This window comes from Melanaphis sacchari, unplaced genomic scaffold (genome assembly GCF_002803265.2).
Source record: "Melanaphis sacchari strain LSU unplaced genomic scaffold, SCAv2.0 Contig4_pilon_pilon, whole genome shotgun sequence".
Classification (NCBI taxonomy): domain Eukaryota; kingdom Metazoa; phylum Arthropoda; class Insecta; order Hemiptera; family Aphididae; genus Melanaphis; species Melanaphis sacchari.
The window spans coordinates 8,606,417-8,894,774 of record NW_020271335.1 but is presented as its reverse complement, the minus strand read 5'-3'; the positions used below and the strand labels follow the sequence as shown (position 1 = coordinate 8,894,774).

Here is a 288,358-nt window from a genome sequence, read left to right as displayed (position 1 = left end):
TGGATAACAATCCAGTTCAAAAACTTTCACGCAAATCTGAATTCATCCGATGGCGCACGATTCTACAAACTGGGAAACAAAACAAAAAATTGACAACTAAAACCACGTGTATCCCCCAAGATTTCCTTCTTTCTGATTCAAGCGAAAACGAAGATCAATAACTAACTAAACAATAATTTTTATGTGATTTGTATGTAAACAAACTTGTAATAGAATATAATTATGCTGGAACATTTTAATTATAATAATTAAAAAAAAAAAAAAATTAAATGCAATAATGCATACGCTAGTTTTATCGCTGTATAATCGATTATTATTAAAATAATAATACCTACTACTCGAAGTGAACAATACTGCGTAAGACTGTCGAAATCATGCATTAAAACTGTATTTTGTATAAAGGTTGTTGTAAAAGTCTAAAATGTTATATACCAACAAAATTAACATATTGCATATCAAACTCACGAGAAACTTTATTAAAGCCTTTCTTAAATATAATAAATTATTATCAGCCTCTCCTCAAATAAAATCTTGCCGCTATACACAGCACGCACACGTCTATATTATACTATTCATAGTATAGAAATAAAATAATAGTATAATATATTAGGTAATTTATTATATATAATAATACAATTTTAAGAAACATACGAATCTGTTTAATAATAAACAACAATAATTTTATTTTATAAAGAGTAAAACGCATGTATTTTTATTAATTCGTTTTGTAAGGTTCTATAGAGTAAAAAACAAATGTTTTCATTCTCTAAATTTGTGTATCAAATAAATAATTTATAAATATGCTTCTTTTCATGTTATTTTTGAGACTTGATAGCTTTTACCAATAATAAAATTAAGTTAAATTTAATTAATAAATATTTCAATAACTGTGCTTTGTTTAAAATGTCTTAAGGTTCTATACTTCAAATGTTATTTTCAATTAATATATTATCGTGTATAACAGGGATGGGCAACTGGCGGCCCGCGTACCATTTTCAAATTACTTCATATAATTTTAATAATTTTAGCGCTTATCTGTATTTTATTTTATTTTATTACATTTTTCGATAAAATGTGGATATAAATTCTTATCTAGTTTTAAACCGAAACTAAATTATTAAACCGTTTAACAGATGAAACCTTGGGACATTTGCTAAGAGTTTCAACTACAGAAATAGAAGTGGATTTTACTAAATTGTCTATTGAAAAACCTCATCCTCAAGTATCACATTAAATAATAATTGTAAATATAAATAAATAAAGATAAAAAAATAAATGTTAGTATATTTGAAGGACCTTTTTTTTTTTTTTTACTTTCTTCTATACACTGCGGCCCGTTAGATTTTAAAGTACTTAAAAATGGCCCGCTAGTTACTTTGAGTTGCCCATCTCTGGTGTATAGTGTCAACAGTTGTAAGTATGGATAAATAAGTTCAACAGTAAATATTGGTGTAAAATATAAGTATATTTTTTGTATAATGCATTTAAATATATTATATTAATTAAGAATATTATTAATATACAAAAATATTGAATAAATTACGCGAAATAAATTAGTTAGGTATCGAAAAAAAATATTTTGACCTCAATGTTTAAACATCATCTTTAAAGTGGTTACTTCAAGATTCGAATCAATGCACTCGAAGGTTATTTAAATCTTAAAATACCCATCATCATAGCATAAAAAGTATTAAGTACCTACTCTATATATTTTACACTAATTGTTTTGCATAGCTGATTGGCAATAAGCAATTAGTACTCATATTGTGGCATGTTTTCATAAGGATAACTGTAGCTAGGTTTGAATGGTCTCCACCCGTAATGATCAGATAGCGGATCATATACGACGTCTTGATTGTTTACCGCAGTCTTTGGTAACGCATTGTTGTTTGACTCGAAAGATTCTCGTGACTGAGACCCCAATAATTTCTTGTTCAATATCAAGCACTGCACCAAACTCAACGGACAACACCACAAATAAATCAATATTTCTAAAATACAAATTTTTAAAATACTTTACTCGTCAAAACTCAAAAAATTACTATTAGTAATATATGGCAGCTGTTTATATAAATTTAATTTAAATTCTGACATAAATATTTTACTATTAATTTTTTAGCATAAAAATATTTAAATTTTTTTTTAGAAGTAAATTACTAATAAAACTAAATGTTTATAATTCTTTTTACTTTTTATTAAAAAATTATAAATATAAATATTATAGTATTATAATACTTACATTTACTATTTTAATTTATACTTATATTATTATTATTGAATATACATAAACAAATCTTTTTATAAAATATCATAGGTACATATATAAATTATATGAAATATTTAAAACCATTGTTTAATTTTTTTATAATACATATTATTAATAATGAAAATAATGTTTCAATACTTACGTAAAAGGATTATCCCAATTACAGAAATAAAAATTAGGAATAAGAAATCCAACACATTTATTTTTATTAGAACCATAGATGTAATCACCAAGTAAAATATAATAAATAGTCTTATGAATTCCAGAATAATATATGGTAGTATTAACTTAATAGAACTCTAAAAATAATGAATAATTAATATTAAAACACAATTATTTTTAATAAAATAATTATAATAAACAACGGTCTGGTTAAAAAGATACCTTAAAAGCACCGTATATTAACGCAACACAACTTATAGTATGTAAAATAAAGTAAATCATAATGTTTGTAATATAATTCCGTGGATCTATAAAAATTATAAAAAAAAAAATATTAATAATACACATAGGATAATTGTTTTTAATGTTAAACACGGTCATTAATTAGTTGTTATTTATCATATAATTTTATAATTAATTTTAATAATATTGTATCTAACCTATCCGTTGACTATTTTCACGCAATTGTTCAATTTCATTATTATATTTATAATGTTTCCATAAAGTTGAATAATCATTAATAATATTATATATTATTTAACAGGCCTGGGAAATGAGCTATTTTTTTTTTAACCAAGACTGAAATTTTCTTCCTTTCACATGAGCCACTTGTAGGTAATATAGGTTTATTATTTTTAATTATTCATTATTTGCCTCCGAAACCTCCTCAATCGATATTACGTTAATCTATAATCATTATCTTACTGTTCTCTTCAAACTGTTTCTTAGGACACTATAACAACCCACCTACCAACTGACACTTAGTACTTGTTGCATAAATATAATTAACAAAACGTATCGATACGTTCATATACATTAATTCTGATTTGAATAATAACATTTCCGATTTAAGTAGATTGAAAAAGTCATTTTCCAACGCTTCAACCGGCATCAAAAATTAAACATTCGGCGATAAGCGTGACAAAAAGTATACTTAACTAAGTAGACATTTTAAAATGTTCAATTGTAACCTTTTTCAACTGCTTTTAAAATCTCAGTCGTATAAATCATGTTATTTGAATGAAGCATTTTATTGATTTCACGAGAAATGGTATCTGTCATACTTAAACTAAGAATGCAAACCATTTCGATTATAGTTGACTGTATCTAAAAAAATAAAACAACTTAAATCATTAAGTTAATTTTTTGTTAAGTTCTACATTACGTTCATAATTTTTATAAGTTATCTATATAAATATATATAGTAAAAATCTGTAGCATAGTGCAAAAAAAGTCAGTATCAAAAAGGATATTTTTTATTTATACATATATATATTTAAAAATAACAACAATAGTTATTTATTCATATAAAAATTTGATTATTTTATATTTTAGGTTTACAACAATGCTAATCACCTAGGAATTAAAATTTTTGATTTAAATATATCAAACTTTTTACAAAAATCATCTGATTATCAATTTATAGGGGAAAAGGAAGATTCTCATATGAAAATATGAATAAAAGTCTACATAACAAACCTCTCCGAAATCATACAAAAATTTAAGTATTGAAAAATAGAATATTTAAAATATTTATAAATCAGAATTTAAATAAATTTATTATAAAATAAAATAAAAGAGGGGTAAGCATGCACGGCGAATCACTTTGTAATTGAACAATGTTTAGCCGTAAGATGTCTTTATGTATTACACTTATTATTATTATAGTAGGTAGGTAAATAATTATGTCGAAGACTTGGATACTTACTCGCTACAATAGACGCGCCAATTATTGGTTTAATTTAATAGATAATTAGGTTACTCGATAATGTAAATCTAGTGACCTCGTATAAATTCATAGAAAATATAAACAGTTATAGATTCCAAAGTTTTTTGTGGTGGTGGGTGGATATATTATGTATAGTACCAACTCTGTGTTTAAGATTACTATTACACCTATATTCACCAATTTATAGCTCTATAAGCATAATATTCACTACCCATAATATACGTATATATATTTATACGTAAATAGATGGAACTAAGAAGAATATTTTTACTATCGGTCTATAAGTAATGTAATAATAGGTACACTTACTATAGATATTAATCCGACGATGATAGTTCCGAGGCGTAAGGGCAGCCATGTACAAAATGTATACATCAACGGCATTTTACATTAATTGAAAATTAAGCATAACCATTGAACTGAAATCATTAGCCCGAAGTGTACTGCTTAATAATACGCATGTATGAGTTAGAAATACGCATGTATAGAAGTATGGAAATAGTAGATAGCTAACGTCGCGTTACACCTAAAGGTACCTATATTTAAATATTTTATACATTTGAATATATTGATTTCTTAATTGTACATACATTACATATATACGAGAATGACATGTTTCAATAATTGAATAATGACCGATCTCAACCAAGATAATGAACGAAACTCGTGACCTGCGATACCTGTTACGACTATACAGTTCGGTTTTAGTCACTAACTCATAAATCGGAATTCAATTTGTGTAAAATGTTTATAGTATATCATAAAATTATAGGGGAATTGGACAATATATAGACCGACAACTATTCGGTCAACAGGAGAATCAACTGACAGGGTCAATCGACCAACAATCAAAATATCAACAACAATAATATACACAAAAATTTAATTTTACGTTTAATTTATACTTTTATTTTAAAAATTTGCCCATAATTAATATTAAAAATGAATCTTTAAATATGATTTAGAACACCTAACTATTATAATAGTAAATATTGCTGAAAGTTTTAAAAATTGACACTTGTTTCTAGTAAAGACTAAAAATAATGTGGTTTACACCGAAATTATGGGAGACTATAACGTTACAGAAATAAATTGGTCATGAAATGAATAAGCCATTATACATATTGTATTATAATGTTTTTATCTAATCGAAACATTTTATCGTGTGACAACGGGCGTAGGACGTTTGCGCATCGCTATTGTTACCAATTACCTTTTTTGTAGGCCATTTGCGCATCGCTATTGTTAAAAAAAGGCATAGATTGTTTTCCTATAACTATTGTTACGAATTACATTTTTTGTAGGCCGTTTGAGCATCGCTATTGTTAAAAAAAGGCTTAGATTGTTTTCCTATATAACATAACAATTTTTATTAATTATTATTACGTAAATTATGATTTCAATAATTACAAAACTATAAATATATACAAAAAATAATCGTCAATATTAAAAAGCAAAAAAAAAAAATTAATACTTTTGAACGTATACTACCATATTATTTAATCATCTTATGAGATTAGATTCGTTATAAATTGCTAATAAATTACTCATTATTTACATTTATAAAAAAAATACAAAATTATTAAAATATAAATATAATCTAAATATGGTTAAACCCGTGTTCCATTATACTTAAAAATTGTTGTCGATTTATTTCCCCACTCGTATACTTAAAATAATGTTCGTTTACGAATTGTATATTTTTTATTTCTTTGTTTCTTAAACAGGTTAACTCTTTATTCATTTTAATATTTGTTTCCACTTGAAACTACAACTGGGGTTCCTAAACTTATAAGTTATAACTCATAAGTCATCAGTTATTAATATTATCGTAACCTATATGTTATCGGTGTATCATCCGGTCATGTCATGTCACTATAGTAGGTAGGATACCTTTTTATTTTTAATTTTCGCGATGCGCAAACGACCAATCAAATTTCTTACCTGAAGTACTAATGATGCGCAAACGACAAACACCGGTGACAACCAGCACTCAATTGATACGCGGTACCTTTTTCAGGCTGTGTAAATTCCATTAGTCTGTGAAGATACTCGCAACCTCTATGTGTATTTTATGTAATATAGATAAAATTAAAGAATATTATGATATTGTCCTGCCACAACAAGACCGAGAAAAATATTAGTAGTGAACAGTATTTAATAGTAAGAGAGAAAATATAGAGATGATTTCTTTTACTGGAATTGTGAAAAAATGTTTTATTTAAATTTAAAGGGCGTGCGTGTGCGTCCATAATCTTAATTTATGGGAGACATAAATTGAGATCCGAAAATATTAAATGACATATATATTATTGTCCATAATTTGATTGTCGGTCGATTGACTCTGTTGGTTGATTGTCTTGTCGGTATTTTGGTTGTCGGCTGATTGTCCTGTCAGTCGATTGACCCAGAACCGGATAATAGGAACCTATATAATGAATACCTATATGTCACGCCAAATGTCTAAGACCTAAGTTGTAAAATTATAGCAATCGATGACCATAAATATACCGGTTGGTGATTACCAGTGTACACACTACACAAGTACCTACGTCAAGAGTTCTTGTAATAGAAAAAATTGTAAATTGCTGTGAACGTACGTTCAAAAAATGTTAAAATGTTAATTTTTCAAAAATAAATGTTATTTTAATTAATATTAATGTTTATGCATAGTAAAAATACTTAAATCAAATTTAAGGTAATGTGTTTGAAATATTTCGCATTACCTTTGACTTTGAACATGTTTAATAATAATAAATAATAAATACATACCTACTAATATAAGTAATATACCATTATACCCGTACCTATTATATAAATTTCTAAGCTAATATTGAAAAATGTATAATTAAACTATAGTAGCATTGGTTTTATAATGTATTATGAAATCAATGGCATAGTAGGTATCTATTTATTTTTATTATTTTTTTTTGTGTGAACACTTTTTGAAGTATTTAAACAATTATAAAAATTGTATATTACCTACACCAGCTAAATATGCTTATTGAGGTTGAAATATTATTTTTAAAGATAATTGGGCATAATAATAAAATTAGCTTGAACAGATTTTTTTTAATTTTTTCAAATATTTTAAGACGTTATTTATTTGTAAAAATGTAAATATTAATATAAAATTTTAATGTGATTTTAAACAAACACTGCTCAAAATTATTATCTAAATGATTTGATGATTGATCATTAGTTTTAAATGTATAATTCCGAGCAAAACACTATCGTTTAGTGTTATAGTATCCTAATGTTGAAATTTTCAATATAACATTTTAACTATTGTTAATTAATTAATCATAATTATGTATATAATAGATTGAAAACAGTCCTAATTATTGTTTAATATTAAGGATCACCAAATGCAGTGGCGTACTTACAGGGGAGGGGATCATGGGGTTTAAATCTTCCCATTAGCCGTAATTTTTTTTTCTATTTCATATGAGTATCACAATATAATATTTATAAATTAATTTAATAATTGATTTTATTGTGAATTGTGATAATGTGATGATTTTGTATATTCATTAGAATTAATATTAATTTATGGACAATTATATTGAGATATTGGGCACTTTGGCCCATTAAATTCGCAGAATGTCCCTTGGAACACCCTGCACGCCTATGCCACGAACAAATTTTATTCGGCCCACAGACAATATATTACGACAAAATTAGACGTGTTATTGTTGTGAATTATTAATTTTTATTTTAAATTTTTTCAAATATTTTTAGTATTAATTATATTCTTAACGTTTATAAACAATAACAGATAATAAATAAAAAAAATTATATTTTCATTACTTCCAATTTTAAAATAATACCTATTGTATATTAAAAACATATACATTGTACCTAATATTAATTAGTGACTCCTGAATCATTGCCATACAAAGAATGACAAACATTTTTATAATTCAAAATTTAATAATAAAATTATTACTTAGTTACTTTTTGCAAATGATAATGTATGTATAATTAATGTTAAAAAAAAAAACTAATAAATAATAGAAATATATTTTTAAAAAAATAATCAATTTATAAGATATATATGTTTTAACTTTTAACTTTAATTTAAAATTCATTAAAAGTTTTTAATCATTCTATGATTAATTTAACCGTAACTCAAAATATACAAACGTACAAAATTCAAATTATTTCTAATATGAGAATTATTTCATTCTGAATTTTAATAGTTGAATTGTCTATATTTGAGCTTTAGTTTTAGTTTTTTAATGCTATTAAGCAAAGCTCTACTATGTACTGCCAGAAGCACAATATTTCCTAACCTAATATGTTAGAATAGTTTTAAGTAGTTAAAGATTTTAAAAATTATCTATGATAATAAAAACAAAAGTAGTATATTATTTAGAGACCTAAAAATTTTGACAATACTAATAACCACAGATTAAAGTAAAAGCTTTAGTTGGCTGATAAAAATATATAAAATAATATAAGGTGGTGTAAACTTAATTTATATTCTGGTTAGTATAATGGTTCTCGCTATGGATCTGCCACTAAGAAAAGTATTCATAAATAAATTATTCTATCAACAAAAAAAAATGAATCAACTCAAAATAGGTTGAAAAGGTGGTGGTGACCTATTAGTCTAGACCAATCTAATATCTTTTGTTCTTCTTTCTATACTACCTTTATTATTCCTACTTATCTTTCCACATATTATATCTCCTAAGTTTGCTAAATAAAAATTTTTTTTTTTTGTTTTCTTACATCTTTAACTGTAAAAGTGCTTTCACTGAAAAGTATCTTTAATCTGTCCTTCACGCCATAATTATCAAATTTATCAATTTCACTTATTGTTCAAAATGTATGAAATAGATCATGGAAATAAAAATTAAGTAAAAAAAAAAAAGTCAATTCAAAATGACACAACCAGTATCTTCTTGAAGATTAAATAAAATAATAAATGATGCAACCATATATATTTTTGTATAAAAAAAAAAAAAAAACATAAAATTCAACAAATTTCTGTTTATTTAACATCAAATTGAAATGAAATTAGTAACAATGAAGAAACTATAGAACCTTTAACAATATAAAAATTATAATGGTTCAGCTTTTTTAAAAATTGAACTAATGGTTTTTTCATCCTTGTTAACTGTGATTACTTCACTATTTTCTTTGGGTTTGCTGTAAAATTTAAAATTATATTTTAAACTAATTTACTATACTATTTTTTTTTTTTTTGTTTTAGTTATTATGTACCTGTTTCCTGACCACAAACCATGTTTATTGACAAATAATAATATCATCAATGCTGGTAAATGTATGAGAGAAAATCTAAATAGATTACGCGAAGTCTTACTATCAGACTTTTGATGAAATTTCCATGCTGCCAAAAAAATATTTTACATATTATTATGCATAAATATACACATAAAAATAAAATATCTTTAATATAAACTTCAAATACACATACCTAAGTACACAAAATAAGTATTTAATGGGGCAACAGCAATTGAAAAATAAATGTTAGTTAATTCACATAATGGTGCTGCACAACACAAACCAAATATTCCAATAGTGTAGCGTAATGCTGTTCTTCTACATAAACCTGTATTATAAAAAACAAAACACATAAATATTAAACACATTTATATTTTAAACTTTTCTTTTTGGATAAATGGAAAATATATTAATTAATTTAAACCTGGATTAGTAACAGACATCATTCTATAACCAGCTCTTGAGTAATCTGGTCTAAGATTCCAAGAAAGTGCATTGAAATGTGGAAATTGCCATGCATAAAGTAGACCAGCAAGTAATAAACCACCAGAGTCTATAACACCACCTGTACAACCTGCCCATCCCATTAATGGTGGAATCGCACCAACTAGAAATATAACAATTAATTATAAATAATAATTAATAAACAACATTTAAAAAAATAAAAAACCAACACTACCAAAGTATAAAATAATATTTAGCATTTAATTACCTACTGAACCAATCCAGGTATTTAAAATACTTAAACGTTTCATTGGTGTATAAATGGATGTGTATAAAAACAGATTTGTAGCACCCAAAGCAGCAGTTACAGGATTTACGCCATAATATAAAGTTACTAATCCCAATGATCCACTAACTGCCGCAAATGTAAGAGCATGTATTGGTCTACAAAATTAATATTAAATTACAATCTAACAATTCTAGTAATATACTAATATCACTTTTTTTTTATAATTTAAGTATAAAATAAACTATCATCAGTAAGTAAGTTAAAATAATCTTAACAATAATACTTAATTTAACTTTTTTAATGAGATTTAACAACTATGATAATTATATAGTCTAATTTAATATTCTTATATAAGAATCATTAAATATCACCACTGTTGAATATTTTATGATAAACATTTTTTAATTAATATACAATTAAATTCCATTGATTAAAACGCCTAGTTCAATTTTTCACTATCACAATGAAAATCTTTGTAACAGGTGTGAAAATACACGCCAAATATTGTCAAGGTTCTTGAATAAGCGAATCAATGACCATAGTAACAAATATTAATTGACATTTGTCATACTTGAATTTTAAAATTTAGAGTAACTATATTATTTAATATAATCTTAATGGTTTCCCTAATTGATTTAAGTTAATCTAGATGCTGATTAACATAGGCAAATGACATTGATTATAGAATAGTTTATTCTATAATCAATGATATTAGTAAAAAAATGAGTCAATAATTTTAGACATTTTATACAACTCAGATGATATTTTTTATATGAACTAAAATAAAATTTTTATATTTTTATTAATATTATTACGTACGTTAATATGCCTCGGACAAGTAACCTATTCTTAGTTCTAGACATTTGGGCATCAAATGGGACTTCATGATATTGGTTAATAGAATTTGCTGCTCCTGATACCATACCAGTACCAGCACTGCAAAGTATAAATGTTGTTAAGTCAAATGGAGCAGGTGCCATGGCATAACCAGCCATTGTCGTTATAACCACCAAACCTAATAAAATGAAACAAAATTTAATTTATGTCATAATATTATGCAATAAATATTTTTACTTGTCAGTCGACTTTTTGAAAGTTTTAAATAATGTTTGTGTAAATCTTTCAAATATATTCTTGATTCTGTCCATTCTTGGTCACTACATCTTTTTTCAACAGGTTCTGGTACTGCAGGTGGTCTGATGTCTGGCAATATTGGTAATTGCTTATCGACTGTTACATTACTAGCAATAAGCGGCTTTGGTTTCGATACGGATTGTGAAATCTAATTTAAGTTAAAATAATGAATACCTTTTAGTCGATTAAGGGGAAACATGCAAATTACTTACCTGTCTTCGAATATAAGAACATGTCAAACAAGTATAGATATTCTTGTTGATCTGAAAACCATCGCGTTGAAAGGTTCTTACAAGATAATTCATGGTGTATTTTATACTTCTGTAATGGACTAAAAAGCTCAATCATTTTTACACAATAAGCCTGTAAAAAAAAATTTACATTGTGACCTCCAAAACAATAAACAAGGATTAAAATAAAAGTCAAACATTAAAACGCCAGTTATAACCGTCGAACACATAGATATTAAAGTGCAATCCAACGTACCTGAATAAACTAAACCCATTGAACGTATGAAAATTGTAGTATTCAGACTTCAGACGTTCAAAACCTATTCGAAGTTTGCGTTGAACGTTCAGTCTAACACGAAATATTCCAAAAGAAAAACCTTATCACCGATCTCACAAGAATTGTGTTGTTGATATCAATTCGTATCGATAATCAGCTAAGGCCGTGGTTTTGAGCTACTTCGCAGTATATACATATATTAAATATATTCTGCCATCCACCGCAGAACGCAAAGTACCTACTATATTAATTATAGCATTCAATAACACGTTCCCAACTTCATAATATCATTATTCATATCAATTTTTGTAAACTTTTTTAATAATATAATAGTAATAGATAGTGTTGTTATTATTATTCTGTGATCTTTATGCCAAGACCGTGAACTATAATGCGTGATAAGTTCATGTAAAACACCAGACAAGTGATAATGTCTATCAATATTTAATAATATGCGAATTTGCGATTGTATAATTCTACTATTGCTGTGACTATAGTTCCGTAATTATTATTTAAAGCATTGTCTGATTGTCATAACCATTAAGATATGGTTCTTAATACTGTGTTCGAGATTTAAAAATACGAAATGTTTAATATTCTTTAATTTGCTTAAAAAACATTTAAATATTTTATATTATTATCATGTAATGAATCAACAATCGCAGTATTTTTCTGTACTCTTTTAGAATAACTTTCCGAAATCTAATAACTCATAGGTACATACAATCGTGGTGAGTTTTTATCCACGATAATTTGTTTTATGTTAATCATAAATAAATAACAAAAGGACTGAAAACTTTATTTAGAGCCTATTGTATAACGCCCCACTTTACATGGTTTTTGAGCGGTTAATCTGACTGTAATTAATTTATTTATTAAAATGTCCAATTATTAATTGTTTTTAGAATCCACTCTAAATAAATAAAATGGAAATTATCGGTGATTATGAATATAACAGTGCCAATCGCTTGGGACTTGGAGCTTTTGCTATTGTCTTCAAGGGACGTTCTAGAAAAGTAAGTTATTATATTATAATAAAAATAGTATTATCATCAAGTGTAATCATTTAACATTTATTATTTGAACTTAAAAATAATTATTATGATTTTCTTTTTTTATTGTTATTATTAAACACTTTGTCTTAAACAGAAACCAGATATGGATGTAGCTGTTAAAACAATAATGAAGAAGAATATACCAAAAACTCAAAGTCTACTGAAAAAAGAAATAGATATTCTAAGAGTAAGTATTTAAGTTAACATTTATATTTGTAATAAAATTTAAGTATTCTTAAAAATAATAATTTGTTTTCTACATTTTGAACGTGTAATTGTAACAAATGTATTACATATACAGCTTACTTTTTATTAACTTTATTTTGTTTTAATTGTACTGTTAGTTCTAGCAGTGAAGCTTCATAAAAAAAATGAGACAGTGAATATCCTCATTTCATTTAAATTTAATAAATAGTAATTAATTTTAAAATTACATTTTTTAAGTTTCAATAAGAAATCACAGTTTTATTTTAAATGAGTTTTGTTCTATCTAACTTAAAGAATATCTGCTACATTATTTGTTTCTAATTATTAAATAATTATATACAAATATAATATGTTGAGACACTGGACCATCTATATTATTCTTATATATGGTCTTATGAGTATCCTGGGTTTGATAATAAGTGACATAACATTTTTTGTAATACAAGTTCTCTAAATTTATCACAATTCTTAGTATATAACCATTTGTCATCTATTAAATTTCAACTGTTGTCTGTATTATCACAATACACCTCTTCATATTTTATAACCTGCCCATAAATTGTATTTTTATTTGATAATTGTAAACTTAATCAGTATTTAAGACAATGCCTTATTTCAATCTTATACCAATGATTCAATAATATATTATATTTACTAATAATAACAAATATTTTTATTTTAGAAACTAACAGTTCTTCAACACGATAATGTTGTACATCTTTTAGAATGTCTGGTAAGTTCTGTGTTAATTTAATTAAATTAAAATAATTTAACTAAAAATATTATGTAAACATGTTTAGGATACTGATGATGCGTTTCATTTGGTTATGGAGGTATGGATTCACTTTAATTTAAAACTATTATATTAAGTCATTAAATTAATATTTTGTAATTTTTTTTAGTATTGCAATGGTGGTGATTTACAAGATTATTTAAATGGTATTTTTATAAATTTATTAATATTTTACTAAAAACCTAATTTGTATTAGAATAGTTTTATTTAAAAAAATTACATTTATTTTAAATAGCAATTAAATTACCACGACTTTTACAAAAAAAAATTTCTATTTGTATACTTTTTATTTTTACAATTCCATTACAGATTGATAAAAAATATTTTAGAACACTAATTTTTTTATCAAAATGATATAATGTGTGAATGTTTAGATAATAGTTTACACTTGTATTCAATTTTTTTTTATACTTGTGCAGTTAAAGGATGTTTAAGTGAAGACACTATACAAATATTTCTAAGGCAACTTGGTAAGTTATTATTATATAACTTTGATTTTTCAAATTAAATATTGCAATTGTTTTTTATTTCAGCTGGAGCAATGTATGAATTTAATAAACAGGGAATACTTCATAGAGACTTAAAGCCTCAAAATATCTTATTGAAGTTTTCAGGAGAAACTCGTTATCCAGAACCTAATCAAATTACTTTAAAAATTGGTAATTAGTAATTTTACTTATTATTTATTTATTTTTTTTTTTTTCAGAAATAATTTAAAGTTAATTTTAAAAACTTATGTATACTGTATACTGTATACTGTTATTAATCTATAAGTACTTTCCTTAGCTGATTTTGGATTTGCTCGATGCTTGGATGAAGGAGTAATGGCAGCTACTATGTGTGGTTCTCCAATGTACATGGTAAATTAATATTATTAGATTAATTGTTTCAAAACTATTTCAACCTGCTTATTCTAAGATAAATAATTTAAAATACATGTTTAAATTTGTATTTAATTGTATATACAATTTAGGCACCAGAAGTAATTATGTCACTACAATATGATGCTAAAGCAGATTTATGGAGTTTAGGTACAATTATATTTCAATGTTTAGCCGGTAAAGCTCCATTCTTTGCCAATTCACCAGCAGGATTAAAACAAATTTATGAAAAAACTAGCAATTTAATGCCAAAGTATATTTGATTAGTAAAATATCGAAATTGAGTTAAGTAAAAATCATTATTATTGTTTTTATTTTTAAATTTTAGGATACCTCCTGGCACATCATCTGATTTATCAAACTTATTGTTTGGTCTTTTAAAGAGAAATCCAAAAGATAGAATATCATTCGAAACCTTTTTTGATCATCCCTTTTTAAAAATGAAACCTCCTCCAGTTACAATGCCATCTCCACTTGCTAACAGTCCAAAAACCCCATCAGTTTTTGATCAAGGTTAGTTTAATAGTTAATGCTTATATATATTTTTAAATATTTTATAGTGAATATAAATTAATTAGTTAACCAACATGTTAGGTTATCAATACTCTGTTAGTCCTGATCTTTCGGATGAATATGTAATCGTGCCTTCAAACATACCTACATATCAGTAAGTAATTTATTTTAATTGTGTTAAAATTAAAAAAGAAATTACAAAAAACAAAACTAATTCATGAATAAAATATTAATGTCTACCTATTTTTATTTTTGTTATCATAGTATAATACAAACAAATTTAAAACAATATATTTTAATTTTTTAAAAAATATAAATTTGTATGTATTGATTTATTTTTCTCTTTGTTAAAAATTAGTTGCTATTTAAGTTGTTTTTTTATATTATTATTTCATTTCTTTTTGTAGTGAGAAAGAAATTAGTGCTAGCCCTCCAAGACCAAGTACACTTTCTATACAAACTCAACAAGATTACAATAATCCACGATCTCCATTGAAAGTAAGTTTTTAGACTAAATAACTTTAAATTAAAAAAAAATAATAATAATACTAATTTTTATTTAACTTTAAACTGTAGCATAATTAATAAAGGAGAGCTATTTTTTTAAAAAAAAACATTACATAATTTATATACTATTTATTTATGAATATTAATAAATTTCTTGACTTTCACTTACAGGGGTTATACTATTCTTATAAAAATATCAAGACACTGTTTATGCCACTGACTTCATAGTACATGTAACCATAACTAACTTAATTAATTGCTTAACTATTAAGTTGACTACTAAATATATTGGTATGATAAATTAAACACAACTTCTAAAGCTTTAATAATGAAATATTAATGATTTTATTACCTTTTCCTTTATTGAAAATTATACTGATAAGACTAAAAACTATATTTATCATAAATAATATATACATATCTTTGTTATTCGCTCTAAAATAAAGTTATAAATACATAAACAAATCACGTGTTAGGCAAGTTAATAATAACTGATAAATTATAATACTACCATCTATTCAAGGTATTTCTATAAATATAGTTTACATTTACAATTATTAATTCCAACAATATTCAACTAAATTGATATAATTTAATTTTTAATAACTTTCATGAATATTTTTATGTAATGTTTGCAGTTTAATATTTTCAATCTAATATTAAAATTAAAATATTTTAGTCTGTTCCTAGATCTCAGCCAATTACAATGAATCCAAGAACTTCAAAGAATATAAGTGGACCTGATTTCTGTTCAATATCTCCACCATCAGTAAATATAGTTTTATAATGTTTATTATTATTTTTAATCTATATAAGATTAAATTAATCCTATTATAATAATTTGTTAATATGGTAATATAGTATATGTACAAAATTTGAAAGTCAAAAAATATACTTATTATATTTGTTAACTGTCTTAACAAAAAAATTAAATTTATTTTTCTTTGTTTAAAAAAATATTAAGGTTCAGTTTATGCTCGGAACTCCTCCATCAGGAAGAAGAATTTCAGAAACACCACCATATAATACATGGAATTTTACACCAACAAGTTCTCCATTAAAGAAATCAGGTAAATAATGTTTTAACTTTATGGTATTTAAAATATTATTAATTTTATCTTTATACTCTGTTGTTGTTTTTTAGTTCTAAGTTCACCAATTTTGAACACACAACAGTTCACATTTAACACAAATCAAAAAGTAGGAACAGTTGGCTTGCCTTTCAGTAATAATAACCGCGCTATGACTTTACCTGGTACTTATAAATATTATTTATCTTCCAAACTAAAAACTAAGTACAAATCTGTGAAAAAGAACAAATTAATTAGTATTGGAAAAGTGAACGTAAAGATTATTGATGTGCTGATATCATTTGTTTTTAATGATTAATCGATTAATGTATTTTACAAAAAGTATAATTAGTAAAATCTTTATAAGCTAACAAACAAAAACCAATAACTTCTATAAATAAAAAAAAAGAATTTTTCCATATTAACCATGTACATAATATGCCCATAAATAATTTTATAGTTTTCAAATCAGCTAATACTTTAGATTTTGAGTAGAATGATCGTATTCCTGGCAATTGAATAAATACTAGATTTAAAAAAAATATTAGTATAATATTAAATTTTATTTACATTTTATTAATTGTTTACGGTTAATTTTGATCTTTTTTTTTTGTATGTACTTATTTATGTTAAGAATAATGAAAAACATAATCATTATTTTTAAATATTTGTTTTTATAGAACTTGGAAACATAACTTTTCCAGAACTTCCACAAGAAACAATATTAGAAGTAATTTTGAATTACTCGTTTTATAAATTATTTTTGATATACTTTAATTATATGATTGTTTTACATTTTAGAAAGAACATATAGAAACATTAGCCAAACTTAATTTTGTATTAGCATTGGTCGAATGTATTGTTGAATGTGCTTCTCCTAAAAGACCACGTTATGAACGATTAGTACTTTTAATTAGAGCATTACAATTACTTAGCTCTAGTTTAAGTATTGCTACGTCTGAACTTAAAGCTGGCCGTTTACAACCTTCAACGAATGTTAAAAATGGTAAGAATGAATCTTTCCAAATATTTCCTATTTTGAATTAATATTTTTAAATCTAATATACATACATTTTAAATAAAATTTCATTATTTGCATGTTTTAAACCTACAAATTAATTATTTTTATTAATCAGCAATTAAGAAGAGGAAAGGAATATTATAATGCTATTTATTTTTGTATATTTTAAAACATTTTTTGAATTAAAAAAATTATCATTTATCAATGTTTAAAATTAAAATTCAATTAAATTGTATGAATTTTTTTAAAATTTAATTTATAGTGGTACAACAGCTTAATGAAACTTTTCATAAAGTTTTGAATGACTGTAAACAAATTAATGTGCCAAATATGTTACATAATACATCGTCATCTACTACTACTGCTGAAAAGTTATTATATGATTATGCTGTAGAAATCGTAAGTAATTCTTAAACTCATATTTACTGTATTTGATATTTATTTTTTTTTCACAATAAATGTATTTTAGTGTGCTAAAGCAGCATTAAAAGAACTGGGGAATACACCACATGATTATTTTAAATCTTATCAGACAGCACAAATCCTTTTACATAGTTTATCTCAACAAGTAAATTCTCCAAGTGACAAAGAAATATTAATAAGATGTAATAAATACATAATTATTTATGTGAAATTCATATAAATTAATTCAAATATTTTTATTTTACACAGATCGAGATGCAGTAGAAAAAAGATTGTCTATATTACAAGACCAAGGTTATGTTTATTCAAACACAGTTAATGGCAACAATTCCACTTAATACTGATAATATTAATTATGATGTGCTTACTAATTCTTTAAAATATTCTAGTCTCTTATTATTTTATATTTATATGTAAAAATGTGTTATTTTACATGGTCTTTATTAATTTTTCTACTCAACTAAATCATAGAAACTTAATAATATTTAAACTAACCTCCCCATATCTGTGTAATAATTATTATTTATTATGCGAAATGCTTTTATTTTTTATTATTATTTGTGAATAAATTATGATCACAATTTAGATAAATAATCCTTAAATTAAATACCAATTTAAAATAATAGTTTTATATTTGGTAAACAGTGGTTTATACATAATTCACTAATATTAGTTTACTGTCTTTAAAAAATTATGTTTTTTATTACTGTATGAGAAACTTTGTAAATACATTTTTATTGTAATATTTTACAATTTTATCATATTTATGAAATTTTACTAAATCATTGTATAGACTATCTATGTGTTATATTTATTAATATTTAAAAACTATAAACAAATTTTGCAGTAGATAATACTTATACTTATAAACAAGTAATTTATAAAATTATTAAAATTAAAAAATTTAATCTGAACAAGACAAATTAACTAAATGCCCATTCCTAATAATTTTCATTCACTTATCTATGAACTAAATTGCTCACATCATATTATTAGAATGTAAATTATAACTTACATCTAATTAAATTCCTTAGATTGCTAAATAAGTGATTAGAATTAATAAAATATTATCAAAAGCCAAACACGACTTTTTCTGTTATCACTGATACCACAGAATATAAAAATACAGTGGATCATCATTGATGTATAAATTATAAACCATGGTTAAACAACCATTATTATTACCGTGTTATTTATCCTTGTCCCTTGATTATAAGTACAATAACAAAAATTAATAAATCGTTAAGGAATGAAAGGTGATAGTAATATTATTTATAATAATATTATAATTAAAATATTGAAATTAAGTCTTCAGAAGCTACCTATGGCTTTTGAAGGAGACAATAATTTGTATTTTAAATGTTAAGTTTACATAATGTAATTTAAATATATAACTATAAATTTAAAATTATAAAAAAAAATATTTTATATTAATGATAGTCTTAAAATAAGCAAAATTAATGAAACAAATTAAAAAAAAAGAATAAAATTGACTCTAAATATTAATTAATTCATAACATCAATAGATTTATAAAAAACACAAATTAATATATTGGTTATAGATAATAAATTAATAAAATTCAAATAAGATAGAAGGACTATTATAATTTATAAAAAATAAGATAGTTATAAATTATAGTTTTAGAAAATATTTTAATTGATTCTTAGTACCTATATTACATGGATTATAAGCAATATTATATAAGTCCCTTTTACAAAATTTGCTATTATATTAATAGAATCTAAAAACATTGTTTCCCTTAAGTATGTAGTATAATTGTGCTTAAACTACTATCTTTATGATTGCAATTATATAAATTACAAAAAAAATGTTTGTTACGGAGTTGTTTTAAATTTAGTAAATACTAAATTATAAGTATCAGAAATAATATTGATTTTTATACGAAACAGTTTATTAATAGCAATTCTGAAGAATGTATTTACTGTAGTTCTAAACATAAATGTTATATTTGTATGATGAGCTCCACCCCAAGCAGAGTAAGCAGACATGGGTACAAAATGAAAATCTCAAAATACTGATTGTTAAAGCCAATATATGGGTCATTATAAGAATTTCCTCGTTGATAGGCAAGTCAATAAAATTGCTAACCTCACAAACATTCTGGCGACACTGGACCATAGCCTAGGCCTCCCTCCATTTTTTATTATCTATAGAAAATTAGAATACATTGATAAAATGATAAATGATAATATTAAAGTTATTGATGTGTGCATTTCGCATGTGCGTTTGAGATTCATGCATTGAAAAAAATTTGATTTAAAATCTGTAACTGTATACTGTCCAATTCTGTATAGTGTGTAGTTCACGAATTCACGTCGGATGTGTTTATAGCCTCTTCCTTTAATAATTTTTTAAGAATGAAACCTGAAAACCAAAATCAAGCGGTCCACAGACCTGGGCCAGCTAAACAAGACAATAAAAAACATAAAACTGGTCGACACAGAAGTAAAGGAACTCTAGAAATCTTGAAAAAAGGTATTTAAAAATACTATTGAAAATTAAAATTTTAAATGTAAATAAAAATAAAATATTGTACTTTAGGACGTACTGCACAGAATTCAGCCAAATCTAAAGCTAATCACCAGTTAAGTCGTATGGAACGTAGGAATCAAGCTAAGATTTTACGTAAAACAAAAACAGAAAATGTTTTGAATGAAAAACGGAGGTCTTTAAATGTACCTCACTTAGTTGCTGTTATACCTTTAAGTAATAATGTATTTGTCAATGAAAAACTGATGGAGATGGTTAATGTATTACAAAAAGCAGATGTAAAATTAACAACATCTGTTGCACCTGAAGGATACTCTCATTTATGGTTATTATAATTATTATTTTTACTGTTTATAAAATATAACAATAATATTAATTATGTGGCCCTCATTTTTTGTAATTTTACCAATTGAAATTGACTAAAAAGAACTTATGACCATACCAAATAATATTTATTTTATAGCTTATGCACTTTAAGTACTTGAATTTTATTGATAAATCGTCAACTTCAGAATATTTTAAAAATGACGAAATACTTGCTTCATTTGTTAGTTGTGAAGATTATACATTTTTTGACATTAATTTTGGCAAATTCTGAAGTTAAAAACTAATTTATTAAATTTGAATGTTTCTTTTTTTTTTAAATAGGGTTGAACAATTCAAACAAGCATTTACTTTCATTAGACCTGACTGTAGTAGTGTTTTTGGACTTTTAGATACACTTAAAGTAGTAGACACTATTTTGTTTATAGTTTCGGCTGAGAGTGGCTTTGATCAAGATGTTGATTTACTAATGACTTGTATATTAGCTCAAGGACTTCCTTCAACTGTTGTAGCTATTACAGATCTTGAAAAAATACCTATTAAAGTTAGTAACTACTGATATTTTACTTAATCTATACTATTTATATTAATCCATAGTTATTTAATAGAAACAAAATGAAACAAAACAGAACATCCAAAAAGATATAGAAAATTGGCTACCCGATGAAAAAGTCAGTAAAATCGATACTTCTACAGATATTTTGAATGTTCTTAGACGCATAAGTTCACAAAAAAAAAGATCAATTACATTTCGTGATAAACGGCCACATTTATTAGCTGAAGAAATAGCTTTTATCCCTAGCTCTGATGTTTGTATACTTAAAATATTTTATTCTAATCTAAATATTATTAAATAAATATATTATTCACAATTTAATTTTAGGAAAATGTAGGTACTATGAAAGTTACCGGTTTTTTGAGAGGACAAACCCTTTCTGTTAATTCTCTAGTACATATTCCTGGGTGGGGTGACTTTCAAATGGAACAAATAGATTTGACTTCTAACGAGTTTATTAAAAGTTTTACTGGGAAAGATGTGCAAACTACAATCTTGGAAACTGCTAATCCTAAACTTCAAGTATGTAGTATTTTTTTTCAAAAATATTTTTATTTTAAAAATATGTTATAAAATGAGATGATTTAAAGGAAAATTTAATTTGTGAAAATGTACCTGATCCAATGGATGCTGAACAAACTTGGCCTACTGATGAAGAAATGAAAGAAGTGGCATCTAAAAATAAACGCATGATTAAACGTGTACCTCAGGGTATGTCTGTATATCAATCAGCTTGGATTCCTGATGAAGAATCTGACCACGGTATGTATAATGTATTTATAATGACATGCATAAATATTGATTTAAATTTATAAATTTCAATTATAACAAATATACGTTTTTTAATTTTATTTTAATTGAACAGATGACGAAAGTGCAGAATCTAATGAAGATTCTGATGATTTTTATTCAATTGAAGATGAAACTTCTGATAATGAAATGAAGAGTATGATAGATGATCACATGGAAACTATGTCTATGACTTCTGTTGCTTCTGAAGCACCAATTGAAGCTGATAAATATGATTTGCAGTTTGATTTAGATGAAGAAGATAAAATACTAAAAAAAATAAAAGGTTTGAGTTTCTATTTTAAAGTAAAAATAATTTGATAAAATATTATAGTACTATAATATCTATAACTATTATTCAATAATTTAATTATGGTTTCTCCAAATAACATAATGTAAAACTATATTCAAGTTAAGAAGTTAATTCAAGAGCCAACTTGTACACAGGGTTGTAGCTTAACTACAAAGCAGATATACAGATAGTTAACTTGATGGGTATAACAAATAGGTGTTATCTGTTCATTAACTAATAATGATTGGTTACCACAGGGTTGTTCTTTTAATTTGAATAGAGCAGCATTGCTTAAACTTTGTTCCATAGAGATTACTTCAGAATTTCGCAAAACTTGTCATTTTTTTCAAAGTTTTCAAGAAAATTACTTAAAAAATTCTAACTCAAGATTAGTAGTGGTTAGTAGGGGGAAAATGTTTGTATATTAAATAATAATAGTGGTATAATTTAGTTATTATTTGAAATAATTAAAATTTTAATCACAAATAATTCTAAAAAAAAAAAAGTGGACATCAAAAAGGGTTCCACAGATAAATAGGTTTAAGAAACGCTGTAATAGAGTATAAATTATTAATAAATGTTAAATTAAATTATTTGAATCACTATTTGACTTGTTTAAATATATTCTGTTAAATAATGGGTTTTTATAACTTTATATCATAAACTTATAATATATACAATTCATATTAATGAGTATATTTTCTTTTAGAAGCAAAAGCTGATCAAATGTTTCCCGATGAAATAGATACACCTTATGATATGCCAGCAAGAATTCGTTTTCAGAAATATAGAGGTTTACAATCATTTCGCACATCACCATGGGATGTTAAAGAAAATTTACCCCTTGAATATGCTAGAATATTTCAGTTTGAAAATTTTGATAGAACAAGGAAAAGGATGTTTAAAAATTTGGAAAACATAACTGGTGCCATTGTAATTATTTTAAAATGGGTTCCTCTTTTTTTTTTAACTAGAATAATTTATTTTAAAACCATTTTTAGCCTGATTGGTACATTACAGTTCATGTGAAAAATATACCGTCAAAAATGTTTCATTCAAGAGATGCTCGTAATCCTGTTGTACTATTTGGTCTTATGCCTCATGAGCAAAAAATGTCTGTGCTAAATGTAGTTTTAAAACGACCATCTACTATACAATTTGATGAACCAATTAAATCCAAATCAGAGCTTATATTCCAATGTGGTTTTCGTAGATTTACTGCAGAACCTATATTTAGTCAGCACACAAATGGAAATAAATTTAAAGTAAATAAGATTGAAAATTATATTGAATTATTTTTATTATTTTATTTTATTCATTTAGTATGAAAGATTTTTTCATCAAGATTCAATAGTCGTTGCTACAATGTTTGCACCTATTATCTATCCTCCTTGCTCAGTTATAGCTATGAAGCATTGTAAAGATGGTTCATTTGTAAGTATTTAATAATAATTTTTTTGTTTGATTTACTTATTTTTTTTTTTTTTTTTTTAGCAAATAATTGGAAATGGAAATGTCTTATCAATAAACCCAGATCGTGTAATTGTAAAAAGAACAGTTCTGAGTGGTCATCCATTTAAAGTACACAAACATTCAGCTGTAGTTAGATTTATGTTTTTCAATCGAGAAGATATTGATTGGTTCAAACCAGTTGAGCTACGCACAAAATATGGAAGGAGAGGACACATTAAAGAACCTTTAGGTATGTTTTACAACTTATAACTTATTTTATTTAAATTTAAAATAACAATTTGATACAAATGTTTAAAAATGTCTTCTATTTATATTAAATATAATTATTTATAATTTTAGGTACTCATGGACACATGAAATGTGGATTTGATGGTCAGGTAAAATCTCAAGACACTGTATGTTTAAATTTATATAAACGCGTTTTCCCAAAATGGACGTATAATCAATTTTATAATGTAACAAAATAAAAATATATCAAGTCTGATATCTGCTAGTCATTTCATTTGTTGTTTTCCAATAGTCTGTAAACATCCTTGTATATTATTTCTAAAAAATGTATCCTTGGTGCACTTTTCTGAAATAATGTTACTATCCCATTTTGGGGTGTTTTAATTGCCAAGAAGTATAATACTTTTTGAGTATGAATAATGTCAACAATAAGTACATCAATAATACTTTCCCAAGGTAATGAAAATACCCTTTGATGTCCAGTTATATAAGTTGTGGTTAATTGTAATCCAATGGGAGCTGTTATCAGCAATGATTCATTTGAAACTTTAAAACTAAACCATAATGCAAATATAATCAAGAAAATTGCAATAATAAAAATATTTTTTGGACATATAACTATAGAATTGCTTAAATATGAATATATTGCTATTAGTATTGACATGACGATGATAAAGTATTCCGTGTTGGAACATTTTTTGCGTTTTTCCACACAATATTCTATGCATGAATGCTTCAATGGATCTTGTATAGAAGATTTCAACACAAGTTTATCATCTGACTTTATAACGTTCATAATTGTTTCACAGTCGTAAAAATTTTTAATTCAAATTACCGTAAACTTCCCAAGTGTACATAATCATCCAACTATTCATCACTTTTGTTTAACGCCGTCCAATCTATTTGTATTGTGCATAGTAAACTAAGCTCTGTAGCCTATGATCAAGCAAATTAATTTTGCAATACTTTAAACCTAATATGGTCTAAGCTGTACATCACGTTTAAAGATAATATGACGAATAATTGACTATTGAGATGTAAGGTCAAATTCAAATTTAAGAATTTTGAAAACAAAATAAAAATTGTTCATAATAATTTATTTGATAGCGATTAACAAATAAACCTCTTGTCAACAATTTATGTGGATAGATTTAATCTCCTGGAAGAAACGATAGCTTACCATATTTAGTTGAATACATTGGCGACACTGTATAACGTGACAATCGTCCGGTTTACAACAACTGCTTAGCATCGTATCTCCCTTCCAACTCCCAAGTTTTTGCTCTCTCTCTGTCATTTCGGTCTTCTACATTTTGTGTACGTTTTCGTGGTTTTCACGTTTCGTGTGCGATCGAACCTTATTTATCGACCAAAACCATTTTTTAGTTCATCGCAAATTTAGGAATCGTAATACATTATGGGTAAGCAATATAACTTTTGTAAATATTTCGAAAATTAAAAAAAAAAAATTTTGACCATGTGGTTGTTACAATCAATAACTTGTCTTACGTAAATTGCTGTTAGTCTAATAATTGATAGATTATTTTTTATTAAACAATATCTAGATTGTATTGCCTAAATGACGCGATACATTTAAACAATTGATTTAAGAGATAAATTACGTTTGATTGTCTAAAAGTATTCAAATTCATTTATTCATAATGTAAATGTTTATTAAACTTGTAATTATATCAATATCATAGGTAAACCTCGTGGTATTCGTACGGCACGTAAACATGTGAATCATCGTCGTGTTCAAAAGTGGGCCGACAAAGACTACAAAAAAGCACATTTGGGAACAAGATGGAAGGCCAATCCTTTCGGAGGAGCTTCTCACGCTAAAGGAATTGTTTTAGAAAAAGTGTAAGTAATTTTCTGTGAGATTAATAAATTTATAATAAAACAGTGTATTAAAACAATTTTTTAAATTACAGTGGAGTTGAAGCTAAGCAGCCTAACTCTGCTATTCGTAAGTGTGTCCGAGTACAACTTATCAAGAATGGTAAGAAAATCACAGCTTTCGTACCCAGAGATGGTTGTTTAAATTATATTGAAGAAAATGACGAAGTATTGGTAGCTGGATTCGGTAGGAAAGGTCATGCTGTAGGAGATATTCCCGGTAATTTATATTAAATTCCTATTATTTTATGAATTACATAATTAAACTTTTTACTTTAATATATTATTTGGTTTACAGGGGTTCGTTTCAAGGTAGTCAAAGTAGCAAATGTTTCATTACTTGCTTTATACAAAGAAAAGAAGGAGAGACCAAGGTCTTAAAAACTTAATTTTGTGGATTTTTATTATTATGAATAAATAAAAACAATTTCTAAAAGTGATATTTTGTTTTACTGTAATATTTCATTTAAAGAATAACAATGGTTATTAATATCCTGTGACTATTCATTTAATTTATTGAATTATAATTTTCATAGTTACACATTTTTAAGTGATAGATTAAAATATTCTAATATAGTAGATTTCTGGTGTGGCTCGAGTTTTTACTTTTGACGGACTGTTGAATTTGAATCCAATAATACATCAATTCTGTGCTTAAATGGCGATAGCTTATTTTTTAATATTTATATTTTTAAAAATTTGAATTTCAAATCCTTAAAATAAATAATTATTGGTATTTTATTTACAAAAAAAAATGCAGTGATCAAATTTTGAATTATATTGTCAACATTATCACTTCATCTGCTAATTGAAAAGAAAATCTATATTTGATCAAGTTTTACTGAAATGTATTTCCCTTTTAAATTCTATTCCTTTACACTTTTTATTTTTCAAACTTGATAATCTGGTATTTACCAAAAGAATTGAATTAATCATGATTGATCTACACTAATTATTAAATGTGAAGCGAATTTTTTTATTATAGATTAAGTAGTACTCAAAAGTTACACTTGAAACTTCTGTAATATGCTATTTAAACTTTTAATAATTATCAAACTTAAACTTATAGTTCATAAAAAATTTTCAATTAACTTAGTTATTAAAAATGTATTCTTATTAATTTGTCATGTATTATTTTGATGTTATAACTTTGGGTAGGAATGTTTTATACTTTATAAAGAAGTAACACCTGTGTTACATTTGTCCTCATTCGTCTTCTTTTTTTATTTTTTACCATGATGGATAATAGAAATGGTTGATTGAACATTCACTGTATGTGCTGAATATGTCCTTAGTTTATTGTTTTTTAATTTGTGATTGTAAGTAAAAAAAAAAACTAGGTATTACTAAAAAAAGTTTTCACTTTTGTTAATTGGTAATTGAAAATATTATTTTAAAATACATTTAAAAATAAAATAATTTAGATTATTAAATGAATGTATTTTTTTTTAATATTACAATTCATAATACTAATTAGTGCCATGCCATTAAATAAATTTAAAATTTTATTAATAGGCTGTTTAGGTCTAATTTATTTTGACAATAATAATCGAATCTTAATTTGCTGTCAACAACAAATTTTTTTTTAACAATAAATGAATGAATATAAAAACCACTAAATATGCAATTATGTACTATTAAATTTTGTAGTAGGATTAGTAATAATATAATTAAAATTCGTAAATGATTTATAATTTATTTTTGTTTATTCAGTAAAAACTTTCAAATGTATGAACATTTTACTCAAGTAATAAACATTCAATGCTGTTATATGTCTAATGTTTGCATCATGCCATTTATATAGATATATTTTTGTTAAATATGTGTAATATTTGAATTATGAACTATTATAAGTTACATAACCAAAAATAAAAATATGAAATATTATTTTTATAAATTGTCTAAATTTTAGTGAGTACCTATTATTTATAACTTAATGAACTAAATATTAACCCCTTAAATGCACGACTTTTTTTATAACCAAATTCTTTTATCTAATTTTTAAGCGTAGAATCTTAAAATGATATTTAAAAAATTGTACAAGCCATATTTACTATGAAAAACAGATTTTAAACATGTTGCAAAATTACTATAGTGTGCAAATGACTTGAAAATATAAAATTTCATCAAACTTTATTTACCAAGATGAAATATAGAAAACAAATCAAAATTAACATAATAATTATCTAAATATAACTTTAACTTTACTAAACTTTATAAAATGTTAAAATAAAGAAATGGAATTTTATTTTTTAAATTTATTTGTTATGATATGATTGAAAACATGTATGTGATTTGTTATTGCACATTTTAAGCATTGGTTGTTTATAAAACCTTTGCAATTTGGATATTTACATCGCCCTCTCTTATTCATTCGAATTGGCCAATGATTTGTTTGATCTATTCTCACATCATCACATCCATTGAAGGTCTAAACGATTGATGCCTAGTGCTAGTTATTTTATTTTGCAGAGGTGTAGAGGGTCTTCCTTTTTACGGTCTTACTTCACTAATTTTACATAATGTGTAGTAAGCTCTTTTCTCCAACCAGCTAAAGTAAACTTGGGAGCAATATCTTAAGACTAGCTTTACAAATTCTTTTATATAGGATCCATGAATTCACCACTATCATTGTTTACAAATTGTAAAATATTCTCATATACCATTTTCGAGACTTAATTTTAATTTTGTACCTGCCTATGTGACTATCAAGTAAATCCACGCCACCCATATGATGGTTATACTCTTAAATTAAAAATGGGCAATGTACTCCTATTTGAGTTTTCATCTTTTTATCATAACGTTTTACAATAGAAATTGGATCTTTTCCACAATATGTGGATAAAAATGTGACCACTTTATTGTCGTTCCGTAAAACTATTGTTCTGTGGTAAAACTAAAGACAACGGTGCTGTTCCAAAGATGATACTTTATCAACTGATGTTCTTTTTAGGTACCTATTTTGCATATTTGTCATTTGGAAGTTAACAATTCTATTACACCGTACAGTTCCTAAAGCTTGATAATGTACCTTTTTGATACAAAAACTCAAACAAAAGTATACTAGTGTAATAATTATCACAATAAAGTTTATGGTTTTTATTTTGTGGTACATTTCTGGTAAGTCTGACTACCTATTACATTTGAACTTGCCTCCAAGTCTGGTTCATTTGGCAACCGAAATTGTTCCTAAATTTCTTGACCAATAAATACCTTAATTTATAAGAAAAACCATCATCATCTCTCAATACAAATAATTTATAGCCACACTTGTGTGGTTTGTCAGGAATATATTGTTTTAAATAACTTCTAGCTTTTGTTGCACAAAGCTGTTCGTCTACAGATAAATATTGATTACATTGAACACTTGAATATTTTGTATTTAAATGGTCTATAAGAGTTCTTACTTTATGTAATCTATCAAAATTAGGATTGTCTTTAGAGAGCATAGTGTCATTATTATTAAAATGTAGAAGCCGACGAGGCGACGAATAGTTTCATAGCGCCTTAGAGACATAACATCAACAATCTGAGAAAAATGAAGTTCAACACTTCAGTAGTCTCACACATTAGGTACACGGAAAACAGAAGCATATATAAAAATTCCAAGGTACTTTCTGAACTCAATCATTGATAAATTTATAGGTTTACTAACATTTTTTGAATGGAATATAACTCAGTTTACAATATTTTGCATAAGTTCTTCATTGAAAAAATAAGTGAAAAATTGTAAAGGTGTATCTAATTCTAATATATTGTCAGATAAAGGCATTTCTTTGAAAACTAAATTTTGATCAGATGTTATAAAACTACCATCTTTCCATTTTCAAATGCAAAAATTCTGAAGATTTTTTTGGAGGTTTATATGTCTATTTGGTAACATTTTGAGGCAATGTGTTATTTTTATTTCTCACTGATGATCTTTTTGAAATATTGGGGATATTTACATCTACATTGCAATTTGCAATCTAGGATGAATATATTAGTATTATCTTCTTTTACTATTTCTATAGGTAACTGTTCAATATCTAAATCTGGTATAATATTTTTAACTGGTAACTGTTCATTATTCGTGACTAACATAAAATGTTAATGAGTATGCAAAATAATACATTAATAATAAATTAGTAAATATATTAGTACCTTCTAAGTGTTCATCAAAATTTTTATCATAATATACAATTTTATCATATATAACTTTCTAAACCATTTTCCAAATCACTATTATCTAATTCATCTTCACTTAGATCATAGTTAACAGATAAAAGTTGTTCAATAGCATAATCATTCAAATCCATATTAACTGAATACATTAGAAAATAAACTATAAAATATAAATTGAAGCTTAATGAAAGTGGAAACCACAAATTACGAAATAAAATTGAAATCAAACGTTTCATTAAAAAAAATGAAAATTGAAATTTGGAAATATTGATAAAAGACTGCTAAGTGCCAAGTTCGATCGTTTTCATGATTACATGAAATTATTATTTTGTACTAAACTTTTTAAGTTTAATATTATAAAGATGATGTTTTTAATTTTATCAAGATCAACTGATAACATATCATATTTGTAAAGCGCTGAACCTGCCATAGATAAAATATTAAATTTATCTCAGAGATAAATAGTTATATCAAAAATGAAATAACAAATAAATATTATAGTTCATAATGTTTATATCTTAGAACATAAATGTCTCGAATTATTCATATTTAAATAAAAACCAAACATTAACATTTCATTGAATAAATTTTGTATTGAATATTTAGTTAAATAATTTTATTTAAAATTTTAACAAATTAATCCTTAAATAGTTAAAATATTATTTTTGAATGTGTTTCATATAATATAATGCCAAGCAGCGTGAATTCTTTCCGATCGACATCATCTTTAACATATTTGCCTTCACCAGTAACACAGCGGTTTGTAATCGTTCAATTGTTGCCTAACTAGCATAGATTAAATATTTATATTTAAAAATATTACAGAACATGTATGTCTGCTGCTGTAAAACGCTACCGCTACTTGCGGAAGTTAACAAATTTTAAGCAAATGGATTTTGAGTTTGCATTGTGGCAAATGACGTTTTTATTTATCAATCCACAGAAAGTGTATCGAAACTTTCAACACAGAAAAGGTAAGAATTCTATGTTCTGTTAATATTGTATCATTTAATTTTAACTTTTTTTTAGAAACTAAACTGCAATTTGCTCGTGATGACCCTGCATTCTTGGTGCTTTTAAGTGGATTACTATGTGGTAAACATTTTAATGTAACCTTTCTATGTATGTGTTTAATTTAACTTAATTTATTTCAGTTTCGTCAATAGCATTTACTTACGTTTTAAGACTTGGTTTCATTGAATTTTTAAAATTTCTATTGTATATTGTAACAGTTGACTGTTTGTTATCCGGTGTCATAATAAGTACAGTGTTATGGTATGTATTTTTAATAAATTCTATAATATGCAGAATAAATGCTATCCATTTAGAAATCAGAAATTAAATCAGTTACTTTTCTGTGTTTATACAAATCAACTAATATTAAAGTTATACTTAAATAAAATTTCTTTTTTAATTTTCTCCATATTTTAAAACTTTTCATTAATTGGTTTCCAATGTCTGGTTTACTTATCAAGTCTACTAATAATTAAATGGCCAAATAATTTGTGTATAGTGTTTTAATCACTATATAGTATATTTATTAAATATAATAATTTTTATTGGTCATTCTTTTGATTTGTGTTACACTTAACTTAAATTATTGAAAAGGGATACCAATAATCAAATATTAACCAAGTATACAAATTCATAGAAGTACAGCTTTAGATTCTTTAATACTTTTTCTTTATTGACAGCATATTGCATACAGATTAATAGTGTATAGTATACTTTTTATTATAATTTATAGGTTAGTAGCCAACAAATATTTAATTAAGTCCAACTACAAAGGGCAAGATGTTGAATGGGCTTATGCATTTGATATACATTTGAATGCTTTTGTACCAACATTAGTGATATCTCATATATTTCAATTGTTTTTTTATCACAGTATGTATAATTTTTTTTTAAATTAAATTTATATTTATGATGGGAAATTGTAAAAATAAGGTTGAAATCCACTAGTCTAATAAATTGTATTTAATCATCCTATACATAAGTATTTTCATATAAATATATATAATAACACAACAATAATATTATTATTACTCAACAGTAAATTATACCGTTTTATGTCTTAAACTCTTGATAAGGGACACTAAAGTTTAATTTATATATTTTTATTTTTATTGGTCAAATAGTATCTATTATCATTACATTAGGGTTCTTACTTGTTATAAGTTTAAAATGGGAAATTTTACAAACTGGAAGTATACCTATACAATGGTAAAATTTTTTTTTATATTGTCAGTTTTTAATATCATAATTATTAAATATATACAAATACAAATAGTTGATAGACAAAATTCTCAGAATACATTATTGATAGTGACTGTGATCACAGGTTTAATTATTGTGTTGGAAATTTTATTTTCTATAAAAATAATTAATTTTTATTTCCTTGATTGTAATATTGTTAGAAACTTCAAGTTAAAATTTTCTATATTATTTTTTAATGTTGACTTAATATTTTTCCAATCTTAACTTGAATTGATATAAAAGTTAATATTTCAAATCAGTGTATTTCAGTCCATTTCTAGCAACGAGTTATAACAAACATTTGCCATTATGTTCTATTAAATAATATTTAAAATTGTTCTATGAAAATATTAATTAATAACTTTTTTTTTTTCTTTAGTATTTCTCAGACACGATTGGTTTTTACCTTTATTTATTGGCAACACACTATGGCTTATAGCTATTGGTTATTATCTGTACATAACATTTTTAGGATACAGCTGTAAGTATTAAATATTTAGTAGGTATCTTTTAAGTTAAAAATGTACTTATGTAATATTTATAGAATATAGTACACTAATTTTTTATCTTTTCATCTTATTAATCCTCAAAATATATTTACTTTTAAAATATTTTATCATCTAATATTTATAACTAGTATATTCTTGTGCCATAAAATTATAGATAATAAAAAAAAAGTTATTGAAAAGTAAAAATTAAAATATTTATCACAAGTATAATTTGTATTATTTTAGAACATCTTTTAACACAAACTAGATATTATATTTTAACAGTTATTGTAGTGTTAGACATACCCTTAATATACATAAATAATTATGTTTGATTTATGTAAAAACAATTTTTTTTTCAGGTTTACCCATTTTACATAAAACAGAAGTATTATTAACTCCGTTTATTTTACTGTTTTTTTTATATATTTTATCTTTTGCAATAAATTGGAATATAAGCGACAATGTCATGTCCATATATAAATATAGAATTCTATAACACTCAAATATAATAATATGTATTATTTTTAATTCTATAAAAAAATGTATTTTTCCCAATTATATGTTTATAGAATATTTTATGTGTATATAATATATAATACATATTATGTCAACCTACTTATATAACATTTTTGTATAAATACATACTATTATTAATGTTTTATGATTTTATATATATGTACAAAATACCTAACCTTAACATTATTTTGGTAAATTTACAATTGTTACATTAATTATTCTTGTTGGATTTTTTTGAACTTTTTATAGCCTTAGCTTTTTCTTTTTGTTTCTCAGCAGTTGGTGAATTTCCAGTGAAAAATGAGGTTATCATTTCAGACATTTCAGGCATATCATGTTTTAAGTTGGTTAATTGTTCCATTTCCTATAAAATATTTTAACATAAAAATTAATATGTTTATCAACTGATGTAAGTTAACAAAAATTAAACCTTTTTAGTTTCTGGATCATTCATTAATTTTGGCAAAACTAATATTGCAAGAAGAGGCAACACCATTGTTAACACCTAAACATTACAAAGAGTATTTATTTAAATTAACTCAATATAGGTAACTGACGTCTGCTAAAATAGAAACGCTAAGATTTACCATTGAATTGAAAAGAAAATCTGTGACTTTCCATTGTTCTCTAGTATAAAAGTATTTGGCAGGCATATAGTTAACAAACTCCAATGGATAGGGCATCTGATGTACATGAGATGATTGAATGTAATTTACTTTTCGGGCGCGGTATTTGCCCTTCGAATTAATTTCCACTCTGATTGGTTCATAGACATAATTTGGATTGACTACTTCAACAATGTATGATCCTGATGGTACTTTAGAAATTAGAAAAGAACCATTTTTCCTGCAAAATGTACATATTATTTAATTTTATGCAATATTTTTTTTTGAATGAAATTAAAAAAATCACTAATTATGTAACTAATGGTTAGTATAATATATTTAAAATTGGCAGTGTATAAATTATAATATACTCGAGACATTTAAAATACAGTTCAAAATAAAATACGAGTATAGGTATAAAAAGGTAATAAATGATAAATTTGAACAAATTGAAAACATTTTAATGAAAGATAACAAATTTATTTCAAAAATAAACTTTATTACTGTGTTAAGTTTTTTACCTAAGAAAACCAATTGCTTCACCTCCTTTAAGTTGTATAACAGTTTCGGCCAACCAGGAAGTTGTTAAATTAGGCAGCATAACTGTACCTTCGATGTCATAAAGTTCTCGGTTCGATTCTGATTGTCCATTGATATTAGGCAAACTTACCAATATGATGGATAGCAAAACAATACAAATTCTCAATGAATTAAAAATCATATTTATTGAAGACTAGGTAAGTAAGGAACCAGAATTTTAATATTATTTATTGATTTAAATATAATATATATAGGTAAGCACTAAGAAGTACATTTATAAATTATAACATGTTAAAACATACAATTCATGTTATCTATCTGAGATAGTGAGATAAATAAGATATGCTGAATGTTATCACTTACAAAAGCGTTCAAAATTCAAAATAAGGAATGTCTTTGACTTTATTTCAAATATTTTCTTAACAATTCATGCCGGCAATGGAAATTAAAAATTAATATCACAAATGACACAAATGTATACGAAATTTTATGTTTAAAAAATGAAATATCAATTATTAATTATAAATTTTACTTTCAATATTTTTATTATTAAATATAATATTTAATTTAAAGTATATTGGATATTTTTATAGGTAGTGTTATAAAAGTATAAATTATTTTTATGTTTATTGTTCTTTGCTTAATATATACGTAGATTGATTACTTCAATTGTAGATATGAATGATGAAAATACAGATGCAAAATCCAAAGATTTGGATTTATGGATGGTAACTATAAAATTTTTTTATAGAAAATAAGAATTTAAATAAGTAAATATTATGTATTATTTGTATCTATAAAATGTGATTAATAATATTTGTAATTTGACCTTAATACTTAAGTCTATCTAAAACAAACTTAATTTTAAATAACTAAATACTACTTTAAAATAAAAATATAAATAATATTAGAAGTAATAAAAGTATTATACTCCCATTGTTATATTTCAAGTAGTAGTATATTTTAATATTATGCTAGATTATATATTAACGTTAAATTACTAATAAATATATTTTGATAACATAACATTTTAACAAGAATATTTATTCCAGATACGTCCATGTGAAATATATAATAATGAGTATAGTGAGTGTACTTCAATATCATCAAGATTACATCAGATGTTTGTTCATGGAAGTACAATAGATTGCAATTATTGGCACGAAGACTATACTAATTGTTTAAAATGGAAAAATTACAAAAATATTCAAGCAGCTGTAACTAGCTTTAAGGATATTATCCTTTACAAATTAGCATTTATAATAGTACTAACAATTTGTTACTTTTTAAGGAAACCTTGGTTAATAGTGAAAAGATGAGAAGAAGAAATCGATGGAAAACATTTTATGCTAATGATGTATGGAAAAATAGAACTAGTCCACCAGAAAATTGGAATGATCCATTACCAGATTACATAACCCAACGACAACAAAATTCAACATTAAAGGATTCATTTGATGAAACAAATAATAAATCATTTTGTTCAATAATGTAAAATTTGTATACAAATATTTTATTGTTATCTTATAATTTAGTAGTCATGAGGTTTTTATTTAGAAACCAATTTTGTTGGAAATAAAATAGTATTCTATTAATTATGTCATTTAAGGCACTTGAATATAGAATATAATTGTCTTTGTGAAATGTTTTTATGTAATTGTAATATTTTTTACATTATTTTGCTGTAAAAATTGTAGGTATTCTTACTATGACCATTCTGGTTTAAGAATGATATGAAATTGGTGTGTTTTATAGTCATGTTTATGAGTGTTGCTGGGTAAACTATAATATGTCAATACCTGGCAATTATTGTTCAAGTATAGATTGTTGCTTTTTTTTCGATTTACTGATCATAGAGGGAATTTGTATGGATATTGCTAACTTACTATTGCTTTGTTTATAAACACAAAATTCAAAATACAAAACCGGCATAGGGATGTACAAGTAGATTTCCCACTTAAATACCTTACAAAAATGTAATATTAATAATATAAAATAAATGCTTAAATGTTATTTGAATCAATAAAACTTTCCAGCTTTGTTTGAGTAACGAGCAATAATTATAGTCCCAGCAGAATATAATTTAAACATGAAAAAGTTAAGCTTTATCATAGACTTTAACAGTTGAACCTTAAAAGTTATATTTAAGTATCAAGTATATTTTTTATCAACTGCTTAAGAATAATTTAAGGATGTTTCAGTGGTATTTTATTATAGGGTGAGTAGTAAACACTTGTTTCCAAGCTTCAATTAAATATTTAATTTCACCAACATTTGGGGCTTATAGAATCTATACAAACATTAAGTTAGTGTGTATTTTTATTTTTTAAGGTTTTAAAAAAAACTACTTATGAGAAATCTGTTATTACATTTACAAACTTTGGGTTTAAAAATTAAATACTGTATATTTTTTTATATGAATAATTCGTAAATTTAATAGTTAGAAATGAAAATGAAAATGTAAAGAAATTTATATAAATAATATAAAATTAGAAAAAATTGATGTTATCGTTGTGGTGATAAACTACTATGCTGTAAATAAATAATGTTTATTATCAGGTTGGCTGTTATCAAACTGTTTTGTTTGAACATTTTAGTTAATAACCTAATACCTATTACTTATACTCTATAGTCTATAGCCGTGTTTCAAATTTATAAGTAAAAAAATAAAAGTATTTATTCAATTTTTGAAACAGTAATATTTAAATGTTGAAATACTTATCTGACACATACTATTGTCTACTATATTAAATGATATCTTAGTATTCTATTTTAATATTTATTTCCTAACATTAAATAGAAAGCAAATTTAAATGTTTGGATAACTTTACAAAATGGATACAAACACTACTAAATCGTACTGGAATGAAATTGTCTTAGCTTTTCCGATATTATCAGAAAATGATGAGGAGGTTAGTGTGAATGTAATGAAATGCAATTATTACAATTTAAAGTTTTGTTTGATTTAAATTGAGAAGTTCAACTACATTTTATTATGCTTACCTATTTAGTTAATGTCTAGAATCTTTTAATAGTATTAATGTACTATGATAAATCTTAATAAACAATTATGAACTTTATGTTATAATACTGGGCTTATTTATTTTACAGTGTACTGAACAATGCGATGATGAACAATTTCTTGAGATAAAAAAAATTATTGTAGAAAATAAACTCATAAGTTTTGTTCATGGAATGGTAATGCATGCAATCAAACAAGATTTGATGTCCAAAATTAATGATTTTTGGCTTTATTTTATTCCTAATGATGTTATCGAATTATGTAATCATTCACCACATGATGATGTATCTGAAGAATATATTGGTTTTGTAAAATTTAAATATGCAATCGATGAATTATTTAATTTAGCCCAATCATATATTGAAACAATAAATCGTCTACAGATGTTATTTGAAAGTAATAGAATAAATTTGTTAAAAAATTTGAATGCTCAAATTTGTGCTCTATTACATTCTCAACTCCCTAGCGATTATAATACAATAATTTATCAATTTTATACAGTTGCACTAAAAGTTTTTACCAAAGATGATATTATTGGAGGTATGTTACTCTTAATATGTGTTCTAAAATATTTTAAGATATTAAATCTATTATTTTATAGTTTTGTGTATAAATTACTATAAATTGATTTAATTATTTAAATGGATATATTTTTAATTTATTATTTGGAGTTATGAAATATTTACTATTTTTTGAAATATTTTTAGATAAAAAAAATACATCTAAAGAAGGTGCATTTCATTGTAATGGTTGCGGTCATGATTTAACTGCTTGTAGATGTGATGATATACTGGAATCATTCCATTTAACTAACTGGTAAATATGGTATTACATACAATATGTTCATGCTAAGAGTTACCAATAATCATTTTAGTTAAATGACCTTATATTGAAATAAGGTTTGCAGGGAGTGCCAAAATATATGTTTTCAAACTAATTTCAAATGTATGACCCTTTCAGTATGTGTGTGCACATACTGCTTACTTTTTTTATTGGAATCACTATTATTTTTTTACAAATTCAAAAAGAGTATTTTTTTTTTAAACAATTTACTAAAAACAAGTATATAACAAATATTATGATACGTAACATATTTAATTACAAACTTAACCGTTTATTAAATTATAATAATTTTTTTCTTAAAATTAAATAAATGTTAATTGTTATCATATTAAATTATGTTATAGACTTTAAACTTCATTATTATGACATGTGTTTATTGTAGAAATTTGTATGCGGTATGAAACTATAGTATAATTTTGTACCATTAAATAGCTTATATAGTAGTATATTTATACAGATTAATAAATACTACTAAATGTGTGTATCGTTTTAATATAAGTATAATAAATTATGATATTATCAGTTATGATTTTGTAAGTTAAACATTTAAAATATATATTAAAAAATCTAATAAATTTCTTAAAACTTTAAATTACTATTAATTTTTAATAATTGGTGTATGTAGAAAAAATTAATCATGTTTAAATAAATATTTTTGTATTGTTTATTTATTATGTTAAAAAAAAAAGATGGGTATAAATAAAGTAACATGTTATATATTACTAATAATGTAATTATGGATATTTCATTTGAATGTTTTTCGAGATTAATTATTTTATAATGAATTTCATTTTTTGACAGGCAATTAATCACAATTGGTATTTTAGAACCATTAGCTGGTGATGTGATAATGGATTTAATACATCAAAAAATTGAAACAGAAGTTCAAGAAATAACTAAAGAAAATTTTGGAGAACACCACATATCAGCTTTAGAAACAGTAATGATTATTTTTATATATTGTATTGTGTTATCTGAATGTGCTTATTTATTTTAGTGGATAGATACAAATGTTTATAACTGGATGAAATATATATACAAACCAAAATGTAGCATGGCTACAATTATAGAAGATACTAATTTAGCAGTATTTATGAGGAAACTTAAACACTTACTTTATGAATCATATACTAGAACAAGGATTGATCAATTATTTAATATCATAATTGGTAAACTACTTTATATTTAATATTAAAATGAATAATTTCAAACATATTTTAATATTTGTAGAGTACCCAGATTCCGAACCAGCCGTAATTGACTTATCATCGACATTACAAAAGACTGATTTTAAAGCTGAACTGTGTAAAAAATTACAAAATGCTTTACATAATAGATTGTTACATCCAGCTGTGAATACCATTGATATTATAACTGCTTATACTGCTGCAATTAAAGTACTAAGAAAAATTGATCCTTGTGGAGCACTTTTACAAGAAGTTACTCAGCCGATACGGTAAAAAAAACTAATCATTATTTTTCTAGTGAGTGCACTATTAACTAAAAAAAGAGTAGCGTTAATTTTACAACAATCCTAACATGTTTTGATAATCATATACTTGTCAAATATTAATACATTAATTATTGTTTCATTAATCTGAATTTATTAATACATATTAATACTGGCAGTAATAAAATAAACAATATGTTGTACCTAACATACAAACCTTAAACACTTGGAGTACCTCATGGACGTATCCATATTTTTTTTCTCTCTTGCATAAAAAAAAATAAACTTCAAAAACAGTCTAAAATATAGGTAATAACATTTTTGATGAACACCCATAAGCACCAATAAGATAGAAATTAAATATAAGAAAAAATGAAAGTACAAAAATGGTGTATTGTTTACAACAGCATGTTGCTAGCTGAAAGGTTAATTTTATATTTTTATTCATTATAATTTTTACACAAATTATATTATAGAGCTTATTTACGAAGTCGAAAGGATACAGTTCGATGTGTAATGACTACTCTTACAGAAGAAGGTCACTATCTCACTGATGAACTAGTGAGAAATGAAAATGTTTTAGATGAAGATGATGTTTGTGAAGAAGAAAGTATGGCAGAATGGGCTAAATGGATGCCAGATCCGGTAGACGCTAATCCATGTAAGTTTTTTATTTGTTTTAATAAATACACTTTATTAATTCATTATTTTTAGCTAAATCATCTAAACGTTTTCGCAATTCGGATACTGTATCGATGCTTGTCGATATTTATGGTACAAGAGAATTATTTGTTAATGAATACAGAGCTTTATTGGCTGATCGCCTACTTACACAGTTTATGGACAATATAGGCGATGAGATAAGATATTTAGAGTTATTAAAATTGAGGCAAGTTTTAATTATATTTAAAAATATAAATCTTATAAAAATTAATAAATGTATATATTTATACTTTATAGATTTGGAGATTCATTGTTGCATTCATGTTCTGTAATGTTAAAAGATGTATATGACTCAAAACGTATTAATCACCATTTATATTCTGATCCAACTTCAAATTTATCATCTAATAATTTAAATAATAAACTTGAATTTCCAGTTAGAGCTATTATTGTATCTAATCAATTTTGGCCTAATTTCAAAGATAATTTTAATGTAGAGTTACCTTCAGTTATTCAAGAACACTTGGATAACTATACAAAAGCATTTGAATCATTTAAGGTTAGTACAATTGATAACGTTTCACATGATTAGCTATACTAGTCAGGAGATAATCATGATATATTATTACAAAAATCTAAAACTAATCAAAGTAAATTTAAAATATTTTTCATAGGGTAATAGAACTTTAAATTGGAAACCCAATCTTGGAATTATTAATATAGATTTAGAGTTAAAAGATAAAACATTAAATTTTACTGTTTCGCCAATTCATGCTACAATTATATGGCATTTTCAAGAGCAAGGTATGTTAAGTAACATTTATTTAAATTAATTTAATAATAAATAGATTGATCATCCATTAACAAAAATAATATAGAGTAATTTATTTGTTTTTCAAGTGGTGAGATGAACCCTATTATAATAAATAATAATAATATGGGTAGAGATTTAGCAACTCTACGTCTTGTAGTATCACACTAGTGGTATAATTGTTCATCAATAGATATTTTAACCGACTATATTGCCAATATTCATTTGACATGAATACATGATCTATACTTTTATAATGACAACAATTCTCTATATTTTAAAAATAATAATATTACTGCTCAATAATTAAATTTTAATATATATATATATACAACATAAGGAATATTCAAGTACTTGAATTTTAAACATGATTATAACCAACTAAAATTTATAATGAATATGTATTGATAATAAAAAACATATAAATAATCAAGATAAATTCTCACTACACAAACAATAAAGTATACATTTAAAACTATCAATGGGTTACCTACTTTTTTTTTAAAATTAATATAATAATAAGATAATTAAAACAAAAATTAACCTAAATAATTTTTTTTAGAGGAATGGACCATTAATGACTTAAGTATAAAAATGCGTGTACCAGCAACGACCTTAAGACGTCGGATAGGATTCTGGCAAAACCAAGTAATATTTTCACCATAATAATCATTAATGAGTTTTTAATTTAAATAATTTGTGTAGGGTTTGTTAAGAGAGAAATCTTTTGACACCTTTACTTTCGTAGAAGATGGTATTCCAACTACAAGCATATCAGGAAAAGGTAATCGCACTAGTTTTGTTGGTCGTAATTCTGAATTTGTTTATGGTGATGATGATGATGAAATGGAAAGTGCTGTGGCATCTGCTCAAGATCAAAGAGAAGAAGAATTACAGGTACTTTTATTTAAAAACATAAATATATTGGTTAATGTTAAATGTATAGAGATTTTTGTAGTTGGATTAATAAAAATTATTATATTTTTTCTATATAATATATATTGATTATTTTATGAATATAGGTGTTTTGGTCATATATTGTGGGTATGTTGACAAATCTGGATTCTTTGCCATTAGATAGAATTCATCAAATGTTGAAAATGTTTGCTACTCAAGGAACTGGTGTAGATTGTAGCCTTACACAACTTCGTCTTTTCCTCGATGAAAAAGTTAAACAACATCTTTTGATTTTTACAGGAGGTCGATATAAACTATCTAAATAATATAATTTTTGTGTTAAGTCTATTTATCATTAATAAAATTAAAACCTTCTTATTTTAAAAAAGTTGTTTTATTTTTTGAATAAGGTTTTCAATTATTGATATATGATATATACTATAAATATTAACTACTCATTAACATGATTGAATTAACTGGAGGAAATATAATTATTGTGAAACTGATGATTGTGATGATCCATTGATATATTAGTGTCAGAGATGGTAATTTATATTATAGTAATTTTAGTTATACAAATTCATTAATCAGGTTTTACATATGCCATGTGTAAATGATTATACATTTTATCAATTAAATTATTATGATCTATTTTGATACAGGTACATAAAATGTACACAGTAAATTTGTCTCTGGTAGTAAAATCTACCAGAGTTGTTTACTTGTGTTAGTCTATAACTGTTGGTATTTTCTCATTAATTAGATTTTAAAAATGTAATCATTATAAATTTAAATGCATAATCTATAGACATATACTATGTAAATATAGCTTTGTATAATTGTATTATGTCCATCATGGCTATAATAGCTATTATTCAAATAATGATCCTAGTTATATTCTGTCATCTTTACTAATGTGTGTGACAAATTATTGTCAAGAGTGAATCTGGCGTGTGTTTTAAGGGTAAAATTTAAATTTTAAATAATAAGTTTATGTAAAATATAAGTTATAAAACACGGACTTGGGACTATGGTAAGTACATCAATATCATAGACAACTACAATAATTCTTTAATCGAATATTCGTTTTTTCAAAATGTATTAATGTTTTTGTAAATACTTTACATAATTTTCAGTCAGTCGAAATAAAACATTTTTATCGTTATAATTTTTTTTACATGATTACATACTGGCGCATATATTTTTCATTTTACGTTTTTAAATAGAATTTTTTCAGAAATTTAAATATACAAAAACCGAAATAGTAAAGGAAACATCATCTATAAGACTGTGAGTGGACAATCGCCAATAGACATAGGAGACAGGAGTGTCCGAGTGTATAGTGTATACATCATCCATAGATAATATATTATCTATGACATCTCTTGTCTTCCTGTCTCCTGATAAATACACCTTGAAAATGTGTTTTTAACTGATAAATTCTATAGTGATATTGTGATAACAACATTGATCCTATTTAGAATTTTTGATTTAGTACTGATACTGCGCGAGCGCGGATTTAAAAATTAAATTTATATTCTGGTTTCTTGAATACTGCAGTACCTTCTTACATATTATATTAATAGCTGTTTTAATAATTTTTGAAATTTTTATTTTACAAATGCACTATTAACTTTTAAATGTTATTTTGTCTACAAATTTAAAATGAATAAAATTAATTTGACCAACATTACAAATAATGAAATATTTACTTATTCAACTATTTTGATTAAAGGATCTGTCAACATACACAACGAATCAAGTATAATACTTAAACATTACTCAAACAATGGTAAACAACTGGCAGAATCTCACTGGGCGGTTATTAAAAATAAATTTAAAATAATAATAGAATTAAAAATTGGCGATAATATGTTGGTTTTTAAAATCGGCAATGAAGTCTTAAACACAAAATTAGTATACAAACAAAGAGTTACTAACTATACTGTGTGTCCAGTTTATATAATTTGTGCTGATCATGATGGTAGATTTCAGGTAAATTCCTGGCTTTAATGAATACGATCCAAATTAATAATTTAACTAAATACCTATTTATCTAAAATTACTCATATATATTTAAAATTAATTATAAATGTCTTAGTTATCTATAGAAGTATTTATTTTTTTTTTTAATTTTAGGCCCCTGTAAATCATGATAATTCTGTTCAAAACGCTTGCAATAAAATAACATTATGCTCCAAATTAATTCAAATGTTGACAGCTGAAAAAATGTATGAAAAAGGTTTTGGAAAGAAAACATTTCAAGTTGAAAAAGAATGTCGAATAATTAAAAGCTCCTTGACAAGACGTACAGTATTTAACATGCATCCTGAAAAATTATGGGAGTATATAGCTAGAGAGTTGACTAATGGCCAAAATTCTAAAACTAGAAAATATTTAGCCTTCCTATCATGTACCTATTGGGATGGACAGAATTTACATGGGCATGTTGCTCTGGGTGGTGGTGGACTGGCATTATTTGGAACAGGTTGTCTCTACACTTGGCCTAGTAAGTTAGAGGAAGTTTTACCATGTTTCATGAACATGGCAAAAGTCGATACTGGCACATTATTGGATGACAGCTGCTTCAGGTAGTTTGAATTGTAGTGTTTATGTTATTTATTTTTTTTATTGTAAAGGAAAATTTAAATTAATTATTTTATAGAGGAAATTTTGGTGGATGCTTTAGCACAACCTTAGGTTCTGTATGGCATGAATTGGGACATACATTTGATTTAGGCCATTCAAAATATGGCATAATGGGAAGAGGATTTGATAATGTTCATTTGATTTTTACACTGGACAATAAAAATATTGCTCAAGAAATAAAGCCAGCTAATAAAGGATATATAATATGTATTGAAAATTACTCAAACACTATTAATATGAAGGATGATATGTCTAATAATAACAATACAAATGGAAATGAAGCAATAGATGAGTATGATTCAAAACACATAATTTGTTGGTCTATGGGATGTGCATCAATACTTTCCTTTCATAAGTATATTTTTTTGCTATAAACCCAGGTACTATTATAATTTTAATTGGGTCTTAATTACTATTTTAGATGGTTTAATGATTTTAAAGAAGAAAATAACAATGAAAACACTATTGATTATGTAACTAAAAGGTTATTTAATTTAATTTTACAGATATTTAAAAATAAAATAAATTATACTAATACGTTATATTTATAGAAATTTATTGACTTCAAGAAATGGCTTAAGAGTGGTTCAATTAAGAAGAGAGGATGGGCTTGTCATGCATTCGTGGGAATTTGTTAAAAATAATAACAAACGTACATTTATTCTTCCAGTACAGTTAGCAAATAAAGGTATAACTATTGTTGCTGAAGATTCTAATGGAAATATCTTAAAACATTTACTTTAATTTACATTACATTTTGAGAATAAGTATTTATTAATACCTTAAAAACATTGTTTTAAATTTAGTAGTATAAATTACTTTTTGATTGATTTTTAAAATTTAAATTCCTGTCTGAAAATTATTTTTAAACTATTTTATCATACTAATATTTTATAATTATAGTAATTAATTTACTTTAGGCTATATATTTTGTGCCATTATACAACTTTATATTTATTTGTGTCATAAATTAAACAATTTAAAATAACTTCCTATGAACAAATGTTAAACACAATTAAATTTTATAAATTATATTTTTATGATTAAGTTAGATTAGAAGTTTAAAAATTAGTTTACCAAGATCTCAGTAATTTAGATTGCTTGTATAAATAAAAAAAATAATGTATTTATGTATGTTTATAATATAAATGTTCAGGGCTTGAAACTGTGTATGCGATTAAAATTAAGTTTGCTCTAAAAAAAAAAACCTAAATAATTAGTGAATAAGCATTTATGAGTAAAAAATTTTCAATATGTGTAATTATTTGAAGCTTCTTTAAGATATGTAAAATAATACATTTTTCTTATATAGATATTTTTTAAATATTTTTGGACCTTAACTAATATATCATTATCTGTAAAAAGTAGATACAGATATACAATTATATCAAAATAATTATTATAAAACAATAAAGTGGTTATAATGTAGAAATTAGATTATTAAATTTTCATTTGAAAACTTTCAATAATTGTAAATTAATACTTTTTTAGTTTTTTATTAGATTTTTCATTACTATATAAAAAAAAAAAACAAAAAAAAAAAAAACAGCTCAACAATTATACATACAACATAACTAATTTAACTAGAAAATATTAAACTAGAAAAATTCAAAAAGTTTTAAAAACAGCTGTTATCTTCAAATTATTTAATATAACCAGCCACCAGAATAAAATAGTAAATTAATTATATAAGTAGGATTTGAGACGGACATACCCATTTTGAATTTCTTTAGTGGATTTATGTTAAACCAGATTTTTTGAATATACCGCTTATCAAATAATATAACATGGAGTTTCAATTCCTGTACATAACTTTAAATTAGTTCCTATTTTTTATTTGAAAAATAAATTACTTAAGTTGGTATTAGTCATTTGTAAAATTTAAAATGTATTCATAACTTATGAATGTTATTTAGGAAATAAAAATATTTTTTAGAATATTTTAATGAATTATTTTCATAATAAGATAGTAATATTATCTTAATAGTAATTATTATATTAATATAATTGATCTATTATATAAGTATTTTAGATTGTTAATGAATTTTAAAATGATACTCAATAATTTATTTATAAACAAGCTTGTAAAACAATATTAATCATAAAATTAAAATTAATAAATTTAGGAGTTACTTGTTTAGTTGTAATGAACTATTTTCATTAAAAACTTAGGTACTCATAATTATAATTGTTAGGTAGTTAGTTTAATTTTTAATCTGTATAAATTGATATCTTTTTTTTTTTAATTTAAAACCACACCATGTTTTTATATAATATTTTAATATTATTATTTTTTTAAAAAAAATTATAATAAATCCTTTATAATTTTGTTTATTATTTATATTAATTATATTGTTAAAACTTATTATTTTATAATAAAATAGTTAACAATTTAAAACTGTACTATTTACTGTAAAAATAATTGTTTGCACATTAGTACAGTCATTGCATTAATATATGATATTATTTTATACATATATTAATAATTTATGTATAACAGCAGTCTTCTACATGGCCAGTAAAATTATTTAAAAATATATATTTTTTAAAGCATTTATTTTACCTTTATATTGTTAGATATGATATTTATTAGATGAACTTAGTTTCAAATATGACACATACTACAATCTATTAACATATTATTCATATACCCAGATTTGTAAATATACCCATTACAAAAAAAAAAAAAAACTAAAATAGTTTTTTAATCCATTAGTAGAAAGAGCAGTATTATAACTTAAAAGTTTTTAAGTTTTTTTTTTTTTTTTTAATCAAAATTATTTTACAACTACCTAATATAATATAATTATTAAGGTAAAATAAAGAATAAAATAGCATAAATACCTAATAATATTATTTATACATTATGATGAGTTTAAATACAAAATTTGATATTCAAAACATGGAATCATCAAAATTGCCTAATCATTGCGCCGGCTCAAATTAATTATTATGGAATATAGACTAAATAGAATTAATTGCATTTGTTATATTTATATTGTATAATAATATTTACATTTTAAATTAATATTTATTATAATACTTTGTAAAGTTTACGATTGTAACAAATTTTGTTAACATTTTAACTTCAAATGCATTTAAACATTGATCATATATATTTTAATATTTTTTTTACAGATATATAAACAACTTATGTGGGATCTTGTATTAAATTTTCAAGAATTTCGTTTCAGTGAATACCTTTTAATTTATATTTATAGAGAAAAATAAAAAAATAATAATTTCAAATTTAAATGGATAAAATGTCTGTGTATACTAAATACTAACATAAATATTTAGGTAGTGAAAATTTCAAGTAACTGCTAATATTCATTTTTCAATTAGAAATTAAAACACAATATCAAAAATCGTTTGAAGAGAAAATGAAAATGATTACCTATTACAGTATTATACAGATGCATAAACAATGTTGTTAAAATACAATCACTCGTATTAAATTAATTTTTCGGAAGATTTAATACATATTGCAAAACTTATGAGTAACCTTGTATTTAATATTTAATTCTTTTTCTAAAGTAAACATTTTTTATTGACATAAAAAAAATAGAAAATTTTAATTATTTATAAATAGCTTAAAAAGAGCTAAAATATTTGACAATTATACCGTTTGTAGATAATAATTAAGTATTTATTTTAACACTTCGTTAATACTTCAAGATTCTACGATTATTCTTTTTTGAGTTGAAATAAAATATAAATATCAATTTTTGTCGAAAACTAAAATACAGTACCTATTTGTATGTATTAAAATGTCTTCTGAAGTTGTTTTTGAGAAAAATTTAAAAATATTGTAGACATGCGACAATTTTATTTAATACCCTATTATTACATTATTAGTTCAAATAGCTCGTCTTTTTTGTTTAAAATCTATTTTTTTCGTAAACCTAAAATGATTTATTTAATTTATTAAATTTCAATCAACTATGCATCGGAAGTAAAGTTTTTTAGATTATTTTTAATACAAAGATAGTTAATTACCGTTTGGCGTTTACGAAGTGCCTATACTTCAAGAAAAGTAATTAGTTATTTTTAGTTAAAATTTATTATATTTTTGTGGAAAATATTTTATATATTTTGTACTTTTCTTATTATTATTTCTAAAAGAATAATAATATTGTAATTTTATTTTTATTTTCAGACATTTGGAGAGGTTAGGCATCTCCCATCCACTTTCCACCAATGGAAATGACTCGTATGAGTGTATATGTGGTTATTTTAATATTGTAGAGTTGTTATTATTATGGCATTTTTTTTTATTCAATACAATGATTAATGACTAAAATAAAAACACAATCAGGACATCATATTGAATAACCCATTTTTTTTTTTTTTTAGTTTCAAGTTTAAAATTTCTGAAGCGTTTTTTTTTTTTAAAAAAAGACAAATAAACCTGAAAAAATGTTGATAAAATTTAGATAGCATAATACGATAATGATATAATGATTCTATATGTACAATATTATTCAATATTTTATTATCAAATATTAAATAATACAATATTAAAGTTATTTTCTCTCGGCTCCCATAATTGGAATATGCTGTTAAAACCGAAATGAATGGCAAGCTTACTTATTGGAGTCTATTAATCATAACCATTGAGCATAGACATAATAAATTAATTAAACATTAAACATCAAAACAATATTTAACAATATGTGTAAGACTGTTAGACATCTGTATGTCTATGATTATGACGTAACTACGATATGTATAACCATAGAAAATTAAAATATGCTATAACCGTGGACGTAAATAAATTATTGTTAATTTTTTTTTATTATTAAAGTATTACAACGTTGTCATTTCATGGAACAATATACGCAATCAATTATTGTATTGTTGTTCTCTACATTATCATTTATCAGTCGGACAACGTCGAAGGACGGAGATAGCAGCAATACGAAAACTACTTAATAAAGCAAACTGAACTACTGAACTGATGTAGCAAATGTTCGTTTTCAAAAAACATCTGTGTCTGTGTTCGATTTAATATTTAATAGAATTATTATTATTACTAGTTATTTTTACTACGAATTACGATTATTTAAGTATTACATTTTGATTTCAAATCGTGAATAATTATTTTAATCAGTTTATTCTTGCATTTCTATTTTCTATGCTGTCCATTGATTTCACATGGCTGTCTAGTTTATCATATAATTATCGAATTTATGACTAACCTTGTTCGTTGTGGGCCTAGTACCAGTTTCTCAGGTGTCCTTGTTTTGGCAAATCTTTGTTTTCGACTGTCTAAATGAGCGAAGATAGTTTGCAACCCAACTGTATTCTACAGCAACCGTCACCTACTACATCTATTTACCAGCCAATCGTACCTGACATTGAATTCGAACAGCCTTTAAGCGACAATCTGGACCCCAAAGATAGAGAGAATCAACCTCTACTGGGACGCATGGATCATACTCCGGGTTATAATCATTTTCCAGGTAACTAAATTAATTCATTTTCATATACATATAATCATCTGTTAATAGTAAAATACTTCTAAGTAGGTATTTACTATTTAGTTGTATAACTTATTGTTTATCAGTATTTATTATACTATTATTAATTATTATAATATTATTTATTATGTACCTATACATTATAAGATATAAGTAATAACTAATAAGACTAATTTAACTAATATAAAGAATATTAAATAACCTCTAATAGTTTGTGTATTGATTAATAACTCAATACATCAAGAGATTATCAATAATTAACAATTACCATTAATCTGCTAAAGTATATTTATTTATACATAATTAAACTAAGTAATTATTATCATTTAATTTATTTTAATTATGAGTAATTATTAAAATAAGATATAATGTTAAACATCCATTTGGTTTATGTTTTACCATAGATCTCATTATATTCTATGGCTTTACTAAACTTGTAATATTTGTTTAATCATTCTTAAGACTATTATTTAATAATATCAATATTTGCATTGCATAATTTTTCAAATCATAATATTGAGCTTAATACATAATCAAATAATCAATAAACTTAAATGTATTATATCATCTTTAGCTTAAATTGTAATTTAACTTTCTTTTTGTTTTGAGCTCACTTGTGATAGGTGAGTTATGTTGAGTACCTATTATGTTTACTCATTAAAAATACATAATTTAAGAAATTTAATATAGGATGAATATAATTAAAATATTAATTAATCTAAATAATTCAATTAAATGGCATGTTAGATATTAGTTGAAGTACCTATATCTATATAATAAAATAAAAACAAAAAATATATTTTATGGGTATATTATTCTACAATGAGTCACCACAATACCTATGAATGAGGATAATTATCATATGGCAAGTAAATTATAATATTGCATATCACATTTATGATGATATACATTTTTCATGAATGTAATATATCTATAAGTTTTTTTTCCTTCATGGTTGTTGTAAAAAATGCACTTACAATTTGAATATAGTAATAATAATAATAAATAACTATTTTTAAGTACAATAGATTCAATGATATAATTTTATCTGAATTGGTATTGATAGGTATGTCAACTAAGAACTATAATATTTTTTAAATCAAAATAATTACTGGGAATTTTTAATTTTATCAATTTAGCATAAATAGTTTGATAATTTTTTTTATTTTTAATAGATATTAAATAATTAATTTAAATGGTTTATCCTTGGGGCCTATGCTATGCTATATAATTAAAAAAAAAGAAAAGAAATATAATTTAGAGTGGATGAAAAAGTAATGTCACTAATAACTTTATTCTGTCTATATAAAAATATTTCAAGTATCGGTTTTTCTTAAAAATAGTATTTTATTTCATGAACCATGAACTGTTTTATTTAATTTTAAAATTATTTTACTGATCTAAAAAAAAATATGCATGTATATCTTACAATGTTCTATAATATATCTTATTAGATATGATAAAATATTTAGCAAAGTACTTATTATATTATAGTATTATGTATGTATTAATATATTTAATATAATATTATGCTGTGTAATCGGTTATTGATTACTGAAAGTTAATAACTAAAGGTCAATTGTTATTTTTGTGTTATCTGTTTACCACTAGAGTTTGATTGAAGCTGTATAATGTTTATGTGTTATATCAATTCTAAGTAATAGGTTATATTGTTATGAGAAATTCATCTAATTATATACCACACCTTTTTAAGTACTTGACTAAATGTGTTATGTAGAAAGAATGGATAATACTGTAAACTACATAATATTATTATCTTAAATACTGATAATGTTTAAATCATTATTTACATTATTATATGTATTTGAATAAAAAGTTATTTTATTATCTTTAAATTTAGTAAGGCACATGATTAATTTAGGAAATTCAATATTGTTTTATAATTTATAGTATTTTAAACTCATAATGTTTGAAGATATAATTAAAGTTGATTATGATTGTTTTGAAAACTATAGTAAATTATATATCTATTTGTTGTATGTATAAAAAATAACATAAAATATAATTTGTTATTTTATTTTTTTTGTAGATGATCCAGCATTCAGTTATGTTATTAAACAATCAGAGTTAGCTATAGATAATAGTGTCTTTCCTGAGCGCATTTATCAAGGGTCCAGTGGCAGCTATTTTGTCAAAGATACAAATAGTGTAAGTTTTGTTTGCAAATATATATATTTTAAAGTAAATAGCTCTAATTCTAACCGTTCTAAATTTAAAATGCATGACTAAATAGAATCTATTTATTGTGATTTTTATTGTTGTCATTTGCTAATAAAATTATTAAAACAAATTATTTTATATTTTAGAAAATTATTGGTGTTTTCAAACCAAAAGATGAAGAACCTTATGGTTTGTTGAATCCAAAATGGATTAAATGGTTACATAAAAACTGTTGTCCTTGTTGCTTTGGTCGTTCTTGTTTAATACCTAATCAAGGATACCTATCAGAAGCTGGTGCAAGTCTTGTATCGACAAAACTTGGATTAAATATTGTACCTAAAACTAAGGTTGCAAAATTGGTTAGTGAGACATTCAACTATGGACGTATAGACAGAGAGAAGACTAGAATGAAACATGCTATCAACGATCATTTTCCTAAATTGGGACGGCGATTTAACAGACTTGGTCTTAGGCCCAAAGTATTTAAAGTAAATTAAATTTTTTTGACTAATTTGATAATATGTATATTTTTGCTTTCAGATAGGATCCTTCCAATTATTCATGGAAGGTTATAAAGATGCTGAATATTGGCTTAGACGACTTGAATTAGCTCCATTACCATTAAATCTTCAATCCCGTTTTCAAATTCAATTTGAAAGGCTAGTTGTGTTAGATTACATTATTCGAAATACTGATCGAGGTAATGATAATTGGTTGATTAGGTATGATCAACCGAGCTTAAGCTCAAGCCCAAATGCTAGTCTTACAAATTCTACTGTTAGTGAAAGCTCAAATGTAAGTCAAATTATCATTTATGTTTATGTTTATTTTAAAATATTTAAATAAATAATTATTGGTGTTTATATTTCTATAGGAATGGAATAGTGTTCAAGAACCAGACATAAAGATAGCAGCTATTGATAATGGTTTAGCATTTCCATTTAAACATCCTGACTCATGGCGTGCATATCCCTATCATTGGGCATGGCTTCCACAAGCAAAAATTCCATTCAGTAAGGATACGAGAGAACTAGTATTACCTTATCTATCAGATATGAATTTTGTTCAAGATTTGTGTGATGATCTTTACAATTTGTTTAAGGTAATAGTACTTACAAATAGTATATCCCAAAAACTAGTTGAGGTTTTTTTAAATTATATCATATTTAAACTTCTTAAAAAAAAAAAAAAATACAATTAAAATAAAATTGAATTGATATTATCACTTTGTTAAATCATTGATATATCATATCCTTATAGAAGGTTTTTTATATGAGTATATGTATTATATTTGTATGTGTAATAATTTAAGTTAGTGATTCAATTTGTAATTTTAGCTTAAGACTCTTAAAGATTTTGGTAATTTCTTTAAATATTTCATAGTTACTTATTCAATTTAATTAATAATGAGATAGTTAATGTCAATTCAGTATTTACTGTAATACTTAATTGTGTATAAATATATACATTTTGTTAAATCAAAGTTGTGTCTCATAAATGTTGATGCTGTTAATTTATAATTTTTGTCTTATTATAATGTTTTTTTTTTTAGTAAAAATGATTGAATTATCAATGCTTAAGATTAAATTTTAAATATATTTTATTTAAAAATGTATTTTAGTGACTAACTAATTCATTGTATTGCACAAAGGCTGAATTATAAAAAATTATCTGTGAACTAGCCATAATTGTTGGTGCTTATAAAAAATAGCTAAGTTAATCATTGTTAATATATTTCAACTTGCAGATGGACAAAGGATTTGATAGACATATGTTTGAAAAGCAAATGAGTGTTATGCGTGGACAGATATTAAATTTAACTCAAGCTCTAAAAGATGGCAAAAGTCCTGTACAACTTGTTCAAATGCCAGCTGTCATTGTTGAAAGGTAATGACAAAAAATATTAATTAATTATCTATAGTTTGGTGTTTGCAATTAATAATTATTTTTATATATAGTATCCATATTAAAATTTAAAAAATATACAGTATTAAAAATGACATGTTAATTTTAATATCATATTGTTAAAAGTATTTATCTAAGTAATTAATTAAGTATTTTTTTTTAAAGATATTTATAAATCTTATTATTAAGAGAGTTAAGAGGACATTATTGTTGTTTGTTTTGTCTCCATTTTACTACGAATACCAAGCATTGTAAATTATGTTCAGAATAATTTATTTTACTTTGTTATTTTTAGTACTAGAGTAAAATGTCCTATATTTAAATTCAAAAGTAAGAATATTATCTAGAGCCTTATGGGGTTTTTTACTATATTTTGATTTTGAAGCCAGTTATGAGTGTTTTGAACTTAATAAACACTTAATTTTTAAATGTTCACAACTTGCTTTAAAATTAAAATATAAAAAAAATCAACCCATTTTGGTGCTTAATATCATAATATTTTATATTAAATTTGATGTTCTTGTCTATTGGTATATTTTTATTTTAAATAGAGTTTAAAGTTATATGCTTGACTATTTATATCAAAATTATGGTGCTCAGGTATACCTTAATGATAAACTGCTTTAATATCTCTCAAAAATGCAACAAACAAGTTAGGTTAAGCAAGTTTCATAATCTTGCTGAATAAATAATAGTAATGTACTTTTATCTCTTCAAAGAATATAAAATTATTGGTAGTCAAAACCATTTTTAAGCCTAAAAACCCAAGGTCCATCCATTTTTTTCCATGGTTTCTATTGTTAAGCAGTTCAGCATCACACTGTTTTGTTGAAGTAACCTTCCACGGTTATATTTCCTTTTTCCAGTGAATCTAGCCTTGTCAATCTGTATTGAATTTATGACAATGTTTATCTTTGGTCATTTTTGAAAAATATTTGATCATACTTCATGATGCATATCAAATCAGTCTGTAACCGTCTCCTGGTATCTATCTGTTAAGGTAACTATTGTCTTCAAAGGTATGTCCGATAAAAAAATATTATCAATTCTAAAATTTCCATCAGTTTTAGTTTACTATCAGACTTGTTCAAGTCCTCATAGTAAAAAAAGTTATTCCTCTGTCATATACTACTCAAAGTGTTGGATACTCTTTTTTTTACTTTAGAGAACAAATAAAAATCACTCGCAATTAAGTTTTCTAGCATCTATCATTTCACTATCATATATTTTATGGCATAATAATATTTCTTCAACAGTGTCCAATAAACCATGTTCTCTTAAAAACAGTGGTATTTTCTTCACTATTGACGATAAAAAATAAAAATCTTTAATTATATGTCAAACTAATAACTATACAAAAATAATAAGAACATGATGAATGATTGACAACCATTAGATTACTTACAAACTTATTTAATGAACTATATTACACTGTCGTACATCAATAATTTTATTTTTTAGTACCCAACGATAAATATGGGCAAAAAATTCAAAACTTGTATACTCCAAATTTTATTTTTATTTTATTTTAATTGCTGCTTGGATATGTGGTCTGCACATATGATTATAGACCATATGCATTTGTAGACCCCATATCCAGGAGCACCTACATTATTTTGATTAATACCAATTGAACCCAATATAATATTATGATGTAGTTATTTATTGTAGTAAATATTTAGTAAAAGGGTGTTCTGTATTTTTTCCTTTTCCTTTTTACTAATCTAGATTGACTATAGGCATAATAATTTTGGAGTTGTCCAAATGTTATATCCTTACCTATACTCTATCTTGTGCAAGAGTAACCTCAGACACAGTGATCAATTTTTGTTCGTTTGAGTCAGACCTAAATACTACAATCATCAGTTAAATTGGTTTTTATCTACAGCCTTCATTTCTAACAATTGGTCACAACTAAAAATTGCCTAACCGTATTAATTTTAGAAAAATGTAAGCTAAGCGGTATTAGTATAATTAAGTGACTCGAGACCATATCATATGATGTATGTTAGTTATACCCATAATGCAGAAGATTGCAGACTAGAGTTACTCTTATTTAAGACAATATTTACAATCAATAGCAAATTAATTTTTTTTTTTCTGTAAAATAAGTCTTGTCAAGCTTTATATAATATTATTTTTATTTTTCAGGTCTAAAGGTCATGTGGGAACTACTTCCAAGTTTCGTTCATTCAGCGATACATTTACTCAAAGATTTCAAAACAAAAGTCCTTTCTTTTCATGGTGTTAAATGCTCTTTATTTAGAATACATAAATGTTAATACTGGTCAGTGTTTTTTTTTTAAATGTTTATTTTAATTGCAACATTACAGATAATAGATTTTTTACAAAATTGTCTTTATTTTTGTTGCTTAAGTTTTTTGATCAGTTATTGTTAGTTTTAAATTATTTAATACATACATTGTCTGATTATCACAATTAGTTATTAAGAAAATAATATATAATCCTTGAGATTTAAAACGAAAAATCTATTATTTAATTTATACGTTTTATTGTATGTTTTACTTCTGTTAATAATGAAGTAAATCACTTAATTTTGCATCTAGTTCTAGTCTCAAATTAATAAACTAATTGATAAATTAATTTTTTTTCAGTTTTAAACATTGAAAATAATGTCAACATTGTGTGTAATAAATAATTATAGAAGGCTGTGGATGTATTTAAAATAATACTTGATATTTTTTCGGCAAACAGGGATAAACAGCCTATAGTTATTTTAATTGTAATTTTTTTTTAATAAATTAAAAGTCAAGGTTGCATTTGGAACTGAGATAATGTTTATTAACGTCAGTTATATATAATTCTGTAAGTCTTTGAGACAAAAATTGCAATCATTTTGCAATTGATAACTGATATTTTTCATTTAATTCAGTTCCTAATTCAATCGTAATATATTATTTAAATTTATTATATAAGTTATTTTTCTGCATTGTAGTTTAATAATAATTATTTTTCCATTCCACTATTATTTATAAACATTTTATTGTTATTTATACTCAAACATTAAATGAAATATGAAATAAAAATAAAAATGTTTTATTTAATTTTTGATATAGTTAATACTGAACTTAATTAAATACAAAAAATAGAAAGTTTCATCATTAGAATTGTATTTTATCTGTTAATTTTATAAAACAATATTAAATTCTGGAATTAAATTTTTCTTTTGTAAATTAATGTCTAAGGGACATTTTCTGTGATCAGTTTATTTCTTTTATTCTATTTGGGATTTTGACATTGTGTCATATACTTTATAATTCATTATATAATTTAACTAAATAATTTATCAGCTTAATTAGCTCACGTATCATAATGTTACACATTTATATATATTATTGGTTTAGTTTATTCTAATTGTTAAAATTATAGTGTGCATTTGTTGTTGTATAGTGAATAATTTTATAAGGAATAAACAAATACATTTTCAGCATTAGTTTGATAATTATTTATATAAATCATATTTTCTAATACAACCGATATAATGCAAACAAACTAAATTATACAATACTTATGACTAGCTAGAAGGTTAATTCAATTCTACCTTGTATGAATAATTATTAGCTAGTTATGTTTTAACATATTTTGTACTCTAGTTGTTTCAAAGTGAGGCTCTAAATATTGCTTTCCTCAAAAAAGTCCTGGTAGATATTCAATATTATTCTAAAAATTTAATTTATACCTATTTTCATGAATTGAGTTATAATAAATTATTATTATTATTATTTTATAAATATAATTTAGCATTTAACACATAGAGATAATCCATTTCTTTGAATAGAAGCAAAAAAATTGAACTTGGTTATCATATTATTATCAAGTTAATTTATTATTATTTTTTTTTTACATTTGTAATTTAGTTTAATAATATTTGTGTTTGTAATTTTGTTTACTTAATATTTAAAATTTATTTATATTAAGCCATTTTTGGGATCCCAAAGTGAAAAAAAATGTGTAAAACATAATAGTCTTGTAAATAATGAGTACATATCTAGTAATTTACAGTTGCGTTATTATTCGATATAATATCCAAGGTGGCGTGGAAATTCACTCAGTTTCACTATAATAAAATAAACAATAACTGTTTTTTTATCGTGTATATTGTAGCAATTTATGTAATTTAACCATACATATAGCCATTTATTATAGCCTATAGATTGGTTTTACTTTGAGTATTTTTTCAGAATAATAGACATTATTAAACAGTTAAACATATTGTTTTGTCATCATGCATTTGCGTACCTAACAAATTTTAAAATAATAGCAAAAAACTATTGAAACAACATATTAATAGAAGTTATACACTTACATTAGTACAACAGGTTTCTATCAAATAAGTATTATATGAAATCAAGTATATTATATTTAAATACACTATACACATAATACATTTTTAAATATTTTTGTTCTTGACTTCTATTGCAAATTGTTTAGCATTTTTCTAAATATAAAACAAAAACTTTTAGTATTAAAATAATTAAAATAATCTAAACCTATAACCTGTATGGTTATATTGACCAATGATACAGTGGAAGACAAACCATTTCATGATCCGCTTTGTATGTCTCTTTTCGTTTGGTTCGTATACTCGTTCTTCTTTTTATTTATTCTACTTTTTTCAAGTAGCTTCACTTTGGTTTCTAAAGGTGAGTATGAAATATTTTTATCATTTAACCAGTCTTGAACAATTTATTATTTTGAATTGATTGTTGGTGCTTTATTTAATTCCATTTAATAGTTATTTGCGTAATTAACAAATTTTAAATTTTAAAAACCACTTTAATTTCACTATTAATTTTTGAATGATAATCAGAAGAAGTTCTTTTAGTATTTTATATAAGAGCTTACATTAAGGTATAAAACCGATTTTAGCTGAACCAGAAGCGTATTTACGATTTTGACGCCCTAGGTGTAAAAATATATTGGTGCCCTTTTATCCCCTAAAAAAAAAAAAATTGTCGAGAGGGGGGACCTGATCAATTTTTATACATCGGTGGTTTACTTAAAAAGATCATCAGATAAAAAAACCTTAGCCCAATAATATCTTATTTTTATTAATAATACTTTTCTAGCGCAGCGCTTCCTTTAAGAAACTTGCAATTTGCCCCCTTTCCCCTTTTCAACCCTCTAAATACGCCTCTGAGCCGAGCCCACGTGAAGTTGAATCAATTTAGAGCCTTTCCTTGTAGTTACTTTTAAATCTTTATCACTATTACTGTTATGCTATATAATATGTGACCACGTGTCCGTATATGCTTTTGATTTATCTAAGTTTCATCAAAAAAAAAAAAAAATTGATTTATCAGAAGTTTTATTTTTTATATCATTAATTTTTTAAAGAAACTGTTATCTTATCACGACCAAATCGCTTCTTTCCATTGAAAACTTCCGACTATAATTGCATTTCCGTAATCGAGAGTTTAAATTATGAAAAAGACGTCTCGCTGACCTCGCCGAACCTTCATAATTAATTTTTTCAATACGCGTGTATTATGTTAAAAGATCCTACTCGATTATGTAATCGGTTTCACTCATGCGTAAACAAGAATAATTGTTTAATTCAATAGTACACACATTTGAATTTCGCGCGTATTTTGTGTGTGAACGTTACCTAAAATATCAGATTTTAATTAGGCGGCCGTCACCAACCGCACATTCGTTTGGTCTTTGGTCGTTTCACGTTTGGTGCCTACTCCAGTCTTTATGCATATTCGTAAATGCTAAATTGTAGGACTTCTTACTTTTTTGTCATAACTATGATATTTGTTAGTCGTTTCACTGTTTCGGGATGTCAGTATAACACTACGTAAAGCATCGCTTTAATCAGTTTAATCCAATTTCACCTATATTTAATAATAATATAATACACAAGAATCATTTATTATTTATTATATTTTAACTTGGTATACAAAATAGTTTATCACTTATTGTTATTATTAATAACATTAATGCGACGTATCATATGATTATGGGTCGATGTTCCGATAAAGCGATAACATTTTTCATTATCAGTATACACGGTTACATTATTATGGATCTATATAATATAGTAGTATTTAATATCTATAAAAGCCTATAACCGTATTAATTTTATTATTATTTATTATATTATTATATTACATAATACCGCACTCATCCGGATTCCGCGATTGAACGACTGAATTTTATAACGCGACTCGTTATTCGTCGACCCTCTTCGGTTACGGACGGCCATCATAAACCGTTACGTTTCAAAATTCAGAAATCCAAAATCCCATTGGCTCGACATACGATGGTGGGGGTGTGAAGAGAATGAAACGTTAAAATGGCTACCTTTGTCCGTGTCGACCGTCTTACAATTATTATTGTACGCCACGGCCCACGACAGAAACTGAATTATACCGAGTGCTGATATCGTTTTTATTGTTGTGAGAATTTTATTTTGAATTCTCTCCTATCGCGGAATAACGGAGGCAATCTTTAGTGATTCGATATAGGCGGTCGGCATCCAAAATAATATTATAAAATATTCATAAATACTAATTGTGTAGAGTGTACCATTGGATTTCATTAGTTCGCTGACGAATATGAGTTCCGTAAGTAATTGACATCTTGTGTTAATCGTTTTCCTAGTTTTATTATTTGTTTCACGTTCTTTTCTGTTAATTCAAGATTTCCAACGTCGAAAACCTATCACCACAAACCATCCGCAGACTTGTCCGGGAACAAGAAGAACTGATAAAAGACCCTCCGGAAGGTATACGGATTGTCGTCAACGATTCTGATGTTACCGATATCCAAGCATTCATTGATGGTCCTGGTATGTTAAAAACTACATATGTAGAAACTAACAGTTCTGAGTAAATATGTTTTGTTTTGACTACACAGCTGGTACACCATATGCAGGCGGTCGGTTCAATGTGAAATTGGTGTTGGGCAAAGATTTTCCTCACACACCACCAAAAGCTTATTTTCTTACCAAAATTTTTCATCCAAATGTTGCAAGCAGTGGTGAAATATGTGTCAACACTTTGAAAAGGGATTGGAAACAAGATTTAGGAATAAAACATATTCTTCTTGTAAGTAATTTAATGTACTTCATTAATAATGTTGTTTAATCAATATATATTATTTTATTTGTAGACGATTAAGTGTTTATTAATAGTACCAAATGCAGAATCCGCTTTAAATGAAGAAGCTGGCAAACTTCTATTAGAAGAATATGATCATTATTTCCAAAGAGCACAAATGATAACAGAAATTCATGCACCGGTATACATTTCAGTTTTAAATTTAGAGTTTTAAGATATATTGTTTTTATTTTATTAATCATTAATACTGTAGTGGTATAGTTGTTTAATTCAAATAATTATCTACCATAGTATGGTCTTGATTAATGAAATAGAAATGGTACTTACCTATACTATGTTCCAAAAATAATAATACCTTAACTTCTAACCGGTTTGACCCTGGGTGACTTCCACCAATAACTTACTCCACAATAACACTATCCTGTTATTTTCACAAAACATTGTCACTAGTTTTAGAAAGGTAAAAGGAACATAAGATCTCATTTATCAGTTACGTGTTTAAATATGGATATTATCTTTTGGAACAAAGTATATGTTTTATATTTTTTTGTTTAATATAGATGTAATAATTTTTATGGATTTAAAAATTTACAAAATTAGGTTAAGGGTAATATCAATTTATAGTCTTCATTATTTTGTTATAACATCAATTATTACAGATACCTAAAAGTATGAAGATAGGACGAGAAGATGATTCAAGCGATGGTCCATTAGCAAAAAAACATGCCGGTAGTAAAACAGTAGAAAAGAAAAAAATTACTAAAGATAAAAGGAAAACATTAAAAAGACTTTAGATTATAAATATTTAACTTGTATTATATATTGGGTGAAACTTCATCAAATGTCGTCACTGTATTTTATATTTATTTTATAGCTCCTTGATTGAATACCTACTAAACGACTAGATTTTCCAATTAAATTTTGTGTGTCTTTTGTTCGGTTGCTGTGTATTAAAATTAAGATTCTATTATGTGAATTCAAACAAGTGTTACGCTATTTCAAAAATTGGTAACCTGTATGTATATAAAATATTTAATAGATAATTTATTATGATATAAAATGTTCTGAAAATTTATATATTTTGTTCCTTACCTACAAGAATGTTACAATAAATAAATAAATTTATATAAGTACATGTTGAAATTTATTACTAAGATTAGATTGAACCTTTGTCATTACAGGTAAGTGATAACTATTAATAAATTCAAACTTAAAGAAATTTTTTACTTGGTCTCAATATGTAGTTAATAAAGAAATATACTAAATGAATATGTTCTTTTTTTTAATAACATTTAATGAGTTATCTCCCTAGTAAAAGGCCCAAATTGATCTAGTTGTCATTATATTTTCATTGGGTTATAGAAAAAATTATTTGCATCTAAGTATATTAATGACGAGACAGTGGCATACTGAAATAAATGCCCTCAAATTTGAGAGATCACAGCAAAAACTTTCTTATAAATTAAATTATAATTCATTGACAATTATTTGATTTTAAATACTAAAAGGTCTATAGCATTGAACTTTCTAATATTACTATATAATTTAACAACTGTTAAATGGGACTATGATAGGATCATCAAGTTTACTTCTTAAAACTTAAAAGAATTGGCAGTGCACTCTCCAACACTTGTATCCATTGTTCTTGTTCAGTATCGGTATTCTACACAAAAGTATTTCAGATAATGGAAAAATACAAGACCTTAATATATCGCATCTTTTGCAATACAGTAAATACATTTTTTTATAAATAGAATGTAATCAGGATAGTGACCTTTTGATAAGCTTTTTATAAACAAAAATACCCCAATTGTAATATTATTAAATAATTTACATGGAACATATTTAATGAGGAATTCAAATCATTTTAATGATTGTATGCAATAGCATAAAAAATAAATTACAATAAAAAAATTTATATTTTGCATGAAAACTTGAGGGGAATAATGTACAAATAATTGGAAAGTAGTTAAATTATAAAAGTGTATAATTGTAGGTTCAATTTACTTTAACCTAATAGAAATTATTATGAGTTATTTAAGTTAATAACTAATAACACTGTTTTAATTGTCAAACACTATTTTATACTTAAAAATAGATATTAGAAAATAAAGAAATAAGTACAATATAAATCATTTAATTATTCTTGCTCTTGATAAAATTATCGAGTTGTGCATCTAGTTCATCTTTATTTGGCATCTTTTTTTCATTATTTCGACCACCTCTGCCACTACCTCCACCTCGTCCTCTGGTGTTGCCACGACTATTACCACGACCACCTCTGGAGTTACCTCGGTTACCTCTAACTCCTTTAAAAAATAAACATTTTTAGGTTAAAATTGATATTATTTCAAAATGAAACATCGTAAAATTAATCCTTACCACCACGAGTACCTCGGACTGGCAATTGGGCGGGTCTACTCAGACGTGTAGCAAGATTGGCAACTGTAGATAAGTCAGTGGCGAGTTCGATCTTCATAGGACGTCCTTAAATGAGAAATTAATAATTAAGTACCACAAAAAACAAATAAATAATTAAAATAAATACCATCCAAAGGAACATTGTTATATTGACGAACTGCTTTTAATGCAGCATTCTTACTATCAAAAACAACATCTGCTGTTCCTAATGATCTACCCGATCTATCATAGTGAACTGTAGCAGTTTTTAAAGGCCCAAATTCATCAAAAAGTTCCTGTAAAAAATACCATTAAAATAGATATTTTTAATTCATTTCACTTAATATATGCCATCCATGCCAAAACAAAACAATCATACATAAGACAAGTTATGATATTTATAAGTCCAGAAAATCATAAAATTATCAAGGAATATACTAAAGTTAAGATTACTTTTTAAAAAGTCTTTAGTTACTGAGAGAAAATGATAGCAGCAAATTGTTTTAAACCATCAAGTAATATCATTACTTTATTATAATCAATCAGTTGTGTATCTTCAGAAGACTGATGTTGTTTATAAGACGATGATGAAGATGATGTAAGTGAAGGTGAGGTTGTAATTCAAGCTTCCTTGCATATTAGGTTTTCTCTTAATTTATATATACTTTTCTTATATCTGGCTAGAAAAGTTGATAACTTCTCAAATTATTTAATAATTATTGCAATGTTTTTTCAATAGTTTTTCAGTATATTAATCTTGACACGAATCATTTTGTCTTCTAATTTTTCAGTAAATTTTTTCTAGAAAATGTATTTTTTCTTGAAACACACAATATCAATTACTTTGGTTTTGTCAGTTGATTATTATTAATTTCATTCTACTGAACTCTTGAAAATGTAATGGTTGCTTTATACTACTTTTTAATTATGATTCATTAAAAATTAAAAATTCTTATTTTTTGTTTTATTTACTGAACAATACATTTTTTCTTTCGATTTTAAATTGTTTCCAACTCTTCAATACTCCAATGTATCAGCAGCATTATTGAAGACAACATATTAAATTGAATAATCAATTTAAGATGTATCACAGAAGATCAATTGAATCCAACAACAAAACAACAAAAACCAAAAACTCATCAAGATATTTTTATCCAAGAAAAATCACCAAAATTAGTTATAATTTCAATAACTATAGTTCCCAACTATTTTATTTCCAAATCAGTACCTCATAAATATGTTATTTATTGTAGAACAATACTATACAAAAACTCAGAAATTTGTATTCTATTCATAAACATGTCATTCAACACAGTAACTTTGTTATTGAATGGTAGTCCAATAAAAAGGAAGATTTTAATTTTTTTTAAATAGCCTAATATAATTTTTTAATTTTTATACTGTATATAGTAATAGCACAATAAAATTGCAATTTTAACAAGTATACCAAATGTGTAATTTTGAATAAATCGTCATTGACTTCTGTTTAAAGATGTAGATGTTGTTATGTTTTCTTATACTATGGCATAGGTTTAACGTACTTGATGATGTAGATAGCGTGAAGATAAATTTCAAATATTATAAATGTAATGTTTTTAAAACAAAAATTGTTACAATTGGTGTACCTGTGAAAAATACTTTTCAAATTGCCATGTGCATTACTTAAATTAAAATTGTCACTGTTCATACTTGTTAATAAATCAGTGAAGCACTCACGACTTCCATAATATCTTAAGGTACTATGATAAATATAGCAATTTTTAAAAATATCGATTCGGTAAACTCAGAAATGAGTTACAAAATAGCAGGTTTAGTAGTCAGTGGCTTAGTTATATTGGGTCATTTTCCCACAATTAAATTTAGGCAAAAAAAATTTTTTTCATTAGATGTTGTGAAAACCGAATTGTTTTGTAATAATTTTATCTTGAGTAGCCAGGTATAGAAATTATAAAGAGAAAACACTGTCCATGGGTCGTTCTCGGAAGGCTGTTTACAACACAAATGAAACCCCAGCTTTGAACCAATAGTGGATCTAACATGTGGTGAACATTCTATCTAGGTATCTTCAAGCTGCAATCGGCTGAAGATGCCTGGAAAAATAATGTTTTCCAATTTATTCACATTAAATAATAAAATGAAGCCTAAAATGGTAAGTATAATTAAAAATTTTTGCAGATAACTATTGTTTTATATTCCCAGGTCATGAAAACTTTATCCACATTTCAATCAATAAGAAATTTATAAAAATCAATAAATTTACACACTCATCTTCATTTACTTAAGGCTAGTTGTTTATATGTAAATCAAATTACAGTTTATATTAAGTTTAAAACTTAATATTTTTCGATTAATAGTAAGTGTTTAAAAAACTAAAATTAACATTATATTTCTTCTAAAATGTTTATGATAATAGTTATACCATTCAAAGTGGTTTATATATATTTGTGAAACAAATATAAAAATTTAATTAACTGTGCCAAAACATTAATATTGAAATAGGTAAAACAAAATAAATATTTGAAAGATAGTTAAATTGACAATTTAAAATAGGAACAATAATAAAACAGGCATTTATAAGTGTTATTAATAAAAAAACATTGACAAATTAATTTAGAATATAATCTTAATCAAACCTGTATATCTGTTGATGTGACTCCAAAATCCAAATTTGATATGACTATCTTATGAATATTGGTAGTAGATAAACCACCCCTCATTTGTTGTCTTTTAGGTCCTTCATACATATCGTGAGTCCAAGAACCATTAACATCACCCTGAAAAAATTGTTTTAAATATATAAACATTGAAAGAATATAAATTGTATAAATAATAAAATTTTAAATTACGGAACTCTGTTATAATACCTCTATTAATTATGCTTTTATTTTAATTTTAATAAACCATTACTTTTAAGGCCCTTAGACACTAAACGAATAGTTTGCGCGCGAACACGATTTTAAATCGCTTTGTATTAAAGTAAACCATACACACTATGTAAAGGAAGCAAATAAACTCTTCTATTATCTGTGATCAATCATACATACTTAATTTTTGGCGAACATTTGCGGCTATTTAAAATTGTGTCTGCGAGTAATTTATTCACATAGTGACTAAGGGCATTTAAAATTCATAGACATTTTTAGGGGAAAATGTATTAATATAGTATAACCTAAGATGCACCAACACAAATTTTAGCACTCAACAACAATCCCCCTCTTTCACAAGGATATCACTCTTGATATTTTTTTTACAAAAATGCAAGATAAAGATAACTACAAACTGATTATTGATAATTACTAAATTATTTCTTACATTCATTTACCCACCAACCCTCCCTAACCCAAAAAAATAAATCATTACAAGAGATTAAAAAATCCTTCACCACACTAATCTGAATAATATATATTGTAGATAAAAAACATAGTAATGTTTTTGGCATATATCTAGTTTAGCGTCTACACGAACTTTTCAATTTTTTTTTTAAAACCTATGTATATCAAAGAGTTTAGAACAATGCTACAAATCTTTAATTTTTGAGTTAAAGCCTAGCGAAAAATCAAGATTTTTTAATCATTTTTTTATTTGAAACTTAGGTAAATCAATGTTAATTACTTATAAATTTGCACTGTTTCATAATGCAATACCTTTAACTTAAAGTAGTTTAACATAACAAATCAAGAAATGGTTTCAATTTTAATTGTTTGAGTGAGCGAATAATCAAGCCAGGTATATATGAAAATAATTAATTTCAATTAACTAATGGTTTAGCCAAATTCTGACTTCCTGGTTGTTTCAGCACTTAAAATAGGTATGTTACAAATAAATATTTAAAAAAAAAAAAGGGGGGGGTTTTTTAAGTAAAACAGGAAAGTTTCAATAGCATGATGAAATAGAGTATTGTGCATATACACAAAACACCAAAAAATCGCGATGTTCACAAAGCTTTAACCCAAAGTTAATGATTTGCATCATAGTTCTAAACAAGTTGAAGTACATAGCTTTAGAAAAAAAAATTCATGTGGGCGCTAACTAGATTTGTTCCATATTTTTAAATGTGTCCGATTGAACTGGAAAAAGATTTAGAATGTGAATACTAAGTATTAAGTATTAATTATTTACTATTTAGATATCAATTTAATTTGCTTCAAAATATTTAAACAGCAGTTGCAAAATGATAAATGGTAATCGTTTTTTTTTTTAGCAAATATAGTCATCATTCAATCAAAATTTGTAACTACAAAAAAACACGACATATATGGCTGTAATAATGTTATAGTTACAGCGTACAATTCATGACTTAGGTATAACTAAGGACGATGTTAAATGCTCGTTATACAGGAAAAACGTAGTAACTGTTACTCTCCCTTATCAACATCCAACGAGATTGGTTACATTATGGTGACTCTCATAGCTTTAATTGACCTGAGGTAGCTAAAAAAAGAATAGCTGTCGTTCTAAAGCTCGCTAATTTTCACGTGTTTTCACCTTAGAATAAGGACTGAATCCATTTGAACGCCTGGCCATTGGTCTGCCTCTACGCATTGGGCCTCCGCCACCGCCGGTAGCACCATTTGATCGGAAATTCGATCCTCCACCACCGCGTCTGATACCACCACCTCTAGAGCCGCCTTGTCTTCCGCCGCCACGACGTCCACCGCGAGACGTTGACCGTTTGCTTTTGATTAGTTCGTCCAAGCTTAAATCCATCTTGAGTAGATGTCGGTGTATTATTGATTCACAAACAAAATGCAGGAAGTTTAGATTTGTGTGAAGAAAACTTAGTAAACGGGAACCACGCTATAAACAACAAAAACTTTAACAAAAATGGCCGCAACGCAAACAACCGCTGATCACACGAAATATCACAATGTTTAATGTTACGTTGTTAGTCGGACAGTTCCATGGTTGCCAATACTCACTATGGCGACTAGCTTGTGTACTATCTTGTTTATTTAGTGTTTACACTGTGGTTGAATACTTATGTAGGTTTATTTGGTGAGACTGGTGGGAGAGCCAACTATGGTGCACAAAACGAATCCAAAGCAATTACATTGGGCACACTGATATATAATGGCGCCAATAATTTTAATTCAAAAGAATAATTAAATGAAAATAAGTATACCTATAATAATTAATATACTTTTCATTATATTGTTCCCACGACCTAGGTAAAAACCATTTTTTTTTTTATTCCGAAATATATTTATTTCAATGACAATTTATTTCTAATTACATGTGTGCCAATTGATTTTTATTGGACACGTATATTTTCCAAGTTTGGAACAAATGTTTATTGGAACACTGAAGCACTGAACAACTATTATTTGGATTAATAGTATAAAAATTAAAAACATAAAAAATATAGGCTACAAAAATTAATTTAAAAAAATATAAATTTAACAAAATCGTTCAAAACCCGGGATTATGGATTTACAATCAAGACAAAATTGTTTCAGTTTGGTTTACAAAGTAAGAAAAAAATCAAATTCGTCTGTTTTTTTATTATGTCAGATATTATTATTTTTAATTCTAATTTTTAATTACAAATGTATTTTTACATTCCAACTCACCAGTTGTTCTGGTATATTATTCGTACTTATGTTTCATAAAATAAATAAATACCTAATAAGAATATAATACAAATCAAAGCAATGATAAATTGTATAAAATTCAATTTTATTAAATAGATTTTTTCTGAATTTTACATTTTTCATAAAAAAGGTTAATCATTTATAAGTATAATTAGTCAAATTAAATAAAGCAATCTTCATATTGTGTTCGGCACTGAACTTAATAATAAATATTAATTAAATTAAAAAGAAAAGGACAAAAAGACATGCCTCCTAACTAAAAAAAGATTATGCGTTCTAGCCACCTCTGTTAATTATGAGAGGTTCTCCAACAATGCTGGGATGGTCATAATAGAAAAAAGATCCCGAATGCTGGCATCTAAATCATCACAGGTTTTATTTTTAAATCAAAACTTATAAGAACTGAAAAGATAAAATATTAAAATAATTATTTAGATATAACCTAATAACTATTAATTAATATTGTTACCTGTATTGTTTGTTTTTAAAAAGTTGATATTTTATTGTTTTGATATTGATTTTATTTTAAAAGTTTTTATACTTAGTACTCTTACTTTAATTTTTATTTATTTATTTTATATAATTAGATACCTAAGTTAAATGTTTGAATAAATAACCTTTTTTTACGTTATTAATATACAATCTGTAAAGTTTTTTTTTTTATAATAAGAATATAAGCTAAAACATGACAACACCAATTGTTGGTGTCAACAACAGCGAATGTGTAAAAAAAATATTTACAACTTCCATAATACAGTAATTTTCAAATTTATATTCATAAAAAAACATAAAGAACAATAAAAATATATGCTTTTAATTTGTATTTTATTTGCTCATCTATTAATAGTAAAAAGTACTTATAATATATACCTACAAAACACAGTAAAACCTCCTCAATAAACATCTCTAAATAATAGACACATCTAAATAATGAATATGTTTTGAGAACAAATTACAAATTTTATACAAATTGAACGCTCTGAAGATCAAACACAATTTCAGACGTCAAGAATATCTAGCATTTAGAGGTTTGAAGCCAAAAGTACACCAACCTATCAAAAAAGCAACTTCCATATGAACATATCTCAATACTTCACAAATTTCTTTGACTTTAGATCTATAACCCGATATAAACTTTAATTCATTTCCATTGATCACACCAGGGGACATTTTTTATTCACATCTAATAAATATAAAATTTAAACTATAACATGAATAAATACATAACTGTAGAATTGCAAGAACATATCTATAATGAAAGACGAAAGTGTTCTACTGTCTTAGACAATCTGTCTATATGTCTGAAACATAATCCTTAGTACATGAATGCCTTGATTTATTTTTTTTAATATTTAAATAATTTAATATGATCTAAAATTTTAATAGTTTGTCATTAAAGGATTTTATTAATTATTAAAAAAAAATAAAATGTAATAAATATTGTCTAAGTAAAATTTTATTGTTTATAATATCATAATAACCTTAGATCTAAGATAATAACTAATAATTCAACACACATTTTTATTTTAAAAATTTGAATTTGTTTTAAATTTTAGTTGTGTTTAACAAAGATAAAAATATATTAATACACCTATTATTACCTAACCAATACATAATATAGTTTATAGAAAATTTTTATATAAAACAAAAATATATTTCATAATATTTTAAGCTAGCTACTAGGCATGAACGTCCCCAGACATTTTTCTAAGGGGAGGGGGGAGAGGCAAAATTAATTTAAAAAATAAATGAAGGTTTTTTTTACACATTTTGTTTATAATACATTATTATTTTTCGTCATTAATACAATTAAGTATAACAAATTTAAAATTCTGGGGGGGGGGCAAGTGCCGCGTCTTGCCACTCCCTTGGGGACGCCCGTGCTACTAGGCATTAAGATTAAGACAGCTTATTAGTTAATTCATGTTTTCATAATACTCAGTTTAATTATTATTAATAGCCTATTAAATTTTAAGCTGTAATGCAATAGAACATAGAATGACTTTCCCTCTTTTTTTTTGAATTGAATAAACCTTATCATCAACCTAGCAAAATAAATATACTCCTGAAAAGTCTCAATGACACATTTGAGTTAAGCATACATATTTTCAATACCTACCCTATATTACATAAATACCCAATAATTATCAAAAATTATGTTTGACAAATAAAGTATGCAAAAAAAGTCTTGCATAAATAAATAATACCTATAAAGCAATATTTATATACTATAATAAATTGTTAACAAATATAATAATAGTTACCAATCATGTGTTCAGATGCATTAGCCATATAATCTTGAATATCAACAAAAGTTGTACTGTTTTGTTTTTTAGCTCTGTAAAGGTGTAGAAATTTGTTAATCTATTGCTGTATTACGTGTAGTCAGTAGTCACTATAGAGCCACCAAATTCAATTATGCCATTTTTGTAAGTAGCTATTTATGAAAAATCTACGAAACAACACGCAAAGCTCAAATGATATCTGCAGAAAAAAAAAAATTAGAAATAATAATTGGCGTACTTAATAACTCAATAAACATCAAATAATTTAACAACATAATATGATGTTGATTATTTTAGCCTAGCGATACATAATATTTGAGTAATTATTCAATATTCAAAAGTAATTACTAATTAGTAGTATTATAGTTTTTATTATTTAATAGTTTTGATTATTCAATCAGGCATAATATTATTTGATAATCTTTATGAATAATCTAATTATGAATGGTCCAAATTATTTAATAATCAATATTTAATACTGCCTATTACTATTTACTAGTAGTTTGGCTAGTTGTTTTATGAAATTAGTATTATGATGGATTATTTGATTTATATTATTTATAATGAATAGAATTGTTATAAATATCAATTAAATATGAATAATCTATAGAGCATACTCTTGTGATAAAAAAAGGCGGTAAATAAGTTAACAGATATTTGTTTTCAATTGTTATCAAAATTATGGGCATTATTTTTTAACCATGTGAACTACTTTAGGTGATATGGCATAGCAAATCGAGAGATATTTTCGTTTATTCGTTTTAAATGTCCGAGCGAGTAGCAACGCTGGCCCCTAATTCCTTATCAAAATGTATTTGAAAATTTTATGTTGGCAATACATTTTGTGCTTATCATTTTTCGGATAACTGCATCCAATTCCTAAAAAGGTGGGTGCTCAGGAATGATTTAGAGTTTTGACAATCGATATCACGCGTTTTTGTTTTTACTCCATGACCAGAGGTCGACCGCGGCCCGCCACACTACATGTTTGACGGTCATGATGATGCAGTGGGGAGTGGGGTCAGTGGTGGACTTGCGATGAACGTACATCGTATACGTATAATGGAGTCATATTCTTGTCGATCGGTGTTTACCCGTTAAAATACGCGTTCCACGGCGAAAAACGACCTGGAATAACGCACTTCGGAGTACATCCGACGAACAGATGCGTGGCGGGGTGAGTACATTTGACATTGTCGAAATTTTATTAGGTTAGGGACAAAATCTTCAACGGATTACATGTCCGCCCTTGGCGGATGTGACACTGCCTGGGTTGGAACGTTTTCACCGCATCGAGTGTATTTGGGTTTTTCCCGTTCTACGGTTAAGCGTTGAAAGTAATAATTATTAATTTATAAAAATTATACTATTTGAATCACATTCACGGGACAGACTTATTGTACGAACACATATATATCGAAAAACGATAATTAAAAACTAACCATGAAAAATAAATATTAATGGAGGAAAAGATGGCGAATAGAATTTTTTAGGTTATACATTTATAGTCGGGTAAATAATAATATTTACTTGGTGCTTCGGTGGGAAAATGTTTACTCGATCGAACCTATTCGTCAGGATCAGTCTAGCCCCATTTGTGATTATGACTATTTAATACTGAACACCATTTTCACATATATTATTGATGGATGATTTAAAGTACATAATTCTTATACCCCTTACATTTATATGTATATCCTGGGTCATGGGATCTTATGAGAATGGGTGATCTCGGGTTAAATGTCTATATAGTTGTGTTTCATAGCTTGAGTACCCAAGTCTGGTTTTCGACAGATTTCGGTGTTATGTGCGGATTAGTTGGTAATGGTTCTCAGTTACTGTTGAGTACACGGACGATCGTTGCCGATCGTTCATATTCAAACTGCAGATATGTTTCTTTTTAGATATTCCCTTAACCACCACCCTGTTTAACCATGGACACTAACTTTGTGGAAGAAATCGTGTCCATCAATCCTGGTAGCCAAACGCTAGATTTTGATAGAAAGGACTCTGTTTTATGTCCAGACAGTGTTAACTCTATTGTCAAGACCGAGTTTTTCAGTCCGGATGATATTGATGATGCTATGTCGTCAGATAATTGTTTAATACAAACCATTGAGTCCTCATATTTCACCAACAGTAGTACACGCGAAAATGAGCTCAATAATATGACTAGAGCGGTCATGGAATCTGTGCCATATGCCGATGGGTTACAATACTTAGCTGCCATATCTTCATTCAGTGATAATTTTAAGGTAGTAGATTGGTTTTTACAATCTAACACTACCTAATCATATTTTATATTTTTATCTAAGATTTTATTTAATTGTATAGGAAATGGATCCTGGGCAGCAAATCAAACAAGAGCCTGTTGATCCTGGTGATTTATTTGAGTCTAGTGATGAAGAAGTTGTCCAACAAATGACCCAAGAGGAATACCAAGATTTTTTTGATGTTCAAGAAGAAGTTGTTGTTCAAGAATGCCCCGAGCAAGAGATAATGACTCAAAGTTGGGAAATGAACCGCTCTACTAATATTGACACGTGAGTTTTGATTTAAGTTTCATCCTGAATATAATTATTAATTTTTAAATATTGATTGACTGTTGGAAATTTGATGACTAGTTTTTGTCTGGAAAATATAGGTGAAATAACATGTTCATCTATGATGAATAATTGTACTTATGAATTTGAGTGGTTAATGAGTTCTGACCTCTGACATCTTTGGGTAATGATTATGGTGGTTACAGAAATTTCTTCAACCTGATCTTCCACTCTTATTTTTATACATAAATTTTATTTTATTAAATGCATTAAGTTACTGGTTATGATTTAATATGAAATTTAGGCAAAGTACATTATATATTAATTATTATTAAAAATCTAAAATTAAAAAAAAAAACCATTAAATAGTTATAGTCTATAATGAAAATTACATTACAGCAATAAAAATTGTGTTAATGATAACATTTTTTTGCTTATTGTATTAATAATTTAGTGTTATATAATAAAGAAATGTTTGAACATAGGTAGGTACATTATAATATTATTAAATATTTTATTATTTAACTTTTATTTCAATAAGATTCATAAGCTTCTAGAAGCACTTAATAATACATTTTATATATTATTTCTTTTATTTAACTATTGATCTTTGAACTAATAACATTATATTGAACTTTGGTTGAATATATTTTAGAATAGATTCTTTTGGAATCTCTCGAAGATTGCTTTAATTAAATCTTTAGAGCAAGTTTAAAGGTTCTCAGATTATTTAAAATTAAAATATCACAAAATACTATTTAATTGCAACCCATTATAAATCATTTAAACTTGAGTCTAGATAATTTACTGAAAAGTTATCCTTTTTGTATCTGTTATGGATAAATCGTTGAATGGTATTATATCTTGTCATCTTAATTCATATCATTAATATTTTTAAAACTCATCTTCAACATTTTTCTTTTTTTTATAACTCTCTTTTAATACTCCATTATGAGGACACCATACTTACATGTATTGTATTTGTCTTGCACACATAGAATATAGCAAATTCCCATTCAGCAGAATCCATTTTATTTTGTTAGTTTTAATATTAGAGTAAATTTTCCTATTGTCAAATTATCAGGTAAGAGTAGTAAGATACTATCAAGACCTTTTTGTAAGCTTTTGTTGATATTATAATTTTAAAAAGAGTTATGCGCATTTTAAAGTTGTAATATTTTGCATAACTATAATTCACTTTTAAATGATATCAATAAAAGCTTACCAAAAGACCTTGATAGTATCTTACCATATAATTTGACAATAGATTAGTTTACTATAATATTAAAACTAACAATATAAATTGGATTTTGTTAAATATAAATTTGTTATGTTGCATGTATGTAAGATGAAGAAATTACATGCGAGTGTGACATTCTCTTAAATATAATTATTTCTGAGTGTAATAAATTAAATTTTTTAAACCAAATAATCTGATGTCTTAAGATTAAATATTTTAAAATATTTCTAATTATAATTCTTTTTTTTTTAATTCTAATTTAATTAGGTGTAATTTTTTCATTTCATATTGTATCTTTCTATTATTTATAAATATATTATTTTTATTACTGTATTCTAAAAGTACTGTACTGACATTACTTAATGAATAAACAATTACATAAATTAAGTCATTATCATATAATAACTGTAGCTACCAGTGTGAACTGTATCTGATTTTATTTCATTAAATAATTCTGAATAATTTATGTTTCAAAAACATGTTATTAAAAAAGATTTCTGTTGTTATTATTTGACTTACATTATCAATTGTAATAAAGGAAAGGTTTATCATACATTGCATATGCATATTTTTTTGATTAATTTTGTTGTATGTTTAAATAAGTACAAAATATAATTCTTAATGTTTTTGATCAAATACTCAACATTAATAACAAAAGTAAATATTTTGGAAGTTAACAGTAAAATTTTGCAAAAATAAGTTTATAGAGTTAGTTTGATGGCGCTTGTATTTCATTTTTCATGCATTAATTTTTATATTTTGTTAGGCAGAAGAATTGAATTCTATAAAATGTTATAAATTATAATTAAATGTGTAGTGATACAACAGAAGATTTTAATAATTTAATGTGAACATTATGTAATCAAACCTCTTCAAAGCTTAAAGTTCCAAAACATTAAAATTGTAAACCCAATTACAGTAATAGAAATCAATAAAAACTTTTAAAATTTAAGAATTACACTAGAAAAACAATACTGGTAGAGTTTTACCTTAATAATGAATTTTTTTAAGCCACTTGTAAAGAAATTTAAAAATGTTTTTGATTCATATTGAATATAATATACTCTACATGTACACTTATAGATATTATCATAAAAACTGTAAATTAATGTACAAATAATTATTCATTCCATGTCTCTGGAAATATGGAAATATTCATAAACATCTCACCAAAATTTAAATATTTTTCAAAATGAGTAGTGACATAAAAAGTTTGGGAACCTCTGAGTTATACAACATTTTTGCGATAACCAACATGATACATGTGATAGTGTCCAAATTATCTGTTAGTTGCGATAACCAATAAATACCAATAATAAAGTAGCTTATTTTATTTAGATGTTTATTTTTTTTAGCATATTAGAAACAGAAGTTGAATGTATGTCATCAAATGTTGATGTTGACATACCAATACCTGAAGGCGAAGAAGCTTCATCTTCCGTTAATCCATATCCATGTGATTTTTGTAGTCGGAGATTTAATCGAAAATCACATCTTATGAACCATATGGTTACCCATCAATCTGAGCGTCCCTTTTGTTGTGCATTATGTGGTGTCCGTTATCGACGTAAATGTGATTTAGCCAATCACATGAAAATTCATATTGGTCCTAATAATCAATCAGATAGTGGTTTAGGTATATAATTCATTTCTAAGAATATTTATATTAAATTATGAATAATAACTTGAATATTATATTTTTTGTAGATAACCAAAATGTATCTGTTACAAAAGTAATGAACAAATTAATGTTTGTGGATCCAATACATAGAAGGAGTGTTACACCTGGTGAAGATTCTGAAGATAAAGGAGACATAAATCAAGAACCAAATACAAAAAATCGTGGTCGTGGTAAAGGTCGGGGTAGAGGAAAAGGCCGTCCCATGAAAGATCGTTTAATTACTCTTGGTTGGAATTCAGAAATTTACTCAAAACCACATACATGTAACCCATGTGGAATTTCATTTACACGTGAAAAAGCTCTTCTTAATCATGCTCGTCTTCATCATAGTGATGATGATGTAAATATTGTAACCACTCAAAAATCAAATTCAGATAGTTATGAGCTTACAATATTGGCTAATTCTAAATCCAGCGATGTAACTTCTTACTCTTGTGATTCATGTGGAGCAGTATTTGACAGATTTGATTTTTTAAAACGTCATCAAAGGTAAATTATTTAGTTTTTAATGACTTCAATTCTAAATTGAACTAAAAAAAAGCTAAAACATAAAATAAACTTTTTGTAAATTTTTGTTGCTAATAATATTTGATTTAACACGTTAACTGCCATATGCCTGCCGGCGGTCATATTTAATGGTATTATTGTTACGCCAAATACATATTTCGATGTGATTCCTTATTTGTATCATATAATAAATTTTTACTATTTTTTAAAAATAGTAAAAAATTAAATAATTATATGTATTTTATATCAAATTAATTCCTCTACGCCACAGCACTCTTTGTAGTACATTATTGTAGCACCATAGAATAGTAAATCATACAAAACTATATTCATTTTTGGTCGCCGGTGGGTCATGTGGCGTGGTAGTAATGATCAACTATGGGTGCCGGCGGGCATAAAAGTATAGAATTTGAACGTTGCAGTATGACCGCCAGCGGAGATATGGCGGTTAACGCGTTAATATTAGATAATGTGATCGAATTTAACAAAAAATTTTAGAATAAATCTTAATAACTTAAAAAAAAAAAAATGCTTTTATACTTAGCTTATGAATTTAACATATTATGATTTTTGATAATTAATTTTTATTAAACATGGGAGTTAAATAGTTAATATATATACAATTTTAATTATTGGATTCAATTTTGTTTATATGTAGGCAGCATATGAAAAAAGAACTTGGAAATGTTGAAGAAGAAATATATGAAGAAGCACATATGTGTATACATTGTGGATTGTTCTTCAAGTCTATGCCAGAATTAGAAATGCATACTGAGCAACATTTGATCCCTACAAATATTTCTGAAGTATGTATTTTATTTTTATTGTTTTAATATTTAAATGTTATGTATGAAAAATAAATTTAAATACCTATTACATAAATATTTAAGTAGCTTAATCTATTTACTATTTAGAAATCAAAATGTTTGGCTTGTGGTGAAACATTTGATAGTACAGATGAGTTGTCTGATCATGTATCTCAAATTCATACTGATTCATTACCTGAATATTCATGTAAACTTTGTGGAAAATTATGCAAAGACGATAAAGCTCTCCAAAAACATTTAATGATTCATGACACATCCGATAATAATTGTATAATGTGTGGTAAAAGATTTCATTCCAGAGCACGTCTGAAACGGTAATTAGTATACATTTTTAACAATGCTTTATGTATATTATATGTAAGAATATTAAATTTTATTAGTAGTAAAATTAATTTAATTTAATTAAATTTTTTAGTCATATGATAACTCATCGAGAGAAAGGAGTTATTTGTGATATTTGTGGTGAAGAAGTAGCTGATAAACGAGCACTTATTAATCATAAAGCCAGTCATGCAAATACTGTTAGTATTTCACGAAATTCACTGACTGAAAAAATATTTCCTTGTTCTAGTTGTGGCAAAGTGAGTACTTAATTTTCTTGACTTATTAATTTTTATTTATTATTCTTTAGTTGGATCATAAGTTGCTTAGTATATAGTACAGATGTAATATTATCTATGTATTGGAAAATTAGAAAGTGTAATACCTGTGTTAATACTTAACTAAATATTGCTTATGGTAGTTTGAGTATATTTTAATGAATTTCTGTTATTTTATACGCATTAGTATATTAATATTAAAAAAAAAAATCTAATGAAATTCTTAATTTTAAGCCAAGTTTTCATGATATTTGCTATCATTTTAACTGTTTTTATTAGAGTTTAATCTAATAAACGAGTGAATAGTAACTATTAAACTATTGTTAGTGATCATATATGCATGCTAATTTGATAATAGTTATTATGAAAGTCATAGTGTGGACCTAAACTTATATGTATATTTTAAAATAATAATTTTTTTTAGTTTTGGAATTCCTCTTGCTCTATTTAAATTTTTACAGTAGGTTATTGTAATAAGTCAACATTATTCCAAGTTAATTTATTAGATAATATTTATACAAAGGTATATTGAGAATATTTTGATATTTTACTCATTTTCTATGTAAATTATATATAATAAAAAAAGGGTATATGATTTTGGCGTTAGTTAGTATAATAACTAGATTTTATTATTTTTATTTAGGTATTTGGATCTCGATCATCTCAACAAATACACATACGAATACATACCGGAGAACGACCTTATGGTTGTAAATATTGTAGCAAAGCTTTTGCTGATGGTGGTACTCTTCGAAAACATGAGCGTATACATACTGGTGAAAAGCCATATGCTTGTCCTGTCTGTCCAAAGGCATTCAATCAGAGAGTAAAATTATTCAATTATTATAATATTTTTAACTAATTATCGATACTATTTTTAACATAATGTAATTTTAGGTTGTATTACGTGAACATATAAGAGCACATCACGCTGGAACTGAGGCGAAGGGTAGTCAAGTGAATTTTTATGAATGTAAAGTGTGTGGATATTTGTTCCGATCTTCAATGGAGCTTTGTTCACATTTAGTTCAGCATAGCGATGAAAATACTAAAAGATCTAGAATAGTACCTGTAAATTTTTTTTTTAATTTATATTATTAGTAAAACCTATAATTTGATTGAATAAGCATATAATTATTTATCTTAGGTTGGACCTCGCAAGTATAAGCGTCGCAGCAAGTTGGGTAATCGAAAAGACACATGGTGTTTAGTAGAAAAAGTATTCACAGTTATGTCAGGGCAGTCAGATACGGAAAGCTGTGAAGATGAACCCATACCTACAGTAGAAGAGCAAGCTGTTCAATCAATTATAGAAAAGGAAGATATATCTTACAATCCTCCAACTATACCTAGTCCTCCTAGTAAGTCTCCAGTTAAGACATACAAAATTGTTAATGGAAGGTTAGTGAAGAGTGAACAAAAGTCTTCTAAACAAGGTCCATGTGAATCAAAACAAACTGTTACCAAGTCAGAATTAGTACCAAAAAAACATAGCTTTGTGCTTAAAGATGGAGAGTGCACTAGAACATGTTCAACTGTACTTTATTATTCTTCAAGATCTGATCCTACAGTTATGGAATCATCATTAGGAGAAGAATCCAAAGAAAATGATAATCCAGAAGAACCTGAAGACCAAATTTCTGTAGAAGATACCGATTTTACTAACATGAAGATGGAGGCAGTTAGTGCTCAGTCAATATTTAATGTACAAGATTTAGACAACATATGCAACATTGATTTTCCTGATGAAGGTGGAGTACAATATTTTGTAGAGAATAATGATGGTCGATATGGCAATCATTGTGATTTAATTCTGGAATCTTCAAATGATGATTGCATGATTGAAACAGAACTAGTGTTTGATACAGATTATGTTGAGGAGGTTGGTGCTAACATTGAATTGAGTACTGAAGAAATGGCTCCTGTGTTTGCAGAAATTATTTCTTGTGATATTTGCGATGAAGTATTTGAGGATAGAAAAGAACTCATGAGACACATTCAAACCATGCATATTGGATAAATGATGAACTTTTTTTTTTGTATACTACTTCTTAGTTGTAAATTTTTTTCTGTTTGTGTAAATTAACCTGTGTGTCAATATTTTATTTTTTTTTTATGTAAGCTTGTATTTAGTTTTAAATTGCTATAAATATTATACAATGCTGCCATTTTGCATCTAATTAGATAGATAATGTGGCCAAGATGATGTTACCATATTAATATTATTTGTAAACGTTGTGCGTTAATTCCTTGAAATATTCTTAATAAATTAAATAATTTCATAATATTGAAATTATGTACAATCAAAAAAAAAAAAAAAAAATGATTTTGAACAATTTGTTGTTATATTTGTGATAAATTAAAATTTGTATTTATTGAACTATTTGTTTTTATAAAACTTATAAAACAATAATATTTAATTTATTATTATTTGTATATCGATGCATTATTTTCGTAATTAAATATACTAAATGGTTTAAATAAATTCACCAATTTAAAGAGGCTGAATATTGAATTTTAATTTGTCAAATATATTCAAATCTATTTGACTTTACATTTATTTAACAATATTTGTAATATTGTTACATACAATCATTATTCTAAATGTATAAAACACAGATATAATATAACTTAGGTTATGCTAATAATAATTGTTTATGCTAAAAAGTGATGCTAATCGAGTACAGTAAAGTATTACAAAGAAATAAAGCCTATAGTTTTTTTCCACTTAATCATCTAAAGCTGTATTATATTTTGTAATAAATACATTTATTTTAAACTTTATTATGTACACATTAAATTCTTCTGATATGTTGAAAATTGTTAATTGTTAAAAGAACAAGTGTGTACATAGGAATTATAATTGTAAATACAAAATTATTATAATATATATTATAAACATGTAAATTGACACATTTAATTCTTAGTATTATGTAATATTATTAAATTATATTAAGTGCATATTATGTAACTTTATTTATACATGTTTTTTATTTTTATTTCACATAACTTTTAAAGATAATTTCTTAAAATTAAATGGATTAAGTTATGTAGCTATAGTAAATTGACATCATGTGTATATTTTAATTTCGTAGTAATAATCGTTATTATATTTTAATATTTATTTAGTTTATTTTTATAAACCAAACAACAATACCTTTCATGTTTTCTTTTTAATTATTTTTAATGAGTTATACAAGTCATAAATTAATAATACCATATCCTGCTTATGGCTTTACCAATTATGAACAACTCAACAAATGTAATATGGTATATACTAATATATTATATATAATGCAACTTATTTTGATTCAAAATCATTTCACAATTTAAAAAAATTGTTAATATTTTTAGAACATGAGTACATACTTAATAATTATGTATTCATTTTGAAAAGTAAGTTTTATTTTTGTATTTTAAATCAAAATAACGTAAGTATGACTTTCTTAACATTCTTATTTATTTATTTATTTTTAATTTTGCTTTTTTTTATACCTGTACATTTTAATGTATCTATTTAAAAGTAGTTTGTTTTTCATATTTTGTCGTTTACTTACTAGATAATTAAAGTACAAAAAAAAAAAAAAAACAAATGACTAGATAGTTCTATACACATATTATTTTTTAAATTAACTTATAAAATATATAACAAGAAAATGACTGTAAGTTCTTTCGGTTTCTTTGTACAGTTATTATTACACGTGGCGATCCATTAATACATTTTTGGCTTTTAGACGTCATAGGTAACAGTTAATTAAAAACGTAGATTCAGATGAGTTAGCATTTAAAATTTAAGAATTAAATTATTTCATACGGATTTAAAAATAGTCCAAGGTTGTTTTAATTTGTTACATCTTGATATTTTTAAACTAAATGCGTGATACGATTTTTAGTAAAACAATATTAAGATTGTGTGGGTGTTAGTAAATACTTTACTCGTGAGTGCAGTTCCATATAAAATAAACTAAATATAATAATTATTGAGATAGGTACTATTTTGATAGATCACGTTTTTTTAGAGAATTTATAACTAGAAATGCTGGTAGTTTTAGATTCCTCAATGGCTCAATGTATTCAAATCACATCGCCTTGATTTTAAAATAGTGAGTAAACATTGGTTTGTACCTACGTCGACATGAACTAACATTTATCGAAAATTCGCCCAATGAAAAGCCTTCGGGAATAATAATGACAATAACTACAACGTATATTTACATTAAATAGGTTAATCGTTATTTGGATAGATCATGCTAATGTTATGATTTATGAACTATCGTTTTAAATTGTCTGTCAATTTTATTTAACAAATTTTTAACGAGTGAAATAGGTAGCTACCTCTAATACATTTATACTTCAGTAAATTGCTATTTTCTAGATACTCCGAGCATTTATTGATATCTACAACATTGTTACCTACCGTAATGTTAATAAAAATGTCTACATTTTCCTTGGAAATAAAAAGCAAGTAATTCCCGATTTGCATTATCGCAGATAATTAATTTTATATATTGATTATCGAGGTAGGGTTTACTGTAATATCTTCCTATAGGCAGTTAGTATTTATCTGTCCTACCGGGTCTGAAGGTTTTTTTTTATATGGACGTCTAACGCTATTTTTTAGTAAAAATGCAGAATATCGCAATGTCTTTATTTAATAGTGAATTTATTATTATTATTCTAATTGTAGTACCTAAGTATAATTTTTATTTATTTCAATAAATTATAAGTATCAACTCTATAGTTATGTTTTAGAGATTGGATTTCGAAAAATAGTTAGACGTAGGTAGGTAAAAATTGTTTGATATTTGTACGCGGAAAATTAAGTCAATTAAATTTTTAAATTCATATCATAATTCAATAACTCAGTAGATATATTCACTAATCTGTTAAGCATAGAAAAAAAAATTAATGTACAACGTCCGTTATAAGTTATTGTGTTGGGGGCCAATTCATAAGCCAGACCATTTATTATAGCGTGTCTGTATAAACATAGGCACCATAAAAGATTGTGTAATAATAAAGGCAGCCATAGATAGGTAGGTAGGTAAGCGAAATAACGATAGAATACTCGATATTGAAAGTAATTGGTTATTTTTTTGTTTTTATTTCCGTTATTTTATTCGATTTTAGCAAACAATTTTTTCAATAGTTTTTCGTTTTCGATACACATGCACATTTCTACCTATTTATATAATAATATGTATTTAGAGATGGATTATACTATTAGGGCGTCGAACTGATACATGTATCGTGAAATCACTGTCTATTGGGCATTGGTTACGTCAAGTATGATGGGTATATACGTGCTCGATAACGTTCGAGAGAAATATAGTAGGCACTTGTAATATGGTTTGTATACAAGACACCTAAGATGCCCACAGCCGTGTAGGGTACCTATAAGTGCTTTTGTGGTCATCGCGTGTGCTGTATCGTAGTAAATTTGGCATCAGAATGATATTATAAAGAATTTCGAAATCGCAATCATCGAGAAACGGGCAAAAGGTAATACACAAATATTACGATGACGAGGAACAATAAAAAAGAAAGCACCGTTTCCACTAACATTTTTTAACACCGCAGCAATTATCTACAAGTATTATACAACTATTACAGTAGGTACATTAATATAAAGTAATGAAATAACAGTATCATAAGGGTACGTAACACGTGAGTTATGACTATTATTAGTTAAATATATTGTTATAATAATAATAATAATAATAATTATTATTACGCGTAAAGAATAAACATGATTTTTTACGTCGATTTCTAAGGGGCAGGCAGATATAATGTATATTATCATAATATTATTATGTTACAGCCGTTACAGGTACTTCTATATTATAATTGTGTCATCTAGCGCGTGTCTATTACTATTTAAATTTTTAATGATCATAATATTATCGCGTATGTATCGTACGAAAAGGAATAGGTCGTCACGTTTTAACATAAAAGGTATATATAGGTAGGTATTTTATATAATATTATAATGTTTAATATTATAGTAATAATAATAATAATAATGTAGTGCGTAGAAATTACGAGTAAAAAATAATAAATGTTACAGGCTGGCGGCCCTTTACAGCTGGGCGGGTTGCACGTTATTGTCGTTGCACGTGGAGCGGGACGTCATCGTCATGGTGAGCGCGGTGGACGTGTTCTCTTTGCTGACCAGTTCGGCGCGGCTGACCAGCGGCCCCGTCTCGCCGCAGCACCCGCCGTCGTCGTCCTTGCAGCAACCGCCCACGCCGCCGCCGCCGCCGCCACCGCCGCCACCGCCGCTGACCGCCTGGCACAGTATGGTGGTGGCCCTTCCGGTCCGGCCGCCGCCGCGCTCCGAACCGCCGCGGTTCCGGCGCGGGAACGTGCTGTTCTCCTGGTGCAGGCCCGCGTTCACGTCCTTGCCCGCGGCGCACGTGCACGCCTTGAGGAAGCTCTTCTTGAAGTTGTCGCTGAGGAACGCGTACAGGATCGGGTTCATGGCGCTGTTGCTGTAGCTCAGGCACCCGGCCAACAGGAATATCGTGATGACGATCTTGGACTGGCACTGTTTGGGCGGCGTGAATATCAGCGCCACCTGCGTGATCCAGTACGGCAGCCAGCACAGCACGTACACCGTGATCACCGTCAACACCAGCTTGGTCACCTTCCGGTGCGACTTCTTCTTCTCCTTCGACTTGTTCACCGGTCCCACCTGCGACCGTCACACGTGATTATTAGACAAGACAGGTATATATGTATAATACTATGTAATAGGCACGTGACGTGATATTAGACGATTTATTATATAGTTGTTGCAGGATACGTCTCATTACACGGCAGTTATACATAATAATGTATAATAATCGTAAAAAAATGTATTACTCATAATAGTACGGGTTAGAGATACTGCGGGGGAGAATGGTATCCCACAGAATCTTATTATATTAAGATGATCCGTGAAGATGGGGGGGGGGAGGCTTTACATTGCCTAACGTGCATGTAACACTGTAGATGCGACTTTGACCGACTAACTTTACCAAGTCGTCTGAGGTATTCTAAAAGCCCTCCTCTACAGTTTGCGACTATGATGTGTATATTATAAAGTGACACTGACTCCAGTTCGGATATAAATGAATATTTAGAGTTGCGTATGAGTTGATTTCCAGGTACCTGTTTAGTTGCACTGATACCGTTGAGTTGATTCCTGGGTCATTATATATTTTTTCAATATTTATTGAAATATTCAGCCTATTAGTGTAACCCAAGAAATATCACGAGGAGGTTGGCTAACAAGTTTTTCAAAAATTTTATTTTTTTTATATTTTTATTGATTAATTATTTATTGTATTGTATTATATTTATTATTTATTAAAACAATTTAGTAATTTGGTAAAAATGTATGACACATTGTTTTTAAAAATTGGTATCTAGTAATGAGATTATTAGTATACCACGACATCACTTCTCTTATAAAAAATGTTTTTTTAAGTTTTTCCTAGATTTCCTAGTCCCATCTGAATTTTATATTGATATACTGATGTACAACAATAGGAAATCAACTTGTACATACCTCTTAATAATCCGAGAATCAACTCACTTACACCAATATTTAGTTAGGTAAGTAATGTAATTTTGATAATGACCTAAATATATTAGGTATGCTATAATGGGTGTCGGGTTATGTGTTCGAAAATGATATGTTCGAATGAAATGTGTCGAATAAAAATGTTCGAAAAAGCATATGTTCGAATTAATTTTGTTCGAATAAATTTGTGTTCGAAAACTTTATAATGATTATATTGATATAGATATAGAGATATATATAGTATATTAATAGCCGTATATTCCGACTATTAGACCGGTAACTAATGATAGACGTTAGACGATAGACGTATATTATAACATTAATATGATATCTAATATAGAGCAATAACTTAAATCTACTTGTTATCGTAATATTTTTGTGTAACATACGAACTGTAATTCACCACTACTGCAGTATATTTCCGATTTTCAGACCGTTATAACGAAATAGTGAACGAATATGTCGATGTGTATTATAAATTAATATCTACTATACATAAGAAAATATGTTATTAGTGAATGAATATGAATTCATGTTTAATAAGAATAATTTTCGTAAACGTGATGTGAAAATGTGTACTATTGATCTGTGTCAAAATGTGGTGCTACATTTCGAACAATTATTAAAACAATGAACATATTAAAGACGAATCTTAATATTAATGAATCATTCACACGCACCAATCAATTCAAATGAATGTAAATACTAAAATAAAATAAAACTGCTGCATTGCAATCTCAAGATAATCCACAAATTTCAAGAACAAATAATTGAGTTCTTACTGTTGTATCTTTACAAATTAGTAAAGCATCAAAACAACTTATTAAAGACAGAAAAGGTAAATTAACCGAACCTTCTTGTAAGTTAAAATTATAACCCTCCTCCTGAATTAAGAAAACAATTTCTGGTCAAGATTTTTAATCAAGGAATTATAGAGAAAATAGAATCATTATTTACAACAGTTCAAATTGTTCATATTTAAGAGATCAGAATTTTGACTTGCAGACGGAACATATAAGTCTTGTCTAATTTATTTAATGGTGTATACAATTCATGGATCTATTAATAGAAAAAGATCAGATATGTTACCTTTAGTGTTTGCCCTTATGACAAATCAAACGGAAAATTCATATAAAGTAATGTTTACAGCACTAAAATAATTTTGCTATTGAACAATATTAATTTAAGGATAATACAGATCTTGAAATTATAACTGATTTTGAAATTGCTGCTATCAATACCATCAATGATGTTTTCATTTTCAATGCATTCTGCGTGTTTTCATTTTCTTAAAATATTTATCGTCACATACAAAGGAAGGATTAACGACAAGTATATTGACGATCAAACTTCAACTTACTTTGTCGACATTTACCAGCATTGGCTTTCCTTCCAGTTTCTAAAGTACGTATGCTGAAACAAAAAATGAATAACCAAATAATACATTTTGCATACTAGCTTAATAAAAATAAATATGTTTAGTTATTATTGATTCAGGTCAACGAAGTTGAAACAGCTAAACATGAATTTCAAATGATGAAAGGAACAAAATTATTACTATTTTGAAACAACGTATTTTACTGGTAGATCAGTGAGACTCGTGCGACAATCACAGTAAAACCTCCGTTATATCCACCAGAATTATGTCAGTAGCTCAACGAGTTGAATGTAATTTGCCGCGCACTACTAATATCACTGAATCATGTAGTCGTTTAAATAGGTAATATATTGATGTAGCATAAAATTGGATATTTTATAATTTATAATGAAATATTGCTCAGGTTGATATCGAAACATCCAGGTGCATATAAATTTATAATACTTCACAAAATTCAGAACGAGAACAACTTAATTGAACAATTTATTCAAGGCAGAATTGCAAAAGATCCTGAAGTATCCCGAAACAACATGAAAAGAATTAAAATCTTGTTTTAGATTTAAAGATGTGATAAAATAGCATTGAGTTTTAAGAGGCTGCATATAATTTAAACTTTTAACTTGACGATATATTACACATTTATACAAATATTTTTACTTTTAAATAATTTTATAATACCTATTTTTACTTTTAATATTTATATAAATTTTTTAACAATGAATTATACTATTTTCGAACAAAACTTATTCGAACAAAAATTAATTCGAACATATATTTTATCGAACACTTTTCATTCGAACACATTTAATTCGAACATAACATTTTCGAACACATAACCCCTCGTCGCTATAATGCTAATGTGTAGTTAGCGCCTGCTGCAGTAGCATTACATTTTTGAGTTCTCGATTGAAATACTCAACGGTCTTATGTAGTTCCATATTTGAACATATATATTATACATAATATAATAAATATTACAGAAAACATTTTCGATTAATTGATTTTCTTTTATTGGCGTTATAAAAGGTTGTTGTACTCACATGTAATGTTTCTGTCTTTCTTTTAAAAAACGTATAACATAACAAATCTACTTATCGACTTTTTATTACAATTTATTAAATTTATAGTTTATATTTACGTATTAGAGAAAATTTACATATTATTGAATTCGTAAAAGAGAATAGTGATCGAGAGAAAAGTTTGATTTTCTTTTTTTTATTTCATAATAATGAGTAATACTTATAATTGATTAAACTTACTTGAATAATTTTCAAATTTAAAATTCATATAACTAGTTTTAAAATAAAAATTTGAAAAAACACGCTCTGTTCAAGCACAGTTTATATTCTCTTCAATAAATTCGATACTATATAAATTTTTTCTACTATTAACCATAAAATAAACTTGTAGTATTAGCATTGATTATAGAATCTATTCTATAATCAATGGTATTAGTGTGTAAGACAGAGATAAAATAATATGAGGGCATGACGTATTTTTTTCTTTAAATCTTAGACAAATTTGCGGAGTCTAGTTTGGAAATATTGTTTTACCAAGGTTAGGCGATAATTATTCGTTGATTGTAATAGATTGATTATATTATATTATAAACCTATAGATAGGTGATGGGACTGTGCATAATTTGTACGTATATCTTAAAAAAAATACTCTTTTTAATCAATCTGAGTTAATTTTCTTTATAACATTTTTAATGTGTTTTATCATTACGTACCTACTTATTACATAATACATATAGGAATTTTGACGCGGAAGTCTTCATGCAAATATATTACTTACAGAGTAAGCGAATCTTAACACGCGTGATGGTGAATTTTTCGCGTTTTAGATTTGTAAATATGTAATATATAATTTATTTTAGAAACGATCTGGTCCCTGTGCTTGTGGTTTTTGGCATAAGTTTTTAATAAAACGTGGACACGTGGCGTCGGGTGACGGTGACGGCTGCGGTATACCGCACCCTTAAAACCGCTCTCGACAGCAGCTTACTTTGCTCCGGTATTCGAGCATAATACTTGTATGTAACGCGTTGTATAGCTACGATTTTCCTACGCATCCATGGTGCGGTGGCAAAGCGAAAAGCGATTTCTAAAGGACAAGGACGTAAAGTTTGCTTTTATACCGTTCGGTTCAGTATACTTGTGTGTACATTATTATGTTACAGTGTGTGTACGTGCGTGTGTGTGTGAGTACATATTGAATTTGCACTTTTGTAAATAATATTACTGTGTAAAGAGTGAGTTACCCTAAAAACGAGCTTTTAAACTATATATACTCATTATACGCATCATTCTCGTCTAAATACAAACAGGATGCGTCTATATACATACTTTTGTTATATATAATGAAGATGATATGTCGTTTTTACTCTGCAGATTGATGTGACAGAGAATAGAACGAGTATTTAGCATAACCTAATTTATAATATCCAAAAAATACAAAACGAATAATAATGTTAATAATTTGATAACCGAAGGTTTTTTTTTTTTGTATTGAGAAAGAAAATTTACAATCTATACTTATACAATAATTTCAATAAGCAAATTTGATATTTACATAGAATAATGATAACCGATGGTTAGATTAATTCAAAACGAGTTTAGGAGGCTCTAAGTATTATTTTATAATTGTGTTGATGTGTACTCGATTTAGAAACGTATCCTCGGTGTCACGTTCAGTGATATCCCATTTATATAAGATTAATATTTTATACATGACATTATGTTATATTTATATTTTTTTTATATAATGCTCAAGGGATATTTTATCGTTCACTTGGCCTGTTACTTAAGTAATTATACTAAATTGTACACAGCGGTACGAAAACTGCTGGTATAAGGGTCGCTGTAATTTTCATTCTGACTTCCGCCGTTATTATGTTGGTGGCAAAACGTATTATATGATATGCATACATAGTATAATTATATAGTCAATAATCCTATATGCTATAAATAATACACGTATTGCTTTGATATATCCTTTTACCCATAATACGCTTTGCGTAAGTTTATAATATCATATTCATCAGTTATCACAGTAGTTAGAATTTAACAATATACTATTTGTACTGTATCATTTAGTTTATATAAATTAAAGACGTATGTTTAACGAGATTTTTCTTTTAGAACGTTTAACGTCATGTCGATTTGTAAATTGTCATTTAGTTTCATAATCTATTAATGTTCTATTAATATTGTATAGTTATAGTTTAATCTCTACGTGAACTAATGTGTATCTGTATATTCCTTATAAAGTATAAAATATATTTTTAATAAATATACATGCAATTTGTAATCTATAAAATTATAAACATTAAGTAAACTTGCTGATTTGAACAAACAATAAAGTGAATGGCGTGAATAAAGATTTCAGAATAAAAAAGTGACATTACTTCAAAAAAAATCATGACAAGAATAATAGAAAAATATTTAAAAAATCAAATCTAATGTAATGCTTGATGACTGATGAAGAATAACTGAAGACTTTTATCAATTTGTTATCGAATACCTATAGCCTTAGCTGTAATATTTATATATTTTTTAAGATACAACGATATCTTATACAATAGTATTATAATTTAGTAGGAAGTTAAGATGAGTGTTATTGGGTAGTGGAACGTGGATGAAATAGTAAATAATATAAGTTCCCTACAACATTTAATAAATAACTTAACATTTCCAGTTCTGGCGAATCCAGGTTTTCTATAATAGACTGTTGAATGATCGTCATTGATTTAATTGATTAAAGGTTTTGAAAATGTGTTGAATGTATTTATTTTCGTATATTATATTATAGTATAAAATTAGACTATCAGTTGAAATAATTTTTACAAAAATCAAATTACACTCCTTGCGTGGAAATATATAATAGTTGTACCTAAGTTGTAATTTGTATTGTATGTAACAACAACGAGTATAAAGACTAGAAAACCGTAAAATAAAACAAAAAATATGTAACGCCAAGGTTGTTATAATTATAGATTAAATATTAAATTTACTTATAAAAAATTATATATTAACTAGCTGTAACTTGTGGTTTCACTTGTAAATCATTAATCAGTAATTTTATTTCGGCGAGTGATGTAAGTAAATTAGTAATTTTATTAAGTATTTTGGGTTTATGATAGTGTAAATATAAATAATGTAAGTGTATGTATAAATGTAAGCAGTGTATGTACCTACATAATATGTGTACACATATAATTAATATGGTGTGTCTATTCTCTGTATAGTAAATCTGTAGAAGTTTATGTTGATTATCCGATGAAAACAAAAAACTAATTTTATTCTATGATAAATTTTATCATAAAAGTAGGCAAAAACCTGGCATTATGGTCTATGAATTTACACTAAATTATGTAATCTGAAAGCAAGAATTATATTTTCCAAGTCTACTTGAAAAACACCTTAGTTCATTATATTCATTTAGAATTAGAGTTTGCAGGGGTTTTCTGACGTAACTAATAATGAAAGTGAGATTTTATTTCCAGAGCAACATACGTATATATTATAATTTATAACTGTTACTTCCTTCCATTTCAACGCATTATTATACTTACAGTTTTGATCTGTTATCTTTAAGATGATTAACGAGTCAAATAAATAGGTCATAATCAAATGTAGCATTATTAAAAGCCCACAGACTTATGTCCTACACGTAAAAGCACGATGTATTTCTGTTTGAATCTCACCAGAATTTAAATAACGCTTTTGATGTGACTTTTTAGCGTCTCAGCATGACTGTTGAATGTTCCTACGTCTCTCTATTACTAAAGGTCTTATAATATTTTGAATTTAAGGTCTGATTGTTCTGAGATTGCTCCGGGATTTCTTAAGTTGATGTATTTTTTGCAGCTATACTTCTGTTAAAGTTATATGCTAAATTAGACTTGCGTTTGCGAAGCATATTAATAATACATCTACCCAAATTCAAAAAAAAAAAAAAAAAATTAAAAGGTGAAAGGTTGTTATAGGTACTGTTAAAGAAGCATAGAAATAACTACACGCTAAAAAGGTATTAGGTCCAGTGATATTTCCAATAAATTTGTTGAGTGTATACTAAGCACAATTTTAACAATTTAAGTTAAAAAATATTGAATGTTCAGAAAAAGGTTTACTTTGTACTATATGACGTAATTTTCAAAATGATAATAATTTTGTGATAAAAATAAATTTTCTTTATTCAGTATAACTACGTTGTCATCATAATTATTAGATATGTATTTTTATAGTTATTATTATTTGGTATTGTCAGTTATTTTATAATATGTTATCTACAATTCTACTCAACGACGAACAATGAACGTCATTATAGTGTACAATTTTTGCCAGAGGGAAATAATTTTCATACCACAAAAATATATTTTATTCGGTTTTTAATAAAGACATGAATCGTTCATTACATAAACAGTAACTATTTTTTTTCGCAAATTTATAGAGACTTGAGAGTATATACACCTGTGGTCACTAAATGGGCTAAATAGGCATATGGGAGTACCATGGATCGTATCTTTGCGCCGATGTCATGTACACTGTTATAAATACGCCATGATTTTATGCTGATGGTATTAATGTTGACATGATTTTACGTCGATAAACGTATAAGCTGATAGGATTTTACTTTGATAGTTTCATTAACGATGCAAATAAATAGGATTAGGTTATGAATTAACAACTTAAATAATAATGAGTTTATTATTTCTACGATACGAGTAATATTTTTCTATTCTTAATAATCATTAACCTTTTGACTTTTCTATTTAATGTTTATAAATATATTTTGTGAACAAGCAATTGTTATTGTACATTATTATTTTTTTAAGTTAGTCATTTTATTTTAACTTTTTAACTCGTTACTGTGGAACCGCTAAAACAACTACTCAATTTACCAGAATATTTCTAAAATTAAAAAAAACAACTTTGCTTACTTTACTTATTAACGCTTATTTATAACAAACAGTGAAAAATATTCATATTTAAAATTTACACTAAAAACTAAAACTTTGTTATCATCTTATAATTTGAATTTTAAATGATGCAGAAATAAGTGTTCATTAATTATTGTGTTGAAGAGCATGAATATCAAGTTTCATGAAAAAATTATCATACGAATATTATTTACCATTCAAATTTTTCCATCCTTTTCCAAACAAATTTTTTTCTAAAAAAATCTTCTTTAATGAAGTATAAAATATTATTAATTTATCACTCTCTCCAAATTTCAAATTTTTATTCATTCAGTTGACTTTAATCAGTAATTAGTCAAAATATTCAAATTTTTAAACACTTTATTTTCTAATCCTTATATTATATTAAAGGGAAATCTTAGGGGTTGATCTAGTTTTGTAGATTAGCCGTGTGTTGTGTCTTAACAGTGATTAATAATTTTATTATAGTATTTTATTGGATACATAACAGACAGATTTAACTTTCTCAGAGGTTGAGAGGTCGCAGAGTTCCTTTTGAGTAATATTATATAGTATATAGTATGCATTTTGGAGAGTTAATGTGTTAACAGTTATACATTAAATTTAATATGTTTTTAAACGTAATAAATAAATACAATTTTTATATTCATATTTAATTTTTTTTACCTTTATTAATGAAAAACAATTTCGTTTTACGATAAGACACGATCCGTAGTTTGGCCTGGTATAAGATAAATATTTTAATTTATAATTTATAGGTTATAAGATATGGTTGTCAAATTAATCGAAACTTTGGTTACATCAATTTTTAGATGATAAAATGTGGTTAAGTGATTGAATCTTTTCATCACTAAATAATTGTTTATTTATGAATTATGAGTTATGATGTTAATGTCTACTCTCACATATTTGCTTATTATATTTAAATGGAACTGTTCAGGTTTATACAGTTAACAATTGTAATACGTTGAATGAATATTAATAAATAAATAAATAGTTTTATTAAAATATACACGTATGATATTACTAAAGTATCAACCTAATGATAAAAGGCAGAAAAATATTGTTCAAAATTAGTGAAACGAACTTTAATCCGAATTATCTCATTTATATTCACTCATTACGTTACATTGGTGATGGTAAAAGTGCAGTCTTAATCGTTACTTTGGATATTTTTGGAACCCCTTTTCGTCAGTTTTTTCAAAATAATATTCATTAATTAGGTTAAGATGTTAAGAATAATATGTTTATACAAAATATTTACTAAAATTAACTATACTACATAAATTAAATATTAATCAATATACCTACAAATGTCAAATAATTATACAGCATAATTTCTGGAACATGAGGTGTTTGTAACTACGCACAACAGGTTTCATATACTACCGTGCAAATATATTTTGTATTAATATAGTTATTATAACTATTATTGGTATTTAAAAAATATCAATAGTTAAATACTATTATGTGAGTGAGATATATTTTACATCTCATTATGAAATAACAATATGGCTGTAAGCAATATTGGTTATGGAATATGAACATAAATTAATGTAGATCGTAAATTATGTATAATTATTATTATTAAAAAATTTAATTTTTTGTTTATAAATCATAAACGGATTATAATGATTATTTTTTGTTACCGTTTAGTTTAAAAAATTTGAATATTAAACTGAAAACGTCAAAACTTTTTTTGTTAGAAGATTTATTTTTTATTAAGAGATGGCGTGTATATAAATACATAATATATATATATATATATTAAATATTATTATAATATTATAAAACATTAGGTAAAAAATATGTTTTTCTCTTCGCTATTTTTATAAATTACGATTATTCACTATTAGGGATTATTATTCCATAAAATTGAGAATTAGAAAAATTATACATATTTATATAATAAAATTTAAATTTGGGTATTGATCGAGTATCGAGTACCTATATCGAGTACATACTGTATGAAGAACTCAGATAGGTACTGCAAGTGATATTGAGAAAATGTATGAGATTAGGTGGAGTATTTTTGTACTTAATTATAAAGTAATTTCGGATTTGTGTGTCGATCATATTAGTATGTATCCTAGCACATGCGTATACATCAGTTACATAGCAACATACGAGGTACATAATAGATAGCAGGTACTTACTACTTATATACTAAAACCGTAAATATTTCTCGCATTACATATTATTTTGTTTCATTTGCGCCGACAAGCAAAACTTTAACATAATTATCTGGTTGACGCTTTTATAGTCGAAAGAGTAGACAGCCTGACTAGATTTTATACTCACTAAAATAATTCTAAACATATATACTGTTTGTGAAAAAAACCCTTTTATAATCAACTCTGACCATATGTTTATTTTCTAGCGCTTTAAAGACGTTTAATGCTAGGTATGTAATATGTTTAATCCTACTGTAACATTTCGCTTAAAATTAATTCTAAGATTGGGGTTGGATTCAGTTTTCGCTTTAAATTATTTTTTGTTAATTTGAAATATTTTATGAAAGAAAATAATTTGTATGTATGTAGATACTATTACGCATCATGGGTTTTGCATTACGTGTATTGTTTATATATTGTCAATGGTATATTTTAATTTTAAATATTATCTTCTTTATTTATTTTAAACTAAAATATCCAAGAAGTTTATTCATTTATATTTATAGTATTTATTTTTAATTCTAAATATTTTATTCAATGATAAATAAGGATCAATTTCCAAACTCAACAACCAACTACCTAACCATTTTTTATCAGTTTATAAATAAAGTAAGATATTTTTATTTTTAAGTTAAATTTGAATTATGATGTTTGAAGAAGACTGATATTAATAAGTATCTAATTTAATTATATTACTATAATTGATTGAAAAACAATTTTAAATAAAAATTCATATATATAATTACCTGCATGTAAATTCTATGAAATTAAATGTTATTTTATAAAGCATTAGTCAATCAGAGTGCTTTGTAAAATCGGTTTATAAAACTACTAATTCTAATGATATTGTATTTGATAAAATATTTATATTGATTATAAGGATAAATGGCTGAAAATACATTTAGTTGATTATCGGTCATAATATCATATCATAATATTATATAGTGGTTGGATTTATAACCACCAAACCACCGTCTAATTTTAATACATTTTTCATGAATTTAATTTTAGAATACAAGAGCGTAGGTTATAAGTTTTATTTAAAAATAAAAATAAATATTTTTGTTAAAATTGTATAAATACTCAAAATTACTTTTGAAACATATTTTTGAAATTATTTGAGTAACTTAAAAATTCAATATACTTGATTGGATACTCGGCAACATCGGTCGGACATAGAAACGTGCAAATACTCGTAAGAGTTGGTCTTCTGAAGACAAGTAATAACTGTTTGGTTTTTTTGCCATTTATATTTTAATTTATAATGTGAGTTTAGCAAATGGCGAATTTCCATATCTTTTAATTAAACATTTATTAAATGCACTAAAAGAAACAAAAGACTATACACAAGTTGATGAAAACATTTAAAAGTCGACTGAATCATGAACGATATTAATGTAAATTTTTGTACCCTTGTATATTTATAAATTTTAATCATATTAAACAATTTATTCGATTATTGAATAGTTGAAAATATTTCAAAACGATCTAGTTTCTAATAATTTAGTATTTGTAACGTGTTGGCATGCAGTAAGTAGTAGGTATACAGCATGTTTGTATATAATTCACCTATAGTAGATACCTACCTAGTGTGTAATATTATATTTTCAGTAAGACGTACGACATATATATATTATATATTATATATTATATAATATATATAGTTATTGCATAATATTACTTGAGGTTTTTATTTGTTTTGTACTGTTATTTGATACGTAACAATGAATTATTTCAAATAACCCATAGTAATAATATATAACACGAAATAGGGAAATAATTTTTACTTGGTTTGAAATTGTATAGATTTCACACGGGCGGCCGCGCGGGCACATATGAAGTGACTACCTCTATCGGCAGTATAATATTATAATGGCCATCAGAAATTTTATGTTTTCGACACGCGAAGAATGAAAAACAGCTACCGAGTATGAGCTAATGCAGTTTATGAAACTGCTAACGATATATTTTATGCTTCTGGTGCTTCGTGTAATAGTTCGTTTTTATTACGATAGGTGACATCTGAATGTCCTGTCGCAACGCGCACGGCAATTCTGTTGGGTTATAACTTTTATCGGACGTGGCGGTGATTTGATTTATATTTTGCACACTACTTTATTTGCGTAAGTGTACGTTTTAATATCTATCGGTGAATCACAATATAAATAGGTTATAATTTATGCATTTGAGTAGAACGCGACAAGCGTAATGTGTGCTGTGTTCGGCACGTATAACTTGTAATTTTTTTTAAACCGTTTCACCGTGTAATGTTTGAGTGTTGAATTACAGCATACACACGTCACACGTACAGCCAATATAATAAACATATGGTGAAATATTATATTATACTGCATAACAGGTACAAACTAACAAGCTCTGTCGCAATGGCGGGTGCAACACACTAACGCGTTCAATAAAAACCGATGTTTTTATTTGCATATTTTATGGATTTTGAGCGGAGTGAGAAACGCGTATACCTATTGCAACTCTACAGTAACAGTATTCAGTAGTATTGGGTTTTTTTTTCTCGTGTTAAAAAGTTTTCGTCAACTGTTGACGTGTCAAGAAATAATGCAAGCAGAAATCACAGTTTTAAAGAAAAATCTAAAAGCGAAGTTTTTTTAAACGCATTAATTTATCATCTACACCATATAGTTGCATACTTATACTGCAGTGATGAGGGGAGCGAACTAAAACCAGTGCCATTGTTCCTTTAGCGTTTTTTTTTTTTTTTTGTGAAACAATTGGTGAATTTGATATCATCTGAAGTACAATTTATTGTATGTAGAGCGGCATCTAATGAAACTTTTGACTTTCCGAAAAAGCGTTAATCTTTGATGAAACATATGCAAAAGTTATGAAATTACTTACTAATAATAACATACTCTATTCCCTTGTTATGAACAACTTTTCATTAGTCATTACATCATATCACTACTTTGGAAAAAATATTTATGGTTTATATTAGGTATATACCATATTATTATATGTACATTATACTATCGTTATCGCTATAATACTCGTATGTTATTATTAAGTTAAATACAATAACACTGAAATACCTACATCAAAAACTGACGGATCGCAATTTCGTTTATTTTATCGAAATTATAATTTATTTTTCTCGTCTGAAATATTGGGTATAATGCGCACGTCAATTCTTACTTAAGGCGGCTGCAGAATGCAGGTGTAATAATTCGTGTGAACGTGCAGTGGTTATGTCATACTGTCATATTATTATTATTATTACAATTACGAGAAATCATAACAAAATTGCAATAACTTATACGAAAATCTTATATTTTTGGCAATGGTAAAGAATTAAGTGCTTATAGTTAATCCGCAAATACGCGCGCACGACATTTCTCGTGATCTTATTGTTATTGTACCTACGTTTGCGAAATTTCGTAAATATTAAATTAGAATGTTTTCAACGTAAACGCACGTAGTGGTTTTGACACAATTATTATATCGTTGTACGTGTGTATCCGCCGACGAAATTACTATGCACGTTTAACGACTGCGGAAAGTTGTATGCAAAATAATATACTCTATTCGCGGCGGCGGGGCGTGAAAATTTATCTTGCGAGAAACGTACGTCACTACTGCGACATCACGTTATAATCGCGAGCCTACTGGCCTGCAGTTATACATCCGACAATACTCTGTACGGTACTCTATATTTGGATAAAAACGAGTCTTATATTTTATGACACAATCATTAATACATCATAAATGCGTGTTGTAAAATCATGTAATATCAATATGAGTATATGGTTAAATCGTGGTTAGCCACACGAGTGTGTGTGATTGGTACTGTATGCTCAGGCGACTTTTAAAATTACATTTATAAACTATAGACCGATAAAAAAAATTGAAAAAAGTCCTGCAGTTATTATAAACGACCACATTATAACATTTGCGTGCACATACACTGCACTATATGTATCTAACGTGAATTATTTCATAACTGAAATTAAATTTAAACACTGAAATTCATTAAGAACGAAATAAAATCTTGGTAAATTATAACGATAAAAAATGGTAAAAACATAATTTGTTTTCGAAATTGTCGTTTTTAACGGCTTAAAATCGTGCAAAATAAAATTCTTTCCATAAAACGTTAATAGTTTTCGAAAAAATATGAAGTACAAGTCGACAAAAGAATCACCCAGCCGATCCATACGTATAATACCATATCTCATAATTTAACGCCCGGATATTCGACAAGACCTCTCTCGCCAGAGTTTTTTATTGGAACATTTTTTATTTTGATCTCATAACTCGCGGTCTACGACACGCGTAGCACACACCGTTTGGGAGGGGGGGCGGGTACACCTGTAAACGCTGCGCTTTTCGCAGTTCGGTCGATACGTCCGTAGGCACGCAACGAAGTATGTATTACCGTTTAAAGATAGGCACACTTGTTAAATGCAAATACAAAATAAACCGTTTATGCAATGTATACGGACCGTTTGCAGCTTCCTTATGACCAGTATGTAGAAGACGAATATGAGCATGAGCGGAATGGCGAACCCGAGCACGAACGAGTAGAGCGTGAACGCGGTCTGCCCGCTGAAAAGGTCGTTCTCCGGCCATATGATGTTGCAGCTCTTGACGTTGCCCTTGTCCATCGTGTTGGCGTACATGATGACCGGTATCATGAGTATGATGCTGAACGTCCACGCGGTCACCGACACGATCTTGGACACGTACGCGGTGCGCACCTTGGACGACGATATCGGGTGGCATATGGCTATGTACCGGTCGGCGCTCATGATCATCAGGAATATGCTGCTGGTGAACTGGTTGACGCTGGTGGTGGTCATGTACACCTTGCACATGACGTTGCCGAACGGCCAGAACTCCATGGACATGGTGACGATCAGGAACGGTATGCCGATCAGGAAACACTCGTCGGCGATGGCCAGGTTGACGATGTACATGTTGGTCACCGTCTGCATCTTGGAGAACCGGATCACCACGTATATGACCAGCGTGTTGCCCACCAGACCGATCACGCACACGATCACGTACAGGATTTTGGATATCAGGTACAGCGACGACTCGTGCCCGGACATGTCGTCGCAGTACAGCGCGTCCCTGTCGCCGCCGGTGCCGTTGCCGTACGGGCCCGCGTCGGTGCCGTTGTACGCCGACTGCGGTTCCGTCAGCGGCCAGCTGGTCGTCAGCGGCATGACGTTTGAGTACCCTGCCATCGGGGCCGCAGCACGTTTTCAGTCGGTTAACCGCAGTTGAGTCAGCGCGAGCGTCGTGTCCGGCGCGTTAGTGTGTCCGCAGCCGCCGCCAACTTCGTTGTCAGCTCAGCAGTAGTCGTACACGGTCGCCGTTACATTGTCGTCGCCGTTGTCGTTTTCCTGCGTGAAACAGAGCAAAACAAAATGAAAATCGTTATTGACTGAACGGAGTCACCAAAACTCTATCTCGAGCGACCCGTTTTGCGCGCGTTTATGGGCGGTGGATGAATGGGTTGAGAATGAGGCGGGTTGGAATTTTGGAAGGCGAAACCGCGATCGCGACGAAATTCGAACACCGTGCGCGTTGTTTAAATCGTCTTTTCAACCTGGGGGGTCCGACTCCCTTAGAGGTCGGCGACGTTTATGTAATGTGTATGTACGCGTCTATAAAATATGTGTTTAGGGGTCGCTAAAAAATTGAACATTCATTTGGAAGATGGCCACGGTAAAAAGGTCGAGAAACACTGGTTTAAACGATAGGTAATAATATCGTTGTACCAACGTTTTAATTTTTCTCATAAAAATAAATAACCAATCATATTTTATATTGTCGTGCGTTGCGTCGTCGTTACGATCGTTTTAACGAAAACTGTGAAAACCAATAATCACATATACATCCGAAACATACCTATTAAAATAATTATATATTATATTTTACACAATGATTTACATAATTATGTGAATTTTTTAATTATTAATTATTATACACATTGAACGTATGATTTTGCAAGGACTTGGCTTAAATGCCAATGTTTTGAGAGGGGGGGGGGGGTGATTAAAACGTCTATTGAATGGAATCGGTCTCTCCACTCCAGCTGCATTGCCTCTCCAGTTACGCTGATTGTGATACCCAGAAATGTTTATTATGTATTATGCAAATATTGGTTTTGAACGGCATGTTCGTCGTAGTCGTCATTATAAAAAAACTATTTTAAACGTTTCAGAAAGTCATTTAGGGATTGCCTATTTACAGCGTGTATTGCCTCGACGTCGAGATTTTTCAATTAAAACATTTTGAAAATAATTCTTAATAATTTTTTTAATATGTAAGGTATCGAGAAAATGAATCACTAAATGAAAAAAAACGAATAGTGCTATAAAAAGCGTGTAATTTATCATGCAAAAAATTAAACCCTTTCAACTTTTTAAAGATTGTTTACTATTTTTCTTTGATTATTTTATATGTAAATATATAATATTTACATCTTCAATTCCTCATTCGCCTAATAATACTCGTGAAATCGTGAATAAATCGGTCATTACATCTTATTACATTATAACAGAGATGGTCAAAATAAACATTAGCAAAGCGATTGATTATGATACTATTGGGTAGTTGATATAGTGATCTGCAGACTGACTCTATTTACTTCTGTGGTATTAAACATAATGGTTTTAAGATATTTGATTGAGCTCGGTAATAACGATTAGTAATAGTAATGATGGTGTATTTGTAATAATTATCAAATAAACCGAGTTATTGTATATAATTTTTCCGTTTTGATAATTATTATAATACTTATGTTTAGTATTAGTGTATTAACGTTAAATATCTTGCGCATAAACCAATTTATGTGTGTGTAATTATTTATGTGTATAAATATTATAACATACGAATTTTTAAAGTGATCAAGAGAATGATAATAATTATGAATGTTTAATCGCTGAATTTGTGATATAAATGATATAATTATATGATGAACACCGTAAATAACATACTATAAACCGCGTATCATGATTTTTGTAATAATTCAAAAATATCATTAGTTCTAGTGTATTGTGAATAACAGTTTTTATTTCTTACTTAATTATTTGAGATCACTATTTTAAACGCGTACTGTGTATTTATTACGCTTGAGTTTTAGGTTTAGTAAGCTTAGATTAGTGGCGTGTGATCGTTTTAAATAGGAATTTGTTATTATATTACTTATATTCGATTACGTATAATTTATAACCATCGTACCTAATCACCGCGTCATCAGCAATGACTGGTCAATGAATCGGTCGGTCATATTATACAGGAATTTTATTGGGTTTTTACTTTTTTTTTTGTAAACAATAAACAATAATAAATTTTTTTTTATACAAAAGCATTATGTATATATACCTTTTAAAAGTGTTCACTCTTATCGATAATATAGGACAGTTTAAGATCGCCTCGCCATGTCATGGTCATGCTTATGGAACAGAAACTTTTTTTAAGTTTTGTTACCATTTAAAACTAACGACTATTGCGCTTGGTAGTGTTAGAGCTAAAACTCTCCACAATCTGTTAACGGGAAATTAATTTTAACTTAAATATTACCCGTGGATTTAAAAGTTAACACATGTATGTTTAGCGATGACATTTTATTTCTCGAATGCTATTTCGCAAATCGCCGTATTATTGTATAATTACAATGCATACAATATAAACCAATTGCAACAATTTAGTATTCAAATGATATAATATTAATGATAGTTATTATTCTCATTATTTAGTACTCTTATTATGTATCTTATATATTTGAAAAAAAAAAAAACAATGCAATAATATTGTTCCTTTCGAAAGTTTACACATCAAATAGCTATACTAACCATTAAGATTGTTAGATCCACTATGTAGAATACTATATATATTCCATCGTGGATATATTTTACAAAAATAATATTTTTACGAGTATTTTGCAGCTGTGGTTTTAATCGTGCGTCCATCATACAAACATTTATGATATATCTGTATAAATTCTCTATCGAATAGTATTATTAATTTTAAGACCGTTTTCACTACGAAAGTAATTGTAAGTTGATTTATTTAGTATAAATTATAAATTAAACTTCGATTACTTGTATACGTCTGCTACGGTATACGTGCCAAATAAATATAGTTACAATTTAACTTTATGTTGGAAATTCGACCCACATATATTACAATAAGTAATAACGTTTTAATTATAACTCCGTATGTGGTATGAGTTTATACATTAAAAATTGAAGTGCACAATGGTAATTAATTTTATGCTATGTTATTGAAATATTAAATAAAAAATACTGCATTAAGAATAAGCTTATAAGATACACGTTGATCACAGAGAAAATATTATAATGTAGCAGTTATGTAATAATACATGGATCCATAACAATCTTAAGCCGTGCTCAAACTTATTAAGAATTTTATGTAAATAAAATTCGATTATACTGATAATAAATTTTCTAGTTTATGACATTTTGGTATGATTTATTTTCTAAATGGCTACTCCACATCTCCTTTTTAAATCACGATGTCTAATTGCGTCACTAAAGTGTTGGGTAATTGCAATCATAATACATACACTTCACATAGCCCGCAAAATGTATTACTTTCCAATTTTGAAGTAGTTCCGTATTATATTATGTGACAAAAATTGATTGGATTTTTTTATATTATCTAGATTTTATATTCTAGAATATGATGATTTGACGATCAAAATAACCAGCAGTTGTTTTATTCAAATCAAATCGTATAAATGGTAAAAAAAAATTTACAAATTTTCATTAGTTTAAAAAAGACATAAAAATGTGATGGAAATACATATAATATATGAACTATGAATTATACGGTAAGCCAAATGTTCGTTTTAATGTTTTGGGCCTAATATTATGTATAAAAGAAAACATGAATTAAAATTAATGCTAACATCAATTATAAACGTTTAAAGATAATACATAAAAATAGTTCTGCAAGAAGACCTTTGTTTATGGCAGAAGAATAATACTAAATAAGAAAAATTTTACACAAACACCTTTTTAGGATCTTGACAACTTTATAGATATTCTGTTTTACCATAAAATATCTGTCAAACAAGCATGCTTACATAAAAGTTTTACTTTATTTAAAATTTTTGATTACGATATGTGGTGCTCACTTTTAATGGAAACAAAGTTACATTGTATAATGTATACAAATTAAAAATCGTAATTAAAGGCATTGTTTTAATATTTTAACATAATATTTTAAGGTTAACGAAATCACGTCTAACAAAACATCAGAATATCTTAATTTTATGTTTTACATTGTTTTTCTATCCTATTTAGTATATAACTATGTAGATGCAAACATCTAATTTGTGGTATTAAAATGTTGACAATAAAATCGAATTTGAGAGCAAAATACAATCTGTGTGAGCTTTTCTCATTATATAGGTTTACATTTTATATGAACTTTCTTGAATCGAAAATGTGACTTTGATTATATTAAATATTGTCATTTTTATTGTTATTTTATTGAACAATACAACTTAATGAGATTCTTTATACGGTTTAATATAGTTTTTGATTGGACCTTTGCGTTCTAAGCATTTTGATTAATTAACGCATATATTTTATGTTTTTATGGCCAAGGTTAGGTTAGGAGAATTAATTTTAAATTTGAATACAGGTTTTTTTTACTGATTAACTCATATTGTTAAATAACTTAAAATGCATGTCACTGCGAGTTGTTTGATAAATAAAAATATTTAAATGTATCAGAAAATAATAGTTCAAAAGAAACTTACGCCAAAAATAATTATTATTATGATAGTATATTTTAGAAGGATTTAAAATCTATAGTAATGCATTAAAATCATAATGAAAAAGAGAAGTAGGACATAATTTTATATTTGTACACGTTTGTTATACATATTTTAATGAATATTTTAAACTTTAAGTCATATATACCAGTAGTCAGTAAGTATTTATCAATAAAAGGTTTAATTCGTAAAAATAAAAACAATACAATTGGAATTAAAGGTTGCTTGTGAAATTTAATACTTAAATTTAGTATAGGTAGATACCTAATACATATTTTATATTCCCTCACTTTATACTCGTATTAAACTTTAAATTAATTGGATTTTTTTTTTGTTATGTAAATAGTAAATTAATTAAATAATAGTGCCTACATGCCAACGGTTTAAGTATAAAGTTCATATTGTTTTGTAGAGTTTAAAAATTTTACTCAATCGATGCCCTCGGGACATGAATACACTCCGGGTTGATTGCGGACTAATCAAAATACAATAAACTTAATTTAGTTTCATTAACTATGTTTGTGTTTTAGATCAAGGTCGTGGATGAAATTTGATATAATCTATTAACATTTTTGATTTTCAAGTATTTAAAAGTATAGTATCTATGAAATTGTCGAATTTATATCGACATTTTTAGAAAGAGATATAACCTATATCCAACCTATAAAAATTCTGCAAGCAACATTTTCACAAACCGAGCCTGTAAATCGCAGAAGAAATGAATATATACGATTTTTATTTCATAAATAAAACATATATATATGTGGATTATATAAAATGTGCTGGTCAAATGTGGTTAGAGTATGAGTGCATTACGAGGGAGGAGAGAAGTGCATTGAAAATGTATTATACTATATTATAATAATATAAAAAAACTGGAGACAGAATACTGTTATTGCTTTTTATTTGAAGTTCTGGATAATTTATTGTGATGTTTGAATGGTTGATATTGTTAGTTTGAAATGTTTACGGAAATAAAATACATCAAGTTTTGTTGCCGATAATAGTATTATCTAACGGTATAATGTTCACAAAAAATACGCTGTATCCGAATAAATGGCCATAAATTGTTTTCTCGTTTTTATTAGACCGTTTCTTTCGCGTAAACGAAACGCTTAATTAAACCTCGATATTTGGTAGTTTATATATATATATATATTATATAAATAAATGTCTGTGTAGTATGTTCGCATTTGGAAAACACATTCACATTGATAATAATATTATAATCGGTTTGATAATTTTTTTGATTGAATTTAATATTTAATAATAATAACTATTAATGTCTTTTATATGCGTTTCCTAATATATCAGTTTTCATCAATTTTATTAAATAATATGTAATGCTATCATTTCAATTAAATTTAAAGTAATGATAGTGAACTGTCAGTGAATTGGAGTAATAATATACTGAAAATTTTGTTAGTTATTGTACAGTAGAAATTAAAGTATGACAAATAAATAATTATGTATAGATGAATATTACCATTCACCCAAAAATTTGAATGATTTTTAAGGTCATCATATTTTTACATTAATGACTTGGTATAAAATATGGTATTTTATAAAACGATTTTAAATTTAGTTGGTTTCTTATATTGTAGAAAAATTAATAAGTGTATTAGAAATTAAAATAATGATAAGTTTGGGAACTGGGAAAATTTTTCAATATGTATACTATACTTAATTATGTTTAGATTTTCTAAAAATAAAATTTTAGGTAGTTTTTATATTATTTATTTAGCACACATTATTCTCTGTTTTAAATTTATATGTTAAATGTTAAATTTTATGATAGAAGTTAGTGGTTAGAGTTTAGAATCGTTGTGATTTGCAAACCTACCTATAAACTTGGTGATTAATATTTTATATCAATTATAATGTGAAGATTTTTTGAGTTTATCCGATAAATAAATTATAACAAATATAATATGCATGTGTGTATACTTTTTAATGCTTTCGTACGATAATTATTTTTTTCATGTTATTCCATCAGTATTGGTTAGTAATATTGGACTTACCTATTCAATCAAAGCAAATTTTATTTGTTGTATACACTTAAATACATTTAAATTAATAAAACTTATTCAAAACGGTTTCCTTTTGTTTTGTTCGAAATAAGTACTTATCAACGTCAAAATTTATTATTGTTTATTTGACATTTCTTATTTTTAATTATACAAGATATTAAGAAAACTGAAAGAATAATTGAAGAGCTCAGTAGTGACATTTAGAGTGGCAGTTAAATTGATTAATTTATATTATTCTTTTTTATGTACGAGTTCGTCCTTTTACCAATTACGAAGAATAAAGCTGTCTATAGATGTGATAAAGAGGATGAATTTTACTTAAGGAGTATATAAAACACCGAAATAGGAACTTGGCCAACTGCAAAAAATATAGGTTCTAATTAGATATCTCGGTAAAAAAATAAAATGCATAAGCAAGTGAGTAAAAATTTTAATAACTTAATTTATAGACATTTATAGCTCAGTAGCTGTATCAAAAAAAAAAAATAAAAATAAATATTAATTTCATACGTTACTAAAAATATAAACTAACAATTTCAAAAGTGTTTGATAGATTATATATACGTGCAAAACAGAAATTTTTTTTAAGCATTGAATTATGAAATAATTAGTATCTAAATAGTTACTATAATATATACAATCAGCGACAATATAAACTATAATCTATATTTAATTTATAAATTCGTTATATGTCCATCTTTGAATTGCTTCACAATAAATATGTATTTGTCATTAGGCATACTTATATATTGCAGGCACTAAGGTTAGGTTAGAGTATTAGAATATAAATTTTATAGAAAATAATTAAGGTGCTTTAATAAACTATGAATAGATGATAATATAAATATAAAAATTATCATATATATAGTGTATACAGTTTAAAACATGCTTCAGAAATTATAATTTTCTTAATTTAAATTACTCAAACGTCATTAAAATTGAATTGATTACTATTTTTTAACGTGATAAAAATATTTTAATTTATAAGTATCCATTCATAAAATATATTAATATCTTTGATACAAAATTTGATTAAAATTAAAATATTACGGGATATGAAATGCAGTGAAGTTTTAATAACTTATCTCATTGAGGAATTTAAAATTAGCGTAAAATTAAATTAAAAAAATACGGATAATCGCATAGCTAAAGGCAATAAACTTTTTAATGGGACTAATCGAGCCGTATCAAGAGCATTAATTAAGGCAGAAATAAAAGAAAAATTAATATTATTTACGGTATTTTGTAAATTATTTCTTTTGACTGTGTCCCAGTCGTATTTTTCACAAGGGGGTGTTTTCTAATTTCAAAATCACCAGACATTTTTGTTCTATTTATTTATACATGAAAAATGTACAAACGTATTTATTTCTTATCACAAATATCTTATCATGTCATCTCACTACCTCATTAAATAAATAAAAGTGATGTATGTGTTATATCGTTATACGTTAAATTTATTTATTTTTCATCAAAAAGAGTGTGTCACAGGTGACCAAGTTAAAACGATATGTGTTGAAAGCCTCAGTAACACTATTATTATTATATCGCTGCAGGTATATATCATTTTCTGTACCTATGCGATTTTAGTTTTGTGCAACCAATTTATTCAATAATTTAGTACCGTAGTTCTCAGCCGTTGTCTCACGAAGTACTATGATATTGAAATTTTTTTTGATTAGATTTTTATATTATTTTTAACGATTTTTGGTGTTAATGAATTATGTGTGTTACCATTTATTTGGGATTAAGTTAATGTGTTATGTTGAAAAAATATTGATAGCCACTATTAGCCACTGATTTAGTATATTAGTATACACGTCAAACGTTATAAATTGTATGTATTAATTTTATTGAAGTAACGGGAAAATCGTGGCATTTATCTTATATTTTATATTATTATTACTTACGGTAGGATCTAGTGTGTCCGCGGACCACCAGCATTGCCTGTTCATACGCATGAAATAGTAAACAGGTGTGCGGTACGCGTATGTATGTACGATATTGTGCCGACTATTTTTTCCTTACCGTTTGGAATCATTCCCGAACGTTTGGCAACTGGCTACGATATGCTTGCCCCCGCCGCGTGGACTTAAAACGAAATAAATCGTGCCAAAATGGTCAATTGAGGCGAGAGGAAAAAATATCGCAAAAAACATTTCCGACTACCTTTTTTTGGGTTGTAAAACTTGACAGATTGAAAAAAAATACATATATACGGTTGCAGAATGTAGTGTAGCAGTAGTGTGCAGACACACAGACATACACAATAATACACACCCCAAACTGATATGAATACCATTGTATAGGATAATTCACGATGTTTTTTTAAAAACTATATTCTAAGTATATAAATGTAATGCATACTCAGTCATCGTTCCATTTTGAATAAGTCGAACCATCTTTTACTACGGGTCACCCTGTATAATGTACTTTGTGCATAACATTACATTGTGGTTACTATGATATTGATACGGGATCGTCAAAAAATCATTCATCAGTCCTCAAAACAACATAGAGTTCGCACAGTATGTGCATAATACCAAGAAGCATAATTCGGAAGATTTAATAGAAAAATAATATTTTTTTAACGAATTGGTTTTGTGTACGTTTCAAAGCGATAAAACATTTAAATTCTTTTTTTTTTCATTTAAGGAATATTACCTCGACAACTAATGCAATTGGTTTGACAGTAATTTAAATTATTACATTATTATATTTGATACATATTTTTTTTTTTAAGATAATATACTAAAGACTAGTAATTTTATACACGGTTGAAATTCATATATATTCAGAAAAATAAATATGCTATATTACACAAGTTATTATTAAACTTATATAATATACATGGCAAGTATATTTATTTTAAACGTTAGTAGATACGAGTATAAGCTATACTTTTAAATTCTTAATTCATCGGATAAAAAAATAGTAATAATATATTTGAAGTCTATTCTTTTATTTGTGGTTCTATTGTTAGTGAATATTAAAAAATCACCTACGCAATATTATTATTAGCTATGTTATTAGAAAGTTATTTTGTTTATTAAGCTTTTGAAATTTGAATTTATTAAAAAAAAAAAAAGAGTTCATGTTTCCACTATAGCTTAATATTGTTATAGATAAATATTTAAGTATAGAATAAATAGTCTAAACAATATTATTTTAAGAATTATATTTACTTAAAGTTTATTACTTTTTACATAATTTATTATATATACATAATATACCTACTCTGAATAATAGTTGTTTGTTTATTACACAATTATTTTCAAATTTTAAAGAAAATAAAATTTTTTAATACTAGTAATACTACGACAAAATGTCGATAATTTCTAATTTGTATTCAGTAAAGTTTTTAAAAACGTTGACATATATCATTTTGTATTTTTGTGTAAAACTAATAAATACCTGAATTTATCAAACTTGAAAGTTCCGTTTTGAGACTTTATTTTACTATCTTTATTCTTATAAATATGTAATTTCAATGAATTATTTTGTAAAATTGTCTGCTTTAGTTTAAAAAATAATGGCTTGTTTAAGATAATTGAATTAAACAATTATAAAATGGTGCTAATAATACATAAACTTGACTATTAAAACAATAGTTATTAGGAACCATTATCATAAACAAAATTGATAAATAATTAATATTTAAAAAGAACTCATTATGTTTTTATCATTTTAGATTAAGAGAAAAATTTAATTACAATGATGTGTTTTTCATTTAGTTACTTGTAACTTTTAAGAATAGTATAAATATATTTTGTTCATGATATAATTTTCAAAGTTTAAAAGCTTGATAATTTAATGCAAAGATTCCTCACAAGTAGCTTTTACTGAAACTTTTACGTATTTTTAAAAATTAAAGTTTTGTGTAATTGTATATTTATATGCAGTTATTTTGGTTATTTTTGTTGTAATTTAAAAAAAAATTAATTGTAAGAACCTGAAAAATTTCACTGTTAGGTACTTACAATTTTTTTTTTACACTGAAATTTTTAAAATTCTAAAGAATAATTTTGACGACATTCATACTACGAAATTATTTACATAGTTTTTCGATAGTATATCGATATTAAATTGTAAATTTATAACAGTAATATATGATATAATTATAATTTATGAGTACCTATATGTCCTGTATATTATTAAAATATATAATAATACATGGTTAAAAAACATTCGATTTTCCTGTTGAGACTGTGTATATTAGTTATCTGAAGCATAAACTTCGGAAAAATTCCTAAGATACATATATCATTCAATTCGTAATTGGATACAACTTGAAAGTTAAAGCAATTTAAATACTATGTGTGTGTGTGTGTGTGTAAAATAACGTCTATGAAATAAATTGTATAGCTAGAATGTTGTTGAAAAGTGATAATATTTATATGGTGAAAAATAACTTTTTATTTAATACACATCATTTCTTCTTGGAATGTAAAATAATGTATGACAATGATGGTAAAATCATGTTTTGTGTCCATCATATAATAACAAAATATTTTGTTTTCATAGGAGATAATAAAAATGTACCGAGCAGTTAGATTTTGATATGAAATAAACTACTGATAGTTTAAGATTTTATATAGATAATTTATTTTATACATTTACAACGACATTGTTGTAGCAGTTATTAATTGTATATAGTTTAAAATGCGCAATACATAATTTTTAATAAGAATTAATCGGTTTAAATGTAAATAATAAATAAATGATTCAAAGAAAAATATAACATAATTATAAGGCTATAGAGTAGAAAAAATAAAGTGTTTTTGGGAAAGTTATGTGTTTAATATGGCTAAACACTATATTTCTAAAATGATCATTTTTGAATGTAAAACATCATTATTTAAATATCCAAAAAAAATTTTGGTTGTTATCATATTGTAGTGATACATATTTATACCAGACATTAGTGATATTATAAAATATTTAAAGTACAAGTTATAATTTACTTATCTGATTAATGGAGGAGTCAAAACGGAGGTTATTTTAAAATATAACTTTTATTAAGCTCTAGTTAAAAAACTCATGAAACTAAATTGTATTATTTTATTGAAATTTTAAATTTATTATAGATTTTAAATAGTTATGCTATACTATTCTACAATATATAAAATAATTTATTAGTTTTGAGTGGTTTGTACTTGTCATAATTTTTTAATTTCTTAAAATTCTCAGTAGCTTTTAATTCTAAATACACCGAACAAGTCCAAAAACTTTCCTGTTTTACAAAGATTTTGGTACCAAAGTAATGTTCCGGTCCAACTACCACGAAACGCCAGCAGCTACATCAAAAACTTTTCCGACCATCTTAAAAGTTATTGTTAAAACTGAGGATAAAACCAAGGTATCCATAACCATTTCACTTCGTTTATATATATATATAAATTTATTTTATATTTTATATTATAGAAACTAATTTTAGTCTCTATAATAATTAATTTAATTTTTAAAACATCATTAGGAAATTAATTCAAAATATTTAATTTGGAAACACCTAACCTTTATAGTGATTAATGATGTTACATAGTAGGGGTGGCCAACATGAATAGGTTTGTGAGCCGTTTAGATAAATATAATAACATCAAGAGTCAAAATGTTTATTAACACATTTTACATAATTTGATAATATTTTATGAGTTAATACTTAAAAAATCAAAATTCATAATAATATTAAGTAAATTTTGATTTTATAAATAAGACGTAAACTGTATCAGACAATTAAGAGAGCCACATGTGGCTCACGAGCCTCAAGTTGGCCACCTATGTTACCTATAAAATACATATGAAACATATTACTAGTCATTATTAGTATATTCGTAATTTGCAGGTTTTTAAGATAATACGACTAAGTATTTGTAGTTTTATATCGACTCGAGTAATATTTTATTATTATAAAATTATTGAAAATGTAAAATAAACCTTACAATTTTATCATTTTGAATTTTTATTAGATGTCTTTAACTTTTTCTGTTATTTTATTATTATTAAATTATATATTTGTTTCAGTGTTCTATTTTAGCATATAGATATTTATTATTTATTTATATTAAATATGTAATTAAAACTATAATTTTTTTTTAGTAAAAATTTAAATTATAAACGAGTCAGCGGGAGACCATAAATCGACATAATACTTATAGAACTTAACTTTAACAAAAATACGTTTAATATTTAAAAGTCACAATTGATTAATTAAAAGATTCTTAACCATTACAATGCGCTATAATAGCGTGGTCATATTGATTAGTTTGGGAGTAAAAGTGGAGTACTAGGGAGAAAGTAAAATTTTGGCTTAAAATATGTTGATCGAGTATTGAAGATATGATAATAATATAGCAGTGTTTTATGGTAGTTTTTAGCATTTTGGCTATAAGGATCTATAGCGCAGTTACCTATGTCCTATATGACCTTATCAGGTATATTTCTCTTGTACCAGAAAGTCAGCTCTAACCGATTCTTCTAAAATTACTTTTTTCGTATAAATTTTTTCCATTTTTACTAGATAAACGGGGATGCAGCTTTTGGTGATCTGTAATATTATCGTCGTGGCTAAAGATATGTTATAAACTGATGGCTGTATGCGATGGCAACAATACATATACAATTGATACGACGGAACACAACGATAATATTACAGATCACCAAAAGCTGCATCCCCGTTTATCTAGTAAAAATGGAAAAAATGTACATGAAAAAAGTAATTTTAGAAGAATCGGCTAGAGCTGACTTTCTGGTACAAGAGAAATATACCTGATAAGGTCATATAGGACATAGGTAACTGCGTTATAGATCCTTATAGCCAAAATGCTAAAAACTACCATAAAACACTGCTATATTATTATCATATCTTCGATACTCGATCAACATATTTTAAGCCAAAATTTTAGTATCAATTGTATATGTATCGTTGGCATCGCATACAGCCATCAGTTTATAACATATCTTTAGTTACGACAACAAAAGATTACTTATTGTCTCACTCCATTTTCTTTTCATCCCACAGATCAGTCTTCCTTTGCCTATTCTTATATACATAACGGGTCTTTAAAACACTCTATAGTGAAATATATATATTATGTATATGTACACACGGTCGGTAATAAAACGGGATTTTCCTATCCCCGACATCGCATCTACCACCACTTTCCGTCCTGTCGGCGACCGTTGCCGCGGCTGTAGTTCTCTTACCGGAAAGACCTGGGTTGACGTCACGACGTCCGCCGTTGGGGCTCGGTCACGGTTAAAAGAGATTATTTCTTCTTCCCTTTTCTACCGTGCGTTCCTGCTTTAGCAGCACAATAAAACTTACCGACCGGAGACATTATGTATACGATTACGTATAAATATATGTGTAAACAGTGTTTCAAAAACATAGCTAGTATTGGTGATGAGAGAGAGAGAAGGGAATCGTAAGGTTGGGTCAACTGCGTGGGACGAGGATAAATAGAGGCAATTGGACTTTCGATGTCGGGTCATGTTTCCTTACCCACACCGCGTGCCTGGTTAAATCCGCAATTTACAGTCTCGAGTGAACATTAAGCAGTGAAAAAATTACAATTAGGTGGTCGGGTATAGGCTAATTAAGAGATTGTTTGACTGTTTTATAGCATAGGGTTAAAATTTAGTCTTTTGTGATAGAATAATGGTAAGCGTATAAGCGTATATTGTATAATATATCGAATACCGATTAGATTTTTAAGACTCCAGTGATTCACAAAATATATTACGTTGTAACATTCAAATGCGTCTCTTGTAAGAATAACAAATTAATTGTTTATCGTTTACTATAGTATGACTATTATTAGATTAACTTTATTTTTAGTGATTAAAATTAGTCCCAAAGAAAGAATATACGACTGTTTGTATGTTATGCACATAATTTCGACGTAGGACAGCTATAACTATTTTTTCAAACAATTAACATTAAATAATATTCAAAATGTTATTATTATTATTATAATATGTTGTTGAATTATAATATTATTTTTCTTGTTACGGTATTATTAATATTGACACATCCAATTTTCTTACACGGTTATATATGCAGTATTAATATTAACAACATTTTATTTTTTTGATAAATATCTTTATGTAAGATGAATTTAAAATTCAAATATTTCTTTTCCATCTATTACATTTTAGAAAAATAGTTTTATTGGCTTTTGAGTTTTGATGTATGCTTATAAATATTTCACTATGCACGTACGGTAAACGAAATAAAAAATTTAAATTGATGTAATTCATACGCAAGATGAAGACAAATCGTAAGCGATTCTTTAAAAATTTGAAGAAATAATATTCGAGTGTGTTTATTTCAACCAAGAAATTGAATTTTAAGAAATATCGTTCAAAATGTATTTTGTTTCTACGACTTTGATTTTTGCACCTCACAGAAATATGTGTTATATAAGACCTCCGTCTGTCAGTTAAATAATTTTTGTTTAGTAAGTTTTCTCATAATTTATTTTATGAATTAGCTTTTGGGAATAACATAAACAATCGCTAAAATATTCAGTAACTTTTGCTATAATCGGGAAAGAGTTTTGAAACATTGACATGTGTATCTATAAGTTAGAAGCATAAGCCAAATCAGAATAATATTAATTAAATAGCTTTATACAATATAGACGCCGCTATATGTATAATTTAAGCAATTTTATTTTAGTTCTTATATTATTTTAATTTTAATTCGTATAATAATATAAACACATTGAAGATCTCTCTTATGTAATATTTTTTAGATTAAAATAACAATATTATTATTGTGTATGTATACTGTAAATTGTTACGATAAAATATAATAAAATATGCTGCAATTTAAAAACAAAATAAATAAATATACTTTTATATGTTCTTATAATTATTGGTTGTTAATAGTTAATAATTTGAGTTATTTTACATTAAATATTTAAGATAATAATCTACTAAATACTTTGTAAATGTATATGAGCTTGGTAACTATAATTAGGTATATATATATTTATTTAGGTATAAATATATTTTTATTTTTTTTATTAAAATAGGAAATTTACAATCTTTAGCAGAATATGTACAATAAGTAAATAAGTTCAATTTGGAGAAAAAATTATATGACTCGTAGTATGAGGAGGAGGTTGTTCTAATGACAGATCCTTCAAGATAAAATATTTGTTAACAGTTATTAGTTTATTACTTAGTTAAGGTATTTAATATTTTAAAAAATGTTTGAGCATACCTGACTAAGTACCTATATATTTTTTATAAAATAATATAAAAATATAAAACATTTAAATAAAAATATTATTATGTACAATTTAAATTCTTTACTATATATAATAATAAATAAAATTAAATAGAACATGACATAATAAAGATATATATTTATTCAAAATTTAAGGAAGAATTTTTAATATTGAAAATCATATAAATTACATTAATTCAAAATATTTGTGTTTATTTTTATTTATAAATAATTCTTAAATTATTTACTAAAGAATTACGTGAAATTAAATAATCTCTCCAAGTAAGTCTTAATTAAGGAATTGTTTTTTATTTAGGAAGATTTTTTTGCTTTTGTTTCTTGTGCAAACAAAATCTTTTGAATAGAAATAAAATTATTAACTTAGTTTTATTTTTGATGAGATAAACTAAAATAGTTTTTGAGTTGTTCATATTGCTTTAAATAATACATAATTTTTGTTTGTGCTCCACAGTTAAAATAAATGAAAGAATATTATTAAACAAAATAGTTCTTTTAATGATATTAAACAGCAGTTTATTATTAAAATTGATTATTAGATTTCATAATGAATTACTGAAGATAAAATATGATATTGTTTCAAAATATTAGTGCATTTGGAAACAATATTCTTAATATTTTGTGCACAGTAAACTAGGTATATAATATAATCTATTATGTCAATTTGAAAAAAAAAATTAATCAAAACGATTAATCTGAGTAACTATTTACTTTATAAAAATTAGGTTTAAGGATTATATGATTTGTAATACATACCTCGTAATTATTATAAGATTTTAATATTTTTTATAGTGATTTTCGTAATTGATTTCGTATGCACATTGAACACTTCAGTAGTTTTATTCCTATGACTAAATTGATTTAACAGTCATTATAGTTATAAATAATTGAGTGTTTTAATTTATTCTGGCATGACATATATTTAGTAAATTTAATAAAAAAAAAATCAATTTTAAAATAGTATTTTATAACAATTTATTGTAGTTATTTATTTATTCCTTAATGTATCAATTAACGTCTATTAGATTTTGGACAGGGTAATGAATGTGTTGATTGACAATGATGTGTGTTAAAACACATAAGTAGTCGAAAAACGCTTTGATTTAACTCGAAAACGAATAACCGTAGATGTTTTCACCAAATATTTGTATTATTGTTTTGATTATACGATAAATTTTCCTAAATTTTTTAATTCTTTTTGAATTATTTATAGGCATAAAAAGTTTTCAATTTTTAGTATTTTTTTTTTTTTTTTGTTTGATATCGATATAAATTATTTTCAGGGTCAACATTTTTAAAATTTTAATACAAGACTCACAAAGTTATTTTCATTCTGTATTATAATTATTTTTTTATTGACATTTTAAGTTAAAATTTGGACATTTAAAGACAAATAACGATATATGCTAATAATTTCATGATAATTTAAAAATATTATCTGTAGGAACTTCAACTTTTATGTATTTAATATTATTATGAATTTAACTATAGTATGCAATAAAATTTTTGATTTGTTTTAAAATATTATATATTTGTAGGTACTAAAAATTTATTTTTACTATTTTATGGTATTCGTAGAAAAATGTTATTACATTTACAGTTATGTAAGTTAATATAATATGGTATAAATATATATATATATTATTATTTATTATAATAATTAAATACTAATAAATTTTCGAAAACTATTATATCAACTCCCTAAAATACTAAAAATAAAATAAATGACTTTAATAGTTATATAAAAAAAAAATCATTTGGTGATATAGGTTGATAGACCGTTTCCCCTTATAATCGTTTTCTGTATACAATTATATTTAATTGAATTCAAATTTAACACACCTACAATAGTGATCCACTCGACACTCAATGTAGAACGGTACCCACTTATCTACTTTATTTTAATTGAGTTTAAATAATGATATTTTAGTGTTGCCAAGATAATTTGTATTGATTAAAGTTTATTACTGATAAATGATAACTATTATAACTTTTATTAAGGATGGTAGTGATGAAAATTCTGTAAGAATTACATAAAATCCTCTCATAGCAAGATTGTATTTGTATATAATGAGTTTTGTTATATAGCTAATATCTCAGTAGAACTTCATGTGTATTGTAGACATAATAAATGTAAAAACAATGAAATTTCTTTCCAAATTATTATTGCGTCACTTGTCAATTTATGTCAAACGCCTAATATGCGTTTTACTACGAATAATTGATTGATGGTTGCTAAAAATTAATATTAATGTATTTTTGAAGCGTTTAAAGTGTATAATATACTTTATGTTTTAAGTCTTTAAATCGTTATATTGACGAAATTATTTGAAATAGTAAACGACTTATTGAAATATAATGCGTATGCAAATTAAAATGGTATTTTTCGTATAAACATTTGGAATGTATTTATATATATTACATGTATTATATAAGAATGATTATTTATTGTTTGAACGTGTTTTGTCTCGTTAATAAGATTTTTGAATAGCTGATTTATATATTCTCTGTATATGTTTGTATAAAAGAGATAATTTGTATTAGGTTTAGGTATACAAGCGTAGAATAAAGAATACGTAGAAAATTCTCGAATAAAAGCAGGATAATCTTTGACAAATAGGGAGATCTGTACACGTAAAAATATTTAAAATGAAATAGGTGGAGTATAACTTATTCGCATTTAATGCCATTAATCATAACCGAGCGAAGAGGTAGTGTAATTTACATTGGTTGGGCGTTGCCTATTAGAGTGCTTTTGTACATGGGTGGACCTTAAACATGCATAGTATGTAACTATATAAAATAATACACAATACAAAATGAGTTTAGGCTAAAATAAGCAAAAAAAAAAAAAAAATTGCCGTTCGTTAATTAGCCCTTACTCTCTAATGTTGAACGAGAAAATGCTTGACGAAAAAACACAGTTAAATTCTATACTAAATTTTGTACAATAATGACATAAACAAGAACATAACCTAGTATAACCCATGTGACACGCAGAAATTCAATTTATATTTTTTTACATATGCACGAACATAATATTGATTTTAAGTACTAACCATTAAAAATTAATTTAATTTAAATTTATAAGAATATGACATTGTTTTTTTTAAAAATATTTTTATACTTTATGATATATTCATGTGTATTGTATTGTATAATTATTTTAAAATTTAACACTCTATAACAAAAAGTACCAAGTTGTTTATTAATAAATATTTTTATACACTTAAGTAGAATATATTTTTCTGAAAAATTTCAATACATAAAAATTTAATTTTTTAATTTTAAGTATTTTAAATTTTAACGAATATTTTTTATTTATTTTCTATTAAAATCAATTTTATAAAAACTGCAGAATTTTGTTTTCTTCATATTTTGTTTTTTCTCTCGATAATTTGGTATAATTCTAGACATTTGATTTTGACCTCTAAAGTTACAATAATAGATCAAATTTTCTGTTTGAAACCACTCTCAATATTGAACATAGAATTATAGAAGCTTCAAAAGTGTCTCGAAATAAAAATAAAAACAACAAATAATTGTAAAATCAATGTATTTATTGCTCCGCTCAGAATCTAAAAAAAAATGGAATGTCTTAGCGCATGAACATTTAACACTTATCAAAAACAATTCCTTTATGTAGGTAAATAATATTTTGAATTATTTTTTATTTTACTTATAAATATTTGTTTTGTTTTTTATGCAGTAGTGCGTTATTTCCGGAGAGAAGCATAAGAAAAATGAACATGCGTTAGTGAGAATGGACTGGAATAAAGAGTCCACCACGTGCACGGCAGATTAATACGACCAAAGTTATTATCTTGAAATAAAATACATATTTTTCATTTTTATTACGATCGTCAGTATTATACGGAGTGTGCGCGGCACAAAAAATAAATCAGTACCTATACATATATTAGTGAGACTATACCGATCTTATTAAGCTGTAGCTGTCATTCAGATATATATATATATTATTATAAATAATGTGCACGTGTTCAGTATGTGTGTATGCGTATGTGTCTAAATCTATTGTTAAACAGCTATTTTTGAAGCTACTTGTATCAGTGATAATTTTCTGCGTATTGCAGTCCGACCTACCGATGTTGCTTAACACGATGTAAAAACACGAAGTGATTGCCAAATGTGCGTACAACTCGTTATATTTTCCACTCGATGTTCTATATTGTAAACATCGTATTTGCGGTTTAATTCGAAATTAAATTGCCAAGATACGGTAGGGATTCCGGTCTAGATAGACCGTAAAAAGACCATTATTACCATTGCAGCCCGTTGTCAGCTGCAGTAACTTCATCACCAATAACCGTTTTGACCTGTACGCCTATTGTAAAATCGTATTGAACGTTTTCAATTTGGCCGTCTGTTCGGGTGCGTTTGAAGTATTTTCATATCAGTCTCCGGACTTGTGGAACTGTCGCATTTAGAACTTCCTATTTCTTGTATGTAGTATTGGGACGCTATACGCACAGTATATATTCGCAATTACAGGATTAGACAAATTTACATATTATATTCAAGTATATTACAATAAATACCTATGTATGTTTGTGTGTGTGTATGTGTCGACGAGAAAACGTACATCCGTTAATCGGTTGGCACGAATCTTATTATCACTGCCTATTATAATGTGGTCCGATTCGGGTCACGGGTTGTATTCTCTAATCGATTTGTATGATATTATAATATCACCACATAGACTATACAAGGCGTATAATATATCGGAAATTTCTTTTTTGTTCCAAAATACAATTTTACACGTTAAATGTCGAACATGCGTGTAAATGCATAACAATCGATGGGTGAATATAATATGTAAAACACGTAATATTTCTAGATTATCGGAATATTATACGTAGATAATATTATTATGTCAATTTTACGAAACTAATCGAAAACTCATTTTGTTGTATAATACATAATATTATTATGAAATACAAGTTAGAATCAAATGAATATATATATTTATTTTTTTATACAAGTGAAATCTTTTAATTATGCATACAGTGTATAGTGCATCAATAGCAGTAGATACATATACCAAAATAAAATTCCTGTAAACAATGCGCTACTTTAATTTATTGCAATAATCCAGAAAATACTGCTGGGATTGAGCATAGTTGTTTATTTTTAACTTTTCCGTGTCAAATAGGCAGTTTTTTTTTGAGTTTTTAAGATATCTACTAATTTTGTTTACCAAAAATATTTATTTTTTTAAACATAACATTTAGTAATACATGGAATTTTTCTAGATATGATTACATTATTTTTATAGTTTTAATATGATAAAACTTTTAAAATTAAATACAATTCTTACTTTACAAGTTAAACAATAAAAAGACTGTTTATGTTTTGCTTTAAATTCTTTGAATACACTTTTATGTTATGGTTTCTTTATATTTTTAAACATTTCAGTTATCATAAATATTTCAAAAAAAAAAAATATCGAATTAATTTAAAAAATATATAATACCTATTTCCTAAATATCTAATATTCTTAAATTGATGAACAACTACTGGAAAATAATTTTTGTCGTTTTTATGTAAAATCTATTCACTCATGATTTATATTCAGGTACATACATATATATAGACTAGAAAATATGGTTTAAATTATTAGCTATGAATAATTGCAGAATATTGTTAGGACTTCTAAAATTTAGAAAAAAATAAACAGCACTATAAAATCGAAATAATGAATAGACATTTTTTAAAAATGAGGTCATATGCATACCTAATATTTTTAACCAAATATTCTGAATTATAAAATTACAGCAATAAATACAATTTGAAATAAAATGTGCCAGTATATCAGTATATTATGTAAGTATATAGAGTGTGTTTAGTTAATGGTAAAATATAATTTAAAATATGTATTTATAGAAAAATTAGAACTGTTTTTAAAATTTCTTTTTTGTACTATGATTATTATTTTTTTTTTAAATTAATAGATTAAATTAGATTTAAATGAAAATAATGAAATAAATTACATTTTTTTTAGTAAAGCCAAAATTATTTTGCATAAATTCATCTAATTTACATTTAATTAAATTTGTTTTCAAAATAAGTATAATAAAGTTTATTTAAGAGATTTTTTTACAGTTTATTATGATTTATCTGAATTCTAATTATTTTATAATATTATTAATATTATTTAAATTTGAGTAAGCTAAAACTAAGAATAAAAATGTAATATTAACATAGGTTTCTAGGAATAAAGAATCTATTAAAAAATGTATCTTAAACTTATTGTTTGAATTTAAAATTAATTTATATAATTTTAAAACTATACATAAATACAGTAATATAATTTAGTTTTAATGTTTTATAATTCTTATAGTAAAAGTTTTTGTAACAATTTACAATATCTAGTTTAAAACTTATATTCTTTGAGCATTTTATTTATTGGTTTTATAGTAACAAATACAATTTCAAAAATATTTTTAATTTAATTAAAGGTAAAATCGTATTTAAAAGTACGATGAATGTTAGTGGCACTCAATTATTAAGCATGAACAGTTATTATTATTCACTAACAATTTAATAGTATCAATTAAAGCACTTCAATTAATTACTTATTTAAAATAATATAATAATGTTTTGTTTTAGTAAAACGTTTTTACCACAAATCCTTTAATATTCATCAAATAATTTTAAACCAATCGAATAATTTTGAAACCGTTTTTACGCTATTTCATTTTTTGTTTTTATTAACCAATGTTTACTTTTACGTTTATGTTAGTGTACATCATATTATATAGTTATTTCATGATTATTAGTGATCATTTCAAGAGTTTTATTATCGATTATTATTATTTTTTTTTCGTTATAAAAAAAATAGGTAATATTCATTGTAATACTAATAAAACATTTCAGTTTTTGATTTTAAAAACTATTCAATATTTATTTGGCGATATATATAAGTTAGTGTATTTGTGAATTTTTAAAAATTGATTAAAAACTATTTATGTTGTAAAGTTAATTGCAACTTGAAGTTTCTTTTATTTGTTCGTTTATATGTAATATACTCAATTGTCTTGAGTATTCCTGTGGTTTCATTTATAGTACATTCTAACTGTACTTTGTATAAAGGCTTTAAAAGTTTTACTCATTGTTGGATGGATTGAATTTCATTATAATATATTATGTATTGGTTTGAAATTAATTTTGAAATGTATTCTTGAGATTAATTACTACGTAACTATTTAGAATTTAGATTCATGTTTAATTTGTTTTTAATAGTTTATTAATTAGTGTTGAATTAAAATGTATGTTTGATGTTTTTGTGAACTAGAAAAATTATTAAATTTAAACTGTATCTTATTTAAATACCTACCTGTGTCTTGTATTATTTATTCAATTTTTATGTTACAATTAATTATAATTTTTAATATAAAATAAATATTGTACATAATACCATTTAGGTTTATTTCTTAACAATATTATGTAACTATGTTATATTAAACCATAATATTTCTACTCAATTTAGTATTATTAATTAATTTGTTTTGTATGGCCTGTAGTAGTTTTTTTTTCTCGTAGGTGAAATTTTTAAATAAAAATCAGCTGATTATTATACTGTACTTATATTTATGTTACGTTAACTTATATTATTTTACGTGAATAATAAATGTTATTTTTACAATAGGAATTCACTGTAAAAGATAATTTTTGAAAACATTTCTTTGATAAAATAATATTTTTGAAAAATGAAAACATCACAAATAATATGTCAGTGAGTAAATAACTTTCATTTAATATATTTTTTCTCTCTACTCGTTAGTCGTTAACATACGATAAGTTGTTATTTAATCATCAAATGTGCGTAAAGACAGAACGATTTCATACTTCAATCTTGTAGGATATAATGTCTAATTAAAGTTAAATTTAAGATAACCTTTTGCTACCTATTATAGATTTTAAAACTGCGACTAGTGTAAAACTTGAAATTATGATACCTTAAAAATCGATCACGATATTAAATTAGTATTACTGTCACAGCCGTTGGTGGATAATAATATAATCGCCGGTGTTTGAATCATACAATAATATACTCTCTGTATAGGTCTTTACGAATTTCGTGATGACTGCGGTGGATTACTGAAGTTGGAGAGTCTTGCCAAATAGCGTACATGCATTTGATGGTCTTCATTTGTCCTCGACCGGCACCGAGTGTTCGTATACTAAATTGAATGGCGCTAACAACACAATAGAAGAAAACGGCGTGGAGGAACGAAGGGATCTGAAAGCTCGGAAATCGGATTCGCATTACGACCAAATATGCTAAATAAGAGAAGGATTTTTTGGGGTACGCCGCAATAGTAATCGTCGAATTACCATAAAATTGTACTAGACATCTTTAGCAGGAAAAGAATAGTGACTAGTGAGCAAAAAAAAAAACATTTATGATTGCTACTGTTCTCCACAATAATTAAAGTTGGCTACCAAGTTTAGTCAAATAGTTAAAAGTGTCCAGATAACGGTAACATTTCTTGGTCTTTTCAGTTATTAACATTCAATATTATTAAACTGTTTTATTTCATTTTCAAAAAATTAGTCCTTTATTTTATTATTTTTACAACATCTGTTATAGGACTTATAGGTGTTTAAACCCAACATCGTTTAATTTTCCATTTATGTTTTTTATAGGTAATAATATAATAATATAATGGATATCTCACTATGTTTTTTTTTTTTTTTTTTTAGTAGTATTTATACTGTAAATTTGTTTTAAACTTTATGTTAATCAATATTAAAAGTTGAAAAAGATTAAAACTGATGAATTGAAAAAGTTATCATAATGACATTGAATTTATTTTAAATATCACTATATGCACATGCATGCTTACACGCTTAATTAAATTAATTAATTCTAGTGATCACATAAAAATCATGTTTTTAAATTTAATTCTATTGCTTTAACCACCTTATACTCTTATTGTATAATTATTTTACAATACAAATCGAATTTTAGCAGTTCAGAAAATAATTTTGAAATTAATTTTTGCAGAATTAAAAATGAATATATTAAAATGCATTAGAGTAATATGATAAAAATTGATTATAATCCCATTTGTTATGAAATCTATTATAATAATAAAATGTACCTTTATTAAATAATATTTTAATCATTATAAAAAAATTGTGTCCAAGATTAGATAGACTAACAAAATATTGTTTTAAATTTATATTTAAGAGTCATCTATAAGAAGTTAAAATTATTGTAGGGTCAAATTGTTTAATTATTTATGAAAAAAATTATCTAATTAACAATTTAATACAATAATAATTTAAAAAAAATACAAGAATAAAATAAAAGTCATATTATTTAAAATATATATTAAATATTATACACTATTTAGTTATATTAATAATACATTTGTATTTTAACTACAAATCATTAAATTAATTTGAATAAAATCACAAGCTATTTATGGTTTTTAAATAAATTTTTTTTTTTAACACCAAAAATTTAAGATATGGTTATATTTTAAGTATATATAGATAATAAATTGATTAAAAATTAAATTCCTGTTTACTAAACACTTAACATTGTTATTTAATCATAATTGTGAAATTATGTTTATTTTGTTGAATATTCTCGAATTTGTTATTCATCGTGGGTTTATTATAATATCGGTAAATGTAATTTACATTAACTGATGTAAGTTTTTAATTAATACATAGAAAGTTAAAAAGATTTAACTGCAGTACCTTTTGAAAATTCAGTAACGTTTATTCTGGTTGCTATTATGAAAAATGAAATCAAATGAATAGAAATAGAATAAATAACTTGTATAGTAATTTTCCTCGAAGAAATTTTAAAAATGTTATGATTATTAAGATAGGAGTACCTATTTTAGACTAAAAATTGACATTATGGCTTTTTTTATTAACTGTTAATTAATAACTTAACGTCTAGAGGCTAAGTCAGATAATTTCTTCATTAAATATTTTCATTATGTTGTTAAATAGTATTGTGTGATAGAAAATTATTTCAGTTTAATTCTTCAGTACTAATTTTAATATTATTAAGATACATATTCCGTTTTCTGATTAAATATATTGAAAATGAATTATTTTAATTTGACAACATTTTTAACCAATCGGGAAAGCCAAGTTTAAATGATTAGAAATAAATTCAATATAAGTCAAAATTCCAATAAACATTATTTATTTGAATTTGTTAGGGTATTTTATTTTTTTTAAATTTCATGTAATATAATTTATATAAGCTATTATAATTTTAAAAATAAACAGAATTATTTATTCTAATAAAATATTTAAAAGTAGTAGGTGTTTAATATGTTCTTAGGGAAATTGATTTTTCGAAGATATTATTAAAATGTTGTTAGTTTCAGTAAAAATGATACCTTGCTAAATTAATTAAAACAAAACACGCAATTGTTAATTTTTACTCAGATCTAAAAGCTAGATAACCTACTTGGGTATGTTGTAATAATACTTGCAAACTGTACGTGTAAAATTTCAATAATCTACATTATACCATCAGCCATGTAGTTTTTTTGTTATACTTGACATAGCCATGGAATATATGTGATAGGTACATTATGAAAATAATAAATATTATCTGATTTTGTTATATATGCAGTGTATATACTTATAATTTAACAAATAAAATATTATGTGTTGTACGTTATCTAGATATTTTTTTTCTAACAATAAGTTTATTTGCTGTTTATATACACGTGTATTATAGTATATCTCATACAACAACCAATTTTCTTATTAGTTAAACTTTAAAATTTTATTGATATCAACTATTAAAGGTCTATTATAGCATTTTTATCTAATTTAAACTTTTAGTAAATGTGGTATGCAATAATAATACTATCATTGTAATTTAAAATAATTTTAAATTTTAAATTAAATTAAATGTTACTGTAATTGTTTTTGTATTATGTATAAAACATTTGTATATATAATTTCCAAGTATAGTATACTAACATACTTACTATAAGTCACTTAATTTAAGATAAATTATTTATGGTAAAATGTGAAGGAATTAAAACAGATTAATAAATGTAATATAGTATTAAGGTTGGATTAAAAAATGTCATGTACGGATCAAGATCGACTTTGTGACAACAACATTTTATTTATTATTTATGTTTAGTTGAATGAAATTGATTGCTTGAAAAAGGTAATAATATTTAAATATAAAATTTATATACTATTGTATACATATATTTTGCAACATTGAAATGTTATGATAAAACGAACCTTTCCAAATATTCCAGCAACAACGTTTTCAGTTGACAGGGGGGGGGATATAAAAATTGAAATATAATCTAAGTATTTCAACAGCAGAGAATTTCAATGTAAAAGGACTATTTATATTATAAGGGTATTGCAATGTTATTGCGGAGGTTATGTTAGAATATTTGACGATCGGCATATTTAGTATTACTATTATTGTAAACTAAATTTAAAAAAATATAGTCTGATGACGATGGAGGTTGAAATCAAATACACGAACGTATGGCACGCGTTGATATTGTCGTTTGATATCGGTTAGGAATGCATTGAGTGTTGTATGTATGTTATATCTGTCAAAAGTTTAATATTTATTTTATGGTTGTAGTCGTTCTACTCATATGTGCAGGTTTGGCTAGAGCTGAAGGTGTTGACAAGATTAATGCGTTTCCGACCGTCCCGTTGCAGGACAACACATTGCCATCCACTTTTGGGCCCATCTCGTGCCCATCGTTTGTTCGTTTTTTTGTCATGATGACTGATGAACACGATTTGTCACATACACATATTTACTAGTGGTTCACTAAGTAACATAATTTTTGAATTTGAGCATATTGTATGTATTATATAATAAATAATAACAGAATTATGTAAATTAAATATTTGTATTAACAAATATTTTTTGATAACATAAATTATGTTTGATTAAAAATGTTAATGATATAAAAATAATCAAATTTTATTGTAAAATAAGCTTAACATTTTTAAAAGTTTTAAATTTTACATAAATAATGCGTTAACATATTTTTAACTTCGACTAAGATTACTAAAATTAAAAATTAAAATTAGTCTATTTTATGTGTGAATTGTATACTATATATGTTCGTAGGTTACTTTAGTTGAAATGAATCTAGTCAATTTTCAGGTAAATTAAAGTACTTTATAAGCTTTTAAATTTATATTAATATTGTTAGAATCTAAATGTCTGAGTCAATATTATTAGTATTAATACGAATTTTAATTCACTTTTAATAAAATGTATATATTGATTAATTTTTGTAGTGAAGTAAAAAAAAATGTTTTTTGACAATTATAAAATAAATAATTACGTATTATCCTCAAAACATTAATTTATAATGATTTTCATTGAAATGTAGATACATCAATAACCCAACCTTGGCTATTGATTATTATATTAATTTTAAAAATGTATTGAAACGTTATTGATAATATTATTCAAATGTTTTTATTCTAACAATATTTAGCTTTTAATATTTTAAAACTATCATGCTTAATATCTAAAAAAAAATATTTTCAAAAAATATTGGAATTATTTTTATAGTATGTTTTAATCATTTTATAAAATACTAACTGGACGTGTTAAACATATATTTTTTAAAGTAAATTGTTAATTTATAACAGTTTTTCTTTAAACATTATATTCATCTTAAAATCATACCTACTAGATTATATTAAAAACTTTTAATTAGATTATATTTAATCGTGAAGTATAACTTATTCTAATTAAAATAGCTTTTTCCAAGACATACACACATTGGTCAAGTTTTCCATTCGAATGATTGTTAATTATTTTAAAGTTAACACTTTGTTATTATTTTTAAATTCGATTTGAATACCAGATTACTTTAATAAATTCAGCTGTAAATTATACTACACTTTTTACTTAAAAAAAAAATAAATATTGTTATATTACGTGGTTTACTTCTAAAATTCATTTTGAGATTTTTTTCCAACAGTTTATTTTTTTTTTTTGTTTTTTTTTTTTTTGACAAACGAAGACTTACATGAGAAACCGGAAAACGATATATGGCGGCATTTGTGCAAAGCCTTTTTGTTTGTACACGCACACGATTGAGAAGGTACGTAAAACGTTTCGATGGGATTTGCAGAGCCATGACAATCCGAGATAACCTACGTACCTTACATCTTTACTTTTCAACCCAAATTAACTTTTTTTCCCTTAGCACTTTTCGTTTATACAAAATTAGCAATCTATTGGCTTTTAATGTCCACCCGTCTATCCCTTAACACACAAACACCTGTTTGATTTATTAGTTGACGTTTTTATTGTATTTTGTTTTAGCATAAAACTAAAGTAAAGTTCCAAATGTGAATTATTGTACACTTAATTAGTGAAACAACATAATAACTATAATAATAATAATTATCATTATTATCATCGTCAGATATTATTTGGATATGTTTTGTATTTTTACAACGTATTTGTGTAGTAAATTATGTATAAAATACAGTTTTATTAAAAAAACTTGAAAATATTTAGTATTTTAGTAGTTAATTGATTGTAGTATTCACATTGAATATAGCTGCGCACTAGAGAGAACGTTAAATCATAATTTATGGAAAACTCGGTAAACGTTGTTGCCTTAAATCAAATATGGTATTTATATGTATAAATGTAAACATTTTCAGTAGGTTGTTAATAAATTATCTTACATTGTGCATTTTACTTGTTTCAGCCATTTATACCTTTTGATGAATAAACTTAATACATAATTCAACAAGCTTTTAACATCAGTGATCGATATAAGCATTATAATTTATGGAGTATCACTTATAGTAAGTATAATAATATTCAAAAGTACAGTTAATTTTATAAAAATACATTTTAAATAGATACGTTTTAAAATCTATTATTTATTTTGTTGTATAAATATAAAAATTGTCAATACAATTTTCAATTTACAGTTTTGTATGTTAAGTTATAATTTTTAAATAGCCAAAATGTTATTAATTTTTTTTTTATTGTATTGGAAGATTTTATCCAAATGATATAGTCCTTATCTCTAAAAATAAAAAAAAAATATTGTACTTAGCAGTGTTAATGGCTCAGTATCTAAGCTGAATTTATCCTTGATCAATAAATAAATAAAAAGTAATACTTAATTCATTATTGTTTTTTCAATTTAAAAACATTTATTTCAGCTATTATTCTAAGTATTATATTTAATGTATTAAAAAAATAATATTTTTTATAAATATTTGCCAATTATAAGAATTCGAGTTAGAAAATAAAATATACACGCATGCAATTACATATTTCAGTCGATAAATTACTATGTGTAGACATTTGGAAAATATAATTATTATCTATACTTACATAATATTATTTAAACAATAAAACACATTTATAGTTGAAACCAAACGAAAATAATTCATTATTTATGAAGTGTATAACGAACGAGGGTTGATGAAACTGAACGGTGTCGTCAATGAAAACGGACGTAAAAAGTTTTTTTGATCTCATCTTGGTAGGAAGTTTTGTTGAATTTATAGAGGAAACAACCATATATAACTTTTCTTTCGCCAGAAAAGTTTGGTAGTAAACACGAAATGAAATAAAATTACTTTGTGAAAAATCAATGAGTTGAAAAATCGATACACACACATCTTAAGCAATTAATAATTTATGGGACTAAGGTTATTTTTATATTATAATTAAATAAAATGTTGAGGAGAGATGTGGTAAAACTTAATGAATTCAAATGAATGAAATGATAAATGCAACAATATAATTATTATATTATTTTCTGTTATTTGTAAATTACGAAAAGTTGTTTTTATATTAAAACAATAAAACTTGAAATCAGAAAACATTTACGGGTACTCACTTATCAATTAGGATCGAGATCGAAGACGTAATATTTTTAAATCTTGCAAAATATAATTAACTAGATATATTATTTTGATATGTGAAGTGTAGTAATTCGCTATATGCTTAAAAATATTTCAATTTGGAGCTTATAATTAAAATACATAAAATTAAATAACGAACGATTGTTTATTTGGTGTGAATATGTATTAATATTTAATATACTCACAACATTTCATTAAACATTACATTTAATAATAAGCATTTATAGTAAATATACGATATAAGAGTAGGTATTATGATAAATTATTAGAGTCTTGAGTTGACTCGTATTATTAATGCATTTTGATTTACATAAAACTAGACACCCATTAAAATGTTTTTTTGATTATGTTATTATAATTATATCAATCAATTTTATTTTTGTTAGCTAATTAATTTGAAATATATTAACAAATTATTTAATCACTAAAAAATAAAACATAGTCATTTTTCGTGAGTCATGACTTATCAAAATGAATTGAAGCAATACTGATAGCAATAGATGTTGCCTTAAATGATTTTATATTGTTGCTTTAAAAGAAAAAAATGTCAATTGTTATTTTTTTGCTTAAAGATATTAAGTATATATATATATATATATATATGTGTGTGTGTTTCTAAATAAATTAATATCGCGAATCGTTAAACATAAAATATGAGAAAATGATTGCTAAAAATATGCCATTTTTTTTTTATTTATTAAATAACCATTAAGTGTTTTAACACGTTGATTTCGTTAAGAAAAAAATTACGAAAAATGATCTAACTTTTTGTGTTAACATTTCGAACAGCTTATACGACGTATGGTATGTCACGATATATTGCTTATTATTTATTATAATAATTCAAAAAACTCTCAAAAATCGATTGACCTTAATCTCTTCCATCTTGTACATCATAGATTTAATAATATATAATATATGCATTATGTACTTATGTATAATAATATATTCCATGTAGGTAGTATTTTTTTCTGTTCGATAATTCATTTCTATATTAAAGATGTGAGTACTTACTTAGTGTGCTAATGAAAATGAAACCTTCCGAGTTTAGGCCCGTGGCCACAATATGGGCGGTGGGGGAAAGAGTTGATGACGTTTCGCGGGGCGCCAGTATATTAACTTGCGCATATGCGACCCAAACATCCAGCTAACATTTTTACGCACTTCCCGTTTCGTACGTGACACTAACCACCCGCGCCGTGCAAAAAAACATGTTCATGTATTATAAATATACACTTGCATACTCATACACATATATAAGAGAAGCTAAAAAATGTAAAAAAACTCATATAGGTAGCGAAAAAGTCTGCGACCCTATCGTGAATGAATATTATTCGTTCCACTTTCTACGTGACTGAATCGGTCTGGGAAAAACTATATACACCTGCAGTATTTTTGTATACGTGTGTATTTCTGAGTTCTTTTTTATTTTTGTTTTTAATTTTATTTAGTTTCGAAATCCGTACGTGTGGAACTGAAAACCTGTTTTGTTTTTCCCTGGTTGAAAAAAAAAAATGAATTGTATTTCATATTAATTAAGTATGGGTTATTGTCTGCGGAACCGACGACGTGAAATGGAAAATTTCGCGTGCACCGTACAATTCCGGTTACAACTCGTTGTATGACGATCTGCAGATTAATATAAGAAATATAAATTGATTATAAGTAGGTAGTAATGTCTGCGAATTTTGAACCTGGGCGTATGTACGTTATAGTTTGATTAATGCAAATTAACTATAAATGTAGATACCTACATAACTTAAGATCGTAAACGTTGTTTTTTATGAACTGTCTGTTGGCTCTGTATTAGTTTATAGTAATTAATTTTATACAAACACATTTTGTTCAGATTTTAGTTAAATTATATTTTTTTGATGATAATATTACATACCTAACTTTAAAAAAAATATATATTTCTTAAAGCTAGATAAATTTAAATTATATTTATTTATATTTAACGCAGTAAATATTATTTGTAGTAGGTATCACTTCAAAATTCTAAAACCCGTTAAAAATATTGTTAGAATAGTTATTTTACTAAAAATAGAATTATTTATACTTTATATTCTCATTAAATTATTTATTCTTAATACTGTATATTGTTTATTATTATTAAATTTAATGTTATATAAATACTTTAAATAAACTCCTAATATAATAAATATTCTATATTTTCAAATTTTTATTATAGTTGTATTGTCAATCCAAATATTTAATAAAATATGTTTTACAAATAATTAGGAAATAAATTAGTAATATTAAATAAAATGTAACTATACAAAGAAGATCCATTATATTTGTACATAATAATAATTCAATTGTATTATTTTTATAATGATTTATATAAAATATTGTTAATTTATGTAATTAAATTTCATGGACGTTTTAATTTTTTTGAGGCAATTAAAATTATTTAATTTATCATTAAATATACATTTTAATATAATGTATTTTATATTTTAAATGTTTTTGTTTTAGTAAAATAATAAGATTAGTATAATAATTAGTAATTAGTAATTACAATTATATTGTACCAATATAATTTTAATGAGTTAAAAAATATTTAATTCATATTAATTTTAGATCTTTGTATCATAAAAGTACAACGCGATTCTTTTAAATTGAACATTCATTTATTTTCAAAGTGTAAACTTTTTGAAAACATTTTTTTTTTTTTTGTAATCTGAAGTCATTACGAAACAAAATTTTTAGATAGTAAATGCGATGAATGCAAGTGTTGGTCAAGCAATGATATGGGGTTTATTTAACTTCTTTTTTTTTGGATTGCTCATCACTTTTTGGACCATTAAAAATGTTTTAATCTTAATTACTAAGAGTAATCTAAATTTTGGCAATAAATTGCATTTAGCTTGTAAATTGGGGATCAAAAGTATTATAAGCTTGTATTATATATATATTATTAAAAACATTTTTTTATTTATAATTAATAATATTTCTTTTTGTATTTTAACAATAAATTTTGATTTCCAAAATTTTAGTTTTGGTGTTTAACTATTATAAGAAAGATCTTAATTAGTTATATACATAAATATAAATATCTTAATCATTACATAAATGTGGCTGACGGTTATATTATAAAATTTAGTTCTTTACATTTGTATTCGTATATGGTGACACGACTTTATTCACTAATCTGTAAAACGTAAGTTAACTTTGTAAAGTATATACAAGTATGAATATATTCCTTTATAAATTTACTTTGTAAACTATTTATAACTTTTAATAAATATTGAAGCTATGATTTTGGAATTTAGGGATGTGGTAATGTGGTATATTGATGTATCCATGTAATTATTTGTGTTTAGTGTAGTCATTGTAACCATCCATTTTTTTTTTCTATAAGAAATGTTCTGATCTATAATTTCCTGTTTAGAGAGTCATGTGTTCAAAGAAGATTGTTTTTTTTTTTTTTTTGGTCGTTGTCGCTAGCAGCGGTATTCCACTAAAGACCAGGTGTCGGGTTCAATGATAAAACGACACCATTACTCGGTTGTATTTCATCTAAGCTCTTCACATTTATGTGTATTGAAGCAAAATGTGTCGTTTGAGATTCTCCAGCTTACTTGTTTTATAATGAGAAAAATATTCTTATTTGTAGTATTGTTGATCATCATTTCATTTATAAATAAGCACAATTTTTTTTTTTTTTGTAAAAAAAAATGGCGAATAATTGCTTTAACCAACATTTGAGTAGCTTAATATTTTATTAGGTTAAGCTAAAGTAGATTTGAATTTTATTACACCATTTGACTTTTAAAGTTGTTTACATTTTTAGATGCATTAACCAAATTGTTTGTGTTAATATAAAAATGTGTGCGTGCAAATTATACAACAGAACGTAAATGTTTAACGAAATATATCCTAGAAAATTAACATTTTTAAATAGTTTATTATTGTATATTATAATACATTATATTAGTAGACCTCTGATAGCCTTATTTATTGTTAATTGTGTTACTTGTTTTTTTTTTCATTAAATTATTGTTACATATTTAATTTTTTAATAACTCTAAATTGTTAAGCATTATACATATTTTATATATTATATATAATACTTAGGATATTTATTCCCAAGGTGGTACAAAAAGTGTATGAATTTTTTCTTTGAGAATAATTAAAAATGTTTAACTTGATGTTAGTTAAATATAAACTGACAATCAATTTAAAAAACTCTATTCAGGGTAAATCTATTCACTTAGGTATGTAAAAAGTAAAAAATGTATCCTAGTTTAATATAGACTAGAATGATATAATTAGTATTAATATTAAATAATAAAAACTTTTCGTCATGCTATTTCGTATATTATATACTATATACTATAATTTTAAATGTGATTTGTTTTATTGTATTAATTTTCTGAGAAGGACGCTTGAACGATAAAATATAGGTATCTTACTCAATTATTATACGTTATGGTATTTATAGTTTTTTTAAGATTTTTAATATTAGGTAAGTATTGCATATTGTTAGTATCTAACTTAAACTTCGATATGATCTATGTAGATTGCTATATGTTTATCATCATATATTTAGTTGAAATATTACTGATGATTGTTGTAACGAAGATATCATAATAATGTTCATAAAATGTGAACTACAAAGGATTATTATTTATTACTTTAATGACTAATTATTAAGAATAACCTAACATGACAATAATTGTATTATAATTTATTTGATACAATCGAAGATTTTTATTATATCCAACACTAGTAACACAAATATTATAATGCTATTAGCGGAATTATCCGTCGTTCGGTAAGTTATTGACATGAATGATATATTATTATATAAACCTATCACGCACTTCCGTTGGATCTTTGTGACAATCGAACAATTGTCAGACCGTTTCGTTACGCTAACTATTCTGTCTCTCGTTATAATTATCACGATTCGAGTAAGTACACACTAGTAGTACCTACGAATAGTACGTAGTGTACACATGCTATTTCTTCACATCCAACGACTATTATTATTATTATGATTATTTTTGTTATCTTATTTAAGTACTAGTCACTAAAATCATTGATAACGAATAACTTAAAAATCACCGTGCAAATAGAGTTAAACAGAGCTTCATCAGGTATTAGATATATAACTTATGTATTACGGTGAAGGATCTATGAAAAAAACTGCAGGTTCTAACTTCTAATGACAGGTATCTATAGGTTTAGCAACTGTATTTTGTAAATTTGATTGTTCAACTGTACGTTGGAATTTCTTTAAGTAAAAAGCATCGATGATTGTATATTTTATACATTTTCTAGTAGGTTACAAAATTTTCTATTGAATTATTATGAGTAAGTATTAGTATCCACGGATTATATGCATACGTCACTTATGTGTATAAGTATATTATATATAAATTATTCAAATAATAACTATAATAATCATTGCTATAGTGTACAGGTCATCTGATATTTTCATAATATCAACAACCCCTGCAGGTATATTCATTTCATTTACACGTGTATTATTATCCGATTGTAATTGAAGATTTTAATAAAATGTTTTAAAAGTATTGATATTTTCTGTTATGTTGGTTTAAACAAAGGTAGAAATATCTCGTTTAAATGTGCATTTTAATACAGATTTGTAATATAGAATTGTTGTTATATTTTTTATGTATCAAATTCAAGTTGGTAAAAAAAATTTCGAATTTTTTTAAGTTTAATCTACTGAAAAAGTTCTAAATCACCCGTGATACATACATATATATTATATATATTATATGTACAGATTGATTGTTCGATAGGTAATCCAATCTGATAGCAATAAGTCATCCAAGCAGTTATTTCATAGTTGCATTGTAATTGTCGTAGTCAGTGCTCTTTTAAAATTATAAACAAATATATATTGTGATACAATAATTTTTTTCTCGTCATGTTTTATATAAATTTGATTCATCTAATAAAAATATCAGAGATATGCAAATGATAAAAAATATATTTTTCAAGTAAATGTGTATGTATTTTTTTATCCAACAAACGATTTTATGAATAAAAAATTCCTTTATACATTTTAAATGATATTAAAGAATTATCAATGAATTATTTTCTAATTATAAATTTGGCATAATTTGTGCGTACAACATGGTTGAACATAATATTATATGTAAAAGTATATGTTTTTCTTAGAGAAGTAACAAAAAAATATTATTTTATTATTTTGTCAAATATGCGATCACAAATAAGTATTTGTATAAAATGTTTGAAGCGTTGAATGTGCCTCTTGTCGATGTTTAAAGGGCTCTCGTTTGGCTTTACAATTTTTCTCTGCGTGTGTAAGTACTTGTGAAGTGTGCAAATATTATATCGGGTATAGCTTAAAATCGGAATGATTTATGGACACTCTTGTTGGACAACATCAAAGCTTTTATTATAAATGCTCAACGTTTTTGGCTATGGATGCTCGTTGAACATATTTTAACACCGATCAATTTTTGTGTGAAATGGAACACAATAAATAACATATAATGTTGTTGAAGAATATTATATATATTTTTTTTATTTACTTTATAATATTCAATACATTTGGTGGATAAGTTAGTTAATGAATAGAAATTGTAAGTTACATTTCATGGAATTTGTGAATTGTGATTAATGTTTTTTTAATATACGCATTATTGTGGTTAATCTGCATACTACAATTCTATGAAGAAATAATTAAAATAATAGGGAAACTAGACAAATAAATTAGTTAGATATTAATTTTATAAAAATAATAATTAAAAATGTGATAAGTATTTATTAATTTTTTGAAGCAATTGGCTTTAGTATCTTTGTCATGATTGAATAGTAAAAATAATGAAGTTAATATTGTATTATTTAATGATTTTAATGAAAATAAAATTACAAAAGTTCATCATAGTTTAAAAATATGTATGCAAAATAAAAATGTTTTTTTTTTTTTTTGAATTAAAAGGATACAACTATTATAATTATACGAATATATTTAAATGTAACGAGTCGTGTAAATAACATATACATTAACAAAATAAATAGTATAATACTTGTATATAATTATAATATTTTGTAACAAATACCTATTCCTATTTACAAATTAATAGGATACTACAAGTTACAATAAAGTTAGGATGATCAAAGCGAATAATATTATTCACTACGTTTCTACTTAAATGTCAGTGTGATTTATGATTCACCTTTACACCTCTGTAAAGTTAGTAAATTACAATATTCTACGATTAGATAATAAAATATGACGTGCATCACAATATAGGTAAATAATAATAATTAAAAAGTTTACAATTTAAGTATACGAGTCTATTAGCTTTTAGTTTAAATTATTAAATGCATTAACTATTTATAAGAGTATAAATGGTAATGGCCTTAGTTGCTGAGCTTCTTAAATAAGATCAATAAAAAAAACTATTAATATAAATAATGTTAATATTTATCAATAGTATGTATAACTGTGATGGTTTCTTTTGGCTATACTATTACTGAATGATTTATTTAATAATATAAAATACAAAATCATTATAGTATTATTTCTATTTATTTGTAGCGTTGTTTTTATTATTATCATTTTTATTTTTAAATTGTATAATTCATTTATAGGTAAGATGTATGATATATATTATAAATGCAAAAGCTAAATAGACATATCATTCGATTAAGGATTGTTCGTGAATCATGTTACAGCATTTTATGATTATGAACAATTTTAAAAGAATCGGAATCAATGATATTTACAATCTAATAAGAAGTTATTTTAAAACTAAATAATATAGTAACTTACCATTTTATTTGAAAAAAAATACCATTCATGTTGCTTATTTAAAGCGTAACGCGTATAGAATATTTTTGAATTGAAATGTTTGTTTGCATTTTTTGAGTTACAAATTGATATTTAAACACAAATTGTGTTTGTAAAAGAAAATTTTTAAAATTTTCAGTTGGTTGAAAAAAATTATAATAAATATCTATAGCGATATACAAGTAAAATAAAAGCGCTAATTTAAAAAACAAGTTTGGAACATATTTTGGTTTTATTAAGAGGATGTTACCCCGTATGTATGTCTCTATCTTACAAACATATAATTAATAAATATAGCAAATATAAAATTTGCGTTCAGTAGAACTAATTGAGTGTTGTAAACTTGATATTAGGGTGAATTAACCAATTATTTAAGCTAAGGTTAAAAACATTATCTGTCCTTAAGCCTTGGAATTTTTGATATTTTAATTTTTAAGCATGATATGAGCATTCCAAATATTACATACTCAAATTCTCATATCTTGTTATAAGCTTAATCGCTTAAGCACAGTTTATGTTCTCATTTTTAACTAACTTTGATAATAGTTTATTCAGGATAACATTAAAACTAGCAATACATAATTTGTTTGTGTTAAGTATTGATTTTTTAAATATGATAATTATATTCATTCATAATAAAAATAAAAACAAAAATATATTTCTATTCAGGTACTGGCATGAGTTGTGTATTGTGTATTAAAAATGACCAGGATTGTATTTTGTGTAATTTCTTATATTATTCTCATTGCAATTAATATAAAGGAATAATTTGATCGTTGTATGATATTTATTATGAAATAAAATATTATTTCATAATAATCATAAATCAATTTTGTTGAGTTATCATTTTGAAACAATGGTCAGACTGTATTCATACCAGATGAATTGGCTATTATATAGAATACGAAGCTTAACTATGGACAATACTAGACACAAAATGTTATTCGGATTTTTTTAAATGTTTTTATTTGTTTTAAGTACCTTAGTTATAGTAATAAATTATAAAATTATTGTAACTAAAGCATAAGAAAAAATTATTATTCATTCTATGATTATTTTTTAAATTTATTAATATAACTACAAAGTGATTTAAGATAAATGAATTATTTCTACTATATTATTAGATTCATCAAATACTTGCGGATTTTTTTTTTTTTTTATCGTGGATAGAAATTAAAAATTAATAATTATTTTAATATTAAACATTTAATTATACCTACATTTTTAAATCTTGTTTACGATTGTCCGAATATTTAAATTTGGGTTACACCGTGATTCTGTGATAAAAATAATTATTTATTTAATTTGATTTAATTATTTTTTATTTTTATTTTTTGTAATTTATAATAAATACTCCATTAGATCGAAGTATATGCGATTTATTAGATTTAATATCTTCACAAAAAAATAACAATTAATATTTAGCTTTAACGCATATTATAAAAATTAAATATCTAAAATACAATTTAATATATTGAAATTATTCAGTGTATTATCTTTGTATCAATACTTAATAATTAGTGTTATAAATAGATTAAAATGTAATAATAATAAACTATGTTTTTTTTTTTTATATATAATAAAATAATACCAAATTAATTTTAGGTTTTAAAATACAACATTAATTTCATGGATGTTTGAAATTTCGAGATACTGTCAACGATTTACAACCTTAAAAGTTCAAGTATTTGGCATTCTATACTTAGAAATCAAATACATTTTAGGATTTTTGTCTCGTTAAATACCATCTATCCTGTTGTAAAAAACTGAAGTTTTCTTACAAAATAAATGCACATATATGTAGATAAAATATGAAGGTATATTAATAAAGTGGTACTTACTTATGTATTTCTGTGTAAATTTATACTAACTACTAAGGAAGAAAAATAAAAAACTCCCATTAATAAAATTTGGTTTCTTTATGTTAAGAATATTATACATTTCTATAGATGTCTAAAGGTCTGAAATATAAAATTAAAAATTATATAAACATATATTCTAAAAGGTAAAACCCATAAGATACATTTTAGATAATTATTATTAATTTAATTTTAAATGTTTTGTAATACGGATTAATTTTGTTTGTTTATATAATTTCTATACATTTATTTTTATATGAGTATAATAGATCATTTTCAATTTTATTTTAATGGTTGAAAGATTCGGTACAAAAAAAAATTTGAACTATTTGTTGTAGTTACTTTGCTTAGGTATTTCATTAGTTTGACTAAAGAAAATCCATTAATTTTATGAGCAATAATAATTACGTAATGGTATTATATTTGTTGAGTACTTTACGATACACTTAAAAAGTTCAGTAACTTTGTTGAGTATTATGCATTATTTACATAAATATCATAAATTTTGAAGGCCTAATGACACGTTTTAGTTTACATGAGCCACGTTGTTATTAACTTTTGTCTCGATAAAAATAATATATTTTTTGATCCTTTCAATATTCTTGTTTTTAAATTTCATATGGAAATAAATCATGAAATATAAAATAAAGTTTATGGAAAAAACTATCGAAAAAGAGTATTATAGATGTATTAAATATCTTAACATCTTAAAATACCTATAAAAACTTATTGCTCTTAAAGTTAATTATCTTACTGGATATTTATTCGAATTATGATAAATAACAAAAGCTAACCATATATTAAAGGAACTATAGATTTTACTTTTCAGATAACAATGGGATTTTCTGGACTCCAATGATTTAAGTTGAATCTCTCATGTGGAACAGTTAAGTTATATTATTTACTAAATTTCATTAAAACTTATTGATTTTACATGCGATATAGAATAGATATTATATATTATGGTTCATACATCATTTGAATCTAACTTATATTTTATCTATTTATTTTCAATAGTTATAAGTTAATAATAATTTGTTATCATATTTTTTGCTGATGTAATTTATATAAACGTTTTGAGAAGAAATATAAAAATATATTCATACCAAACTAAATTAAAATATTTGTATAAAGATTAAATTATGAATACTTATTACCGATAATCTCTACAGTGATAAAATTTATAACTGTGAATATTAAATCATAATATAATTTAAAATAGTGATCATCTGTTTATATTAATCTGTTATAGTTTTAAAAATCCTTTAGATATACATACAGACATAATTTTCTTTTAAATAATGTCAAATTTTTAGCAGTAAGAAAACATTTTGCGAAGGTTTTTATGTTGAATGTACTGCCTATTCTTTATATTTTAATATTTATCGTGTACCAATATTTTAAATATACATTTCAGTATAATATGATCGTATTGTGTGTAGGCAGGACGATATATTATACAGTATAAGCTGCAGCTTTCGGTAACGCTTACGGTGTAAATGAACAAAATTAAAAGCGTATTAGATCGGTTGGTAATTAATCATGTTTTTTGACATATTACACTTATATGTGTATAAATATACATAAATACATATAAAAGCATATACGTAAACATATAATACATTAATAAACATTTTATGAACGACCGAACTTAAACGTGACAAATCTTCAGTTGTAGAATCGTCGAATTGCAGGCGGCGAACGTGATCGTTTGTATTTAATCAATTAAACTGTGTGTTGCAGCGTGTATATTGTCTGCCGGTACTTAGCGGTATTAAGCCGCCGCCGCCGTCACCGACGTTAACAGATTCCATTTCGACGGGTTATCCATGCCCATAAGTCATAGTGTACACTCGTATAATATATAAAACACAACACCAAAATGTTAAAACGTCATTGGACCGTAATAATATGCGCGTGCCGCAGCGGGTATAACGCTGTAACCTATTATACAGATCGATACCTGCTTGTACACTATTCCACCATCACCGTGGACCGTGTTTATAATTTTCTTGTTGTTCGCCAAATAAAAAAAAAATAATATTATTTAAGTAAAACGATTTCACAAGTCATTTATAACCAACTGCACCTGACGAAATAACAAAGTAGTTGAATATTTTAAATTATCTAGTATACATAATATTATGCTGCGCCTTAACCACACAGTTGACGCGGAAAACGGCGACAGTGTGATAATTATAGCTGGTACCTTTTCTATAAATTATGATGTACGTTTTCATGTGCACAACCGTAGGTATTACAACTAAATAATATTGTACGATAGTTTGTTCTACGAAATTCGAACTATTTATTATTATATAATAATAGATATAACGTGTTGTATTAATAATTTAATCTTCTCGAGTAGTGTTCCATTAATATTCATGTGAATGGTTTAAATGTAATTGACTTCATTGCGTAGGTACATGGACGTGTCAACATTAATTTGTATCATCTAGGTATATATTATTATTACGATTGCATTGTTTGCGTATATAACATAATATATACAAATATGAAATATTATTATTACCTATAGACTATAATGCAAGACATAGTGCAGTACGATATACAACTGGTGTGTGAAAAATTCGATCATATTATATTATTATTACTAACTTAACTTAACTCGCATTACAAAAAAAAAAAAAAAACTCTGTATTTTATATAATATATTCGACGTACTTTTATACTTTGAACAAAATTCAAAAGTATACATGATAATATGTGAAACATTAACGATAATAGGACCTCATTTTATTCTTTATAATACTTGCATTCAATTCGCGTAATCGAGTTTAAGTCGTCATACGTTATGAACGTATGAACATTTCACCCGTATAACAGTATAATAAGTATATACGAAACCGTAACAGTTAACTATTACTGCAATTGTAAATTTGAACAAACTTCAAAAATATTACAAATTTACATTAACATTTATTTTAATGTAAATAAATTCTGTATTTAAATTATAAAAAGTATTTTTATGAATGTTAAAATTCATTAAAGAACAATAAAAACACATTTGGATTTAATATGTTTTTTTCTTATACATTATTCATACATATCTATGGAATAATATTTTTTTTTGTATGCTATCAAAGGAATTTGCATACGTAGGTAATCCATATTTTCACGTAAATGAATTAGACTTTTTTATTGGTAAAATCTGAAAAAATGTTCTATAATGAATACGAAAAAATAAAAATATAAAATACATATAAAAAAAAAAAAAAAAAATAGGATATTATACAAAGGTAGTTTATTAAAAATATTTTTTTACAGATATTCGTCAGCCGTGATTATAATATTATACGAAAATAAAACCAACATTTAAAGATTTCAAAACTTTTTTTCCGATACTCAATTAGTAAGTCAAAGTTATTTATTTAAAGAAATTAATGGAGTTGATGATTATTTCAATAAAAATATATATGGATTACATTGTGACATAAGGCTCTAGTTTCACCTACGATGATAAAGATATTGCATTATTGATATCATTTTCGTCACAGCAGGTATAGTGTGATTATCCGATTGTTATTAGGTTTTCTATGTAGCGAATATTGTATTCGTAATATAAATTATGTAAGCAAATCAATTTATAGGTCTTTTTTAATGTAATATACATTTTGTGTTAATGTTCTTGAACAAAATTCATTTTGTCTGATAAAAATTTATATTATAGTCTATATAGATGAAAAAATATTAAATTTGATTATTACTTGGCTTATGCAGAGTGTATGGGTAGATATTGTTATTAATACTTATAAATAACAAATTGATAAACAAAATTGATTTTGTATATATTAATTCATAAGTTTATTCTAAAATTTATTTAGATATTAACTAACATAACATAATACGCAATTCCTTTTATTTATTGTTATATCATTATATAACAATAAATAAAAAGAATTGCGTAGAATTTTGGTAAAAATAACCTTTCCTAAAAAATATGATTTAACTATAATACATTGTCTTGTAAATTAGGTATAATCAATGGTGAGTTTTTAAATATTGCATAGGTAGTTCTACACTTTTGGAACCTGTATAAAATGTATCATTTACATTTTATTTTAATTTATTAAATAATCATATTAGTTATAGTATAGTTATTTGGTTTAATTTAATTTAATTAAATATTGGTTGATGATAATTTATTTAAATGAAAACAAAAAATAAAAAATGTTTTTAGTTTATTTGAGTTTTATTAAATTGTATTATTTTTTCTAAAATAAAATTTTAATTAAATGTTAAGTAATATTTATAGTACTTACTAATTTTTGATAATTTATTGATTATCATTATAAAAATTAAAAAGTCGGAAGATTAATAGCATATACTTATTGTAGATACTACAGAAAACTTTTTATTTGTTGTATATTATTACGTTCGAACACAATCACTTTGTATAAGAGGAAAAAATGATCAAATTAGAAACGAGATTGGATTTTAGAAAATATGCCAATAACTTTTTACTGGACAATTAAAAATTTTAAAATATCCTGTCTTTGAACATGATAATGCATTATTTAAATTTAACGTAGTTAATCAATTAAGTTTGGTTTTATTTTAACTTAATTAAATAAACTACATTATAAGCATAAAATAGTGTGAATGTTAATCATATTTATTAAAAAAAAAAATTACTACGGTCGTATTACAAATGAGGTATTATAATAAAATTATTACATTATAATAACTGTAATACCTCACTGATTTATTTATACACATAAAAAGGTATTTTTTACATGATTTTTTTAGTGTGCATGTTCATTTAACACACAGAGATGAATTTATTGCATTCTTTAAAGCTTTTACAAGCTATAAGCGTCATAGTTGATAAGGTACTTCATATGTATTTTTTAAAATTTTGAAATGTTCTAAAATGAATGCTTATTTTTATATTAGTTGAATTTTTAAATCTTTTAATTATAGTCAGTTTATTTATTTGGTTTTATAGTAAAATATATTAATATGTTACAATTACAATAGCTTTACTTTTTTTTTCACGTTAGTAAGCTTATTTTTAACCAGATATCTGCGTATTGTTTTATTAATTGCAAGCGTTGAGCAAGGAATTTTAATTGTAGAGGGGTGTAAAAGTTGGAAATTTATAGATTAGATGAAATATAATATATTTTGTTCTATTGGCTATAACTTATAAGTAACTGGGTTTTTTAAAAAAAATCTATATACATATAGGAGATACCCCCTATTCACTTATCAACGTCTAGACCAAACTGCTGGGTTTAGAGACTTGAAATTTTTTACATAGGTTCCTTAAGCAATGTAGGGGCGCACTAAGAAAGAATTTTTCAAAATTGGATCTCTAAGAGAGTAAAAGAAGTTTTTTAAAAGTTTATATAGATTTTATATAGCTATATATGTATTTTTTTTCTGAACGTTAATCGCAGTATATAACTAGTATTAATAAAACTAGTCGTAGGTAATCGGCAATCTGCGATTGCAGCACACAATAGGTACCGGCGGTAGACGGTCAAAGACCAAAGATAATGTGAAAATATGGTGAAAACGTGTGCATTCATTTACTGTCGATCGTCGGTCTTATTCTAATAGTGCTATAACAACACACACACACACAATTAAATTGTGAATTATACGTGATATCAATACAATTAAATTAAACACTAACTACGGTCTACGAAATTGTCAAAAAAGAAATAAGAAATTAATACACAGCCAACGCCGTGTCAGGACAGCTAGTTTAAAGTAAGTAGTAAGTATTAAAAGTTAAAATTAAATTAATATCATGACTTTATTTATTGTAAACTATAGAATTAAATAAATTAATACCGAATATTTCTTTACCTCAAATATACAATGTAAACTATTTTAACTTTAATATTCAAGGTTTAAAATGAAAAGGTTTTAATTCTTTGTTTTACAAATATGTTTATTATTATTTATTTGTTGTCTTTAATTTATTTATTAATTCGTTGAGTAATATTTGAAAAATTAAACTAAGTGAAGTAAGTACTATACTAACATAATGATTTTTTTTTTTTTAATTTTGAGATTTTGTAAATTACAACGAATTACAATTATTACGATGAAATTATTTTTCCTGCTCGATTATAGTATAATGTTTAACTGCTGCAGTATAACGAGACTACAATTGTTGTTTGAGAATCGTCGTGATTAAAATTATTATGGAAAGTCATTGGAGAAGAACAAATCTGGAAAACTTTGAAACTAGTCGTGGTGAAAGGGTGTGTGTTGACGCGTTCCTGGATTCGTGCCATTACACACAAACGCCTCAGCCTTAATGGCGTTTTAACGAATTAACACGAATCATTTAAAAGACGGTCTTTCGATTTACGATTTTTATCCTATTGAACTAATCTGTAGAACTTTTGTGTGTCTATTCGTTTACGAGAAAATAATAGCATATTATTATGTTTATGATATTATATTGTCGATTCTGAAGTACATATTAAACTATCTACACGTATCATGTTGATTTATGCGATGAAGCTTTTTAGATATAAAAATATGACATATACGGATAAATATCAGCTATATTTGCGGTAAACTCGCTCAGAAATGTTAAAATAGGTATGATAATACTGCCAAGTCGATTTTATTCACAAAAAAGGTTTATCGGCTGTACGTTTTAAAATGATAGAAGGTCTAGCTTTTTAACAATTTAAATTTAAATTATATAATAATGATACTCGAATTACCTGATTTGTGAGAAGCGAACATAATATTATTATGTTGGTTGAAATTACATTATATCTTACCTGCAAACAGAAAATAAAATATAAACAGTTATAAAATTACTAAATTTAAGAGTTACTAAAACTTATATAGAAATAGATATTGTTTTTTTATTTCAATTACAGTTTAACGTATTTTATTTGATTTAGAATTGAATATTTTTTAAAGACATCTCTAAAACATAAATCGATAAAAACGAGTTTAAAGAAAAGTAATTATCAGCGTGTAATTTTTTTTTTATCGTTTTTTTTTTACGAATATACAAATATTTAATATGATATATATAGTCCAGAAAAGTAGAGGCCACATATATTTTATTGCTTGACGGCCCTTAACACCGTTTAAGAAAGTCTGCTTCTCCTTCTCTTGCAGTCCTTTCTCGCAATAATATATAGCTGTCGGTCGACCGTTTCCCCTCCAACGCGAGTTTTCCACTGAATAGGAAACCTGACTGTGTCCACAGTCATACATTTTCACGTTTAGTTTGGTCACGTTAACTGCGGTTACAAGTTCGGACATGTTTCAAACGGTGGAAGACGCCAACCATAATATCTACTGTTTGTCGTGAAACCCGGCACAAATGGGCGTCAAGTATTTTTACTCGGTAAGAATAGATTTTTCTTTACCTTTTCATTTATTTTTTATTATTTCATGAGTGTTTTGAAATCCGAAATCATTCGAAAGAACGAACCCAAAGTTATATCTGAAAAATCATGCGTGTTACGTTTTAGCGCTTTCGTAAAATATCGTCAAAATACATTTTTGCGCATACAACTTTGGTTTTTCCCGCTGGTTATATATTATATATATATATATATATATAGGTATATAAAATTCCTAGTACAAAGCGTCAACCAAACAGAATGGAAATAGAAAAATACTCTCGTTTTCTTCGATTGGAAAAAAGGAAAAAAAATCCTGTGCTATTGAAACTATCCCAATGTTTTTAACAATGTGAATGTGGTCCAAACTGTAACTCGTTTGTGTATTTTGTTTTTACATCTCATCCGAAAAATGTGCACAGACATTTGTCACATTCGTCGCATTCTTTACTATTCGTGGATAACTAAACATTTTGACGTTATATTATTTGACGTATTTTTGAAAATAGCGTTGGATAAATTGTTTGGAATAATTTACATGACATTTCTAGAATTGTGTTATTATATCATTATTAATATTACGTATATGTATTTTCATAGATTTGTACGAGTATCAACTTACAATCTCCTTAACACGGTAAAAGTAAAATAATAAAAATCACTAAAAAATTATATTTTAATTTTTTTTGTTTTTTAATCTCATATATCGAACATTTTGTTAAATCTTGGAGATAAGACAAACTTAGATAGATATGAACTATAGCACCATGGGGAAATATGCCTGAAAAAAAACTGAATTTTGTCATGTTGGATTTTTTTTTTTTAATGTAATTAAATATTAAAATAAAAAAGTTAATATATAAATAAAAATATTATATTGTAGTCGGCTCGGTATATTTTTGTATTTCACTGCAATAATGTGCAGAAATAAACGAAAGATACTGAAATTTTTATTAAGAACGTCTCATGATATATCATAATTTTTAATTTATCATATTGTCGATAAAAATTTGTGTGCTATAAAGTAATTGAAAATTTCTATACAACGAGATGAAGAACGTTTGGCTGAAATAATTTGACTGTTACAATCGCATACAATAATATATTATGAAGCCTAAATCGACGATAGTCAAATATGTTACAAATTATTTTCTTCGACGCGCTAGTTTTAAACGTGATTTAAATTCACACGTGTGTAGGTAAATCGTAATGTTGGCGACCAATTACTATCGACGTGAAACAATTATTTTACCAATTAATAGCTTTACATTTGGTGTTAAAGCTTTCGTTATTTATTATATTAAGCTGTATAGGTATCATATCGTTGTGATATTTAATGGCATATCAGTGTTTTAACCAATTTAAGTATACTGGGGTGAGTTACCAGTTAGCTACGACTTGTAGTGTTGGTACAAATAGTGTTATATATATAATATTATGTTGCATTTTAGGCGATGTCAACGACGTATAATTTTTTAGTACACACGTGACGTATAAAACAATGTATTATTTTAATAACATATCATCGTAATATCACATGTGTTTAACAGCTGTCCGCGGTCGCTTGTTTCACGGTGGTATGCGTCAGTTGCGATTTATCGTCATCGGCCGAAGAGGAAACGGCGGCCGCGTCTTACGAGGATACGAAAAGGTCGCTGTACGATGATGACAGTGCACTGGAGGCAACGCATGTGGGCAGTGGATCTAGCGGTCGGTCACTGAAGCGGTTCATTGTGCCAATCAGCACTTCGGACTTAGGGCTTGAAACTTCCAGCACCAGACCGTACTTCATGCACCAACATGTGCAACACCACAAATACCCCCGAAACCAGCAGCAACAGCAGCAACATAACCATTATAACCAACACCCACAGCATCAACAGCAGCCACATAATCATCAGCAACAACAACAGCCGCAACAGCAGCACCAATTGCCGCAGTCACAGCAACAGCATCATTCACATCAATACTACCACCAAGGTAGGGGAGCGGCTGCTGTCGATCATTTCGGGTTCGGGCCTTCGTCTTCGAGTGGCACCGGCACTGGTGGTGGTGGAGGTGGTGGTGGTTATAACACAGATCAGTCCGACAGCTTTTACCAGTCGTTGGGCGGCGGAGGAAGCAGCGGAGGTGGCGGCGAGAATATTAACTTCGATACGACAGGTTTCACAGATTTCGTGCCGTCATCTGAGTTCCGGTCAACCAGTTCGCCGACCATGCCATCATCTTCGTCACCGTTCTCGGCTTCTCCGCAACATCTGCAATCGTCATCGCCTTTTAACGAGCCGGCGGCGCCATTCCATCAGTCGTCAACGTTTGACGGCGGATCAAGTGGTGGTCAGCTGCAACACATAACGCCGTCATTTGATTCAACCGATTTTGGGCACGACAGCCCTCTGGCTGGTTATGGCGGCGGCGGAGGTGGTGGTAGTGGATCTTCGGCTTATGGTTCAGGTGGTTATGATTATGCATCGCATCATCAAGCACCCGTCATACACAAGTCGATATACGTACACGTTGCACCACCTGACGACGATCCGCCGCGTAAACAGCGCGTCATTCTGCCCAATGTGCCACCTAAGAAGAATTATCAGATCGTGTTCATCAAGTCACCCACTCCGCCATCAATCGCTGCACCCATCATACCACCTCCGCCACCACAGCCGGCTGACAAGACGCTCATTTACGTGTTGCACCCCAAGCAGGAAGAGGCACCGCCTATACACATACCGCCACCACCAGTCACGCAGCCGCTTAAGCCTGAAGTATACTTCATTAAGTACAAGAACCGCGAAGAATCACACAGTGGTGGAGGTGGGGAATACGGAACCGACCATGGGGGTGGCGGCGTGGGTGGTGTTCTGCCATCACCGGGCGAAGAGTTTGGCGGTGGTGGTGGTGGTGGTGGAGGTGACATTTCCGGTTACGTGCACCGGAGGTACGGACGAGGAGACCTACAGACGTCAACGCCGCCATCGACCGCTACGGCCTCCATTGCTGACACAGACGTCACCACTACCGCCGAAGTCACCTCTACCGAACACTTTGATGACGGTGACGGTATGACACCGGAACAACGGGAAATGATCGAGGCTGAGACGACTTCCGCGGCCGCCACCGCCGGGACGTTCACTTCCACAGCGGCAGACTTAGATCCCGAGTCGTCCGACGAAAACGTCGACGAACTGATGCTTCGGGGCGGCTATAGTACAGAGTACAACGATGCGTCCGTTGACAGCACGAACCTAAGCGAGACCCACGTCCAGCTGTTTACCGCCGCACCCAAAGGCAAAAACGGCCATTGATGTATACTTAATAATATTATTTTAGTTTATTCGTGTAACCACGTATACCTTAAATTAAGCTATAATGATTAAATAATAATAATACTAATATGTCGATTGTAAAATATATAAAAGAAGATATATAATATACGTTATCATAATCGTTTAAGTCTATAGTTATAGGTATCTTACTATAGTAAGTATAAGTTTTTTGTATTCAACTTTATGTATAAAAATATATTTTGAAATAATTATTTATTTTTTATTTATTCATATAATTTTAATCCAAGTAATGACAATAATTGATATGATAGGTATATAAATATTTCATGTGAAATTTAAACAATAACAACGATAACAAATAAAATAGCTAATTATTTATATGAATATAAATAAGAATCACCTTTCTGTTCTAAAATTCAGACAGCTATCGGACAACATTTCTATAGAAGTGTATATTTTTCATGCCTCTCAAGAAGCAGTGTATCATGCATTTCTCGACAAGGTGTTTCATTGCTTGATTTTTTTTCCATTGATCTCTTAAATTTTTGAATCTGCTAAGCACGACCATTCTCTTCTAGGAATATGAAACACTAAGAGCATGTGATTTGGTCTTATAAATTGTTTGCATTTTTTCGGTTTTTTTTTTTATTCCATTCTTCTTTATAGCGGTCCTTATGGTATGTTTGAAAAATGCTTATATTATCCGGGTAGCAGGGTTTCTGTGATTTCAGTCCCTAGGGGGTAAATTATGGATATTATTGTTAATCGGTATATTAGGTATTTTAAAGTATTTCTCCCTTCTTTCCTAAAGATATCTTCCCGCTTTATATGCAAAGGAGGAATATTTGCAAATAGATCATAATCAAGGTAGAGGAGATGGCTTTAGTGTTCCAGAAATAATTTCCAATGCTATCAATTCGATTAAGATAAACATCTATTTTTGTTACGTGACATCTGTTACCATAAAAAAGAGTAGAATTCAACAGTAGAATACACTAATGCGAGAGTTGTTGTTCACAAAAGATTAGTTTATCTTCCATCCAATGTCAGCTAGTTTAGCAATAATATTATTGCGAATGCGTAAATTTAAAGCTTTTTTTTTTAAATTAACTTTTTAGGTTAAAGGACGACCCAGATTCACATATAGGTATTTTTATGAAATGTTATATCATGGTGGAAAACGACAGCTTATAAATGTAATTGACCCAGAAATGGTTATAGATTATCGCAGTCTATAGGAAGTAACAAAAGCAATTATATAATTATGTAGTGTACATTACTATCTATATAGATAATACTTATACAAGTTTCAATAAGTTGTCTTTTAAGCCATTTTTTGTTGATTCCACATTCATTTTACAAATATTTTACAATATAAGTGTAACTATAGGTACATGATATTATTGAGATTTTACGTTTATTAGTTAAAAATAAAAATGAACAGTTAACACCGTACAATTATATTCCTGTATGTAGATTACAATAATTATTATTAATTATTGATATTATTTTTTATATCATTACAAAACGCGATGCTCTTGTGTGATTAAGATTTAGTTTATTATTGCGACATAATGTTAAAAAAATATCGAGGAATAACATTTACTACCTGTAAAGTTTTTATTATACATATGATTAAAATATTATGTGACTTGCAAGTTGCAAGTAAGTTTTGAATGGTTTTTGCGTTATGTATTATATAAATTACGTAATATCTTTATATTACACATTTATATAGTTTTTTTACGATTAACATAAAATTACACTTTAAAATAATATTTTATTTACAATATAGGTAGATGATAATTTTAATATATTAATTCGCAGTAAAATGTTAATTGACTATTTTCCTAAAATTTTAGCTGTTTTTTTTAGTATGAAATTAATACTTCGTTAAATAAACAAACGTTTAAATGCATAAACTATTAAGAATGATATCTCTAGAGATATAATTTTATTTCTAAAATTTTAAAATGTTGGTAATTGTGCTTAATACTGGTTATAAGAATTAATATGTTTGTATAAACATTATATAGTAATTGTACTAATATTATCTAAACTAGTTATAGAAAAAAATGTCAGGTCTGGACCTGACGGTGCTTTACTAAATCAAGAAGAAAATCAAAACTATATTTTTCTCGATAAATTAATTCGTTTTTGATAGCGGTCGAATACTTGAATTATATTTAAATTTGATTTAAAATTTTTAATACAAATAAATGAACTATAAAGAGTAGTAATTATGTAGGTGTACTGTCTTGTTCCTTAACTTCCTACACACAAATATTAAGTAAATATCATTTAACGGATTAATATTAAATTGTATAATGTAATTTTGTATAATAGCCAGTGGGTACAAAGGATTTTATTTTATTTTTAATTTTACAAACAAATCAGTTTTTGTTTAACAATTCAGACATTAGACTAAATGTTAATTTTTTATTTATTAGGACCAATATATTTAATACTAATATTGGAAGCTTAAACATTTTATTTTAAATTCATAACGAATTCTAATAAAAAAATTACAATTTAGTTCAAAATACAACTTTATGAATTCAATCATGTCTTACTACACATAGTATTTAATCTTTTGAGATGGAAAATAAAAAAAATTCTTTTGTGTTGTTAATCTAGTTTAAAATTGTGCTTATGCGAATAGTATTATATATCACTGTGTTCAAAATAAAGCTATCAATAGTAAAATTTAAAAACAAAAATTGTATTTCCATTGCAATTCGTTATTCTATTCTAGTCAAATATTTTGAAAAAGCATCTATTTATTTAGCTATGCAAATTAAATGTTTAGTTATAAGCTTATTGTAATAAAAAAATATACATAAATTAAAAAAATACGAAGTCGTGGACAATCTCAGAACGTACTCAAGAATAAAATAAAGAATATACATAATTCTAAATAATTAATAATATATAGTTATTTCGTTTAAATTCTGTCATGAATAAATACACAGCGACATTTGTAATTATGTATAATGAGGTCAAACTGATTGAATATTTTTTATGCGCAATGTGATTGATTATAGATCATTAAAAATTCGTTATGGATTGGATTTAAAAAAAAAAAATTACAAAATGAGGTCGTTCATCAAAAAACTGCTCAGTTAACTAGTTCTGAATGTCTTTTTTAACGTATTTCGAAATATTTCTTGGATTAGTTTTAGTGTTTTTTTTATTTATTTTACTTTTTTACAAATCAATGTTATATAATGTCATTAAAAATATTGTAAAATTATTGTTATTATTTTTTTTTTTTTTAAATTATCTAATGATTAAAATTGTCTATTAAGATTGATATTGGCCTTTTATTATAAAAATCTTATTAAAAGGTAATTCTTAATATTCAATAATAGATAAATAAATTTGTTATTTCTGCTTTTAAAAGAGATTATATTTTTTATGGTACCAACTAAAATATAGTACTAATATTGCTATTGAGTATAATATAAAGTATGTTACATTAAACGTTAATTATTTTTTGACATCGTAAACTATGAGTGAAAAATAACAAAAGGATCTGATGAACGGTAATTAATTTCTATGGGCGTAAATCGATATTTTAAAATAGTCATATTTCAGTTTTATACAATACACTGGGTAATAACTAATAAAGCATTTTCAGTCTTATACAGGTAAGTAAAAGTATTATTACTGTTATCGTTAAATGTATACCACGTTTTAATTTTTAATATTAATTCTTAGTGGTAATAAATTATATGTAATTTAAAAATCAAAGCAGAAAATTCATTCTAATTATGGATATTTAATATTTATGTATACGAGTATGCATTAAAGTAATATTACTTATTACTTAAATTTAATTTGAAATAGTTAAACATTTGATTATTTTTACTCGAAATTTTTAGATAAGTATCAAGTATAAATGAGTAATTATTTATTAAGCAATGCGATCTTGCTTTAAGATTTATCTTTTAAAATTTTTAGACCTACCTAGAAAATTTTCTAGAAGGTTGTACGAATTTATAGGACTACCAACTTGTGTAAAAATTGGTTCCATTGGTATTTAAAGATTTCAGTTTTTATGTGAATTTATTGTGATTATTTATGATTTAGATAAATGAATAACTTACTAGTTACTTTTATTATAACGGAGCTTTGCATTGTTTAATTAATAAAAAACTACTTAAGTATAATAACTTTAATATTATTATTAAGTGTTAATATAAATTATATTAAAATGTATTTTGCTATTCTAAACAAAACATAATATATTTTTAATTTTATTTAATCTGAAAGTTATATGAATATAGGCCGTGGCCTATTTTAAAATATAAATTTAAATATATTACATTAATTATGTTAAAGTGATTTTTTAAAAATATTTAATCTTGTGAAATTTCATTTTGTGTATAAAATTACAGAAAGTTTTTAAACTTAAGTATATTCTATTTTGATCAAACTTATACCCAAGAAAAAAAACTTTTCACTAAAAACAAAAATATAATTTTTTCTAAAATAAAATACTCTTCATTAAAAAACTAAAAAGTTTATTCATTTGTCTACTTCTGTTTACGCGTTTGTTTCACTCCGTTTTTTTATTTACCGTCAAAATGTATAATATTACATCGATTAGTTAACTTTAATTAGACTTTTTTTGTGATTATGTAGTTATAAATTATGTTAGACGTAATATTAATATTTCATAAATCATTGTAAATTAAGCATTATTACTTTAGATTTAAATTAAATTATAACAATATTTTTGTTATTCAAAAATTTTCACTTTCTTTAAATTTTATGAAATATAACGGATAGCTTTATATAAATTCTGTCTAATTTAGAAAAAGTGACTTAGTATTTAACACTGTTAACAACTAACCTTAAGCAAAAACAGAAAAAAAACTTAAAAAATCTGTTTGTATGTATATCTTTAAAACGCGGTATTATAGTTATGTTTCTTAATTAATTATAATTGAGATATGATGAACTACAAGCTGTAATAATAAAATTTAAGAACCTTTATTATATTTGGCTATATTTGTTTTATTCAAGCCTCCTGAATAACTAACAAATTTAAGCTCTTGTGTTTGTAAAACAATAAAAATTAAGTAGGTTTATAGAAAAAAAACAAAAAGTTTATCTTAAACCAAGGACTTACAACAGTTCTATCTCTATTATTCATGTATGCTACTAATTGAAATCTAAATTACAGGTATGTGATGGAGAACATAATTCCATTCAGTGCCAAAAAAACCGAGTTTTATGTAGTGGCTCACATCCAGCTAATTGCAAAGGTTGCCAATCTCTTTCTAATCTTCAAAAAGTCAAGTGATCACATATTATTAATTAACTCTTTGAAAACCTACATTTAGAATCAAGCACACCCGAAATAATATTTATTTTTCAAATAAATGTCTTAATATTATTATCAATATTTTAAAAATAAATTACCATCATCATGACTTCATTTATTCGTACAATTTTTGAAAACGTTATTTTAAGAATAGTTTATTACTAAATATATAAAATGGTTCTTTTAAAATTGTATTTTTATTTGAAAATATTTAATGTGAATTTGAATTGATTCACTAAGTATTTTAACTGAATAAAAAATGATTACTCATTTTTATTCATTTTCATAGAAATTTAAACGTTTTAAATTATCTGTTACGTAATGGTGTTATTTAATTGATATTTTAAAACTTGGTTCCGAAAATTTTTTCATTTAATTGTATACACTTAACTATAAATTCATTTTTTATTATTTATTTTTATTGTATTGTTAACAATACCAAACGGGTTTTACGTACTTTAATGTATAAAATATAAATAATACAAAATGATTTAAAAGTTAAAAATGTAATACATTTAGGCCATTTTTTAAAGTTAAATATTACGGCTTAACATTAAACAAAAAGGTATACCTAGTATCTATCTTCATTTACATTAATGTAAAACTCAATAGCAGCGGCTTTATCAAATAAAACCACTCCTTCGATTCAAATTGCACATATTATATTATTATACAGATAACCCTTAATATAGTTTCGTATGAATGTATTCTAAGTTTTATTTGAATTTATGGTGTTAAACGTAAGAACGGTTCAAATCTTCCTATCTATATGTATAAGGATCATTGTCAAAAAATTTGTGCATTTCACATACAAGCTGATTCATGATGACACATGTGAGTTAAAATTATTATAAAAACTACTTAAAAATATTCCATGACGAACAGCATCACCGCTCATTTTCCATTTAAAATGCTTTTTGACAACTACTGAAGTAGACGACTTAATAGGAATATGGTGTACGTAGAGATCTTTAAAATTTTAAAATAAAAGTATAACTCATGTATGGTTTGGTTCAGTATTTAACAATCATCTCAAAATTATTCATCAACTTGAATTTGATAAATTATAGAATTCTTAGTATTATCTCTCTTTTACAATGCCTCTAAATATTAAAAAACTGGAATTTGATTCCTATCTGTTTAAAAATATGGAACTATTAATTAGACAATAAATTCTTTAATAATTGTATTTAACCGTAGTTCTATACAAATAAATTATTATAATTATATACATTTAATACATTTTATGTCTTTAGTGAAGTCATATTTTATATTATATAGCATTTTACTATACAAAAACATTTATGTACATAGTAAAATATGTTTTCATGTCGATTATATTTTAATTTAAGTGTTTCTAAAACCTTTTGGATTATTTCTTACACAGAATAGTTTTATCAGTGAAAATCTTGTGTATTTCCTTTTAAAATAAATTTTGACAAACATTTTTGCATTTGATTTTTTTTAAATAAATAAGGTTTATTATATATGCAAGTATTTGTTATAATTCTTACACTACGTAAAAGGTGTTTTTATTTGTTTTTGAAACAGTAAGAGTAATTTTTTATGAAACATTTTATCTAATTATATCATATAAAATTACATTTAAATAATATCTTAGAGTTTTGATAAAGAGATGGTAGTTTTATCCCCTAGTATTATATTATAGAAGATTATACACAAAAGTGTTTTACAAACATAATTTTGAAAATGAAAACTATTACATGTACAATTTAAACCAACACGGAGTGTTATATTATATTCCTGCGTTGACGCTTTAGTATTTAATATAGGGGTGCGGTAACGGTGAAGTTATGTTGGTATATTATTTTAACAATTTAATATTTTCAACTATTTCACTCGGATAATATACATGCACCCATGTTATTTGGAATGCAAATATATGCTTTATATATACCTTGACATAAAATAATTATAATGCCGCTTGCACGTAATTCATCATTTTGTGAGTTTAAACTTAAAATTTGAAAAGTTTTTAGCTTATAGGTAAGAATTTCAAAAAAACAACATATTTTTTTTAAATTCATTATTTTTATAGTTAATAACCTGTCTGCGTGTGAAAAATATAAAAAAAATATAAAATATGGTGCTATATAGAATATAGATGTATTATGGTTTTAGTGTAGTTAAGTTAACGGGCTAATCGGCGTTGGTATATTTCGTTTTGTGAATTAATTCAACCTGTGGGCAATTCACTTATGATGGATTGGAAACAGCACTTGGTTTATTTTTGAACTTAGATCGAACTATATTCTAAAAGTTTTGTAAAATTCAATAAAGTATTTCTTAAATCTTTAACCTATAATTATTTCTATAACCAAAAGAAACACTATATATTAATAATACATTTTTCTATTTTTGTGAACGAAATTTATGTGTATATCATTCTATAAAAATCTTTACGAGTTAAAAAACGAAATTATAGACATTTACTGAATCTTAAGGAATATGTGTGTGAAATTTGATTTCAATTGATTTAGTAACTTCAAAATGTATGAGCCTCATCCAAATGTACATCAATATAATATTATACTTAAAAATTAAATACTGTATTTATTAAAATTAAAAATATAAATAAATATAATTTAAATATTATATTATTATTTAAAAACAATTTAACTATAAAATGAATATGCTGTATGTCTTCTAAAAAAGTTGATGATGTAACTAGTATCGATGCTGAAATGTATAGCCTATAATATATTCATAAATCTACAAAATATTTACAAGGCTTATGGACTTTAGGGAAATATCATATTTATAGTATTGAGTTATATTCAGTGCCGAAATTACCGGTGTTGGCTGAGGGTGCTGTGTATTACTAGTTAAGGTTTTTAAGTCATATTTTACCGATCGGTTTGATTTTAAATAAAGTATATTTTTATGATTTTAATATATTGACTTATTTTACGGTTCCTATATTATTAGTTCAATTTTATTTTTTTTGTTGATAATTATCAAACTATTAATTTTGATGATTTAAAAATATTAATATGACTGGATTGCATAAATATCTAATTATAACGTTGATTATATTGATACAATATTTAGATTTATTTTATGAAAATTTAATATTTTTTAACTATAGAGAAATTATCTAACTTAAATTTTTTAAATAATATTTTCAATTTAAACAACAATCATTTTCAATTATTTTTGTGATTAAGTTAGTTGTAATAATTAACAATGAATGAAATTGATTAATTTATTAAATGACGAGCATTAATTATGTTGTACAAAAAATTTTTTTTTACATATAATATTTATATATATTTTATTAATCAATATTAAGAGACATAATTTTTTTTATCTTATAAAATTTCAATTTAAGTAAGTAATTTATTTTAACTATATGACAATTTGTAATATTTAGAGAGATATAATGCCAGACAGTGATGAATTTGTTGTTTGTTATCATTTTATCATCAAGTGATTATTTTTTTAATTTTTGATCAAATATACCATATTTTATTGTATATAAAAAGTAATTCTAAAACGTTATTTGTTGGTTATGTGTAAAACTAAAATATAAATACTTTATAATTTTCCTTATATATTGTATCGTATTAATCTAGGTAATAAATTTAATCTGTAATATTTCTGTTAATTTTTTTTTATATTTGTCTTCTCTTGGTATAATATTGAACATAGTTATTTATTTATAATTACGTATTTTAATAGAATCTACGTTCCATGTATTTTATCTATATCTCATATACTAATTTATTATACTGGTAATATATTTTATGATATTGTAATCAATACAAATTTCACCTAATATTAAAGTTAAAAATAGATACATTTTATCATTTAATCACTAAGTGTCAAGAGTATTAGAATTAGTTATTATAATTTTTTTCTTATTATCTCTAATTTCATTAAATACTTGTATGATATGAATATTTTATCAATAATACAAATTTAATTTGTATTAAATGTATGGAATAAAATTATGTCAAAAGATGGCTATTCTAAAATACGAATTAAAATAACCTATTTTGTGATATTACTTTTAAACAGAGTTTATAAGTAATCTAGATAATGCAGTGCTATTATTTATAATATTAGTATTCTTAATAAGTATTAATCTTAAAGATGTTTTCAATGGCTCCTTATAATAATATAATATTACGAATATTGTATAATTTTTAAGCCAATATTTTTTATGAATGAAAAACTAATTCGTGTTTAAATTATTAGTAATATGCTATATTCAACTAGTAAGTAATGAGAAAAATTACATTTTTGTCCTTGAACATATATTTTTAGAGTTAGTTTTAATTATAGGCTGAAAAATATTTTTTGAGATTAATTAATTTGAATGGTATGAACGTAAGTTGTTAATTTCAGCATTTTAGAAAGTATTTTATCGTAAAATTGTATTATTTATTTGAAAATTAAATAGCTTATAATTAAATACAATTATCAAAGTATATTAAGTGATTAAGTTTAATTGATACGTTATATTTGCTGCCGTCAAAGTTAGCAATAAATGAACATTGAGCTATCGCATTAATCTTGATCAACACATTTTCAAATAAATACGTATAAATGTTATGAATACATGTTTATTTTAAGTTAAAAATAAGACTATTATTAAAAGCACCAATACCTTAACATAATAATTTATGTGCACATATTGTGTCAATAAATTTATAAATGAAACCGTTTATTTTTTTTATAGATTTACTGTACAAAATATTTGCCACTTTAAATAAGATCAGAGGTAATACTATTATTAATAGTATGATATAATCCCGTTTTACATTTAGATTTTTTTTTTGTACCTATATTTAATAAAATAAAGTTAACCCCAAGGATTATAGAATGTGGTCTATTTAATTAGTTAACCTAATTTATATAACCAATGATATAGTTTAAGTTTTAAAGAGACTTATACTTTACATTTTTGCAAGTATAAGTTTTTCTGTACTATTATTGATATACTATTTCTATCATAATGGTTTTGTATATATATATATTTATATTTTCATTTTCATAATCATAAGAAATAATAATATACTTGCAAATTTAAAAGTGTTGTATTTAAATTTTTGATTTTGAATAGTGAATAAATAGATATTTATTTAGTAATTTATTTAGTATTTGAGTATTTCAAAATTAGATGAGCAACAGTGAGTAGTAGATCATAACTTTTGCGAAGTATCTATTTTTTTAAATTTTACTCAGTTCATCAAAAAACCTAATTTTTTTTTTTATCAAAAATATATTCGATATTTGTATATTGACATTTTTATAAAAGTATTCTTCTTTTTATTATGAAATATTGAAAATATAATACAGTTATCATTAAAAAACCTAAAACAACAGCACAATGCAATATAAGTTATTTCCATAAAAATGTGGCTTGCAGTTTATGAACTAGAATTTTTCAAAACATTTTTTAAAAATCATAAAAATCAAAATAGACAACTAGTTTAGGAGTCATTTGAACAATAGTTTATTCATACATTCAAAACTGTATACATATCTGCGGGATTGTAAATGGTTGCTTGTAGTACATCTACTTATATCCTAAATAGGTAAATAGGTTAAAGGTGTATATCTATTATGCTTTATTTATGTACGTATATTTTTATGTTTATTATTTATATCGACACGCCGTTGAATGCCCCCCTTCCACGTTCTAACAACTGAATCGAAACGCGAGTTATTACTATAACAATCGGACTAGTTCTCGTCGAACATTTATAGAAATGATTCATATAATTACTACATTGTTTAAGTGCGGTATGCACGGTGATCTTGGTGAAGTACTGAAGTGTATCCTTGGTGGCGCCGGTCCGGGGAAAAGTCAGGACTTTGGGCTGTATGATAAATATGACGGACGAGATAACTACATGGAATGCGGGTCGTTAACGTCATCAAAGACGGTTTCACAGAAGAATGGAGAGAAAAAACAAAAAAGTACCACAACATTGATTTATGCGTTTTACGCGTTTTTCTTTAAACCGGTGCTGCCGGGGTGATGTCGCTGTGGTATGGAAAAAAAATATATAATAAACACTTGGCCGGAAAGGGGACTGTGGTTTTTTATTATTATTATAGATGTTGTTTTTTATTTGGATGTAAACTGTATAAAATAGTAAAGAATAATAAACCCATTTCACTCGGTTGATTAGGCCTCGGCGGTGGTGGAAGAATTGTTCAAGTGGACGTAAACGACCCCGCGAATGAAAAGAATATCCGCCTTTCTGGGTGGTAGCGCAGGCGGAGTAGCTAGGCGGTACACGCTATATACGCGTGTATAAGACTCGAGGGAAATAATTGAAAAAAAAAAATAACGAAAACTGTAGGAGGACGCAAGAATTTCGTAAGCCCGTGGAATTGCGGAGATTACGAACTAGGTACTGCACTCTCTTTTCGTTTCCATATTTTTTACAATCTCGCCGTCACACTATTTCCGTGTTTTATTTTTACAAAACAGTAATAACAATTAATATAGTTTACTAAATATTTGTATAAATTAAAACCTACTTGCAGTGCCGAATGTTGAACAATTTTTCGTCTGGGGACAAGTTTTACAGTGCCACTATTTATTTCGTTTATTGTAATAACAAATAATATCTCTACGGTTATACCTAGTTTAACGAATAGCTATCAATTATTTTTTTTTTAGTGAAAATCTATTAATAACAACTAAGCTTTTATGAAATAAATAGCTATATACAACAAATAACTTGACCTGTAAGTGATCACGAACAGATTATCAATTTGATAAAAACGAAGAACTATAATAAAGTAGATGTTATTCCAAACAGGTATAGTTTATTTTCCTTTGTATGTGATGTTTTTTGGTACTGATATTATGACCAAACATTAATTCGATTAGTACTCGTACTTTGTTGAGGAAACTTCGTAAGGCTGTGAGTAAATCTTATTATTACGAAAGTATGATATTTGTAAAATTTCTTCACATCTCACGTCATTCCTAGTTGGGAAGTTGTTAAAATTATATATTTTCCTGAAAATGAACATATTTGATTGAAGGCGAACGAATTTTACTAATTTATAACTGTAGGTGCCCATTCGATTTTATTAACGTTTTACATTTCTATCAAATAATTAAAAACTATATACCTATTAAATTTAAAAAATAACTCTTTTTAATAATAATTTAGTATGGTATATAAAACCACTTCAAAAACGTACCATTATACGAGCGAGTTTCCCCTTTTCACGCCTACCGCTCTTCAACGCGCCAGTACATACCTTCGTCCAGCTTAATTATTTATATTGCTATTCGCCGTCGTGCGGTTTTAAGTTTTCTAAACGTCAGTGAAGGCTCGTACGAGCTCGTTGAAAAATGCCAATAACGATATTATTAATAATGACGGAGAACAAAATCGAAAACATGACATAGACACGACGCCTTTCGCACATCAGGGATATTCGCGCGGACACACGTCGAATACGATTAATCATTGTCGTCGGTGGCAGTGGCGGTCACATCATCGTTTTGGGCGATGGGCCGATATTATATTGCTCACTCGTTGACCGGCTCGAACGCGACGAGTTTGACCCCGCCGTCGTCGGTTTTTGATTACAGTTGTCAGTTTTAACGCAGGGAATTAATAGCGATCGGTCCCTATCCGAAGCGTGCGGCGTATATAAATTTAATATTATTAGGTGTTGTGAATTGTATATAAATACAATATTATTAGATATTGTGAATTATTTATATATATATATACAAGTATATATAAAATATTAGTATAAAACCATAAACGACAATATACAGAGTACACGAAAAGCTTCTAAATCGTATTGTGTGTTTGTGTGTGTGTTTTATTGTCGGAATATCTCCGTTGATGATTTTTAACTGTGGCGCATAGTGTGGTCGTCGGCTGTATACAATTATTCACTCTTTTATTCGGCAAAACCGTCGTTTCGGTTTTTATTTTTTTAAAGAATGCATGACGGTGTCGCGTCTCGATTGGTATATATTATACTATTGTATCGATTGCACGGTAATGTATATACGAACCAGCAATGGTTTTGTATGATGTGCGTTTTTATTATTATATTCGACTTGTTTTCAGATGAGCAATTGTCATCGCTTCTCTCGCGTATCCATCGCGAGAACACGCGTATAACAATATTGATATTACGCACGCAGTGTGATCCGTTTGATAGCTACACTTATTCTCCGAGTCAATTATTTTTTGAATTATTTACGACTGTTTTTTTTTTTTTTTTAGACTACAATGTCAAAATATACCGAGATTCGTTGTTTTTATTAATTTTTTTTTTTTTTTTTCATTGAAATGGTCATTGGTTAAGGTTGTATACAAAATTCGACTCGGAAGGTTAGCCAAGCTCATTAATTTGATCACCATGTATAATATCGTCGTAGTCGGATTCCGATAATGATTTAAAATCGATAGTGGCAACGTCGCGTATAGTCTTAATGCGCCGCGCGGCAATCCATTTTAGGGCAAATGTCGTAATATTATTGTTATACGAGATGCACGACACGCGGATGGCAAATGATTTTAGTGCGTGTTTATGATTTATAATATTATACGCACATAGCTGTGTCACCGCCGCATGTTTGAACAAATAATTCTATAACACGACCATTATACGAAATCAAACGCGTTTTATCGTCATTATATCGATAAGTTATATCACCGATTATTGGAACACTGTTATTAATACTGATATTGAGTAAAACCATCGAACTGCAAAACAGTTATGATGGAAATTATAACAATCATTTTTGTTGCAAAATGATGTTGTATGATATTAATAATAAAATATGTAGATGTGGCAATGTGTGTTAAACCTACAAGATTAATATATTTAATATTAATAACGAATCAAAATCATTACCATTTTATAATATTAACTACATAGTCTACTATAATATTAGACAAAAAGTATTATTTATTCTATCTTTCGTATTCCGGTCAAAGCAATGGGATTTGAAAAATCGCATGTATGTCAAAAAGTTCTGTATTAATCTTAGAGTCCCCATGACAAATAACGAATTTTTACAGCAATTAATAAGTACATTACAATTTAATGGAATACGTTTCAAATTTTTATTTAAAAAAAAAAAATATACAATTTCATTTTTAACATTTTTAGGTGAACAATTTTTTAATGATACTTAAAAAAAAAATTTATGGAAATTGAATGAAAATATATCAAATTTTATATCTATTAAGTATAGTGTATTATGATTTAGTAATATATTGAGTTAGGTATTTTATAAAAAATTTATTTAACTATTATTATGTAATGTCGATGGCAGAAATAGGTCAGATAGATCACTGAGCGCAGCAAATTTTGACCACACTATTACACTATCACTGCACTACTTTAGAAGTATAGTTGTGTATTATGTACTCAAAATTATTTGTATGCTATTGCCATATTGATGCATGGATGCTGGACTAAGAAAATTATTTGTTTATAAAAGGTTACAAAAAAATATAATTAAGCAATAGAAAATAAAATTTGTTCAACAGTTTCATGCAGATGATGAAGTAAGGATTGAGCACAAGGTACTTAGAATTGGCTAGGATCAAAAAAGGATCCGCGTTCTAATCAAGATTGATTAAAGCATGCAAATCATGTTTCACTAACAGCTATTATTCTTACGAAATTTAAAACTTAATTTACTTTAAGTTGGTCGATATACACTCAATTTTAACATTTGTTGTCTTAAAACATATAATTAAATTAATGACTACATCATCATAAATATTTTGAAACTAAATTGTTTAATTTTTTTATAATTTTATGATAATTAAAAAAACTTTATGAAATTTATGCTGTTCAATTGGAATTTCCTTACTAATTGCTATAAAAAAACTGCATTTAAATACATCGATTTTCCACGGAGATACTAAGGATGATACAGGACTTCTGGGACTTGCTGACCACTATATGTATTACAATTAAACAACTTGATACACAATATATGGGCCTTTTTATGACTGTCGCGATGTTTGATTTGCGTTGGTCACTTAGTACAAAGTAAAGTGAATTATACACATACACTGCACGTAACAATAATATAATGTTTATAACAATCCCACAAATCATCCACTAAGCTTAAGCTGTATATACTTCGTGTACTATCTTCCGTCAATATTAAATTAGTTTCCACGCTCAACATATTAGTATGCTGTATGAAAATGGAGAATCAAAGCTTAGAAATCCACTATAATTTAGTCAACGTATAATATACGCATAGTACATAATGTACTCTGTTTATATACCTATACGGCTATACTGTACTACAACACAATGAAGGTGTTTGTATAATATATTATATTATGATACAATATGCATAATCGTGCCAAATAACAAGATGTGAGTATAATTTTATTTTACTGTTAAAACGTCAAAAAACGTAATGCTTTATTAAAATATGATTTTTACCAGTTACAGCAACAAGCATGTGAAACTTTATTAGTTATAGGAGATTTTCAATTAAAATATTATGTATAATATATTGTGTTTATAAAAACATGACTTAAATAAATGGTAAACAGAACGTTATTTTTACTGTTTTAACGAATATTTAACGATTGTGCAGTTAACTTGAACTAATTCTTCGTATCTACTAGTTTAGGAAAAATTTTTTAAATATTATTTTTATTTCATTATGTAATGTTTGATGTATATGGTTTTTAATTATCATCAATAACAAAATTTATTTGATTGTAAATTTGTAAATATGAGATTAAGTGTGTCGATTCTGCTCTTAATTAAAATATTCAGTTGGTTATTATTCATTCTAATTATTTTCGTAGTAAAAATAGAAAATATAACAATTAGTATGCATCTATTCTAATTGGAAACAAAATAAATTGATGTCCAATTACAAAAACAACAGACATGTAATAAAATAATATGCTTATACACATACATATATAACTCAATATGACCTACATAAATATGTGTGTAATGTGCGCGCGCACATGCTTGAGTAAATATAATTCAGTGCATAAATATATTTTAATCAATGCAAGTTTTATGTCGAAAGAAGACCCTTTTTTCCATTTCGCACAAATATTGTTTTTTTAAATAATTTTGCAGATTTTTATAGAAGCATACAAAAAATAATGAAATAATAAACTTTAGTTCAAACTTTTTCTTTTTCTACTTTTTTTTTTTTTTTAATTTTTATATTCGTTTTTTTTGATCACATATTTGTATTTTTCAAATTAACATAAAATTATTATTAAATGCGTTTGTTCATGTTACCTCGTGGTTAATACTGGATAGTAGGTAGTAGATACGCACCATAATACGTCTTGTCAAACATGATAAAATATCATAATTTTGTGTTAAGTCCTACAAAGTACAATGAGTTGTGTTTTTCAAAGATAATTTGTCTACAACTGACAATGTTGATGTACCTACATAGAATAGGAACACAAAAGAAAACTGGAAAGAATACGGAGAGTATCGAGGCTGTAAATGGTTTGTGTCACTTGAATAGAATACTCTTTAACATATTGATCCACTCACTCGCTAAACAGGCAAGTAATTAGTAAGTAGTCCGCTCGCCAAACGTCGCATTAATTTACCACAGCTACCATTCAAAACCATTAGCATATAATAATGATGATTTTATTGTAGATTAAATTATTTATACAAAAATAATAATCAGTTGTTACTCTGTTTAAAAATTATATTCTAGAAAATTCTAAGAACCAGGGAAAAAGTTTGAGGCATTGAGGACTTTGAATCAATAAGCTTCGAGTTAACCAAGTTTAACTTAATAATATTAATGGTAAAAAAGGGGATTGACAATAGATAATTTAAATGTAATATCTTTTGTTTTTTGGTTTAAATGAATGCTTTGAAATCAAAAACTCTTCGCAATTAATTACAAAAATGAATTAACGATATAACACGAGCTATTAAATAGTTAAAAAAAAAAAAAAAAATTAGTTTCACATCACAGAGTGTACTTAGGTATCTAAAGACCTCAAAGAATACTGGTTTAGAACTTTATAACCAGTTGATTGATAGATCCAAATATGGGTCGAAGAGGTTCAAACTAGTGAGCGTATGTGAATAATGCGTGCACTTCATAGCTGAAGCATGTTAAGTAATCATATCAAATATCAAATATCGAAGAGTGATTTTCTGGCCTTTCTGGTAGGAATATTGTTATTCCTTAACATATCTGTATGTATCTATATACAGTATACACAGTAGTTTACGTCACACAGTCACAATATGAAAAATTTAAGAGACCAGAGACTGTCGCCTACAGCTCCAAGTGTCAGTCGATAGTTTTAAACCGCTGATATTCGTTTAATACGGAAAAATATTGTTTTAATCGGTATGATCAGTCCGCGCTCGACTCTTTTGCATATCATAATAGATCATGACGTGAACACATTATACCTGAGCCGTATCAAAAAACCATACACGTACAAGTGAGATGGATGGATGGATGGATGAATGGATGGGTGGACACGTCGCAGTCGTGCGGTAAGGAACAGTTTGGTACAACGGTCGTTGTGGAGCTATTGTATAATATAGAGACATAAAGTACTGTGCGCGAAAATATATAAGTGGCATTATGTTTGACGGAGAAAAAAATACAAATCCTCTGGAATAAAATGCGCACACATCGAGTAAAGAGTGACGGTTCGCTATAATCATATATGCATGTATATAAATTGCACAGGACGGCCGACGATATAATAATAATAACACGTGATATAGTCAAGTATACAACAATAGGGTCGTCCGGCGGAATGACCCGACACAGTTTTTTTTTTTTTCATTTCACCACTACAATATTTTAAAACTGGTGGCCCATGATGTACCTATTATATCATGCACTTATCCAGGATAATATAAGTAACCCAAATATAGTATATTTTAATCTTAATAAACATAATATAAATTCGATTTGCTTAGGCTGGTAGATAAATTATAGTATTTCGTACAAAATATGTACACGCTAGTATATTATTAATTATTTGTAGATCTTAGTGACATCTGTAAACGAATGTACTAACATTAATAAATCTTGATATGATTATTATTGTTTTTAATGTTGCCAAACATTACGTTTTTATGTTCACAGAATATTTTTTAATTAAAAGTAAAATATACCGTTTATATTAATACTCATACACATGAGGTTTGTTTTGTACTGTTGAAGGAGAGTCTTGTGGAGATAAACATTTCTGCTTTTCAAATTACAACCTCTTTTATTTATTTATTTTTCATAAACTATTAAGTGAACATTTTTTAATGTTGATATAACTAATTCAAAACACAAATGAGTAGTTTTTAAGCCATTTAACTTTTCGTACTAAAGATATTAGATCCATGATAATGGGTTTGAAGAAAAGAAGATTATGGTAATTTGAAAGTTTTAGCAATTTATACTAATCTTTTAAAATTAATTTTATTATAAAAATGACCCAAGTTTATTAAATATAGATCTGATATCATATAAATTTTCAATTTTTTAACATCATTTTCAAGGAATATTATCATTGATATAAACATTTTAATAGTTGAAAAACCTCTCATTTTAGTTTTAATTGATGTATATCTACATTTAAAAAAAAGTCGACTTAATAATTTACGGTAAAAAAGAGTAAGGGGATCTCATTTGAAAAATAGAAGTTTGTAACAAAGAACTTCTTAAGTACTATAAAAACTCGAAAATTTGAATAGATAGTAAAGTAGATAAGTATATTAAACAATTTTAAAAATCAAATTTTGAATACATTCATCATTGAATAAAAAAAAGACGAGAATGACCATGTTTGATAAATCATTGTATATAAATATTAGAATCGATGTTTTCATTGAATTTTTTAATTATTATACTCAGCGAAGAAAATATTTTCAGTGAATTTTAATTTATAATCTTCATCAAGCGTTCTTGATGTCATTAATAACGGTTGGTTGTTTTCTTGCGATAATTTTACTCTAACATAAAGGATTCTCTTATCCAATTTTGTTTTTCTACTAAACTGTGTTGCAAAAAGGTATAAACATATTGTATAAATTTGCATTATTAATTTTCAAGTTTCCGAGACTTAAAAAGTAGAAACGTTGTTTCTTTGAAAACATTAGGTATACAGAGGTTCATAATAATTACTGATTCAAGCAGCCCAAGCATAGATATGAAGTTAAATTTCCCATAGGAAAAATACCTATTACGAGTGACATTTTATTTTTAAAATTCAGTTAAAATTAAAATTTTTATCATCAGAAGGTTAATATATAACTAAATTCTATAATATTTATTTAGTGTGAATTTCGTAGATATTAAACTGAAAATAAATCTTTAGGAAAGTAAGCTAATTATGATTAACATTATATTATTATACTATATCTACTTATATAATTATTGTACATAATAAAACAATTAACGACCTCAAAAATATGAAATGTATTATAAGAGAACGAGCATAAAGATGCAATAAAATTAAAAATATTTGTAGTTGAATTTGTTTGTTATTAAATATGATCTTTCAAAACAGACAAGAAAATGTAAAAATATTAAAATTATGAAAAGAGATTAGCGTTTTAGATTTGATGATTACATACTACAATATAACTGAATAATAAAACAAATATTGTACTATATCAGAATAAATTGTTAAACATGTTTTAGATTATAATTGCAAATATTATTAGGATAAAAAAATTTCAAAAATAATTTCAGTTAGATATCCATAACATATATATGTTTATTATGTAAGTCAATATTGTATGTGTGTTTGATTTTTTTGTTTTCCATCATGTTCGTGGTACATAATCCACAATAATATTTTCTGTAAAAGATTATTTGGGTTATTATCACATAAAATGTTTACACTAAATTATATTATTTGGATATACTTAATATATATTAAATTACATAATATGCCAATAAGACAAAACATCATTAGATACTATTTAGGCCACCCAAATGTTGCGATATTGTTTTACCGTAGTAATGCGCAAGCACTGTCGAGGGACACGAGGGAATAACATTATGACTGTATTTATAATAAACTAAATTTAATAACGCTCCAGGTAGAAGTATTATAAAGGTACATGATGATAATATTATAATGGAAGGGTTAAGGAGCTGTTATGCATACTGTTAATGTGATCATCGGTCAAAAACCGTAGGTAATCAAGAGTATATTAAGTAGGTAATAATCGAGATTTGTGAAATGTATTGTTATAATATTTATTATAATTATATTATGTTTTATAGATTTATATATTTTAATAAATAAATCTATGTATATAGTATATTGTAACCTTATATTTATTATTATTTTAGTTTACTATATGTTTGTATCATATATGTGTACAGTATATAAACAAATAAAGAAAAACATAAAAATAAATTAGAATAAAGAATAAAAGAAAATAGGATAGTTATAACTACAAGAAATAAAATAAAACTAAAACTTGGAGAAAGAACAGACAGATGATCCTGAGAAATTATATATTAGTAATATAACAAAAAAATATTAATTTTGTAATACTTCGTTTTTGAAAATTGGTGATTTAAAAACACTTGTTGTTGCTACGAAAAAGTTCAGCTCCTTGAACATGATACATATTCACAAGGATTAAAAGATTTATTATAGGCTGTTGTTGAAATTATAAGCAAATTAGAGCGAAATATAAGTATTCAAAATAATTTATTTTCACTATTTGATTTTAATGTTTAGAAAGTTGTTAAGAGCTTGGGTGATAGTATTTTATCCTTACGAATTATAAGTTGAAAAAATAAAATTTGGTCAAGTTAATATTTATGACGACGGAGAAGCAATGATGCGTTGCTATGAAAGAGTGAAATGTAATGATACATTGAGGATAATTTAGCCGTTACTGAACTAGTATCCATGTGCAATCCAATTTAAAAACTTGTGTATAGTATAAAAAAGATATTGATAGAGATATATTCTGTAATATTTATATGAGCAGTATGGATTATCCATAAATTCATCCAATTTTATCCATGCATTTAGGAATACTGATTGATGTGAATAATTTTTGATACCTATTTATATTATTTTTCATTCAAATTTTTTTATATTTAAGTTAGTGTAAAGTTTTCAAGAATATTTCACACTAAAGTTATAATAATATAAATCTTTTATAGTCCTAGTAATAATATGCATCAGAAACATGCCCAGTTCTTTGGTTAGATAAATTTCTATGATGCATTGGTAATTTTATACAATCAGACAAAATTATTTGAATTGAATGTTGAGTGTCATCAGGCATAATATGTTATACTCTTGTATGTTGTTAATATTATTATGTACCTACGATACGAAAATTGTACACCTAATTTCTGATAATGTTTACAGAATGCAACTTTATCGTTGTACGAGTTAGACGAAAATGACGAACTCTGGTTACGAATGTTCTATTGTATTATATACGTATAGAAATGTTTTCCGCCTATGGTGTAATAATATTATATTATAGTTGCTGACGAATACGGAACGCGGATCAATGATCTTTCATAAACGCTGACATAATAGAAAATAATAATCACGTGCGCAATACTATGTTAAACGGTCCTTTTTCTATGTATCTACGTATTAGACCCGCCTAATACATAATAGCAGAATATTATAATCGACGACCATACGCAATACATGCATGCATGGTATGTATTATTATTTTAATAATATTAGACGGTATTATCTACGGAATTGGAACGTTTTGATCCGAAAAATATATATATTATGGGTATTATTATAATATCGTCTACAAATGTTATTGTTATTATTATCAATATTATTATTATTATGGTACCTGTGACTTTATATATTATATAAATATCAAGTGGTTTTTTCTTCATTCCGATCGAATTATTTTTCTTTATAAATAACGATAACCCAACTTAACCGGGTGTGTCACGGTAGGTACTTACAACACAAAATATCGCGACATTATTATTATGTTGATACCTGTGTAATAATTATGTGGCCACGATATATAGTACAACCTATGTCTACCTATATATCCCTACAACACTTCGCAATTAGTGTCATTTCGTCTACACACATACGCGATAATAAAGTCATTATTATTATACAGGTAGGTGTAAAATATTTGCCATTATATCGTAAACGATTTGTACACAATAATGCGATTGTGTACCCGACGTCGTGTACGTGTAACATTTCAGTAGCCGTCACATTATGTCGTTTATTATTATTATTACTATTATTGGAAAAACGTCATATCTGATGGTAATAATGCAGGTACGCGAGACGGCCGATGGTCGTTAAAATATACGTTCTGTCACTTTCTTGGTAGGTTGATACACGAAAATATATAATGGCATTGTGCGATAGGCGTATATTATACGTATTGCATGCAGTTTTACGTACATCTAATAATTGTATTAAACACATATAATAATACGGTAGGTAGAAATTTGGGTTGTACTGAATGGAAAACAAAAATCATTTTTTTTTTATTATTTATTTAATTGCTTTGGTAATTTGTTTTATTTTTTGCAAAAGGATACTAATTTTGTGCTTGAAACACAGCGTAACGCTTTTACAGGAAAACCAATCTTGTACCAGATAATCAAATAACCCGTTTGAATTTGAATTTTTATAATTTGATAAATCTCTTTAAAACTTGGATTTCCTTAATTATTTTCCATGACATTTATAGGTATTCAAAATTTAAAAAAATAAAAATAAAAATATATTAAAGTTTTTTCCCCAGTTTCTTTGAAGTCACTTTTCCAATAGTATACTATTACTTTTAAATATATACTTGAATATCCATGCTTATTGAAAGTTTGCATCGTAATATTTGAAGTGTATTACGAATGAAAAGTACTTTTTTGATATTGAAATACGTGTGTGCCGTGTGTGGAATACTCTATAACAGTTCCTACAATAAATAATATGCTGAAAATTTAAAAAAAATTGTTTAATTCTCTCATCTTCTCCCCAAAAAATATATGTTTGAAATATAAAAATTCTACGTTGCGTAATTAATTTGTTCCAGTTATTAATATAAAACTCAAGTCTAATAAATTATATACTTTAGAAATTTATATAGGTCTAAATTGGAATGAAATAACACACTGTACTGTACTTTTCCTAAGTAGGAAATCGAATATTAGGTTAATGAAAAGATAAATAAATAAGTTGATTATTATTAAATAGAGCCACTGTAAAATCATTATATTACCTATTATTATATTGTCAGATAATATATTATATTAAATTTATATAATATTTTCTTCAAAATTAATTATAATTTTAATAAAATAGAATATTTCTATTGTCAGTTTCAACCCGGTTGGTAAGTTTTTGTACGTGGGTTTTTAAAAATATTCTTCAAAATCGTATGTTTGTATACAGCATTATTGTGATTGAAAAACTTTGTTTATAGAATACCTATATCTTGTACATTGTAGTCCGTAATCGGTGTAAGCTTGTTTCAAAAAGTTTTATTTTTTTTTTTTTTTTAATAGCTTTATTATTTATATAAGAAACTTTGACTCAAGGAAAAAGGAATTATAAAAGTTTGTTACAGGTAAAATGGCTAAGCAAAAATTTAAGGCAATAATCGTTTAGTCAGGCAAATATTTAATCCATTTGGTTGTGTATAACTGTTGAGAAGTTGAGTGTACAATCGTTTGAAAACAACACTGAGTAATTATTGTAAATCATGGAGAAACATGAATCATATTTAACATATATTTTATTCTAACGAATAGTAAATTAAGGTTCCTCTGATGAGCTTGATCGTGCAAATACTGGTCAAATGAAACAGTAAATTAACATATTATTATAAAATGATGTGGGTGAATATTGTTTTTTTTTTCACGACTATTTTAGTTATAACGCCAAAGTTTAAGAAATGTGGTAAAAACATAAAAAAAACTCATCAATAAAATATGTTCATTGAAATACATTTTTTGAATTTTACTGTTCTCAAATATCGCAACGTCTCTGAAGAGTCGACGATTTTATTTTAGATCCAATAAAATACTTGCCATTTTCTACATACTGAATATTATGTTTTACACATTAAAGCTTGTAATAAAAAGGTGCATTGACCTTTAAACATGTAACATACCAATAGGTTTATTTTTGATAACTCATAACTGTAGAGTGTATTTTATTTGGTAATGTTTACAAAATTTATGTGGTGATCTTCATATGAAAGTTCATTATTCCCAAACCATTTTATTGAGTTATAGTGTTTTATTTAATGATAAGTATAATTATATTTTATGTTGATAGACAATATTTAAAAATAAATCGATAAAAGCAAATTATAATATTTTTAATTTAAATTGCATCGTTGTCGATTAAATGTGAATTAACATTTTATAAATAATTAAATACAGTTTAACATTTTGGGTGCTAAAAAAGTTAAAAAAAATCCTCAATTGAAAAATAATGATGATTTGAAATCAATTAAATGATTACAAATATATATTTTTTTTAGTCATTCAATAATACCCACTGTAAATTAATTTTTTTAATTTTGGTAAAAAAAGGATTAGGAGAATTCCTAAGTAAAATAGATTGGGGCGAAAAAAATAAAATAGTTAAATTAAAATTACGGTAGTGGAAGTATAAGATAAAATAAGGTGTGCAAACTGCATTAGTGAAGTTAATCAAAGATGTATAAATAATACATATAAGGATATAAGGTTATTCAAATTGTATGTTACAGCAACTTTTCCTATGACTTTATGAAAAAAAGAGTTTATAATCTATAACTATAGACTAGTACGTATATTATAGCAATAATTAGGTATTTAATAGTATTAACAGTACATATTTTTTTATAATATTTAAGCGTTATTTAAAATATTTTCCATTAATCAATACAGATTTTTTTTTAACAGATAGCTTAAATAAAAAAAAAAAAAAACATCATTCAAATTTTCATATATTCAAATATCATTACATTATAGTTCAGTTTATATTTATATATTTCTGGTTATTGTAATTAATGAATAATAATTTTTGAATATTTCATGTCGTTTACCTACGAAATCATCAATACCAGAATTGTATTAATTTAATTAACCAACTTTTTTGCAGGTAAAATTATGTAGGTATATAATATATTATATTACCATAACGTTATGATAGTTGTATCGTTCTTTTTTTTATCAACGCTGGAGTTAAAACGATTTTTTTTTTTTATCTATTTACATTATTATAAGTTAATAAAGAAAAAATTTCGTTTGATTAAGTTAATTTGGTAATATGTTATAATATTTATATCATTTTTCAATGATATACATGAATATATTATTTTTTTTTGATTAATGGTTCATTTATACATTTTTTTATTTCATAATGAAAAGCGAAATAACTTTGAAACTTATTCATTTGAAATCTGAATTGTTAATATTTTTTTTCAAAATTTAATGGTTAAAAATCATTATAGTATAATGTATTTTTAAGTTTAAATTCTAAGAAAAGCGATGAATGTATTGATTTTACAATGATGTGTGCTTTGTATTTTTTTTCACGATAAGTAGTTGGTAAAATGCTTTAATTTTAACCGTGAGGATGGTTTTGGATAAAAAAATTGGATTTAGATTTTTCTATTAAAAATTTCTAGTACTTTTTTTAAAATTACGATAAGCATAAAAAAAATTAAGGAAAAATAGGAATTTTTACGAAAATTTAATAATCAATAAAAATAATTGTTTTGTAACCAGAGTTATCAAAATTTAGACAGTCTTTGCTCAGAATTGTTTTTCATTAAATATAATGGGTTATAATTGAATAAAAATTCAACTAAATCTATTACAGTGATTTACTTAATAACATGTTTCACTCGACATCTAATTTACAGCAGTGATACCCATTTGTCTACCTTTTAATATATTGCTTGTTTTATATGATTATAGATATGAATAAAGTCTGAATGCTTAATGGAAATTGTAGTCTAAGAATATAGACAAGTATTGACTTGTTTGACTTCCAAGTCATAGGGATAAATAAAGTTAAATGCAAAAAATAATAAAATTATGTTTAAGCAATAGCAAGACTTTTCCAAAACTAGTTAAAAATAAATAAATAAACAAAAAGTTTACTTTACTTAATTACTAAATAAAATTTTTGTTTTATAATTTAAATGTAAAATATTTAAATATCGTATCTATCCAATCGATAAATTTAGATATTTTTTTTAACTCAGAGCGATTTGCCCATATTAGTAATACTTTTTGTTAATAAAAAATAAAGATTTTAATCTTGTAGCCGTGTTATGAACGCATGATCTATTCTTTTAAGCTTGTATTTATTTTACCATAATACCTATATTAATACGTAATCATCAACTGTCGTATTTTCTATAACAGACGTAAAGATTGAAAAACCATTAGTATTCTATATATAATTTAAAACGTATTTATATTGAAAACAAAATTACTATAATTTCGAATGCAAAAACATGCAAATCCAAACTAAAAGAAAAACAAGCGCATTTTTTTGCGTCTTTTAGTACATCTTTTTGCGTTTGTAAGTGCATATTTTTATTTTTCCAGTACATAGTTTTTCGTTGGTAAAAGCATAATCTTAATCGATCAGTCACGTTTAGTTCTATTTAAGAGCATTATTACATTTGGAGCTTTAATATTTGTTATTATTACTACAAATCACCGTGTATATATTAGTTATTCTGCTGCCGCATAGTTTATCACATTTCGTATCGTTTGTACACACTACTATGCCCATTTTGACGAAAACGATCGCCGACGTCATTGTATTGTTGTCCGACAGAGGCACACGGTACAGTAGTCGTATCGTTGAATTGTTTAGTCGTAAAACGCAAACGTATTCAGATGCATCGTATACTAGCAAGTTATAAAATCTGCTGGCGCGTAGACACACAAGTACGGGCCGAGTATAATACCTTGGGTGAGCCTCATTGATGGGCATAATAATAGCTATTCGATGGTTGCAACGTATATTGATGACACTATGGCAATAACTATTATTATTGGGTACCCGCTGTTCGTGTTAAGAAAACAATAGTGGGACAAAGTTTGTTCCGGAAAATTGAATAATAATTATTGTTATAAACGCGGTGCTATAGTCGTGTAATTCAACCAGGGCTCGGAACATTCAACATTTATATACCCGAATCGGTATTAATCAATTTTCATCTATGTAATCAAGAGTGTTATAATATATGTTGGACATAATAATAGCCTAAATAATAGTGGAAAAATTATATTTCTTACATTGTTTTATGCGCGTGTTATTTGTGTATTATTGTGCAGATAGTCAATAATTTAAATAATTAAATTAAACTTTAACTTGTGCGTGAAATAAAACGTAAACCTCTAAACCTGCATTACGTATTGCAGTGTAGTATCTATTGTAATCCACACATAATGTAAGTAATAATTTACTTGGAAAATATTTGTTTTATTTTATTTATCGTGCTTTATTATTTTTTTTTAAATATGATTTATTTATTAGAGATGAAATTTTGAAAAGAATTCTGTTCCAGCATTGTTCCGTTGTTAAAAGCCAAAAAACTCGTGTTTTGAAACCTTCGTCTGTCTATCAGGTACAATTTATGAACCATGCACTATTATGTCTGTGCCAAAAACCATTCGTTTAACCACATGATAAAAAAACGAACCAAAGAGACAACAGTATACGTCGGCTAAAAGCGTCTAGTATTTTTCAAGGCGCCTAAACGGCTGGACTAACGTTGTACGTTACATGTATAAAAATGCACAATACAAAATCATAGTGAGCGTGATTGAAAATCGACATAATATAATGGTAATTTATACGTATTTTCGTAGAATAAAAACTATTTTCAAATATATAATGAATTATATTATACTTATATTTTTATGTTGAATTTGTTAAAATAAAAATTACAAATTTAAGTAATTTTAAAAATACTTACGTTTTTAATAATACTATGATTTTAAAAACGAAAAATATGTGGAAAGACAATCTAAGAAGAGATTTGTCATTATAATATAGTAGGTAGACACATCAACAATAACAAATAATTAACCAATACATTGGGCTTAAGTTAGAAAAATTTTGCTTATTGTATGTATTGAATAATTTCAAAAAATATATTACTCACATACGTTTATATTTTTTTAGAAGAAAATCTTTTTATTTAAATTTATCAGAAGATTATATTCAACGTAAAATTAATAAGTTTTTTATAATATTGTATTATTTTATGTCATAATATATGTATTGTTAACAATATATATATTGTTCAATATAATAGTCAATAATAACCGTAAACATTTTTTTTTTATATAATATGTATTTAGATATTGTTAAAGAACAAACTATATATATTAGAAATTAATGTTGATTTACTTAATATGTTTAATACGTTTGTTTTAAAACCATTATAATGTCTTATATTTTTAATTTTACGTGTATACTTTGGTAATATATATACTAAAACTCCATTTTATAGATTGTAGAATGACGTTGTAGTTAAAAATTGATATTACCTACTTTTTGTTTAACGTTGGTAAAGTTCCAAAATTTTTTTTAGTATTATTTGTAATCAGGTTAGCATATATAATTATGGTCCTTTTAGTAAGTTTGAATTATATATCATTACGAACAATGCAGTGAAGTATTTCACATACAATTTTTTCCCTTTGATTTATTTACATGCTGAACTACTGTTTCTTAAAAGCTATAACAATGTTCAAATTGTACTGTTTCCTGCTACAAACTGCAGGAACAACAGAAATGTGTACACCGATATGAAAATATTCCGTCCTTGTCCACAAAAATGTCACTACTAAATTACTCGCGGAGTGCACAACTTTTCTGCGTTTTTATCGTTTGTTTTGTTTTAAACTGTTGCCGGAGACTAATTAACCGACATCGCATAATAAATTCAGTTTTCAAACTTTCTAATGATCCCACGCCAGTGTGTTTTTAACACGCTTTGACCAATTTAGACGTCTATAATTATTTAGGATGCGGCGCCACTGTAAAGTACTCAGTCGCATAGTTGGACTCTTGAGATTAGCGTTATCCCGCCGAGTTTCGTTTTGATCCAGGAGTTTTTAAACGCGCCCTAATTGCTCAATTCATATTTGTCATTGTCGTACCGCAATAATATGTATATACTATCTAAGCCGCCATTTTGTCTACTCGTCGTTTCCCGCTGGGATAGAAAAACTCGCGTCCGATAGGAAACAAAGCCAATTTGTACAAAGTATTGGTTTGACTCGTCACCATCGTGAATGTATTATTTTTTTCATTTCTGTGCATCAAAAATCGAGTATTCCCTTACCGACTGCCATCGAAAATAAACGTTCTCACGGTATGACGTTTGCACCTATACATATAATATTATAATATGACAAGAAACCAATTATTTCCAACGCTAACGACCGTATTATCTTCAAGTCTCCATAGTTGTAAGCCTGATGCTCGGTCTCAGAATCAGGCATGAGATGATCGTATTATGTAATACCGGACGAGTTTACGAATAATTTTTACTTTGTCAAGTATTAAAAATGAAAATATGTGAACGGTTTAAAAGTTTAAATGGACGATAACATTTATTTAATAGCTCGTAGCAAATGAGTTCAAACCATAGTATTAATATATGTATATAATATATTAAGAACATAAAGATGTGGTTAAATAAAAAAAAAAAAAAAGTTGGACAAGTTTATCGTTCTGCGGCACAGTAAGTGTCTGAAATCAGAATGAATGTGTTAAATTTAAACTCAATGATATATAATTGTAAATGAAAAACGATTCTGTTAGTCTGTCAGCCTATATTACTAAGTATATTTTATGAAATAATATATTTTTTTAAATTGCTATTAAAATAATATATTTTATTAACAGTTTTATGGTAAGTTGATTTCAGTTTGGCCGAAAATAATATTTAATATATTAATAATGTTAAATTATTAGGTACCTATAAGGCTATAACTTATAAGTTTATATGATACTATATTATTGTTATTAATTTTTGAGCCAATACCACCTTTTTCTAAAAGAGTGTGAATAGGTTCATGGTATAAATAGGTAAAAACACTAAAAGCTTAAATAAATTATCGACACGTTTGAAAAATATTATTGCGTTTAGCAAATTTTATGATATATTTTATAACGCAAAAAAATTAACACGTTGACTTTAATTAAATTAACTAATGATGTAGACTAGTGTACATAAAAATTAATAACGTTAAAAAATAATAATAATAACAATAAAAAAAAAAACATTAACTTGATTTAATGTGATAGATATTTATTTTTATGAAACAAAAAAATAACTAAATAAGATACAAATACCTTTTGTGGCTTAAACCAATGTGTATTGTCTTGTGTGAGTTTTCTTTGTGGTCGTGATGGTATAAGTAAAAGCAGAAGCGTTCTGCGTAACAATATTCCACTAGAGCTCAATATTCATTATGTAAATTTAATGCGGGTTTATTTAACGCAAATTCAATCCAATTTATCTCTCATCCTATAGAATTTTACGTCACATGATTCATAGTTATCATACGATATCAGATAGTAATGTATTATGAGTATATATTACGCTACCTATAGACATTTTGAAAAATACTCAAAAGTACATATATCTCTCTCTTGATCAGTATTTGAAGTATAATTGTTCTTTTTATCATAAATGTCACCTATTTTGCAATGAATAATATTACATAAAACAAGAAGAATGACAGTTAATAATTTTTAAATATAATTATAATATATTTCTGTAACATAAAAACCATGAAAAACCAATAACTCTAAAAGTATACCAAAATAGAATTCAATTTATAAGTAATTGTAAAATAATAATAAATCAAATATACTTTAAGATAATATTACTAGTAAAACATAACATGAAACATTTTTCTGAGTTTGGGAATTATTTAAGAAGGTTGAGTCTTCATAAGTCTTATTTAATCTTCTTATATGATTACAACGTAAAGTACGAATTACCTCTTCAGGTAACGATAGAATAGGTATGTAATATTTTTAAAACGCTTAATATAATAGAGTTCTGAAGATATTATATTTGCTACTATTTTTATCGTAAATTATATTTAAACACTGATATTGCATTTCTGTGTATTTCTTTTTTTTTTTTTACAGACTTTTGCAATATATTTCTTCAGACATATAGTCAAAAAAAAATTAATATGTTATAATATTAAACATATTAATTTATTAAATTTGATTAAGTAGTTAACTAGTAATACGTATTTATTGTTTAAATGAGGTTTCCAATTTTTTAGACAAAAAAACTTACTTAATTTTAAACCCAATATATATTACTTGCTTCACTAATAATTTAAATAGATTTTGATTCCAATTACTGTCAATTAAATTTTATAGATATAGTTTAAAGATATAATGATACTATAATAACTAATAAGTTTTATTTTTTTGATAATTTAAATAATTTTTAACCAAATTTTATATAAATCATGTTTATATTATATTCTAAAGCAAAAAAAAAAAAAACAATAGGTATTTGATCTAAGCTAGTAAATTCTCTTAGATATCAATGAAAATCCCAAACGGTTATATATTTTAATCTAGATAATATAAGATTAAATTAATATTTTTTTCATATATGTCATCGTTTTAACTAATTATTATTTATATAGTAGGTATTTACGGACTAGTTAGCTCGTATGAGATAAATAATAATAATAAAAGATCACTATTATTACAATATTTTTTAAAGACTCATTTTATATTTTGTTTAATAAAATAGTCTCATTATTATTATATTGTTATATTATTATTTTTACAAGCATTTTAAATTTCAGATTATTATTTTTACAAGCATTTTAAATTTCAGTAGTATAAATTATGATCAGATGGCGTTCTGGATAGGCAATTCAGGTACACTAATTTTGTATGTTCATTTTATACTTAACCACTAGAGCTCTGCACAGTCCGGTCTTTTTCGATATTTGTGATTTAAATTTAATGTGGTTCGGTCCAGTCCGTCTTCAATTTAAATTCGGTCTATATGGTCCGGTCTAGTGATATTAATTATACATATATTATATATATTATTTATATTACATGGAAAATAAATAACATAATAATAATATTAGTTACGTTATTTTAATTTAGATTAAAATGTTTTGGTACGCCAAAATAGTTCATCACATATTTATATTGTTTAGTTGTTGACATAATATTCACTCATTATTATTGAACTATAAAAATAACGTGAAGTAATGCAATTACTCGCATTATATTTTCATTATTGTTATTTATTTCTAAATTTATAAACTATAATAAGTTATAAAAATATTACTTTTATAAATATTTTGAACATTATACGTCAAATTGTCGTGAATGTTAGTCGTCAGAAAAAACTATCTTGTAAATCATTGATAATCACCTTTTGGTAAGTAATTATTTTAAATTAAACATCCACAATCAATTAAATAAAATCATTGGAATGTAAAACAATGGCAAATGTTTTGATAAGTACTATTATCAGCTATCACTACAATATGATGATGATATACACAACAGACTACACAGTACACATCCAGTACAAGTTATTTAGTCATCTAATAAATGTCATACATCTTAATAATTATTTCAAATGCATTTAAATTATTCTAAATTGTTACGTATTAAGAAAGTTAGTGAATAATAGTTGGTGGTGCAACCGTGGGAGGCGGGATGGTGGTGGACACCGGGCTTCGTTTTTATTTGTTTGTCTGGTCCTGGTTTTTGTTAAAACGTAACAGTTCGGTCTGGTCTATAAAAACACGAACTGTGTAGAGCTCTACTAACCACTAATGATTATTCAGATTATTGTTAATGTGAAATTATTATATATAAATATAGATTGTTAACATTCAAATAGAACAATATTTAAAAAAAAATAAAAAACTTAATATGTTTTCTAAGTATAACTTGTAAGCAGCTACTGTAAAAGTGATATTTACTGCATAATAATATATTTATATTATATATTTTTTCACACGAATCATATATTTTGTCTTTCTTCATATTATATAGTTCCTTTGCTAAACAGTATAAATTATATATATATATTATAAGAAATAAAAAAAATAAATAAATTATATATTATGTTTATATAACTATTATTATTTGATAAAATGTTAAGTAGCAGATATTGAAATGATTAATAAAAGTTTTATTTATAATAAAATTAATGAAAAACTAGTAAAAATATTAGTAAATTTTAATAAAAATTCACGTTTATAATACTTTCAAATATTAAAAACTTTTTGCATTCTTTTATTTGTATTTTAAATTATCTATTACTGAAAATTTTCAAGTATTAAATTTGTTCATACTTTAATATGTTATTGTTACATATATTTATCATATCTAATATTGGTTTTTTAAATAATAATAAAAAAAAAAAATCATGTGTAATTAATAATTGATCAGTCACTCACAATAATTAAATATTTAAATATTTATTTAGTAAACTATAAAAGCAAAAAAAAAAAAGATGGGCGAATGGATATTACTTTAGTAATACAGCTGGTTTAATCAATTATTGCCGAAAACGTAATTGTGCTTATAAATTATAATAATATAATATGTAGAACTTTCTCATAAAAAATATTTTTGAATTATAATAAAATAATTCATACTGTTTAAATACGTAGTTTTTTTCAAATTTGAAATTTAAATGTCTATAAAAATAATTATGTTTGTTTATTTTAATACTCAGAATATTCAGTTACATTCAGAACTATTTATAAAGTTTATTAATAACTCAAAAAGAAGAAACCAAAATATTTTGAAAATAATGTTGACATTAAAATTTGATAAAGATCTCAAGGATCAACAGTTATTCGTTTTTGATTTAGGTAATCAAATAAACAAAATCGCTTTTTATCAAAAACTGAGTTCGTGTAAAAGTATACGTTTTTATTTTTCTTTGTTTTTTCATATTATTTTGAAAAACTGTTTGAAGATCGAGTAATTTTTTATATTTTTGACTATTTATTTTGTATATATTTTCTCGTGCGCGCGCGCACACACACACACACACTATTGGTGTATGCATAAATTATGAATATTTTAAAATAATAAAAATTTCTAATCAGATTTTATGTGATGAGAATTTTTTATTATTGCAAATATTTACATCACTGTAAATTTAATATACTTATTACTTCGCTTAGAATTTTAAATATACTATTAACTAGAATCTTAATGAAATCAATAAAAATTATCTTAATTACAATATAATTTAACACTATAATTAAGCTTTAATTACTTAGTTTCATAAAAATTATGTTTCTTTGATTTTTAAAATTAAATTTTCTACGATTAACTAGGTATATCTTATTCCTGTAAGCCGTAAAATAATACTTAAAATGCCTTGTAAACTAAAATGTTTTTTTTTTTTTTTAGACTATAGGTAGATATGTTAAGTAAGTCACGCCAGGTGAACTTCATACTAATTTTTTTTTTTCATCATGAAATTTTAATAAATTAATATTGTATTGTTTGAGATATTTTAATAGTACAAAGCATTATATATTTTTAAGTGTTTTATTCGGGATTTCGAGAAAAGAAAGTATAGTATTTTAAACGTCAATATACATTAAAAATAACCTTAAAATTAACCATTTTATTGTCATAAGATATGAATTCTTTTTCAGCAAAATGTAATGTTATTTTTAATTATTAAATACGTTTATCTACAACATTAAAATTATTAGATGTTATACACTGAATAATTAGCACAAATAAACATAAACGTTACTTTGATGACATTATTAAGATTTTAATAATGGTACGTAATTGTGTATTTTACAAAATATTACCTCAAACTATTATATATATATATTTTTTTTTGTTTAAGTAAAATATTTGTCATTTATTTTTCTTATAACTATAGTCACCTATCAAAATAAGAAAAAAAAAAATTGTTATTGAGATTAAATTCGAAATTCCGTATATTTCTTTAGTAATAATTTAAATTGTACATTTAATTTTATGACATATTAATATATACATGATTATTGAATTAAAAGAATTAAATAGTAAAATGTATTTTTTAATATATACACTATTTTAGTTCATTGGTCTGAGCGAAAATCAACTATATTAATAACTTTTTTAGAATTTTTTATTTCCAAGTAATATTCAATTTTAAATTACATTGAAATATGAAGGAAAATAAATACAACAGAATATGTCGGTAAATTTATTATTATGTGATTAAAAATCAAAATAATTTAATGTAATTTTTTTTTTTTAATTTATTTGAAATATTTGAAATAATATTTATGATATTATTTTTAACGTTAGATTTATATTTTTAAAGGAAAATTATTATTGATAGGACTTCTGATATTTAAATTAATAATTTTAAATTAAAATGTTAGAGTTGGTTTTTCTGACTTTGATTTTATCTTTACAATGGCTTGGTTTTGTATTTTATATAAATGTATATAAGTTTTTATAATTCCATAACTCAAAAAATAATACTGTGATCAAAGTTATGTATCAGAATTCTGATTACATAAGAAGAAAACTCAAAGAGAATTCAGGTACAATTTTTAAGTAAAAATAAAAAAAAATAATTTAAATTAAATTTATATAACATATATAGTTTTTATTGATTTTATGAAGTTCATATTTAAAAAATGTATACTCTTACTTATGGTTATGATTATTTTACGTTAAAAGTGATTTATTATATTTTAAAGTTATTTTAATTTTATTCTAAATACAATTTAAATGTATGATTTCTAAAATTGTAATTAGTAATTTTTCGTTTAAATGACACATTATAACAACAGTGTTATAGAATTGTATACTATAACTATTGTATAGTTAGACACTTATATTATTGTATTTTTGGAGTATATTTCTTGTAAAACATCACTAAAAAAAATATGTGTGTACTAACACACTATAATATGTAAATTTTAGTGAAACAAGTTATCTACAAAATATTTTAAATAATATTTACAATTTTATAATATTATATGGAATTTTATGTTTTATTTTAAATTATTACATGGAATATATTTTGAATAGAAACAAATTTCATTAAATTATTATATTATGGACGAATTTTAATAGTTAAAAATAGTCGACAGAATCAGAAATATTGTAGTTGGGAGAAGGGGATTAAATAAATCAATTTAGAAGATTGACGAATAAAGGTCTGTTAAGTCTATTTTTATTAAATTTACAGTAAATTGAAAAATATTATATTGTACTAAGGCAGTTCAAAAAGTTCTATGAAGGTAAATCGTAGCTTATACCAAAAGTTTTTTTTGATAATGTATTGAATCCTTAACTATTTTTCGGAATATTAACAAGTTAATAAAATTAATAAGGTGATTTAATTAATTGAAGAAAAAAAATGGGGTATATTACATAAGTTTATATTTTACATTAATTAAATTAATAAAGATATAAAGCAAATAATAATTAATATGCAACTATTGTTGTTTATAGGTATGTCATCATTCGTTAGAAGTAACTGAATAATATTTATTTATAATGCTAGTAATATTACTAAGGTTTCATGACATAACAGAGATTAAAAATGTAATGGCTAGACAAACGATTTTATTATCCAAGTTAATCAAACTGGATATTTGTTTTATATTGAAATGGCATTTTACAAATTAATACATGACAATAATAATATTATAACTATAAAATATTTATTTTAATCACCCCGATTGTTTTGATTTTAGTTATAATCTAACCTAAGCCAAAATTGCAATTTATATGTATTTTATGACCCCTATCCGAAATAAGAATTTGCGCACGTAGAATTTGTAAATCTTTGAGTTATTTAAGGCAGTAAGAGTTTTATGTGTACCTGTATTTATTATGTAAGGTTTAGTATCGGTAAATTAAATATTCTTGGAAATAAACCTCGTTAAAAGGCAAGCTGAAAAATAGTTTTCCATTTTCAATTTCTACACTTTATAATCATTTTATAATTAGAACTACGTCATTTAAATCTAACTAGTTAATAAGTACAAGGAGTTTCGTATAAGTTAATTATAATATTTAATCATTAAAATTAATTTATATAGTTTGATTCGTATGTAATTACAGACTACGAAAGTAATTATTAAAATATTATTTTATTCTAGAAATCAAATTAAAAACTTAAATAGCTTAGAATCCAAAAAATTAATTTTAGATATAATATTTGTATATAAATCTTGTGTATAAAAAATATCTTGAATATACAAAATAAATAGCATAAACAGACCATATACCGTAGTTTTCATTAATTAAAATGACTTGAATGCATTTAAAAATATTTGTTATTTAAATTAATATACATAATAATAATTCATATTTATAAGCTTATCATTGTAAATTTTTTTTCTGATATTTCTAATGACTGCTTGCCGTTGTTAATGTGTTATTAATAAAAGAAAAAAAAAGAAAATATTTAGTGTATTGTTATGTATCAACAAATGCAGGTGGTTTATACTAATGATGGTTATTTTAAATGTTTATTAAATATAAACAATTACAGAAATTTGTAAAAACAAAATATTAATTAAAAAATAAATATTGAAATGTCTTTTCTATGGATGAAAAATTATCTTTGATTTGTCAAATTTGAGTATTATGTGTGGATATTTCTTTAAATTATTAATATGATTAAAATTTGAGTGGTCAATTATATGTATGTTTGAGACTTTGAGTAGTAGATTTAATATTATTATCATACATTGTATGTTGAAAATTATTATTTATTTTCATTGTTGGTAATAATTTTATAAAGGTTAATCTAATTATACCATAAATCATAAAATATACATATAACATAAAATATCAAATTTTTACTTGACTAAAATTCTAAAATAGGTCACAAAATTACGTTTCATTAATCAACTGCTTATTATTACAACTATGATTATGATTTGTATAATAACAAGATTTTGTTACACAGCAATAAATTTCAATTTACTACTAAACAACGTCATGAAACAAGATTCAATATAAAATCTATTAAGTATATACTATTACCCAGCCTATGTATTTCTATTATCTACGCACCATCATTTTGTGTTTTTCTCCAAAGAAATCCAATTAAGATTCATCCAATTGTTGTATATTCTTAATTTTACTTTTTATTTTACCTTTTTCTCATCTCCTTTTAAGTCGTATAAAAGATCATCTGATTAATGGCATTGCTACAAATAGTAGTAGTAAATTGTCCTTTATCTATTTTAAGGACCCCTACGATGAGCTTGGCGTTCTACCCCACCTCTGCAGGCACGTATATACATTTATAGCACAGCGGAGAAAAAATAAAACAGGAGAAAGCCTTGTATACAGTTTGTTTCCTTTGTGTTCCCCGGAGGAGTGTAATTCTGTTAAATGGGTCTACAGATAAGGCACAGGACTACGTGTTTAATGGCCGCTACCTCTTACCGTCTATCGTTTGACAAGGTTGAGAACGGTGTATTTGTGAATGTATACTTGTATAAAATCAACTATAAAATAAAAATGAACGAAACAATATTTATGATAATCAAATCTTTTTCTATCACCCATATTGCATCTGTAACGTAGCATTTGGTATACTTAAGCTCTCACGATTTGTCGCCTTAATCAATATTTATCTCAGAACATTCCCCGAAGTTGTAAACAGTTTTCATTTTATTCACATTCGAATAAACACGTTCAACTCTTCCTGCAGCGATACGACTTACGCCACGTGACGCCTAACGAGAAACTATAATATTATGTTATACAATACACTCCTGTATTATATTATAATTTATAGTGAATTAAAAGTCCAGAGCCTATTTAAAAATAAATAATAGTAGTAATATTATTAACTTACAAAATTTTATATTTCATCTAATAATAATAGTATACACCCTCATATTATTTTAAGTTCTATGTTAGTACTATTTTACTCTGATGCTTCTATACATTACGTGTATATTGTGTCAATTTAAATTTACACAAACTAAAAACTGAATTTAATGGTTATAATAAATAATTGATTCTTTATTTAAAATAAAAAAAATTAATAAGATATGATAAAAATGCATAATATATTAAACATAAATTAATGGTGCATATATAATCTAATAAATTAATTTTTTACACAAATAACAATGCCCTTTCTCTTATTTTTTTTTCCGGGAAAACGATATCAAAAATTTACATTTTTAACATTAAAATATTGACTATATAGATATATGAATTCAAGGCTTTAGTAAACTCTATTAAAAATGTCATTAATAAAATGTATTTTCTCTAAAGTATAGCACGATATTAGGTATTTATATTTTAAACCACGTAAATTGTGAAAATTATAATCCACAATAGCTGTATACACATTATGTCGTTTTGTATAACAAAGTTTTGCGGCATATATTACTCAGTGTAACTTGTCCTCCTTATTGTGAAATCGCCGCTATCATAACATAGTTTTGCGGGGGGAGACAGTGAAACTGCAGCGTGGTAACTTCGGGGCGGTGGTTAAAAACTGTATCGTAATAAATAGCCGCGAAGAAATTGATGACTCGGTAGTACTATGTGGATGTTCGTATGTAAAATTTGCGGTTAACGAGCGGCGCCGTGTTGCCAGTCCGGTGTATCCATTTTCAAAATTACTTTACGCTACGAAAAGCCAGTTTTTCCTTTCCCGCTTCCACCTGTCACAGCACCGCTGTTGCATTTCTTCATTTTATCGTCATACTCTCTATAGTTTTTTCTCATTTATTTATTTATTTATTTTTTTTTTTGTTCTAATATTCATATTATACTGCAACGATATTATGTTTATATTATTTACAAAGTTGGATTGGTTTCAAAGCAAATAAGAAAAGAATTATGTGTTTTAGCAAAATATTCGTTGGTGTTGTTCGGTCTATTCGAATACCGATCGTTATTATAAATTCAACACTACGTTTGACTAAAATTTCATTTAAAAACCTCAAAACCACTTTTCTGTTAAGAGTTTGTCAAACCCTATGTTTTTTTTTTTAACAAAAGCGTTTGAATAATTTCAATCTTAAAACAGTTTTTATGTTTCTAAACGAATTTAGGTTATATCTATATATGCTATTACGTATAATACGTAATTTGTTAATTTATGAACATCAAGAAATTAATAACAAACAAAGCATATTATTGAGATGATTAAAAAAAAAAAAAAATGGTTATATTTTTCAACATAATTGTAAGTTTCAACACTTATTTAATTTATTGTATAGTAAAACTTAAGTGTTCTGGCTTATTTAGAATTTGAGATAAATAAATGAAACAAATTATTGAATAATAAAAATAAATAATTGTATTTTATACAATTCATAACAAACGTAATTATAATAAGTTGTTTATACTTATAGTTTTGTTTAATGTAATGAATGAATTAAAATTTGATGGTTATTATGTATAAAAATGTAAATATTAGAATAAAACTTATACTTATTCTACGCGTTAAATTTATATTATTTTATACAATTCACGTAAACTAGATTTTTATTATTCAAAATTGTATTGTATATAATAATATATTATATGAATTTTGAAACAAGAATCAAACTTTAAATAACTTTCCAAGAAACTACAAAGCTCATTAAATTCAGGATGTCCTGTGGTAAACAAATAATTTGCTGCCATACAAATTGAACAACAATAATGTCAATGTTCTTAAATAAGAGTAAAATATTATTATGTATTTATTTAAAAAAATATATTTTTAATAGCTGATAGATTACAATCAGTACGATGCTATATTTTAAATAAGTAAAACAATTGTATTTAATAACAATAACAATAATAATAAAAAAATAACGATAATGATTTATAAAATATAGATTAAACTTTATTTTATTGATAAAATCAGTATTGTATTTACCATATTATACTTGTGTTTGAGTAATTTAATGTTTTTAATGTTATAAAAATGTCGAAAATTTTCTTTACATAATTTCAGAAATTAAATAATACTATACTATAGTTTATTATGTGAAATTTAAGCAGACCCAATTACTAAATTTTACTTGATCGATATTTATCAGATAATTGCTATCTTAAACTTATAGAATGATTTATAAGTACCTAAATATTTATATATTGTATTTAAAATAACTCAATGTTAACTAATTATGAAGTTATAATGTACAAGTATTGTATAAGTGCTGGATGTTGCTATAACAGGTAACACCTTCAAATTAAAATAAAAAAAAAAATTATTTTCACTTTATAGGGTGTTCCTACTGAGTATCATCCCTAATCTTATGATTCATATTAACTACTTTTCTCTGTCATTTATCAAACCTATTTATTGTACAAAAACATGTATAAAATTTAGATTACTTCAATAATAATAAAAAAAAAAATAAATAAATATTATGCGTGATTCTTAGAATTTTCATTTTCATTAACCTAACATGTACAGTGTACACGTATATTTGACACGTTTCAACAGCATTCATTAATATTGAAACAAACAACTTTCACCTAAAATTGATTCAATCCTAAAGTGTTTTAGACATTTCAAGTTTCTAACCATGATTTAGACATTCTACCACCTGCACCTTCTACAACAAATGAACGATGAGTTGTATATATGTTGTTTGGAAGCTATCTAATTGCCTTCCATATAGTCACGTGTATACAACGTGTATTACGCACGTACATATGGGTTAATATTGTTATAAAAACTATTAAAGTTTTGGAAACTAGTTATTAAAAATATAGTTTTATTTTTTACTCATCACACGTTATCACTAAATAATAATTAGCTTAAAAAAACAATATTTTTATTTTCCCACGCAGAGTTTAAATACAACAATGAATAACTGGGTTGTTAATTTACTCGTTTTAATGATAAAATAATATACTACTAAGTTCTAAAATTGGATACATAATAATAATAATAATTGACTAACCTGATACTATTACTTTAATGCATTGGCAGAATCTTCCAATTAAAAGAATATTATATTTGACATTCAGCAAATTCTGAAACTAAACAAACAAAAAGCAATTCAATTACTAAGAGATAATGATTTTATTGCATTAATAGGAGAGTTTAAACATACAATCTCATATATAAAATATAATTACCTATAATAACTATATTATATATCTACCTAAGTTACTATATATTCATATTGTACGTTATGATAAATAATTGAAAATTTATTCATAAATAAGATATTTAATCTAGTTTAATATACCGATATTATACTAGATTAAATAAATGAAACATACGGTTAAACTACATAAAAAGTGACTACCGGAATAAATTTGCTCCAGACAATATTAAATTATTTACACGGAAGTGCACAATTATATGATATAAAGTATTAAAAACATAATTTGTCCTAAAGATGGGATGATATAAAGTTATTTTTGGAATTTTTAAATCATCCAAATGGTTAACGGAGATTAAAAACTGATTTTTTACAATCAAATTAAATAACTTACACAAATATTAATATGTATTCTTTAAAATAAAAAAATCATGTTTATTTCCATAGTTTTATGTTGAATAGTAGTTTTACTTTGAATAAATGCAATACGGTAATAGTAATAATGAAATTAACATATACTTTTTTATTGATTTAATAAACAAATTAAAAAAAAAAAATTGGTGAAAACTAATTTAAATCATTTATTATCATGATATTATGTATATTATGTAACTATAGGTAGATAGCGAAAACCTCATGTGATGTAAAACTATGTATTCGTGCATAAATTTATGTATAACACGTTTCTAGTGTGTATAATAATATTATAACATTTTGCAGCATATTTTAAATATTATTTTGAAGAAATGAAAACATAATTTTTAAATATTGTAAGCCAAAGAAAATTTTGTTATAATTTTTCATTCATTGTAATCTAATAAAATAGATCGAGGAAATACAAATATAATTTTATCTGATAAAGATAAATATATTTTATAAATAAAATCAAAAATGTTTCTTATTATATCGTAAATTTTAGGTTTCAGAGTACATTTTAGTAATTTATTAATAATTAAATTTTGTATAAAACATTGAGCATAAAATTGTTTATTTTAAGAATAATTTTATCTTTTTTCATAGTATTTTAATATTATATTCATGATAATTCATTACATATTTGCTTTTATCGGTAAATTAAATTATATTTAATGGCTATTATAGGGTGAAAACGTACACGATACTTACAATTTACGAGATAATAATACATTTAAATTATGTAACAAAAATATATGATGGATTTAATACGCATAAGTAAATACGATATTTCAACATCGAGCTCATCATCAATCATGCTACTTATTATAATACAAACTGAATTGATAATAATACATGAATATTTAATATAGACTGGGTAGTGGTAATTTAACTTAAATCATAATAAAGTATTATAGGTTATAGTGTTTATGCAAATGTATAAAAGTGGAATTACTGAAAAAATATTAAGTGTAATAGTAATAAAACAAATCAGTTATATTTTGGATTTTAATTTAAGAGTATACATATATTAAATGATAATATTAAAAAAAAATAAATAAATAAATAAAAAAAATACTAATAATAATAAATATATTTAAAAAACTGAATTCTTAATTATAAAATTAAATTTTTAAAAAACTACTATCTACATTTCTACATTTTATCATTTTATGATGGAATATCATTAGCCATTTTATTTATATCATTACTTTTTGAAACTATGTGTTAAATTCTTTCTAGTAATTGTTAATTATTTAAATCATATTTCAAGGCATAAATAGGAAGTTAAATTACTCGAAGGTATGAAATAACTTTGAATAACTTCAAATAAATTTAAAAATCAACGAAGTAAAAAAAAAAAAAAAGGTTGAAATAACTTTACAGGTGGTAAATGTACCTATAAAAATATTTAACATTTAAGACGTAACATTACAATTTATTCTATTAAAAATGTATAATGTAAAATGTGAAATGCATATTTTATAAATTATATACGTTTACCTTTTAATATTTTAGTTATTTTACTACAAAAGTATAAATTAAATTAAAACAGTGGTATTAAGTGTATTTAACTAAATAACAAATTATTTTTAAATTATAATATTATGTTAGCCTCGATACAAATATTGGATGAATTTTTTTTTGTGATTTCTATCTATCACGTTTTCATGAATAAACCATTATTTTTTTCATACTTGTGTTTCTAGAAAATAGATCTCATGGGATTTTTGGTTTTTCCAGAAGTACTTTAGATTTATACAGTTATTATTATTATTTTACATAAAAAATAATCGAATATTTGTACTTTGATACTTTGATTTGCATAGTTTGCTAAAATAATTTTCTGATATTTTTTTATTGTAAAGGTGAAGGAATTTACAGAAAATATACATATAATAAATAATAAATATGGTATCATGCTTTGGAATCTGAAAATGTCAGGTAAAAACATATTACGAATATTAAAAAATATCATAAACAATTTTAATAATTTCATGTATATATAATGTATACATAATATATATGTATGTGTGTGTATTTAAATATTAAATTATTATAATATCTGTGTATTATAAAGGGTTAACATGATAAGTCATGATTAAAAATATATTTAATTATAAAGGGTCACTGAAATTCAAAAATACATATTATTTAATGAACATTTCTTTTTTATAAAAATAATTATTGTTTAAAGACAATGCAACTTTTTTGATACCTACTTAAAATAAATAAATATATTTACGAGTATTTTTTGTTAAATATTTTGCTAATATTTTAATTTAAAATTTTATCATAATAATATATTATGAATGAATCTGTTGTATCGTAATAAATAATTATACATTGCTAATGTAGTATAATTATATTCTATGCAATCGTTATATAGCTTACAATAAATATTTTTGTTTCTTTTTCTAAGATATTGATGTATTGAAATATTTCCCGACAATTAAATTAAATTTATTTATATGAATTTGAATTTAAGAAAACTTATTTGTTGAGTGGTATATCTATTCTGAACTTAAATTATTTTTAATAATAATAAATATTCGTATAATTATGTTATATCTTATAATTATTCAATATATTTTATATGTTTTATTAAAAATATTTAAAATGTATATAAATTAATTTAGCTTTAAACGATTCAGTAAAATTTCACTTTTAACTTTATTACGTTTTTGATGTTTTATTTATTAAAATATTAAAATACTTATTTAATATTTATTAAACTGTATATTGTGTCTCTGTAAATATCAAAAGTCCATAATAAAATAATATTTTAAATATATTTTATCAAACAATGATTTAAATACATTTAAATAATATGGATTGACAGATCAAACCAATATATCTAAAAGTACAAGCTACATAGTGTATATTATATGATAAAGAAAATGATAATTTAAAATAAAAGGAAACACTTAAAAATCTCATTATATATATATATGTATAATATATCAATTGATTTTTTTTTAGAATTACATCACTTATTTGTTGTAAGGGTTGTATGAAAGAGTGTAAATATAAACATAATTATTTAGTTGGCGAGCAACTCGATCGTTCTTGTTTTCAGATAGATTATTTTTCCAAAAACCTAGTCAGATACATCTGTTGGGTGCAGCAGACGAGTTTTGGTTAGCTGACATGAATAACTTGAGATGCAATTAACTCTCCTATATTGCATCTACCCTTGTTCCACTAGTCCATTTCTACAACTGACTGACTTGACATATTCGTGTGACTATATCACAAATCCGCCATTACGTGGAGAAATAAATAAAAAAGAGTAACGGAAAAATATCCGTTTATTTATTCATACATAATATATTATACTCGTAAGTATTTTGTTTGGTTTTCTAGTGTAATAATCATTCATAACTTTATAATTGAGAGCTTATAATATTGAATAACTCCGATAAAATTGACTATATAGATTTATTTAACGATGTTGTTGTTTTTACATTTTAATTGATTTAGTATGTTAATTTTTAAGTCTGCAGTGGTATAATAGTACCTATTTAACAAATTATACCAATAAAATATCGTATTAAGCGTGGTTAAATTGATAGACATACTAACGTCATTGCATTCATATAATGTGATAAGATTGACGGATTAGCATGAGAAATACAAAAACAAAATAACAGTGGTGTATTTACATTTTATCGACAATATTATAGATAGTGAGCATATAAGGTCCGAACATTTCCCATGGAATAAAATTATGTGAAATCTGAAATTTTTGGAGACCGGTTAGTAGAGCACAACGGTTAGTACGCACATATTTTCAATATCACATCGTTTAGATCGAAGTCACGTAGCTCACAAAACGTTTATTATTATTATATATTTATAACAAGGGTAAAGCCATTGGTTTTCTTTCTCCATTATGATAAATTTTTGGTTTAATATTTTATTAAGTTTATATTGTCTTTGAACAAAACATAAAAGTATCATAATTTAATGAAACAGTACAGTTGGACTAACGGTTGATTTTAATTGGTCGTTTAATTTGCCTATTGAATAGTCTGAGCAATCGATTTATCAACGAAACACCGTTGATGTATAGCAAGAAAATCGTGTATCATTGTATCCGTTGGTCAACCCAAATTAATCAAAAATATCGAAATTAGGTCAGTAAGTTATTACCGAGACGGTGTTGCATTTGTTTTTAATTTCATTGTAAAACATTTTTACTAGAATGAACAACCCTATTATTTCATCACGATAATGAATATCAGCTTTCTTACATATTATAAAACCAATTATAGATAGTTTATTGGTTGAGCGAAATCAATAGCTCATAAATAATAAGTTCGTAAAATGTTACGATATGTGATTTAAAGCCTGAATTGCACACGGAGATAGGTAATATCGTTTAAGTAAGTAATAGTTATTTTTAAATTTGGAAACCATTTGATTGAAAAAACCCATAAATATTTTTCAAAACTATATAGATTGTATGTTTTAAAATAGTAATAACCTATAAACAGTTTTTATTCAAATTTTTCTTTTTAAATGGTCTTGATAAATCAACTGTTTGAATCAAGTATTTGTAATCACTATACTACAATCATTAAGTAGATTTATAAATGTTATACATTTTAAGATATGGCAACAAATATTTTATTAATAAATGTATTAAATAAACAGTTAACAAAAAAATATTAACACATTTCAAATTCTAACTAATAATTTGAATTATTGCCTCGTTATAATATTATGTCACTACTAATTTTGAACCATAAAAATATTGAATCTAGGTTAAATTAAACGTAAGTTAATATAAGTTATAAAAACGGTTTGATATTAGTTTTTTTATTCATTGTATTTTTCCAGGTTGCTAAGGAATTTTTTTATTATATTTAAGTATTACATAATATGATTGGTAAAGTACAATAATATTGATAGTTATTCTTTATTTATTATTATTTTTATTTTTATTTTTTACTACGAAAATATAACAATAAAATGTATTATGTTATTTATTTGATCATGATATTATCATAATTTACCTTAATGTCTTAAACGTTATTTGTTTTAAGTGTAAATATTATGATTGTAAAAAAAAAATATATATATTTAATATGATTTGATAATTATTACATTCAATATTTGTGATAATACCGAATTAGTTTTGAAAAGTTTTGGGTTGAAAATCACTTACGCTGTTTCCAAGGTGTAACATATAGCCAATGGCCATACGGACAATACATTTGTATATGGCATACCTATATATTATATTTACTTGAAAATAATAAAATTGGTTTTATAACAGACATAACTTTGAACAAAGGTCCATATAGCTTGATGTAAAAATGTGTATATTTATAACTATAATTAAGGTGTGTTACATTTTATTATTACTATGTACAATATGTTGCACTTTAAAGTTAAAATAGATATTATGTTCCTAAAAATATATTGGAAGTATGTAAATGAAATGTGCAGTTTTAATACACTTTAAAGTTTTTATTTATAACTTAAAACATATCTAAAGAACTTGAATTATTTTTAAGTAAACAGCTAAGTTTCTGAATACTTTGTAAATCTATTATTGGTATTGAACGTGAAAGATGCTTGAGTATATTATGATTTCAGTTGTTTACATGTTTTATTTTTATGAAATATTTTTAACATTCTTATATGTGCAAATAATATTTGTTTAATGATTTTTAGAGATAAAAGGACTAAAAAAAGTCTAATAATTGTAATAATAATAATCAATAATAATAATGATATAAAAACGCATTTAATGGTATAACAATTACAAAAAATGTGAGTTAGTTCGTCATTGTGAAAATCACAAAATTTATCACAATCAATATTTTAAATAATGTTTTATAATTATAATGATACACATAATACATATCTAATTAGGTTACTATAAATTACTGTTTTAGTTAGAAGAATAAAATCATGGTGTATAATTGTATAATAATTCATCGTAAAAATTCGTTTAAATTGTAATTAGTAATAATTTTCTAGAGATAATAATTATTACATACAAATTAAGGAAATAATTTTGTTTTATCTTGTTTGGAAGTATTCAAGTTTATTTCATGCAGTAAGCGTCTAAATATAAACATGTTAGTTTATAATAATATTATATCATTGTTATGATCTACAAATGGTGCCGATGACATAAAATAATATCATAGTTGTTTCTCGTACCACAGATAAAATCATACCGTATAATGGTTTGAAATGTTCACAATTTATAAGCTAGCATTGCAATGTTATACAACTTTAACGCTGTGCAGTTCAACTTATTATGTGACCTATTAATGCATGGCCGTGCCATACAATGCATGTTACTTACATATTATAATATAATAATTTTTTTATATGAGTTTAAATGGATCTTTGACGAATTACGATGACGATGGCAACGTGTTAACACACCATAATAATATTATAATACGACAATATTTCAAATGAAATATACGCTCGAATATAATACCACAACACGTATAATTAAATGCATATTATTATTATTATTATTATTATTATGACACAATTTGTTTTCTGTGTAAAAATGTAATTAACCTAATAATATCAATGTTATATTATATGTTTACGTGGTAGATATAATGATGCCGCCACCTTTCCAATAATGAGATACATCAAATCGAAAATGCAGTTTTCATAATAATATATGTAACAGAAACGAGGTTTTAATTTAATTTAATTTAATTTATATATTTAGTTTACTTGCAAATATTATAGTTTAAACGTCATTAGCATCACTATACATAAATCATTGCGTTAGTTGTTAGTTGGAGATATTCAAATTATGATAATAGCTGAGTACTTGTACACAATAATATAGCATTCAAATATAGACAGTATCCGATCAATAGAAATTAGAGTGTTAAGTGTTAAAAATTAATTCCATTAACTCTATAAAAATCATTGTCCAAATTAAAAAAAAAAAAATAAAATAAAATTCTAGTATTTTAAAAACTAGAACTTGAAGTGTAGTAAATTACAGAAATAATTAAAAATTTTGACCGTTCATTATGATCAATCTAGTGTATCAACGATAATAATAATATATGACTATTAAACAAATACGAACGTAGGATTGATTTCTTGTTATTTTATTACGAATAATTGTAAATTATATGTTTAGTACAATAACTATACGTTTAAGTTTATTATGCGCTACACAATTAAATTTAATTTGATGTTATTGTTTTCCCATTGTATAATAATAAAATTAATGCCGCCGTGACCTCTAATATTTTTGTTTAGTTATTTATTTATTTTTTTGAAAGAGATTGAAGGTAATTGATTGGCTGGCAGAAATGCATACATAAACAACGAAGAAGGGTCTATTGGAGCGATCGAACAACTAATTCAAAAACTCAGCGTGGGGCTATTTCAACAAGAACCCACTGTCAGAATTAGCGAGCTTTCAGTACTGTTACTGACTAGACATGCATGCGCTCAGAATAGAAGTCAAAACAGGTGGGGTGTAGAGGGTAAGAATTAAATATAAACTTCTCCTATGATTGTACATTGTCATCTACTCGGGAACTATACTACAATGATTGTTCATGGTTCTCTATACTTAGTACAGATATGATGTAGAATTATTTATCTATATATATACTTACATAATATAGTATGGAAATTAAGCTTAGTTCAGACGACGACGACAACGACAGTTATATCTATAAGCACTTTGGCGTTTACAACTATGCACGATTCGTGAATTTAGATCTTTTTGATCTTATGTATGTATATATTATATATATTTAAACTTATTACATCTTGCAACTAATGAGTTGTACTACGTTGGTGCTAATTTGGTTTTGTTTTCATATAAACGGATTTGTAGGATCACTATGTAAAACGAGCATTAGTGAGACGTTTCTTACAGTTGCAACAGTAGGTGTACACTATTTCTCTTGTGCAATATCTATCCTTCACTCGAATGCAGTATTTGCGGAAATAAGATATGCCCAGGACTTGCAATAGGAGCAGGGTTCTTCTCGTGTTGCATACTTGTTTCACTTCTCGTTTACCTTATCTCGTACCCGTATACAGCTGACGTAGTTTATTTTCTAATAATAATAATATTAATTCGTAAGACCATATGTAAACTATAAAAGAATCTTATATTTATTGCTAGATGAATTATAAATTCATTTCATGACACTATGAATGAAACATAAAAATTTTTAGTCCGTATTTAACATAATTTTTATACTTATAGATTTTTAAGCTTTAGAAAAGATATTTCCAATTTTTAAAGTTTATTTTTTTTAATGCTTATTTGAAAGTTTTACACAAAAATTATGATAAAAAACACGACTTTTTATAGAAATATAAAGATTTTAATTGCTTCATAAATTAAAAATAAAGAGATTGATTATAAATTTTGATCTAGTGATCCTAACACAGATTCATGACTAACTATAGTTATTACAATATTATATTTCTAAACTTGTATTTATCTTTTTACACTACGCATGTTTATCATAAATTAAATTAAAATTTGAGAATAATATAAATATTTAATACAATTTTAAATAAGCTTACAATAAGTTTAAATAAAAATAAATTAATAATAATAAAAATAAGTAAATTCATCTTTTATCAATTTTTAAGAGCATTGTAATTATCAGGTTTTAAAAGTTTTAGTATTTTAGTATTTTAGGAATTGAAACTTCAAAATAATAAAATAATATTATATTTATGAAGTGTTTCTTAAATAAATTGCGAAAGAAAATTTCAGTTTTAATCGCTCGTAAAACATTTTATTAATTCGGTATTATATTCATTGTGTATTGCTGTGAACATTGTACACAACGATATTTCCATTTTTACTATTTTGTTTCTCGCGTATGACGACTTTATTTCGTTCACAAACATCTTTGCAAGAGTGTGTAACAAAATTACATAAGTGGGACGCCGTTCGATATTGTATTTTGTTGTTTATAATAAAGTGATTTATTATTTCGTTATTTTTCTTAAAATTAAACTCGAAAAACATTTGTAAAATGAAACCAAGTTACAACATAAACAATGTTTACAATTTAATTTTAACGTTTACTGATTTATGTTTTTTATCAAATGAACACATTGAATAATAATTCGATTTAGTAATATGTTTTTGCATAATTTCGTATAATTTGTATCTATTAATATTATTTTGTAAAACATATTTTTATAAAATAAAATTTTAATTTATAAAATACCGTTTCAAAGTAAAAATAAAAAATGGAAATTAATTTATTATCGATTATTACCTGTGTTTCTTATTGGTTTCAAATATTATATGATTCGAACAAAACGTGGAATTGAAAAGAATCATACTTTAAAGTTTAAACACACAAAAACAATAGAGTAGAATAACGAATATTTGGATTGTATTAACAATTCGTCTTTTTTTTTTTTACTTAAAGGACATTTAAGTGTTAGAAAATGTAATTTATTTATTTCATAGTATTGTTGACCTAAAGGAAAATTCCGTTTTATGTTAATTTTAACAAAGTAATATATCTCAATATATATAATATATATAATTTTTGTTATTACATTTTTGCCGAGCATAGTAATCTTATAAAACTGTTTCTCATTTGTTTTTTATTTAAATGCCTCATGGATACTAATTTAATACTAAAATAAATATTTTATTTTTAAGATTTTAAAAATTGTAATTTTATACTAAAAAAAAAATCGATAACGATAAGGATAATATGTTTTTGTTAATTGATTTAACATAGTTAGTTCAAACTACAAATTTTTGAATTAAAATAAAAATATAAACTATACATATATATATAACTATATTTATACAGGGATTACTAATTTTTCAACTTCATTTTAAAAAATTTAGACAAAATAGTGGAGTATTAGAATAATTTTGATCAAAACGATAAATGTAATCAGTTTGATTTTGTAAAAATTGTTGAACTATTTACAATTGATGGTAAGAAAATTTTTAGAGTTTGTTAAAAAATATTTACGAATTAATAGTGATACTTATAATTTATTAAATAAACAATGAATAGATAAACATATTAAATAGTAACATTTGAAGTATATAACCAAAATAACATATCATTATTTGAAAATAATTTCATGAATTTAATAATATATTTACGTGATAATTAAAATATTTCCATGGTTTTTGACGTTTATTAAAAAACAACTTTGATTTATAGTATTGATGTTATTTAAATTAACTCAAGAGAATGATAATATTATATTTTAATAAATTTAGTTGCTAAAAAGAAAAATTCTTGTGTACATTTTTAAAACTATTCTGTTTGAATAAAATACAAACAAACTCAAAACATGTTTTCATTAGTTCTATTTAAACTATCTTTATATGTATCAAAATATTTTCAAGAAAAATAAAACAAAAATTTAAAGATAATAATTAATGAAAATCTATGATTATTGTATAATAGCTTTTTGTGTCACACCCTACAAAATCAATTGAATTTAGTATACAAACTACATAAGAAAAAAAAAACACTGCACTAGTGTACCTACACTTTTTATTGAACAAATTGAATACATTAATAGTAAATGTAGCGTAGAGAATTATTTTTTAGTATTTATTGTTTCAGGATAGTTGTTTATATAATTTATATATAAATGTGAACGTTTCATCATGTATCGTAAATTTGATGTTTCTTCAGAAAAATGATTTGTTATTTTTTTTTCTTACTGGGTACTGAATTCCACCATGAAAGAACCTAATGGAAATAATGTTAATACATATTTCTTTATTACGAGTGGTGTATTGGAACTGTCGATTGTATAAATCACAAAATATTTTATATGCTCTGTATTATTATGTATGTTACTAAGAAGTATTTTACAAATAAATATTATTACTAAGATAAATATGTATGACTAATATTTAAAAATATACATCAATAAATTATTGTGTTTTAAGTTAATGTACCTTTAGTTTAAGTTATTATCAAATTATTAAAAATATAAATATGACTTTTCAGGTCGTGTTGTCAATACGTATAGCTATTATTATATTAGATAGTAAAATTTTATAGCTCCACGCCCATGCTTACATTAGAAGGTTTTTTCACCCACCCACTTTTAACCTTACGCTTATCTTAAATCACTAGCGTTAAATTTAAATAATTATTTTATCAAGACGATTAGATAAAAAAAAAATATATATATTAGAATAAAATATTATACAATAATTTATCACACCTTTGTTAATTTATATGTAATAGAAAGTGTAAATACATAATATAATATTATCATAATGAACATTATTTTATTTATTATATACAATATAATATTATTTTTTTATAGCGCTCTAATATTATTTTAAATTTTAAAAAATATAATGAATAATGTTCATTAAGTTTTTCATAAAAAAAGAATATTAAAAGTGTTAAAAACAAATTGTAGATTATAAATACAGATATATAATATAAATTATAATAGGAGAACATATTGGATTTTAATAAACCTTTAATGTATATTATCGATTTAGTACATGTTTTTTTAATATTTTGTATTCACTGCCAAATATTGCATATTAACCCATTCTTCCTCTCCAAGTTACGCACTTTAATCGAATTCCGGCCAACCTAGATGGGTATAAATGGACAGGGGTCAAAGGATGTTTAGAACACACGTGACAGTATTACCCCACATGTCGTGCTCCTGTTGTTTGTTAATCAGCTCGAGCCGGATGTCGGTACTATACACGCACCGTACCACTAAAGTCTATAAATATAATATGTATTATCATGTGCCGCATGGCCGAACATTCAATGGCAATCCTTTGTTTTTGCCCGTTAATGTTTGAGGACACTTTGCCAGTAGAATTATTCCAAAGGTTGTCCACTTAGGCGAATATTACACTCCTTCATGGGACCTGAACACGATTATTAGAAACACTCGATGCGCTCTTAAGTGCGACCATTTAATACTCAACAAAATAAGTGTGTCCTTAAGTACGTAGTACTAGTACCCTAATCAGGATGAACGGCCTTAGTGTCCCTAAACGGTACAAGCTCTTTATCGCAGAGAATGATGGTTGTGTATTCTTGGGACTATGGAAGGACAAACATAAAATCGTTGTATCTGTGGTTAAAGACATGATGGTTACCTGAATAATAATATGCATTAAATCATTTTGTTCAATATTAATTAAAGTGTTTGCGCTATTATATTTTATAAGTACAGAGGATTTTAGTTTAAAATTGTTGTGTTGACTATCATAAATAAAATTATTAATTACGTATAATTGCATAATATATTTATTAAAATGAAGGTATTCGTTAATATAAACTATATTCATAAATGATAATTATTGTTATTTGATATAACTTTATGTTCGTGATGCTATAATAACCGATACATCAATAATTGATATAATTGTTAACAGAGTAAAATTACTATTATACATAGATATATTATAGTCATTATTTAGCATGAAAACAAAATATATCAATTTGACGTTTATGAAATCGTGCACGAATTTTACAATATAATAAAATCAGATTTGTCATAATATATTGTAGGTCATAAATATATAAGTTAATTTAACACAGAAATATGGTGCATAAAAATATAATTTTTTGGCTTATATATTTCCTCTTTTAGTATTATATATGATATAATATCCTATTTGTTACAATTTATTTTAAATAAATAGTAGGTAATTGTGTATAATTTGTATTAAATTCATGTGATTGTAGATATCTATAATTATTATTAAATTTAAATAGACTTAAGTAAAACACTTAAAAAGTACTTGAAGTAAATAATTGAATACTACTTATGAAAAATAGTATTTTTGATTAAGTTTTTAAAATATTGTTTATGTTAGATATTAAAAATGAATACTTATCTCTGGGAAAATTTTAAAATTATATTCAATAATTAAATATATTATATATTTATATAGGTAATTAAATAACATAATAATAATAATAATTGTAATAATAATAATAATTATTATTATTATTATTATTGTAATAATTCATGATTTACAATATAACTTTAAATATTAAACTAAAAATTTTATTTTAATGAATAAATGTATATAAAATACTTAAAAAATCATTAGAAGTACAATAATAAATACTTTATTCTAAATTTTCGTTTAAGTTTTTTTTTTAGAGTCGTTTAATCGTTATTCAAACACATAGTCCTAAACCACACAGCTGTTAAATATCTATATCTACCAATGTGGTGGCAATTTAATCATTCATTACCTTTGTTGTTTAATGTTACAACATTTTTTATAAAGTGGAAATAATGGATTATCATTATACTACATAATCAGCTATAAAGGTAGTTAAAATTCTATTGACGTCGGCTAGAAATAGATTAAGCACATGACAATTAGCACTTTTGTGACAAGAAGAACAGCGTTCCGGTCGGCAGATCCACAATGGCTCGAATGAATGAAACTCCAAGAGACCCTTCTTTCATATTAACAATACGATAAGCCCAATTTGAGTTGTTGCATAATGATAAAGTTAGAGTATATTTTACTCCGGGGACTATGAGATTAAATTAATACTAACATTACGACCATATAATTGTTTCTCGTAAACTTTACCTCTAATTTTGTACCAAAATAAAATACTGTTGTTTGTACAAATATATTTTATTTTTGATTTCTATTGAGTTGGAAATTAAATTTAAAAATAATAATAACAATAATAATAATAATAATGAAACATGATCAAGATTTAATTTATTACTTAGTAATAAAGCAGTAGTGTAAGAAATAATAATGCATAGACGAGTTGAAAACTAATAAAAAAAACATTTTGAAAATAGGTAATTTTTTTATATTCATATTGTAATTTTCATGGATGTTTTATGATTTGATGAAAAAAAATTACTTAAAAAGTTCTTATTCGATTATATAGTGAATGATATAAAATAATAAATTATATATGTTTTTATTTTGTTATATTTTGTATCATGTGTTAGTTTGGAATTATATATAAAAACAATGTTTTAACGTTATAATGCAGGTATAATTTATTTTAATAGGTTAAATAAAAATATGTAAAAAATTACATTTATAAAACATTTAATACTGATAAATTGAAAATATATAAAAAATAAATTAGAAAATATATTTTATTTTATTTATAAAATTCTTAAGACTGAAAGCTTGTTAATTTTAAAATATGATGTATTTTCCGTTTCCGAGATTTTTTTATGAAATTTATTAGATGGATTTGAACCTTTTTCAGAGACCAAGAATAAATGAAAGTGGATTTCTTTATTACAATTTGCACTTCTTATACATGAAATAAATTTATCAAAACGTACACCGTTAATAACGATTATGAGAAATAGAAAACACCACGTGGTTCTATACTTAACTCTTAATTTAAAAAAAGAGAACACATAATGTAAGTTTATGTGAATCGATAACAAGAAATAAGTAACATAATAACACGACACAAATACACAACATAACGCATTAATTTTTATTATTGTTGTTATAACGTAAGACGATTATCAGCTACAATAATTTGAACAAGATAACTTCATGGTGAAATCCTATTTCGTGTCAGAAAATCTACTAATTACTTGGGTTTCAATTTATTAGGTTTCTAAATTTTGTTAAGTGATTTTTTTGGTTTTAACTAAAACGCTTAAGCACAGATTACTGTATACATGACCAATAATATTAATTTAAAAATTGAAATTATTAGTGTAAATACTAAATTACAAAAAATTATTTTACAAAACACATACACAGTACGGTTGCATATGTTTTTATTTGATTAATATATTTACGTAAAATTTCGTCTTGTGTTATTTAAACAGCCGAAAAAAATCTTCGAAAGTGATTATGCAAATTGCATGTGTTTATCAACTGCTACTATGTATTAGGAGTTTTAATTATATTTACAAGACATTTGCCAATTATCGTGTATGCGAGGAAATGTATAAATAAGTTATTTCTCATCGTAGAATTAATTAATGCGTGATCGCGAAAAGCTGAATATTACATAATACAAAATTCGTATATTAAAGACGTGTCTTGGTTATGCTTCATTTTTGTTTTATAATAAATACGACATATTTCATACTTGAGATTTATTGTGATTGTTCGTTTTAAATAATAAAATTAAAGGCCCATATAAATATTATCTAGAATGTTTTTAAATTCAAATTATCGTAAATTGAATAACCAATAAAAATAGAAAAATAGTCCTATATATTCATGCTCTGATTGCAGAGCAATACTTCTACAACTCGGATAGTATAAAAATATTTAAGTTCCTCACGGTTTGATGTTATAATGCTTTACCCATTATTATTATGTAATTAACAAGAAAGAGAAAAAAATAAACCAACCTAAAACATTGTTAATAAAAATGGTAGTTGGAAATTTCAAGTTATTCTTTATGAAACTGAAATTAATTACATTTAACGACTTGATATTTCTAGTCAAATATATTACTAACACTAGAAGCGCAATATTACGAGATGTTAAAAATATATTTACATTTTTAAATAATATGAAAAATGCATTAAATTACACTTAATTTAGCAGGGGCGCTAGAGCGCAGGGGGTACATCAACACACGTTTACTATTTCTGTTTTCTACACAACAGAGCAAAAAAAAAAAACAACTAAATTTCATACTTAAGTGATTTATTTTCTAGTAGGCTTTAGAAAATAAATACCTATTACAAAATAAATAATAATATTTGAAATCCAAGCCACTGAGATTATTTTTTTCATATTATTTTAGAAAAAACATTTAAGTTTCTACTAGTTTAAGCTAAATTATAATACATTTTAACTTTACAATTTAATTACTGCTTTGAGAATTAGTTGTCGATTAACACAATTTTCAAATGTTAATAAAATACAATTTTGAAAGTGTATTTAACAAGAAAAAAACGGATTTTTGTAAAAATATACATGCAGCAATAATTTGATTTTTTATAAGCTTTTTATCTAATATTATTACATTATTTTAAATTGTAATCAGACCTTCTTTACAATGTAAATATGTATATTAAGTATCAATGTTTTACCTTAACGTGATTTAATAAAAAAAAAATAAAAAAATAAAAAAAAAATATCAAAAAATATGTTTTAAATTTCCGTGTTTATATAGACAATTTTTTCATGGTATTTATGGAATTGGTAAAAAAGTAATCTGGACGGTATCACTTGCTGGATGTTGGAATGCGTTGATATATTTTCAGACTTAAACTAAACACACATAGCATTTCTATCTGAACGTGTCCTTTTACAAATTATCGTTGAAGTGGAAAACAAAAATACGAGAGCAAATGAAATGTCTAAATGTCTATGAAAACGGCACGGGCCATTTTCTCTATAGTAAATCGTTTGATGTTATTATCGTATCACCTGAAGTAGATAATACCGGTTACTGTTATATTTGTCTAGCTTAAATATCAAAACGATTTTTTTAAAAATATATACGTATATATAATTACATAGATAAATTGTATTATAAAAAAGTGTATAAAAATGTTCATGCTTGGTATATTAACAATTTATTCTTTTAATAAAACCATCGTTGTTTTAGGATTGAGCACATTACATGATTTAGTTTAACATTAAACACAGTTACGTATAACAGTCCAATTATTTATATTTTAAAATTATGACATTGAAATTAATATGCATTAATTGGTGTTTTTTAGTGATTATCGCATATGAATCATAAACAATTCTATCTATGTTTCGAAATGTGTAATATGTATTTTGAATTTTACACAGAATATACATTAAAAACATCGTTCAGTCAATGTACAGAGTCCACAAACGTAAAAAAAAAAATCATTAAAATAATAATATCAACATATTTAAAGTTTTTATTGCTCGTTAAATTTAAGTATAGGCAATGATTTATTTTGTATTTGATACAATACCACTGTGTCAATTTCAATTGCATACATTTTGTCATTTATTACATTTGTATTTTATATATGATTAAAAATAAAATATATTAAAAAACCATAAATTGTATTAATTATTATTATTTTAATTTTTTCTTCGAATGTTTCGCATTATGTTATGACTAACCTTAATTTATAATTTCTCCAGTCTATTATTATATATTTTTTTTACATTTGTATTATACTCTTAATTATTCTTTATATTATATTGATATATAATATCTCGTTTGTGATATTTAAAGCTATTGGATGTTTTTAAATAAATTAATATAAATATAACTAAATATAAACAACAAATTATTTGTACGTATAACTTTATATTAGTTTTAAAACAAAGTGATGAGTTAATTATTACGATATACGGTTTTTTTTTTCTAATAATTTTATTAACTTGACTTGATAACTGTTTGAGGTATCCTAAGCAATGATGGAAAACTTCTCTTTTGATATTTAAAAACTTAATAATTTCAACCCTCGGGTTACACGTTTTATAGAAACTTATTAATGATAAACTCCTATATCCATGTATGTAAAATTATAACTAATACTTCATTTTTAAATTATATAGTTATCAATATTATTATGTGTTATAAATGATCAATAAGATAATATGATTTTATGTTAACAAATTATAATAATTTATAGTTCGATTCAACAAATAATGAGCAACGCAAATTTTATACAAGTATAAATATTTGATTACCTCTCATTACCTATATAGGTTTTATTTAATGCACATATTTAAATTGATTGTCAAAAGGCTTTAAGTAAACATTTTCACAAAGTTATTTATCGTACAAAATTTTGAAACATTTTTTGAATACTAAACGAATCATTCATGAATATATTTGCAATAGAAAATAAAATTGATTATGTAGTTACATATAATTTGATTTTTAAGTTGTTTAACAGACCAGAAAGACTAAAAAATAGTAACAAAAATAACATGAACAATATTTTTTATATTATATAATTTTTTTTAAATTTTTAGTGTTATGTATATATATATAAATATATTATTTAAATACAACAATAAATTATTTTATTTTATTATATTATTTTATTTTCATCTTAACTTTAATTATGTATGAAACAATACAAGTACAGCGACTATGAATACTTTATATCCATATATTATTGTTAATAATATATTTAATATTTATATTTAAAATCCGTTTAGAAATACAATTATTTCAAATGTTGTAAACATAATTATTGAAATAATTCATCTAAATAGTATTAAAACATACATGCATTATTCGAGATTTTATGTCAACTAATATCCTATGAATATATTTAATTGGAAATTTCTATTAATAAGATTTTTGAGTATTATTGTATAAGGTGTTCTTATTTTCTTGCCAATTAGATTCCGGATAAAATGTTAGAACAAACGACGGTGATGTAGCTAAATTGCCTATATATGTCGCCGTGTTAATATGAATAACATATTAATACAAATATTAATTATTTTCTATTGATGACACACTATTTACTATATTTGTATAATTATTATTTAATCTTGCAATTAGCTATAATTTAGCTTGTATTTTTTTATCATTTTCTTTATGCAAGAGTATAATATTAAAATAAATACTAAGTACAGTTCCATTCATTTCTCTCAGAATTATACGCTTAGGAGTGTTAGGAATAATAAAGTACAGCGCAGAACAAATATATTAACATTTTTACGTAGGACTTGCACTAATTGTACTGATAATCTTTCAAAAATACTCGAAATTAATAATAAATATATATTCACTAGTATCTATAAAATTGTTATTGCAAACCGTTTTTAAATGGCAAAACAGTTATTCATTAGTGGCAAACATTTGTTAAATATGTATAACATATGTGAAAACTTATCTATTTAACTCATTTATTTTAATTTATAACATCGAATATATTATATTATAAAACATCATTTTTTTTTTATATTTCATTATTTTACAAAACGATAAAATGTATTTAATTATAATAATATTGTATTGTAAATTATATAAAATACAATTTAATCAATTTAATTATGTCTAACAATTATTATTTTAATTTTTTTTTTTTTTAATTTGTCAGCACGTATATTATTGTTTAAAAAAAAAAAACATTTTAGTTCCCTGGAGGGTAATAATTTCTGAAATGCTTTATAATTTGTAGAACCAATTAGTGTATACAATTCAGTTTAAATACTACCATTATTGTATAATATTAACTGAACACAATCCTCTTGTTACACCAATATTTACTGTGTATATTATTTTTTTGCATAAAGCTTATAACTTCTCTAATTGATGCTGTAAAAATGAAAAAAAAATATTTAAAAAAAAAGCAAAGATATCATTATTTTTGTTTATAAACCCCAATAATATCAAACTTTTGTTAATTTGTTTATTTATTTTCCCTAAACAACTTAAATTTAAAATAAAAAAATCAAAACATCATACATTTTAAATTTGTGTTTGCATAAAATCTAATTTAAAATATTGTTCATTTATATTATAGATATAATGTATGTTTTATTATTTGTTAAAATCGGTTTTTCTTTGTATATGTTATGGTCTTATAGAATTTTTAAAATGGATTAGTCCTGCGCGATACGACTATTCATACAGGTCATTTCAAATGTTATGGAAGGTATTATACCAAAGAGACGTTGTAGTACAACGTCTCTCAATTATGGGCGCGTGAATATAGGAAGGTTTTTAATGTGAGTGGGGTTTACTATGAACACTATGAGACTTGCCTCGCCGTTCGTATTTCCTCAATTATCGACGTCGCCATTATACCCTACAATTTGCAAATCACGATAGGCAATAGGTATGTGTTTCCTCGTGGCCTATGAATTAATTAATGCCACTTTGAACGACGGAATTATAATTACTCATATGAAAAAAAATCGAATTAAAAAAATAAAAGACCCTGTTTCTTATTAAATTTAACGGCAGCTGTGAGTTGAGGAAAAATAAATTCGAAAAATTTCAATTCATTTGGTATTCAAAATATAAAAGGTTTACTGGTAGTCAAGTTAGAAGTAATTTATATTGTTATTATTGCCTATTATTAAGTCTAGGCGTATTAATTTCATTTTTTTTCAACGTCACACCAACCAAAAACTTACGTGGATGATTAACATCTTATTGAAGCTATATTATATAAAAAAATGTTCATTTTTAATAAAATATGTAAGTAATTTTATTTATAATAAATTCAATGTATATTAGTTGATTTGAAAAATCATAAAAAATATGGATTAAAAATTAATGAACTTAAAAATCAAAATTATGTTCTTGGTATTTTTTTATCTTAAAACCAGTCTGGTATACTGAAAATCGTTAAGATGATGATTTTTTTAAAATCATTTATATTTACAAAAATGTAAATATATTTAAACCTATATTTTAATGGATAGTCTGAGTTATTTTATTGCACATGTATATTTAGATACATTACGTCAACATTTTCATAAATTTCATCATACCAATAATTGCATAGGTACTAAAATTTTCATTAAATATACATGTATATATAGTAATGTATTTAAATTTAAGTAATTATACAAACACATTGTATAGATATTTTAATATAAAGTAACATTATATTCAGACGGTCGTATTATTCATTGGATCATAAGTATGCGTGTAGGTATGTAAATGACGAAATTCATATTGGACAATCGATTTGGGAAAGTGTTTCCACATGCACTCCATTCACTATCAGGATTATTGTTGCGTGGAAGATTTTTCAAAGTGAAACCTGCGCTCCGACTCGCAGCAGGATATTTTCGTTAATTTTAATTTCGGTAAGCTTTTATCCAACCGCTCGACAGTGTATGCATGTGTTCATTGGTTAACGAGTATGCATATATGTAAGTTGTACATCGTGGAATACGCGGTATACATATTATTATACATATACAACGTTACACGTCGCATATATATTGTTTTATACCCATAATACAGTAAACGGAACACGCACAAAAACTTTGGTGGTTTTTCGAGCTATTTACGCACGTAGCCGGACGCAGAACGGAAAGAACGGGGAAAAAATTTTGAAGAGAACGAAAACGGGTCAAAGGTGAACGAATTTTCAACCGTTTTATCGTTATCCCGCGCAGTGCACCCGCCCATCGGTTGTCGCTGCCACTAACTTTACCATTTCACATATATACAAATGTACACAAATACACACACACACACACATATATATATATATATATATATATACATAATTTTTATACATATATTTATGCATCATTGTACATGTAGACGGCACGCGTATTCAGGGGAATGTGACCAGAAGATTGATGACGTGATTTCAAAGTCCCGCGCTTATATCGCGTATACCGCTCGTATACCCCGTGATACCGCACCCGATCCACTTGTCCGGATTGTAACCGATTATCTAGTGACCGAATTTCGTGAACGACGACTGTCATTTCACGTGAAACAGAAAAATAGAAAAAAAAAAAAAATACGCATTAAACAAAAACAAAAAAAAAAAATCCTTCACCCAGATGACAACAACCACCATTCCCGACACATTTTAATATGACTATCCGGCTATTTCAGCTTAATACCTAACCCCATCACACGTCATGTATACATCATATTTTTCCGTGACCAATAGAACGATGACTGTTTGTTAATATAATACATAATAATATTCGTAAAACATAATATTGTATACGTACACGTTTATTGATGTACGTTGAACATCCACGGTAGTGTTATATTATTATAATTTAAATGACTTACGATCGAAAAATTAATTAATATGAAAACGTCCTTGCGTTCTTTTTGTGCCATTTAAAGGATAAAATGTGCGGGTTTTAAAAATGTAAATAAAAAAAACAACTCATTGTTGAGTTTTAATTGAAGTAATATTATAAATTGTTTATTTTAATAATGATAAAATGTTCGTTTATGAAAATGTACGAATTTTATACGGGTTTATACAACTGGTAAAATAAATTATTATATCTTTCAATAAACTTTTTTTTCAATTAAAGCTAGTAGAAAATTTGATGGAAGTATTTATAGTCTAGTAACTCAAAGTATATTTTTTATCTCTTCTCCGATACATATATATATATATATATATATATATGCGTATACCTGACCAAATTAAAAGCTTAATAACCAGGTGTTAAATTCACTAATCTAATAACGTATTATGTAATTTACAAACAATAATAATACATTTTAAACGTTTTACTGCTAAGAGAGAAAAATTTGTTTTTGATTATGTATGTATAGATGGAGTTTGAATATAAAGGGAAACGTGGTTTTTAATAAAATAATGATAATATAAATATCGTAACAGCTGAATAAATGTGAAAAGGATAATTATGAGCTGGAAGGGATAAGTTACGTCTCATCCGAAAATCCGTCATATCGGTTTAATCTCTAGAGCATGTGTACGAAGAATGATACTAATCATTGTTGGGTGGTTTTTAAGTATAAAAATCTTTTATTGTAACGTTTTTTTCGAAATAAGTAAATCTAACGTTGTTAATTTATTCTGCTTCTATTATACATAAATGTTTTTACTACAGTCGTGGTACTATACAAAAGGTTTCATTAACCTGAATATTATGCAATTCCTTTTATTTTATAGAAATGTTTAATATATTAAACTATTATACGTACAGACAGACACGTTAAATGTTCCAAAAATGTATACATAATTTTATATATATGTATTCAATTGCGTGTATTGTCATTATTTTTTTTATTGTTTATAAATAACATTACAAAGTTATCGATTATGGGGTACCGTTTTAACAATAGCAATATCATGTGTAGGTATATTATCAGTAAGCAAAAATCAATTGGCCAAATCGTACGTGAGTGAAAATCAATTTAAAAATAATCAAAGTGTCATAATACTTTTGTCCAGTTATTAAATCTGTTCAGTTTTGTAAACATGCATATAAATATACGTATTTTTAATTTATTTATTTTTGAATAATATTATATGCGTATTTTATTTACAAACATCGCTAAAATAAAAAATTGTTCCAAATATGCATCTTAAAATGTTAGTCGATATAGACACATTATAGGCTCCAATACAAATTTAAAAATTATATAATATAAATAAAAATAACTATAACTACTTTTAAACTAATCAATAAAAGTATTCAAACGTGTACAATTTCAGGCCCTAATTATGTGTGCGTTTTCGCGTTTGTTTAAGTTTTCGTAACTTTATTTTATAAATTTGGATTTGTTAGTTTAACATATTAACATTAAAAAAAAAAAAGAAAAGAGAATAACATTTTTCACGTGCATTCAAACGACTTAAGAGATAATCGATTGTTTGTCAGGCTTAATGTCTGAGTTCTTAAACATAGTCGGCAGTAGTGTAAAGTTTTAATGACGTACAGTGTCACGTCATGACCAGAATGTCTATTCCACCAGCGTGTTCTTAGCAGGTTCAACACGCATCGTGCACGAAACAATTATTAATGTTTCAATTAATGTTAAACACTAGAGGTTATAGTACATGATATGGCAGGTTTGTAAAGGAGTTTATTCAATTCGATTTGAAAACATTTTGCTATTATTTCCCTGTTGACAGTTAATTATTACAAGAAAACTTTTACTCATAACACAAGTCAAAAATTAAGCATATCATACTCATGGTGTGAAGTGTACGGCCGATGTTAAATATTATTGTATTATTATTGACAAGACAAGATGTGTTCTAAAAAATCTATACCGAATTAACAGTAATACATGTATCATGTATGTAATAATAATAGCTTAAGTAGGTGCATATGTCACATATTATAGTATTACAATTATTGTTTTAAGTTAAAATCGAAAAAAAAAAAATACTACATAGCGTATAAATAACAAACTATAATTATAGTATACTTTACCGATGATGAAAATCTATTAAGGAAATACAGCTTAATTAAACAAATTATTCTATTAAAATGGTCTTTTTAACAATAAATTATGTACTTTTAACGTTGATATAAAATATAAGATAATACAAGACGATATTTTAATATGGTAATTTAATTTCGTAAACGGTTTTTTTTAGGCGTTGGACGTACTTTTCTTGTTCAGGTAACATGTTAAACTAATTACTTTCATAAAATTTGATACAATAAAATTACTAAATTAATTTGTATTTATAAAACTTATTTAGTTAGATCTACTCAAAGCTATACACAAAAAAAACTACGTGAAAGTGATTTCAATAATTCAAAAAGTATCATGTTTATAAGTTTTTCTCTCTTGGGTTATAGAAATTAGTCTAATGCAAAGTAGTTTTAAACTTATTTATATGTTCACAACTTTTGGCTACATAATATTATTCAACAGATGAAAAAGAGTTGAAAATTGTATGTATTTTATTAGTTCTTTTCGTTTCTTTTTTTTTTTTAACTTGAAATATCTTAATTCTATTCTTGATATACATTTTATTGTATTTTTACTTTAATAATTGAGTAATTTTATTGTTGATCGATCATAATAATAATATTGTACTGGATTTTATCGATACTAAAAGTTTCATTTTCGTTTAAACCGTAAGATCATTTGATGAAACTACATACCAAATGTATACTTAATATAGGATTTAATTTTATGTTATAACCTAACAAAGTATAAATTATACATTTTGAGTCTAATTAAAAAAAAAAAAAAACTTGAAGTTTAGAAACAAAATAATTGCTACAAAAAGACAATTCAAAATATAATATTTAAAAACTTAGAATACATAATATGGGGAGACTTTCTTTATTTTACGTTTTTTATAATTTCTGACATATATCAAGATAATTTATTATTTAATTTAATAATTATAAATTATATGAAATTTTAGAATCAATAAAAAATGATACTTATAAATTATTTAAATTACTATAGCAGTAAATAATAATAATATGGAATATTGAATTGGAGTTCGGAATGTGAGTTTATAATATATACGTATACAGTATACAGGTATCTATATTTATTATAATAAAAAATGAAAATTACGTAATAATTTAAACGATTTCTTTATTAATTTATTGTTTTCTTACAACAATCAATGTAGATACTTAAAAATTAAAATATTATTTCCTATTATTTCCACGTAGAATTATTATTGTGAATATAACTCCGTATAATTTATTTACGAGATAAGAAATGTACCGAATTATAAATTTTATCAAAATAATGCATTAAACACAAATACACTAAAAAATAATAAATGTATGTATTTTTTGATAAAACAACCAATTTATAATTAGATATTGATGCAGAAAGGTAAAGAACAGTTGAGTTTAATGCTTAGAATATAGTATCTCCTAACACTATAAGTTTATCACTGAAATTAGTGAAATCTCTACAGACATGAAGTATAACTTTGTTTTTGATAACCTGATCCCTAGATACAATATTGGGTATTGATTACACTTAATCATAATTAATCATAACTTTTTTCTCACAGCAACTCAAACCGAAAACACTTTGTTGGTTAATCTTGCAGGTTTTATCTTTTTTTGTCATGCATGCAATGTGACTGCATATTCTACTCATATTATAGTTCTGTAATAGGTACAATAAACATTCAAGCGTTGTACCTACTGTTCGTGAGTTTTGTTGTTGTAATTACATCAAATATGAAATAATAAAATAATAATCAATAAGCCCATTTAAACATAAATATTTGTATATTTTTCTTTTGGGAAGTGGTCTCGTGCTCTTGTATCCACATCTGTAAAGCATCAGAACTTTCGAGTTTACGTATTTTATTGGTCAATGGTAAGTATTTCGCAAACAATCCCGAATCAGCGCAATAATTCCGTTATCATTTCGCGCACACTCAACGCTGTGTAACACATCAAATTGAATTCAATTGGCAACAAATCGGCGGCGGCAGTAATTGTTTCATGGATTGCGAACACGTATTGTTGTGGGATAGTAGCGCGGGCGACGGAAACAAGAGCGTGTGTCTACATAGCCACCGGTCGCTATGTATCGTGTATTTTATACCGAGCGCGTACGTGCCGGTGGCGATTCCGATCATAATAATACATTAATAATATTATCGTCGTACATGATATCGGTAAAATATATTTATATACATATTTATTTGGTATGGCGGAAATTCGCGTGTATTCCTTGGCCGACTCGACGACGATGATAAAATAATGATAATAATAATAAAAAACCGACCAACGCAACGATGTGAAGTCGTAAGCGAAAAAGAGTGCTAAGAGAAAAAAAAACCTTTTGAGAATAACACGCTGCAGCAATATCACATTATACTCGTGTGTAAGTATTTGTGTATGTGTGAGTGTGTGTTATTTCGTTTCCGCACGACGAAAAAGCAATAATGATAAATTCAAAAGCGAACGCGGTGGTGATGGGAGGAGCGCGTGCGGACCGGCAACCAGATATGTAATATCGCGTTTTCCGCTATTCTCCGATATTTTCTCATACACATATTATATTTATATACATACGAAGAAATATATTATACAGATGTTAGTATGTACAGAAAAAATATGAACAACGATAGCTATACACATAATATACTCGTATATATATATATATATATTAAATGTATGAATTTATAACCACTTTGGAATACGCAACCGCGAAATACCGACCTTGTTTTCCGGCTTTAGATAGTATATTTACCGATTAATTAGTTTACAAGTATAATAATAGCCAATAGAATGCTGTATAATTGAGATTTAAGAATACGTAAATGTCTATATATAAATATTATATTTGCCGTCGTGAGTAATATATTATCTGTGCCAATTTTTCTTAGTAAATAGTTATATATCGTGGAAAATTTAATAACCGGAAAATGACTTCATTGTCAAATGTATTTCCTGGTATATAATTGAAACATATTATGCGCTAATACAAGAAAAATTACCATAATGTAATTCGATTGACGTCAGTAAAAAGACTTAGAATAATTATCTTAAATTAAAATTTGTTTGTATCCAGGGAAATCGATAAATCGTGTTTAATAAAGTCCATAATAGTTAATAGTTTTTTGATACACACTACTAAATCTACCCATCAATAAAATTATGACTTGTTATTTATATTATATTTCTCTTTAATCAACATTATGGCTATATACTAATTAATACTATATACATTGTATGTTAGTCTAGAGTATTCCAATGGACTTATAGTAAAGTTTGTAAAACAAAATATTATATGTAAACCACTATAACACTATATGTATCGAAATATTATGAAGTTCCATATTAAGTTAAACAGCGTAAACAGTTTTAATTAAGTATGAGTATAATAAAGTATTATTTTTTATGTCGCTAAAATGCAAGAAATATATAACGATCAGATGTTAAAATATTATTAATATAATAATAATAATTATTATTTATAATTGTACAGTCAGAATAATTGAATGGGAACAATGTCAAATAGACCACGCAAAGCCAACAAATCGTTTCATAGCAGTGATTAACCGCCAAATATAATCTATAAATAAAAATCCAAGTATTTATAGAGAAAACAAAACATTAGGGAGAAAATAAACTGGGACAACTACTGGACAAAAGCACTACACGTGAATGTGGACGTGTTTCGGATCACTTCCCGGCGTGTATATATACCGTCAGAGTGGACATAAATGAAAAGATCTTGGTGGAGTTCATATTGTGAGTTAACAGCATCAAAGTGTCCTGAGAGACCACGTTATTTAGCGACCATAAAAATAAAATAAAATTACCCAGTCTAAGTTGTTTCCATTATAACAGTCATTTATGTGCTATTTCTTTGCTGTAACGGGATCACTATACTCGCATAATATTGAGAAACTCAATAACGTGTTTTTGAAACTTTTTACCTGGACATGAACGACTTATTTGTATCCAATAATTTGACATTGCCACATTTAAAAGTACTATGCAGTAATAATTTGGTAGTAATGAAAAATAAAACCTTCGTTATTTAAAAATCGTACATATAACAACGATTTGGCATAAATTATAACGCGGCTCTGAGTTAATATTATTATTTACTTAAAAAAATAATGAAAACCATTATACTTTATGTAACCGAAATAGTAAAGTATAGTATCAAAAATATGTTATTCAATAAAAATACGACGAACATATTTTGATTTAAAATATAGTGATAAAAAGTTTAAAGTGCTTAAAGACACAACTCTAAAACACGTGTTTTATCTCGCTTGTATAAAACAATTTTAAGTTTGTTGACAAATGGAGGAAAATATGTGAAATTTTTAAAATATATTATTTTTATATTTCGTAATAATTGTATAGCATATAACTTAAATTGCAGTTATATTTATTATGAATATAATATAATGTGTAATAAATTACATTACCTTGGATGAAACCTTAAAAAAGTTTCCTTGAAAACAATTTTTTTTATATATATATATATATATAGCGAAAGATGAAATGTTGTACTATAAATTATTGTCTTTGTATCCGACGAAATAAAACATAAATGTATTTCGATTGTAGTTTTCTTGTATTTACTCCGATAGGTGATACGTATAGTGCGTACAATTATATTTTGTAAAAAAGCAATTTTTTTAACTGTAAGTCATATTTAAACATGTTTTTTTTTTATAAATAAAATAGGTTTAATGAGTATTGTACAAATTCAAATGATCTTAATATTTGTTCAGTTTATAAGTAAATAATTAAATCCATCAAAATATCATTTATTATTATGTATAAATACATATAAATATGAGGTTACATTATAAGAATAATGATTTATCGAACTATAAAAAGAACATACATTCGTATAATTTCTCACAGTTACATAATTTAGAGGTAGGTTAGGTGGATAGGTAACATTTATAATTAGTAATAAAATATCACTGTAAAGTTGTGTGTACATAAAATAAACGAAATTAAATTTCCAGAAATAAGCTGAAGTAGAAAATTTGCTTACTATAACATGTGTGAATAGGTAAAGTACACACAGTTTTTCTCAATTTCATTTTTTGCCAACATATTGATATAAGTGTTAATAATTATTATACCTACTTTTTTGAAAGTGCTACACAGCAAAGGTATCAAGTCTTTCGGCTTACCATTTATTTTTTATTTTTATGTATCTTAGTGTTACTTCTTTATGCAAGTTATGCATCGATGAAATTGTCTTTATTGTTAGGCATCAATTACTCATTTCTAGTAGTAAATTTAATCTAGTTAATACATAAGGAGATCAAAAAACGATATTACGTTAATTTATCGCAAGTCAATTCATCGTGGTCAATTTATCGCGACGTCAACTTATCTTGACGTCAATTAATTGCATATAATATATATATATATATATATATATGTGTGTGTGTGTGTGTTTTTATTTAAACCAACTATAACTGAAAGATCTATAATGTCATATTATATTAATATCAATGATTATAATATCTATTGTAGGTAACTGTCATTTATTTGTGGCTTTAATGTATCATGTATAAAAGTGTACCTAAAATTAATAAAACGAGGTAACTAGGCCAGTTTGTAACTCAGTCGGACAACAATCGTTGAACTTTATCTATATTATTACCTCATTGTTTCCGTGTTAGTGCGTTTTATCTTTTTGGTGGAATTATGACTATTGCAATTTTAAATACTGAAAGAGGAAAATATATACTTTCATCTGATGAATACATTTTTGTAAAAGAAAAATAAAGTGATGGTAAGTCAATATGGAAATGTAATACATATCTTAAAAATAAATATTTTGGATGCGTTCATTTAAGTAACGGAAAGTATTAAAAAATACCGAGTATTACTTAGTTCAATAGCCATTAATGTTAAAAAAAAAACACTAATTTTACTTATAGAAATAGCTAAGTACTAATAACATTGATGCAAGTTATCATTCTGTAGTAGGTACAACATTATGTTAAATCCCTACAGAATGGGCGACTCAGATACCAAATATTCACAGACTCAAGCGTACTATACAACTTATATGTAAGTTACAATTTAAATTACCAAACAATTCAACTAATTTTAATTCTATAATACCTGATGAAATGATAAAAAAAAAAAAATCGATGATTATATTTTTTTACAATATGACAGTGGTATTAATACCGACAGAATTTTAATTTTTTTAACAACAAATTTATCAAAACTTATGACGCAATACAACCATTGCTTTTTTGATGGAACATTTTCAAATGCTTCAGCTTTATTTTATCAAGTTTATACTATTCATGTAGTAAAATATTCAAAGTTGTACATTCAGCTTATATCTTATTATCTAATAAAAAAGAATAAACTTATAGATGCATGTTTTAAACATTAAAAATTATTACTATTGGCTTAAGTTTTAAAATCATTAATAGTTGGATTTAAAAAGTCTGTGATAAACGCAATAAATTAAGATTTTTCAGAAACAGAAGAAAAAGGATGCTTTTCCATTTTTTACGATGTTTATGGTGACAAATTCAGAATGAGATTCTTCAAACGAGATATAAAGACGATGTAATATTTGTACTACAACTTTGAAATTTACCAAGCTTAGCTTACAATAAGTTTATAATAAACTATTGAATACTACATATTTTACCAAACATGACAAATTATTATCACTGATACTTAACTATTTTAAAGAGAGTTAGACATAATGCATAGACAGTCGAAAAAAAGAAGGGCATTTAAATTTAACATTCTAGTTTGGAATTATTATTCATTGGTTTCGGAAGATTTACCTAGAATTAATAATGCAGTAGAATGATGGAATAGTTGTCTCACTTCAATTTTAAATTATTGTCATAATCACGTTGAAGAAAGAGGAAAAAATAAATTAAGTAAAACTTGATAGCTGGTGAATGTTAACCTGCGAAAAAAATAAACTTAGACAAAACACAGGATTTAAAGAATATTTAATTTTGATTTTAAAAACAGAGCAATCAATAAATATTTATAAGGAATAACAATCAATTTCCAATTTAAAATATAATATTTTACATTTATAGAATTTTTATTATTGATTACTTTAATTTTAGAACTAATAATAACTGACAATTTCTTTTTTTTTTTAAGAAAATATGTTTAACTATACTTACATCAAAAATAAATGTTTAAACAGTCTTAAGTTTATGTTAAAATGCAAAAGAAATGTTAAATTTGAATATATATATATATATGTGTGTGTGTGTGTGTTCGGTGTGATAGATCAACGTACGATGAATTGACGCGTATAAAGAAAATAAATAAGGATATACAGGCAATTTATGCAAAATCAGTTTTTGACTAAATCGATTTTGTTATTTTGTTGTAATTCAAACTGAGAATGTATTGGCTTGAAATTTTCATAGTACCATTGAATACAAAAATAAATAAATAAATATGAAATAATATATAAAATATTTGAGTTTTTTACAACTTTTGACTTAATAGTATGTTTTTGATTTGATTTCTATTCAGATACTTTTTTTAGGTAAATATAATTAAGTAGTGATATAGGGCTGACAGATCATATTTATTCAGAATTATTTTTCGTAAGCAATGACTTATCATTGAAATTCAATGTAACATATTCATTTTGATGGCCTATTTTTATTGACAAGATATATTCGACATATACTATACAATAGAGCAATTATCTATCTTTCCATTGAAAAAATAAAATAATAGACATATTAGATTATTACTATAGTTGATAAATTATAATAATATCATTTGTTTCTCTGGCTTTTGAATTTATTTATTATTAAATAGAGTAAATAGAGACTTATTGATTGTATCTAATAATTTTTAAATCTGTTATGATTATCAAATTATCAAATTCTATTAACTACTAATCAGAATCCTGAAGTACAAAATATATAGCTATTATTGTATTATATCATGAAATCGTATTAGTTTTAAGATCATGGTGTCACTTTTCGATTTCATTTTTTTTTTTTTTAGAAAAAATACTATTAAAATGAATATACATGGTTTATGACAATACATCGATAAAACATTCAACCTGCAAGCACTTCTATATACTATATAACAAGGATCTTTATCCTTATTTAAGTATATTATAGTTTTATTTCAAATTTTATTCTATAAAATAGTTTTGATGATGGTCATATCAAAGAAATTGACCCTAACTTTTTTAACCTATATCAAAATAAGATTTGTGTGAAAAATAATACTCCTAAACTTGGCATTCACTGATTGGCACATGAAAAATGGGGTACCAATCAGATTGAAATGCTATAAAAAATATGTCTATCATTATGATTGCTTTTCAAATATCACACCAGTTTATTGTATACATTTTCTTATAGAACACGTTTATGCGGGGAAATGAGAATAATTCTTACTTTTAGGTTAGGTTACGCTTAGTAATTTTAGTATAAGTTCTTGAATATATGTAACAAAAAAATTATTTTGAATGATATCGTTAACTTATAAAAATGATGATTTTAAAGAAAAATGTAAAACAATTTCTTTGGTAAAATTTGATGATTATAACCCCATTAAAAATTGGGTCTAAACAATTTAAATGTTGCACGTTTGTTATTTATAACAAACGTCATGTATAAAAACTCTAATTGTTTGGTCAGTGCATATTTTATAAAATTGAAATAAAGAACAACCGTAGAATAATAATTTTGAACAATAAATTTTAGTTTGATTATTATAATATATAATATATATATAGGTATTTCAACTTTTTTTTCAATAATTCTACAGTAAATATTTAAAATATACCTAAAAATTAATAAGGTAAGGTTAAAACATAAGTATACGCAACATTGTAGTATTGTTGTTTTAAATTTAAATACATTTCAAATAAATCATTGTATATGAAAGTATTTCAGAAAGACAACACTCAAGATGGCCCGACTTACAATACACCAATACACAATATTTTTGAAGTAGCTCGAACGCATTTTTTTTTTTTTTTTAACAAACGGGGAAATCGAAAAATTATCTCTCCAAATAATCGTTTATGTTCAATGCTCAATCAAGTAATAGATCTATGTGAAAAAATTAGTTATATTATTTTAAAATGTATTTTTTGTATAGTATAAAACAAAATATACCCCATATATAACCCTTTGTATGATTATCGGCATAGATGATGAAATAAAAATAAAAATAAATTGATAGATAATCTATATTATAAATAATGTTTTTAGATTATTTATATATGGATAACACGATTCCATAATTGTTTTTTGCTAAGTAAATATCTGATTGACGTCATTACATTAAGAATAAAGTTGCCTAAAAAAATGTGTTTAATTAAATATAAAATCACCCGTTTCCTAGTTTCTGTTTAATGATTTAGTACTCTATAGGGTTGTTAAAGAGAAATTTTAAAAATAAAAGGTTTATTTTGCTGAATTATTGATAAACGGCGCTACAGGCGAGCGATGAGTGATTATAATAAATAGTGCTGGTAGGCCCTTAATAAACGTCAATAATGCGTATGTACAACATGTAAATATTATGCCTATATTATAAATAGCCAATAAAAATGAATTGTCGTCTCTTGTGATTTTTCGGTAATTATTAATATTAAAGACTAGTACAAAATCAATAGAATACAACGAAATATTTTCAATTTATAAATTTACACATTTTTGTTTCATAAATCGTATATTATATTCAAATTATTTAAATAATTTACCCGTATAAAACAATGTATAGATTCGACATTGAAGTGCAGACAAGTGGAAAATTATTCGGGATAAATTGATGAAAAGATGAAGAAAATATATTTTGCTTAATTACTATTAATTATTCGACTTGGAAAAAGTATATATTAAATATAATAGTTAGTTATAAATAAAAAAATAAAAAAATAGTGCTTGAAAACGTGTTATAATAGCGTAACGTTATTGTAGGGAAATTTTTGTGTAAATATGACGAAAAAGTAAAACAATTTAATGTGTTGTTACTTGTATATAAGGTATTAAAAGATATACAACCACGCTGTACTTTATATATTTATATAATTATATTGAATGTGTAGTAACCTACGAATAACAGTGTACCTATTTACTAATGAATAAAAAAAATCCCTTAGTAAAGCATTTCCTTTGTAAAGAGGTTAGATAAAATTTATGCCAGTGGTGACAGAAAAAAATCGTCCCACATTGCGAGGCTTCCGTTATTCGGAGGTTTTTGTATAAGCTATGAATGAAGGGTTTTTATTATTTAATATATATAAATATATAATATTTTTATGTGTATAGGCATAATGCACATGGTCTATGTATTTTTATGAAATATATAAAATGAAGTCATTTTTTCCAAAGTTAGATAAAAATTGAAGTAAATAAATACATGAGAGAACGATCTAACATTATAGATAAGTAGGTGCACAATGCACATTTACGTCCGCATCGTTAAATATGATTGTAAAGAGTCATTCACCTCCATAAATATAGGCTCGTTTTATCTGCAATGTTTACAGGTCGTATTTTCCGTTTTAAATCATAAACTTTATCTTAATATTTTTGAGTATTAGAGTAACAAATTATTATATCAAAATTTTATATGGCTATTATTATCTTCCTAGTGACCTAGTATAATATAATATAATATATAAATATATATATATATATTTATATTACTTTTCATTACTTTTTTAATGCTCTAAAGTTTATACCAAATATTTGATGAAATGCTATAATAACTAATAATATGTTTCTATATTGATCAAATATTCTGAGTAAATACACTATTACTAGCATATTGGATTGGATTTTAACGACTAAACAGTTTGTAGTGTCCAAATTTATTATGATTATTTTTGAAATGCTTAAAGTATAAAATCATGACGTCAAGAAAAATAACCCTGCGCATTACAACTATGGATGTATATTGTGTACCTACACATGTAATTAAGAAAGAATACCTAAACTTGTAAATTATTATACATATTTAGTTACTAAATATCGTGAACCTGATATGTCAAAAAAATAAAATATCTAGGTTCGTTAGCCTGACATTCTGAATTCAAAATGTTGAATTTAAACCTTTTTAGATAATTAGTTCCTATTTTGTTACAATTTGTAACACGAAACTCAGAATTTGTTACCCAAGTTTTACTCCTAAAATAAGTATTTTATTTTACAGAGTGTTGTCAGCTTGGCATTTTGAACTTAAAATTTTGAATAATTACTATATATTCGTTGTCAGATAAATTAGCACGACAGTGACTTTTATCATAGAACTATAAAAATAAATGTGCTTAAAAAAATCCTGATACATTTTTTGACTAAAAATAATATAAGTTGATATTATATTAGTTTTAAAATTTTTGTAATAATTCTTGGTTTTTTGTTATATTTAGTAATAATATCCAAATACGGGAAACCCCTGATTTTCCATTTAGCCCACCGCAGCTGTGTTATTCTATCTGATGAAGACTGTATAATAATTATTCATATATTTCACTATTTAGATAATAATAATATTAAAAATAAATATACTTTCAACGTTCTAAGTACACTTTAGTATAATTGAGTATATGATAATATATTGAGTATTTTGATAAAAAAGTTGAAGTACAGAATTTTGCATTTGGAGTGCCAGGCTGATGGACCTAAAATATCTATATTCAAGTTAATAATTGCATTATTAGATATAGATATACACAATCTATTGGCTATATTATTATTTTGATTAATTTAATTATTAAAAAAAAAAAAACTTAAAAACGTTATATGAAACTCAAAACTTTATCTTTTGAAGAGATCCGGTACAACAACCTTAAGACCAAAATAAAAATTAGACGCTTACGACTTAAACTATCACAATAATAGATATACTTTTATCAGATTATATTATATAATTTACAACTTTAACGATGAAAAGCAATACTCGCATACAAACTTCATATTGTATATTATTGAATTTTATATTAGCTACCACCAATAATTTGACTTTTTCATATATATATAATAATATACATGTACGTAACATTTAAATTGATAATATTATATGAATACAGAATAATATATACTATACTATGAATAAAATTATCAAACTTGACGTTATGACGTGTTGTATGTTGACTAGTTAGTATAATTAATACAATATTATTGCTAATAATAACTCAAATATATTTTGTACATACTCAGTAATATAATTAAAATAAGTTATATTGTACAAAATATAAAAAATAACATACTATGCCCGTGTGTCTAAGTGAAATTTGTTTTATTTTTATATTTTTTAAGAATATTTTTTATCTAAGGTTTTCTTTAAAAATAGATAAATTTTAAATTGTTTACAAATTATACATTAACTAATGAAAATACTAATAGTAACTAGTGGTTTACGCTGGGCTAGTCTGAACACGATCTGTTCGAAGGTCATAAAGTGTTCGATGGTCAAGTCTTAAATTTTGTAGTATATATTAATGTGTGTTCAGAAATATTTAATGACTGTATTTCGACGGTTATGCCATATTTTGGCCATTTATAATAATTTATTTATAATATAAATGGATTGACTGGAGACTTCTGTTTCAAAAATGATTGAATTCAATCATTTAGTTTTATAGTTTATTATCCAGAGTTCTGTAATACTGATTGCATAAATTATCATTTTCTATAAGCCAAGCTAGAAAAAATAGGAAAACACAAAGGCTAGACATTACATGTATACTGTGTGCGAGTATTCTTTTGATATATAACTTTTTATTTGAACACTTAACATTATTACAATTCATTTTATTAAATAATCCTCGTCTGAAAATTGATCCGTAAAAATTATGAATTTTGTTTCCGTGACAAACTAAAAATATAATTATATGTTCAAGTGATCCATCGGTTTTTGTTTATTATGACTCTAGGTATCTTGAATGAAAGGAAATAATTGCACTTATCCATATTTTATGTACGTTTAATAATGTTGTTGTCAGTTGTATGGAAAAAATACGAAAATTATTTTTATATAGTTGAATTATGTCAATTTCAAGTTATACGATGACTTATGAACTGTTTTTTTTTTTTTTTTTTTGATAATATCTCTTTTTAAATTTGCAAAACAAGTGTTTTTTATTATATTACTATGTTAAAAGTGATGACAATAAAATTAAAAATATTTATTTAAAATTTTTTTTTTTGTGATAAAAGTTAAATATAATAAAATATATAAAATTATATAAAATTAATGATGTTAAACTGAAATATTAGATGAGTTTTTAATTATTAACAATGTATGTTTTGAGCGGGTTAGAATATCGTTAATAAGGTTGATAATCGGCTGTTGCTAACGTTTGAGTGATTAATTAATAACTTTATGAATAAAATAATTTTTATTTTTAATAGTTAAATATTAAAATAATAATATACTGCTGTTATTGTTTGTTAATAGAACATACACTTAATATTCTCACAGATTTAATACAGTTAGGTGAAACGAGAAAAACTATTCACTTAATATTAACAAGATAACCAAGTAATTTTTTTTTTTTTTTTTTGAAAAGTCTCATAAAAAATAAATATTTTAAAGTGATAAAAGCGACCAAGTTAAATTTAATAAGCCTTTTATCAATATTTTTTTTCATTTCAGAAAAAAATTAACAAAATTAAGAAAATGCATTCATGAATATGAAAACGTGATTACTATTATTATAATGGAATTGATACAAACAACAAAAAAAAACTAAGGTTTGCCAAACTTGTGTAACTAGTAACTTTTAGAAAGTTCATTTATGAGGTTCATCTCTCGCACAAACATTTGTAATATTTAATTGGCTGTTTGATAATATGAAATATTAACCTTAGTGTGTTATAAATATATTATTGCAATTACTTTATAGAATATTTTTGATATAAATATGTAAATATATTTATTTTTTTATTAATACGATAAGAAGCAACGATAAAAACGACTATTTATTAGTTTTATGAATTAACATAACATAACAATAAGTTAGGTTATTCAGATTATTTATAATTTTATCTTTAAACATAATAAAATGAACTGCATCAGGGTGGATTATAATGTGATTGTAAATGGTGTTTGTTATTATTGTCTAAAGAAAATTTAAACAGAAAATAATTTTAAAATTAATAATTAGATAAAATATAGTATATTTTTATATTGTTTTATTTTATTATTTATTCTTTAACTACGAAAAAAAATTTCACATATTGTCACGTTAGGTATAGACCAGAATAAAGGAAGGAAAATAAAAAAAAATTAATTTGTTAAAATAGTTATTGCAGTTAAATTACTTTTATTCGTAGAAAAAATGCTTTAAGCAATTGCATATTATATTTTATTTTCATTATTTGCATAGTTGGTTCTTCATTAGAATTAAGTTAGCATATATTATGATACTGTTAAAGTTAAAATATTGTATTTATTTTTTTAATTTTTAGTTGCCACTTATGAAAATTTATTTTTGTTTGATAAAAAGTTATATATATATATATATATATATTAACACTAGTATTAGTATTAGAAATATATAAATAAAAATAGTTACCAAAAAAAAAAACAATAAAAATGAAATATATAAATAAATAAATACAATTATTTGTTTCTGTTTGATATCTTTAATAAGAATATTCTGCTTATCTAAAATTTTAATTTAAAATTATTTATTTTTAAAATTTAATAAATATAAATTAAAAACAATATTTAAAAATGAAAAATGTAGTAATAATTTGAATAATAAATATATGATTAAAAATATAAATATTTATATTAAAAAAACATGAAGTTAAAATGTGTAGCGAACATTGTGAAAGATAGTATTTGATTAATTTGTGTTTATAAATTTCCTCGTTTATTAAATTTAACAAATTAGAATAACGGTAACAACTGGAAAACTGATGATTAATTTATAAAAAGCTTTTAATTCCTTTCTCGTTTTATTACATTATTATAATAGAATGTTTAAGTAGTATTTTCTGTTGGTAGTTGATAATAATATTAATTTGCTAAAAAATATTTTAATCTGATAAAAAGAGAAATAAATAATTATTAAATTTTCTGTATTTTTATTTAATGTTTTAAAATATAAAATGAAATAATATTGACATATTTATTTATTATGCATACAAATAAGTGATTTATCTATTTATTTTTTTTTTTGCATTTAATTCATTTTTGTAATTTAAATAAAAAACATTATTACAGAGATGCTTGATTAAGTATAAATCTATGCTTAAAAACATCAAATATGAATAGGCAACACAAAGTTAACACATAAGTTCCTTATGACTAAAGAAGAACCTCCTCAATGCCCAACTTGCGGAGTCATGTGAACAGTCAAGCACTTAATAACTGAATGCTTCAAGTATGCAGAAGACGTCAAAAAACATAACATCTGATCTAACATAAACGAAGCTTTAAGTCCTAACGTGAAACATATCAACAACATGGTCAATTTCTTAAGAAAAACTCACCTGCTTAACCAAATTTACCCCATATTGAACAACCATAAACAATGTATTGTTATTTAGTATACCTGTATTTACCTAAATGTACAAATGTAAAGTTAAAAATTAAAAAAAAAAAAGTGTAAGTAATGGCCTTTGCAGTCGATATATCGATATATTTGAAGATCAATAAATAAATAAATAAAAAAAAAACATCAAATAATATATTAATTTTACTGATTTTTAGAATCTAACCAATGTGTATTTATTTTAATTGATTTTATGTGAAATAATTTTTTTATTTAATTTCTAAAAATTTTTGATTTTTAATTTCTTATTTTATTATTATCTTAAATATATTTTAATAATACACAAATTAACTAATAAAAAAATGTAAACCTCTTATCCCACGAGTACGAATGTTTTTAATATAAAAATATATCATGTATGTATATATGTATATATATATTACTTGTGTTTTAGTGTTTGAAGTATCAAAAAAAACTTTACTATCTGGATGTAAAATCATAATTTATAATATGAAAGATACTAAACAAGAATATTTCTCTTCATTCACGAGTTATATATTTCAGGTTCATGCGGTAGATGTGTTGATTTTAACACTTATCCCTTTTTAGTCATAAAAAATTCACATTTCAATCTGTATATTATTCGTTATTCAATGCCGGGAGCAGTTTATAAACAAAACAGTCATGTGGCGGTCATGGCAAAGTGCCAGTGGTGGGGAAACAAATATTATTTATGATCGGAACTATGTTTGCCATCTTAAGCTCAGCTTATAACTAATTTTATGATGCCCCGCAGTTTGGTTTTAAATATTATCCATATTGGACCATATGATTTTTCCTAACAAAATGTACCGATTTACATGTAGATATTGAAAGTAAATCGGAGTTTGGTAAGTATAAAAATACCCGTGTAATGGAAAACACAATGAAAATCGTTTTAGGGTAGACTATTTTTTCTTGTAACTTAGGAGACAGGACTATAGGAGTTGAGGTGTTCAAATTCTAAGCTAATTCAATAATGGCTTCAATGAAAAGCCAACATCACTATGAAATTAATAAGTACACAGAAGAGCACTCTTACGTCAATAGAAAAAAACATATCCTTGATAAAAGAAAAAACTTTTTATTTTGTTAAAAGGTTGTTTTTCGATAAAACAATTCATTATGGGTGATAGTGAACACGATTGATGGTATTGATTTACAACTATAATTTTTTAATGAATAATCGAATTGGAGGAAATGTAGGACACAATTAACACTTTAAAAATTGCGCTATGGTCGTGTAAAACTATTTCAAGTAAAATCATCGACCAATTTTTGAAATAAAATGTCAACGTAAAGTATTTAAAAATCATAACGAACAAATTTATTATATTATTAAAACGTATTACGTTTATTAGTAAATTTAATTAAATGTTTGTTGTGTAAAACAAATCCTTAGTAAATATTATAGTATTTAACAAATGTATGCTATACAAATTATGTATAGTGTTGTATGTTGACAGAATAAAAAAGAAATAAGTGGATGTTAAATAATTTATTTACGAAACTAATAACATTGTATGAAGATTGCAGTGGTGTTTTAGTCTGAATATTTGTATTTTTCTAGGTAGTTTGATAGCTTTACTAGCTTAAAAATTTCAGCAAGCATAAAAAAAAATTAAAAGTGTTGTATCATAATATGTATTTTAATAATATAAATAATAAAACAAAAAAGACATACCGGAAGGTACTGGTATTTTTTATCTGAAAGTAAAATTATAAAATAAAATTTGACGAATTTAAAAAAATAACCAACAAAAATATACTGTAAATTTTTTATTAATTTTGTATTCAAACTTTTAATTAAAGTTTTTGATATTCAAGTTTAAATTATATACCATAGAAGTTATAGAAATTTGCTTCTTAAAATAATGGTTTGGTTATCTAGACTTAATTTGGATAACACGTGGTCAACAAGATTATCAACAGAAGTATATGCTTATGTTCAATCATTGTTATCGATGACCAATTACTGAAAATTTTATATTGATACTAAACATTAATGACTATTAAATGTTTACATTATAGTACCAGATAATGGAGATTGAATATCATACGCCGTTAATACTGTCCAATAGAATGGCTTTAGAAAGTAATTATTGGCTTCTTTTGAAATCGAAAACAAATCACTATCATACTCATTATAGCACTCAAAGTGTACTATCGTTTTATTTATTTTAAATGATAAAATAACAATGACGGTGATAGTAACGGTAATAATAATGATAAAATTAGGGGTGGAAAAAAATCCAAAGCGATTTCTTTAATATTTCCATTTTAAAAATAAATCGTTCCCAAGAAATTTTAGATTTACCTAATCATTATTTTCATTGTGTTTTTTGTTTTTTTGTCATTAAGCATATTTCTAATTAATATAATACTATTAGTATTTTTTGTAAAAGTATAGTGACTAAGCAATATAACATGAAATTACGTGATTAGAAAAAATATTTATTGATAAGTTTAATTAGGAAAATACGTAGATATATTATGGGACGTAGATTATATGAAATAATTTGCGAAGTTTAAATGCTTGTTGTCATTTGTCATTACACATAAAATTTCATTAAACATAAAAATATAAGGTATTATTCAAGAGCCACTGAATAATTGTTTAATGGTTTATACTTGCTAATATTAAAGAAGGCATATATTACACAGTCCGGAAAAATAATTATTTAAATGTCTGAATTTTACGTTTTTACGCCTTCCTTGCTTTGCAGATGTATTAAAATAACAAAATATTATGTAATTGAAGTATACTACGTTATACCAACCCTAAAAATGTACATCAGATGACAAGGATTTTGTTTAATTATAGTATTCATTTTTTTTTCAGGCAGAATACTTTTAGATGAATCTTTTAATCGTTGTATTTTTAATCTCACTGGTGAAGGTATTAAAGTTCAAACTCAGAGTAATCTTTATATTATTATATAAACATATTATTAAAAAAAAAAAAAAACTAAGAATACCAAGGTGAAAGTCTGGATTGTATGTAATGGGGTGTGAGCAGGTCGAAAGAGAAATATCCTGTATGTTTACGACTGGCATATTAAAATGGTCACATAAAATGACACCGAAACCCTCCTATACTATCAAAAGTGAAATAGTAAATAAAAAATTTTCGTCGTTAAGGACATTATAAGATTGTGGCAAAAATTTTACAACGTATTTTCGTATTTATTATGCGCCATGTCACCATTATAATTATTCACTAGAAATAGCAAAAATTCACAACTATCCAGGTGTAATGTGAAAACAGCCTTCATCAGTTTGAAAAATTGTGATAATGAAAACAATTTTGGGCATTTATTATTGGATCTTGAGATTTTATACCTAAATATGCATATTCATATTAAAAGCTTCCATAGTGCTTTTATTTTTTCGTCTATACGTGAATTCAATAATATCGTTAAATGTTATATACCTACTGTTAAGTGTTACTACGTATGTTTAATGCATATCTTATTTATATACATGTAAAATACATGAAATATATACATAAAAACATGTATATATATAAATACACATGTAGTTATATATAATATATCAGCCATTTTCACAATGAATTATTTAAATATAAATCTAAATTGTTTTATGCTTATCATTGATTTAATTAATTTAACAATGTATATTTTAAGTATTCAAAACTACTTAATAATTAATAGAACAAAAATAAAACTGTATGAAAAGATTACAATCATGAAATGTTTAATAAATTAATTTGATAAAATAATATTTAACAATGTCTCAAATATATTTAATATTAAATCATTTTGTCACTTTTAGATGCGCGCAGAATTCAATACTAAAAAATTATTTTGATCCAACTGTTGATTTTAAATTAATGTGTACCTATCATGTGCCTAATCAATTCATAATAACTGTATAAAAAATACGAAATCACATTATAATATTACATTGAAGTTATAAAACAATTGGATACTTTAAATGATCTGGGTATGTGATATCAAATCTTCTGACGAATAGTTATTTTATCAAAAGATCTAAAAGAAATTTAAAGAGAAATTAAATTTACCCCGCCGGAGAGTAAGCGTCTTATGTAGTATAGGACTTAATGCATATAACCTAAGGGCGTATTATACTAAACTAAATATAATGGTATTATATATACAGCGGAGTATGGAACAAATCGACTATACGTTATGGTTTAATAATAGCATTTTTGGTGGGAGTCCGACGTTTTGTTTCAATATAATAATTACTACAAGACGGTAGCAGATTGTTATTTATTTTGAATAAACGCGATTTGTTTACATGTAATTTTATTTCATATTAATATTAGACGTCATATTATAAATAATAATATTTCCGAAAAATGGAATTGAGTATAAATAAAATGTCAAGTACGGCATGTATTTTTCCAAACAGAAAAAAATGAAATAAATAACAAATAAAAGTTGCTAATAATAATGCGCAACAAACAGGTATTGATTAAATATCGTATAGTTTAATTTTTGTTAATGTTGATCAAACTGCGTATTATTATTATTATTATTATTATTATAATTATGTTATATTTTATTTGATTTCTTTACTCGGTCTGCTCCAATGTTTTACATGCCGATAAAAATGTACGTATATCTGAAGTGTTTTTAGCATAAATTAACTCAACGACACTATTGCGCATTACAATATTATTATAATATTTATTTTCAATCATTATCGATTTTATTTTATTTAAAACAAATTCAAATGTAGGATTCATAACTAATTTATTAAAAAAATATTTTATATTAATTTAAATTAATTATAATGACAAAGTTATTATTTGTAATTATTTATTTCTTTTAAAAGTACCATTTATTTGATCTCAGAATAATTTAATATCATAATTAATAATTAATAATCATCTATTATTTACAATAGAATACATTTATTGATGGTTTAAAATAATACATAAGATTAGGATGGATTTTCTAAATTACTAGGTCAATATTCAGAATGTAAATTATTGATTAAATTATAAAATATATATATTTCGTTTTAATTATAACTTATAAATACATCATTATTTAATTTAATATAGGTAAGTAGAATTATTTTTATTTAAATGTAAAATAATATGACATTTTTTTGTACTTGAAACATAATATATCTCGTAAACAAAATTGCATGGTATTTTAAAATCATTAAAGTATTGACAAAAAAAAAATGCTACTATTTATTGAAAATATTTATATATATATCACAGATCATAATATGATTTTTCATTTAATTTCGAGTTATCATAACTTTTAAACCAATTATTGTTCATTTATATTTTTATATTTATTTTTAATTCAGAGGTAAAATTAAAAGTTATCAATATTTTTTTTTCTTATAATTAGGAAAAACAAACAAAAAAATTAAGGGAAAATGGGTATTCTTATATTATTTAGATTTTGACTAAATTGATTTAATGTTTTTGTTATAATTCAAAATTGATTAACCACTGACTTAAAATATTCACAAAATGTTTATATTACCATTTTTGTTACATAATAAAATGTTCAAAAATTTTTTAAGTTTTTATTGAGCTATTTATAGGTATGCAAATTTTTTTAGTTTTATTATTATTTTTTTTTATAAATATTGTTAAAAATGTATTCACTGGGTTAAAATTATTGAAAATTTAGCTTAAAAATCTAAAAATATATTGGAACTATAGTTTTTTATATGCATTTGAATTAGAATTTTGACGAAATTCGTCAAAATCGTAAAAAAATTTCTAACTATTTTGTATTTTCTTTTCTTATATTTTGAAAATATAACATAATAAGCTTACAAGTATACTAAAACCATAAAATCTAAAAATATATAATATTAATTATTTTTTATAAACTTATTAGGTTTAAATTTGGATGAAATTACTTATTTAAACGAAAAATAATAATGTTAATTATTTTTTTTAAATTTATAAACATAATTCAAGAGTACTTATACAATTTAAGACTTAAAACTTTTATTTATATTATATTATCATGAATTTTATTATTCCTTGTTTAATTTTTCGTTTATTTATTTATTTTTTTTTATTATTATCTATTTATCTATAAATTTATTTTAGTGTTTAACTGTTATTTTTATAGCTGTATTTATAAAAATACATTATTACATTTTGAATAATGAATTGATATAATTTATTATAAACAAATTTTATTATAATAATTAAAAACTTATAGATTAATAAATGTAATTATTTTTAAAAAATGATATTAAAATATTATTATACTAGAACTAAAATAAATTACAAATAGCTACATTGAAAATACATATTGTCTTGAAATATAATTAATGATAAAAGCCCACAGATCGTCTCTGTTCAGAATCATTTTTCATATAAAATGATAGGGATATAATTTTATTCAAATTTAACACATTTACAACAGTAACTCACTTGAAACCTAATGTATAGCAGTGCGATACCCATTGGCCTACCTTTTGTTTTATTTGATAATTGCATCTTCTATAATTTACATTTAAATACGTAGTTAGAACAATTTATGAAATGATCTTCATCAAACTTATTCGTAATAGTATAATATTATGTTGAAATTATATATATATGCTTGATCTAAAGTCAATTTTGGGCCAGGTATTTACTGTATTTAATAAAACCTTGAATATTTAATCTCAACATGGAAGTAATGAAAATATTTTTGTTTTTAATTAAAAACTAATATATCATCATATGTTATGAACTTTGAAAAATACTTTTTAATAATATCTTATATTATAAAATAAAAGTTCTTTTTAAGTATAAAAAGTGACAACATGCTTATTATATTAAAATATGATGGTAAAAATAATCATTATATACATTATAATTATTTCAAAGTTATTTATCAGATACCAATCAAACATTTTTAAAATGTTATTAGATTTATTGAATTGTACTCAAGTATAAAGACTTTAAACAGTTGAACATTGAATAGTCAGACATAACAGATATTGATTCAAAATATTACGATTTTCTTATTCATTCTAGTGAATTATATAAATATAATATGCAAAACTATTCATTGTATAATAATAATTTTTTAAGTTTTTTTTTTTATAGATACATCTCAAATAATATAATATGCAATGTTGTATTTACTAATTATTCAGATACATTATTATTTTTTTAAGTAGCTAACCATAATAACTATCAAGGAGAAAAAACGATTCAATATAACTTATAAGTTTATTATAAACATGTAAAACATTTTTTTACGAAGTTAAATGAATAAATATGTTAGGTATTTATACTGAGTATTCGTACGTATCGACAAAAATAAAACTTCATGTTTCTTTTCAAATTAATTCGATTTGACCTAATTAAGGCACTCGACATAAGGCTACATTCCCAAGGACTCATACAGTTTATAATAGTATTATTTCTGACAATTGAATCTCGGATTTCTTAGCGAAGTGTAAAATATAAGAATATGAGAAGTTTTTAGTTCTTAGTTATAGTTAAGACAATTTTTTATTTGATTTACAGCACATAGCACATCAAATTTTCAATATTAATGTTCAAAAGTTGTGCTCTAATGTATTTGCACATTTATTTATTAAAATGTATATTTTGTATTATTCATGTAAACAATGTATTCGGTGTATATAAATATATATTTATGTTACTAAATACTTTTTTTTAAGTGTTATTGCTATACTTGAAGACATTTGTTCGTTTATTTTTTTTTCTCAAGAAATATATTGCCAAGATCAATTTTTATTATTCGCATTACCAAATGGAAAATGCAATTGTGTATAATAATATCGGTTGTAATTTAACATTCAAATATTTTAAACGCATTTTACCCATTTAAAATATTTTTTGCAAAAGTCGCTCGAACCGTTTAACAAGAATAACTGCAGTCATCCGAATCGACGTTGTCTAGCACGTCGATCGATGTAGTTGCTGTTGTTTTTTTTTTTTTTTTTGTCTTTTTTTAATATCGGCGATACGAATAATTCATTTGACTCTCTGAAACGTACATAGGCGGGTGAATAGTTTTCACGAAAACTGAGTCATAAAATGTCCCAGCAGATTGTACTGCAGTAGTGTGTACCCAATCCATTCAACATTTTTGGGAAGTCGTAAATTTTGAAAGAGGCAAAGGCAAGGGCAAAATAAAAGCTATATGGTACATGCGAGTGACTTTCGTCGGCAATTATCGTATGCCAATGAGATTTATAGCACGGTGACATGTCCGATTTGGAATTTTATATTTTGACGATGATAATCAGGATAAAAATCGGTAAGATATAACATTAGTAAAATACTTGAGATGGAAAATTTCTAGTTAAAACGTAATGTTTTTAAATCGATATCATAGAAAAGTCTATTAATTATATAATGTAAATAATTTTTTAGTAAGTAATATAGTAATAATTGCGTTAATAAATTTGAAATAATAACCATCAGAATTTTTAAAAACTGCTTTTAAACACATTATAATTTTAGTTTTTATAACTAAAACTATAATTTTATTTAATAGTTAGGTACATAATATTAATATGTTATAATATATAACAAAATTATAAACTTAGTCGTGATATTATAGTTTAACTATGCATAAATACAGAGTTAGAGAAAATACTTTTAAAATTTTATTTAATACAAAATACAAAATACCTATAGTATGTATATTGTATAATATGTTATAAGTGTATGATAATATAAATTAATATGTTTATTTCTTTATAAATATTTTAAAACATAATACTGTAAAGAATGTAATTATTTACTACGAAATCTTTTCGAAACCTTTGATTGAACGTTTTAATTGCAGGTGAACAATAATGAAATTAGAGTTTTAAACGACAGACGCAATGTTTGTTCGTGTTTCTAATACATCCTTTGAAGAGGGTTATTTAACATAATATACAATTAAATTAGGTTATCTTTATCTATGTTAATCAATTAGTAAGTTGGAAGTATTTTTTAAAGGTATAATAAGCGAATATTTTAGTGCAGTTTATTTTGGCCGTATTTTTACTATATTATTTACTCATTATTTTAACATTTATTTTTTCATGTCAAACAATTTAAGTATATTATGTTATGAATTTGAACTTAAAAATAACTTAAAAATCAATGGTATTCACATGTACCCTATTTATATATCAAAAATACGTATTTAAACGTGTCAAATAAAAACCATAGAACATTAAAAATTTATCTTGGTAACAGCTATATTTTTACTACATAAGTAAATTGTTTTAACCACGCCAACTCAATAACGCTATACTACTCATCAGTATTATATTACAGAGTGTCTTACTAAGATTTATGTCTTAAAGCAATGGGGTAGCAGATCGTATTGCACTACTCCGCCATTTAAAATTAGTGAAAATCCGTAGGATACCACGACGAGAAATATACAATATGCTATGCGTACTCTATACAGAGTGGGTATAAAACGTCAATATGATCTGTGAAAAATTATGTTGAAAAAAAATATAACTTTTCGTGTTTTCTACACACGATATAGGTATCAATGTTTAATGTCATGTCTTTATTCGCTCATATTACCAAATAATCTAATGATCAGTATCTTGTTAAATTCAGTATATATTAAATATATGCAGTATTAGCATTGGACGTTTTAAAGCTGTTAACTTTATCGTACCAAACATATTGTCTCAAAGTTATCTGGTTATGTTTTAATACAACCGTCTCATAATAATATATAATTATTAATTAATTTAATTATTCTTATTCTGTTGAATTAAAAAGATATTCTTACCATTCGGTTATTTTTTTTTTAATTAATTATAATAGCTATTTATTCAAAATGCTTATACTCAACATGCACAGCTCTCATACCTGGAAATAAATAAAACAAATATAAAATTATTATTAACTATAATTTACCGAAGTACTTTAGTCATATATATATATATACAAAGTTAAGTTCTAATTATCCAATTTTCATATCAAAAAACAAACGAATAGAATAAATATAAATAACAGGGGAATTTACTAAAACCGTATCATGATAAAAAGCCTAAAAATTACTACATGCATCTATAGAACAACTAAAAAATAAATATCTTTGTTTTAGAATATATTTATAATTTTGTCTAAAATCTTAAACGCTTTATTAAGGAGTTACAGATACGAGATATTAGCTTGTTTAATTGATGACACATATTAAGTTGTCATTCGTTTTGGTTACATTATACAATAATCATAGTTTACTTGAACCAATATATTAAATTGATATTTTATGTTTTAATTATATTAATGTAAACAATAAGCATATAATAATTCTGAAAGCGATTTTTAATAAATATTATGCTTAAGTACGTGTGTTTATGTGTACTTGAAAAATTATTTAGTAATATAAATGGTATTATAATTCAATATTAGAATAAAATCCTAAACTATTAATTTTACACTTTATAATATTTTATATAAATTCCAGTTAAATACAAAAGAAGTTAAGATCTATAAAATATATATTTGACAAGTAAATTTGAAATTTTATTTAAGCTTCTTCATTAAATATTATAATACTACGTATAAAATAATATAACAAAAGTTAAAAAAACACAATATTTTCTTGATTTATATTTATTAAACATTTTTAAATCAAGTGTTTAGTATTTTTTTTTTTTTTTATATTTAAATGAATAAAACATATTGTGCAATATTTTTATTTTTTATTTTTGTTAAATTACTGCAACTGACTTTTCGTTTAATATCCTATGTTAAACGGATTGTTTTTATTTATTTTTTTAATTTAAAAATATTAAAAGAATCTGTATTAAGACAAATTTAAAAATAACTTCTACATATTATACAATTTATATTTTTGTACTATTAAAAAAAAAAATATGCGACATGCGTAAATTGCCTACTGCAAATTTTTTGAATAAATAATAAAAATTAATTTTATTTGTTATGTATTTACTTTTAGGAATTATATATTATTTTTAATTAATCTGTTATAAACATTTAACATACAGTATTGTTTATTTATTAATCAATTAAAACAATTTGATTTTTAAATGACGATGTAATGATTTAATAATGTTTAAATAAAAATTAACAATTAAAAAAAAATTTTTTTTTTTCAATGGTATAGTTTTTATAACTTCCATTTTTACATATTAAATTAAAAATAATCACCAATCACAGAGGTTTGTAACAAATATCTACTATTTTGTTGAAAGTTTTTATTTTAAAAACTTTTTATAACATATTACATGGTAATAAAAATAATGTTCATTCAAATGTTAGTTTTTAAAATAATATAAATAATTAATGAACATGGTTAATATTATAACAATATATTTTAATCACTCATTGAATTATGTAAAATGTATATCTAAAAAAAGGTGTTTGCAGTGGTTATTATACAGTAATTTCCTGTTTTCTTTTCCTTTTTATTGCAACTGATAAGCTCGATTTAAAAATATCAACATAACAGACATCTCCTAAAAATTATGCTAAAGACGCTCGTGGGACATTCAACCGGATGATAGAGAAAGTCAAAGTAATAAAAACTTATTATAATATTCGTGGTTGAAGGGATATGAAGAAACAAAATATTCAGCGATATTGAACGATACATGCTTTGTTAAATATGTCTTTCACTATGTATATTGCCAGTTCCTATTCAAACCTTTTATTTCCAGTGAAAATAAAATAAAATGATCATGGATTTGAAGTTTTCTAATACGGTTTTGTGGTAGGTATTTGATTCCGTTAAGTTAAGTGATTCAAATATTTACTCTCAAATAGCTGACTAGGATAAACTATATTAACACGTGTACACGTGTACACTTCACATCAGTTCAAATAAAATAAATATAAATACAATGTTGGCGATACATTAAACAACACGAGTTTTGAAATATATCGTAATAGGCATCAATACAATAATAACTTAAAAAATGGCATAGGTAAATATAATAAATAATATACTTTATAATACGTAATATGTGTGTATAAAAAACTACCGTTTTGCAACAAAAATGTTGATATAGTATAAAGAAACTACAGTAAGGATTCTCGCTGTGAAATACATAGTTTTTGTTGGAAATAATTTTCGCTTGTGGGTTATTGATTTTATTGAAAAATAGAGGTTTTAAATGTAATTTTAGTTCTTACTAAAAATTGTTATTGTTCGCTCATCACCATTTTTTTTATAATGTAAATTTTAAACGAAAATATCCTTATTTTAGTTTTAAAATATTGAATTTAATATTTATGATTTATTTAATATCTGTAAAATACAAGATTTTAAATATATTTTATAATTAATTTTTTCAAAACATAAGTTTAAAATATTAATAAAGACAATAATTATAATAATAGTTAAAAATATTGCATTATTCATAAGTAAAAATCTAAATATTTTAATTATTAAGTATTCATTAATTATCAAAAGATGACAATTAATTAAATTAAAAATATATTATTAATAACGCTGTCAAACACTAAATTTTGGTTTTATATATTATTTAAAAAAGTCTTAATTACTTGCAACTAGCTAAAAAATACTTATTTGTGAAATTATATCTTTAATTTTATGGTAAGTACTTATAAACAACTAATGATTATAAAAAGTTGCTTAGACTTAACTAGTCTTACCGGAAGCTGCTTGAATTTCGTTATGCTTAACACAACTTAAATATGTTAATTCAGTCACTATAAATTTGTTGAACCATACTATAATGTCGACAAAGTAAATATAAGTATCTAGGTACGTTTAAATAAGTTATTACATTTCAAATTAAAAAGTTAAATAATTGTGATTTAAATAAAATTAACGAGTTTTCAAGTGCTTTTTTAAATTTCTGCATATAGTTAAGATTATGTTATTTAATTTTGAAGAAGTATAATAAGACATAATAATGTACATCATTTAAATTATACTATTTTTGTTTTTATGTTTGTTTTCTGTCTACGTTTTTCTCACATATCGTAGCGATTTAATTAAAAATCAACTGTTTTTAATAAAAATATATTAACTAATCCAAATTTATAAATTATTAAAGTACAACATTAATGTATGTGTTCAATATTTAAAATTAAGTCGATGATATATAAAAAAAAAAACAAAGTATTATTGTCTTCTTATATTATAATCTTATAATCTTTAAAATGGAGATGCAAATGTATCAAAGAAAATAAATAATACTATTTAGTAGTTCTTGAGATTTATATTTTTAATACTCTTAAGAATTAAAAAAAGTATCTAGAATTTATTTAACATTTCTTACTCGTTTATATTTTACTAATATAATGTTGTAAATAAATTAAATATCTTAAGAAGAAACCCTTAGACAAAACTATTCTCCATTAACTGATTTTGTAACATTTATAATTTCCATCTGTTTTTATATTATATGCGTAAGTTTATTTTTGTATAAGCTAATAAGAATAGATGTTGTCATTAAGTGCTTCATTAAGGCCACATAATTATTATATATTTAGTCACAATCTGTGCTAACTCCCATAAGTTATCTTAATTTCATTGTTATTAAAATTGTTTATGATTTATAACGTTTTTAATTCGTATACATAATTTAGAGTAATAAAGAGATGCGTTAATACATTTTCATCGAAACAAACATTTTCCAATCTCATAAAAACGTACGGTACGTTTTATTGAGACACATAGTTATTTAAGTTTTCATTTTAAAATTACTTACCTATGTAAAAAAAAAAAAAATTATCTCTTAAAAAAAATATATAATATAGTATATTTAATTATATATATATATTTTTGCTTAATAATTAGTCGTTTAATTATTATTAAAAAGACATTTTACACTTACATTTTTAATAAAACATTGGTATTAAAACGCCTCTGCTAACATTATTAATTTTGTTATTTAAAAAAAAAAAAAATGACTACTCACCTACATACTGACACCGTATAATGTATACAGTATACTATTCTATTAAATTGTATCACCTTAGGCAACAGGGTCATTCAAGACTTATCTTTAAACACCTTTGCCAACTATTATTTAGTACATAATTTTTTATTAATGTTAAACCTTAAAAAAAAAGTAAACTATTATAAAATATTTTTATTATATGCTATTATGCATAATGTTTATATAATGTAATCTGAACTTTAGTTTAGTAGGTTTATAATTAATCATATTCATAACACATGAACTGGATACTCAATAGAAAAAAACTTGTTCATTAGTAAATATTTTCAATAAAATATTCTGTTAATATTGAAATAAATATATTTTATTGGTTTCAGATCAATCAATAATAAACGAGACTTTGAAAAAAATAAATAAACTGTATTAAATTAATTTATATTAAAAATATTAGTCTAATTTTGTTTACATACAACGTCTTGATAATATACTGAATTAAAAAAATAAATATTATTTAAAGAGGAACACTTATAGGCACAATTTTTCTTTTTACTAATTAGCAAAAATTGTATCAATAAAATTATATTTTGACATAACATTGTACACATACACGATAACATACTGTTGATTTTCAAATCTACAAATAGACTATATAATTATAGAATGATTCTTAGTATTTTAGGTTTATAATTTTTGCCTAATCAAACATGATATGAAACTATTTATTTTGAGTTTAAATAAAAGTGATGAACGCTTTTTTTAAAACTAGACACATAATTAGTATTAAAAACACATTTTTATTTTAAGTAATTTTTCTTTTAGTTAATTTTTCTATATTTTCAGATTTACAACCATTAAGTTTTTATAAAACTTTAGACTTTCTTTAGACAATTTTACGATTAAACCATCAATATGCTGTCTTTTGTTTCATCTAAAAACAATTCTGTTTTTATCAAATGTTTTATCAAAATATTTTTCACGAAAAAAAATGTTTAAAATGTCTATTTGTCTATAATTATTTCATAAATTAATATAAAATGTAGCAACCTCATTACAAAGTTTTTTTTTTTCATTTAAAATTTATATCAAACATTTTGGGAAACATGACTATGATTGAGAATTCCCATTGGATAGACAGCAATATAGTAATAAAACTTATACATTAAATATGTGTGTCAGATGAATGATTGCGTGTTTGGCTGGAGAGGGGGTGTTAACAAGCTATTTATTTCATCGGTTGTAACTCAAGTTTACCGAACTGAAAACTCGAAAGCTCGCTGGGAGAGAAGCTTTAGAGTAGAAAAGTTAGGCGATGCAGTGAATAGTCATCGATAAGTAATCTATCAATTTCGTCAGCTGCTTAGGAGATAATCATTTTGTTATGTGACTGGAATAATTTTGATAAGACATGTTGCCAGAAAATCTCAGATTTTTTTTATCATTATAGTCCAACTGCTATCTGTTTTTTTCGATATGATCCTGGTAGATTTCAAATATAAACCTTTCCACTCTGACGAATCTTCAATACGAAAAGTTTATTTGAATACTATGAGTCTTCATGTGATTTTTTTAAGCTGTATTTGAAAACATAAATAGGTACTAATATAGTAGTAATACATTTAAATTATTTATAATAATATTTAATTTAATTTAAAATATTTACAGTCAATACTAGTATTGATGGAACCTTAAAAAATTGGTTACACTATACATTTTATAATAGGAAATGTTACTATGTTTAAATAAGTTTACCTAAAGAAAACTAGTTAAACATTATCTTTACCTTGATCTTAATCTATAAAAAAGAGATAAAAAAAAAAAAAAACACATTTTTGGGAGAAACCAAAATTGTTTATGAAAAAATAAAAATCGTACTTTTTCTTGTGATTTTGTAGTTTGTAGATGCATTTGTTTAATAATATTATAATTTTCCTGTTTTATTTATTATTTAAAAAATAATTATTGACTGTTGTGTTTAATGTTTCAGAGTAATATGGATTAAGATAACTGGTGAGTGATCCGACAGTGAATTATAGAGACTTACTGTCCGTTCATGTAAATTGTTTGGTATTTTGAGACAAATATAATGTCTAAATTATCTGAGCGTTTGCTTGGGGAATTGGTCCAGTATATTGAACCTGGCGAAGATATGATTGAATCACTTTTTTTAATTGGTTACGTGTCGTAAATAATTTCCTTTGGGAAAATTTGAGTGACTACCTTATTTGATATGCTTGTAATTGAGATTGCCTTCTAACATAAAATTATTAACAAAAACACATTAAAATTATATTTGAAGTATGTACACTATTTACTATTCATTTTCACTCTTAGAAATGATTGGTAAGAATACAACTGTAACTGTTGTTAATTTTATTTTGTTTATGATTAATTAATTAAGAGTAAATTATGTCAAATATTGATTTTTTTTTATAAATTATAGTATTAGAGAAAGAATGTATCTTTATTAATTGTAATTATCAGTAAAAACTTGTTAAATAATTTTTTTCTGAGAGAGAGAGAGAATTGCTGAAGATGCTTTCAAGTAGTTATCACCTAAATATAATTCAGAACTAGATAATTTGTTATCACTCTCAGTTAAATAATTAAATTCAGTTTTGAGCCACTATGAAATATATCTTTAGTGAAAATCTTGTTTATGTTTTTCCTACAAAAATGTATCCTATAACTTGATTCAGAGTTTAATTTTAAGTATAGTCATTAGGTGAATCATTTTTAGGTACTTTATTCGCGCGTGATCAATAGAATGATACGACTAATGACAACCGTAAAGTCACTGATGGTATCCATAATTATAATTGTATATTTTATTAACATTTTTTCTTATATTTATTTAAACATATGATTAATTATTGCGGTTTAATGAGGATTTTTTTCAACAACAATCACACTAAAAAAATAGTTTATGTATAATGAACAAGAAAAATTATGCAAATAATCACAAATTAGTAGTACTAATCAAAGACGGTCATAATATAAATATTATTTACGTCCGTTTAAGAGTAATACAAAATTAACAATAGAGATATGCATACTTAAAGTATATTTAATAATAATAATATCTGTACAACATGGTTCAAAGTGACAACAATTTTTTATATTGTATTTTATCTGAAAAGTCTATATTTTGTCTAAAAACTAATTTTATGTTACCTGAATTTACTTTATACGTTTGTCGTCTACACATCTTAATTAAAACTATTCAATTTACCAACTGTTTACAGTTTGATGAAATTTTTGCATTAAAATAATAATGTGTAAATGCCTATTTAGCATGGATATTATATTACTTAAATTATTAATGTAGTACTTAAAAAATGTTATATCTTACATTTGAAATACACATTGAACTGAACAATAACTTTGTTTTGTAAATTATTTGATAGCAATGAAAACCAGTAACTTATTTCGATATGAACACTTAAGAAATTAAATTACTAATTAAACATCTACCTGTGTAAATTATCCTGCAATAGTACCGATATGAGATCGGAGTTTTAAATTACACAATATTAGTAAATTAAAATAATAAAATATGAAGTAAAGAAACATTATATTGTATCATTATATACGTCATCATAGGATCTTTACCAAAAATAGTGTTACTGGGCCTAACCTATAGACAATTGAGAGCAAAATCTATTCAATGATTTTATAAAATACTTTTAAATTTTAATACATTTACCATACAATATACGACCACATGATATTCGTTTTGTTTATTGTTTAAATTGATACACGAATATTTATCACAACTACAGTACTTAATAAACGAAATAGGTTTGTTTTTTTTTTTTTTTTTTTAAATTATTCGTGATACGAAAATGCATTTGTGATCTATGACCGTCAGAATTGATATTATTTTCCGAATTTTCGTCTTATAAATGCTCTATAACATATCAATTATCAATCAATCTCGTAATGTACGAATGAGAGGACACTGAAGTTTTCACTGATTAGTTTTTTGTTCGTATATAACGTGAAGTTTAGTTGTTGTACACTTAAGTGAGTGTATAATAATAATATACTAAAACTAGGTCAAAAGCTCGGATAATATAATATTTGAAAACCCATGTGTCTCAAGACTTACATCATCATTATTAACATATTATTATTATATGTACCTTACACTGTTATATTGTACCCAAAAATTATAACAAATTAATAAAATGTTCATTATCAACACTTGTGCAGCTTTTATTTAGTAAAATATTTATATAATGCTCTAAATATAGTTTCGTAACATAAATGAAAATACCTCATCATAATAAAATGAAAAAAAAAGAAAATTATAGTTATGGTACATTGACCTAATGACAATTTTTAAATAAAAGATATTTGTAAACATTTAATTGCTTAGTAAAAATATGAATTTTAGTATAAAACTCGACTTTAAAATTATATTATGTAATGGTTTGGTATAATAATTGCTTTAAAGTTTAAATATTGTAATACCTACTTAACCTTGAAAAAAATTATGTTAAAATGATTGCTTTTTGTTTTACTTATTCTCTAGATTAAATTAATTTAATAACCTTAATGAATTTTGTGGATTCAAAATTGAAATCGTTCAATTTTTTTGTTTATCACAAATATTGTCAATTTCAGTAATAGCCATACACTAAATAAAACAAAACAAATATTGTACTATTGAATCAGTATCTTTCTTTTTGTTTTATCTATATGTCAGCATTTAGTCAACAACTCCGAATGCTGGACAATAATGATTACATTTTTTATCGAAATTTATAATTTTGTGTAAGCCACCGTTGTGTATTCAAATACTAGAAATCGCTAATTAGTGTTGTGTTACATGTTATATAGTATGTAAATTGTAAATATATGTAGGTATATTGTTATAGCTCAGTTACTAATTTTGGATGTGGCTTAATATTTTTCTTGCACACGTTACGCGTCAATTAATATCGGCTCTTCTCGTCGAGAACAAAATATACACGGCCAATACGGCGATGAAATACATCAGAGGTGGTGGCTCGTAATCGGTTATCCGAAACTTACTATGAAGATTTCAAGTGCTGAGTTCTTGTCCTAAATCATTCGAGATCAAAATTCGACTGACGCCGAAGCCGTATAAAAATTTGACAGCGAGCTACGAATGTCCCTATATACTATATTTCATGTATATCTGCAGGCTACAACCACTTCACAACAATCTGCTATAGAAATAGTTAGAAAAAAATTCTTATCATGAAATTTTATTCTCAATCATAAAACTTAAAAATGGTATAAAACTACAAATGTAAAATTTTCACTAGCCATGCAATTTTGAAAGGTTTATTTTTTTTGCTATTTTTGTGGGAGTACAAAATAAATGAACTTTTTACTTTTATAATTTCAAAAGTAAAATTTTTTTAATAAATTAAATATATATTTACTAGATAATAAGATCATGACTTATTTCGCGAGGAAGTTTAATACGAGAAATACATATGATATGATAAACTTAAATTCGATGCGCAATAAATATTTTTAAAAATTTTTAAAGACAGGTATTATTATAAATATGGAATTATGATAGAGTAATGAGTGTGGATACTTAAACAGCGTTATTGTATGAAAGTTACTTACTGTAGGTACTGTTAAAATATATGAAATCATAATAAATCATATTTAACAACAATAAAACTATAAAATTAATTACATATTGTTGTTTTTCAATGATGTATAGGTACATTATGAAGCTTAGCAATGTTACTAATGATATTATATTACACATCTAACACACAATAGGTGTGCGTAATATATAATTATAATAATTATAAAAACTTATAGAAAAAAACCAATACCTTTGATGATTATACATTATTAAATATAAATAAACTAACTTAAAAAGAGATAAAATACAGTATATTAATTTTAACATTGACATAATAATATACTATATTATAGTACATACGTAATCGAGTAAGAATATCTCTCAACATAGTTTTAAATTAATATTATTTTTGTTTCCAGAATAAAATATTTTATTTTAAATTATAAAATCCTTTATATGTAATACTTAAATTTACGGACAATAATTAAAACAATAATACCAAACTTTAATTATCCTGACTAAGACGTAAGCTAATAGACAATATATTTATTTTGTACCTATTTGGTCGTCACGTCGATAAACTAATGCTATGATCATGTTTTCCCTCTCACTCACTCTTTTACGATTTTGGACGTTTGCCCAATATTGTGAGTATGCGTTTACCCTCCGATACGATCCCAATGTATAAATTATTTGATCATCGACGTACAATGTACAGTCTACTGTATGATATTATTATAATGTCAGGATTAGATCTAAGTATGGGGAACATGCCTTCCACAAATACATTTCTCAATTACTGTGGTTGAAAAAATTTATTGCTGTTAGTAATTGATTAAAATACCTATGTACCTATGGTTTTCAATAAAATATGTGTAAACAAAATATCTATAAAAAAAAAAAAAAAATCAATAATATATTTATTTATTTTTATTATTGATCTTAAAATACATCGGCTGCAAAAGCCATTAGTTACGGTTTTTTTTTTTTTTAAATATTGAACTTTACATGTGTACATTTAGGTAAATACAGATATACTTAATATTAATACATTGTTTATGGTTGTTCCGTATGGGGGTGAATTGTGATGCCCCGTATTTAGTTGAACAGGACATTAATAATAATATTATATGTTTGTATAGTGAATCATTTTAAACGTTTTTAGAATGTATAAAGCAGTTTTAAGATTTGTTGGGAATTCAATTTATCAAAAAAAAAAAAAAAAAAAAAATGAAATGAAATGATAATTTGAACGTGTCTTACTAACCAATAACATACCAAATTACATTTAATAAATTTATTTTACTCTGTTATTACTTATTAATAATAATATATTAAATTAACTTATTACTAAATTTAAGGTATTCGATAGGTTAGAATATTACTTACATAAAATGCCCTTTATAAGACTTTTATGGTATTTTAATTTTTTAAGCAACTTAAAAACATTTGAAAATTTTAAATTTTAAATAATTATATAATATAATATAATATATTGTTTTAAAATCAAAATATCAATAAAAAAAAACTTATATACAGGATATTAGCTTCCATTGCTAATTTAAGGTAGCTTACTTTGGCATTATACTTGAAATCCTATCATTAACTTTCATATCAAAACTATTAGAGTAAAATGAATTATTTTAAACATGAAATTTGTTGTTAAATACATAAGTAAGACGGAAGTGAAACATATATATTATATTACGTCTTTTTAAGTGTTTGTAAACAATGGAGTATAATAAATGGTACACAGTACATTTAATTATTATTATACCGATTTATGTAACTGATGGTCAACGTGTCTTCTTGGTGTATATTCAATTATGAAAATCCGATTTGCATACAGAGTGGTCACTTATTACCTCTGGAGCGTTTTGACGCTTTACCAAATGTACACAGATCGTAAAATGTTCTAAGTACAAGCATTATACGAATCTAAAACACTATATAAGTACGATTAATAGACAACGATTGCATACAGTGCTCGCCAGCCACACTTCTGGGACGTATAATCCTGTTAAAATCAGTTTATTGTCTAAAATCACATTCGAATGCACTTCACCTATTTGAACTGAGTTTACGATATATATTAACGATATTATATTATAACAGTATTATACGAAATTTTGTGTACTGTTACGAGAGTTTTGAAATAATATTGCCGCTGTCTTAAGTGCTATATATATATATATAAACAAAAAAAATACAAAATTTAACTGCTCTGTATATGCATGCTAAATAATTTACTGAATGCACATTAAAGTACGACACTAATAATATTAATTATAATCGTTATTACTTTTTGAATCTCGGATTTAAATCACAAATAAGATAATATGACATTAAGATATTGTACGATTAATATGTATATTATATTATTGATCTATAAATTATAAAAGAGTTGATAAATATTAAATACCTATAATACTTACTTACATAACATACTTGATATTTTAACGATATTTTTAGGGATTAGTATTCAGACTTGACGATTATAAATAACATTATAACTATATTCATTTCTTTTCAATTTTTTTTTTTCATTCGTCTGAATTTTGGTTTTTTTTTTTTTTTTTTAATTGAGACCAATAAAATGTTCATGGGCTTACGATTCATAGTAACTGTCCAAGCAACGTTATGGTTTGGGTAAATGGACAAAAAAATATAAATTATTTACCATTTTCCGACCTTTTGTAAATTATATTAAATACCAGCATAATAAAGATATAACATTATTATATTTAGTTTTAAAATTAGAATATTTGAACAAAAATATGTTTTAATATATATTTTAAATATTATTATATATATTATTTACATATTTTAAGAATATGCTAATTTCTTTAAATGTGTAAACAATTCTAGTTTTTATATTTTTATATTATTGTTGTTTTGAGTTCCAAATTAATTTATATTAGTTTCGATCAAAATCTAAAAAGTAAGTGTTACGTCAAGGGTTGTTTGGGTCAATACTTTTAGTCATCAAATTTGAAAAACAATTTTAAATTGTACACAGTTTAATGTTTACAAATAATATGTATTAAATATATAATACGCAAACAAATTTTAAGTGTTCATAAAAAATAATTGTCTGTCAAGATGTTGAGAATGAGACGTTTTACATTCAGTTAAAATATGGTCCAGTTTATCTTACTGCTGTTAAACTACTTTAGACAATTTAAGATTGACCTATTTTAAACACAAAGTTGTATTCAGTTTCTAATACGTTAATAAAACAACATTTAACTTTTGAAGATGACATTTTTATCTGAAAAAAAATTATAATACACCTATTATTGTAAAATTAATTATAATTAAATCATGTTTTGAAATAGCTTATCAATACGAGTAAAATTTAATTTTTTATTTATACAAATATTGTATTATCTATGTTCTAAGTATAAAAAATCAAATTTATAGTAATATAATTAATTTAAAGTGTACATAAATATAAACAAAAAAGGTACATAAAATTAACTTAAATAAATAGTATTTTAATATTTTATTATTATTATTATTTTAATTCCTATCTATACATAACACTTAAATAATATTCTTAATATTTTGTTATCTTGTAAAATATTTTTGTAAATTTAATGTAGGTACTAGTATTAAGAAAACATTGTATTTGGTCCATTTACTGATAACTTTATAGGTACATTTATTATAAAACTAATATGTTGAATTTTTGCCTGTAATGATTAATATAATATTAGAACTGTAAAATTATCACTTTAATATTTATTATATTTTTTGTTTATTTTGAATATTTTTTTAAAAATATTTATGAATATAAATTAATCAAATTGTAGAAAATTGGTAATAATTTAGATCGAAAAATGGAACTTATTAAGTTTCAAATCTATTTATAATATATTATAAAATACAAAAATATCAAGTAAAATTAAATATTTACCTACCTATTTATTGAAATTTCAATAAATTAATATATTTTATGATACATAAAATATATTTTTATCGGTTAGAAAAAAAGATTCAATTATCTAAATATTTTAATATAAACATTTAATACTGTTCAAACCATATTTTATATGTAATTTTATTAACTAAAATTACCTATATCCATTTTAATCTACACTTAACTTCCCATTCATAATAATAAATATACACAACACGTGTCTTCACTTTTTCATTATATTTTTCACAGAATAAGTTTACGAAGACTTAAATATAAACTATTAATGCTTATTTTTTCGTCACACATTTAATAGTAAACACAAAAGAATAACTATAGGCGTTCAATTATTGTGCGTAAGAAAGTATAAGTAGTTGATTTAGTATTCATTTCAATATAAATACAAATTATAGTTATTTTTAGATATACATCAAACAAAATTATACACAATAATAGAGTAATAAAGAAAATCAAATTTATTAATATAATTTTTTTTTATTAATAATTTGAATACAGTTTTACTAAGGAGACAGTAAGTACATATATATTGTCATATCATCATTTATTACAAACATGAATTTCTTCAAAAATTTTATTATTATATTATTATTATTTTTATTATCAACCGTACCTGCAAAATTTTTCTACAATGCTGACTTAGATTTCAATAGCGTGTTTTTTTTGTTTTAAGCAACTGTGGTTCTATTATTAGCTTCTAAACATAATAAATATACTGAAAAAAGTGTAAATGAGTAAAAATAAATTAAAGGATAAAGTAGAAAAAGTATAAATTATTTATATAAACAAATTAAAAAATAAGAATTTTTTTTTTTTTTGTATAATAATTGTTTAAAGCCATTTAGGTATTATCTAGTTGTTGCTTCTGCCGGTGGAATTAAAATCTAATTGATCACAGTATGGATGATATAACTTTTATATTGTTATAGAATAAAGATGAATATTAGCTTGTATTTGTTGTGCATTTTACGTATTTAAAATTTAATTTCCAAAAGTGATATAAGTACTGAATAAAAATTAAAAATAATATTGATTTATTTTTCTTATTAAATCATAAAAATATTAAGTTTGACAAAAATTTTGTTTACTTAATTTAAAAGGTAACTTGTGCTCAGTAAATAATTTAGGTTTTCTTGAAATGAAAACATATGTTGAAAATTAAATTAATGAAAGTAAGAACGCATCTCATAAATGTATTACCTACTATCTATACTTTGTTTTACAACAGGTGATGAATTATAATAATAGTTGCAGAACAGATGTGCCAAACTCGAACAGATTTTATTGATAGAAGACATAATGGTTCAAAATGAATTATTCAGGAACTATTAAAACATAGCTCGGTTTTAAGTAGTTTTAATATTTTTATTTATTTTTTATTAATCTAAAAATATATACTACCAACTGAGAACATTATTATATTGTTATGATATATTGAAGTTTCTTGACTACAGCAAGAATGAATTTTTAATGCAAAACAAATCATAAAAATTAAGAATTTTTTAATTTAAGATAATTTAAATTTAAAACATTTCAATAGATAATACGAAAATTACATGTTTATATATATATATTTATATCATATACATGGATAGTGAGGTGATAATATAATGATTTAATATGTCTGTGCAACGCCAAAAGTCGTATACACATACATAGAGGAATCTAAAAAAATAATTAGATCATTTTTTGTCATATGAAAAAGACTATAAACGACACAGTTGTTTTATTTTTAGTCAGAAATTATTTATGTTTTTATTATATATACATACATTATATAAATTCATCAACAATTATTTCTATTCAAACATTTTTATGTGATATTTTTATGTATGAACAAAAAAAAATGTTATAGTTTGATAAATATATTTTTTTTAATTAAAAATGGTAATTGCAGTGCATTATAATATTACGTGAATTTTAAATAATATATAGCGTGTAAAAGGTACTACTAAAATTATTCATGATTTTGGTTGACTGCTAATTAATTAATAGTAACGAATATTATGAATAAATTCTACATCCGTGTTCTAAAATATTTAACATTTCGGCGATAATAACGTAAACGTTAATTTGCCACCGGTAACAATAACCATTTAAATTTATTATTACTAATAATAGGTTATTAAAATATATAAAATCAAACGTTTAAATGTGTAAAGTTAGTTTTAGACAAGTGTAAGTAAATTTATTTTGTAGACAATTAACTATCAATGTATAAAGATAAAGTTTATTAAAATTGTTTTGTATATTTTTTAAATAATTAAAATTTAAATATTTATATAACTGTTATTACACTCGTATACGCTATAAACAAATATATTAATATTATGTTGATCAATTAATTTCTGAAAAATAGTGTTCTCGACTTTATAATTTTTCTTCTTAATTTATTAGGTATACATGCATCCTTAATTGAAAATTTAAAAGGCGCCTATCGATAAAAAAAAAAACATTATTTTTTGTTATTAAATTTCAACTTCAAAATTATGTTACACATATCTGATATCGAAAACGCTTAGTGCAGTTTTAATATGAAGGATAAGGATAATTCTCTATGCATAAATTTATAGTGTTGCTTAGATTATTTTAGGTTAAGTCAATGTTAAACATGAATTTTGAATTAGAAATATAAGTCGGATATACTGAAGGTTATAGATATATTATAATATGCATAATATGGATAATGACTTAAATTTACATGTTGTTTGTATTCTCTATCGATAGAATCAACTACAAAATATTGTTGTACACCTTATGTATCTTCTGGTGAACAATACATTTATTTATAATTTTTGTTTCTATCTGTATTTAAAGAAATTAAAAATATATATATCATACATATTATAAATTTATGAAATGAAAATATAGAGCTTTTAGGCTAAGCAAATTAGTTAAAAGCTTAACAAATCTATACGATTAGCTATAATAACGAAATGTTTATTTCGAATAAGTTTTGTTTTGAAATAAAAGCGATTAGGAAAATAAAAACAAAAGATATTTAGGTTAATACCTAACCAAATTATAATAAAATGTGATATAGTGTTCGTTCTCAGTGTAGATATCAAACCTCTATTATATATTGAGCTGATAAACAACTCTAAATGAACGTTTGCGTGCCGTGACATAAGACATTATAGGTGATTGAGGTGATTGATATTGTTTTTCCATTTGGAAAATTTGATTGTACCTATTATTTAATGTAAATATTATTCATAAAAAAAGAAAATCTGTTTCCTCCAGACTTCAGACGTTAAGTAGCGCATTTTGTTACGTTTTGCTAAATAAAAGTTTGCGTGTTTAACCTTTATATATTTATCAATATAGGTACATAATATGATAGATAATACCTATCTAGCAAGTTGACATGGTAATTCATAATACTCACACTTAACGTCATATCAAGGGTGGACTGCGAGTTGTTATTTTAAAGTTAAATACATCGGAGTAGATAACTATAAGAATACAGGTAGCTAACATAAGTATACAGGTTAAAGATAATAAATACATTGATAGTGCATACCTATACCTAATATACATGGCATTGTGTGTTTGAAAATAATAAGCGTTAATACATTACATATTACGGTTGTTGTTGTTTATGATAAAATATTATTTTAATCAGTTTTAACTTATAATAATATTAATGAATTCAAAAATAAATTGCATATTTTTACACATATTTACAATACATATATGTATTTAAAATTAAGATTCATTGTACATTCTGTAAATATCTGTAAATATCTTATTACAATTAGCGATGTTTACAAGCTATTTAAAATTAGGTTCAAAAAATAAATATTAAATAAATTATTTAGCTAAAATGTATAATGATATGTATCATCGTATATATTTGAATGAAATATCTATTGATAGAACTTCAAACATTAACCAGTGGGTGTTAGATAATCATTAGGTAAACGACAAACAGCGTGAAGAGAATTTTATGTAATATTATTATTTGACATTTTAGGCATTTTTAAAACTTGATTAGTGGAAAGAACAGTGACGAGAAGACATAGTTTTTCAGCGTATCATATTGTATTGGATTTGATTATTGAATTTTAATGACAATGTACATACTTTCATATTTTTTCAACGATGTCTAAACATGTTTACTTGTAACTGTTACTTTTTAATTTGACAGCATCACTTAATAATGTTAACTTTTGATGTTGATACAATTATAAACGTATGTACTATTACGGTGGCATGCATATTCTTTTCAATCATATTAAATACCTACTCATGTCCTATACATGTATAAATTATTATCTATAATATATGTACTCATTTTCAATTCAATGGCAGACTATAATATAATATATTTTTTATACTATACAGCACAAATAAATACATTTAATATATTATTTTACATAAAATTAATACTAAGCGCCTTTTTATATCTCTAACTACACCCTTCACTCTAATCTCAAATACCTTTAGTCTTCGAACTAGCTAAAACTCACTATAAACGTTTTAACAGTCACCTAACCTATCATAAAAATCCCTTAATTTTTAGCCTATCATCTGCTTCTATCCATGAAAACCCAATTAAAAGACTCAAAAGACAGTGGTGTCGTGACTTTCTAGCCTAACTAAATTTATGCTCATGTCGTAGTATCTCCGCTAGGAGGCCCTCTGCATTTAGTCTAATCTGTCTTTACTTATTTTTTTTTTTTTTATTTTATTTTAGCTTGTTGTACCATCAATTGTTTTTATTGTTCTTTTTTGTAACAGATTGAATAAAAATGAAAACTTATAAACAAATAATAAATACAATTAATACGACAATGACCCCCCCCCCCAGAATAAAAATATTATAAGTTATAATATTTATGTAGTTTTTCTTTTTTATCTTTTATACAAAGTTTCAAGACCAAAAATGAAAAAAAAACTAATATATTATAATATTAAAGGTATGTAGTTTAGAAACATTGTAATTAAGTATTACATTTTTTGTACGAGTATTTGCATTTTATTTTTTTAAGCTATAGTATATTATAATATGAACATGCTACAGACAACAAGAAATATACGATTTAATTATTGTAAACAGTTTATGAACTTTTAAACGCATCACAAAAATCTTTAGGCGCTTATATTCTAAACATGATATTTTTAAGGTATTGAAATTTATTTTTAAGTGCCTGTAATAAGATACGCATTCCGATTTTTACAAATAGGTAAGCTATTAAAATTGACTTACAATAATTAATTCAAAAAAAAATAAATATTATTTTGATTGTATTTTTAGTATTAAATGTTTAAACAAAGATGTCTTAAATTATAAAATAAGATATAAGAACTTAAAATTATACACACCTTATAAAAAAAATTAAGGTACCCGCAGATAGTAAAAATATTAAAACAAGACTTTTATTTCTGTTTTCTCGTTATCTTTTTTTACTACCTACCTACTTCTTTGCTCAAAACTTATTTACTACAGAGGGTACATAAATTATGTATAAACATAAAGATAATCTAGTTAACCTAGTTATTTTAATATTTTTATAGAATATATATAAGGCCATAACATATGTATTGTTAACACAATGAAGTTGTTAAAGGTACCTACAAAAAAAAAAAAAAAAATGTAAATTTTGGTGCAGTAAAATTAATAGTTTGTTGTAATCACAAAAAAACGAGCAATGATTGATGTATTTTAAATGGAACAATTTTAATCTATATACTTAATAAGAAAACAAAATTCACATAGATAAATATTATTTAATAAAAAATAAAATAAATAATAAAAGTAGTCGTTATTCATACCAAATATAATAAGTGAGTAATAGTTTCATGACCAATTATTATGTTATATAATAATGAATACGCGTATTTTATATAAAATGTATTTTGTTACAATAATTAATATAAAAATCAAGTTTGTAGGTTTGTATTTATAAGGATTAAATGTAATACAAAACAATATCGTCGCATTTCTAGATGATATAAGTACTAATACAGAAACTATAATCAGAAAACCACGTGTGTATATATAGATATATCTATACATGTATATTTTTAAATTAAGTATAATTATATTTTTGAACAATTTAAAATCAATTCAATTTCAATCCTAAATAATCATTATGTTTTACATACACGGATATTGTTAAAATAAAGTGTTTTAATTAATTAACTGTGTTAGCTGTAATACTTCTTAATTTACTCAATGTTGACCAATATAATGATAAATTAGTTTCTCACATCGAAAAAAATAGTATAATACAGCGTAAGTAGTCTCACATTTCTTATTATACCATTTAAATATACACTTTATGTAATATAATAATAAAATAATAATATAAATGCATCATATCTTAACTATTTTAAAATAACTATTATATTCTATAAATTCATTATAAATCAATTACGATTTATTAAAATCGTGGACAAAAGCATTTAAGTTATACACAATACGCTGTATAAAATAAAAAATGGTCAACTGTAAGCTACCTATACTATTAACATTCTCATAATTTTGTGGATTAAATAAAATTATGAAGACATAAAGAGCATAATTCTATAAGAAAAAAACCACAACCGGTATGGATAAGATGAACTGAAGTGTCTTTAGACCAAGTGAGCTGGTTTAATCAGAAGTTATCGATTTTTTCATTTAAACACACTGATTGAACAGTAAAATCTCATTTTTTTTTCTTCAGTTTTTGATTACATTTTTAAATTACTTGAAAATAAAAGAACCAGGTACTTGTTTAAAGTACTGCAGTTTATTCGATTTCCAATATTTAGGACAATATATCATGAACTATTTGAACCATTCTAACTGTTCTATTTAAGGAAAAGATAAGTTATATATAATCGGTAAGTTCACCTTATAGTTCCATATATGTTGCTTAGAATCAACAAATTATTTTACGTATATTTATTATTTATTTATAATTACGATCGTTTATGTAATAACAATTAAAGTTCTTGCCCATGATATTAGATAACTAAAATGAGAAAATCGTTTATATGATATTATTATAATTTAAGTGTTATTCAATAATAAATAAATCAAAATATCTCTTGAACGTACCTCATGTCTAAAATTCAAATATTTCTGAAATAAGTGTAAAAAATGAATGAATATTTTACAAATAAAAGAAATGTAAATGGTTAATTACATACTTGCTAAGTGCAGTATTTTTTATGTTATATTTTATTATATTTCGTTCACAAGAATTTTAATAATTTTAAAGCAAAATTATTTTGAATAATATTTAATATTAAATCGTTATGAAATAACAGATATGATTTCAGAAAATAACCAAAAATGTATACTTACTTAACAGGTGTGCACTAAAAAAAAAAGATAACATTACCTTTAATTTATAGACTTTAGAATATCATAAATTTCTGATTTGAAATGTTAAGACCCGCGCATATCAATTAAGTGTTAATATTATTTTGTTAATTTATATTAATCTATTGTAAAAATTAAATACATTTATGTTATTTTATAATTTAAAAGTTATATTGAAGTTAATATGGCATTTATTTTACATAAAATATTAACCATAAAATAAAACTATATATTTTACGTTCAAAATAGTTTTATCATGAAACTATCACCATACACAATCATAGTATAGTCATAAACTGTATAAAGTCATTCTATTATAATAGTTATTATGGTAGTAAAAATTCAACAATATAAAAACCGGAGCATTTACTCTGCTGTATAGTAAATGTGTGCTGTGCTATATTGTTGAGTAGGTCACTATTATAGATATGTTAAATTTAAATTTCTATTGAATACATCGTTTTAAAATAAAATATAATTTTGTATAAATACTATTCTAAGCTGAGATAGTCTTTCAGCCAATATTTCTATAAAGATATATTATATTTTTCTTTTAATAAAATAATAGGTTTCTCTAATATTTTGAAAAAAAAAAATTGTGTATAAATATTGGTAAGAAGTTTCAAGAGTCAACGAATATATATTTATTTACTTTTTTAAATATAATTTTAAAAAAATAATTAAAACTGATTTTTGATTATTATGTATTTTCGATATTTTTAAAATTTCAATTTATAAGGAATCTTGTATTTAATATTCAAGTTATTTTTAACTCCAGATATTACTTTATTAACCTTGATATGATTAGGATTAAAAGCAATTAAAATAGAATTTATTATTTATATGAATTAAAAATTGAATTTTTTTCAAACCAAAATATATTATAAAATTGTATCAATTGTACATAATTTATGGATGTTATTTAAAGTAGTATAAATTTAAAAAAAAAACTGCAATGATGAGTATTTATTTCAAAAACAAAAAAATAAACTTTATTTATTTTAAATTTAATACGAAATTCAATACAATATTAGATGCTTAATGGGGGGGCAATGAGAGGTTAGATTGATGTACTTTATTTTAGCGTCAATATAATCAGAATATGTGATCACTGATCAGTTGTTAAAAAATGAACACGAGAAAATATGAGGGTAACCTTAAAGTGTCGATTTAAGCAGTCTCTTAAAGCATCTGACGTATTTACGACTGCCTTGTCCCAGGGATTTAGGACCTCGAAATCGTTTCCTAAGTTGTTCCTGGTTAAAGTTGAACAGTTGCAATAAATCTGGTCATCTAAAAATGTCATAATATATACGAAAAGTTGTAGCTCGCGACAATTAACTACAATCACCGAGACAACATACTATAGGATAACTTTTAAAGTGACTTTTTGGAATGTTCGTCAAGTGAAACAATAGTGTTTGTCAAGTCGCGGTGACTTTACCCATCCCATTAACACACACACACACACACACATACACGCACGCATCATATATCCACCCATCCATTCATGACAATTAATAGTCTCTTTTTTCTCAAGAGTATCTGTCCTTGGAAAACCATTATAAAACACAATTAGAACAATATTTCAGAGTATATTACTTACCCGGGTTGTTTCTAAAATATTTTTTCTTCATCAATATTTTCTAACCGAACTTTATACTATTTGTGACCTAAAATGAGTCAGTAACTGAAAAAGAGAACATAATGGTATGAATACATAAATACATGTTTATATCTTATTTCATAACCATCTTGTACTATATATTATGACGTAGTCATATTGAATCCAATAAACTGTATTTTGTTGAAAATTGTAACAATTTTTGGAATATTGAATATGTCATAATATTGTTTAAATATCTTAACTTTCACGGTGATATATGAATGAATTTGACGTATCTACATGGAAAATTAAATATATAATAAAGGCGTATTGTGCGTACATATATAAGTCATAAGACGTTTCAATGGATTCACAAGCGATACAAGATTATTAAATAAATTGATGAATTTCTGTAAGTATTATATCTACCTAATATATGTCATACAGTTTTATTCAATAAAGTTTAATTGAACAAAATATGAAGTATTTAACGTCAAATTCTATTTACTATTTGTATAAATATCATACATCAGTCTAGCATGTTTGTTCATTCATAACGGCATGTAAGATGGTTATCAAAACTTATGTTTTTGCCTATTTGGCCACCAAAATGTTTTAAATAATCTGTACTTTTATAACTTAGACATTTTTTATTCATAGTATCAATACTTATCAGTAGATACTAAATACTTTGAGGTACAGCCTTGTGATTTAATTATGTTGAAATACTAATTTAAATATAATTGTATAAATAGCAATTACATACGTTTGATAAATAAATGAAGAATTCTGTTTTATCTTGACAACTAGGTAATTCATTTTTTTTAATACGTGTGAGTTCAAAAGCAAGCGAGTAGCAAATTATTTTTAATCCACAAAAAACCAAAAATAAAAATAAATGTATGTATGAAACACGTATATACTATGTGCTAAATATTTCATGTTCAATTAAAAGATGAAACAAATATTTATTTCTTATCATGGCAGTAAATATAATTTATATTCTTTGATGTTTATTGTATTTAATTTATGTGAAATTTTTCCAAATGATATTAATTTTACAATTCATAAATATAATTTTCTTAACACTTTAGATGGATAAAATAATCAAATTACGTAGACAGTTCAACATATATTTGACTGTAAATTTATAAATTCTAATGTTTTTTTATTATTAATACATTACATTAATGAAAATCATTTTAAAATATTAAAATATTATAAAAATAATAACCTGATTTTTACTTAATAAATTTTAATGGGTAAATCTAATTTTATATTTAAGCATATTTCTTTTAACAATATGTCTCTCTAGTAAATTTAAAATATTAAACAAATTACCACAATACATTTTTATTGTACAATAATTGAATTGATAAAAAAATATTTTTAATATATATATAACGCGTATAATGACCGGCAACGTTAAAGTTATAAATGTGAATTACCCTTTGGAAACCTATAGAGGTTAAATAACAAAACAATGAACCCTTGTCGCAAGTAATATGAGACTATGTGTCCAAAATGTTGTGCCAATTGATTTAGTAATTTTCAAATGTATTAACTCCATACAAATATACAAAAATGTATCTATATACATATATATATATATATATATATATATATATATATATATATATATATATATATAGATTTATTTTTGTTATATTTCGATTTTTGGTTGCTTACGTCTTACCCGTCAATATATAGGTATGCCATATTGACATTGCTATAAATCTATTCAAAACATTACTCTATTGAACACGTCATTTCTTGAACATATCATTATTTTATTTCGTTTTCTTTGATTTTTTACCAATTTCTGTTTTTGAACTCGTTCTTAGTATGTTTTATTCTTCGAAAATAGAACAAAGTCGTTGACTCAAATTCAACTGAATTGTCGGTCGGTAGTCTTAAATAAAATACGATTTATTCAATAATATTTTATTTAATAACAAAAAAAAAAAAAAAAAAACACACACACATTGCAATCAATACAAAATGAATATTGTAGTCAATTTAAATATCATTGTATAAGTATTAGTATATTAAAAACATAAGTACTATACATCATGACGTAAAGATAATACACTTGCACAGTGTGTGCGGTTACCGTTTGAATATATAGATTTACGCCAAAATCCATATTTAGTTTACCTCGTATATTTAAAATATATGTGCTATACGAGTATTATTTTATAATATCCTACTTAAAAAAAAAAAAATTAAATTTTTATACGTAAATAATATTGTTTTTTATAAATTTATTATAATATATACAAACCGAGTTTTTTAGAGCAAATTATGGTTTGACGTTAAACATAATATAATTTAGGAAATTCAAATGAGAAAGTTAGTACGAGTAGCATATGAGACATCAAAAGTCTTATACGTTCATTACTCATTTAATTGGAAGTTCTTAAAACATGTGGAATTTCGAAGAATTAATTTATTACAGAAAATACGATTGCAGAACTTCACCTGTTTATAAACCATTCAAAAATGTTGACCCAAAATAACACCTACTAATGTAACTAAACCGAAATTAATTGCAAAAAGTTAATAATTATATGATAGATAAGCAATGCCCAAAACATGAATTAAGAATTTTATGAACCCACGCGGAACCTATTCGAGATGTTAATAAAATATACTTAGTATTTTATATGTTGTATAAAACTCAGGAATAATGATCGTCGTCTGCAGAGTAAATAATGTACGATTTTAGACTAACGTATGACTCAATCTGCTCTATATATACAATACATTTATCAGATGATAATTACGATTTGATTTGATCGTGGTCAAATGTATACCCCTAAACCACAATATGTACTTGACATCTACCAAATTCGATTTTTCTCTAGACCATAAATTGCTGCACAATGGCTATAGGGTTTGGTTAACAGTACTGAGCGATAAAATCAGCAAGAAAAATCGAATGGTCATTAACCGTTACGCTGCACACATTGACGCACCAATGGTACATCGATCAATGACAATATTGTTCCGATTAAAGATGCCAAGGGATATTTTAAAAATGCAGTCCACATGAATTTTACAAAGTTATGTTATAATTTTAAAGATTTTTCCACATTTTATCAAAAATAATAAATATATTTTGTACGTTATAAGTACGAAAACTGTATATTATATTTGTACAAAATTGTGATATATTAATTGATTTTATTCTAACACAAAGTACGAATAACGATGTTTCAGTCATCTCTATGTGCTCGAAAGTTTTCATCATGATTCATGATTGTACTACTCAATACTACTCAAATAGTTGAAAAATGTATTAGCTATACGCGTTGAAAATAATCATTGTGATTAATTATGTAAAAAAAAATAAACAAACTAAATTAAATATATATATTTAATTAGTATGTAACTATGAGCTAAGTATAAACTGTATATAGTACCAATATTGTAGTTGAAAATTGAAACATACATGTTATGTACATTGAAATAGTAAAACACGATTCTAACCACACGGAACACAGAAATTCTGCAGTAGTATTACAATGTTTGCAGCCTTAAATGTTATTAACATCAGACGTTATGGATAATTGTAACGCGAGCAAATCAAAATATATGTTAAAACTTTACACTTTTGCAGGAAGCATAGACGTCAGTTTTGAAGTACATGTAGGGAACACAGGTCATTGAACAAAAGGGCAAAGTTACGTAATAGTGTTAACCATCGAAGTCGAAGTGCAAAACCAGAAATGCTCGACAGAATGGGGACGAAAATGGACGATGATGAGGCCTTTGATTTACAAATGATATTACAAAAATACATGCGTTGTCTCTGTAATGGAGTAGTGCAAAAGAAAACTTAAGAAATAAATAATGGAAACTTATACTTATACAATATAATGTAGTATATATCCCTTATAGAACCGTGAAAAAAATACTATATACATAAATCTAAATATCCGTTCATAATGTTTATATAATATAGGACTTGTCTTGCCGAAATGATTTTCAAGACATTATAAGTAACATCAGAAGTTTAATAGTTAGAACCACTACGTTTCATCGTAAAGTTTTTATTAATTGTTTTTCAAAAACAGTAGACTAAAAAAATTACCGTTTGCTCTATATCTTAAATTCTAAATTTGAGACATTCATGTTGGTAATTAATTAATGTATAATAAATTCCGAGATTAACCTCGACAAGACGTTTGACTACTTCGTTCAGTGACAGGTCGAAAGGCTTAGTTTTGACATAGCTCTGTAAAATTTTTTTGGATACTCTTATTGAAAATAGTATTGTATTTACACAATAGTTTTAGATTCAAATTCAGACACTTATTGGCTATTTAAAAAAATTCCAAATAAATACCTTGAATATATACTTCTTTAGTAAGTAGAAAGTATAATATAATTTTTATCATAATACGAGTAAATTTGGAAACCACGGGGGTGGAGCAATGGAGGACAGCCCCACGGATTTGTGAAGTTTGATATTAGAGGGTGATGGTGGTAAATACTTAAATACGAAATTGTGTCATTTAAAAGTTAAGTTCAGTATGCCACTGATTATGTATGACAATATTTTTTCTAAAATGTGTTGGAATATTATTAAATTTTTATATTTAACTATTGTCTGTTACGAATGCATAATTTTCGTCAATGCATATAAATACTTAATAGCTTCTTTTTTTTATACCAATGTATTATACCTAAATACAGATTTATACAATTTTTAATGCAGACTATCCAATGAGCATTAGGAGTTTTTTCTTCTCTTATATTATTATAATGTCTGTAATGTGAAATTGATGAATCAACAAAGTATAGGATATGATATTTGGATAAGTAGACATACGTCCGTACAGTAAAACTCAACAACTGTATTGAATAACCGATCGAGTGAATTATCCGTTTAACCCAACACTTTATTATTTGGAGGTAGAAAGTGATGTATTTACTAGCGATAACAGTAATCGGATTTAGGATGGGAGTATTAAAAAACTTGTCTATATATAAACAGCCGGGAAAGAGTTTTTTTTTTTTTTACTTGATCGGAAAAAACGACAAACCACGTTGTTGAGTATAATATAATGTCTACCGTTCTCCGAAGCTTTGGGTGAACATTGCGTTTTGATTTTTTTTTTTTTCATTTCTTTAAGCGAGGACATGGATATCCAATTTATAAACGTTATATCACGTTCTCGTATAACTATCACGTCCAGAAATGGTAAACACTAGTTTTGAACTGCAAACCTATATAGATTTTGTAATAAAAACCTATACCTGTTTTCTCGACGGTCCGGAATGTTATTACACACACAGAAAAAAAATAACAACATATTTATATATATATCTATCTATCTATCTATCTATATATATATATATATTATATATGTGTATTATTGTTATTATTATTATTAAAGTCTACTGCTGGCTGAACTTTAATGTTTCAAGTACATATTTCATATCAAAAAGCAAGTACCTATTATACTGCCGCCGGTTCAAAGGGTAATGCAATTTGATCATCATCTCCAAATAAAATGTATGTTTACTATTCCAGTTAAATACTTTTGTTAAAAAATAATACGTTAATTTCAGTAGACACGTATTAAACCAGTGAATTTAACTTTTAGAGAGTACTATATGATGTTAATTTGTACACTATTGCTTTATATTGTTTATAGAAAGTTTTAATTTAAAATTTTAGTGATAATAGTATTAAAACAATGTTGTAGTAATATCGTAATATTTTAAACATTGCACAAAATCATTAAGTCTAAAGCTACATGATCATTTTATATTTTTCATTATTTTAAAATTTTGCATTACGTCAGTGCAATATTTTGTGTAATAGTATAATAGTTTTTGTTTTTGTAATTTACCATACTTATATTAAATTTAATGTTTACATTAGTAATATAATGTTATTTAGTTTTAAAATTAAAAGGATTAAATTATAATAAACATAATTATTAAATTAAAAATAATTAAATAATTATGTATTGTATCATAACTAGTTATAAAACCACATAGTTGACTAACTTAATTATGAAGATTATTAGACGAGAGAAATAATACTATTCTAAAGTTGTTTGTCTTCAAGTAATATATATGGTATAATATATAAATACATTTTATAGAACACCCCTTACCTAATATTAAATAATTTTTGCAGTTATTTAACTACCTGTGGTATTGTGGTTTAAATATTATATTTTAAAATATCTACACAACTTAGTTGAATATAAATAACATTTATCAATAACAATAATAGGACGTTTTAATTTAAATAAATAATTATCAATGCAACGTATTATATGACAAAAAAATTAAGAAATACAATAAATGGCTTGTAAATACCAATTTACTAAATTGATAAAAACACAAACAATGATTTTAATAGAACACGTTGCTATAATATGCTCGAATGACAATTATACTAAAAATTAAATTGTAACACAATCCCTGAAAGACTACATACGCAATATTTAAAATGTATAAATGTACATGGTCATTTCGACTAAATGTTGTATGAATACAATTTACAGCTAAACTATGTTAATTTATTTAAGGTATACAACTATTTATACGATGCACAACACAATTAGAATCCTTAGATTTTTTAACGTAAAAAATTCCGGTTTACATCATTTATTGATTCTTGTCGGGGTGCATGATTCCACATTATTTTTACGTGCAATTTGTTAACTCGTACACGCAATCCGTATACTATTATACATACTTTTCCGAATACAAAATAGAAGTTCACAACCATAAACAGAAACTGAACCGTACAGATATTTAAACAATTTGCAAAATATGCCATGTGTTGACAACATTTTATGAGACAACGTCAATTTCACTGAAATTCTATTCCCGACTAGAATATTTTGCATATACGTTACACGAATATAAATTATATTGCTTAATGTATTACATTTATATGTGTAACACTTGGATAGCTATTTGCTTACAGCCATTATACCCCAAAGATTTCAATAATCCGTCATCATAAACTTTATGGTTTTACTGTTTAAGACAATATTATTCAAATCACAACCAATTGATGTGTTTTGCTTTATATATTATAACGACTAATGAGATACGTCTGTATCTATAATTTATATCGATAGATATTTACTATTAGAGTCCAATATAAAATTAAACTATTTTCTATATAGGAAACTAAAATAATACATGTTGTATAGACATTGAATATTAAACATAATGACATCCAAAAAATGTATATGTTAAAATGTTTTTACTAACTATATATTGTAAAAAATCACCGCGGGTATTTTTTTTTGAATGGCATAACATTTATTTTTTGATCCATTTTATTCACATAGTTCAAAATGTTGTTAGGTGATTCAATATACTTAATTTCATAAACTTAGAAAATTAAAACGATTTCTATAAATCTATTATTTTTTTTATATTCACGCTGTAACTGTAACATATCGAAAATATTCAGCAATTCGTTGAAATAAAAAAAATAATGAATGATTAAAATGAGTTTAAAATAGTCTTTAATAATAGTTATTTATTTTTCTATTAACCAATATGATTTTTGTACTAATTCTTACAAAAAAACATAGCATAAATTACATATTATATTATAGTACCTACTATTGTAATATTATAATCATGTTTTGATTTACAAAAAAAAAAAAAAAAATGATTTCAGCCATTAATAGGTATTGAAAACTAAAATAAAATATTTAAAACAGAACTCACATACAAATATACTATTAAAAGCAAGAAAATATGAATTATTTTTAAATAATTTAAATATAATGAAAATTAGTGCAATTTTTGTATGGTAATACAGTATTGTCAAAAAAAAAAAAAAAAAAAATGTAATAATTAATGATAATTAAAACACTTTTCAGCTTTAATTTTCAATAGTTTTGTTCAAATATTAGCTAACTATCCTTTAAACAAACTTTTTTTTTTCAAATGATATTTATTAACAACTTTTACGTCATAAAATAGTAATGTAGTATACTATCAAAATGTATTTCATTAGTGATTCATATTAAACCTATTTGATATACAATATTTAAATTGTATATATTTAAATTCTATAAATTAGTATATAACCATACTAAGTTCAATTATTGTAAATATAGAAAGTCGTTTAGGATGAAATAATGTATTTTAAAATAATACTTGAATGACATTTGTATATTCAAATAGTTTGGTGTTGAATAAAAATAAACGAAATAAAAACAACAGTTTCTAATCAAAATGTATTATCATTAATAATCCTGGATTTCATTAGTTTAAAAAAAAATATTATTGTAATCTTGCACACTAGACTGGTATTAAAAATTGTTTTATGCTGAAAGTATAAACAATTTTATATTATATCACGCTTCTGTTTGAAGTTCCTTTTTTAATTATAGGTACATCTGACAAATTTAACTGTATTTTTTTTTTTATAAATTAATTTAATTTAAATTTGGGCTTATAGAACTACGTTATAGTAACGTTTTAGACGTCCTCCTCTTTTCAATAAAAAAAATAAATAATAATAATAATCTAAATCGGTGCAGTGAACAAAAAAAAAAAAAAAAAATAAGTAACGGGCGGACCACTAAAGTATTTGTCCATTTGACATTTGGCAGCTGTCATTTAATGGAATTCTAACTTAGTAGTAAAATAATTAAATAATAAGAATAAAAATAAATAAATACAACTAAACTTTGTTGATTTAATGTAATAAAACTTATTTTGTTTTAATCTTATCAATATAAAAATTTTAAATTTTAAAAAATATACATTTTATATTTTAAAGGTATTATTAATGGTGTAAGTGTGTAACAATTAATAACAACAATAATATTGTTAATAAAAATTTTAGTTATTTTGACATATTTTATAGTACTTTATATTTTATAATATTACGTATACTAAATATATTATGTTTTGTACTAAGTACTTCAAATAATTATTTAATATTGATTTCTAAAATAATTATTTAAAGAAGTTATTTTAAATACAAATTACATTTATAGATTCATCATAGTTATAAATTCACTAATTTATTTATAATTACAATTTTAATTAAAAAAAAAATGTAGAATTGCAGTCACAAATAAAATAAAATGTGATTTATTCCTCAGTTAAATTTTTGAAATACATATTTTTTTTTTATTATTTTATCGTATAAAGCAACTATTCTGTGGTACGTCTTATGTTCTACACTGGTTATTTATAAATAATTTATTTTAAACGTACCCTATTTAGAAGTATTAAGTTGTCTTTGATCAAAAAATTATTAAAACTGTAAAAGTATTTGAATCCATTTTTTTAAATTTATTTAAATGATTAAAATATAAATTCTTATAAAATTAAATCACATTTTATATTTTGTGTTTATTAAATAAATAAAATAATTTTGAATGTAGGTATCTAAATATTAAATATCTTAATTATGTTTCGATATAAAATATTACAATTTATTATTTTAAAGAGTGGATGTGTATGGTTTATTTATAATTAATAATGTGTATGCAAATAAATTATGTTAAAATATATGTATAATAATAATAAGATATATTTAATGATTAAATAACTAAATTCAGATTAATCAGTGAGTACAATAAATATGAATAATATATATAATAGCCTAATATACCTATACCTACCTACATAAATAGCACATATCATTAATAAAATATTAATATTTTGTATTGACATTTGGTAAAAATTCTCTGTCAACTATATTATATTATATTTTAGATATTAAGAGCGATGGCGCCAAGTGGCAGCTTATCTGTATCGCAGGCAGCGGACGGGTTTAATGGTTTTATTTTATTGGCGACGATAATAATAATTGAAGCGGCTTTTGTACCGGGCCGAAATGTTTTGTCTTTTGGCACTATCGGCATGGTTTGCATGGTATAATATATTCATATTTATTTATTATATTAAAAGTCAATTTTTACAGCACAATACAAAACAACATATGTGTAGGAGTTGAAGTGAAAAAGTGGGTTCATGATTTATAGTGCGCATGATATTATGCCGGATAATACAGAGAAAACGTAAGCATAGTTTTTGAGAAAATAAGGGTGTAGAACCAGAGGAATTGAGCGAGTCCAGCGATATGGTACTTTGAAAATAATGGGACCATAGAAATGTCGGAGAGTAGATTTTACCAGTTAAGACGTTGGCTAGAAGTACAAGATTAGAAATTCAGGTCTGCGTCAGCAACAGATTTAGGAAACATTGAGACAGGATTACAATCATGTGGAATACAGGGATATACAGTCTAAACGCAATCGCACGTAGTAAGCGTCTTTGGAGTCTTTCAATCGTTGCACATACCGTTGTATATTATAATATTATAACGATTGAATCAATGAAATCTATACAGTAAACTGTGATTTCGAGCGCAATTAATGATATTCACAACTATAACCAGTCTCTAAAAGATAAATTATAGTGTATGATAATGTTCTCAAATGGTACAACACACGTGCAGATTACTGTTGCACGTATAAAATACGAGTCTTTAAAACGATACTAATAATTTATCCAGTGTAAGAAGTGTGATTAATAATATTATATCGATACAATTATAATAAATAATTCCTAACTAACATAATAAACAGTTTTAAACTAAGATCAGTGCAGATTTTTACGGAGATTATTAAGAAAATTTGTCTCGGCTTCATATTTTTAAGAGCACCTACTCCCTCCTCTTAAAATATACAAGCCTAAGATTACTTTTGTTTGGAAAAATCAAATGATTAAATTATCTAGATAAACATTTTTTTATTTTATCGGATTATGTGTACATGTTCAATACCACTTATGGTTTGATCCATTGTTGTACCTACTTATAAACGTATACTATATTTTCAATAATATTATGTAAAACATGGAAAATATATATATATTTATATTTTTTTTTGGCTGTTTCAGTTATTAGTTTGAATATATTGGTTGTTGCAAATGTTAATTGCAACCAACATATTGTTTTTGATTTGTATACTATTTAAAAAAATAAAATTATAGTATTGATGATGATAAATATTTTTAAACAAATTATCAAATAATTAAGGAGTAGTTTTTTTCTTCGAATTTTAAAAAATCTAAATCCGACACTGGTTTTCAATATGTTCGTTTCATAAAAAAAAAAAAAAAAACGCACGCAAAATGATCGCACGAAAGTCAATGTATTTTATAAATTGACAAAATATATAGCTAGTAGTTACCGTACAATATATTTCAATAAAATGTTATGAAACGTATCGGTCGTGTAAAATCGCTATCGAAACAACGCAACGATAACGGTTTAGGTATACCCACCCAACAATAATAAAATAGACCATGTTGTCATAAATAACGTAATTAGTATAGTATAATGAGATTACCTGATTTCGAATCGCAGACACTACCAGCGTCGGGCGTGAATAATTGGTAATATCGATAATAATGATTTAAAAAAAAAAAAATAAAATGAAAACAATAATAGTACGGCGGCGGTGGGTACAATGGTTGGGGGAGAGAAAATCGCCGACCAATGATGTCGTATGGATTTACGAAGATCGCCAAACGTGTGCCAGCGAAACGGCGTGAGGAATCGGCAGGACCGACACCAGAAGACGGTGGTACGCGTTCGCGGCAACGGCGTTACTGAACCGACGTCGGTGGCGGAACGGCGTTTTCCTTCGTGCGGCGAACGACCGGAAACTATCATATACGTGTGGCGGCCACAGCCGTCGCGCGAGATATACGCAAGCGCTGGGACACGACTCGTGTACGACTGCGGAGGACAGGTATTATATCTGCGTAATGATGATAATAATATGTGTTTGACACGGTTTCTGTTTGGAAAAAAAAAATTAAATAATAATAATAATAATGATGATAACAATAATAAATCCACTGCTCTTCTCTTGGACGCGGTGCGTCACAACGATCGAGCATCTCTGTGCAATTAAATACCATATAATTCGCAAAATGCTGTACGTTATTGTGCTCAAATTGCTGCGATTTCACGGAAATAAAATAATTTTTTATTCTACACTGTAATAATAGACAAAGAATCCTACGCTAGAGTTATACCGTGTTTCTTTTAATTGACGATACGATGAATTCATTTGAATTCTAATAAGTTAAATTTCGAATTGATAGTGCCTAAAGGTCTGTGTTTTAAGCTATTTAGACTTTCATATCATTTGAAGGAATGTCGTCTGTAGGTGATAAAAACTTATTTTTTTAGAGTAAAAATCAAATTGTTTAGCTATAAGCTGTCGAGCCAGTGAATTTTTTAAAATATATTGATAGATCTAAATTAAAATTTGAACGAGAGGTTTTTGAGTTGTTTTTTTTTTTTTTTTTTTTGTATCGAGAATAATAAGTCAATTATAATAATTACTCCAGTTATGACTATCCATATGATTATATAGAAATGTTAGTGTTATAAATATTTAAATATTCAAATAATTCATGAATATTTCATAATTTTTAAATATTGTTCGTTTATAACAAAAAAATTCTATATTTAATATTATGTCGATGTTAAATCTACTAAAATTAGAATCTATAATCTATTAAGTACTATGAATCCCTCAATAAACATATTTTAATAACTATTTTAGCTTATATTTTGATTTATATGGATACAAGATTTAAAAAAAAAACCATTTTCCTAACAAATTACATTCAAATAAGTTAGTTTTCGTTAAAAAAAAATAAGTTTTTGTCGCCACATGAAATTCCTTATAAGGTATATAGTATAAAAGAATCTAAATAATTGAAAACATGCCTTTTAAAAGTACTTAAAAATTTCAAAAATAAGAAATAGAATAAAGAAAATGATTTTTATTAATAATAAAAATGGAGTTAAGCATAGTTGGCGAATCGCTCTGTAGATCGTTAAAAATTGAAATTTAATGATTTTTCGATATCAAAAAAATAAAGATTACAAACTATTAACTTAAACAGACGTCAAAAAATAATTTGAACATTATTTGATTATGTAATGAATTATGTAAACCTATTTATTCATAATAATATACTAGTATTTTGTAAATTTCAAATACATCTAACGCTAATTGCAGAGATAAGACATGGTGTGATTTTAAGATTTCTGATAAGTTATGATTCTCTGAAGTCTCAAGTTAAAAATTTCGTAAGAATAAACTTGAAAAATTGAGTTTTGTTTATACATTTTTACGTCATCCAAACAATTCCGGCGTTCGTTTTTTTAACTTTACTAATCGTCGCTGAACACATAATCTTAGGTCGTATTATAATACTACTATTAGGGTAAAATTAATATATTATAAGATAGAGGAAATGATACGATTTTTTTTTTTTACAAAATCTATAAATAAGGTAGGTACCGTTTTTTATCGAATGGAAAGTAACTTGTTCTCACTAAGGCCTCGGGGTGTTAGCGTTATATACATAAATTCGTTCAAATATTAATCGTGAAATAATGTCAGTTATGAACTAGATTCTTTTGAATTATATATGAGAATATTTAACAATATATCATGCATTCTAGCTATTTGTACAACTACTATATATTACGGATGGTTCGTTTTGACGTTTTGAAGTGATGCATATAGTTCACGCCCTTCACGGCTCGAAGAATCTATTCAATTTTTGACTAACTATTTATAAATTAAATAACCAGTGATCAACATTTTTATATAGATAGTGCGAACAGAGGCACTAAACGATTTGTTGATCATGACAAGAATGATTAGAGGCTCTTAATAAATTTTCTTTGACGTATTAATAGTTAACGTATTTTAAAATATAACTTTTTTTAAATTAATTTTATGGTGAGGTCACAATTATAAATTAATTTTACTAACTAGTATAAAATATAATGGCTTGTGTATTATTATGTATGCGATAGGCTGATGGAGTACCTACACTGTGGATTATTATTTTTGGCATTACATGACTGGGACATATATAATATAATATATAGGTATATAAAAAAAGAAAATAAATATATTTTCGTATACTTCATATAAATAAAACAAAAAACTCATTTAATACCATTGCTTAACAGATCAAAATTCAACTGCAACATTTATTATTTTCATGGTATGTACAACCTACAATAATGATCGTTAGTTGACTCGCAAATAATATTTGGATTAATATTTATAAAAGTGAGAGGTGATACAATTTGCATAAAATATCAATTCGTTTTTTGACATTTTATGTTTATTATTTTATTTTTTTAAATAAAATGTTTAATTTTATTTGACAAAAATTTTCGTCTGACAAAATGGGGAATGAGTAATAAATGAAATGTAATATAAAAATCGTGGTTATATACTTTTTGACGTAAAATTTAAAAGTGCTGTCAATTTGAGATTTTTAAAATAAGTAAAATCACTTATGCGTTAAGTAATCGTGCGATAACGGTAATCGTGATTTGTTGATTTAATAAAAATTTTGATTTTCGATATGTGATATTACAATAAATATAAGAGTACGATAATATATTATAATATATGTTTAAATAATGAAAAATCTTTGACTGAATACAGAGGTATGTAATTTTTCTACCTCTGCTGGTCTAAATGAGAGATAATGTGTTTTTCGCATATTATATTAAATTCAAATGAAATGACAAAAAAAAATAACTTGAAAACTCCATAAGTATTAAGACTATAATTGTTTGTTGATAAAATCACATACAACTGAAAACGTTCTTCCTAAATTGTTATATTAGACGGTGCAAGTACATGTGATACAGAATAAAGTGAACGTGATAATTGAAAATTAAATTCCATTGCATAATTTCTTTCCTCTTAGAATGAAATTCGATAATTATAATTAAATGTCAGTGATAATAATAACTAACATATATTTCTTTATTAAGCCAAATATATGTGTTATTTATAGAAATGTGAGTTTGTATTATACAATGGTATAATACTGTATTAATGTATTATACAAGATATTATCACATGGTATAAAATTATTTGATACAGAAGGTATAAAAAAAAAAAATAATAATAAGACATTACACTTAGTTATTATTGTCATAAATAATATTAATTTTATTATTTATTATTAACATTTATAATTGGAACATGTTTATTTCCCGTTGCCTTATCGACTTAATCAAACTGTATATTATTATTGATGTTATTGTATATTTTGATATTTTAGATATTAATTAATGAGTTGTAATTATTTACTAGTATTCAATATCTAATGTGTTCTTGCGGTTTCTACTGCCTACTAGCCTACTGGCTAATGTATACTTGTTTTGATATTCTGAATTAACCATTAGATTAAATTTAAAAATGGTTAATCAATAAATTTAAATTTAAATTTAATCTTTTTAAGTATTAAATATTTTTTTTTATTAAAGTTTTGATATTAAATATAAGTACTTAGTACTTTCAAGTTTCAAGAAGTAAAACGTGGGACTAAAAATCAGTAGCTATATTATTGACTGGAAATAAGATGATTTAAATCCTATTTATTTTAAAATTGATTATTTGATATTTTAAGAATATATTTGAATATAAAATATTAATTGTATTAAAATATATTAAATTTAAATAATTTCTAGTCACTAGGTATATGAATGTTTGATACATTGTATATAGTAGCATGACTAAATATTAATTTGGTGAATTCGGTCTAAAATAATATTCTAGTATTATGTATTTTTTAATGTTTCCTGGACTTTAAGTCATTTTTCAATTAATTAATTTTAACATGATTCATATTTCATAATCAACAATGGTTTTATACCCTGTGTGAAATTTCCAATAATTTAAGATACTACAAGGTTCTATATCGTATAATACTGCTATAATATCGGTATAATACAGTATTATACAAAAATTAAAATACCGTATTTTAACATCTCTAATTGTTTATAATATATAACATAATGTGTCTATATTTGACACCGATATTGTTTTCTTTTGTCTTAGTAGATACAATACATGACCACTATTATTCAACATATTTGCTATTACTGTATTAGTATTACGTAACGCCCCTTTTGATTTTTTTCCGGTTAAACGGCATATAAGTATATGTATAATACATTAAAGACTCTTTAAAAAAAAACTAGCCAACATCAGTTTGTGCAGAAATGTCCGGAACAAAAACCGGATACAATAAATAAACAGGATACACACACGCGCGTATAATATAATATAATATATATATATAGAATGTACCAACATAATCATCATTCGTGGCGACATCATAATATTATATTTTGTTCGTGCTATTTAACCCTGTGAAATATAACATAATAGTGGCTGGCGTTTGGAATGAAAACCATATCAATATGAGTATTTTGTTTTAAATTCTATTTCCATCTGCTTTTCCGTCATGAAATTTATGATTTTTACACGACGCCGATTATTACTAGAAAAATAATCGGTCTTTACAATTTGCGATCGGATAGTACAATATTATTAATGATACAATTATTTCAAAAATAACATTTATATGGAAACAATGCGATAATACATTAATACCGGTCTCTTTCTATATATAATAGGTATCTATATCCGCCTATACGGAAACGACGTGACTCTAATTTTTCCATCGCTCTTCGCCGAACGCCGTTCAGTGCCAACCACCCGCACCGCCATAGAAAATCGACACCGACTCGCCGGCGGCGGACCAGGGTTAAAAACATTTCCGGTGCGTAAATATATTATTTGCGGTTTTTGTCGAACGACCGCCGTGCGGCGAGGGGAATTTATAATGTTCGGCGATATATTATTATTACTTCACTGTGTCGTCACAAGACATCACGACGACTTTTTGGATGCTTTCGGAAATTTTTTCACTTACGCCGCACAATGCATCGTCTTTCAGCGTTCAACATATCATGGATAGTACTACCAACCAATATATTATTATTTATTATAATAATATGCGTTTGTCGTTATATTTTAGTGGCTTGGTTTTATTTTTTCCGGCAGATGACGTGGTTTTAAATTCCAGTACAATAAAAGTATGTTTTGTTAGATAAAGCAAGCCACGCAAATAATCTCGGATAACTTTTTCGATTAAGAAAGTACCGCATTTTTTTACATTTACTTAGTACTAAAACACGTTTTTAGCATCGAATCGATGCATTATTAGTACGTACTGATTTTTTTTCCAACTGTATAATATGTAATATAAATATATTATGTAAACGATTAAATTATAAATATTATACTTTATATAATATCCATTATTCAAACATATATATATATATTATCATGAAGTATTCATCAACCCACGCGTATATTATTATTATTATTTTAAAATTTAAACCTTTGTTTTAAATTATAATTATTATTTTTCAGTTGTTTTTTTTTTTTAAATTATGACTTTAGATTGATTACTAAATTAAAATAGTGAAAAAAATTATTTATTTATTATCTTTTTTTATAACAAGAAAAAATTAAGAATTATTTCCTCATATAGTATCATATTAATAATTCCATCTAATCTTATGTTCTGTTTTTCTTTTTTTTTTTAATTTTTTATCACATTTTGGATTATCTTCTAAATGGAAATTTTCATTCTTATAACCATCCCATCGCAAAAAATGTAATTTTTATTTTTGTCGAGTTGTTTAAATAAAACACATAGGCCTGTAATAAAGTCATATATTGTGATATACTATTTCGCTACATTAGTTAAATAAATATAAATATAATGATATAATAAATATATTACATATATTTAAATTTAAAATTATATGTGTACCTACGTAGTAGTACGTACTACAATGAATGTGCAGTATCGTGATGTGATATACACAAACTTTTTTTTAAAATTTTTATATCTAAAAATAATAATTTTTTTCAACTATTTAAATGTTGTGGACACACGAGTTTTTGAGAACATTAAATATTAATAAATGATTTTTTAAGAACTATGATAAAACCAAAACTCTAAAAAAAATTAAAATGTAAACATCTACCTATACAAACAAAATTAATGGAATGAAATGTACGAGTTTTTTTTTTGATTTTGCGAATTTAAAAATATAAAATATGCTAATGCACTGTTATGAATGTTATGATAGAAAACACCTAGCACTCTTATGTAAAAAAAGAATATTATTTTTACAGCTGTTTACGGCTGTACGAATAGATTTTTTGGCAAAGAAACGCATGACATAAATTTAATCTGACAAACGATTAGTTTGGCACAAAATTAGAAAAAACCAGGTTAGAGCCATATACTTTTTAACAATTAAAACATGATTTAAATATATTTTAAATTATAATATTTTCATAATAAGTTATCGAGATGTTTTTAAATTCTGAGTGGAAGAATGGATGTGCTTTTTTATTTTTTATATCAACCATTACATTTTGAGTCAATAAAAATGCATCAAATTTCAACTTAAAAAGTGATTTATAGTAATTAATTTGATGTAGTTAGTGCATTGAGTAATTAAAAATAATTTTTAAGAATAACCAAGATGAGCAAAAAATAAATTCATAGAAATGGAAGTTTCTACAAAAAACCAGTCTTGATTTAACTCAAATGCAAATAACCATAAATACATACAACTAATGTTAATTAATGTTGATATTAACCTTTTATAATTATTTTGACTCTTTTTGAGCTATTTATCGACATTTTATAATATTTAGTTTTTTTTTTCTGTGTGAGTATATTTTGATAAATTGTGCTCAATTAAAAAGATTAAAAGAGTAATGGAGGGTTCCACATAATTTTTTACTTAACTCGTTTAAAAATATAAAAGAAATACAAGCACAATTTTTTTAAATTGAAGTTAAAATTTTGAAATATTAGATATTCAAATTTGGAATAATTAGAGGAATAACTTCTTATTATCACCGGCCTTGAAGTATATCTGTCATATGCATCAGGGCACTTATAGCCTCTTCAAAGTGACATCAACCACACATACTCATGCAATGGCAATAATTGTTACCACCAAAAAAAGACACCAAAAAAAGAGTTGTCAATACCATCTTACAAACATCGTGTTCGAAAACTATTGATATGGAAATTTTTGGTTCTTTGACAGTGGACTTTATTCGAAGTCCACAAGAGTCTATCGTAGATCCTTTAACTGTTCCACTTGTCTTCTGCAAGGAAAATAGTGTATCTAGAATAAGAAACGAAATTTTTCAAGAAAATTGAGGACTTGTCTAAAAAACAATTTATTATATTTATCATTAAAATTATGATTTACTAAAAATAAAGTAAAAGATTTTTACATTTTCACAGTTTTTTTTTTTTTTTTTTTAATTATCAAAAATAAAATATCCGATGCAAAATCAGTCAAATTACCAATCAAATTATTAGATATTGAAACGTTGGCTAAGTGATATAATATAATTTTTGCAAAATTTCCTCAGCATGTAGTACTTTTTTTTTAATTTTCGAAAATAAATGGTTTGTTAGAATTGAAAATTAGTTTACAAAATAACATTTATCAGGAATTCATAAATTTATAAATTTATGTATTTGTATAATGATGAAATGGAGCACAAAATCATGTGACATGACGTGCAGTTGTGGAACAATATATGTAATTTGGGGTACAGCTGATAGGCAAGATGACACTATGCAGCTTTTAGAAACCATATTAAATCGTATATGTTTTGCGTAATTTTTAATAAAAGCGGTGGTTCGTTATTATAAACCAAACCTTCGATACCTTCGATAATATGTTGTTTTGTTATTTTTATTATCATCATTACCTATCTTTTTCTATCGACAAAAGTATAATATTATAACAATAATTTTTATATATTTTTTTTTTTTTTTATTAATTAAACTTCTAACTTATTTATTATTAGTACTTTACACAAATAAATGTATTACAGTACGAAAAGTTACAAACAATATTTTTTAAATAGTTTTAATGACGATTTATATACATACATATATATATATATATATATGTGTGTGTGTAAATCGTATAATGTGTTTCGCGTATATAAAAAGTACGTGTAATAAAATCACGTTCAAGACAAGAAAATTTTTTTTTAATTATTGAATAATGCATATATAATCGAGTTTTCGGGTTAAATTTTATTTAACTCTTAACAATATTATGATGAAAAACCAAAAGGTATCTATGTATCATTTTGACTTGTTTAAGAACAAATATTATATTAAATGAGACTTAAATCTAATAAAAAGATATTAATTGAAGATAATAGCATAATATAAAAATAGTTACACATTTTATTTTTTTAAGCTTAAAAGTATCCAAAAATAATTTAGTTATTAATTTAAATTTTATTTTTACATATATTAGAATAACGGAAAGTATAAGAGAACAAAAATTGTCTGAAATCATAAGAACAAGCGTTATTTACTGAAGGTCGGTGGGTTTTTAACAGAAGATTCTTTTATAATATACTTAATTTTTGAAGAAATAAAACTATGTATATATACTTTTACTCTAGAAATTTGTTATAAAAATATAATACTATTTTATACGAAAAATGGATTCTTATACAGATTATATTTTAATCTTTAAATAAATTGAATGGGTTAAAAACATAATATTATTAAGGTACAAATATTGAAATACATAAAAGAAATCAATACAATTTAATTATTTATATTCTTTTTATTTTTGTTATTAGGCAGTTTACTTCATTAGCATATTTCTATACAATAAATTAAAAAGTTTTAATTTTTTTCAATAAATTATATTTTAGTTTGTTTGCATTATTTATGAGCTATCGTATACATTAAACTTAAATACTATAATTTATAATATGATAAAGTATTTTTTTATACAATGTAGTTTTAATAAGAATGACATTAGTTTAATATTTATAATTTAATTATTATTGTTTAATTTTAATATCTAATTTAAAAGCTTAAATTAACTAACTATACTAATAAATATTATATTCAATAGCATCTATAGGGGTTTTTTTTTAAGAGAGTTGTTTTAATAATAATTTTTTCAAAATTTTGTTGAAATACATTTTCTTGAAGTAAGACATTTCGGATAGAGGAGGATTATCTCTTACCTCCCCCCCCCCATTATCCTTATATGTA

The 288,358-nt window shown here is 25.0% G+C and overlaps 17 protein-coding genes and 1 long non-coding RNA gene across 26 annotated transcripts; 11 read left to right on the top strand and 7 right to left on the bottom strand.

Annotated features, from left to right (window-relative positions):
- Nucleotides 1–1,548: 1,548 nt before the first annotated feature.
- On the bottom strand, nucleotides 1,549–4,685 carry LOC112599112. Its single transcript, XM_025345864.1, has 5 exons — nucleotides 4,467–4,685; nucleotides 3,400–3,535; nucleotides 2,651–2,736; nucleotides 2,409–2,565; nucleotides 1,549–1,991 (listed from the first exon to the last, which is right to left on the bottom strand). The coding sequence occupies exons 1-5, from the start codon at nucleotides 4,539–4,541 to the stop codon at nucleotides 1,753–1,755; spliced, it is 693 nt and encodes a 230-aa protein (XP_025201649.1). The 5' UTR covers nucleotides 4,542–4,685; the 3' UTR covers nucleotides 1,549–1,752.
- Nucleotides 4,686–9,135: 4,450 nt separating this feature from the next.
- On the bottom strand, nucleotides 9,136–11,971 carry LOC112598907 (protoheme IX farnesyltransferase, mitochondrial). The gene is made up of 9 exons (XM_025345575.1): nucleotides 11,764–11,971; nucleotides 11,490–11,640; nucleotides 11,218–11,425; nucleotides 10,963–11,158; nucleotides 10,123–10,298; nucleotides 9,835–10,017; nucleotides 9,604–9,738; nucleotides 9,390–9,516; nucleotides 9,136–9,314 (listed from the first exon to the last, which is right to left on the bottom strand). The coding sequence occupies exons 2-9, from the start codon at nucleotides 11,580–11,582 to the stop codon at nucleotides 9,227–9,229; spliced, it is 1,206 nt and encodes a 401-aa protein (XP_025201360.1). The 5' UTR covers nucleotides 11,583–11,640; nucleotides 11,764–11,971; the 3' UTR covers nucleotides 9,136–9,226.
- Nucleotides 11,972–12,200: 229 nt separating this feature from the next.
- On the top strand, nucleotides 12,201–18,668 carry LOC112598906 (serine/threonine-protein kinase unc-51-like). 2 transcript variants are annotated; one of them, XM_025345574.1, is made up of 21 exons: nucleotides 12,201–12,500; nucleotides 12,690–12,800; nucleotides 12,934–13,026; nucleotides 13,729–13,779; nucleotides 13,847–13,879; nucleotides 13,949–13,985; nucleotides 14,259–14,309; nucleotides 14,373–14,498; nucleotides 14,626–14,699; nucleotides 14,813–14,973; nucleotides 15,049–15,233; nucleotides 15,315–15,387; nucleotides 15,641–15,731; nucleotides 16,420–16,509; nucleotides 16,705–16,810; nucleotides 16,885–16,995; nucleotides 17,491–17,540; nucleotides 17,612–17,816; nucleotides 18,094–18,230; nucleotides 18,301–18,436; nucleotides 18,504–18,668. In XM_025345574.1, exons 2-21 carry the CDS (start codon nucleotides 12,711–12,713, stop codon nucleotides 18,590–18,592), a joined length of 1,989 nt encoding a protein of 662 aa, XP_025201359.1. In that variant the 5' UTR covers nucleotides 12,201–12,500; nucleotides 12,690–12,710; the 3' UTR covers nucleotides 18,593–18,668. The 2 variants fall into 2 exon arrangements, with proteins under 2 accessions (XP_025201359.1, XP_025201358.1); XM_025345573.1 differs by having other exon boundaries at nucleotides 12,202–12,515.
- A 1,965-nt stretch (nucleotides 18,669–20,633) lies between these two features.
- LOC112599240 (pre-rRNA-processing protein TSR1 homolog) lies at nucleotides 20,634–24,686 on the top strand. The gene is made up of 12 exons (XM_025346059.1): nucleotides 20,634–20,751; nucleotides 20,818–21,091; nucleotides 21,415–21,634; nucleotides 21,699–21,899; nucleotides 21,974–22,168; nucleotides 22,237–22,408; nucleotides 22,512–22,721; nucleotides 23,437–23,660; nucleotides 23,729–23,992; nucleotides 24,051–24,161; nucleotides 24,222–24,429; nucleotides 24,540–24,686. Exons 1-12 carry the CDS (start codon nucleotides 20,634–20,636, stop codon nucleotides 24,665–24,667), a joined length of 2,325 nt encoding a protein of 774 aa, XP_025201844.1. The 3' UTR covers nucleotides 24,668–24,686.
- LOC112599242 (phosphatidylinositol N-acetylglucosaminyltransferase subunit H-like) lies at nucleotides 24,680–25,543 on the bottom strand. The gene has a single exon (XM_025346061.1). It carries the CDS (start codon nucleotides 25,222–25,224, stop codon nucleotides 24,700–24,702), a length of 525 nt encoding a protein of 174 aa, XP_025201846.1. The 5' UTR covers nucleotides 25,225–25,543; the 3' UTR covers nucleotides 24,680–24,699.
- Nucleotides 25,544–25,701: 158 nt separating this feature from the next.
- On the top strand, nucleotides 25,702–26,769 carry LOC112599243 (40S ribosomal protein S23). Its single transcript, XM_025346062.1, has 4 exons — nucleotides 25,702–25,849; nucleotides 26,132–26,291; nucleotides 26,363–26,547; nucleotides 26,626–26,769. Exons 1-4 carry the CDS (start codon nucleotides 25,846–25,848, stop codon nucleotides 26,706–26,708), a joined length of 432 nt encoding a protein of 143 aa, XP_025201847.1. The 5' UTR covers nucleotides 25,702–25,845; the 3' UTR covers nucleotides 26,709–26,769.
- Nucleotides 26,770–31,106: 4,337 nt separating this feature from the next.
- Nucleotides 31,107–33,763, top strand: LOC112599241 (protein unc-50 homolog A). The gene is made up of 7 exons (XM_025346060.1): nucleotides 31,107–31,250; nucleotides 31,317–31,465; nucleotides 31,521–31,586; nucleotides 31,646–31,766; nucleotides 32,239–32,378; nucleotides 33,127–33,228; nucleotides 33,598–33,763. Exons 1-7 carry the CDS (start codon nucleotides 31,180–31,182, stop codon nucleotides 33,732–33,734), a joined length of 786 nt encoding a protein of 261 aa, XP_025201845.1. The 5' UTR covers nucleotides 31,107–31,179; the 3' UTR covers nucleotides 33,735–33,763.
- Nucleotides 33,764–33,948: 185 nt separating this feature from the next.
- On the bottom strand, nucleotides 33,949–35,180 carry LOC112599027 (ER membrane protein complex subunit 7 homolog). The gene is made up of 4 exons (XM_025345731.1): nucleotides 34,881–35,180; nucleotides 34,342–34,600; nucleotides 34,185–34,259; nucleotides 33,949–34,118 (listed from the first exon to the last, which is right to left on the bottom strand). Exons 1-4 carry the CDS (start codon nucleotides 35,078–35,080, stop codon nucleotides 33,966–33,968), a joined length of 687 nt encoding a protein of 228 aa, XP_025201516.1. The 5' UTR covers nucleotides 35,081–35,180; the 3' UTR covers nucleotides 33,949–33,965.
- A 280-nt stretch (nucleotides 35,181–35,460) lies between these two features.
- Nucleotides 35,461–36,434, top strand: LOC112599050 (UPF0545 protein C22orf39 homolog). The gene is made up of 3 exons (XM_025345764.1): nucleotides 35,461–35,627; nucleotides 35,952–36,116; nucleotides 36,191–36,434. Exons 1-3 carry the CDS (start codon nucleotides 35,577–35,579, stop codon nucleotides 36,392–36,394), a joined length of 420 nt encoding a protein of 139 aa, XP_025201549.1. The 5' UTR covers nucleotides 35,461–35,576; the 3' UTR covers nucleotides 36,395–36,434.
- A 1,110-nt stretch (nucleotides 36,435–37,544) lies between these two features.
- LOC112598763 (anaphase-promoting complex subunit 2) lies at nucleotides 37,545–42,944 on the top strand. Its single transcript, XM_025345361.1, has 13 exons — nucleotides 37,545–37,811; nucleotides 38,011–38,461; nucleotides 38,629–38,737; nucleotides 39,566–39,704; nucleotides 39,762–39,933; nucleotides 39,995–40,220; nucleotides 40,691–40,875; nucleotides 40,929–41,103; nucleotides 41,175–41,436; nucleotides 41,552–41,681; nucleotides 42,251–42,336; nucleotides 42,394–42,585; nucleotides 42,711–42,944. The coding sequence occupies exons 1-13, from the start codon at nucleotides 37,734–37,736 to the stop codon at nucleotides 42,909–42,911; spliced, it is 2,406 nt and encodes an 801-aa protein (XP_025201146.1). The 5' UTR covers nucleotides 37,545–37,733; the 3' UTR covers nucleotides 42,912–42,944.
- A 1,282-nt stretch (nucleotides 42,945–44,226) lies between these two features.
- On the top strand, nucleotides 44,227–46,002 carry LOC112598976 (putative zinc metalloproteinase C607.06c). Of its 2 annotated transcripts, XM_025345658.1 has the most exons (5): nucleotides 44,251–44,580; nucleotides 44,725–45,176; nucleotides 45,251–45,589; nucleotides 45,656–45,718; nucleotides 45,786–46,002. In XM_025345658.1, the coding sequence occupies exons 1-5, from the start codon at nucleotides 44,251–44,253 to the stop codon at nucleotides 45,976–45,978; spliced, it is 1,377 nt and encodes a 458-aa protein (XP_025201443.1). In that variant the 3' UTR covers nucleotides 45,979–46,002. The 2 variants fall into 2 exon arrangements, with proteins under 2 accessions (XP_025201444.1, XP_025201443.1); XM_025345659.1 differs by lacking the exon at nucleotides 45,656–45,718 and having other exon boundaries at nucleotides 44,227–44,580; nucleotides 45,251–45,614; nucleotides 45,786–45,863.
- Nucleotides 46,003–50,167: 4,165 nt separating this feature from the next.
- On the top strand, nucleotides 50,168–57,698 carry LOC112599100 (phosphatidylinositol 4-kinase type 2-beta). 3 transcript variants are annotated; one of them, XM_025345841.1, is made up of 8 exons: nucleotides 50,168–50,699; nucleotides 52,768–52,886; nucleotides 53,045–53,377; nucleotides 53,439–53,693; nucleotides 53,773–54,000; nucleotides 54,646–54,785; nucleotides 56,955–57,090; nucleotides 57,419–57,698. In XM_025345841.1, the coding sequence occupies exons 1-7, from the start codon at nucleotides 50,510–50,512 to the stop codon at nucleotides 57,052–57,054; spliced, it is 1,365 nt and encodes a 454-aa protein (XP_025201626.1). In that variant the 5' UTR covers nucleotides 50,168–50,509; the 3' UTR covers nucleotides 57,055–57,090; nucleotides 57,419–57,698. The 3 variants fall into 3 exon arrangements, with proteins under 3 accessions (XP_025201626.1, XP_025201625.1, XP_025201627.1); XM_025345840.1 differs by lacking the exon at nucleotides 57,419–57,698 and having other exon boundaries at nucleotides 56,955–57,094; XM_025345842.1 differs by lacking the exons at nucleotides 50,168–50,699; nucleotides 57,419–57,698 and adding an exon at nucleotides 52,629–52,692 and having other exon boundaries at nucleotides 56,955–57,094.
- Nucleotides 57,699–61,090: 3,392 nt separating this feature from the next.
- LOC112598847 (ubiquitin-conjugating enzyme E2 S) lies at nucleotides 61,091–62,939 on the top strand. The gene is made up of 5 exons (XM_025345485.1): nucleotides 61,091–61,396; nucleotides 61,473–61,620; nucleotides 61,689–61,879; nucleotides 61,944–62,072; nucleotides 62,551–62,939. The coding sequence occupies exons 1-5, from the start codon at nucleotides 61,388–61,390 to the stop codon at nucleotides 62,683–62,685; spliced, it is 612 nt and encodes a 203-aa protein (XP_025201270.1). The 5' UTR covers nucleotides 61,091–61,387; the 3' UTR covers nucleotides 62,686–62,939.
- Nucleotides 62,940–63,860: 921 nt separating this feature from the next.
- Nucleotides 63,861–69,175, bottom strand: LOC112599034 (THO complex subunit 4-like). Its single transcript, XM_025345737.1, has 5 exons — nucleotides 68,777–69,175; nucleotides 66,925–67,065; nucleotides 64,440–64,587; nucleotides 64,274–64,378; nucleotides 63,861–64,200 (listed from the first exon to the last, which is right to left on the bottom strand). Exons 1-5 carry the CDS (start codon nucleotides 68,996–68,998, stop codon nucleotides 64,028–64,030), a joined length of 789 nt encoding a protein of 262 aa, XP_025201522.1. The 5' UTR covers nucleotides 68,999–69,175; the 3' UTR covers nucleotides 63,861–64,027.
- A 3,967-nt stretch (nucleotides 69,176–73,142) lies between these two features.
- On the top strand, nucleotides 73,143–81,840 carry LOC112598878 (zinc finger protein 569). 5 transcript variants are annotated; one of them, XM_025345532.1, is made up of 11 exons: nucleotides 73,143–73,344; nucleotides 74,072–74,422; nucleotides 74,502–74,710; nucleotides 77,306–77,586; nucleotides 77,658–78,120; nucleotides 78,797–78,944; nucleotides 79,053–79,279; nucleotides 79,381–79,546; nucleotides 80,208–80,390; nucleotides 80,462–80,635; nucleotides 80,712–81,584. In XM_025345532.1, the coding sequence occupies exons 2-11, from the start codon at nucleotides 74,102–74,104 to the stop codon at nucleotides 81,582–81,584; spliced, it is 3,045 nt and encodes a 1,014-aa protein (XP_025201317.1). In that variant the 5' UTR covers nucleotides 73,143–73,344; nucleotides 74,072–74,101. The 5 variants fall into 5 exon arrangements, with proteins under 5 accessions (XP_025201317.1, XP_025201319.1, XP_025201320.1 ...); XM_025345534.1 differs by having other exon boundaries at nucleotides 73,147–73,344; nucleotides 74,193–74,422; nucleotides 80,712–81,840; XM_025345535.1 differs by having other exon boundaries at nucleotides 73,148–73,344; nucleotides 74,308–74,422; nucleotides 80,712–81,840.
- Nucleotides 81,841–84,219: 2,379 nt separating this feature from the next.
- LOC112599217 (somatostatin receptor type 5-like) lies at nucleotides 84,220–101,825 on the bottom strand. Its single transcript, XM_025346034.1, has 2 exons — nucleotides 101,100–101,825; nucleotides 84,220–86,258 (listed from the first exon to the last, which is right to left on the bottom strand). The coding sequence occupies exons 1-2, from the start codon at nucleotides 101,823–101,825 to the stop codon at nucleotides 85,644–85,646; spliced, it is 1,341 nt and encodes a 446-aa protein (XP_025201819.1). The 3' UTR covers nucleotides 84,220–85,643.
- A 71-nt stretch (nucleotides 101,826–101,896) lies between these two features.
- On the bottom strand, nucleotides 101,897–278,999 carry LOC112598689. The gene is made up of 3 exons (XR_003114904.1): nucleotides 278,716–278,999; nucleotides 195,155–195,233; nucleotides 101,897–102,005 (listed from the first exon to the last, which is right to left on the bottom strand). It is a non-coding gene; the product is annotated as an uncharacterized LOC112598689 (long non-coding RNA).
- LOC112598688 (DNA N6-methyl adenine demethylase-like) lies at nucleotides 149,493–153,045 on the top strand. Its single transcript, XM_025345227.1, has 2 exons — nucleotides 149,493–149,624; nucleotides 151,173–153,045. The coding sequence occupies exons 1-2, from the start codon at nucleotides 149,601–149,603 to the stop codon at nucleotides 152,925–152,927; spliced, it is 1,779 nt and encodes a 592-aa protein (XP_025201012.1). The 5' UTR covers nucleotides 149,493–149,600; the 3' UTR covers nucleotides 152,928–153,045.
- Nucleotides 279,000–288,358: the final 9,359 nt, after the last annotated feature.

Coding starts and splice junctions, on each gene's coding strand:
- LOC112599034 (XM_025345737.1), bottom strand. CDS start 68,998: ATGGATTTAAGCTTGGACGAACTAATCAAAAGCAAACGGTCAACGTCT. Junction 67,066..68,776: donor GATTCAGTCCTTATTCTAAG/GTGAAAACACGT, acceptor CAATTTTTTCAG/GGTGATGTTAATGGTTCTTG. Junction 64,379..64,439: donor TAACAATGTTCCTTTGGATG/GTATTTATTTTA, acceptor TTCTCATTTAAG/GACGTCCTATGAAGATCGAA.
- LOC112598847 (XM_025345485.1), top strand. Junction 61,621..61,688: donor AGCATTCATTGATGGTCCTG/GTATGTTAAAAA, acceptor TTGACTACACAG/CTGGTACACCATATGCAGGC. Junction 62,073..62,550: donor TAACAGAAATTCATGCACCG/GTATACATTTCA, acceptor CAATTATTACAG/ATACCTAAAAGTATGAAGAT.
- LOC112599240 (XM_025346059.1), top strand. CDS start 20,634: ATGAAACCTGAAAACCAAAATCAAGCGGTCCACAGACCTGGGCCAGCT. Junction 21,092..21,414: donor GAAGGATACTCTCATTTATG/GTTATTATAATT, acceptor TTTTTTAAATAG/GGTTGAACAATTCAAACAAG. Junction 24,430..24,539: donor ACACATTAAAGAACCTTTAG/GTATGTTTTACA, acceptor TTATAATTTTAG/GTACTCATGGACACATGAAA.
- LOC112599217 (XM_025346034.1), bottom strand. CDS start 101,825: ATGCCGCTGACGACCAGCTGGCCGCTGACGGAACCGCAGTCGGCGTAC. Junction 86,259..101,099: donor TCATAAGGAAGCTGCAAACG/GTCCGTATACAT, acceptor TGACGGTCGCAG/GTGGGACCGGTGAACAAGTC.
- LOC112599112 (XM_025345864.1), bottom strand. CDS start 4,541: ATGCCGTTGATGTATACATTTTGTACATGGCTGCCCTTACGCCTCGGA. Junction 2,566..2,650: donor TAATATACGGTGCTTTTAAG/GTATCTTTTTAA, acceptor CATTATTTTTAG/AGTTCTATTAAGTTAATACT. Junction 1,992..2,408: donor AATTGGGATAATCCTTTTAC/GTAAGTATTGAA, acceptor TTTGTATTTTAG/AAATATTGATTTATTTGTGG.
- LOC112599243 (XM_025346062.1), top strand. Junction 26,292..26,362: donor GGAATTGTTTTAGAAAAAGT/GTAAGTAATTTT, acceptor TTTAAATTACAG/TGGAGTTGAAGCTAAGCAGC. Junction 26,548..26,625: donor TGCTGTAGGAGATATTCCCG/GTAATTTATATT, acceptor TTTGGTTTACAG/GGGTTCGTTTCAAGGTAGTC.
- LOC112599242 (XM_025346061.1), bottom strand. CDS start 25,224: ATGAACGTTATAAAGTCAGATGATAAACTTGTGTTGAAATCTTCTATA.
- LOC112599100 (XM_025345841.1), top strand. CDS start 50,510: ATGAGCGAAGATAGTTTGCAACCCAACTGTATTCTACAGCAACCGTCA. Junction 50,700..52,767: donor GGGTTATAATCATTTTCCAG/GTAACTAAATTA, acceptor TTTTTTTTGTAG/ATGATCCAGCATTCAGTTAT. Junction 52,887..53,044: donor TTGTCAAAGATACAAATAGT/GTAAGTTTTGTT, acceptor TTTATATTTTAG/AAAATTATTGGTGTTTTCAA.
- LOC112598878 (XM_025345533.1), top strand. CDS start 74,102: ATGGACACTAACTTTGTGGAAGAAATCGTGTCCATCAATCCTGGTAGC. Junction 74,423..74,501: donor CATTCAGTGATAATTTTAAG/GTAGTAGATTGG, acceptor TTAATTGTATAG/GAAATGGATCCTGGGCAGCA. Junction 80,391..80,461: donor CAAAGGCATTCAATCAGAGA/GTAAAATTATTC, acceptor ATGTAATTTTAG/GTTGTATTACGTGAACATAT.
- LOC112598907 (XM_025345575.1), bottom strand. CDS start 11,582: ATGAATTATCTTGTAAGAACCTTTCAACGCGATGGTTTTCAGATCAAC. Junction 10,299..10,962: donor CTTGTCCGAGGCATATTAAC/GTACGTAATAAT, acceptor TTAATTTTGTAG/ACCAATACATGCTCTTACAT. Junction 9,517..9,603: donor TACTTATTTTGTGTACTTAG/GTATGTGTATTT, acceptor TTTTTTTGGCAG/CATGGAAATTTCATCAAAAG.
- LOC112599027 (XM_025345731.1), bottom strand. CDS start 35,080: ATGATTTTTAATTCATTGAGAATTTGTATTGTTTTGCTATCCATCATA. Junction 34,601..34,880: donor GAAGCAATTGGTTTTCTTAG/GTAAAAAACTTA, acceptor TACATTTTGCAG/GAAAAATGGTTCTTTTCTAA. Junction 34,260..34,341: donor ATTTTCTTTTCAATTCAATG/GTAAATCTTAGC, acceptor TGTAATGTTTAG/GTGTTAACAATGGTGTTGCC.
- LOC112598688 (XM_025345227.1), top strand. CDS start 149,601: ATGGGCGTCAAGTATTTTTACTCG. Junction 149,625..151,172: donor GCGTCAAGTATTTTTACTCG/GTAAGAATAGAT, acceptor TGTGTTTAACAG/CTGTCCGCGGTCGCTTGTTT.
- LOC112598906 (XM_025345574.1), top strand. CDS start 12,711: ATGGAAATTATCGGTGATTATGAATATAACAGTGCCAATCGCTTGGGA. Junction 15,234..15,314: donor CCCATCAGTTTTTGATCAAG/GTTAGTTTAATA, acceptor CCAACATGTTAG/GTTATCAATACTCTGTTAGT. Junction 16,996..17,490: donor CCGCGCTATGACTTTACCTG/GTACTTATAAAT, acceptor TTGTTTTTATAG/AACTTGGAAACATAACTTTT.
- LOC112598763 (XM_025345361.1), top strand. CDS start 37,734: ATGGATACAAACACTACTAAATCGTACTGGAATGAAATTGTCTTAGCT. Junction 38,738..39,565: donor TCATTCCATTTAACTAACTG/GTAAATATGGTA, acceptor ATTTTTTGACAG/GCAATTAATCACAATTGGTA. Junction 41,682..42,250: donor ATGGCATTTTCAAGAGCAAG/GTATGTTAAGTA, acceptor AATTTTTTTTAG/AGGAATGGACCATTAATGAC.
- LOC112598976 (XM_025345658.1), top strand. CDS start 44,251: ATGAATAAAATTAATTTGACCAACATTACAAATAATGAAATATTTACT. Junction 45,590..45,655: donor TCAATACTTTCCTTTCATAA/GTATATTTTTTT, acceptor TTACTATTTTAG/ATGGTTTAATGATTTTAAAG. Junction 45,719..45,785: donor ATTGATTATGTAACTAAAAG/GTTATTTAATTT, acceptor TTATATTTATAG/AAATTTATTGACTTCAAGAA.
- LOC112599241 (XM_025346060.1), top strand. CDS start 31,180: ATGCCAAGCAGCGTGAATTCTTTCCGATCGACATCATCTTTAACATAT. Junction 31,767..32,238: donor ATAATAAGTACAGTGTTATG/GTATGTATTTTT, acceptor TATAATTTATAG/GTTAGTAGCCAACAAATATT. Junction 33,229..33,597: donor AACATTTTTAGGATACAGCT/GTAAGTATTAAA, acceptor TTTTTTTTTCAG/GTTTACCCATTTTACATAAA.
- LOC112599050 (XM_025345764.1), top strand. CDS start 35,577: ATGAATGATGAAAATACAGATGCAAAATCCAAAGATTTGGATTTATGG. Junction 35,628..35,951: donor AAGATTTGGATTTATGGATG/GTAACTATAAAA, acceptor TATTTATTCCAG/ATACGTCCATGTGAAATATA. Junction 36,117..36,190: donor ACAAAAATATTCAAGCAGCT/GTAACTAGCTTT, acceptor TTACTTTTTAAG/GAAACCTTGGTTAATAGTGA.